The sequence below is a fragment of the Pseudorasbora parva genome, chromosome 9 (assembly GCF_024679245.1).
Source record: "Pseudorasbora parva isolate DD20220531a chromosome 9, ASM2467924v1, whole genome shotgun sequence".
Classification (NCBI taxonomy): Eukaryota; Metazoa; Chordata; class Actinopteri; order Cypriniformes; family Gobionidae; genus Pseudorasbora; species Pseudorasbora parva.
In genome coordinates, this window is record NC_090180.1 from 22,888,979 (window position 1) to 23,177,336 (window position 288,358).

The window sequence follows — 288,358 nt, forward strand, 5'->3', positions numbered from 1 at the left end:
GTTGAGAGACGCAAAACCCAACACTCTGGATGAGCTTAAGGCCGTTATCGAAGCATCCTGGGCCTCCATAACACCTCAGCAGTGCCACAGGCTGATTGCCTCGATGCCACGCATCACTGAAGCAGTCATTTATGCAAAATGATTCCCGACCAAGTATTGAGTGCATAACTGAACATAATTATTTGAAGGTTGACTTTTTTTGAATTAAAAACACTTTTGTTTTATTGGTTGGATGAAATATGCTAATTTTTGGAGCATTTTGGGGGTTTTATGCCAAAATCATCAGTATTAAAAAAATAAAATACCTGTATATATAACGTAAAAATGCAGAAAGTTTTGTTTAGGTTCAGAGTTTTTTTCTTCTTCTTCTTCTTCTCTCTGATGGGTAGGTTTAGGGGTAGAGCTATTGTAGGGGGATAGAATATACTTTTTTCAAAAGCAATTATTATTTTAAAGCAAAACATATTTTTGTATGTAATTGAGCAAAAGGATGTGTAAAAAAAGACAATGACCATGCCCTGTTTAATTTATTTATTGTATTATGTTTATTCACAGGATAAAAGCTAAATAGATTACTGCAGTTTTTGAATGATTTCAATTTGACGAGTGTTGTCACAGACCAAAGAAGTTTACTTATGAAGTACAAGTATTTTATTTTAGATTAATGTTTTATTGATATACAACCAGCACAAAAATGTTTTGAAAAAGTGACATGAAGGTCAGGATAATCACAGATTGTACAGAAGTACCTCACCATGAGACTCATAGCTGGGTATAAAAGAGAGTAGTGATTAATAATGTAGGGATTTTTATGGTGTGTGAAAATCCCTTCCAGCTGTTGACTAGAACTGTGCTACTCAGCCAGAGCCAGTTGTCTGAGCTATGCTGATGAGGATGATTATTGCTCCCTGATTGAAGAAGGCACTGGGAGAATAGCAGGCTCTGCTATGTAACTCTTGTTTGCTCTAAAAGTGAAGCATCTTCTAATTCCCATCCTTACCTCTTAGGGCAAGATAATCAGTCCACATTACAGTGCTGAGATGAGGTTAAATGAAATGTCTACATGTCCATCAATCTTTACAAGCAGTATATGTCTAAGTATATGGAAAGTGAGTTATAGAGAGTGACATACTTAAATTATGAACTTTCTGCCAAACAGCCCACCAAAACAAGGCCAAGTAGCCAGTATCAGGTCAGCTTTAAACTTCGGACCAATAAGGTCATCTGCAAATAGCAACTAGAGCTCTTTAAGAAACTTTCACCCTGTGGAGAGGAGTTCCCTAGATACTGTATGCCACGTAGGGAATGTTTTCTTTTGGCCACCAGGAATGTAATGTGGAGCCTCATAGGCATTCTTTGCAACTCCTCAAAAAAATGGGTCAGATTATTTTATTTTGAGGGGAAAAGTATGGTTGCCGAGAGAGATCAGCGTACTGCAACTAAAGAAAACTCATTGAAAGTTTTTAGTTTTATATCATGTTATGCACACAGACAGTAAATGGCTGGGAATTTGAAATACAATAACTCATATATTTATTTATTAGAAAAAGCTGGAGCTGTCTCTGATAAGACGATAATGTTTTTGTAATGGCAGCTAAACCGACATCCTGTTGTGTGCACAGCACATCAGCTTTCTCTAGATATTCAGACTTTATAGTCTTTTGTATCCAGACCTTCAGATTGATGGCAGAAGCTTAGCTTACTGCCCATTACGCCATGAGGCGCTTGGGGCAGCAACAAAGGAACTCCACTTCTGCCTGTCCTTGGCCTTCTTCTGCAGGCTTCCCCAAGTGTGTTGTAGATCTGTCATTTCTGCCTCTACTGTACACCTCCAGGTTATGTCTCCCTCTTCGCCTTTTCCCTTTGGGTGTCCAGAAAAGTGCTGTCTTTGTCATGTGATGGCAGAAGGTCTGGACTACATTGCAGCTTTCATTGGCCACAGACTGCCCAATCAATTGCAGTTTGTTTGGTAACTAAATATCTGTCATGTTTAAAAGCATGAAAATGTTAAATCAATATCCCGCAATAACAAGCCGGCGTCCAATTTATTCAAGAACAATGTGCAAAGAAAAAAGTTTACTGCGACAATGGTGCAACATGGGCTCTTTTGAAATCCCTTTAGTTTGTAGCATTTAGTTGATCCTGATAGGCACTCATCGTCACAGTTGTAAACATGACAGCTTTCTTCTTCCTTCTAAAGAACACAAAACACACGTCTCCAGAAAAGAAAGAAAAAACTAATCAGATGCACCAATCAGCATCAGACATTTAGCTACAGTAACTGTCTATGGACGTGATGTCTGAGGCAGAGACTATTCTGACTTTGTCTTGTTAAGGTTCATCATTTTTGCAGGGCTTAAAGATTTGATGGCCATTCATGGCCTCATAACTTTATTATTGTAATGCCATTTTGGGTGGTTGTCCCACAAGCTCTATAAATAAGCTCCAGTTAGTTCAAAATGCTGCAGCAAGAGTGCTTTATGTTCACATCAGCCCGATTTTATATTGCTGCTCACAGGCTGTTGCTAAACCTGTAAAGGCTGTTGCTCTGCCACACAATAATTGATACTTTAGACATGTGCCGATTTTCGATAATGCGATTTATCACGATAATGAATATGCACGATATTGTTATCGTGGGCACTTTAAAATATCGTAAATAATAATTTATTATTTTTTTATAATGCACTCAAGAATACTTTGCCCATCAACCGTATAAATGCTCAGCACCGCTGTATTAGGGTCATGTATTGAACAGTGGAGCTGCGTCATATTCTCACGCATGCGTCAAGTTCACTTCAATAACTTAGTGGATGAAGTCGTTATTTTTATTTTTGTGCGCACAATAACTATTTTCGTCGCATTGTAAAATTATTGTACACCCACTAGCGAGATGGACTTTGTAATGTCGTCTTTAGTGCCTTTTATGGGTCTTCTGAGTGGGTCAGTGGAAATGTACTAAATGCCAGTGGAGGCCTTTTTGAAGCCTTTCTCAACCATCAGCTTTCAACAAAATATCTTCATTTGTGTTCCGAAGATGAACGAAGATGTTACGGGTGTCTAACGGCATGAGGGTGAGTAATTAATTAAATAATTTTCATTTTGTGGTGAACTAACCCTTTAACTGATGCAGACTGGCCAAATGTTTAAAAAATGACTAATCACTTGCCAGCAGAGAACATTTGAATATGCAAGTTTTTATTATTGTGGCTTTGCAGAAAGTTGTATAAGGATGTGTTTGATTGCTACTCTGCCTTAACAACTCTTGTGTTAAAGTAATTATATCCTTCAGAATACTGCAGTCTAATAATGGCCACAACTATATAGAGAAGATGTCAGGGAGAAAAAGCAGAACTATGTATAATCTCTTTTAGTAAAAACCGAGTGAGGGAGGAAGAGACAGCGTGAAAAGGAGAGAGATAGCCTACTGAAGCAAAAATATATTTTTTTGTTGTTGGTATTTCATGGTCGTTTTCTCAGTGGAGTCAAGAAATACAGTGCCTCTTCAGCATTCAGAGAAAATAAAACCATAGTGTGGAATAAACCATATTATGAAATATAAAATGAGATTGTATATACAGAACAATTTTTCTAGACGCATTGCCCAAGAGCGACACAAGCTAAAGAATAAAGTTTCAGAGAGATGAATCATTGTTTGATTCATTTGTCATGACCTCATTATGTTTGAATGTGAGAAAAGTCAGTGCCTTTAACCCATTCTTGTGCTGATTTGTAATTATTTTACATTTAAGCCAGTTGGTGCACTGTTAAACCTTGCTGTAGATTTCTGGGCAAATAACTGTAAAATCGCCAGTATTTAGCTTTAACATCATTGGAAGGTATTTTACTGTAATATGAGGTGAGGTTTTGCTTCACTAATAACAAACTACAGTACATTACTTTCAGTGCCCATGAAGGGAAATAACTGTAACATTTACTGGTAAATTCCTGGTCTACATTCCCATGATGCATTACATCACTGTTTATTTCAAACTGTTTACATCTTCAGTCAGAAAACAAGGATCAATGCATTAACACACACATATGAGCACACAAATACATACACAAGGGCTGGATGTTTGAGCCTAAATGAGCAGGTGTCACCCATTTGGAGTTTGTTTGCTACTGCTACGTGCTGTGTTGAGAACTCCAATAGTAGATGTTTTCAGACTGAAAATGAATCGAACAGCTACAAGTAAGTAAACAATTCAAATATTTGTGTTTTTAAAATACATCATGTAGCCTAAAGTTAGATGGTTTGCATGGTTTGAAATCACTTCCTGATTTAGCAAGTTTTTTTAGCCTCTCCTCACAACTCGTCACTAAGTAATATCCCTTTGTGTAGATTTTTTTTTTTCTTTTTTTTCTGGAGTAACTGCATTTATCAGCAATTGAACTCTTGTAGATAAACAACTTGTTTTATCATTGCATAGTCAGGATTTGCCACAATGTACAGATGCAAACTTTGTAATTTGCCTTTACACCAACTAACTTTTTTATACAAAACAACTCCAACATAGGGCAAATTTCTTTCCAAAGAAAACATCAACCTGAATGTCAGTGGAAAATTATCTACATCTACCAGTCACACCAAGGCTCATCTTGCATGGTAAGTATGAAATATATCAGAAATAATTAATGTGTTTTGGTAGTTTTTATGGTGAGAACAAATTTCACAAGATAGCCTTCTAAATTCATCTAAGTGGATGAAAGTGACACACATTGCATTGATGAGCAGTTGGATTTCTCAGTGGCACTGCATGTGTTTTCAGTGTCTTGTATTTAACATTGAATACCAATAAGAGTCAGTAAGTGTGTTGTGAATTCTTTAACTTATGGGGGTTTCAGTTTTATATACAGCTGTATTTGATAAATGTATGTTGAGGGTGTATTATGTAAAATAAGTAATACATAAGGTAAGAACGTAGGCTACTACGAAAATTTTTAGTGGATACCGCTTTTGGCGTAAGTAATGCGTTCTCTGTTACGTACACGGAGCTCTAAAAATATGACGCATTTTCCAACCGTGCAGCATCTCTAATTGCAGGACAAAGTTATTGAAGGCTTAAGTTCATTTCCTGACTGTATTATTTGTATTACTAGATCAGAGCCGATCCAGACCTCCCTGGGGCCCTAAGCCAAATTCTGCTAAGGGGCCCTCCTACCTGATCCGTAAGCTTTTTAAACCATTTGCCATTGCCATGGAGTTACACCTGACACCTTAGTGCTCCCAATACAATCCTCCCTCCTTTGAACAAAACAGTCAAAGAATGAGGTTCAAACAAACACTATTTATTGAATAGTATTTTCTATATAATCTTAAAATAGTACTTGCTGAAGACGGCTTTACTGTAGGTGAACCAGGCTGTACTGAATGGTTGCACGACTCAGTCAGCTGGCACTACCCGTAGCTATTTTTACCACAACGCAACTCGAAAAAATTTTCAGAGTTAAACAAAAACCAATGAATTGCTTTATAATTGTATATGCAACTCGAAAATTGTTTCAGAGTTAAACAAAAACCAATGAATTGCTTTGTAATTGTACTTAAAACACACTCAAACATACATGTGCACACAAACTCACCTACACAAGTCACAAACAGATCGGCGGGCGCGCACACACACCTGACAGACTGCTCTGTCTCAATCGAGATGTTGGGCTGCTCAGTCTCCATGACAGGGGCTGAATCTGAAATCGACCCCCTATACCCTGAAATAGGGCATTATTTGAAGGGACGGCCATTTGTAGTGTTGTCCGACACCATAGTGGACATGTTCGAGTGCAGTCATTCAGTCTCACGTTGCACCGCAATAATGAGTGTACAGCTGATTTACAAACAGCTGTCCGACTTCACGCACTCGTCTTCATGCACTCCTTCAAGTTGTATTAGTGAACAAAAGTAGGGAATGTTATTTGTCTTAAAAATGAAAGTTTAAAGATTGAGGTTAATTCACTGAGCTTGTGCTCAAACTTTAATGCACAAACCAATCCCATGCATCATCACTAAAACATCCTGCCTCTCTTCCTCACGTTACCCTATCCCATCATGATTCGTCCTACCTAGATATTTCCCTCTGCTGGTTACATTAGGCATTACAGTTAATTTACTGCATATCAACACAGGGAATAGTGATTGAGGGTTATGTATGCGCGCACGCAGTGCGTGTGTGTGTGTTCGCGCCGATCTGTTGGGGTGTGTGTGAGTCTGTGAGAGAGAGAGAGAGTTTGTGTGCACATGTATGTTTGAATGTGTTTTAAGTACAATTACAAAGCAATTCATTGGTTTTGTTTAACTCTGAAACAATTTTCGAGTTGCGTTGTGGTAAAAAATAGCTACGGGTAACGCCAGCTGATTGAGGAGTGCAACCATTCTACGTCATCAACCTAGAACGCAAACAAAATGGCGCCGCCCATGGTCCAAATATAAAATCGATTTTTTAAATAACATAGATCTTTCATGGGTTTTCTACTACATAATTCAGTAAGAGACATCATTTGTTATATTAATGCATACAAGTCTCAACACCAGGGGATCCCTTTAAAAGGAATGCAATTACATAAGAAATATGTAAAACAATTAAACTCTCTCTCTCTCTCTCTCTCTCTCTCTCTCTCTCTCTCTCTCTCTCTCTCTCTCTCTCTCTCTCTCTGAGAGAAACAGAGAAATAGAGGTAGAGGTAGAGTTAAAACATGCCTCTTATGTGACAGTCACAATATTTTAAAATGTGGGATGAAGGCAAAAGGTGACTAAACCGGTTTAATAATAATAATAATTTGTTACATTTATACAGTGCTTTTCTGGGTCCTCAAAGTGCTTTACATGGAGGGGGGAAATCTCCTCAACCACCACCAATGTGCAGGGTCAATCTGGATGATGCAATGGCAGCCATATTACACCAGAACATCCGCCACACACCAGCTTATTGGTGGAGAGGAGAAAGAGTAATGAAGCCAATCAAGTTAGGAGGATGATTAGGAGGCCAAGATGGACAGAGAGCAAATTCGCCCAGGATGCCGGGGTTACACCCCTACTCTTTTCCGAAGGACATCCTGGGATTTTTAATGACCACAGAGAGTCAGGACCTTGGTTTACGACTCATCCGAAGAACGGTGGTCTTTGCCAGTATTGTCCCCATCACTATACTGGGGCGTTAGGACCCACACAGACCACAGTCTGACAAGGCTCAACCCTGCTTAGCTTTAGTTGGGAACCAGTCTTGGGCAACAGGGTGATATGGCTGCTGGTTTAACTTTGAATTTCAATACAGGTTGCCCCAAATTAGTTTATTCTAGGGGTGACCCCGAATAGTCGAAGATTCGATGCATCAATATGCGGAGCCTGATTCGACCACCGATCTCACGGTCGAATCTTCGCGGGTGTTATGAAACGAGGATCATACCATTTTGGCAATATGGGGGTGCTCAATATTTTAAAGACGTGTCACGGCGCTGAGCTGAGCTGAGCATCGGTGTGCGACCCCTTTAAGGGCGCCGAGCTTCGCACCGCGCCTTTAAAATTAGAACACGTTCAATCAGTGTACACACACCGGCGGCAGCATTCAGCGCCTGAACTCAGGAAGTTGTTTAAAATCCTGCTGGACCAAAGAGCGCTTTCGTGCAGCTAATCTGTCAGTCAATTCAAAATTGAGCTTGCGTGTATATAATGTGCATGTCAGGTGGCGGTGTGAGATCCTGAGGCACGGGGCTGAGCTTCGCTTACGTCTTCACCCGCTTTAGACACAATCGGCTCAAGAATGTGCATGTAAACGCACTCAAAGTGTTCTTTTCCTCTCTAGGCAGGTTTTTTTTTTTTTTAGGTGTATTTATCAAAATGTTCTTTTATATATTTTTGTGATGTTCTGTATTTCGATCGCGGCTTTAACATGTTCACCACATTACCTTTTAGGCTATTTAAACCTAAATTAGAAAGCCATTGTCAGTTCGTCTGTAAGTTGGCAGGCAGTTTTGGTCGCTTTATTAAAAGTTGTTGCTGTCTGCAGTGTGTAAAGGAAAATAAAAATAGTTTTACCCTTCTGCTAACAGTGTCGTGCTCCTCCCAACCCATTCACACACACAGATGATTCTACTATCAGTCGACCATAGAGAGATTCGACAATTCTGATTCGATTGTCTAAATCCTTAGTCGAGGACAGCCCTAGTTTATTCAGTTTATTATAATTTACCAATTTATGCTAGACATCTGGTACATGTACAATTAATGTGTATCTGTCTGATATTGATATTTCTACTGTTGGTTCTTGTTTTTTTCTGGGAATGTATAAGTGCCTCAGAGACAAGGGTAGACCAGCCAAAAACAGCACGCTCCTCCATTTCTGAGATACCATTCTCTATGTGTTCTGCATCAGTGTTTCTTACGTTCTTATTTGTTCTATCAGGTCCACATGTTACATGGTGCCAAAGGTCTCAATTCTAAGGGAAAGGCTATTACTGATGTATGAGAGTTTTGGCATTCTGTAAAGATAGAGCGGCAGAATGCTTTCTGAGATTTGAAAATCTGAAAGTTGCAACTTCTATTAAACTTTCTTTCTCTCTCTAAAAGGGAAGATATAAAGGAAAAGAAAAGAAAGAAAAACATTACACTGAGCTATTTGATGTTAAAAGGGATGTTTCACTCTTTCACCTTGTCTCGGTAGAGGATTCTACACCACAGACAGTAATTACACCTTCCAGATGAGTGTGTCATCAGCAGTTCGACAAATTATTATTCTGCTGTATGACAGAATCAAAATATCAAGTGTCACACATAAACACTGCAGTATGGATGTATTTGTTGTTTAGGCGTAGACCTTCATAATAGCTGTCTTATATAAAGGAACTTGCATGTCTATCATCGTCACTTCATTTCTGAATCTGCTTAGCTGTGACCACATGCTATTAAATTTCAAAAATGAGAACAGAACATTAATTTGCACTTCAGCTCCTTTAACTGAAAACATTTTAATAGGGCTGGAGGCTTTTTTTTTTTTTTTTTTAGCCAGTCAGAAAAAATCTGTCTGTAAATCTTCTGTATGTAAAGCAGAATTGTAGATGTCTCTATGATAAACAGTAATTATGTTCTTCAATTGGTCTATATTAAGCAATTCAGTCACGGAATTCAGTCTTACCCCCTTCATGTTTTGTGAGTCCACAGTCAGCGCAGCCCCATCTGCTATTCAGGCAATATACCCCTCCAAAACCTTACTGAGGGCAGTAAGAAATGAGATCAGACAGCACAGAATAAGAAGACATTCAAACATGACACATTTGTGCTTTCATAAACAGAGCACAAAAAAATGGAACAGAATTCAGGAGTCGGTTTTTAGCAGTCAAGATGGTTGTCCTTCATCCGTACACTGACCAATAATTAAGAAATAGTGCAGATGGAATGCAAAAACACGTCAATTGTAAACAGCGTCCAGCTCTACCGCAAAAATTGACAAAATGGATTGTAAAATGGATTGCTGTAGACTGTTGACCAGTAGCATGATTAATGATCTATAAAACAAACAATATATGGATTTCTAAAGCTATCTGCATGTGGGGTATTATATAGATGTGTGCATGTGTGATAATTGTGATTAATTTGATAAATCAGCATGACGTGTCATACAAATCTTATGCTCTCACAAAGTTTTTTTTTTTTTTTTTTGAATGCTAAAGATCTCTAAAAAAGATATTGGTGGTATTTTATCTATTAAATACATTTTATGTATGCATTAAAACCACATAATTGTAGATGTGTGAAATGAATAGTGAAAAATAAATTTACATAAACAAAAAAAGAAAAGAAAAGAAAAGTGTTTATCTCCCCTACATTATGATAAATATTTAGCTTGTTGCATACGTGCAACATTTTAGCTATAAATTAAAGGTAGGGTAGGTAAGAATTGGTTAAAAAACTGGTTTCCCAAATTTGTTTAAAGGTCCCGTTCTTCGCATGTTTTCGAAGCTTTGATTATGTTTACAGTGTGCAATATAATGAGTTCATGTTTCGCATGAAAAAAAAACAGTATTTTTCACACAATTTACTTATCTGTACAGCGCTGTTTCCTCTTTCTAAAAACGGCCTGATGATTTCCCTCCTTCCGAAATACGTAACGAGTTCTGATTGGGCCAGCGCTTCCCGTGTTGTGATTGGTCAGCAGCTTAGCACACTTTGCCTGGAAAGGTCCCACCTCTTACCATAACGGGAAGATGCAAACGCTGAATGCGGACTCTTCTCCACGTGGGAAAGCAACAAGACCACGCCCCCTTTTTTGTGTGTTCTTGTGGGTGGAGGGTTAGTCAACAAACGGTTCTAGTGACATCATTACATCCCTGCACTTCCTACTGTAGTCCAAACCGGCCGTTCGCTGTAGGCTTTGAAATGGAACTTCTGTTAAAATATCTCGCTTGGCATTGAACTTTGAGCTTTATAATTTTACAGGTATTATTTATGCTCTAACAGCAACATTACACACTAACTAAAGTTTGAAAGATGGAATCGCGAAGAACGGGACCTTTAAACTTTCTTTATATATCAATACATAATTAAAATGTAAGTACTCTGAAAAAGAAAGTATAAAAATTGAGTGTCTGTAGACCTCTCACGACCGTTTTAAAGACAGCTCATTATTTCCATTCACTCCACCTTCTCCCTTCTGGGCTCTTTCTAAAGCCGTGCCCCCAAAACACATGAATGCGCTAAACGGTAAATGGACTGCATTTATATAGCGCTTTTAACAGACCCTATGGCCATCCAAAGCGCTTTACATTTTTGCCACATTCACATTCACTCATTCATACACCGACGGCGATGTCAGCCATGTAAGGCGCCATCCAGCTCGTCAGGAGCAGCTGGGCTTGGGTGTCTTGCTCATGGAGCACCTCGACACTTGGTCAGGTGGAACAGGGGATCGAACCACCAACCTTCCAGTTTATAGACAACCAACATAACCCACTGAGCCACTGCCACCCCACTACACTGACCACTCAGCTGGAAGACACAATATTTACCTGAGAGGAGGAGAAGGAACAGAGTGCATGTAGTGACATCATGTCAGAATCACATGCAATAAAAGATCTAACTTTATTATGTTAACCCCTAACAGTATGAATATAAACAAATAAGATGTCTTTTAGAACTCACTATCAAGCTAGAATTCACGGTGAACATGGTAAAAGTTTAGACAGTGGGTAGGCTAGTAGCTAAAGCTAACTTAGTTGTAAAAAAAAAAGTTACTGGATGCGGTGTACTAGCTTTTACACATACATTTTGTTATCTAAAGTTACATTTTGCGAAAATCAACACGACAGCGATCAACTTGAGCTAAGCATATTAAGCATTTATCATCTCTACTAGTGGCTAACTGTATAACATTGTAACTTTATGCTAAGTAACGTTATGTTGGCTGTATTAGGCAGCTGCGTGTGCTACTGATACATGCTTCATGAAAAAAAAAAAAAAGTATAATCAAAATGAAAGATTAACTGTCCAGCATTTTTCAACCCCTTGAGGTCCCTCAGTTCTCACCATCGTTGGAAAGCCCATATTTACTTGCGTTTGATTTCTTTGTTTATCCAAAGACTTTTTGTGCATTGCCTTTTCTTGTACTGTCTTCCATTTTTTTTGGATTGTTTGCCTTCGCTGACCTCAAAACCCAGCATTGTGAATTTTGAATGCTCTTTCTCTGATCAAACGGGTGCGCGCATATGGGCAGACCCTGTAGCAACAGGGGTGGTCTCCATGGTAGCGAGAGAGAGTCGCCCAAGCCAATCACTTGTTTCATCCCGGACGGAAATAATGAGCAGTGTTTATTGCAGATTAAAAAGTCTAGAGTCCCTTGATTATTATACTGTCTTTTTCCGAGTACTTACATTTTAATTATGTATTGATATATAAAGAAAGTTTAAACAAATTTGGACAAAAGTGTTTTAGATAATTCTAACCTACCCTACCTTTAATTATAAATGTTAGCTAGATTATGTTGATTAACTGTCTAGTGATGTATGTTTCATAGTAAGGATCGGTGCTTCCTGGTTTTCATGGGCATCGTAAGGAGTAAACCTTTCAGTGGAATGGAAGGATTCTGCCATTGAGACATCCCTTAAAACGGCCAACTGTCTGATCAGTGCCCTGACTACTGAACTAGGGAGCGAATTGAGACGCACACACTGTGTACTTAAGTTCCTCTTTCTGCTCCAATCAGTGTCTGGTATTGTTTTGTTCTGTCAGATTGCCTTTATTCATGTGGATTACAGTTTTGCTCAATTGCTAAAACACAATTTCTGAAACCCTGCTCCATTTTCTGAAAAATCAAACACAAAACCTACTCTTCAAGCACTATTTACAAAACCTCTGAATCCTCAAAACAGTTTTACCAGTGTACAAAATCAAAATAATCAAAGTGATCAAAAGGATATACACTATATCAAGCAGTCACCCACCACACAAACACACTTGTCCTCGTCCTCTCACATTGTTTTTTTTTATTTTTATTATTTATCCTTTATTTTTCCAGGAAAGTCCCATTGAGATTAAAACAAATCTCTTCTTCCAGGGAGTCTTCCAGGGAGAATAAAATGTCACATAAACATATAACATGTAACACACATGATAAACTGTAACCAGTCTAAGTTAAAACATTCTACATAAAACACCAAATTAAGTAAAAACGCAACATGAATCATCCATTTTACACTGCAATATTGCAAATGATTGTTTCTTCAATCCATTCTCAGAATTTGTTCTTCCCGTTTGCTCTCTGAAGTGGCTTATATTGGTTGTGCCACATCATTCGAAACAGGTTAAATTAATTTTGAGTGGTTGTGTTCAATCAATGACATTTGTTCTTTATTTGTATTTGATTATTGTCACATGCATTGTGCAGAATGTGTTGTGAGAATGTGTTTAGAGTGTTACTGTAAAATCTAAGTGAGATGTGCAAATTGTGAAATTTTATCTTTATCATCTGGACCTAAATGTTACCTGGACCTAAAAGTAGACTTTTTTTTCAATCACTTTACTAGGACACATTATTTGACTTTGTTCAGTTTCAAAACTCTTCACAAAGTGATCACAACAGCATGTACAGTATGTTGGGTAAACTGTGGATCTTTTATCATTTTTTTTCTGCTCTGGTGCAACATTTTTTCACTCAGACACAAACACCACCAAAGATTTATGCACCTACTGGCTGATTTGCACATGTACTGTACATACTTAACAATCTTAAACTTTTGTTCAAAACAAAATCTTCAAAAATGAACAAGACAGCATTATACTGTATGTCTACATAAAACCATAGCGAAATATATATTTTAATATAAAAATGTAAATAAATAAAAAAGTATTAACATCTACAGAGGTATTTCATTTTAATTACCATCTATATAAAAGGGGAAACTTAGAATTAATTGTGTAAACTAATGTAAACATGTACCATGTAACATATACTACACTGAATAAACAATAGATAGACAGTTCTTGTTTTGTAAAGAAATTTTACTTACAAAAACGTTGTATAATGTTGCATGATGTTAGGGTTTTTAGGTTGTTGTTTTATGAGTGACAAAGTGTGTTTATTGGATAAACACTACAAAATAACATCACATCTAAATAAAGTGTAGCAGGAAAATTAAATACAAAAATGTAAAATGCTTCCTCCTCATTTCCCCAAAGCCCCAAACCTTTTTTTTTTCCCCAGGCATGATATAACATTTCACTGTACATGATAATCAATAACCTTTTTCTAATTAAATCGACATCTTTAGATTGCACAGGTGCTTCCCTGGCTGCTTTTTTCTTTTCTTTTCTTTTTTTCTGCTATTACAATTGTGCATGTGCCATGCTAACAAACAGAGTAGCTAACAAGCTACCTTAAGAGGAAATCTACTTTATGGTAGGTGCTCTTTTGTAACATTTGAAACATTTTAATGAATCATACAATGCACTTATTGTGTAAATACATGTTTATACATTATACTTAGATTTAAAAAAATGATTTTTTGTAATGTAATGATTTTTTGTTGCTACATTTATAATTATACTTCCCTTACAGCCAACAATACCCTTAAACTTACCCATACCCGACACCTGTCCCTAACCTTACCTGTATCCGTCCTCAATATCAGCAAGTGTATTGAAATACAATATGAACACAAAAGAAAATTGTACTTATTGTTTTGATGTAAGTAGTACTTAAGGCCACCTAATATAAAGTGGGACCAATTTACATAACATGCAATCTTAACCTTTTAGACTGAACGACAGAGTTTGGATTTAAATGGTATTCAACACCAAAAAAAGTTTTTGCAATAACTTTTATTGGTTTACCTTTCTCAGTTTTAATGCTCTGTTTATTAGGATTCTGTGACATTCCCAGAAGGGATTTAGGAAGGTTGGAAAACAATTATGGCCCAGAAATTCTTTTATGTATTTCATTCAGGACTTTTACCATGGAGTCCATTTATCACTGACACAGGCTGTACTTAATCTTTTCCAGTGGTGAATGCAACCAATATAAAACATGCTTATGGCTTGTTTCCAGGTACCTCCCAGAAAGAAAGAGTAATACTTTCCTCTTATTGTACGGAATGTTAATTAACTTAAGCCCTCATTATAAGGGGTGTGCCATGAATGCCTGTAATTGTCAGGAACCATATGAACAAGATGGTAAAATAACCCAGAAAAAAAAAAAAAAAAAAAAAAAAATATTTGACACACGGTGGGCACAGGAAGAGAAGGTGAGTAATAAAATAACTGAAATAGTTTGGGGGTGGTGATATGATGATAATGAAAGTCCTGATGGCTGATGGAGAGATGGCAGATGAAGCACACACCTCACTCGACTGACATTGGAGCAATGAGCAGGTATGAGCAAAAGTCATAGGGAACTAGTGGGATCATGGCGTATAGAGACTGGTAATCCTGGGACAGTAATGAAGTTGGGAGTTAATTAATCCCAGTGCTAGTGGTCCCAGTATGCATGTTGGGTTGGACCCCCAAACCACTCAAGACTGATTTAGAGCTGTGTTTTATTTTGTATTTTGGCTTCCAACGATTATTAAAAAAAAAATGATGCCATTTTCCTTTCCTTTCTTTAAAAGGGCTAGTTCACCCAAAAATGAAAATTCTGCCATTAATTACTAACCTTCATGTCGTTCCAAACCCATAAATCCTTCGCTCATCTTCAGATATTTTTGATGAAATCCGAGAGCTCTCCAACCCCTTCATTTAATTACCACTTTCAAGGCACTTTCAAAAGTCACTGCAGTCACATAGACTATTGAAACATTTTACCTTTCTGGGCCTTGAAAGTTGTAATTCAATTTCTGTCTGTTGAGGGGTCAAAGAGTTCTCAGATTTTATCCAAAATATCTTCATTTATGTTCTGAAGATTAACTAAAATCTTATGGGTCTGGAATAACATTAGGGTGAGTAATTAACAATAAAATTTTCATTTTCCTATGTAACATACAAATCAGTCGAAAAAAGTGTGTTCAGCTGCCTTTCTACAGGCTGCTTTCTGTCCGTGTGATAGAAGATGAAGAGAAACACGGACCAGTACAGGCTACTTTGGGCTTCGGGCGTGTGTACGCAAATGGGCAATTACACACAGAATTATATCAAAATGTCCATCTTAGGGACCTTCTAACTTATAGTCCAGGTGATATGTGAAAATTATGTTATTTTTTTTCATAAAAGCATTTGGTACACTTGTTTGCAACCCTGAACATTTTCAGAAATGGAGCTATCACAAAAATGCTTTGTGAAGGCCATGACAGCCATTTCCAAATGATTTATGTTGTATTCTATCTCCTGAACCGAACATGATAACATGGAAAATGTGATGTTTACCAATATTTTTTTAAGGCAAGCTTACAATGATGTCATATAACCGTTCAGGTGAATAGTTAATGATGCATTCAGTTATGTGAGAAGGAAATTACAGTATCTGTATAATCTGTATAATATCATGTCTGTTGCATTCCTGTTGTGTAGAGTTGAAAATGCCTAATCCTTTTGTTCATTAACCCAGACAATACAGTGTATTAGGTCTGTGCGTTTGGTCTCAAAGTGAGAGCAGCCTAATGAACCTGCTGCGCTCTTTGTCATTAAAATAACCACACCCACAACAACAAAAACCTTGAGATCCATTCACTGCTCTTCACTGATCAATCAATCAATCAACTTTATTTATATAGTGCTTTTACAATCACGATTGTGTCAAAGCAGCTTCACAGTGTCAAACAGGATAATATTGCGACAAAATTAGATTTGGCTGTACAGTCGTACTGGAGAAAACAGTGATGTTATAGATAGTAGCACAGGCAAGTAACTGCCTGCTAAGCATTTCTGCTTGTTGCACCTCCGACGGTGCCATTGCGGGTAGCTGCAGGGTCATCAGCCGGGAGCCACCCTTCATTGATGTTTCGTTCCATTAATCCCGGAACATCTCACGGTGGTGGAGCAACGACAGGGACGTCTGCCTGCCGCCCCCTGCAGCTAGCCCTAGGAACCATGCTTTCCCCACGCCTGGTCCTTCCTTCTTAACCAAAGCCAAAAGCTTCCCTGCTCTGCCTCCTCGGTCAGGTCTTTCAGAGCCTTTCTTAGTTTAGGGCCGGTAACTCCCATGCTTTTCAGGAAGCGCTGGGTAGATGCTCCCACGAAACCCCTGCAGCCGACTTCCACCGGATAGCTGACAGCTGACCACCCTCCCTCTCTGCATTCGGCTATGAGGTCGCAGTACCGATCTTTTTTCCTCTCAAACGCTGCCTCCATTCCTCCTTCCCACGGGACAGTGAGCTCTGCCAAAATTACTGCCCGGGCTGTGCCAGACCAGAGAATGATGTCCGGACGAAGGTTGGTTGTGGTGATCTCAGTTGGAAACCTGAGCTGCCGGTCGAGGTCCACTCTCAGATTCCACTCGCAACTGCCTGCCAAGACTGATCTCTGCGGCTGCGTGATGTTAGGGGCCCCACCTCCCTCTCTGACGAAGTGGATCATCCGTCTTGATGTCAGTGGTAGGCGCTCCCTGGCTATTTCCACCCTGCGTACCTCCAGGATCTCCGCCAGCTTCCGCAGGACTCGGTCATGACGCCACCTATACCGACCCTGGGTCAATGCTGTTTTACAGCTTGACAGGATGTGCTGGAGGCTCGGGTTTGGGGCATTGCAAAGTTGGCAGCTCTCTTCTGAGCCATACCACAGACAGAGGTTGCTGGGGCTTGGGAGGGTGTCGTAGGTGGACCTTATGAGGAAACTCAGCCTGGCTTGGGGGATCTTCCACATGTTGGCCCAACCTACGGTCCTACTTATTACTCCTTCCCAGGTCGTCCAGCGTCCTTGTTGGCGTTGGCTAAGAGCTTTGATCTGATAACTCTCCTCCTCTGTCCTGACCACCTCAGAAATCACTAGGTCTTTCCTCTCCTTCCTTGTGGCTTTGGACCACATCTTCGGAGTAGTCCCCCAACCCAGGCCAGTTCTCCCTGACTGTGTCCTGCCAACAATTTCTTGGTGTTTCAGCCTGCTGATCGCCTGGTCGACTGCTAATTCTGCCCTCCACTTGCGACCTGTTCGTACTGGGGCTTTGATGTTCTGCACAGATGGGTCAGATGAGTCCCTTAGCTCTAAGACGAGCCTCGCCTTCTCCTGTCTGTAGCCCAACAAAATCGACCTCAGTGGCAGTTGGAGTGCATTCCTCCCAAATAGGCCAACACTGGAGAGGCTCCGGGGTAAGCCTAGCCACTTCCTGATGTAATTGTTGGCTTTCGAGTCCATCTTCTGCACAGTGCAGGTAGTTATCTCGCACATCTTGAGAGGCCACATTAGCCGCCTATATAAGGTGAATTGGTAGCACCAGATCTTAAATTTGCCTGGAAGATGGCTCTTGTCGATCCCCGTCAGCCCTTCAGTGAGTTGTAACATTACTGTATTAGCCATGTGCTTGTCTGACAACTCAGCTGTATAAAGTTTCCCAAGACTCCTGACGGGTTGTTCTGCTAGTATTGGGATCTTCTCACTGTTCACTGTGAAAGAGATGTGATCATTTCTGACTCCTTTGCGTATGGAGAGACTTCGGGACTTAGCAGGTTTTATCCTCATCCTGGCCCAACTAAGGAGTTCTTCAAACCTCTTCATTACCCGGTTGGTACATGCTGCTGTTTGAAGGAGGATGGTTACGTCATCCATGTAACTCCGCAGGGCTGGCAGTCGTTGGCCCGACGGTCCTTTTACCCCTCGAACCATCTGTCTCCCCCCGATGAGAATGATTTCAAAGGCTGCTGTGAAGAGGATGGGAGAGACTGAGCAACCCATTGCAATGCCTTTCTCTAGGTGGTGCCATCCTGACGTTGCCTCCTGTGTTACGTAACAAAACGTGAAGCTGTTGAAGTAATTGGAGATGAGGTTCCGAATGCTGGGTGGTATGTGGAAGAATTCCAGGGCAAAAGTGATTAACTGATGGGGAATGGAACCATATGCATTCTCCAGATCCAACCAAACCACGTCCAGATCTTGTTTTTCCCGCTTGGCTGTCTGAATCTGCTCCCAGATCATAGTTGAATGTTCTACGCAACCGGGGAACCCTGGGACGCCTGCCTTTTGGCAACTGGTATCAATGTAGCAGTTGCTCAGGAGGTAATTGGTTAAGCGCTTGGCCACCACAGAAAAAAATATTTTCCCCTCCACGTTTAGCAGGGCAATGCCTCTAAACTGGTTGATGTTGCGGGAATTTTGTTCTTTTGGAATGAAGGTTGTCACTGCACGGCTCCATTCTGAGGGGATGTTCTGGGCGTTCCATGCTACTCTCATCAGCTTCCAGAGTAGCTTCAGCACCATGGGGCAGCTCTTATAAACCCTGTAGGGCACGCCATTGAGACCTGGTGCAGAGGCAGACCTTGCCCTGTCAACCACTTGCTTGATTTCAGCCCATTTGGGTGGTGTCATATCAAATTCAATGGCTGGCTCAGCAGGACAAGGCACGTTTCCTGGTGACCCAAGCGGGATGTTCTTTCCTTGGTCAGTTAGCTGGTTCTTGATGTAATCCTCCAGCTCCTGCGCGGTAGCTTCCAGCCTCCCGCTTTTTTTCCCTTCCAACAGGCTTCGGGCATATTTGAAAGGGTCCCGAAAGAAACTTGCTCGCTCCTTCTCTTTCTTGCCTCTTCGCTTCCGGATCCACTCTGCCCTTCTCAGGGTTGCAAGCTTGCTTCTGATCTGGTCCCAGAGCACTTTCAGACCCTCCTTTTCGTTCTCATCTGCTTTCCGCCAGGACTTCCTAAGCAGCCACCTTTCTTTTACAAGCTTGTGAATCTCTCGCTCACGCCTTCCCACCTCCCTAGGGATGTTCTTCCTCTGTGTTACCTCCCCAAACCTCTCTTTGCCCTCCCCAAAAACAATACTGCCAAAGAGGTTAAGCTTGGTGGCTGTGCTGCCTTGTAGTGAATTCTCAAGTATGATGTGCAGATCTTTGTCAAAGCTTTCCCAGGCAGCTTTTTCTATGGATTTTGGCCATTTGACTTTGGTTGGTCTCTCCCCTGCCTGTCTTGTGGGGTTGCTACTGGGTGTCTCTGCATGACGCTCCCGCTCTGGGCTGTGCGCCTGTTGTTGACTTTGGGCCTGCTGCTGGTGCGGCTGCTCCACCTCCCTGTGACCATCCGCAACAGTGAAATCAGTAACGCTGTGGTGCTCAACCCGGCTCTGACTTCTCCTTGTCTGACCTGCTTGCGCAGTGCAAGTTTGCCTTTGGTCCTTCCCTCCACATTTAGCCTTCCCCTGATGTATCCGCAGGCCCCTGTAAGTTGTCACATTCGACCACCCGCAGCTGCAGCTCCTTAGGATCCTTTGCTCATTAGTTGTTTCCATGCCGGTCAGTACCATGTTATCCGTCCTATTTGGTTATCAGCTTATTTTAATGTATCATATAACGACAATGTTGGCAGATCAGTATTATAGTTTATAGAATTAAATAAGACCTAATTCATACATTTTATTTGTATAATAAGTTGAATAACTTTAATCATATTTTTAGTGTCCCCAACTGAGCAAGCCAAGCCAAAGGCGACAGTGGCAAGGAACCAAAACTCCATCGGGGCATGATGGAGAAAAATAAACCTTGGGAGAAACCAGACTCAGTCTGGGTGCCAGTTCTCCTCTGGCCTATTAACACACCTTGTAAGATTATTATTCTGGCAACCTTACAGGTCAGAAATCATATTAGATTGGAATATTCAAAATTTCAGGGTATCACGGAAGAGACAGATTTATTTAGGATGGGGCGTCGATTACACAAGAGTATGAATACATGAAAGATCGGAATTATTGCGCCGAAGACGGGTTTTGAGCATGTCGTGCCAGTGAGGCAAATTCGGAGGAGACACCATTTGACACGGCTCAGCAGACACTCCAGGATGCGTTGGTCATGTCCAGGCAGGTCCACCATCCGATCCGGACAGGGCCCAGATCCGGGATAAACCTCGGGATAAACAGAGAGACTAACATTAGCGTAGATGCCACTCTTTGTATGATGTAACGAGTACATCCGGTGTTATGGGAAGTGTTCCCGGTTCCGGCTGACCTAGTTAATGCAGCCTAACAATCAGTCAATTGAATTGAATAATGAAAGTTAAAAATGTTCTATGTGTATGCCATAGTAACGAGATGTGTTTTTAGTCTAGATTTAAACTGACAAAGTGTGTCTGCTTCCCGAACAATGCTAGGAAGACTATTCCACAGTTTAGGAGCTAAATAGGAAAATGATCGACCGCCTGCAGTTGATTTAGATATTCTAGGTATTATCAACTGGCCAGAGTTTTGAGACCGCAATAGACGTGATGGAGTATAATGCGTTAAGAGCTCGCTTAAGTACCGGGGAACTATTTAGTGCTTTGTAAGTGATAAGCAAGATTTTAAAATGTATGCGATGTTTAATAGGGAGCCAGTGCAGTGTTGACAGAACTGGACTAATATGATCATACTTCCTGGTTCTAGTAAGAACTCTAGCTGCTGCATTTTGGACCAGCTGGAGTTTGTTTATTAAGCGAGCAGGGCAACCACCCAGTAGAGCATTACAATAATCTAGCCTTGAGCTCATGAACGCATGTACTAACTGTTCAGCATTTTGCATTGAAAGCATTTGCCGTAATTTAGATATATTTTTAAGATGATAGAATGCGGTTTTACAGATGCTAGAAACGTGGCTTTCAAATGAAAGATTGGTATCAAAGAGCACACCCAGGTTCCTCACTGACGAAGAGGGCTTGACAGAGCAGTCATCAAGTGTTAGACAGTATTCTCGGTTACTACTTGTGGAGCTTTTCTGTCCAATAATTAAAAATTCAGTTTTATCTTAATTAAGTTGCAGTAAATTACTATTCATCCATTTTTTATATCAGCTATGCATTCCGTTAATCTTGTGAATTGGTAGGTTTCGTCAGGGCGTGAGGAAATATAGAGCTGAGTATCGTCAGCATAACAATGAAAACTAACGCCATGCTTCCTAATGATATCTCCCAGTGGTAGCATATACAGGGTGAAAAGCAACGGTCCTAACACTGAGCCTTGCGGTACCCCATAATGAACATCTCTTCATTTACTGCTACAAACTGATAACGGTCAGATAAGTACGATTTAAACTATGCCAAAGCAGTTCCACTAACGGCAACATAATTTTCAATTCTATTCAGAAGAATATTGTGATCGATAGTATCAAATGCAGCGCTAAGATCGAGTAACACTAATAGAGAGATACAACCATGATCAGATGATAAGAGTAAATCTAATTAGAGCACGGTACTAATCTCGGTACTATGATATGGTCTAAATCCTGACTGGAAATCCTCACATATACCATTTCTTTCTAAAAAGGAACATAATTGTGAAGACACAGTCTTTTCTAGTATTTTTGAATTGGCCTGTAATTGACTAATTCTTTAGGATCAAGTTGCGTTTTTTTAATAAGTGGTTTAATTATAGCCAACTTAAAAGTTTTCGGTACATATCCTAATGTCAAAGATGAATTAATGATATTAAGCATAGGATCTATGACCTCTGGAAGTATCTCTTTTAATAGCCTAGTCGGTATAGGGTCAAGCATACATGTTGTTGATTTTGATGATTTTACAAGTTTAGCCAATTCTTCTCCTCCTATAGTAGTGAATGAGTGTAATTTGTCCTCAGTGACCCTACAATGCTCTGTCTGAAGTGATACTGTAATAGACGGCTGCATGGTTATAATTTTATTCCTAATATTATCAATCTTACTAGTAAAGAAGTTCATAAAGTCATTACTGCTGTGTTGTTTACAAACATCAGAAGCTGAAGCTTTATTTTTTGATAATTTAGCCACTGTATCGAATAAATACTTAGGGTTGTGTTTGTTTTCTTCTAAAAGAGTTGAGAAATAAGCAGATCTAGCAGTTTTTATGGCCTTTCTGTATGCAATCATGCTCTCTTTCCACAAATTGCGAAAAACCTCCAGTTTTGTTTTTTTCCAGCTGCGCTCCATTTTTCTGGCTGCTGTTTTAAGGGCCTGAGTGTGCTCGTTGTACCACGGCGTTGGATTATTTGCTTTAATCTTCTTTAAGCGCCGGGGAGCAACTATGTCTAAAGTGCTAGTAAAGAGAGAGTCAATAGTTTCTGTTGCAGCATCAAGTTCCTCTTGGCTATCTGTAATGCTGAGGAGATGGAACTGATGAGGAAGATTATGTACAAAGCAATCTTTAGTCGCAGCGGTTATCGTCCTGCCATATTTGAAGCGAGGGGATGGCTTTGCAGCCTTAGGTAAATTAATTATACATGATATTAGGTAATGATCTGAGATGTCATCGCTCTGCTGCAGAATTTTAACAGTATCAACATTTATTCCATGTGACATTATTAGATCTAAAGTATGATTAAGGCGATGAGTGGGTCCCGATACGTGTTGTCTAACTCCAATAGAGTTTAGAATGTCTCTAAATGCCAATCCCAATGCGTCTTTTTCATTGTCTACGTGGATATTAAAATCCCCAACAATTAGTACTTTATCTACAGCTAATACTAACTCCGATACAAAACCAGCAAATTCTTTGATAAAGTCTGTATTGTGCCCTGGTGGCCTGTATACAGTAGCCAACACAAATGTCAGACGGGATTTATCATTTACACTACACAGCGTTACATAAAGCACCAAAACTTCAAAGGAATTATATTTGAAACTAGACTTCTGAGTAATACTGAAAATATTATTATAAATTACAGCAACACCTCCCCCTTTACCTTTCAGACGTGGCTCATGTTTGTAACAATAATCTCGGGGGTGCACTCATTTAAAGTAATGTAATCGTCAGGTTTTAGCCAGGTTTCTGTCAAACACAGCACATCTAAGTTATGATCTATAATCATATCATTGACAACAAGCGTTTTTGGCGAAAGGGATCGAATATTCAGCTACCCAAGCTTAATCAATTGTTCATCCGTATTATATCTGTTGTTTATTTGTTGGACATCAATTAAATTTTTACTGTTGAATGGTTTTGATGTTTTTTTGTATTTACTAATTCAGGGAACAGACACAGTCTCTATATGATAATATCTAGGTGAAAGAGTCTCTATGTGCTGGGATTTAGCTGACTTTGGTGACATGAGACAGCTAGCAGATGGTTGTTTTAGCCAGTTTGTCTGCTTCCTGACCTGGGCCCCAGTGAGTCAAGGTTTAGCTCTAAGACTGTGTGCCAAATTACTAGAGAGAAGAGCAGCATCAGCCCAGGAGGGATGAATGCCGTCTATCTTCAACAGGTCAGGTCTGCCCCAAAAACTTTTCCAATTGTCTATGAAACCTATGTTATTTTGCAGACACCACTTAGACAACCAGCCATTGAGTGATGATAATCTGCTAACTATTTCATCACTCCTTTTTGCATGGAGAGGACCAGAGAAAAATACGGCTTTTGACATCGTACTTGCGAGTTTACACACCTCTTTAATGTTAATTTTGGTGATCTCCGACTGGCGAAGTCAAACATCATTAGTGCCAACGTGAATAATAATCTTAGAGAATTTACGATCAGCTTTAGCCAGCACTTTTAAATTTGCTTTGATGTCAGGCGCTCTGGCTCCCGGTAAACATGTGACTATGGTGGCTGGTGTCTCTATTTTCACATTCCGTGTAATAGAATCGCCAATAACTAGGGCACTTTCAACAGGATCCTCAGTGGGTGCGTCACTGAGTGGGAAGAACCTGTTTGATGTTCTAATCGGAACGGAAGACTGGTTTTTTGATCCGTGACTATGCTTTCTCATCGTCACCCAGCCCTGCTGCGCGGGCTCAGCCGGAACCAAACAATGAGTGTTCACTAAGCTAGTCGCATTCAAAGCAGTATCTAAAGCTGTTACATTCTCACAACTCTCACATAAAGCTTGGATGCGTGTCTCTAAATCTGAAATCTTCTCCGTCAGCCTGATTAATTCCTTACATTTATCACATGTGAAGCCCTGTTCGCCAACGGAGATAGATATGCTAAACATGTAGCATGCAGTGCAAGTGACAATGACAGGAGAAGAAGACATGGCTTACCGTCTTTGTTGATGAATCCAAAACTTACCACAGTTGTCTGATGGAGTCTTTTTAATAATCCAACTCACCACAGTTGTCTAAAGAACTCAGAAAACAGGAGACCCGGATGCTGGGATGGAAAGCTACCAGGCTAGCGAAAAGCTAACGTGTGGTAGTGATTTAGATTAAAAGCTAGTAATGTCAAATTTAAATTGATAGGCTATATTAAACACTATATGGTGATGAGTAAGTTATATTTAGCAGTGTAAATTACAAAGAAAATATATCAAATAGAGATTCAAACACTATACAGAGCTACAAACACTGTGGCAGCAGCAGCAGCAGGCAGACAGACAGGAGCAATCGACCAGGAACAATCAAATCACTATCTGAATAACATTAGCATCTTCAAAAAGAATCAATATATATATTTAATTCATACAACGAAGACTATGCTATGTTTTATTTTTAATGGCATTTTATTATTTTATTCCCTTTCTGTATTAGTAGGCTATTATTATTAGAAGGCTAAATTGTTAAGTTAATGCATATCATGTTATTATTATTATTATTATTATTATTATTATTATTATTATTATTATTATCATTATTATTATTATTATTATTATTATTATTATTATTATTATTGTTGTTGTTATTATTATTTTTATTGTTGTTGTTGTTGTATCTCACTATTAGTGTTGATGATACTCAGCTCTATATTTATTTGCGCCCTGATGAAATGTAACAATTCACTAAATTAACAGAATGCATAGCTGATATGATATAACTTGGGTGATCTGAAAATGGATGTCTAGTCATTTTCTACTGCTTAATTCTGATAAAAAAAGAAATAAAGATTCTAATTATTGGACCAAAAACCATGCACGTACACTGTAAAAAAATATTTAGAAAAAAAGTTACCTGGTTGCCTTAAAATTTTGAGTTCATTGAAATTGAAATGTTGAGTTAATACAATGAACATTTTTTTGAGATTCGACAACCTTTATTAAAATATTATTAAAATATTTTTTAAGCATATTGGGTAATTGTGTGTGTTTTATTTCTGATGATGCAGTGAAACATGCCAAATAGTGCTATTTTCATGATTTATCAAATTTTTATGTGGTTCAGATACAAAAATATTTTGAGTTTCTATTTATTAAAGAAATTTCCTTCATTGTATCAACTCAAATTTTTAATTTCAATATTAACTCACAATTTTAAGGCAACCAGGTTACTTACTTTTTTAAGTTAAACCAACAAAAAACAACCAAAAATCTTTACAGTGTAGTAACCCAAAACTTTTTAACACTTGATGGCTGCTCTGTCCAGTGCTCTTTGATACAAATCTTTCATTTGAAAGTCACATTTCATATGTAAAACCGCATTATTCCATCTTAAAATATATATTTAAAATAAGACATTATTTATGCTCTCAATGCAAAATTCAGAAGTTACTTCATGACCTCAAGGCTAGATTATTGTAATGCTCTACTGGGTGGTTGCCCTGGATACGTAATAAATAAACTCCAGCTGGTCCAAAACGCAGCAGCTTGAGTACTTACTAGAACCAGGAAGTATGATCATATTCGCCCAGTTCTGACAACACTACACTGGCTCCCTATTAAACATTGCATACATTTTCAAATCTTGCTAATTACTTACAAACAACCCATTATCACTCCCAAGGCATCAAAATCTGAAGCACGGTTAAGTGCCTTCATTGTCACAATGAAGATGCTAAAAGTACCACTAGGCATAATTTTTCGACGTGCATTGTGCTCCATCCATTTCAATGAGAAACCTTTGGCGACATACACACAAGGGAATGTTATCGCCATGATGAAATTGTATTTTTTAGTAAGTACTCAAGCTGCTGCGTAACCTCATATCTTATAGGTTTGTTGCTGATACCGTCTGTGTATGCTTATATTTATGTGACCAATAATTTGTGTATTGTGTGAAGTATGTGTATGTTATGTGTGCTGAATTTTGCACCTGGTACAGTCTGTGGAAGCATATTTCCTCTCCTGAGGACAATAAAGTATAAATCTGAAAATCTGAATCTATTTTTTCATGACATGTTGCAGTGTGATTCTAAACTGAATCAGCCAGCATAATTTTATTTACATGTATTTTATTAAGACACTTTTGAACATGTAACTCAACCCAACCCCATCCCTACCCATCCCTAAACCTACCCATTTGTGTATTATATGATATCAAATACAGGATATAAAAGGCAGATACGACTTCATGCACAATTTACTTAAAAAGTAAAAATATTCCAAGTGTTCTGAGGCAAAACAATTGATTTGTGTAAAGAAAATCCCTAAACACGATTAGTGTCTCCATCCGCTGAAGATCAAGCACAGATAACATTTCAAAAATTGCTGCCCGTTACATCAGATTTCATAGTGAAATTCCATTGGCTCTCGTATGTCTCGTGACCAATTGCGTCATTATGTCAGCTTTGATTGTAAAATATAATTGGCTCTTGTATGTCTTGTGACCGATTGTGTAATGCTCAAGTGTCAGGTGTGTCAGGTAATCATTTGAATGAGATATGAATGTGTGAGATAGGAGTGTGTTCATGTAGCGGCAGGATCATTAAATCAACTCTGTTCTTTACATGAAGATGACTTCAGAAGACTTGGAATGCAACAGTTAATACTTTTATAGTGTTTTTGGTCAGTTTTCGCAATAAATACATGTGACTGTACTTTTATTTGCCTGTTATGTTTTATATTGTTTAGAAGTGGGTAGGTTTAGGGTAGGAGTGGGGTTAGTTGGTCCAAAATATGAAAGTAGCCTATAAATATTCATTAAATCATTTCTGCTTTTACAAATGCAAATAATTAAATGTGTCTTGATCTGACGCATTGGGCAAACATCTGAAATCAATGGATTGCCTGTGCCTCGGTAAAGTAACAGGTATATTTAGTGTCTTCATGGTAGGCATTGAAGGCACTTAACCATGCTTCAGATTTTGTCGACTTGGGAGGGAGAATGGGTTGTTACAAAGCACTAAATGCTTACTTGATCTACTTGATCAAGCTCTTAACATATTATAGTCCTTCACATCTATTGCAATCTCAAAACTATGCCCAGTTGATAATACCTCAAATATCAGAATCAACTGCAGGTGGTAGATCTTTTTCCTATTTAGCACCTAAACTCTGGAACCGTCTTCCTAGCATTGTTCAGGAAGCATAACAACACTCTACCGGTTAACTGTCAATCTAGACTAAAAACCTATCTCTTTTACCTGGCACAAACAGAACATTTTCCATTTCTATTTTTCAAATCAGCTAAATAATAGTTAGACTGCAATAGCTAGGTCAGATGGAACCGAGAACACTTCCCAAAACACCTGATGTACTTGTAACATCATAAGAATGTAATCTATGCTAATATTAGCCTTTCTGTTTATCCCGAGGTTTACAGTAGTCTGCTGGATAGAGGCCGTATCCAGATCAGATGGTGGACCTGTGTCAAGACACAACCTCAACGCAGCCCTGGAGTTACACCAGAAACCGTTTCAACTAGACTCTCCCTTGTGCAGGCCTTCTTCACTTCACTTTCCCTCTGTACAGATGACAACGTTATCTGAATTATCTGACAATATTAAAACGCTGTATTATGCAATGCAGACAAGTAATTTGGCAGTCATCTTGTGCTTCTGAATATGTATGTGCAGCGCATGTTTTTTTCTTTACAAAATTGCTTGTCTGCATTGCATAATACAGCATTTTAAGTAGCATGTCATCTCAAAGATTCATGTTTTTTGAAGTTTACACAAAGACTATTACGGTATCATTATAAACTATTTCAAAACTTGTTTCTGGGTTTATGTTCTCTAGTAGCTGGGCGCTGTTGTGATGCAGATGAGAGTTTTCTGTTTTGGCTGCCAAAACAATCTGTATTGTGAAAAGCGGTATTTAAATGAAGGTAATTGGACTTGACTATTACATCATAGCATTTTAACTCACTGTTGTTGGTGAGAAAGAACAGATTAAGGAGTTTGGGTCATTTTGGGGGTTTTATGATTGCAGTGACAGGGACCCCTGGCTAAAGTTTTGCCTCCAGAAGTTTAGGACTGGCACTGATTAGTCCAGAATTGTAAGTGCCCCAGAAAGAGAAATCCTAGGGATAGTGTGTTTGTGACTTCACCAATGCTGGTCTGGGCACTTGGACTCCAAACAGCTCTGATGGTATGGTCATATGTGTAACCAATTCTCTGCTTCAAGATGCTGCGATATGATCACTGCAACTGATTCTGTATAACAGTGTCTTGTACTTCATAAAAAGGAAATCTGATGAAAGCATGCTTTGAAGTGTTTAGGCCTAACCTGCAACCTCCATGCATATCATCATTTGGCAAACCATAAATTCCTCATTTGCCTGCTGACTGCTGAATAGAATATTTTTTATATAAAATGGAACATTTAGAAAGTCATCTTCTGTTAAGTATAAGATCATTTCTAATGTCCATAAAAACTCACCTCAAACATAACAACAAACTCAACATAACTTTTGCTTGACCGACAGTTTACCTTCTTTACACCTTGGCATCATCTTCACATTTAAGTTATGAGTGAAACTCTCTAGAATGTTATGAAAGGCAAAACAAAGAAGAAAATCTCATGTAAAGCGTTCCACACTGCTTTCAAAAGACCTTTATTGATCATAATCGCTGTTTGCAATCTCAAATTTAACAACTTTGGATGGAATTTTCACACTTAACAAAAATCAATATTGTAAAATAATACGCTTCAAATCATATAACGTCTAAACAATCAAATGATTCACTGCACAAAGGCCATAGCAGTCATCCTCTGTATCCCATTGTGGAAAAGTCATGTTTGGGATTTTATAAATAAATAACATTTTTACATGTAGGTGTTTTTTTTTTTTTTTTTTTACATATTCCTTATTCCATATTATTATTAATTGCATAATAAAATAATTAAATATAATTAATAGGGATAATTAAACATAAAAATAAAAACATTTTAACAGTCTGAAGCTACAGTAGATTTGCACTTGATTTGGAGGTCCTCCACATTTATTTACCTGCCAGTAGTCCTTTATACGTTCATTGAGATTCTACTGTTATGGCAAAATGTGTTATCCGTTATCCACATACTGCTGTAAATGTGGAGTTCTTTTTATGCATTATTCTGGTATTTGTTATTACTGCATTATTGTATCAAACATAAATCAAATCAGACTCCAGCATCTCTGGGTGAATGAACATAACACAGGTCATGCAAAACTAATTAAGTTCATTTATATAAGCCATACACTGAGCACAAATATGCAGAGCTGATTAAAATGCTTAAAGGAGCTTTAAAAAAAAAAAAAAAAAAAAAAAAGTTTTCTCTTAAAATATTACAGCGACTTGAACTCATGTACTGCCCATCTAGAACATCTTAAATTTCAGACATGTGTTTCTAAATGGAATGTGTTTGGAGCATAATTAATTTAATGTTAACTGAAAGATAAAGCCCGAGTTCTTCACCACCACATGAATGTCTAGACTGACACACACACACACACACACACACACACACACACACACACACACACACACACACACACACACACACACACACACACACACACACACACACACACACACACACACACACACACACACACACACACACACATCTTGTTTCCATGTTTTATGGGGACTTTCCATAGGCGTAATTGATTTCATACTGTACAAACTGTACATTCTATCCCCTAACTGTACATTCTAATTCTAACTGTACATACTGCACCTGCCCCTAAACCTACCCATCACAGGAAACATTCTGCATTTTTACTTTCTTAAAAAAAAAACTCCTTCTGTGTGATTTATAAGATGTTTTCCTCATGGGGACCTAAAAATGTCCCCACAAGGACAAGGATTTCGGATATTGCCATCTTTGCGGGGAAATTTTGTCCCCATAACGTAGGGATTACCAGGCCACACATACACACACACACACACACACACACACACACACACACACACACACACACACACACACACACACACACACACACACACACACACAATCAAACAAAGAGTCGATCATAATAACTATAACTATAAAAATTCAGAAGACGTTTCCAACTTGGAGACATAATGGTCGTCTATAATAAATTGTTAGACCAGATTCATATTAGACATAATAATAACACACATACAATTTATGTTTGTGAAATATGCTTAAATATAAAGTGCCTATGTACGGGTTTGTTATACAGTAAAGTTAAATGTCGTAACATGACATTTTTGGATCACTGTTTTTTATATAATTATATAATTATTATTATATTTTTTTTGTTTTTTACAAATTTCAACATAAACTGACAAATACTTTTTCATGGCATAGACTTATAAACATGATATAATTATAATTAGCCTTGAACATTGATTATTAAACAAAAACAAACAAACATAGAAACAGTAACTTACATTCACTGTATACAGGCAACACAGGTTTAAAAGTCTTTGGGAAAAAAATCATCATACCCAACTTCCCTCTTTGTTTTTTTTTGTTTGTTTGTTTGTTTGTTTGTTTTTTTAACAGTATATGTAGAAAAAACATTTTGTTTTAATAACTTTGAACATTATTACAAATATTGTTTTCTCTTCAGGACTAAAAAACAACAAAAACAATCAAAAAGAGTATTTTCGAAGAGACATTTAAGAGCTTTTGTACGTACGTTTACTGTACATACTTATAATATAGTAATAGTAGTAATAAGAATCTGTTTTTTTCTGAGCAGATTTTTTGGACAGGTCTACAAAAATAACAATATCAACATCTGCAGAATCTCAGAGAAACTGCTAGCTACATATTACTTAGAGAAAATAACACCCTGTTGTTGGAGAGCAGACATGTCCTGAACACATAAATAAATTCCACAAAATCAACCTCCCTCAGGATTCTTTCATTTTAGAATTTTTCATAATATTTATACGCCATATGCATGTAAGATCCTCCAAATCTCACACTTCATTTCCCTCGCTTTGTGTGAAAAGTTTCTTCAAGTGTTGCCATTTTTGAAACAGAATAAATCTCAACCATTATAATGGGCCACAAGGGAGACCACTGTAGGTTTGGCATTATCTGTTGATAGAGGGCCATCCACCACTGGGTTTGTCTTATTGGGGACCACTGTGGGTCCCACTGAAGCAACCACAAAGGTAAAGTTGTCAGTGCGGCGTCCAGGCCGAAAAGGTTTATTTGCCTTTGAAGAACTTTTCAGACTGGAACCTCGCTGGGGTTTGTCACAGTTGAGAAGAGCTCTGAAACACCTGTAGAACTAACACACACACACACACACACACACACACACACACGCACGCACACGCACGCACACGCACACGCACACGCACACGCACACAGACACAGACACACAGACACACAGACAACCAAGTAAAGAGCATTAAAAAACAGCAATACTGACTTATATACATGCACTTATCAGTTTGCAGGTAGGCCTACCACATGCCTGCTTCTTTACTCTTTCATTTATATGTTCACATGCACGTCAAAAGTGCTTCACAAGCCTTTGGAAATGTCCTACTTCCCATAATCTGGTCATAATAATAATAATAATAATAATAATAATAATAATAATAATAATAATAATTATTATTATTATTATTATTATTATTATTATTATTATTATTAATAGTATTTGATTTTTTTTTTTTGGTTCAAGAATTTACAACAAAGCAAAAAACAGGGTGTACCTGTTAAAGTTAATAATTGTTTGCAGTGGTGGAAAGAGTACTGAAAAAGCATACTCAAGTAGAATTATTGTTACATGTAAAAAAAAATGTAGTTAGTCTAGTAAAAAAATGTGGTCTAGTAGAGTAAAAGTACCTGTCCTAAATACTACTCAAAGTAGGAGTAAAAAGTAGCCCTTTTAAAAGTAGTCAAGATTAGTGAGTAGTGAGTATTATGCTATGAATGTTATTCCACCTTATACCATGGTCTTTTTTAATACTCGATTCTGATTGGCTGGAAGGTGTGCAGTAAAACCGTTTAATGCACAGGTAGTTCCAGTCAGTTTGATTACAGTTCGAAATTAATCCGCCACTAAAATCACAGGTAACCATAGTAACACAGTTACGCTTGCAAACAGAGTGACAGTGGCAGACTGCAGTATCAGCCACAGATATGTCTATACGTATAACGTTACATATCTATGGCAACATTAAGTGACATGAGACATGACGTGACACACAGAATCCAATGGCACAATGTTACTATGAGCAGGTATGTAAACGTATACATATCTATGACTATGGGCGTATTGGCACATCCGTGGCACACGCGGTCTTCATTGTCATGTCACTGACATTATGGCGACCAACACTGACACGGACATGACACCTGCATGACACAGAGTTGCTGAACATGTCGCCGCGTGTCGTGCGTTTTTTACATTCTATGATGGTAGTGACACCTACACTGACAGACTCGAGCACCTATATTATTATTTAATTTAATGCATTAAATGTAATGTGTCTTTATAGGTTGACGCTGGGTTTATTTCACACTAGGCTACATAATGATGATTAGTTCAAATAAAGATTGCCTTGTTACTGCAGTGTTGCCTGTTTCATAGATAATTTTAATAAATCCATTAAATAATCATTAAGTTATGTCTGACTTGCTTAAGCAACGAGGGGATCTTCAGACTGACATAAAGAAGGGATCGCAGACGCATCTCTCTCTTTCTCTCTCTCTCTCTCTCTCTCTCTCTCTCTCTCTTTCTCTCTCTCTCTGATCTTTCTCTCTCTGATCTTTCTCTTTCAGGTCTCTGTGTCTCTTTTTTAATAATGAATTTAAATAAATATGGTAATTTGTTCATATAAAAACATTTCGATGGCTCTACTTTATTTAAAACGACGGTGTGCTAGAACTAACGAGACGTAATAAAACAACCGTCATTTTAACCCGTCTCTTAAAAAACATCAGTTACAGCTTTAACTTGTTTTTTAACTTGGCAAATAACCATGGTATAAGCTGGATAATCCACGGCTAGCCATGCATTAAATGATTTTAATACACGACCAAGAGGCAACCACCCACTGCTTCGCGCCGGGCTGTTCTTCACCTCAATGCCGTGCATTAAAATCCTTTAAAGCATGGCTAGCTGTGGATTATCCCTTACTTATACCCTGCAAATTAAAAATATCTTACTCTTTTATTGATGATTCTCAGTAAGACAAAAAAAAAAAGATCACCAACAGTATTTCAACATTTCTTTGACTATTTCTTTTTAGTTTTGACTGGTAGCACTAAAAATACAGCCATTATGTAGAGGTTTTCTTTTGAGTCTGTCCTTTGTGAGTCATGACCAGAGCCTGCTCGGGGCCCACCACCGTGGGCAGAACCCCATTGAGAGTAGGTGGATGCCATCTGAACTGTACGGCATACCACTTTTTTTTATAAAAATCTTGTTGCAGGACCCAACGAGAAATATTTGGCAGATTCTCCCACTCTGCCGCAAAATCTACTAAGGGTACCAGCCTCTCAAGGCTGGCCTCTGATGTACTCTGCACCGCAAGTGCAGCGCCTGAAACGGCGAACCGGCAGGAAACAACTGACTCGACGGTGCCACTCCCCTCCTTAGAGGGCACGAGCCATCCTCGGATGGCCCGTGAGGGCCCTCCACGCCCCGGCGCTCGGTAGGTGGAATGACCCTGTGAGGGCGCCGAGGGCCGACGGGTACCGTCTAATGAGGTAAGCACCGCCTGCCCCAGGAGGGGACCACCCTCACTGTCCTGACCACACAGGCGTCAGGACTTTTTCGACACAGCCTTCTTCGAGATAATAACTGTCCTCAGATCAGTCCTACCTCTAGAAGGCTGCGCCTGAGAGCACCGCCAACCACCCCACCCTTTCTGCAGGGGTGTGCGGGTGGCGACACTCTGCTTTTGCTGCGCTTGATGGGAGGAGCTAGCACTCGGTCTGCTGCTCTCTCACAGCAGCAGATGAGGCCTGGGGTTTACGGGGAAGGAACTGCTTCAGTGCCGCTGCCTGCTTTTTGGCCTCCTGGAACCTGTCGGTGACGGTAGTCACCGAACAGGCCCTCAGGAGACAGCGGTGCATCAAGCAAAAATGTTTTGTCCTTTTCCTTCATCTCGGTCAGATTTAACCAAAGATGCCTCTCTGTGGCCACCAGGGCTGCCAAAGAACGGCCAATACATCTGGCCGTCTCCTTAGTGGCATGGAGGGCTAAATCTGCAGAAGATCGGAGCTCATGATCAGCCCCGATCTCATCACTTTCCCCCAGGTCCTTCAGCAGGTCAGCCTGGTATGCCTGCATAATAGCCATTGTATGCAGACATGCGGCGGCCTGACCTGCTGCCGAGTATGCTTTACCCACTAAAGCAGATGTTGACTTTAATGGCTTAGTGGGCAAAGCGGGAGCTTTAATGGCCGATGCCGAATCGGGAGAGAGATGGCTCGCGAGCGTCTCTTCCACCCTCGGCATCGAAACATAACCATGCCTTTTCAACCCTGTGATATTACTATACACTGCTGTGTGGGGGCTGAAAACTCTCGTGATGACATGGGCTGCTTCCACGATCTTGACACCTTGGTGTGGAGATCCATGAAAAACGTCAAACTCCGCTGTGGAAGCTTCGCAGAACAGGCTGGCAGAAAGCGATCATCAAGCCTGCTTTTTACTGAGGCGCGCTCCTGCTGTTCATTTGGCCAGTCAATACTTAATCTAACCAAAGCCCTGCTCAAAACATCCACTAGCTCCTCACTCGCGGGGGTTTGAAGTGGCGAATCTTCATCCCCGCGTCGATACTGCAGACATCAACCTCCTCAGAGGAAGCTGCACCCCGGGCGGGAGAAGCCGCAGAACGGGCTCCCAAACCTGGAGAAACAGCCGTGGATCTAACAGGTGAAGGCTAAGAAAGTGCGGAGCCCGTCACAAACCCCTCCGTTAGATCCAGTTGCGAGCCCCACGACATGAGCTTGCACTGTCCCTCAGCAGCAGCGGGGCCCGTGCCACGGGGAACGCGAGCCGGGACGCCCTCCTCGAAGAGCGCCCGGCGGGATCGCAGCACATGGAGAGGCAGAGCTCCACCCAGAGCGGTGACGCAGCTCGAGTTCCTTGAATGGGAACAAGAGTTCTTTCTTTTCAAGACACATTCATTCTACTGCTTTATTTCCAATAAATGTTTTCTCTGTAAAAAGAATACACTTAAGAAATCAGAATCAAGTAACTCACAATTTCACAATTATGTTTGCTTGCAATTAAAAAATAAACCTGATTTAAATATAAATCTGATGTTTTATTAAAGTTTTTTGCTATATACATGGACTACAATTTTAAATCGCCACGTGAGAACACATTTCATTAGAATATGCACTTCAATATGCTGACAGAAAGCAGGTTAATGCATTTACATGTTAAACGAAATAGATGTAAGGGACAAAAATCTAGCAGTAATGATCCTTTAATGCCTAATGCAATTTGAAGACTGGCAAACAATCAAGCTATATTAAGTGTTTCCAGCAGATGACACTGCGAGTTTATGCAGCGCAAACAGAATACATACCCTTTGTGCGTGTATTAAAAATGTGTATATTCTGCGATCAATTTTTAGTAATTGTTTAAGGCAATTTCACGATTTCAGTCATTATACAGTAACCAGAAACAGCCCCCTTTCATAAAGTGTGCGTGCCTCTCACTCTAGGCTGGTCGCTATCATGGTTGATTTGACGCATGAAGACACAGGACTAACTATAAAAAAATAAAAAATAAAAAATAAACAATGTAGCGACGGCAGGTTTAGGGAAAATAAATGTACTTAAAATGTACTCATGTAAAAGTAAAAGTACACTGTTTTTAAAATACTGTAAAAAGTACAATTCCTGAGAAAAACTATTCAATTACAGTAACAAGAGTATTTGTAATCCATTACTTTACACCACTGCTTGTTTGAAACAATCCCTTTAGCAAAGTTTTCGATCTATTTTGGATTTATTTCAATAAATAAAAGAGTTTTTTTTTTGCCATAAATATACTGTCATTAAAATTATAATATAGAAATACAGGAGCATGATGATTCTGATAGTACTGAAGGAGAGCCAATAATAATTTAATATAGATTTAAGGATTTAACAACATATGGCACATAGCTCAGCAGGGGGTCCAGCACTGGGGTGCGCTTATGCTACTGGGCCTGGCATTAGATGCTCAACCATATCTGACAGTCATATTGTGGTGGAGGAACTTCAGGGTTCGCATAGCTGGGGAACTTACTGGAGCAATAAAGCGCACATATCCAGTCAATGAGGGGTGGAATGGCGCAGCAAGAGGACACTTAGAACGGGCACATTGGTGTCAATGGCTGGTTGAAGGGAGCACACAGGAAGATACCGGCTCTACAGGGAGGATATAGAATCTAGTGTATATGTTAGTTGTCACCAGACCCGCAGCTCTGCATATATCTGTCAGCGAGGTGCTATGCGCCGGCGCCCAGGAAAAGGCAAAACACACCTAGTGAAGTGGGCTTTCAACCCGAGCAGTCAAGGCACGCCTTGGGTATGGTACGTCATGTTGGTGGCATCCACTATCCAGTGGGTCACCCTCTGCTTAGAGCAGGGGTGTCAAACTCAGTTCCTGGAGGGCCACAGCCCTGCAGAGTTTAGCTCCAATTCTGTTCCAACATACATACCTCTAGTTTTCAAATAAGCCTGAATGACTTGATTATCTGGATTAGGTGTGTTTAATTTAGGTTAAAGCTAAACTCTGAAGGGTTATGGCCCTCCAGGAAGTGGTTTGACACCCCTGGCTTAGAGACAGCCTTACACTTCTGCTGGCCTCCATAACAGATCAACAGCTGTTCTGAGGTCCTGAAGCTTTGCATTAACTCCACACAAAACCGCAGAGTGCAGACGGGATAGAAAAAGGTCAGAGCTGGGTCTGCCTCTTTCGAGGGCAGCGCTTGCAGGTTCAATACCTGGTCTTGAAAGAACACATATCTGGGCACATATTTGGGCTCTAGGCACGTCGACCAAAAATTCCTGCAGGGCCCCTACCCTCTTAATGGAAGCAAGATTATCCAAGACAAGATTTTCAACTCTCAAATTGGGCACTCTCTGCAGTGACATTAGCACCAGAGGCAAGTCCCAAGAGGGTCTTCTCATCAAGAAGAGCACTACTCAATGAAAAGGTCCCACTTAAAAGCATAGAAGCGCTACATAGAGGGGGCTCTACCAGCAGTGATGTTGTCTACAACTGTTTGTGGCAGATAACCTAGAACCTCTGCATCCTGTCCAGGGACCAGACATGGAACCTCATGCTTCAGACTCCAGAGAACCTTTGTAAATACAATGGGCAACAGGGACAGCCCGAAGGGTAGGACTATGTACTGATAAGCTCGCCCCTTGTTGAGAGAGAACCAAGATATGAAAGTACATATCCTTCAGATCGATCGCAGCAAACCAATCTTGGGGACGGGTGCACCGAAAGATGCGTTTCTGCATTAGCATCTTGAACAGCAGCTTGTGCAGGTCTGCAGGTCCAAGATTGGGCGTAACCCACCACCTTTCTTGGGCAAAATGAAGTACAGGCTGTTGAAGTAGGACTGCAATCTCTGCCCGTAAAACAGGTGCACCCTCCTTGGAATGGACAGGATGTAACCGGGCAAACTGAATTGCATGGTTGAATCTGATAGAATGGATGAGCCAGCCAGATAGGATAAGAAGTGTTAGCCAGGCTTCCAGCGACCAAGCAAGCGGAACTAACAGCAGCACAGATGTACCCACAATGGGGCAGCGAGGCAGCATGCAGGTACCAGACTCAGATGGCATAGTGTGTGTGCAGGGCAGCACTTACCTGGGTGTGTGGAGGCCTCTTGAGTGCACAGCCAGAGCCTGTGGGAGAGGAGAGGAACCTGAGGGGGCCAAGGCATAGCGTCGTACACTGCAAAGCATGGCACTCTTTTGGCACCCCGAGATATTGGAACAGCTCTTGTATTAAAGTTTTGTGTACCACTTGCCCGAAGACCAGGGGCAGAACAAATTCCATTTGAACAAAAGTTTCTCCCCTGGCCCTCATCCACGGGAGGGAGTAGTGTGGACACCACCTCCCAATGAGCTGTTCCCTCCATCTCTGGGTGGCACATCTCAGGGTCACTTGGATTTCTGCTTGCCACTTGGTTTGGCAGCAGCCTGATCAACCTTCCTGCAGCCGGCTCCACACTGTTGCCCAAATGGAGGCTGCTACTGGGCTTTAACAAAAGTGGTGGCGGCTGTATGGGGATGCCCTCGGCAACCAGCAGCTCTGTAAGCTTTGCCTGTTAGAGTTGAACGTAAACTTGAATGGGAGATGTGGATTACCACACCAGGAAGATGCGGACCCAGTTGCATCACAATGGCCTGATCCACCGGTGGGATCTCCACGTACCACTTGGCTGGCCTGCCAGTGATGGTAGTGGGGAGTAATCATGAACTAGTGCGCTCTTCATGCACTACAGTGAAAAAGGGCACTGGGGCAGGGAGATGAGAAACAGCAACCCGGGAAAGCATAGCCATCAATTATGGGTCCATGAAGGGCAACAGCATTCTCACAGAGGGAGGCAATGCAGCCGAGTCTTTATCACCTTATGACTGAAGCTCTGCCTCTGATGCAGAGATCAGCATCCTGGAAGCAACTGGACAAGTCACCACTGGATGCCCCATTGGAGGGTCCAGCCTGCTCTCTCTTACCCCTTTTCCACCAGAATGAACCGAGTGCTAGTTCAGAGCCCGTGCTAGTGTCAGTTCTAAGTTGGTTCGACTTGAGAGCCTTTATGAACCGGTTTGGCTTTCCACATGTAAGAGAACCACCGCAGAGCTAGGTCTTACGTCACTGTATATGTCTCATCTTTCTCGCTAGCGTTTTAGCAATGCTAGTGAGGCAGCGGGAAATACAAACACACCAGGCTTGTTCGAGATGCATCGGCGCTTCGCAGACCGATCCGTGTATGATATCAAAATACCGCGTGAGCGATTCAAAAGCATAAGGAGTCATTGGCGCTCGCTCTACTTTGATGTCATACGCAATCAGTCTGCACAGTGCACGCCGATGCATCTCGAACAAGCCTTCCCTCAGTGGCTCATGGCTCTATGATCCTAAATCAGCATTAAAACGCCGCAAATCCAACGCATTCGTGCAGCTGTCCATGATTTGTATAGACGGAGATTACAATCCAGCAGCTGTTAGCTTGATTAGCTGCTATTGAAAAAATGGCGGTCACAGGTTTGTGTCCATCTTGTTGATCACAGTAACGCCGCCCCCAGCCGGTGACGCAAGCGGTTCTTACTTCTAGCCCAGCAATGTTTTGGTGTTACTTAAGAACCACTTTTCCTGGCTCGGAGCTGGTGCTTTGGCTGTGGAAACACAAAGAACCGATTTGAAACTAGGCTCTGGCTCCGATTTAGCACCAGCACTGCCTTGGTGGAAAAGGGGTATCTGTAACTCAACCGGCTGCAGTGCGTCAGATGGATTATGGGACCATGGAGATTGCCTCAGAGGGGTAGCCCTAACTGTAATCCTCAGGTCACCCTGGCTATTCACAGAAGTTGCTCTAATCTGCTGTCCAGTAGGAATAGCTCTCGAACGGGAATGCTGGCTGGGCCTAGGACACTCTCAAGAGACTTCCACACACCCGTTGCACAGTGCTGTAAGTGGAAGCAGGTAAGTGCTGCACTGCATACTCAGACCCCAACACTCCAAACTTCTCCTCTTCGTTATTTTTCTCTCGCTGTATAAAGAGGAACACTCTTCAGCAGCACACAATCTGCTCCGAAGTGAATGACAAATGTGCTCTGCATCCGCTTCCATATTTCTATTTCCAAACATTTCCAGACTGACTGAATGGGGAAATGCTGCTTTAATTACCTTAAACAAAACTAAAAATCTTTGTCTCAAAATTAATTCTCATTTGCTACTAAAGGAATAGTTAACCCTAAACTGAAAATTCTGTCATCATTTACTCTCCCTCAACTTGTATGTCCCTCCAAATCTGTATGAATTTATTTCTTCTGATGAACACAAAACAAGATTTTATGAAAAATATCATTAACCAAACGGTTGATGTTCTGAATGCTATTCTTCAATGTGGTAAACAAGTGTGGTCCCCATTGACTTCCATAGAAGGACAAAATAATACTATGGAAGTCAATGAGGACCACACTTCTTTACCACAGTTAAGAATAGCATTCACAGCAGCAATCGTTCAGCTCAGAACTCAGAAACTCAGGAATCGAAAAGATATAATATGACACGAGTACATGAAGGCAGCAACTCATAGAATTCTAAACCTCTATAGTATTGTTGATTTTATTATTTAAATGTAATACCTTTTTAATTTGTGATTTGTAATAAAGAAATACTTCAGAGAGTATAATTCTCAAGTATTAAAAAACACAGTAAATTTGTGGTTGGTGAATTTATCTGATTCTCTCAATATGACCTTGCAAACGAAAAGGTCCAAATTCAAAGAGTACATGGAGTTCATAAGAGCCACATACCACTATGAGTCATTCCCCCCTGCTAGCAACTAAGAATAAGCTGATCAAGCATGGCTGGGCTTAGACAACAATTACAGCTCATTTAGGAATTCTGATTAGAAAAGGGCTCTTCTCTTATCCAAACATCCCCATTATCAACGCTGATATTTGCAAAGAGACTGTTGTCCTTTTCACATTCATCATCAGTACCATTTATAAATGGTATCAAAATTTCCCTTAATGACATTTTACTTTTACCTCTAAACAGAACAATTATGCAATTTGCAACAGAATAATTGCTGATAATGTACACTGGGTCAATCATTTCCATGGCTGTAATTAAATGTCTGCAAGTAATATGAAGTAATTGTGTCCATTCCATTTAGAGTGGAGAAGAAAAAGAAAGAAAGAAAAAGGTCCATTGGTAATGCAACAAAAGTAAATTACATTAATAAGCAGTGAAATTACAAAATAATAACTGGTCAGGCATAAGAAAGCACAAAGCCTGTATAAATAAATGGTTCTGTTTTTATATAACATACATAATACAATTATTCTTGCAGGCTGCAGAAATCAAAACATACATATGAAATTTTAAATAAAAATGACAAAGAATGTCAACTTCTGATATTGAAGGACCAACGTTTTAGACATTGAAGCATTTTACAAAAAGGAAGAAAAAAAAAACATATTTTAAATGGAACCTTCTAAATATGATTCTTCTTTAGACAAGTGAGAAGTTAGTGGTCTTGACTACCATAGTGCTCTTTCAAATGCAAGACACAGACCAGACAGGTTTGTGAAGTCACTTCCCTTAAGAAAACGTAGTGTACTTAGTATACGCTCTCTGCTAAGTATACTTATAGTCAACTACATTTCCTCAAGAAATAGAAAGTACAATGTTTACACATGGTGATCATTCACTGTGCGTGCGTCACGGGTAGTCCAAGCAGAAGATGAATAGAGTAGAAGAAAATAGATAAGTGTTTTAATAAAACAAATATGTCAAGGTAGCAGTGTGCACAAGAATGGACAACAGTTTGACAAACTAGAGATGGGATCTAATTACAAGACAAACTAGTGGTGGGAAACTGAGAACAAAGGGAAAACTAATTAGATAAAAGCAGACACAACAAACTGAATACAATGTAATTGAAACCAAAACTAATCATAACTATTAAAATGTGATTAAGGATAATCCTGCTTAAAGGTGCACTATGTAGTATTTTTGCAGTAAAATACCCAAAAGACAGCAGGCCAGTGTTATATATTTTGTTCAGTTGAGTACTTACAATATCCCAAATGTTTTACCCCCAAACTAATTGTAAATTGTGAGAAAATTGCTATTTTAACAAATGAGCCGGGACGTTTCAGCATAGCGTTTGAGGGAGTCACCTGTCAATTGTGTTAGCCTCAGTTTCCGGTTTTATTTGGCAGAAGCACTTTTCTCTTATCAGTGTGAACAAGTGTCACAGCAGCCACCGAGCGAACGCACAGAGTAACGTCATAACATTAATTTTAAACACACTTAATTGTATCTAATATGATAAAAAGAGCTGCATCACGACTGTGTTCCGTCCCGTCATAATAAAAGTTCCATTTCTCGCATGGCGGGTGTTTGTGTAAAAAATCGCTCCAGCAGCCGTGCTTAGCTCCACAACACTGGTCCTGCTCTGCTTCATACTACAGTAACCGCATTCATGAATGGGATTTCTGCCCAAATCCTATTTTCCACCGGCTGTGACGTGAAGACCACATGTCCCAAGATGCTGCGCTAATCAAAATATACCTTTTTTTTTGAATAGGCGACCTCTAGCGGATGTAAATTGGCATAGTGCACCTGTAACCAGACAAGGGCATGGAAAGATATAAACATATATATTTGCGCTTCAATAATAAGAAAAGCTTGAGATAAAACAATTTAAAATATTTGGGGGCCCCAACAAAAACAGCTTATATCATCTTTCTGTGTCTGTAATAATTTAATGATCAACCTCTGTTATTTTCTCTCTGTAAGGAAAAAGACTGACATGTACGTTGCTTGGTGTGTTATGACCTTACACGAATCTGACCCAGCCCATTCATTTTTAAAGTGGAATGGGAAATCACTGAACATCACTGATTCATGACACTTCTGATTGGGTCATGGACTCTCCATTTATCTTGCTCTGGTCAGAAAAGCCAGAGGCCTGTTTCACACCACATGCATGAGTAACAGCAGGCTCTTGATGTCCTTTCACACTGACAGCATTTCTGCTGCAGAACAGAAGTATGGAAGCCTGTTTTGACTAGAGAGTAACGTTAAAAAGGGAAAACAAGACAATTGTGGCTGTTTCTCGCTATGCACATTTATTTCTTAATTTATACTTCATCGTACACTTTTTTTTATTACTCTGAGGCAGAAATGGGCTTCCATTCAGACATTTAAAGTCAACATGAAATGCAAATTTCAATCACTGCCCCTCTATAGACTGTTAGGCATTTCAGAGTGAAACAGCTTCTCAAATTAGCTGTTGACAAACAAATCAGGAACCCAAACACCAAACAGTTGAGATTCAGTCAGATTTACTGATTGGAAACTGCTGTTTATGTGCTTCTGTGTAATTAGACTCCAGCTCAAAAGACTTCTTTTTTCTAACAATAGGTGAGTAGTCTACTTCATTATTTAGGTTTTGTTTGATATGAATATTTTTTTCTCCATAATTACAGTGTTATTGACAAATTGGTTTTGTGGAGCATTTTTCCTCCATAACTGCAGCGCAAAGACTGCTGCTAGCACCATTTTGTTTATGCAAACAGTATAAATAATGTAGCTTATTTTTTTGGTCAGTGAAATTTAGGTTCCTTGCCACTGTCGCCTCTGGCTTGCTTAGTTAGCGGCTTAATATTCGACAATATTAGAGTTTTATAGATGAAATATTTAGTTAGTGTAGAAATAACATTCAAAAATTATTTTTTCATCAGATTAATATGGCAAGAAGACAATCAAGCGTAGATAATATCATGCTTCAGTAGTAGTTGGCATTTTGGGGGGGTTTTACTTAATAAAATGAGTTTAGATTCAATATAGCTTTCCTCTGCAGTAACAGCTGTCATACACCATTTAATATGACAGCAATACTGTACTTGATTGGGTCTAATAAAATCTCAAGCGTTGAGAACAATTGCACAACTGAGCAAAAGTGATAATAAATATTGATGGCTCACCACTTCCAAGAATATTTTGCTCTCTCATAAATGTTATGACTCATATAAGTCATAAATGTAATGCAAATGTTATGTTAGAAGTATAGTTTTGCAACATCATACTGTATATATTCCAGGATTCATTCTTCTGCTTTTCATTAGTTTGAAACTGCAGATAACAGTAATTTAACAGTTATTGAAAATGTGAAAATCCATTTATTGAATCCGGGTTTTGAATATGTGAACATCTATTTTTCAAGTCCTATCAAGTTTCATATCGAGTCACAATTACCAAATATATGGGAGTAAAAAACACAGGGCCAGACTCACCGGAGATGTTCTGTTCCTGCATTATCTGATGGACGTTGCTGGCCAAGAAATGTTACTTGTATCTGTACAGCATTTTTAGTCTTCAACTCGCCTCAACTCACAGTTTCCATAGTTACGGGCTGGGAGGAATTGAAGACTGAAAATGACATACAGGAGAATCTTTCTTCATTGACTGGAGTGCGATGAATATCCGGAAACATCACTCAATCCTTCATATGGATTTGTACCAATCAGAATTTGTATGATATGGAAAACAGTGCGTTACAAACCCTTCACTCAATAGAAAAGAAAAAAAGGTTTACATCCATTCTTTGGATAGCATTATATTGAATGCAGATAGTTTCAAAATGAATTACTGTATATACAGTGACCTTCTAAAAACCAACTCTACTGTAGAAGCTTGTTTTCTCATAAATAAATAAATAAATAAATAAATAAACAAAACAAACAAAACCAATCAAACTAAGCATTTTATTTCTTTACCTGCATGGGACCATTAACCGACATCATAAATCCAGAATGTGAAAGTGCTATTGAATTATTGAAATATTGACTTCAAATAAATATTTTAGATCAAAGGGTTCAGCTGACATAAATTTTGGGAATACCTGGGCTGACAAAGAATCTGGCCATGGATTGCAGATATGCTTTATTCAATGTATTATGGATTATTAGGAGTCAGGACACTCAAGCTCTCTCATATTGCTCCCTGATCTTGGCTCATTTTCACTCAGACAAGAACAAATCAGACACTTGAGACTTGAGGCTCACTCTGACCATATCATTAAATTATATAAGTTAACTGCTGCAATCCTTCAATGTGATAAAAAAGAAGAAAAAAAGAAAACCCCCGATCAGAACACTTATACTTCACCACTATAGGATATATTTTATGAAACTAAAAAGGAATGACATGTTTTTTTTTCTGAAATGTAGTGGTATAATAAGTGTAAGATTAGCCTGACAAGCCAGACCCACATCAAGATGTTTGGTCTGGGAGCTCACCATTGACAGGGATCAATCCGAGGCGTGGGAAAAATAGTTGTCTTTCAAACTCCTTCTGCAAGCAATTGGATAGCGCTACAACCAAACAGTAGCCTAACAAGCCAGACCCACATCAAGATGTTTGGTCTGGAAACTCACCATTGACAGGGCTTAATCCGAGGGGCGGGATAAACGGTTGTCTTTCAAACTCCCGCACGCGATAGGATATCGCTACAACCAACCAGAGCAATGAAGGTGAAACGGAGCTTGCTGATAGATTAAACATTCGCCATATCTGGTCGGCAAAACTCTGAACACATCTTCCCTTTTTAAGAATGACTTCAGTGCCGTTCTTTGTTCTTTTCTCACAGAAAAGCTTAACTCCAAGTCTTCCAGAGTCGCGGTCAAAAGCTGATGAAAGACCGCCGTTTGCCAGTTTCTGTGTTTACAAGTAGCACACAACTCTGCCATCATTATGTTAAGCCCGCCCACCGACTTTATACACGATGTGATTGGCCTGACCAGAGATTGTTTTTTCCAGCTCAGAAGTCTATTGAGAGTTGCTAGACTACACTCGCTGCAAATTAGATTAGCTGCGTCTAGGCGTTTTCTAGGCTAGTCTAAGATATTATGATTAAGAATGTAATTAATTATACTTCATTTGGAATTTGAAAGTTTTCAAAAATAAATATTTGAAAGTGTAAAGACATTTGTAAAAAATTTGCTACTGTCCACCATTGCTCAGTATTAAGTCATTTACATAACTGATGCATATTTGAGTGTCTACGGATGAATCACAGCTGTTGTGATATTCAGCACAATAGCACTCTTAATCATGTGACATTGCTTAAATGCAATCTGGTCTGGACAGTTTTAAACCCACTACAAGCACACTGCTCATTGAAGCTATCAGAATATGCAATTCTTCAGAGAGCAGATAAAAGCTGTGCAACGAAACAGGACAGAAGTTCTGATATGATATTGCATCTGACAAGGGTGACTGAACCATCTAGAGATATGTCTCAACGACAGACGCGACTTTACATGCTTCTCTGCAGGTTCTTTGTTGTCTGTGCTTTTGGTCAATCTGTATGCAACTGGCATGAAATCTTTTCTGAACTATTCTGAAGTTTATTCAACTTGGATTAAAACAGCTTGCACTAGATATGTTCCTTCTACATTCATCCACACAGCCAAAGCCAGAGCACTGTGTCCACACTGGAGGAACCGTGCTGACATTCTTACTTTATCATTTATTTTAATAGTGTTAAAACAGCACAGTTGTTGGACGAAGCGTATCAAAACAATGAGGTAATTAATCAAGCAGGATGAATGCTGTGTTCTTCTTTTCATCAGTCATTGAAAGACTATAAAGAAGTGAGAGCAGGATGCTTAGACACGAAATTAATTAACCTCAGCTGAACAAAATGCACCGATATAGTGTCTAAACATAAGTCGAGACAGCACAATCTGCATTTCTGCTGGATCACCATTTCAACAATCATAAAAGGATGGTTTTGGGATCTTACTGATTCAGAATCAGAATGAGACTAGGCAAAAGAGACTGGATCAAATGACCAATTACAGTCAGCATATTCTAACTTTTACATTCAGGAGGGTGATAACAACATGTTTTAAAGGGTTTAGAGTGGTATAGGGTGTTCAGAATAGTTGCAAAGGCATTGCTAGGAGGTTTTTAGGATATTTTAGTTAATTGGGTGCAATTTGGTTGGTGACTTCAAGTGCCCATCCCAAGATGTAGGACATCAAATAAAACCTTTTTTTAGGGGAGATGTAGCACCACTGTTGTTTATTTCATCATAATTTAATTTAAAAATCGTAAAAAATCTGTGAAATCAGCAAGTTCGGTAAATTGCCTTACTTTAGCAGCAGTTAACATTTTTATTACAAGTTTGTTAAATTTGTGTCCTTCCCTGTGGGTTATTCCTGATCTTTTATTCAAGGTAAATCAGCTAGGATTAATCATTTTAGGTTAAACCAGCCACAGTCTAGACACAATGAAAATTCAATAAATATATAAGGGTAATACAGAGTTCACACTTGGCATGCTTGGTTCAACTGCTCTGTTAGTGTGGTTCATTTTAAAAAGGGTGAATAATGAAAGGGAGTGCAGAATTATTAGGCAAATTAGTATTTTGACCACATCATCCTCGTTATGCATGTTGTCTTACTCTAAGCTGTATAGGCTGGAAAGCCTACTACCAATTAAGCATATTAGGTGATGTGCATCTCTGTAATGAGAAGGGGTGTGGTCTAATGACATCAACACCCTATATCAGGTGTGCATAATTATTAGGCAACTTCCTTTCCTTTGGCAAAGTGGATCAAAAGAAGGACTTGACAGGCTCAGAAAAGTCAAAAATAGTGAGATATATTGCAGAGGGATGCAGCAGTCTTAAAATAGCCAAGCTTCTGAAGCGTGATCATCGAACAATCAAGCGTTTCATTCAAAATAGTCAACAGGGTCGCAAGAAGCATGTGGAAAAACCAAGGCGCAAAATAACTGCCCATGAACTGAGAAAAGTCAAGCGTGCAGCTGCCAAGATGCCACTTGCCACCAGTTTGGCCATATTTCAGAGCTGCAACATCACTGGGGTGCCCAAAAGCACAATGTGTACAATACTCAGAGACATGGCCAAGGTAAGAAAGGCAAAAAGTCGACCACCACTGAACAAGACACACAAGCTGAAACGTCAAGACTGGGCCAAGAAATATCTCAAGACTGATTTTTTTGGTTTTATGGACTGATGAAATGAGAGTGAGTCTTGATGGGCCAGATGGATGGGCCCGTGGCTGGATTGGTAAAGGGCAGAGAGCTCCAGTCCGACTCAGACGCCAGCAAGGTGGAGGTGGAGTACTGGTTTGGGCTGGTATCATCAAAGATGAGCTTGTGGGGCCTTTTCAGGTTGAGGATGGAGTCAAGCTCAACTGCCAGTCCTACTGCCAGTTTCTGGAAGACACCTTCTTCAAGCAGTGGTACAGGAAGAAGTCTGCATCCTTCAAGAAAAACACGATTTTCATGCAGGACAATGCTCCATCACACGCGTCCAAGTACTTCACAGCGTGGCTGGCAAGAAAGGTTATAAAAGAAGAAAATCTAATGATATGGCCTCCTTGTTCACCTGATCTGAACCCCATTGAGAACCTGTGGTCCATCATCAAATGTGCGATTTACAAGGAGGGAAAACAGTACACCTCTCTGAACACTGTCTGGGAGGCTGTGGTTGCTGCTGCACGCAATGTTGATGGTGAACAGATCAAAACACTGACAGAATCCATGGATGGCAGGCTTTTGAGTGTCCTTGCAAAGAAAGGTGGCTATATTGGTCACTGATTTGTTTTTGTTTGGTTTTTGAATGTCAGAAATGTATATTTGTGAATGTTGAGATGTTATATTGGTTTCACTGGTAAAAATAAATAATTGAATTGGGTATAAATTTGTTTTTTGTTAAGTTGCCTAATAATTATGCACTGTAATAGTCACCTGCACACACAGATATCCCCCTAAAATAGCTAAAACTTCCAAAAAAATTCAGCTTTGATATTAATGAGTTTTTTTGTGTTCATTGAGAACATGGTTGTTGTTCAATAATAAAATTAATTCCTTAAAAATACAACTTGCCTAATAATTCTGCACTCCCTGTATAACCTAGTGCACCAAACAAGCTTAACCTTCAGAAGACCTCTGAAAAGTTTGGCTTGGGTCTGTTACCAAACAAACTCTGGTGTGGTTTTGCACCCATAGTGACAGTGACTAAAGTAATATAACAAATGTAACTGCCCATATAACTGAAAAGCCTTATCACATTTAACACAACAAGATTCCCGTCAAGGCACAGGTTCGTCCATCAAATCTTATTTATCCGACAGCAGCTTGACAAAGCACTTGAGTCGTGTGCAGACCACAAACCTGAAAAGTAATTGTGAAAGCACTGTTTGCCAACCATAGTTGCAAGTTCCATTATTTACCAATACCGTTCTATAATTTATTGTTTCTCAAAGCCATAGTTCCAACAAACAGCAACAAACCTCTAGTTAGAAGCATAGTGTCACGTTTAGGTTTAGATGAGGGTAAGATGAAAAACTCAAGTAATCCAAAGGTAAGAAACAGGTAATGTACAGCGTGTAACAATGACAATACCGGACCACTGTTCCATGAAAGTGAAACTAAATACACAGATTGTGACAAAATGCTCCCTCCTGGGAATGTGCAGCCTCACACCGTGATGGATGGCTCAAAGGAAGAAGGCTAACGTGCAGTTCACTATATCCTTAATTCCATTTAAATATACAGTGCATTTTAATCAATATATTTTGTAGCAGATGTTACATGCAAAAGTACTGTACATGTAAAAATACAAGAAAAAATCTGAAAATACCTTAGCAAGTACCACTAATAATAATACTTTACAAGCAAGTTAGCTTTCATGGCTAAACAAAAGATTGGATGTAAGGAATCTTTCAACAACAACACATATTTATATTGAGTCTGCACAAGTGTTTCATTTAGTAGCAACATGGAATGTGTAAATGCATGTTTTGCTCTTTGGTTCATGCACAACACTAGACAGTACAAATAAGCTCCATCAATCAAACCAGAGTTTGGTGCCTAGAGTGAAACATATCTGGGATTTAGAGGAAAGTATAAGCATCTCTCTGATGCGTTTTTTCAGACTGCAGAGCTGACAGACCGTTTATGACCTTTGCATGGCATTCCATCTTACTCCAGTGAGACCTGCTTTACTGCATTGAGACAACCCAGTGGTACACTCAACAAGAGGAAGAAAAAAAAACATACTTGACCTAAAAACCATCTCTCAGAGCAAAACAGAGTGAACTTTATTGAGTTAGAGAAGTGTTAGCATAGTCTACCTTCTTCTCAGTTGGCAGAAACTTGAACTGCCTGCATAAATAGCAGGTCCCTAACCACATGTGGAAGGGACAGGCGCTATTTACTCTCCTCATCAGAGCCACATGGCACAGCTGACACTTTGACGGATGGTGCAACAAACACAATGAATTGGATTGTTTCACATGAGAGTAGGCCAGTAAACCAGTCGCATCACTTTTATCAAGCTGACAGTGTAGATGGATTGGAACACAACATCCCAGCATCCACTTTCTGGAGACTGTGGAAACATCAATGAATGGCTCAGCACTCTCAGTTTTGATAAAGATACTTTCTGCTTATGCTGGTAAGCACACATCTGGAGAATCTGTCAGTTTTGAGAAGGCCCACACAGAATGTTTACACAAAAAAGTTCAGCATATTCCACAATGATTTTAATCTTCAGTGTGCTACACATAATAATAATAATAATAATAATAATAATAATAATAATAATAACAACAAACTTTTCATTCCGAAAAAGTGCAACAATGGAAAAGGCAACAATGCAAAGTGCAACAATGGAAAAGGGAAAAAATAACAAAACAAAAACATAAAACAAGTAACAAGATTAACAAGTAAAATATAGAATAGTACAAACAATCAACCAACACATAACAGTTAAAAGCTTTTCTGAACAGAAAACAGAGCTAATGGTGGAAGTCTCTGTAAGCTCCACAGCACACTGTGGTCCACTCCATGTTTTACATTTTTCCCAGTGCTATGAGGCTCTATTGCTACATATTCCTAATTCGGCAGTGTCCTGATGATGCCGTAGAGGCATGACAGGTGAAGACCAGATGGAGGGGATCGATGCAGCACCATACAGGAGGCAAACAAAGTTTTCCGGGCACTTCTGTGGACATACCAGGGTCGGCGCAGAAGTCCAAGCCGCTCCATGGCCGCAATGCAAGACGGAACAGTGCCGCAGCCGAGTCGCGGAACATCTCAACATCATGCAATGACGCTGGGCTAGTGCAAAAGCCGCCAGTTAACCGGCAACCTCAGCCATCATGCAATTCAAGCCTGAGGGAGACCACCAGTGAGCAGCCGACACCCAGAAGAGAGCGAGCAACATAAAATGTCCTTCAAACCAGAAGCAACCGCAACAATTCAAACAAAAACAGCAGAGAAGCGGTGGAAAACGGCGAGCGACAAACAACGCCCTCTCAGTGGCTGCCAGCAATCAGCAACAGTCCCAATTGTAGCTCTGACTGTTTGACTAGTCACAGTCATAAGTAAATAAAATAAAATCTAAATCTAACTGTACAGTTAACATGATTTGTGGGTTTAGAAGCGGCAAACAGACAACGCCAGTGTTCTCTCCCTCACTGTCAGACACAGACGAGGACACAGATGGATTAGTGCAAGTGCAAAGTTTATGAACAGAGGTTACAGACACAGGTGATACTTAGAAGGGTGGTGACACTCAGACGAAGGACGATGATGGTGAAGATAATGATGAAGGGGAAGACGATGATGAAGGAGACGAAGAGGATGGCAGGTGAGGGCTTCGAAGAAGGACAGGTAGTCGAGGTTGAATCGGTGTAAGACCAGACAGTGAATGTGAAGGTGAGCTGGGTTCATTTAGGGTGGCTGGTGATGGTGCCCCAGTGTTTAGAATTCTGGTGATGGTGAATGAGTGGGCGTGGCAGTGTCTGATGGCTGTGAGGGCGTGACAGTACCCCTTCCTCCACGGGCGGCTCCTGACGACTGGTACGGCACCATCACCAGGATCTTTGGGTGAAGAAGGGACAGGTCAGAGAAGGGTTTGAGCAATGAGTCCCAATGTACCGGGGACTCAGCTTACGGCACGGCCGCCGGAGACAGATGTCTCGTGTGGAAAGCCAGACCTTCTGGTCTGGCTGGTACCGCGGCGTGGGTCCGCGCTTGACGTCAGCATGGTGCTTGTGTCTCTGGACTGCCTGCTGGAGTCCCAGACCCTCTCTCTCTCTGGAAAAACCAGTAATCCACTGCTGGGACCTCTTAGGGCTCACCCGTCCAGGGGAAGAGTGGTGGTTGGTAGCCGAGGACACATTGGAATGGGGTGAGCCCTGTGGTGGACTGCTGGAGGGAATTCTGGGTGGATTCGGCCCAGGACAGATGGCTCTTGCTCCAGCTCTCCTGGTTCTCGTGGCAGTAGACCCTCAGGAATCTCCCGATCTCCTGGATCTTCCATTCAGTTTGGACATTGGTCTGAGGATGGTAACCTGATGAGAGGCTGACGGATACCCCTAGGAGACGGAAGAAGGCTGTCCACACTCTAGAGATAAATTGGGGTCCTCGGTCGGATACGATGTCTTCCGGAAGAGTGTTGGAAGACTTGGGTAATGAGTGCCTCCACGGTTTCCAACGTGGTAGGTAAGTCTTTGAAGGGGATTAGCTTGCAGGATTTTGAGAATCGGTCGACAACAACTAAGACGCAGGTGAATCCTTGGGAAGAAGGCAGGTCGGTCATGAAATCGATCCCCAGATGGCCCCAGGAATGCTCAGGAATTGGAAGAGGAACCAGCTTGCCCACGGGGAGTCTCCTAGGGGTGTTGGCAATGGCGCAGACTGAACATCCCTTGATGAATCGGGAGACGTCCCGAGGCATGGCGGGCCACCAGTAGCGGTGGCGAAGGAGCAAGAGGATCTTTCTCCTGCCTGGGTGTCCAGAGCCCGGTGAAGAGTGAGCCAAGTCCAGAAGGGGCAGGCAATGGCAAGGCGGGACATAGAGGTGCCCTTCTGGACCTCCCAGCGGAGCAGGCTGTTGGGCGCTCTCCTGCTGGATCTGTTCGGGGAGAGCCAACTGGATCGGGCTGACAACCATGGCTGGAGGGAGGATGGTTTCAAGGTGCTCAGGTTCAGGGTCGGCTTGGTGGAGACAGGAAAGGGCATCCATCCGTTTTTTTTGGTTCCCTGGGCGGTACGTCACCTTGAAATTGAATCTGGTGAAGAAGAGGGCCCAGCGCGCCTGACAATGATTCAGCCATTTGGCGTCACAAAGGTATTCTAGGTTATGATGGTCGGTAATGACTTCAAATGGATGTTCTGCTCCCTCCAGCCAGTGTCTCCATTCCTCCAGGGCGAGCTTGATCGCCAGGAGCTCCTGGTTGCCGTTGTCATAGTTCTGCTCCGCCGGGGATAGCTTCTTGGAGAAGAAGGCACATGGATGGAGTCGTGAGGGTGTCCCCTGCCGCTTAGACAGAACCGCTCCTACCCCGGGCGATGAGGTGTCCACTTCGACAATAAACAGAAGATGAGGATTGGGGTGGACCAGGATCAGAGCGGACTGGAAGGCGTTCTTCAGCTGATGGAAGGCCTCCGTGGCCGATGGAGTCCAGGACCAAGACTTGGGCCGGTTCTGGAGCAGAGAGGTGAGTGAGGAGCTGAGCAGGCTGTAATTCTTTATGAAGCGACGGTAGAAGTTGGCGAATCCCAGGAAGCGCTTCAGCTCCTTGATAGTGTTGGGCTGTGGCCAATGGGTGATGGTGTCCACCTTCCTCTGGTCCATCTTGACTCCATGGTTGTCTTTGATGTACCTAAGAAACTGGACAGTAGAGACGTGGAACTCGCACTTCTCGAGCTTGAGATAAAGGTGATGGTCTCTGAGCTTTTGCAGGACTTGACAGACATGCTCCTCATGCTCCCTCAGGTCACTAGAATAGATGAGGATATCGTCGATATACATGATGACGAACTTGTTTAAGAATTCACAAAATACCTAATTTATGTAATTTTGGAAGATGGAGGGTGAGTTGGACAGCCCATCAGGCATCACCCGATATTCATAGTGACCTGAGGGAGAGATGAAGGCTGTCTTCCACTCATCTCCCTTGCGAATGCGAATGAGGTTGTAGGCACTTCTGAGATCGAGCTTGGAGAAGATGGTGGCCCCACAGAGCTGTTCTAGGGCTGATGGGACCAGAGGAAGATGATAATTCGATACACGGCCGCAAGCCTCCATCCTTCTTGGCCACGAAGAAAAAGCTTGAAGTGGCAGGGGAGGTCGTTGGTCGGATGAACCCTTGTTGGAGCGCTTTGTGCACATACTCCTCCATGGCCTTCTGTTCCGGGATGGACAGAGGATAGACGCAGCCCTTTGGTAGAGTAGCCCCAGGCAGGAGATCAATGGCGCAGTCCCATGGCCGATGGGTTGGTCATTTGGTAGCCAACCGCTTACTGAAGACAACCTGGAACGCCCGGTAAGCTGGAGGAATGGCCGCGTTGACTTGAGTATCAGGACTCTCTACTGAGGTGGATTGCACAGGCAATGATAAGGGAACTGACGATGATGATGATGGACCTTTTCGGCGAGGACGGTGAATACAATTATCAAAGCAGTTCCACCCCATTGCAGGATCTCTCCGGTGGACCGGTGGATATGCGGCTGCTGTAATATTAACCAGGGGCGTCCCAGGATGATGTCCACAGTTGACTCCTCCAGCACCATAAACGTGATGGTTTCCTCATGCAGATGACCAACGCATAGTGTAAGTGTGGGGGAGAAATGGCGGACATGACCTCGGCCCAACGGTTTTCCCTGAATGGTGGTGATTCTGAGGTCGACGGAACAACATTGACATTGGGAGGTTAACTTTTCGAGGGTTTGCTGACTGATGAAGTTTCCCGCCGACCCATCTTGGTAAGGTTTGCTGTTAAAGGAGGTAATTGGATGGTACTCACCACTGGCCAAGTGGGTTGCACGGGGCAGGTCGTAATGCCATGTCACTCCCCCACAATACAGACACAGTTGTTGTGAGATCCTGCGTTGGTGTTTGGTGGTGGTGAGATGGTATGAGTCGATCTGCATGGGTTCAGGTGCTGGAGGTGCAACAGATGTTTGAGCGGGCAGAGGATCGGCAGCGGGTAAGGAGAGGCCACAGGCAGATAACCGTTGAGACATGCAGATGGTTTTCTGGATGAGGGTTTCCAAGCCCATGCCGTCCTCATAGACCACAATCAGTTGTTTGATTTCTGGGAGGAGGCCGTGGCGAAAGGCGGTGACGAGGGCTGATTCATTCCATCTGCTCATACAGGCCAGCGTGCGGAAGCGCAATGCATAGGAACTTGTTGTCTCTCGTTTGCCTTGGCAAACAGAAAACAGTTAATCATGGACAGTTAATTCGGCAGTTTGTTGACCAAATACCTCTTTAAGATGAGTGCAGAAGGCGGTTGTTGAGCCGATGATGGGGGCATTCGCTTCCCATAGTGACTGTGCCCACTGCAGGGCTCGGCCCGAGAGTAATGAGATGATAAATGCCATCCGGCCTCTCTCGCTGTGGAACAGATGGGATTTCGCTTCCATATACAAGGAACATTGCAAGAGAAACCTGCTGCAATCCTCCGATGGCCACTGTAGGTCGCTGGTCGGGCTATGGGACTCACGCAGGCAGCTGACGAAGTAACGGGTGCCGGTGGTGAAGGTGATGACACGCTAGCTTGAGTAGCGGTGGAGGGAGTGTCGTGAACCAGTGAGGACTGAAACAGCTAGAACCAGCGTGGTGAAGTGGTCTGCGGTGTAGTCCCCGCCTGTGTCCGGAGAGCTCTGCATTTGGTCTGGTCTTCTGTCAGACACAGACGAGGACACAGATGGATTAGTGCAAGTGCAAAGTTTATTAACAGAGGTTACGGACACAGGTGATACTTAGAAGGATGGTGACACTCAGACGAAGGACGATGATGGTGAAGACGATGATAAAGGGGAAGTCGATGAAGACGATGATGAAGGAGACGAAGAGGATGGCAGGTGAGGGCTTCAAAGAAGGACAGGTAGTCGAGGTTGGATCAGTGCAAGACCAGAGAGTGAATGTGAAGGTGATCCGGGTTGATATAGGGTGGCTGGTGATGGTGCCCAGGTGTTTAGAATTCTGGTGATGGTGAACGAGTGGGCGTGGCAGTGTCTGATGGCTGTGAGGGCGTGACACCCACGTACACATGGTTGTGCAGCAATAATAATTGAATCAAGAAAACATAATTCAGAATTATAAGCTGAAGTAGAATTACAATGGAATGAAATAAAATTTAAAAAAAAACATTGAAATTTACATTAACAAAAAACATTGGGGCTCACAACTGCAATTCCAATACATGGCTCTGCACACACCTAATCTAAGTTACAGTTTAGTTTAGTTTAGTTTAGTTTAGTTTTTACAATCACTTTGGCACAATTTTATTTTAATTTAATTTTTTATCAGGAAAAAACTTAAAATGGTCATAGCTTGAGGCTGAACATGGCTGCCCAATGTTCAAAACAATGCATAGTGCATTATTTAAAGAATCCTTGCACCTGCATAATATTTGATTAAAATAACTAAATTAAATGAATTACACAAGATACCACTAGTTTTGCCTTGTAGTTGCTTGTACCGCTATTGAACATTGTAGTACAAAATATGTGATACATACTGTATTTAATTATGGTTCTACATGTAAATCCTTAATTACAAAAATACTATTAGAGATAATATATATATATATATATATATATATATATATATATATATATATATATATATATAATGCTTCTAAAAACTCTTACAATACTGTAATTCTAAAAAGAAGAAGAAGAAGAAAAAAAGAAATATTACAGTGTCAAATATATATAGTTGGTTCTTAAATTTGATAATTAATCTGCTATGTCATTTCATGTCTGTTTATGACAGGTTATGCTGTCTTGGTAATGTCAAATTGTCATGACAAAGACACTGACAGGTTATGATGTATTGGTTTATGTCAAGTTGTCATAACAAAGACAACTCCGAAATGTCATCATTGCATTAAAAATGACATAATTAAGCGAATGACACTTAATGACAGTTGTCCATAGACAGTAAAAGAAATGGACGGAGGGATCCCATTGCCTTCTACGGCGTTAAGTGATGTCAGTATAGGAGCACTCACTTCCTGATGGCTGAGCGAACTGCGCAGGCTCAGACTGAGCTTGACGACGTAGATGTGACGTGAGCCTCCTGTCTGACAGCTGTAGGTCTTCTAGTAGATGTGGAAAGTGAAAGCTGAATCACGTTGTTTAAACATTTTCTCCCGTTGCTATTGGCTCACTACGGGCTTCTCCCCATTCTTCCCCCTTGACTTTATCAGACTTTATGTCTCCACGTCCCCCCGACTGTCTCATAGACAGTAAAAGATTGCCTGCGAGCGTCTCCTCAGGTCTATACAGTAATTTCTCAACTGTGCGACAGAGTCGCGTTGGTTATGACGCAATAGTTAGCCTATTTTTACAAAAACAGCTTCTACGGGGCGATAGTGTAAGACACAAGGTAACGGAGCCTTTTATGCATTGTCGTGTTTCTTTAGAAATAAACAATGGACAATTGGAGTCTTTAAACGCCTCTGATGTAAAGTTATTCACTGTCAAAGTGACTCAAAAATGAATGGGAGTCAATGGGATGCTAACAGCAGGTGATGGCTTGGTTAGCAATGGCAGCCCCTAGGGGTGGAACGCTTTCCGAGCGCTAGATTACCCCCTTGCAGTTGTCATAAACATGCATAAAAACTCCTTCATATTCATGACACGTGTCATGTCATGATTATGAAGGTGTCATGTCAGTCTTATGCACACCCCTTCAAGTAAAGTGTTACCCATTTTCATGCCATTGTCGTTTTGTAGATCTCAAGGGCAATTGGCTTCTAAGCGAAACTGACATAATTCGTAGTGTACTTACTGAAAGGGAACTCTGGAATTCTATCCCTCTTACTATGCATGACTCTGCTACTATATCCTCATTCAAATCTAAAATAAAACACATGTTTTCTTACAGCATTTCCAACCCTCTTCTGTTTAGTATTCTGCTGTTTTTTGTTTGTTTTTGTTTTGTTTTTCTCAATGTATATTTGTATAGCTATGTTCTATATTTATGCTGTGTATGTGTTCTTTTCTTGTATGAAGTTGGGAAAGGCGTTATATTAATACGACTTTATGCAGTTTGTGAGTCACATTTTGTGCTATGGGGGTTTGAGACACTCTGAGTCTTGCTGAGTAATTTGTAGAGTCAATCTGTGCTATGCCCACTGAGTTTGTGCATGGGTATTACCCATAGTGTAATTTTTAGATGTAACATTGAAGTTCCACTTCAAAAGCAAAGTGTTACCTTGTGCAAACAACCTGGTTCTCTGAGAAGGGGAACAATATGTGACCAGTCACGGAAAGAAGGGACACAATTCGGTTCTGGGGCATGTTGAGTTATTCACAGATTCTGAAAGTGTAGTCTCCAAGCTTTCCAACGATGTGTAACACATGGAAATCTGATAATATTTGGAGAAGTTGTGTCCATCTGAATGTATGCCTTTAGAAAATTCTTAACGAGAGAAAACCTGCTGGGAGTGACAATAGGGCTCATTTACATCTCATTTAGATAAGCCATACCCCCTGTAAAGCTGCATGGTTGCTAGTAATGACAGATGCAACGGGAAAAATCGGACCGCATACTATAATAAAGATGCTAAAATTACCATCTAAAAGCCCATTATAGTAATGGGGTTATTTGGCAAGTGATACGATCCTAAAGATTACAATTAAAACGACAGTTAAGAACAATAGGTAGGTATGGGAAGGTCTAAACATGAGATAACTTGTGTGTGTTCTCAGAGATGTGGGTAGAGTTGTGGCTATAGTGTAGTGGTAAGATGCATGTCATCAAGTTTTGACGCAACTCGATCAGAGGATCGAATCCGTCTTTTGCCACACACTCTAACCGAGATGGACTAATTAATAAACACATGTTAGATGCTTTATTTCCACTAACATTTTCTCAATTCTTTTTGAAAATAAATGCCTTTCCGATCTGATATGTGATGGGAAAAGGGAGTAGAGAGAGTGTGGCAAAAGGCAGATTCGATCCTCTGATCGAGTTAAAAAGTCAAAACTTGATGACATGCGTCTTACCACTACACTATAGCCATGAATACAGATTTGAACCATTTCTATGCCTTTATCCCTGTCAAATGTTACTATCGATATAGCCTCTGATTTCTTACGGTCCAACTCGTCTGACGCCTGTCGGATACATTCTTCCTCTTCTACATCTTCGCTCAGTTGTAGATTAGGGTATTATCCAGTCTTATTATGCCACTTTCATCGTCGCTTGGATCATCTCTACAGCCGGCCAGAGCGCTACATAAATAATTAGCCACGCTTCCCTTGGAGGGCGGGGCAATAACAAAGGCCAGTATGGAAATACACAGACAAAACAAGGCATTTTCAACCTCAAAATATACGCTTTTTAATGCCATCTCAAACACGGAGAGGCTTCTTCGTGATTTCAACTAACAGATTCTGCAAAAAAAGCGAAAATCACATAATTTGAACAAAAACTCTTCTTTCTCATTTTTCTCAATAGTAGAGCTGCCGACTTGTGTCCCTGGTTTCCGTGACGGGTAACATATGTGTTTCTCCCGGTGAACCTTCTTGCAGCATTTCAAGCATTTTCCAAGCATTGCTCTGCCTGTGCAAGATCAGGGAGGGGTCCCTGGTTGATCCCTCTGAGAAAGGACCTCCTTACTCAGAGACGGGACACCTTATGGCACCCACGTCCTAATCTATGGAACCTACACGTGTGGGCCCTGGATGGGATGTGGCAGGTTTGAGTACCCTACCACCTCTGGTGGTGGCTACCATCACTTCCGCTAGGGCTTTGTCCATGAGACCTCTATGCCTCTATGCGTTGAAGTGGAACATCTTCATCACCTGGTGCTCTACTTGCGGAGAAGACCCCAGGAAATGCCAGATAGAGTCCGTGCTCTCCTTTCTCCAAGAAGGGCTGGAGCAAAGGCTTTTTTCCTCCACCATGAAAGTTTATGTGGCAGCAACATCGGCTAACCACAACCTGATGGACTCTAAAATGGTAGGACAGCATGACCTGGTCAGCAGATTCCTTAGAGGGGTGAGGAGATTGAATCCACCTCACCCTCTACAAATGCCCTCTTGGGACCTTGCAGTGGTTTTATCTGCCCTGCAGAGAACTTCCTTTGAGCCCTTGCAGTCTATAGAATTAAAGTTCCTTTCAATGAAAGTGGCGCTTCTGATTGCCCTTGCTTCCATCAAAAGGTTAGGGGACCTGCAGGCATTTTCGGTTGAAGAAACTTGCCTGGAATTTGGGCTGAATTTTGGGCCGGAGTGTGCCTTGCCCCAGGGGTCAAGGTACACTCCACAAGGTAATGTAAATTACCTGATATGTAAATTTGCAAGTCATCAGCATTGATAGATGAGACCAAGACTATGGATAATGTGACCAAGATGTAACAGATAAATATTGAACAAAAGTGGTTCAAGAACAGAGCCTTTGAGCAACACTCCGAGATAGGGAGAACACAGAGAAGATTTGAAGTTATGAATAGTAATCAAAAGTTATGTTTCAGTGAGATAAGATATAAACCAAGATAATGCACTACCCCTGATGTCGATAGCTGATAGCTGAGAGGTAAGTATATGATGAAATATAGTGTCAAAGGCAGCAGTTAAGTCAAGCATGATGAGAACAGCAAGACAACCAGAATCAGCAGACATTAGCAGGTCATTAGTAATTATTACAAACACAGTTTCAATGCTGTGGCCTGACTGAAAACCTCATTAAAAGGGATCAAGAAAGAAATCTTGATAATGCACCTCCAGGCCACTTTTCTTATATTAATCCTCAAAACATCTGCCAGTTTATTTAAGCAGTTGTAGCTCAGGTGTATACCAAGGTGACGCATGAGACGAAGGAACCAGTGTAGTAGAACCAGCTGAGGTCTGTGCACGCTACTGGTAGAGAGAACAGCAGAAGGACAAGGGAAATCAGAGTAAGAAGACAGATAAGATGCATTAATGGAGTCTGAGAATGACAGATGATCAAGAGATTTAACATTGTGATTAAAAGTAGAGGAAAGTCAAATCTGTATCCTCTTTTGTCAGGCTGCTTGATGATTTCAATATCAGTTTATGATCAGAGATACCAGTTTGTAATCCAGCGACAAAGGTGTGATTCATTTCTTAAGTGCAAACAAGATCAAGCGTGTGACCCCGGCAGTGAGTAGGAAAATCAACATGTGGTACAAGACTGAAATCGTACAAAGTTAAGGTAAGGTCACTGGCACTGGGACTTGATATTGAAATCACCAAGCAGCCTAGCATAGGAGGATACAGCATAGGCCAGAGTGAGTAGGTGATTAAGTTCAGAGAAGAAATCTGACAGAGACTTAGGAGGACGATATATCAATATGATCTGCAGAGTGGTGCGAGCAAGCACTTTAAAAGCCATGTATTAAAAAGATTTTACATTATGGAATTTAGTCATGACAATTTACATAGCATCGCTTTAGACAACTGCTAGGCCACCACCCCCACAACAGAGACGTAGCTTAGACAAATATTTATAACCAGAAGGAGTAAAGAGGTTTAGATGAAAGTAGTCATTTGGTGACAGCCAGGTTTCTGTGAGAAGCAACATATCCAGTTGAGTATCAGTAATTCAATAAATCATTGAGGAGGGATGTTTTTTTTCAGTCAGTGAATGGCAATTTAGCAATGAAAAGTTCTGCAACAGGCACAAACATCATAGTGGTGATGATTTTCCCTGGCCAGGGACCTTAATGGAGCAGTATATCTCAAACAACATGAAGACATTGTCCTTTGAACGACAGATCTACTGGTCCAGATAGATGGAATGTAGTGTGATATTCATCACGCAAATGCCTGGTAGAGTGATGGGCCAAACATATGATGAGTATGTTAGTGACATGTTGTAAATGCCACTAACAACGAATGAAAGAAAAGAAAAAAAAACTTTTTGGCCAGCATTATCTGATGCATTGTCACTCATAAAACAGCTGACTTGGGCAGTGAACATACCCACAACTTCAGTCGGAAGAGCAATGGCGCTCTCCCCAAACAGAAACACTGCCAACAGAGAGAGTGGAGACCGACTCAGCCAGAGGTGTCGGGCGATCAGAGGGTCAGCAGGAAAAGGCCATGCTTTAACGAGACAGTTAGAGAGAGAGTGAAGACTCACTCGCCAACCGTGACAAGGCAGCCAAAGGGCAGACCATAATCCAGCAGACACAGCGAAGGCTCGAGGCAGGTGAGATGGAGAGTGACAAATTTGAGGCAGAAACCCAAATGGTTGAAAAACAGGATAAAATCACAGCTGGCCAAAAAGGAATCCAAATGACAACAAAGCGGGAGAGACTCAAACAAAAGAAGACGAGCAAAAAAACTACTGGCATTCACAGCATGAAGCGGCAGCCAGATGTGCACAGCATTCTCACACCGGAACTGGAATCCCTTCCAATTAAAGGGATAGTTCACCCAAAAATTAACATTAGGCCATGATTTACTCACCCTCAAGTCATCCTAGGTGTATATGACAATCTTCTTTCAGACGAATACAATCAGAGTTATATTTAAAAAGTCCTGGCTAATCCAAACTTAATAATGGCAGGAATTGTTGAATCCATATATCCGTCAAATAATGTGCTCCACACAGTTCTGGGAGGTTAATAAAGGCCTTCTGGAGCAAAGCATTGTGCTTGTGTAAGAAAAAAAATTAATAAAAAAATAAAAAATAATTTAATTAATTAAATTTCTGGCCGATCTCCTTCCGTGGAAAAGTGTTGAAAATGCCTTCTCTGAGTTCAAGATGCGTACGCAACGTCTGACAAGAATAACCGGTAGTGTAAGCCTTTGAACTGCAGAGACACTTTCAACACTTTTTCCATTAATTGAATACGGAAGGGGATCGGCCAAAACCTTACTTTATAAAGTTTTAAATATTTATATTTTTCTTACACAATCGCATCAATTCACTTCTAATGGCATGTATTAACCTCCCAGAGCCATGTGGAACACATTATTTGATGAATAGGTGCATTTTTATGGACTCCAACAACAGAGCAACAATCCCTGCCATTATAAAGCTTGGATTAGCAAGGACTTTTTTAATATACACTGTAAAAAAAAAATCAGTAAAATTAGGGCACAATGTTCTGTATAAATATGAAGACATTTCCGTATTGGTTTTTTACTGGTGTTTTACCTGTATTTTACATTTTACATTTACATTTAATCATTTAGCAGACGCTTTTATCCAAAGCGACTTACAAAAAAGGGGAGAGCTATAGAAGCAACGAAGCAAACAAGGCCAACAACCTGTAAGAGCTGTAAGAAGTCAGTTAATTAAGCACAGTACACAAACCTTTTTTTTTTTTTTTTTTGACAAACAAACAAAATTAAATGGATAGTTAAGTGCTATTCTTTATTGGTAAGGTGCAATTTGAAAAGATGTGTCTTAAGATGCTTTTTAAAAATTGCTACAAACTCGGCAGCACGAATTGAGATTGGCAGGTCTTTCCACCAGGTGGGAACGGTCCAGGAAAATGTCTGTGAGAGTGATTTCATGCCTCTTTTCATTTTGAATTACACATTGCATTAGTTTGTGTTTTAAGGGTTAACGGACATTTCTGTAAAATACTGGATAATGTACTGGCAGGAAATTACCAGTACACAAAAATTTGTATTCATCTGAAAGAAGAATGTCATATGCACCTAGGATGACTTGACGGTGAGTAAATAATAGACTAATTTTCTTTTTTTGGTTGAACTTTTCCTTTAACATTGTACAGATTACATTTTAAATTGGAAAACATTGGATGAATAATCAATTTAGTGTACTTCCAATGTTAAGGAGCATTATAGAAGGAAACAACAACAAAACGAATATTCTATGCCAATCTCTTCAAAATAGAGAAAAACAACATGAAATAAAAGACACATTAAACAGAACGTCTGGTGCTACTGTGTGATGAATTAAATTTCTTTGTACATAAATCTTTCCACGGTTCTTTTATTTTCAAATTACAAATTATCTTCATACAAAAAATCTTAAATTCAGATTTTTGCCCTACTGTAGGGCTACACATTTGCTTATGCTCACCTGTTTATTCATGAAGATGTAGATGACAGGATTAACAACAGTGCTGAACTTTGCAAAGATGGACGGCACTATGCTTGCCTCCACAGTCACCAGTCCTGGGGCTCCAAAAGTGGACAGCAGAGCCATGATCCCATAGGGTAGCCAGCAGAGCAGATAGAAAATCACCATGGTTATCACCATGAGAAGAACCCGGTGCTCTCGTTTGCGACTCATATGCGTGTTCACACTGCTGACCTTCATGGAGATAAAAAGATTTATCATCAGTGACATTGTTAATTAATTCATTGTAAAATTTGTAAAAATAGATGTAGAATTACCCATAGTATAACAGTGTAGTAGATTTACCAGTTTATTAGGACACTATTGTTATTGACTATATTGTTAATATAACAATGAATATCAAAATAGTATTCCTAAAATCAACAAAATCTGGTATAGCAGCAAATCACTGTAGCTGAAAAGCATCTGTTAAGCTAATTAGTCATGGTCAAGTGGTTAGGAGATGGATATTAAGTCCATTAGTGTTTCACTGTAAAGGCTAGAACACTGCTGACTAAGAATCTTCCTTTCTACTGAATTGCCTCAGGAGGATCAATAAAGTATTAATCAAGAGCAAATCAGTATCCTCCCATGAAACTGCTCAGCAACTGTAGATGTAATTCTAAAGGTTCAGGGACTTCATATGCCAAGGGATCCACAAGTAATATTACTTTTCAACAAGGTAATTAAATTATTAAAAGGTTCTCTGATTTGTATAGCTTGTCAGCTTCATCGTTTATAATAGATTTCTGTAGGGATGATTTATTTTGTCAGTCAAAAGTCTGCAACTAGTTATGGGGTCTGTGGATTCTAGGTTAAAACCCTGAAGTCTGTGCTTAACACTGTGGGGCTACAGAGGTTGTTGGGTACATTAAACAACATCAGCTGAACAGGTAAATTCATCCACTCACAAGTCCACTTCTGTGGCCTCATTGTGATTATAATCAGGCATTTTCTGAACTAGTCTAACCCAAACTCTTAGGGAAAATGTTTTTGAAAGTGATGTAACAGGGTTAAAATGTAAACGTTATGTATTTTACTAAAATCTGTTTTTGGTCGGTTAATTACTGTTGTGTAGTCTCTGTTGGTGACATCAAGTAATTAGTGGGTTTGTGTTTTGTCTATTTTACCTCTCTCCGACAGAGAAGTTCTGAGAGAAAAATCCAACATAAATGTATTCAAATGTATTCAAAATGTATTCACAACAGCATGTATTCAAGGCTGGTCCAGGCTTGTTTATGCTGGTATAGTGCTGGTGGACCAGCACATTCATGCTATTCTCAAACTGGAACTGGTGAAGCTTGTTCACCAGCATGGTCCTGCAGGGTTGAATGTGAGTAGACCAGCTGTCTCTTTGAAAGCAGTGGAGGGACAAGCATTGTTTTTGCTTGCATATTTCTACATTTAACACATTCATGTAAAGGGAAACCAATATAAGGTTAAAAGATATGATGAATTGAATTATATGTTTATGATTTTTTAATTGTTTTAGTTATTACATAATATTATTATTAATCAATGTCACTGATGAACTGGTAACACATTTTAAAGCATCAATGGTCTCCTGTTTCTAAAGATCTGTACACAAAATCAGGTAAAATATATATTTTTTTTAAATGTGCGTACATTGCCAAAAAAAAAAAAAAAAACATTTAGAGATATGAAACATCAAGAAAAATCAAAAGCATATATCATAAGCAGTTTGTTCTATAACTTTGAACTCAAAAGCATTACCAAATATTTCCTTTACCATGTTCCCTTTTTAGGGGCTTCATAATGTCATTGCAGTGAGAAGCATGCTTCAGTAACCTTCGTACATGTACTAAAATAAAAATAAATAAAGCCAAACTGGTTTTTAATAAGTGAATATGGCAATCCTGTTGTGGGATTTGTTAAATTATTTTATTTGCAGTTGATTTCATTTAATGACGTGTGAGTCAGTTGTAGTTGCTGTGTTTCTGCCCATCTCTTCTCTTTTTTCTGTTCTTCCTCTTATTTTCAGTTATTCTGCGTGTTAAAGGGTTAATTCACTCAAAAATGAAATGTATGTCATTAATGACTCGCCCTAATGTCGTTCCTCACCCGTAAGACCTCCGTTCATCCTCGGAACAGTTTAAGATATATAAACGGTTGAATCGATCAATGATTCGGATTTCCAATGTCATGTGATTTCAGCAGTTCGGATCGCATGTCAAACTGCCAAACTGCTGAAATCATGTGACATTGGCGATCCGAATCATTGATCAATTCACTGATTCATGAACCGTTTGAATCATTTTTGAGGAACACGGAAAAGAAGACAATGCTGAATAAAGTCATATGCTGCGTCCCAATTCGCCTACTTATACTACGTCCTAAAAGTATGTACTCTTTTTGTGAAGAAAAAGTATATACTTTTGAGTGTGTAGCAGAAAAGTATGAAAGCTTCGGGAAATACTACTTCGCCATCTTTAACGGACTCTGTCGCTTAGTTACGTGCATCCCGTCACCGTTTATCTGCCCTGTCAATCATCGTCAGATTCGTCACAATTCAAATCTTCCACATTCAGTTGAATCTCCTGCCGTATCGGAGAGAAATGTAGCCGCTCGTTGATCTGCCATGTGTGTGTCTTTAATGCAGAGACTCTCCTCATGTGTTTGCAGTTTGAATATAATGATGCATTTAAAAGTTAATGGCCAAACATGTCATTACAAAAGTTCACAATGCTGCTGCAGGTGAAATATAATGTGGACAACACTGAATAAATATATTTTTGTCAGGTTCAATATTGATAGTTGGTCACTCAAACCCCTTTATATAAACTCCTCTACCTAACCGTCGAACTCGCACATCCTTCATGTTTGTAGTTTATTAACGCTTTTTATCCGCGTTTGTAGTTCTAATCGAATCCTCGTCCAACTCGCAATGGGTTGTGGGCAATATCAGCCGTTAGAGTGCCCATCGATCCATACTGTGAATTCGGACCGGAAATAGTAAACCATCCGGGAATCTTTGGAATACTCTTTTCAACATACTACGATTTGGGACATACTAATTCTATTTTCGTATACTATTTAGGATGGATAGTATGCGAATTGGGACGCAGGGATAGTTTTTGATATTTTTGGACTAAAATTTATTTTAGATGCTTCAATAGATTCTAATCAACCAGCTGATGTCACATATGGACTACTTTGATGATATTTTTATTAGCTTTCTAGAAATAGACAGTAAAGTGGGAATAGACTGCATATGCTCTGGGACTAAAATATCTTAAACTTTGTTCCGAAGATTTACGGAGGTCTTATGGGTGGGGAACGAAATTAGGGTGAGTCATTGATTACATAAATTTAATTTTTGGGTGAACCAACCCTTTACAGTTTTTTTTATTCGCTTTGGTACAATTTTCACAAGTAAGGTGTACATTTTCAAATCTCTTAGTACAAAAACCCAAACTGATTACACTTGTAACGCAGCTAGTCATTCTTTCAAAACCTGATGTAATGTTTTCAGTCCACATAACCATTGTTTCAAACACAAGATTATTGGAATATGTAATGAGAACATTTGGTTTAATCACCGAAACCCAACACCATGATCTTGTTTCAATTTAGTACTTTTAACAGTCAGTTCATCCAACAGCAAACAATGCAAGATACACGTTTCAAATCAGCCTTAGAAGTGCTGAAATTAATATGCTATAGTACTATAAAATACATATTACACAGTTTCATATTAGGCAATATGCTTACATTACTTAAATTTACATAATCTATAATTTCCAAAATATCCATCCTATGTGTAATCAAGTGAAGGATCAATGAAGACATCCTCTACAATCATTTGGGCAAATTAGTTTTTATTTTTCAGATATAATTGTCACATAGGTATATTTTCTATAATGTAACTAAATGAGAACAAAACATAACAATTAGTGCACACATTAATTTGGATCAAGCCTGTCTTGAGCATTTGGCCATAGATTCTCGTCCACATCACAATGAATGTTCTCATTGTTCAAGCACCTTGGAAAAAACCTTTTGGCATGACGAATCCATGCTTGACATTGGTCTACATTGATGTCATCACATGCATCGTCCATGGCCTGAAGGAGGGTGGCAGGCTCAAGGGGATGGTGATCATAGACCTTCCACCTCCATGCTGAAAAAAATTCCTCAATAGGGTTGAGGAAAGGAGAGTATGGAGGCAGGTAGAGGGTCACGAATCGAGGATGGGCCTGAAACCATGCTTGAACTACCTCTGCGTGGTGAAAACTGACATTGTCCCACACAATTACATATGTGACCCCTTCACCTTGACAGGCTAGCTCAATTTCATTGAGAAACTCAATAAGATGTGCAGCATTGTAGGAGCCAAGTAATGGCCTGCGTCCTAGGACACCATCTTCAGAGATAGCTGCGCACATCGAGATGTTTCCTCCACGTTGTCCAGGCACTTGGACAGTGGCCCGTTGGCCAATAAGGTTACGTCCATGGCGACGAGTTTTGGCAAGGTTAAAGCCCGCTTCATCAACAAAAACGTACTTGTGATGGTTCACATCAGCATCAAGCACCATAACCCTCTAAAAAATATATTTTGGTTAGTTCTTTTTACAGTGTTGTTCCAATATGTGATGCTTCAAATAGTAACAGTAAAACAATATACAGTATGGTGCTGTACCTGAACATACTCAGCCCTTAGTTGTTTCACCCGGTCATTGTTTCTCTCAAAAGGCACCAGGTAAATGTGTTTCAATGATACCTGGTGCCGCTTTAAAAGGCGGGCTACTGTTGGTAGGCTGATGGATACCACATTGGCAAATGTTTCATTGTTCTCCTCAATTGCCTGCTTTATTTCTGACAGCCGTATATCATTCCTGGCCTTCACCATTTCCACCACTGCCAACTCTTGCTGGTCGGTCAGCACACGGCCACGACCACCGCTATGGGGTTTTCTGTTAATTCTAAGCATAGAAAAGAGAATACTATCAATAGATCATGCTGTACAAATACTGCAACATGTTTACATGCATTACAATTTACTGTGAATGTAATACAGTAGTATACATCTTCCACACTTACCGGTTTTCTTGGCGAAAGGTTCAGATGATAGAATTGACAGTTGATCTTTTTAGATTTGGCTCAACTAATCTGGCAGCTTCTGCCATAGTAAGGCCTCGGTTCACCACATGATCAACGATGATGGCCCGGACTTCATTAGAGACAACAGTTTTGCCTCCCCCTCTCCGATGACCAACCCTTTGATGGGCCCCATGCCCACCTCTCTGACCTCTCTGACGGATCCCATGCACACCTCTCTGACGGATCCCATGCACACCTCTCTCATGGATCCCTCATCCACGAGCTCTTCCAATTCCTTGCTGTCTATCCTGGTCCATGTTGAAAGAAATTGCCAGTGTAAAAAGTTTACACCCTGACTTTTATATCTAATGTCCAATTGTGGTTACCCCATCTGAAATCAATTAGCAAGAACGAGTTTTCATCAGGTGTGGTTCATTTTTATGTTCGTACAAACACATATTTTATTTCTGTAGTTCTCAATTCATATACTGTATTGCTGAAATGGAAATATATAGGTTTACCGAATGGTTCAGTGATTAACCATTAAGATCAGTTGGATTAAGTGTTGGTCAAATGTATTTACACAAATCAGATGAGAAGCAAGAAACATGATTGCTTGGATAATACCAGCACCCAGCAGACAACAGATGCTGGTCCACCCGGACACCAGCATCCCAAGCTAGTCCCAGCATGCAGGAAATACCTTATACTGGTCCACAAGCACACCTGCTTACCATGTTGGGATCCAGCAAACCAGAAACCCATGAGAGGGACTAGCAAACCAGCAACCAGAATCCCATGCTGTAATCCAACAAACCAGCAACCAGGCACCATGATAGTCCCAGCATGCAAAAAATACAGTACCATATGCTGGTGACCAGGAATGCCCAATTTTTCAGCAGGGAAAGATGACAGAAAATGTACTTGTATTTGCTGTCCTACAGCAAAACAATAGATCAGTTGCATTTTAGACCAAATGTATATTTGTGAGGAGGTGCGACCTGGATCAGTGAATGGTTTTGTTAAATAAAATAATCCGACCATAAGAATTGAGTGATAACTTTATTATGTCTTGTTCTGTCTGTATCACCTCAATGAGCTTTTATGAGGGTGTGCAATAAGGTGAATTTACATCAGTGTGGAAGAGAAACGTTTTTGAAACACTTTTTCAAAACTACTGTGGAAAGAGCTTTTTGAAACAAAAACGCCCTTGTCAAATGTATCCGGATTGCCTAATGTAGCCTGTAGAATAAAAGGAAAAAAAAAGAGGGAGGGTGGAAGGATGGATGGATGTATGAATGGATGGAAGGAAGGATAATTAGCCAACTGAAAATATTTTTTTTCTATGGTTCAGCACTGTAAAAAAAACACATTAAGTAATTGTGTGCACCGTAGTTTATGTCATGCATTGATCATTTCACAACAATTACCAACCCACATATGCTAATGGCGAGATAGTAAAAGAGATTTCAAATGTGCAATGTCACCATGCCAGCTGATCTTCCCTCATCGTCTCACCCTTACCATTGACAGTTTACACAAAGAAGAGTCACATATATTTAATGACTGTGATGGTGATCTACCTCCTCTTGTTTTGACCCTCCTATCGCTGTCCCAGATCCAGATGTACAATGGGAATGGGTGATTAATGCCACTGCCATAAAGTCAATGAAAGCTTGATGCAGACCAACGCCCTTCCAGACTACACACTTACATCAATGAAAAGTTCACACTTACATCAAATTAAATAGAGTAAAGATTATGCATATTTGGCATGCTGTCTGGGGGAGGGCTCCGGGCTCGGGTTGTTTTGTCCGTTTAATAAGCCATAAAGTGCGTATCATATGCATATGAAAAACTGCGTACCATATGCACGCCAAAACTCATTGTTGTGTATACATTCCATGTGATTGCACACTATTTAAACACATTTTTGTGAGATATGGCTGACTTTTCAGGTGAAATGTCCACTAGGCGTTAAGTGGTAGGATTTTCTCCGTTACAGATGCGTGTTAGCAAAAAGTCATGTATTTCCAATGAGCGTGGGTTGCATCAGTTCACACAAAATATTCACCTCAAACTTGATGTTCTTTCTTTTGTGGAACATAAAATAATAAATCAAATAAAACATATTTTTAATTTACTTTTATGTTCTTATCTCTTCTATTGCCTTGGTGGTGCTCAAAAACAGACTAATTTTCTAAGCGACAGTGAAGAGGAGGAATCCGGACCCAGGTCTCTTTCTCTGTACTCTTTTTATTATAACATCATAATAAAAACTGAATCGTGGTTTGAGTGAAATCATGTGAATGCTGCTTGACTTTGTTTCTACTCTGTGACACAGGTGTCAGATATGTAAAGTTGTACAAAACTGTCCTGTGTGTGTGTGTGTGTGTGTGTGTGTGTGTGTGTGTGTGTGTGTGTGTGTGTGTGTGTGTGTGTGTATTGCAACATTTTGAACAATGACAATATTGAAAAATGAACACACCTTATGACAAATTTCAGACATAGCAAATCAAACACTGAGAAAAACATACAAATATTAATTATAAAAAAAATAAAATAAGTATATAAACTAATATTATACCACTGTATTTCTGCTTTCCCATAAGTATTACTGTCACAGAAAGAAATTTTCATTTAGCCCACCTCTGTTTGCCTAAACAGACAAATCACTTGTGCAAATCGGATAGAATTTTCATGCTGAACATTCGAGTTGGTGTGAACAAGCCTCGAGCCATGTCTGCACTAAGCCCACTGTATATTCACTTCCTGCCTACAGTATGCAACCTTTTGAGCCAGAGGTCTCAGTCAGTCAGTTACCATGCTGTGGTGTCAGCTGAATTCACAGCTTTTTTCTTACAGATTGCTAAGCTGACATAACTTATGGAAACAGCAGGGTTGAACATTAAAAATATGCTTTTCATTTCTATTATTCCTTTCAAATCTGTTTTGCTTTAAAATTTGAAAACCGATTTTGTGCATCACCTATATATAGTAATTACATTTTTGTATAGAATCCTGACATGTTTGTTCTTAGCATTGGGAAGTGTATTGGGTTTGTTGTTTAGGAAAGATTAGTGCCTTATCAGCAGGCCCAGGCAGAATTCACAGATGGTTCTCTGTGTATCATTTTTTTGAAAAGAGAATATATAGTTAACATGGTAAAATGTCTTAAAATGAGCTGATTGTGCCATGCTCTTGCTGGTATCTGAAAACATAAATAATTTACCCATAATACGAAGGCTGCAGGATGTGGGGCGGGGGGGGGGGGGGGGGGGGCTTTCTGAGGAGTTCTACATAGGACTACAACAATGGCACACAGGACAGGAAACAGGAAGTTAAACTAACTATGGGCTTTATCCCTAAAGATAATTCCCCCAAAATTGAAAATTCTATCATTATTTACTCACCCTCATGCTGTTCCAAACCTGTATGAGTTTATTTCTTCTGATGAACACAAAAGAAGATATTTGGAAGAATGTTTGTAATAGAACAACCATTCACTACCATAGTAGGGAATAAATACTATGGTAGTGAATGGATGTTCTATCTGCCTTGTTGCAAACATTATTCAAAATATCTTCTTTTGTATTCAGCAGAAGAAAGAAACTCATACAGGTTTGGAACATGAGGGTAAGTAAATGATGACAGAATTTTCATTTTTGGGTAAACTGTCCCTTTAAGCCTTTTTTTATACTTTCGCCTAGCTCTGCACTGACTCTGGGCTCAGTTCCCTAAACGGATGTTTATTCTTGACACAATCATCATTGTACTATTCTTTGAAATGACAAGGGACTCAGTAAACCCTGAGGTTATTACTTATTACTTGGCATTAAAATAAAATATATGGATATGGGAACTATGTCTAGAATTAGAGGGCTAGAGGCGCCTCGCAGTTGTGCATCTTTGGAAGTGGGCGCCGCACACAAAGTTAGAAAAATACGTGACTCTGCCTACATTTTAGCAACACCCAAAATATGTACCTCCATGTACGTTTACCTACTTTTTGGGTGAAACGTCCACCGGAGGCGCTAAGTGGTAATATTTTTAAATATAAAACCATCATCTCTGCGTATGTCTTCTACGCCATGTGATTCCGCCAACCTGATCTCACAGAATTAATCACGAGACACACGAGAGCCAATGGCATTTCACAATCAAAGCTGACGTAATGACGCAATTGGTCACGAGACACACGACAGCCAATGCTGTCAAAGCTGACGTGACATTTCTTCTGGCGGCAATATTTGTAATTTTTAATTAATCTTTGGCAGATGGACTCGACGTTCTGATCGCTTTTGGGGATTATCTTCACCGAAATCAATCGTTTGGCCTCGGAACACTTGGGATATGTGTACTTTCTGAATACATTATGCATGTAGTCGTATCTGCCTGTTATATCCTGTTTTTTTATACACAAATGGGTAGGTTTAGGAAAGCGTTTGAGTTACGCGTTCAACATGTGTCTGAGTATGTGTGTGTGTCCACAAGGTAAATGGATTTATAAACATACTACATTGTTTTTTTGAAAATGTAAAAATACAGAATGTTTCTTGTGATGGGTAGGTTTAGGGGCTGTGTGTGTGTGTGTGTGTGTGTGTGTGTGTGTGTGTGTGTGTGTGTGTGTGTGTGTGTGTGTGTGTGTGTGTGTGTGTGTGTGTGACCTGGTAATCCCTACGTTATGGGGACAAAATGTCCCCACAAAGATGGCAATATCCGAAATCCTTGTCCTTGTGGGGACATTTTTAGGTCCCCATGGAATCGTTTAGAAAATTTATTTTCGGTTCCGATCTTCGGTTCCAAGCGCGCAAGTTTTGGTTTCCATGGCCACCTGATTTCCGGTGCTTGCGCGCCCGCTTGTTCTTTTAGTCATGGAAGCCCGTTAAGCGGCTCTAAAGTGTGGATTTATTTCACTTTTAAAAGCCTGGGTCGGCACAGTGCAGCTAGTGTTGTCAAAAATATCGATACTGAAATATATAAAAAGATACGATAGCCTGCTCAGCCTACACAATCGATCCCAGCTGCTCTCCTCTCCTCTCCTCTCTGACTGACAGCGAGTTGACGCGCAGCCGCATATTCTCATTCAGCCCGGTTAACCTCTGAACACGACGGACGCGCGTTCTGCTGGACTTTTCCTTACGACAGCGTGTTAGTGTTAGTGTGTGTGATCGGTCTGAATTTCGCGCGGGATTGCACATAATTCTACGAATCCCCGCAGATTTCAAGCTTACATCTGAAGCGCGCACACACACACAGCCTACCGTAATAAAGCCGCCCCTGACATACAATGCTTCTTTTTCCAGCTTATTATTGGTCAAATACAATCAAACAAAAATTCTCAGTCCACATTTTGAACAGTATGTAAACACAGTCTTAAACAATTCAGGAAGAAATGAAGAATGAGTAACAGGAACAGTTCAGGATCAATGAGTGCGGGACCGCAGTCATTTGTTATTCAAAGTCAAACTACAAAAAGACAAACGATCACATTGCTCTTGACTGATCAACTTGTCTAACTTTAATGGTTTTATATGAAAATATTTATTTTTTTGCAAAAAACATTATCCAATGTTATTTTAAATTTATTTCTTACCTGAATGTTAGACCTACCTGAAAAAATAAAGCAGTCTATTTCATTTATATATTTTATTCTATTGTATTTATTTGTGCTGTTTTTTGTAATATGTAACTTTGTTTATTCAATTTACCATTCAAAATCAAGCTTACTTGTGCTGTGTGTAAACTATTGCAACACAATTACCCCGTTGTAAAAAATACATTGAGTTAACAAATATTTGTGAGATAATTTTAATAGTAATTGATCAATGTTTATATATGAGAAAAAGCTTAAAAGCTTTATCATATAAAGGGATCTCTTAAGAAGAAATGTTTGATTGCCTAGACTTTCAAAAGACAGACAAAAAAAAAATTATATAAAAAATATCTAATGGACAGTATATGCAGCATTTTTCCCCCGTTGTACTGAAAATAGCATTGAATATGGATGTGACATGTTTTGACTCCACCCCTCAAAGAATCGGAATCGAGAATCGAAAAGAACCAGAATCAAAAGTAAGAATCGGAATCGGAATCGGAATCAGAATCGTTCAAATCAAAACGATGCCCAACCCTATGTGTGTGTGTGTGTGTGTGTGTGTGTGCGTGTGTGTTGGGTAGGTTTAGGGGTAGGGGCAGTGTAGTGGGATAGAATGAAACGGCGTTGATAAACACGCTAAAAAGCGATTATGCGCCTTGATAGCACGCCAATGGCATACGAATTGGTGTGTCATACATACACCATTTCATGAGATCAGTCTGGGAATGGAGAAAAAATATTACCACTTAGCACCTCCGGTGGACGTTTCACCCAAAAAGTGCAGGTAAACGTACCTGGAGGTACATATTTTGGGTCTTGCAAAAATGTAGGCAGAGTCACGTATTTCCAATGAGGCTGGGTTGAAAAAATACCATGCGCATCACTAATCGAAATGCACACCATTACTCAGGCTTTCAACATGCACGATGCCCACACCATGATGATGTCATTTTTGCGCCATTGTGCACACTTTCACGCTTATGCAGATGGCAAGTATGAACCAGGCTTCACAGTGTCTGTCACAAAGAGAATCATTTGGCTACTGGAAATGAGCAGACCAGAGGAAGCACGAAGACAAACATTGTTCAGGATAGGTCTAATAAAATGTTAAAATATTTGTATTTATTATTTATATTTATAGATTTTTTTGTGCGTTATTTTCTATTGGAGTGAGAATCTGATCTGGACACAGTGACCATTATATGTTCACTACTGAATAATACTATGTGTCATTTATAACAATGGTACCAAATTACAAACTACAAAAGTGGTACAAAACTACCCAAGAAATGGTAGAGGGTATTGATGATTGTATTATTGGATTTAAACACCACATGCTGTTTTGTATAAAACACATCTACCTTTTGCTCTGCACTTGAATAGCCTCTCCATTTGAAGAATAATGGGCTCTCTATGATCTTGAATATAACACAAATCACATTTGTAAGAATCGATATAGGCTATCGGTTTGACAAATTCACAGTTTCATTAGTTAGTGTGCTATTGAGGATCAGTGTAATGACTAGTGGTGAAAAGCATGAACTTGTCAAACATTGTATCTTGCCATAGGCATCAATGGTCAGATGAAAAAGAGATGCAATGAAAGGTTATGAAGGAATATTATGCATATGCTGAACTTGCCAGACAGTAGTTGATTTAGATGCAGAATGCTTGTTTGAGGTTATTTGGAATAAGCTGGAAAATCAAACAATGTTAACCCCTGTGGTCGAAGCTGCCCATTGAAGTGGAATAATGTAAGGTCTTCCAACAGCACCATACATGTTACTCCATGGTTTTCCCCCCACCAACCCTCATGCGAAGAAAATATATTTCCTTGATATATGAATAATAAATATTATTATACAAAAAAACTAAATAATAAATTGTGTTAAAATATTACAATATATATTTAATACATCAGGAATTGCAACTTTTCATTCATTGAGTATGTAAATCCACTTGGGGTTTAGAGAATTATTTTTTTTCTCAAAATAATGTCACACGTCTACTACAATTATGTGGTTTTGTTTCATTAATACAGTGTTTACTTTTTTCTTGATTTACCCTGAACGAATGGAAGTGAAATGTGACAACATGCCCCATAGCACATAGTACATAGCATAGTAAATTTTAACATGTGAGGGGCACATTATTATTATTATTATTATTATTATTATTATTATTATTATTATTATTATTATTATTATTATTATTATTATTATTATTATTATATCAGGTAACACTTTAAGCTGTTGTTTGGTCATGTTATAATAATAATAATAATAATAATAATAATAATAATAATAATAATAATAATAATAATAATAATAATAAGATAATAATAAAAAATCCAAGACAAACTAAAATATTTTGTCAATAAAATATAAATATTAACTAAATATTAATACAATTTATTTTTGCTATGGTTAAATAAATGTTCATTAATATCTTCCAATTTTTCTTTAATTTTGGCAATTTTTTTCTCTCTAAAAAATCTTGATATGGCAACTAGTATATACACAAAGTTTCGTCATGAGTGGGAAGTGTTAAACCATGCGTGTTACAACCAAGCGGCAACCTCCCGCAATCTCTCTTGAAGCCAATACGGAAGTAATGTAAACTGCAATTCCTCAACTGGCCACTAGGGACAGGCTCCAGAAGGGAGCAGAATCTCATTGAGCCCCATGTTAAAATTCTCGACTTTAAATCAGAAAAAAACATGTTTACAGCCTGGTACAAATTGTGGTTTTGGCTTATAAGGCTAACTTTGATCTTCATGACAACTCTGAGGGGGGTGAATTTTTTTTATAACTCATTCGTTACATAAAGCCTTAAAGTTCTGCAAAATTAACGGCGTGGTTACAAGTGGATAGCCATTTATCTGCCGTCTATAGTTATTGCGTCACCTCAGCTCTGCGCACATCCTGCCTTTTTGCCCATTTTCTGTTATCCGGAAGTGACACGCGATGACTCGCTCACAAGATGGCAATGCCCAGTCAAGCAGGAGCGTCACGTGAGCAGTAGTTAAGCGGGGGTTTCGGCGGCGAGCCTATTTTTGCTGCGCTGCTGACGCTTCCTGACGCTCAATTAAAGTGAAAGCACACTTTTAAAGGACAAAATTAAAATAATTTCACACAAAAAGTGCTTAAAATGCACACAAGAAGCACGTGTAGTGTATTTGAACAATAACTGGAGCATGTCAGAAAAGAAAACAAAGAATAAAAAATATCTGTTGAAGATTTACCAATTTAAACTTGTTTTAATTATTCAGTTTGGGTGAAAGTATGGTTATGATTATAAAAAATAAAGTAAACTAGCCTGAAAATATAATAAACTTTCGTTTAGTTTAGTATTTAATACTCAGACAGGTATAGGCTTTTGGTCTGCAGCTGCAGTCACAGTGTAAAGTGAAAGCACACTTCTGATGGATAAAATAAATATAATAACACAAAAAAGCGCTCAAAATGCACACAATAAGCAAATGTGGTGTGTTTTAACAATAACTGAAGTATGTCATTAATGAAAACGAAGAATACAAATCATCTGTAAAAGATTTACCCATTTAAACTAGTTTTAATTATTTAGTTTGGGTGAAAGTATTATAAAAAGTAAAGTAAACCAGCCAGAAAATATAATAACATTTATTTTAGTTTAGTATTTAATACTCAGACAGCTAAAGACTCAAGCATTGTGGGAGTTTGTATAAATTTGTTTGAACATACACTGTATGCAATATTCATCAGGGATAAGTGAGAGGTAAAGTGTAACACTGATTACCTGAAACTGATTACCTGAAACTGATTACCTGAAAAAATGCATAAGGTTTTGAGCTAGTTTGACAAGGGCCAAGTTGTGTAGGCTTGTGGGTCAGAGAATCTCCAAAACTGCAGCTCTTGTGGGGTGTTCCTGGTCTGCAGTGGTCAGTAGTATTTATCAAAAGTGGTAGATGTGGTAGCATCGCAGTTTGTCGCGCATGGGGCTGCATAGCCACAGACCCGTCAGGGTGCCCATGCTGGCACCTGTCCACCGCTGAAAGTGACAACAGAGGGCATGTGAGCATCAGAACTGGACCACGGTGCAACGGAAGAAGGTGGCCAGGTCTAATCCCATTTTCTTTTACATCATGTGGATGGCTATGTGTGTCACTTAGCTGGGGAACACATAGCACCAAGATGCACTAAGGGAAGAAGGCAAGCCGGCGGGAGGAAGTGTGATGCTTTGGGCAATGTTCTGCTGGGAAACCTTGGGTCTTTTCATCCATGTGGATGTTACTTTGACATCTACCACCTACCTAAGCATTGTTGCAGAGCATGTACACCCTTTCATGGAAATGTGTTTTCTGGTGGCTGTGGCCTATATCCAGATTTCTTGAATAATGTGCCCTGCCACAAAGCAAAAATTAGGTTAACGGGTTAGTTCACCTCAAAATTTAAATGTATTCACCTGTCATTTATAATTTACAGTCGTTTCAAAACTATAAGACTGTTGTTTATCTTCGGAACACAAATGAAGATTTCTGTCAAGACCATTAACTAGAACTAGAACTAGAACAACAGCAGTGAAACCCCCCCTGGGGCAAACAGAACAGAACCAATTATGTATTGTAGATAGCATTAATGTCAATATTAAAATTTACAAACTAATTCGGGAATTTAGTCTGATTCAGGGGGAATCAGAATGCCAAATCTTGACTAATGAGAGGAGCTGGAGATGGAGGAGGGTATGAATTTTGTTTTGCAATCTCTTTATGTACATTTTGAATCATACAATTTTTAGTTGTGTAGATGGTCAATGGAGGGACAGAAATCATTTTGAGTTACTTGACTGTAATCCTGTTCCCTGAAAAAGTGTGAATGAGAAGCTATGGATGGGCTGCCATGAGGAGCATGAGGCTGCGGATGCTATAAGCCCCAGGAGCCTCTGAAATCGCTCCAGTGGAAATGCTGTCCTGCCTTTGAACAAATTCATGCAGTTTAGCACTGACTGTGCATGCTTGTTTGTGACATGAGCTGTCAGGTTGACTGAATCCTCAGATGGCTGAGGTGTCTGAGCATCAGGTCCCTGTTGATCTCATGAGTGGGTCAGAATTGAGATCATCAAGATTGTTGTGGATGCAATCACCCACTTCCCGTAGAGGGGTAAGGGCAATTTTCACAAACTTTGTAAATAAACAAGGTGACAGGGACAGCTTGAAGGGGAGGACCTTATACTGTTATGCCCCTCGAATGCAAACCGTAGGAATGCCTTTTGTCGAAAGAGAATTGTACTAGTTTCATGTATTGTAAATTGTAAAGACCAGGTTGATCGCTTCAAACCTAATCTAATGAGAGAACACATTCAAAAAGCGTAAGCATTTTGAATGGAAGATTGTGAAGGGCTCGATTCATGGGCCTCTAAATTCGCCACTAAGTTGAAACAGATGCTGCTGAACCTTAGATGATGCTGGGTGAACTGAATCAGACTCAGATCAGACTGGATCAGACTTAGACATCAGCGTTGCTCTCCCGAAGGGGGCAACGCATCCGAATCTTCATCTCCAGAGACCTCTGGCCCACCTTCTGATGCAGCGATAGAAATCTGGTTCTTTGGCGGAGCCCCAAATGAGATACTGGGTTCCCCATGAGAAGGACCAGTACCAGCATTCGGAAGCTCTATAGCTGGGGGGCTGGGAGGAATGATCCAAACGAAAGCCACCCCTGTGATTCTCAGATCACCCTGTGTATCAACCAAAATACCCAATCTTCCCAACCCAATCTATCAAACCAATCTTCTGCTGGGCAGAAAAAAATAGATTGGGTGATAGCGGAGAGGACCCCACCTCATGCAAGGAATTGGATTCTCGATCTCAGCATCTTCCCGGAGTAGGTGCATGATTCATCCACGAACGCTGCCTCATCATTCTTACGACCCAGACACAAAGAGCGACTGAAGACCACAGTCATAGATGAAAGCAGAGCTGAATCACTGAAAAAAATGCTCAGCTCTGAAACAAAAGCTTAGTGAGTGTCTCTCTACACACTTCCTATAATCCTTCCTCCCTCCAAAAAGATGGGTTTTGATGGGCACTGGAGACTTGTGCTTGTCGTATCTATGCCCCTTTCAGTTCAGTTCACATGAGGGAGGGATTATTTGAAAGCAGCAACCGGACTGATTCAAGTACGTCTTTATCAAACAAACACAATGCCCCGTGACAGCGCAAAGGCACAGGACATCACAGCCAATATAGCACAAATGATCGCAATTAGTGACCTGCCATTCACTTTTGTAGAGAACCCTGGATTTCTTATGTTTATGAAAGTGCTCTGTATTCTTTTTTATGTATTATAGAAGTATCGGTAGAAGTATTACATTTATAGAAGTATTACATAGCCCGCACTTTGATATAAGCGCGAATCGCTCACACACACATACACGTGCGCGCCCTTCAAATGTCACGTAAAGAGAGAGAAAACAGCAGAACAAGAAAGGAATATTACGAGATTCATTGGCCTGCCGACAGGCTTCCATTTTGTTAGCCCACCAGGAAAACATACAGACCTAGCTGGGACGTTGGGCTTTACGAGTCCTGGCCCATACATGTCTGAGTCCAAAGGTATGCTCTGTTAGACACGTACACATAAGCAAAACTATCTATAACAATAAAATACTATTACACATAAAAAAACATGTTTTACTCACAGTGTGTTCCTCCTGTCGGATCCAATATAGAATAGCATTGTGACTGTCTGATTTGTTCACAAACGATCCCGCGGTGAAATTAAGTGAACACTGTCTTCCCCATGTCAGCTGGAACTTCATAAAAAATATAGTTCAACCACACATTCCTAATATTAGGATCTGAAGGAAGCTTATACAGCGAATGTGTTCTTCCACAACCAGGAATAGCACAGTGTCTTGCTATCTTCTCCGGCTTGTTTATTGCTGCCGGCTAAAGTTATCTGATGAGTCGGTGGGCGGGGCTACTGAACTACACGTGCTTGTTATTCTGTAGAGACAGTGTTTCGTCGCGACACTGACGTTGGTACGAAGCACAAGACCGTTTGCTGAGCCTGGTGTCTATAAAAGCTTTTCTTTGACTAACAAGGACGTTTTTTAGCTCTGAAACTTACAGGATAATCTTATATTACCATGACCTTTTATATATCAAAAGCTCAAGGGAAAGTTGATTTCTCAATTCATCACCCCTTTAATGGTTTAAAGAGCACTTGAATGAACGAGAGAATGATGATATTGATATGTAACACTAGACAATTTAACCAATAGATGCCAGGAAAAATGGATGCCTTTATTGTGTCAATGTATCAAAAAGAAAAAAATCAATCACAAAATTAATCACAGTGCTTATAGATCTACATACATACAACAGATGCTTTATTAGGAACACCTGTTCAACTGTTTGTTAAACAAATATATAATCAGCCATGTAAACACAGCAGCTCAATACTCGTGTAACCAGTGCAAAGGCAAAAGGCCCTAACTTAGATGTAACTTAACTTTAGTCATTTCCGTTGTTTTTTTGATAAAATGATGGGTTGTCTTAACAGGAACTTCCAAAAGCCCAGGAGAAACCAAGGCAGAACCCTGTAACAGCAGTTACCACTCTTTGACTTTGTTTTGTAAAGCTCAAACTGAGTTACGGTACTCTGCCTTTGTTTAGCCATGCGTGATGCGTCAACATTAAGTTACTGTGTCGACATGCAGTTATGGTAATCCACCTTTTTTTACTGTCCACTAAAGTTTGCTGCCTTTAAGCTATGGTGTAGTCTGTGTACTGTCATACATATTATCATACTTCAGAATATTAACTCAGCGCCACCAGCCTGTCAGACAGTCTCAGGCTGCCCACTAGTTGCACAAGTGTGTAATCGAATGCCATGACAACGTGCGATGCGATCGTTCATAAAATCAGTAGTAACAAACAGTTCGCAATTAAATCCATATCCTACCTTTACTTTTAAACCTGATTAAATCCATGGAAATGAACGTCATCGGAGATGTTTAATCCACAACAATTGACAACCATTCCGAGCATTATTCCTACTTGGCATTCACATCAATCAAAAAGTTGTCCTGTTAGGCTAGCTGATTTTCATTCAAATCGATGTAAAAGTAATTAAGCTATGTAACCTATTGGATCTTTTTGTACTAGATGAAAACATTAAAAACAATGCAATAAATAATTACTCTACTTTGTAGCCTATGATTGGCCAAAAAATCTTTAAAGTAATTTTTCTCAGTTCCACACTCTACCAAGTTAAGGTATTTTGCCTTTGTAGGGCAGAATACATGTACTGGGATTTTCACGCACAACCATCCAGTGAGTGGCAGTGCTGTAGTCGAAAGGAGAAGGTCAAAGGAAAATGATCAGATATTGGCTGTCGTGTGTCTAATGACCAATTGCGTCATTACGTCAGCTTTGATTGTAAAATGCCATTGGCTTTAGTGTATCATGTGACCGATGGCGTCATGTCGGGAGTATTATTTGAAAGAGAAATATGCGTTCATAAAGGGATCATTTCAATGATTAAAACATTAAGATCAACTCTGTTCTTCACATAAATATATCGTATGACTTCAGAAAACTTTGAATGCAACATAAGCTAATACTTTTATACTGTTTTTGATCAGTTTTACTATAAAAATATTTAAAAAATCATGTCTAATTTTACAAATGCAAATAATTAAATGACTTGATCTGACGCATTGGGATATGCATCAAGACATTATATAGGCTACTCATCATTTACTAATGGTTTGATCATCATTTGTTCATGATTAACAATTTATTGAGATAATGGTATACATTTCAGTGATTAATAATATATTAACTAGTAACTTAATAACCATTTACTAAGGATCTGTTTGATTATTTTATATGCTATTTTTTAAAAGATAACACCACAGATTTGCACATTTTTAGCATATTATTCTTAATCATTTATGTATAATCATGATTTGTGAATTATTAGTTTATCATTATTTAATAACACTTAAATGATTTATAACTGAATCTACAAAACATACAAAAAGTAAAAATGTATTAACATTTATGAAATGCATAGTCATGTTTTGTAAATCATTAGTTCATCATTAACTAATCAATTGTAAATTACTTATAAATGAATCTACTAAATATATGTAAAAAAAATTAACAAATCACTCATTAATCATTAATGAACGCATAGTCATGTTTCATAAATCATTAGTTAATCATTTACTAATCACTTGTAAATGATTTGTAACGGAATTTACAAAACATACATAAAATGTTAGCATATCACTTGATAATCAATTATGAATGTTTTGTAAACGATTAGTTCATCATTAACTAACCACTTATAAATGACTTACAACTGAACGCTATTATAAACTGTTACCTGATTTTTTTCCCCCGGTAGGACATAGTCATATTGAGTCAGCTGTCAAAAGCAAATTCATGTGGTCTAAATGTACAAACTTATATGAAAATTGTTTTTGCCATAATTGGGCCAGCCCAATTAAGCTGTGGATTCTGAGGAGACGATATCTGTAGGCAGTATTGCAGCTCTCCGACATACTCCACTTATCTATCACACATTCACAGCAGTTTTATGGGATTGTGCCTGCTTTAAATTCCACCTACCACCCGCATTGAAAATGATTTGTGTCAGAGTGCCCCATCTCTGTATGCACACAACTCTCTCCTCACCTGTGAGAGGCTGAACATGGTTGCCGATGGATGTTACAGTAAAGATCAAGTTAATTTCAGTAAAATAATAAAGCAAACAATGAATCTGCACTTCTTAATTGACTGTAAAGTATAGCATAAAATTAAGATATTTCAACCATTAGATTTTTACCTTTCACCAATCTATATTTTGTACATTATTGATGTGAACAGAAATAAGTGAAAACAAATGAATTGCAATATCTTTCATTTAGATAATATGACATGTTATGCTATATACATAGAGGAGGATTAAGTGCTGAGATGATAGACAATTAGCATATAGTTTAGATTGGCGGTATGGTTTGTGATGGGATGGTGTACAGTAGGTCACAAAATCCATCCGTGCACAAGACGTTTGTATTTACTGAATATAAGTTTGTCTGATGAAGTTAAATGAAGTAAAAAAAAATAGTAATAATGATCTTGTATAGTATCATGTACAGTTGAATTCACTATGGATTATACCACAAATAAAAATGGAAAAAGAACTGGAAAAAAAAAAAAAACAGGTATACACCGATCAGATATAACATTATGACTACTGAGAGGTGAAGTGAATACTGATTATCTCTTCTTCAGAGCACCTGTTAGTGGGTGGGATATATTAGGCAGCAAGCGAACATTTTGTCCTCAAAGTTGATGCGTTAGAAGCAGGAAAACAGGTATATTTTTGAGCTAGTTCGACAAGGGCCAAATTTTATTGGCTAGGCGACTGGGTCAGAGCATCTCCAAAATTGCAGCTCTTGTCGGATGTTCCTGGTCTGCAGTGGTCAATCTCTATCAAAATTGGTCCATGGAAGGAGCATATTAGAACAAATACGATTAACTAATGAGTCACTAAGAAAACCAATAAGAACACATAAACAGGAATACAGATAGAGAAAACAACTAAACCAGATCATACATATTACAATCGAGATATTCATTTCAACATGCAGTCTCACAAACTTTCCACCACATTGTTTTCATAATACTTTATAAAAATAAATATTGACATAATATAGTAATTATTTATAGTAATTAGTTCTACTATGGATTTCGACAGTCTCTTCATATAATTTCAGCCTGACTCAATGATGGTGAGATCAGATCTCTGTGTGGGCATGACCATCTCTTGTAGGACACTTTGTTCATTGAAAATGTTGATTATTGCAATGCTTGCAAAAGAAATGTTTGGAAATATAAAATGTATATTTCCCTCTGGCGCATTAATATAAGATATATGGTACACTGTAAAAAAAAAAGAGGCACATTTTGAACTTTTGCAATACAATCGACTTGGATGTTTAAGTTATTTCAACTTAAATGATGTTAAACTGACTTAAAAAAAATTTGTTACATCTTGTATAACTAATAAAAACAAGTAAAGTAATAACATAATGATACCTTTATAAATCATTAGCTAACGACTGGAAGTTGAAATGCATGGCTTTGACACCTTGTGGTAATTAACACATTAATTTACATTATTAGTTAATATAATATGTTATTACGGAATTAATACGTTAAGACACATTTAACTAATAACAATGTAATGATTACTTAATCTATTAATAATGTAGAATCTTCATTAGTTGCTGATGAAGTAATTATTAATAAATGGGTTAGTTCACCATTAGTAATACATTAACTCATGATTATCTGTGCATTAGTTAAACATGAATTAATGCATATTAGTGCACCCGTATCGTAAAGTGTTACAGATTATATAAATAAACACCTTAAAAATGTTTAAATTCAGAAGCCTGGTTGTAGAAATAAGCACTAGATGAACATGCATTTAATACCACATTCCCTGTATGATTTTGTCAAATTAACCATGATGAAAAAGAAGTTACTTAATGTTCTCAGAAGCGCGATAAGTCAATTAATCTATCTCTCCATTCATCAAATGCAGTTTATATGAGGGTTAATTGGTTAAGTCAATTTTCTAATAAAAACCTTCATCTGGAGAGGATTGCAGTAATGGCCAAGACCAAAATTGTGATGCTGTGTTTGGTCTGAAAAACACTTTATCACATGAGTACAGAGAGCCAGATAATTATGTCAAGCAGTGCACACCATCTGCGTTTCTACATCCAACCCCCAAATGAAGATGTGATACGTTTGGAAGATCATACACAGTAATAAACAACCAATGGTTTTGGACATGACTGCTGTAGTGACAAACTAATTCAATCAATGCAGTTGGTTTATTGATTGTGAATGATGTTGGTTGAATTCTGAAGTCAGTCTGTATATCTGCCCATCCCTTTAGTTTGTCTTTCATGACTAAATGACAGTTAACACTAAGAATGATAACTATAAAGGTATTATAGTAAATACATTACATAAACATAAACATAAACATTACATGAAGTCTAATAACTTCCAGCAAGTTATTTCCACACTCTGAAAATAATCATCTGATGCCAGTGTAACAATAGCTATATTAGCATACACACCAAAGCTCAACATCATTCTATTTATTATAGGCATTTGCTGAAGTAATGTCATATGTAAAAGCTTTAAATGCTTTAGCTAAAATATATTGCCAAAAGTTTTGGGATGCCTGCCTCTGCATGCACATGAAATTTAATGACATCCCATTCTTAATCCGTAGGCTTTAATATGGAGTTGGCCCACCCTTTAGAGCTATAACAGCTCCAGCTCTTCTGGGAAGGCTGTCCACAAGGTTTAGGCATTTTTGACCATTCTTTAAGAAGCACATTTGTGAGGTCAGGCACTGATGTTGGACGACCTGGCTCGCAGTCTCCGCTCTAATTAAAAGTTCCTCCACACCAAACTCGCTCGTCCATGTCTTTATGGATTTGCTTTTTGCACTGGGGTACAGTCACGTTGGAACATGAAGAGGCCATCCCCAAACTGTTACCACAAAGCTGGGAGCATGAAATAGTCCAAAATGTCTTGGTATGGTGAAGCATTCCTTTCACTAGAACTAAGGGGCCAAGCCCAGCCCCTGAAAAACAACCTTTTACTCTCTTTCCACTTGGCACAATGCAGTCAGGCAAGTACCGTTCTTTGCTTCCACTTTGTTATAATACCACTAACAGTTGACCAAAAAATATTTGTAGTAAGGAAATTTCACAAATGGACAGTTGGCAACCTATCACGGTACCACGCTTGAATTCACTGAGCTCCTGAGAGCAACCCATTCTTATGTTTGTAGAAGCAGTCTGCATATCTTGGTGCTTAATTTTATATACAATTTATACCTGTGGCCTTGGAAGTGATTGGAACACCTGAATTCAATGATTTGGAGCGGTGTCCAAATACTTTTGGCAATATTTAAAGTAGGATGGATTCTGAATCTGGCTGTCAATATTTGTATTGTGCATCAGCTCGGAAAAAAAATATATTGTGAAAGCAATTCCAACTGTATAGTTTCTCAGTGCCATTATTATTGCAGTTGTGGAGTGGACTTTACATTTAGAACCCTTTTTAAAACTATATCTTAAGTCATGACTAAAGGTATTTTGTGTAGTTTCCAATCTTTCGAAATATCTTGTGAATATCTATTGATCTAATATGACTTCTGAACTGTAATTTTGCCAGAATCATAATCATACACTGTTTGTTCTTTGGCCAGAGGAGAACTGGCACCCTGACTGAGCCTGGTTTCTCCAAAAGTTTTTTTTCTCTCCATTCTGGACCTGAAGGAGTTTTGGTCCGTTGCCACCGTCGCCTTTGATTTTTGGCTTGCTCAGTTGGGGCCACTTAAATTTAAACTATATTACCAATCTTCCCACATTGGCATTATATCACAGCTGAAATTAGCTGGAAAACACACAGCTGATAACACTTTGAAGATGCTTTGAAATGATTGGACTTGTAAAAAGTGCTATATAAATAAAGGTGACTAGAATACTGAGGCTATGTGAAGGCAAAAATGTTTGCAGGAAGCAACTCACTTCATTTGAGTGAGTCACATTACATAAAGTCCAGTCAGGTTCCAGGTCTTATAATTCCCCTAATTTGCGGCAATCAGAAGAAATGGCACATCGCAAGATCCTTTGTGAATTGAGCATCTGAATGTAATTTGATGTTAATCTTGCGACTGATCATCATGTGGGTCCCTTGCCTTCTGCCAAAAATTTGTGAAATTAGCCACTGAGGCCTTGCTAATTCATTTAGGTTGTATGCCCCACTGTGGATTTGATGATTAAAGAAGTACTACAGCACTTTCTCTCACAACCACAGTCCAAAATCAAATGAGTAGAGAAAGTGCCGAAAACCCTGTGTCCTCCCTCCCTGGAATTTGTAAGACACGGCTAATGACATGTGGTCCTTGTAAATTTCGGAGAAGTGAGACTGGGATCTGGCATATATGCTGTCCCTATTAATTTCTCCTGCATCTCCTGCAAGGAGTATCAGTCCCAATTCATTTGGGAGTTGCATGAAGGAATCAGGGCAGTGACTCAAGCTTATTATCAAATGTTCCATCCGACCCATTTTCACATATGAACTTGTAATGTTCGTATAAATAGGTAGGTATTAATTCCCGGATCTGGACTGTTCAGTTCTCATTGATCTTTTTGGACTCACCAACCACATTTTCACAGACACTATTTTTAATTAAAGTCTATTCTGGTTAGACTGAAAAAAATATGTTGACATGCTTAACACCTTTTGGAATATTCCTGAACAGTATACATTAGGGGTTGAACGACTTCCATTTTTTTTAAAGTCGACATTTATGTGATGAAAGTCTGGTCGATGTCGACTAGTCGCTGATGACGTCATTAATTAACAAATTAACCTGAACCTTGAGCTGAGACACGAACATGGGTCTTCTTGTGCACAGGAAAGCTATAGCATATGACAGCACTGCTCAAAAGGTTATTGGTCCTACATAAGAGCTTTTGTATCAGTTCTTTTGTCTTATGGTCGTTTTATTTCTCACAGATTTCTGCTCGTTCTGAATAAGATACAGATAAAGTAGCACAATAACGATATGTGAATGCATTATAGTAAGTGATTGTGTGTGAAATAAATTCTTCCTGCCAGTGTCTCTCTACTAATAATGAAGCTGTAAGTTTAGTTATCAAGAAATATATGGTAGAACTCTTCAGTTTCTAAGCTATTTTATTTATAAATCCCAGAACTGTGTTGAAAATACATTTCTGCGCTACTGAATGGTTTTGTGTGAGGCGCGCGATCTCCGCGTGATCAGGCTATGTGTGTGCGTTGCAATGCAGCATGCAGTGTAGCGCGATGATTAACATGAATTTTCCCGATCAATTTTGAGCATCCAGATGGTATTATCAAACATGTCAAACATTTTAATGCCGCATCATAACTGGTATTGCCAAATTATATCAAATAATTTCTAGAACTTAATTTCTACAACACCAGTCCCCCTGACATATGATAATATGGACTCTGGGGCCCCACTCTTGTCCTCTTTAGCACAGCACACAGTGCTGATACAGTCCACGCAAGGCAGTTCCAAGTTTAGGATAAATTATTTCCCTTTATTACACGGCTCTGTATAATACTTGCTTCTGATTTGAATTGCGCATTCCAGCGGTATGTTATCCCCAAATAACAACCGCTCATCCGGGTACTACGAGTTATCTTGACCGGTATTATTTTTATGCTTAACGCTGGCGCCATCTTGTGGCTTTAACAACAGTCATGGGTTACAATGGAAGACTTCAAGGCAGGTTTCCTTTATAAAGTTTGTAATATAGATATTTTTCTTACACAAATGCATCGATTCGAATCAGAAGGCTCTATTAACCCATTGGAGCTGTGTGGAGCACGTTATTTGACTGACAGCTACATTTTTTATGGACTTCAAACACAACTACAACTACTGCTTGGATTAACGTTAGCCTGGACTTTTTAAATATAACTCCGATTGTATTTGTCTGAAAGAAGAATGTCATATACACCCATGATAACTTGAAGGTGAGTAAATCATAGGCTTGGTTTCATTTTTGGGTGAACTAACCCTTTCAGCATTCATTTTCAACATTTAGCAAGGGCATATGGCAAATATTCAGCAATAGATAAAGGCTTAAAGCAGGTTGGAACTGTTTTTCTTTGTGGGAAGCTTTGCGTAAGAGCTAATAAAATATTTAATCTCAAGACAATATTTTGTGTCTAATTTATTTGAGACTAGTAGCCGTGTAATACGCTTCACGTTGGGGTCCTGATCAATCTGTTGGGGTTTATTCTGCGATAACAACCGGCTGGGTGTACATTATCCCTTACTTGTCGATATTTTGATAGTTCTCCCACTTGGAAATCATGGAGGAGTCTGAAATTGTCATCGTGGGTGCATGTCCACTGTGAGACACACAATCTAAAAAAAAAAAAAAAAACATCCAGAATTCACAATGTATGATTTTTTAAAACTATTTATTTTTATGATACAGCTGCAAATAAGTATTTGAACACCTGTCTACCAGCTAGAATTCTGACCCTCAAAGAACTGTTAGTCTGCCTTTAAAATGTCCACCTCCACTCCATTTATTATCCTAAATTGGATGCACCTGTTTGAGGTTGTAGCTGCATAAAGACACCTGTCCACCCCATACAATCAGTAAGAATCTAACTACTAACAAGACCAAAGAGCTGTCCAAAGACACTAGACACAAAATTGTACACCTCCACAAGGCTGGAAAGGGCTACGGGGAAATTGCCAAGCAGCTTGGTGAAAAAAGGTCCACTGTAGCAGCAATCATTAAAAAAATGGAAGAAGTTAAACATGACTGTCTGACCGGGGCTCCATGCAAGATCTCATCTCGTGGAGTCTCAATGATCCTAAGAAAGTTATGAAATCAGCCCGGAAATACACGGAAGGAGCTGGTCAATTACCTGAAAAGAGCTGAGTCCACCGTTTCCAAGGTTACTGTTGGTAATACATTAAGACGTCATGGTTTGAAATCATGCATGGCACGGAAGGTTCCCCTGCTTAAACCAGCACATGTACAGGCCCGTCTTAAGTTTTCCAATGACCATTTGGATGTTCAAGAGCATTGATTGTTCAAATACTTATTTGCAGCTGTTTCATACAAATAAGTAGTTAAAAAAAAATCATACATTGTGATTTCTGGAATTTTTTTTAGAGAATGTCTCTCAAAGTGGACATGCACCTACGATGACAATTTCAGACCCCTCCATGATCTCTAAGTGGGAGAAGTTGCAAAATAGCAGGGTGTTTAAATACTTATTTTAAATACTTCGGGTTTCGGGTAGTAACCCGAGAACAAAAAGAACTACAAAATTCGACTTCCTTACGGCATATACGTCACTTCCACCAAAACCCACACTTCCTTAAATTCGGACGTGCGAGCCCAACTTTGTTTGTCGGATAATAATATAGTCATGTCCGAAGCAGCACAGACAAATAAGAAAGAAAAGGTTTTGTTGGAGGAAAGCAATAAGAGGAAATGAAAAAGTAATCTGATTAAAGGCAGGACGAGGCTCAACATTGGACCAGCGTCTGCTCGTTGGCGTGAGCTGAAGGAGGAGTGCCCGACCGACGCTGTCATGCTTGTTATGGTGATTACCTACCACTCAAACATTGAACTGAAGTATCATATAGATTCTGTAAAACGGTAACCAATAGACTACTATAATGACGCTGGCTTGTAAACGTGAGCATCGTGATTATTTGGCATTTGAAAAAAAATAAAACCCATGAAATTATATTCATATGCCATTCTGAAACATATGCAAATAACATATTATTTTTCCCAACTGTAAGGGGACCCAGAGAGCAAAAGTTACCCAGTTCTGCTTTAAAGCTGCTGTCCGTAACTTTTTTTGTGTTCAAGATTTACAAAAATTATATAATGAGAATGTACAACATGAATCCATTTTCCAAACTAGGTTTTTGTCTTACCCTGAATCATTATGGTACACTTATAATAAGCATTTATTTTGGGACTCTTTCAGGCCAGACTGGTAGGTACCACTGCGGAGGAGCACAATCCCTGTGTGATCAGCCATAAACATAAACAGAGAGAAGAAGCTATGGCTGCAATGTTCAACCACAAGATGCATGCAGTTCTGTTTATTATCCACAAGAGTGCAAAAAGTTACGGACTGCAGCTCTAAAAATGATTAATACAGACTCACTGAAATGTTTTATATACAGTCTGTTTAGCTCATTCTCTTTTTAAGTTTTTGGAACTTAATAAAATTATGTTTGTTATGGTCTATTAATCATCTGTCTTTTTTGCATAACATTATTCATCATTTAAATTAGTTTTCTACCAAAATGTTACTGTTCTAATAAGATATTAGAGTCAAAATGTTAGTGCATAATAATCAGCTGTTTGAATATGGTTATAGCCAGTTTAATGTTAGCATAAGTGCATTTGTATTATTTATGCAATCTTAGGAATGAGATTTACTGTCGCACCAGCTAAAACTTTGTTGTAGGATCTCTGTTAAATATTCATGACATAACAAGGCTTTTTACAGATTCTTAAATTCACTGATGAACAAGAGAGCATTACTGAGTATGTGAGTGAATCAGATACTTAATCTCTCCGTTTTCATTGGGAGGCAGCAGATGTAATGCAATACTTATTTTTTATTTATGTTTTCTGTATCATACTTGCATTCAAAAGGCTCAAAACCTCTCAGCTGATTTCTATAGATTGGGAGCTCCAAACAATGCATCAGTCTAAGCATTTACTCCTGAGTCCTGTCAGTAGTGCAATTTTCCTTGAAAAAATAAGGGTGCTTTCACTCAGCTTATGGGGCTTTTCTTAAGTGGACATCACAATTACAGGATTGAAATGTGCTGTTAGATGCATTTGGCACATACTTTGGTTATATACCCCAGGGCCTTTGAAACATAGAAAAGGAGTCACCATGACCATTTCCCTACCACTTTCAGCCTTATCAAGGTCTCGTAAATTGCAATGTTTTTCAACAGAATGCCTTAAAAGCTTTATAAATGGTTATGATGTTTCCCATTACTAACAATTGACTTAGCGTAGGAACACACCACCACATACTAAAGTTCTAAAAGACATGACAGACATGATAGGTAGGGTGATGGAATAGAAAGCATGTCTAAATTGAGCAAAGGCTTCTTGCTGAAGAGAAGTCTGAATCTATCTTTTCTGGTGACATGAAATGAAGAAGCAGGGTGAACAGGGTGAAGAAGCACCATGTTAGGCAACACACAAGACCTATAGGTATGCAGTCCATTACATTAAGGCCAAAAGAGACTAGAGTGACATACTCCTTGTGGATGCTTATAGTTAAATCAGAGACGGATTTCTTTTTAATCCTATTTTTCTAGTTCTTTCACCTTGCTGATGCTGAGTGAATCTGGCTTTGACGGTGCATAACGCAAATGTAATTCATATATTTATTAGTGCTGTCAAACTGATTAATCGTGATTATTCACCTGTGTACTGTGTATAATTAGTACGTATGTAACAATGAGTCCCAGGTTGAGGATTCAGCCCCATTCCAGACTTGGCAACAATGAACCAAGCGTCGTTAATGGGTTATAGGCCTAGCAGGTTTGTGACAACTGACAGCGGACGTTCGTGAGATTTTAAAAAGAGAAATGGAGCAGATTTATTTTATTTTTTTAGCTCTTTTTTTTTTTTTTTTTTTTTTTACATGCTTCAAAGCCTGCGACAATGGGAGACCGGACCTAAGCATGTAAATCTGTAGCCGGTTAAATATCGTCAAATTTCAACTATTAGTTAACAGTTTATTTCTTATGTTAAATGTAACTGTTAGGCCTACAATATATTTTAAACATTTATATATTACGTCCAAGTCTTTATTTAAGTAGGCCTAATTATTTTTATTCAACTCATGATCTCAGATGCATTGTAGCCTACTTTTTATGACAGAATGCCAGCCGTCGACCGATTCAGCCCCGCAAACCTGCGGACAGTGGAAATATGCCCTGATCATCCCAGATGATGATATCCTGCTCAGGCCTAACCAGAGTCTCTATGCATTATTCCCCATCCCAGTCCAGATCCATCAGCTTCTCCCGCTCAGCGCAATGAAAGTCTAGAAAAGTGTTTTCTTCTGGTTTAGCTGTTAATTAAAATTTCTGTTTCAGATGTTAAACAGGTTATTATTGGTGTATTAATAGTAAAAAATACTTTAAATAGCCTAATGTAGGCTATAGACCAATTTATTTTCATTTAAACATTTTAATTTACGAGAAAACAAAATATATGTATAGGCCTAAACATAGACCTATGTGTTTAATGTACAAATTATAACTTGCATTACAAAAATAAACAATGTAGCCTACAAAACAACCACTTTTCTTTTATTTAGCTGTTTCAAGTTAACGAAAATGAACAATTTCGCAATTTCTTTAAGGTCGGAAATACTGCCCCACGCAGATTTAATTTTAGGCTATTTAAAGAAAGTGCAGTAAAAAAGACAAAAAGATAGAAACAGTGAAAAGAGAGATAATGGACTGTTTCCTCTTATTGAGAGAATGGTTGAGAAATAAACAGAATTTATGCAAATTAAAATTAGGAAATTAAAGTTTATCTTGGTTGCTCAAGGCAGGGAACTGCAGGAACTGTGCGAATGCACTAAATGTTTTGTTTACTTCAAGCGCTTGCACTGTTGTGTTCAATGTATCCAGGCTACTTGAGTTATCGACCGCTAACATCTTTATGGGAAATCTGATCGAGTGGCGCGGGAATGCGGAACAGTCAAAACCTGTAGTCACCAGTGTGCTATGAATTCTGGGATAGGGAAGGCTGCGAAGTTGTGGGAAGGTTCCATCTGCTGTACCCTTCCTTTGCCTGAGAACTGAAGGGCGCATTTTGAAGTCGCTCATGAATTGCGGCAGCCTTCGTCGCCCCGCTGTGACACAATTACACTTCAAATGTGGCCTTCAGAGGTGCAGCCTTCACTTTGGGACAGCCTTCGTAGTGCTGCTGTGACGTAATCGCACTTCAAATGCGGCCTTCAGAGGGTGCAGCCTTCACATTGGGACAGCCTTCGTAGTGCCGCTATGACGTAATCACACTTCAAATGCAGCCTTCGAAGTGCACAAACAATGATGACTGATGAGTCAGGGCAAAGGGTTGTGGGTAATGAAGTCCGGAGTGAGGATTGATATTCAGGTGAGAGGGCCCTCTGGTGGCGATCGGAGAGAACCACAGAGGCTTCATTTGTGACAACGTACAGTATTTATAAATAAAAAACACAAACATGTAAATAAATGTATTTCATTTGTTTATGAAGTTCTCATAAATGTATGAGGACTTAACAGTGAAGGTGGGACTGCATCAAGGATCGGCTCTGAGCCCCTTTTTGTTTGCGGTAATGAAGGACAGACTGACAAATGAGGTCAAACCGGAATCTTCATGGACTATGATGTTTGCAGATGACATTGTGATCTGTAGTGAGAGCCGGGACCAGGTGGAGGAAAGTCTAGAGAGGTGGAGGTTTGCTCTGGAGAGGACAGGAATGAAGGTTAGTCGCAGCAAGACAGAATACATGTGTGTGAATGAGAGGGAACCAAGTGGAACAGTGAGATTACAGGGAGAAAAGGTAAAGAAAGTGCAGGATTCAAGTACTTAGGATCAACAGTCCAGAGCAATGGGGAGTGTGGAAAAGCGTGTGCAGGCAGGTTGGAATGGATGGAAAAAAAGTGTCAGGTCTGTTGTGTGATAAAAGAGTACCAGCAAGAATGAAAGGAAAGGTGTACAGGACAGTTGTGAGACCAGCGATGTTGTATGGTTTGGAGACAGTTGCACTGAGGAAAAGACAAGAGGAAGAGCTAGAGGTAGCAGAGCTGAAGATGTTGAGGTTCTCTTTGGGAGTGACGAGGATGGATAGGATCAGGAATGAGTACATCAGAGGGACAGCACATGTGAGATGTTTTGGAGACAAAGTTAGAGAGGCCAGGTTGAGATTGTTTGGACATGTTCAGAGGAGGGAGAGTGAATATATTGGTAAAGGTATGCTGAGGTTAGAGCTGCCAGGCAGGAGGTCAAGAGGAAGACCAAAGAGGAGGTTTATGGATATAGTGAAGGAGGACAGTAGTCAGTCTGAGAGAAGAGAAAACAGAGGATAGGAAAAGATGGATGCAAATGATTCACTGTGGCGACCCCTGAAGGGAACAGCCGAAAGAAAAAGAAGAAACATGCCTAAAAAGGGCGCGCATGCACACTCCTTCATAATTAGCATAATCCCCACCCATGAGTTACAACTGCGAATGAAGTGACCAGGAATGCTGTGGAATCTTCTGGACTTTTCAAAAAAAAAAAAAAAAAAATGTACTGCTAAAAAAAAACACCTTGTGCTCTTTTGAGAATGGCCAGCTGGTGGCGCTTGAAGGAGCTTTGCAAGGGCAGCATTTTTCCAGCTGAGATACTTTGGTTGCTATGATACAGAATATCCATGGCAGTGATGTTACTACTATCTCATTTTGAAGAATATTACTGAATATAAAAATTCAGTAGGCTACAAAAAAGCAATATTAACTTATCCAATTTTATTCAGTCTGTGTACAAGTGGGATTATTAGTCGTGTAGTTTTTCACCCGCCCCTCCTCCACTGTGAATGGACGGCTGGGTAAAACGTAAAACGGAAGTAGCAAGTCAGTTTTCGTGCTGTGTGACACATTTCGAAGTGAAACAGAATATTGAAAAGAGGGCAGTTTTATGTCAGCGATGGATTATAGTTATTGCAACCACAAAGTTTATATAATTTGCAATAAGGTAATTGAAAAGTATTCAGACATAAATAGTTTAAGAGGGTAAGAAGACCCACTCTGATTTGTCATTCACAGTGCTTAATGGCAGTGGGCTGTCTCTAAAGAACTGGCTCTATTATTTATTTGACTCTTTTTTATTATTTGTTTTATTAGCTCTTCAATGTTGTTTCTCAGAGGGTGTGTTTACATCTGGTGCAGTGCCATGAAACAGTTGATATTTACCTAGAGCGTTCATAATGACTGAGGAGAAGAGCTTTAATAGTGAAAATGGTGTATTATAGGCCTAATGCTCAGATTGCTGTTATAATGCTCAAATTACTGTAAATGATGTGCATCACATTGTGAGGCTGTCCGCTGTTACACCATCCAGTAAAAGTTTGAAAATGAGTAGTATTTTACTATAATCTCGCAAATGTAGCATTTTTGTCATACATTTTCAACAATTAAATAGAGTTGGACGTTTAACAACATTCACCTTAAGTTTTTATGACTCTGAACAGATAGTAGCAATAACAACAGAGCTCCTGGTAATCTACACATTTTTTACCAAGGAAGGTTAAGATACAATATCTCTTCTACCCGGGAGTCATTTGATAGAACTGACTTCGCTTGAAAATAATCATCTAATTGGTGTGTTTTTCTTATGGTTATATTTAATGTATTTCTTCACTTTCTTCTACTTTTTAATGAAGTGAAAATCAAACAGAGTCATGACATTAACAAAAGCATAATGATCAACCTCTTCCTTCATAGATATATCTTTAAAGGTTTATGAGAAAATATCAGAAAACAGAATTTGCCCTATGGCAAAAATGATTGGGATATTTATTTCTGGAATGCAAATAATGTGCTCTATGAAAACAGTATTGTGTTATATGAACAAACAAGATATTTAAAGAAGTACAGTGCAATGAATATTGTGTAAGGGACAATGAGTTTGTACAAATCAGCAAACTGAATATAAAATCTCTCATTGTAAAAGAGTTTCCAGATAATTTATTGAGTTTGATGTGGTTTCTGATATTTCTGAGTTACTTTCTTTTTCTCTGTTTAGAAGTGGCACCATTTACCATTTTGTGTGTTTGTCAGATGGTCTTATGGATTGATTCAGCCTGTACTATTTTGAGGAGTGTGTTGAGTCTTGGGCGAAGTCTTCTGTAGATCAAACAGCATGATGTTAGCAATGTCAAACTCATGGGTTAGATTGCAGGAAAACCAAAAACATATGCTTACTTGGATAAAACCGCCTGCCAAATGCATAAATGTGAACGTGAGCATTCCTATGCCCTGGTCACTTTTAAGGGCAGCAACCTTGAAGTGGGAACTCTAGAGGACATATGGCAATAGTGTTTTATAATGTGGCAATGAAATGTGAGCAATGAAAATTAGCATAATTTTCTCTTTATCTGTAATGACCCTTCCTATGGCATCTCCTTCCTGCAGTGTAGTATGCCTGTAGTATTGCCTTTGCAATTCAAATGGACAGAACCCATTTGATGGTTGAGGTTGCAGCTACATATATATATATATATATATATATATATATATATATATATATATATATATATATATATATATATATATATATATATATATATATATATATATATATATATATATATATATATGAAACTCAACTTGAATGCCTGACTGAGGCTGAGAGATCAGATAATTTGGTAAGCTTGTTTTTGAGGAATTCTAGGGCCAACAACAGAAATCATTACAGATGCCTGCCGCCAAACACATGAAAGATGATTACATGTGTATAAGCTCCATGTCCCAGGGCTTAAGTTATGTTTCTCAATGTAGCAGGTAAACCTGTACGTGACCCCCTTCACTCCCATAAAATTACCATCTCGGCTCATATCTCTCTGATGAATAGAGGTGACAGGGCAGGCTGCTAACACAGATGACACAAAGCCATTCACTCATGGTTTTTTTTTTTGTGTTTTTTCTGCCAGTGAAAAAAAACCTTTCCTTCTCAAAACCAGGCATGGTAAAGATTGCACAACATACCATTACCTTGTTTCCAATTACCATTATCATTTCATAAAATATTACTCTAGGATTTTGTGATGGCTTAAAAAATAGAATAGCAGGACTTTGCTTGCAATTATGAATGCAAATCAAATTTTAATTCTGCATTACTCATATTTTTTCCTTACAATTTTGATCAATCCCCTTTGTGCCCTTTAGTAAGGAACTCAAAGGGATAGTTCACCCAAAAATAACATTCTATCCTCATTTGCTCAGATGTCATTCCAAAACCTTAAGACTTTTGTACATCTTCGGATCACAAATTACAATTTTGTTTAATGTATTCTGAGTTTCCTTTTAAAACCTAAACTCAATGGCTGTGTTTGCTTTTTTTGCTTTTGGATCCAGTAAGATATGCGTGCCACCCTGCTTGCAGCTCATCTCTGAGGAGGATCCGCACGATTACTATGTGTTATGTCTGGGGGAACTTCACACCATGGCAGCCCTTGAGAAAGCAGTGTGACCAGTTCTTATGTGGGAAGAACGAGCCTGTGCATCCTCAATGTCATGGGACTTTCGTATCAATCTGCGTTATCAGCAAGAGATGGGTCTGTCCCGTTATCTTGCTATATCACCAGATTGTGAGGTCCTTCTGGCCGCTTCAGGAACGCACTCCGGCACTTCCCCAGACCGGCGTGGCTATCTTGTTAATGTGAACATCCAGGAAAAAATGAATTCGATAATTTACAAGACACCTGAACAGAACAAACTCAATCGTTAACCATAGAAAACAGGCACATGCGCTGCGTCTAAAACCTGGAAACTGCCTTGAAAGTACACATTTCAGGATAGGAAGGCATCAAGGCACATCCAAATCTAAAGTTAGCTTCACTTCCTGTCTCCTAAGATACCTTCATCTGATTGATTTTTGAATAGAATGCACAGGAATGTGTGATATTAAATGGAAGCAAAGGATACATTTGTGCTGCCTTTGCTGTCCCACAATCCTCTGCATTCTATTTTGTGACAGTTGAGCTAAAAAAGAAGCAAACAAGATGGTGTCTGAAAGTTGGGTCAGTTAGTGTGTAAATGTACACTTTTGACCAACATTTTCCACTTCAGAAGTCATTAGTGAGTTATGTAAATGGAAAATTTCAAGTTGTATGCTCATTTAAAATGATAGTTCACCCCAAAATGAACATTTTATATTTATCTGCTTACCCCCAGGGCATACAAGATGTAGCTGTGTGTGTTTCTTCAGTAGAACACAAATGAAAATGTTTAACTCCAACCATTAGCATCAAGTAATGCATGTCAATGGGGTGTTTTTCTATGAGAGCCACTATAATAGTAAAAAACACATACGCATATGAATCCATATTAAACACAGCAACCCGTGATGATACATTGATGTCTTAAAACATAAAACGAATGGTTTCTGCGCGAAACCATACAGTATTTTTTTTTTTTTTTTTACCTCATTAGTGCCTGCGCAGATCAGTCGAATGAGGCATTTATGTACACATATCTATGATCGCACCATTATTTTGACCTTCTCCGGCGAAAGTGAATGTGTGTGTGTGTGTGTTCGCCAGCGTTGCTTCCCCAGCGGTTATGATTACAGCTGCTTTGTCACAAATGGCATTGGGAATACTGGATGAGATTCGTCTGATATGAGGTTAAAAAAAAACACTGTTCCGTTTCTCACAGAAACCAATCGTTTCGTGTCTTAAGATATCAATGTGTCGCCATTAGGACTGGGGCGGTTACCGTTTTACCACAATACCGCGGTCACGTGATGCCTACCGCGGGTCTGAGATTGTCACCGCCATTTACATTCCAGCCTTCATATTTTTTGCTAGAAAAACTAGCATGTTCACTTTATCGTGATTTTTTAAAATTATTTGTATAAAAAGATATCATTTACTATAGGCTACTCTGTATTTTAACTCTTTACATAAATATATTTTCTACTTAAAAACTACATTTTGTTATTTTACTAACCCGAATAAGGACTCATCCGCGCTAGTTTGCGTGTGAGGGGAAAAAGTAGCTTGGTTCCACTTAGGAGGAGCTGTGCACTTTTTATTTTAAAATCTCCTTTCATTCTATTTTCTTCTTAAAACTATAATTTCGAACTATAATATTGACCCAGTATTTTGTATGTGAACGCTGTTTTACGTGATTTTTACCACAGGTGGGAAGCACAAAGCTTTTATAAGGGAAATACATTTGCAGATGTTACATCGCAGCCATGAGAACAGGCTATGGATTCATGCCGAGTGAGAGAGGGAGGCTTAGCCCAATTTAAGATTTGCCAGATTTTTTTATCTGTTTTGCAATCTGGTCATCCGATATTCCGATTTCCGTGAATTTTAACAATAGGCCTAACATTTTATCCCACGGGACATCTTGTTTCTTTTCCCAAATCTTCACGTGCGGCGCACTCATTTTTGCAGGGAATTATAATAAACGTTTCTTCATTTCGCTTCAAGTCTATTACACCCGTTCACATCTTACTGTGGCAAAAACACTGTAGGACGAAATTTTATTTAAAGGTCCCGTTCTTTGCGATTCCATCTTTCAAACTTTAGTTAGTGTGTAATGTAGAGCATAAATAATACCTGTAAAATTATAAAGCTCAAAGTTCAATGCCAAGTGAGATATTTTATTTAACAGAAGTTCCCTTTCAAAGCCTACAGTGAACGGCAGGTTTGGACTACACCCCTGCACTTCCTGGTTTAATGATGCAACTAAAACCGTTTGTTGACGCTTGCATCTCCCTGTTATGGTAAGAGGCAGGACCTTTCCGGGCAACGTGCGCTAAGCTGCTGTCCAATCACAACACGGGAAGCGCTGGCCTAATCAGAACTCATTACCTGTTTCTGAAGGAGGGACTTCATAGAACTAATAGGAAATCATCATTAGGCCGTTTTTAGGACAGAGAAAGCAGCGGTGTACAGATAAGGAAATTGTGTGAAAAATACTGTGTTTTTTTACACGCAAAACATGAATTCATACTATATTTCACACTGTAAACATAATCAAAGCTTCGAAAACACGCGAAGAACGGGACCTTTAACACAGTTTGTGCTTGTTATCAGACTTGAGGCGCGTCAAGTTTATTTGAATGGCACAGACCGGCATGACGCATCTTTGCGGGGCAATTTTTTTATTTTTTTATTTTTTTTTATTTTTATATCACGGGTTTAAAAGTGATTTACCGCTGAACCGTGGAATTTTTTTGCTTTTCAACCGTGGTTTAAAAAAACCATACCGTCCCAGCCGTTACAGGGTTAACAGGGTTTAATATGGATTTGTATGTCTATGTGTTTTTTACTCTCATAGTGACTCTCACAGATAAACACCCCATTGACATGCATTATACAAGCAACGGTTGGAGTTAAACATCTTTCAAATCATTTGTGTTCTACCGAAAAAACAAACACACCTACATCTTGGATTTTTATTTTTTGGTGAACTATTCCTTTAAGGTATTTTTGGACTTAAAAAGAATTAGCCTAATGTAATGGTAGATGGAAACACATTTGCCAAATAAATGAGCAAACATTAAATCCGTGTGGGGCTCAGTAATAAGTCCATAAATTAATTTAGTAGGCCAATTTATGGATTTTTAAATTCAGGCAAATCGAATAATGTTTGGCCTGTGATTTGATATGTATGCACATATTTCACCTAAATTATACAATGTTACTCATCTTGTTTTCTGATCTTTTCGCCACACTGCTCGACCACACACACTTCATGCAGTGACTGAACATTGTTTTAATCTGTAGACTTATGTATGTGTATGCGACGAATCAAGAGCGGTGGGGTAATGTCCTTACACGTGATCGTGCCATTATAACATATAATAATATCACTGCTATACCAGCACTATACAACCATTAACCATTCTGGACCAGCATGGAATTCATCTACATCTCCAATCGATTCCAATCTGGCTCACACTTATCCAATTTGAATGCACACTATGTGTGACTTAAACAAATGATATCATGTTGCAAGCTGTAATCCTCAGTAACCACCTGCTCAAGCATGCTGTATGCAATTATTTATATTTTGCCATTTTTAAAAAGCATGGTCATGCGTCAAATAGTAGAGGTAACATGCAAACATTATTCATGAAAAAAAAAAAAAAAAACTTACACTTAAACTATGTGTTCATGCCAGAAATAGGCACCTTGAGAACACCATAAAAATATTACTGTTAAATAAATAAATACCAGAAGACAAAAAACTATTTTCTTGCAAGTCTTATTAGGTGATCTGCAAATTTAAGCTATTTTTCTTTCCAAGAAACAGTCAACTGTCATCTGAATACATTTTTTGATACCTCACAATTTGCTCACAAAGACATCTGTTTTGAAAAAAGCAGGAAATTATCTGAGAAATGAAGCTGTCAACTATTATGCCAGCTATTTCTGCAGAACAAACCGAAATATAAGGCACAACATAATTTAATTTAAATTACAGGCATGGGACACTGGCTTTATTGATGAGATATGGATGATGGGACATATGCACTCTCCCAGCAATTGAAAACGTTCCTCAAATTCAAGTTCCTGACACAACCGGTACTTCAAATGTCATTGACTCTCAAAAGAAGCCATGTACAAAAGATTCTCTCACAGGTGAATAATTTATCTTTGCCTTAGTGTGTCAGTCAAAGCAGCTCACACCATGTGGGAACACATGAGATTTTAATTAAATAGAATGACAGTGAATGAATAGCAAACCTAAGTGCTCAAAGATTGCATGATGTTATTCCCCATGAACTTTAGTTATGGTTAGTCCATTGCATATAATGAAATGCAAATTGCTGAAGATGATAATGCATGTAAGTAGTAATAATGGGCTTTGGGTGTTATTACCATTACATGTATCATTGCTCATATACCTCCGCTATAGAGGATTGTATTCAATATGAGCAAAGTTATAAATTATCATTTTAACACGTTACACATGATGCTATGCATAAAATGCAGACATTTTTTAATCTTTGTATTAGACTTGTCTCAAAAATACTTTTGTAAAATATATTTAGTGTCTTACACATTTCTCACAAACACTCTAGGGATAGAATTTTATTGATAAGCATTAAATTGATAAGCCAATACAGCATGAAAAAAAAAAAATATATATATATTTTATCTAAAGTAAAAAGCATACATTTTGTTTAAAAAACATTCTAAAGTAAAATATCTATGTTGTTTTAAAGATTTTTGTTATAAAATTAGTTTGTAGGTACCAACAATTTGGACTGTTTTAAGCAGTCATAAGTTAAATTTGATTTATTTTATAAGTTAAATTTAACTTAATAAATTGTATTAATACTGGTAATTCTCAGGTACTTAAAACATTTCATATAATGATATATTACAAAAATTATCATGAATATTGAATTTTAAGATTTTATTTATTCTTGCATCTGTTTTTATTTTGTTCGTGTAAAAAATGAACATTGAATTATTAACAATGTAATAAAATGGCAATATGTATATATTTGTTTGTTTGTTTGTTTGTTAAATGGCTGAAAGTTAACAGAGTGTTGCCTGTGCATATGATAACCAGCTCTCTATAATTTATTTTATTTGTAAATATTAAGGTATATTAAGTAATATTACATTATGGTTGTTACATAAACTTTTGAACTTGGAAATTCACAAATTATATTTAGATTTTGAATGCATTATGAGAGTTAAAAATATAATCATGTATAAGAAGGGAAAATGAGTTGTGCACTTTAGGTTGTTAAATGTTATGTAGTGTGCCAAAAAATGTTATTATTTATTATTTATTTTAGCCTATTTGTGAAAAAAAAAACATTTTTGAAAGTATAAGATGTATCAAGGAGTAAAGAAATTGTGCTGATACTTTCAAGGTCTCACTACATTACATTTTTAGAGTAATTTTTAATATTGTTTTTATTAAAACAATATAAGATTTAATAAAACCATATAAAACAAACAGGACTACACATATTTGTCATTTTATTTGTTGTGGACATTGTTTGTCTTGTTTGTCATTGACCAAAATATGATGTATGAAACTTTATTTACCTTAAAAAAAAAAAAAAAAATGTCCCAATTGTTCATACATATCAAACATACAGAACAATGAACAAACTATGACATAATATACCTTAGAACCCCTATGATAATATGATTATTTATATATGCTCACAGCCAGGAAGGGACATACACATGCATGCATAATCATGGCTTTCTAATGGCACCTGGTGCCAGCAATCTGCCAGGTACAATTTATATTAATACAAGGATAATATGTTCCCCAGGCATGAATATTACACACACATACTGCACTTTACAGCAAATCATAGTAAGTTTAATCTCAGCATACAGTCCATAAGTTGCTAAGCAATCTGCGTTCCAGAGGAGGCTAATTACAAGCTCCTTTTGCCAATCAGAGTGAACGTAACCTTATGTTAGGGAAGCTTAAGAGGGCCACTTCCTGAGCTTACAATCATCTATTACATGGTCACACTTAGAACTGCATTAACAATAACTGTAGTTCCTAGCTAATTAAATCCAATCAAAATCATATCATGAAAATCCTGTGGAGTTTTTCAGTAGAGAATTATAGGCAGGGACATTTGTTTCCTTTTCTCTTGGCACACAGCTTTTTTTGCTTTTTTCTCTCTCCCCTGTAGGTTGAAGTGTTAGGCCTCAGGCTGTAAAAACACGTGTGGATTTGTATCTGTGTGCAAGGAGCTTGCGCCCAAGGCAATGAGCTGCCCAGAATGTAACCTCCACACATCTGCAGCGGGACTGATAGCGCCAATGTCCAGTGTCTCTGTAGGCCCACGAACACATCCAGCACCTGAGGCCAAACTCTTAGTTCTGTCATATCCTACACTGTGCTGTCTCAAAGCACTGGTGAATCACACCAGTGCAGGCCCTGTTGGTGATGCTCCCCAGTGAGGAGCCATGCACCAGTACAATTGTTTATTTTAGTTGGAAATTATATCTACACATCCCCAGCTTCTTCTGACATGCACGTGTCTCCAGACCACCGTGTTCTGACACATGCCTTCAGGCTAGACATTGTGGCATGCCTAATTGTGTTGTGTCCTATTTAAAACAAATTATTTGGGATAGTAATATTGGTATCGGCCTATACTTTCTGAGCAATTTACAGTCACATATGGTGAACAGCATGATGGGCATAGGACATTCTTTCATTCTTGATCTTGTTATACAAGTTACTCTCTTACAACAACTGGCCCTTATGAATCAAATGAACTCGAAGATCGTCAAATTCACTTTGACAGCTGTCATACCATGACACACTTAACTGAATTTTTCATGTTGGCTTGAGATCAATACTCTATCAAGATCTTTCTGATTATATTAAAAGGGCTTTAGGGGATTTCAGCTATTTTTCTAGCTTCAACCATACACCTTTAATCAACTCTACATCTCCTACGAAGATGTTAGCTGAAGTTAGATGTCAGCAAATCCAAACACATCCTGACTCTATTTTGCTCTTTGCAAGGCTATGGGCGTTCACAGAGGCGGGTAGGATTTTCCACTATACCAATCAAAATATTGTGAGTTATATATCCAAATTCAAAATTAAATTGTTTTTTGATGTTACACATGGATCTGAATGTTAGCTGCTAGTGCCTGCGCACTATCACAAACATATAGCATTGGATATTATTTGAAATGCTGTCGAAAATGTCAAGTTGATGGTTTAAAAGGCATGCTTAAAGAACTGCTAGATCAAAACTATGTGGTTATCATCAGTGTAAAATATACATGAAAACAGTGAATGAGTTGTCAAAACAAGAGTCAACACAGAGAACATATGTCAGAACTCAATTAAGATGTAAATATCATTCGGTAAAAGTAGCATGCAAACTTATGCTCCCTTTTTGAGGGAACTCGAACTGCATCTTAGCACACTCTGGGGACACTCCCTAAGCATAGAGCATCTGAAGTTTGAATAAAACGAATCCAATCCTAAGGGTGTCATGACTGATTTTAAATTAAAGGGGTACTTCAGCACTGGGAAGATGAATCTGTATTTATTATGGGTCATTAATGTAGTATGTAGAAATGTGAAATTATTTTTGAATTTGGTGCTTTCTAGACTGAGAAAAGACAGAACATTTGTTTTTGTCTCATGGGGATGAAAGACAACAATCACTGAATCACTTTCACTTTTCCGTGCACGATCATTCGAATTTACTCCAGGGTTTCTACTGATAGAAAGCCATATGCTATTTGCCAGGGGCGTGGGACTGGGGGGATAAAGGGCACTGAGTAACCAGGGCCCGAGGCAGGGAAGTCCGTTTTCTATACATACACATACATGGTACGGGGGGCCCAGCAAGATGGTTTGTACCCAGGGCCCAAAATTTGGTGCTACGCCACTGCTAATCGCTGAAGTTACCGTTTAAGTCACAATCTAGAACTTTGAATTTAAAAATGGAATCGCTGATGCTGCCACACAACCATGTCAGGTCCGGTTGCTTTTCCAAGCCGGAATAAATGGACTGCATTTATATAGCGCTTTTATCCAAAGCACTTTACATTTTGCCTCACATTCACCCATTCATACACCGACGGCGATGTCAGCCATGTAAGGCGCCATCCAGCTCGTCGGGAGCAGCTGGGGTTAGGTGTCTTGCTCATGGACACTTCGACACTTGGTCAGGTGGAACCGGGGATTGAACCACCAACCTTCTGGTTTGTAGACAACCTACATGAGCCACTGAGCCACTGCCGCCCTGGAATAAAACACGTGTTGAAGTGCTGCGAGTCAACCACCTCTAACTAACTCGCTACAGCTACTCAAAAGATAGCATGGCAAATGCAGATGCAGGAGACTCATTGACAGACCTTGAATCCCCTCCTGTTTCACTGAAGCAGTGTTCATTTTTTCACCTTTTTTTCACAGACGAAAAGAGACAATAGCTAAATACAAACTAGTGTTGGATGACAAAAATCTACTGTCATTTTCGTCGACAAATAAAAATGAGACGAAAATGTTAGGGAGGGACGATTAGGGAAGAGATTCTGTCAGAACTGACATTATGTGTAAAAGATGTGCACATTTGAATTGTAACGTGCGGAACTAACTGTGGGGAAACCATGGTGGGGAATGCGCCTCCTTCAGGCTGCATCTCCAATACAGAGTTTCAGAAGGGCTCAATCAATGAATAGCTCATATTTATGCCAGGCAATCATTTATGTAATTATTCAAATGAATAATTACAATGTTTACTTTACGATGTTTATATAGTTATACGTTTTAGATGTATGTAACAATGCATATTTTATCTCCCTCATCTGAACTTGAATGAGCATCCAGCAACTGCAATAGTAAGGCGCAGGCATTTCAAAATAAGAGTCAATGTGTATTTAGGAATTTAATTAGCATGCTAGAACCATGGTAAGAAATCCCAAGTAGAACGCATCTAACAGCTACGGTGATTCCCTCTATGTACAATAATATAGGAGAAAGTTATTGAAGGTCTGAGCAGCACACATTTAATTGTCTTGACTACAGACACAACAGGGTTATTTTGCTATTTATCAAACGCAAAGGGGACTGCGATTCCATTTGAATTTTGTGCAGGTTGTTGCAGGACAGGGAGAAAATAAAATAGAAAATAGGTGATTTTCTATTACTATTCCAAAATGGCAGGGACATAACTTGTAAGAATCGGGAAATGCAATTGCAAACAGACTTTGCTTTTCCATTTGAAATATGTCCGTCCTTGTGCGTTCGAATTCAATTCACGAGTTTGTCTTGTAATGCTTGTGTCCGGGTGAAAAATGCGGATAGCTCACTTAATATAACCTGGAGTGGATGCAAACACGGAGGCGATTAACGTCAAACATGTCGCGCTTTATTCCCCGCTGAACTCTCATCACAACTCCATTTCCTTCCACAGCATTACTCAATAAAACAAAAATACCTGACTGTCAGCAACAGAAAAACAGAGAATAATCCCCACGCATGGGAGCTCAAAAACTCTGCGCACATACACAAGATGCAGAACTCGTTCACAGGGAGCGCGCGCAGCTCTTAAAGGGGCCACACTATATTTCTACTCGTTACATATTTCCCCCGGCCAGAAAAAAGGCTGCCCTCAGCCGTACACAGCAGAGTGAGCACTTGTACTTAACAACTACTCATACATGACTTAGTTGAAAAGTTAACAAGACATAGGGGTAGATAATGCACAGGCAGTACAAGCATACATGTTCACACTGCATACATTAGTTTAGTAACACTCAAGAAAGTATGCCCACAACACAAAAATTAAATTCTCACCTCTTCTTAGTTGGGAACCATGAACATACAACATTTTTAAACAACAGTCTAACTTTGTTTGTCATTCTGTCATTCTTACAAGTCAAACCTTTGCGTATGGTAAGGATTAGTCCACTTATTCATTGTCCAGTCAGAAGTAATTCTAGGGGCTCGTCTCGGTCTCAGTCTATAACGCCCCTGACCCTGACTTACAATTTCAGGAACAACTGCGTCAGATGTAAAGTCATAGACATCCCCATCATCAACACCGTCTGGTACAAAGTCAAGTGAGAGTTCAGTACACTGCTTTTTTGAAGTTTCATCTGAGCTCTGATTCAAAGTTTCAGTTGAGCTGTCATTGTCAATCCTCTGGTCAGCATTACCAGATTCCTCTCTGTCTGCTTGAGAATCCACGTTTTCATTCAAAGGTAGTGACCTTTCAATACCACCACTGGAATTCGCTGTAGGCATGGCCATGTCCCGTGAATGAAACGGCTGGAGATTTACTACATGAAACACACCAGCATCTTCCCCAGTGTGTACATTCGAAAGTTTGTAGTTGACACTCGACAGTTTCTTAGAGATGCGAAATGGTCCAGCATACACCGGGGCCAGCTTAGCCGTAAAATTTGCATCAGCGTCGGATTTTGGATGGGTCTTAACCCTGACCAAGTCTCCCACAGCATATGACACTGTGCGTCGCTTTTGGTCATAGTAATGCTTTCTTTTTGTATGGCTCTCCCCCAGAGCGGCTCTGGCATGATCGTGAGCAACTTTTAAAGAAGCTTTCAAGCTCTCAGGGTAAAGCATGTCAGGATCATCCACTCCATCCGTACTTGGTTGTGTTATCAAATCAAGTTGCGTCTCCAACTCACGGCCATATATCAACATCGCAGGAGAGTGACCTGTGCTCTCATGGGGTGCAGTACGAAGAGCAAAACAGATTTGTGGAAGATACTTGTCCCACGAAGTGTGCTTGTCCCCCACATACGCACGTATGGCAGTTTTAAGCGTGCGGTTTACTCTCTCGGTTGCGTTTGTTTGTGGGTGGTACGCTGTTGTCAGCCGGTGTTCGGTACCGAGGGCACCCACTACATGCTCAAAAAGACTGCTCACAAATGGGGTTCCTCGATCTGATATGAGGTAGGTTGGCGCACCATGTCGGGCAAATATCTCACTCAGAAACTTACTCGCTGCCACTTGAGCAGTTGCTGACCGTACTGCACTCACTTCTACCCACTTTGAAAAGTAGTCAACGAAGACGATTAGATACTCGTTTCCCCTCTGAGTACGAGGAAGTGGACCCACAAAATCCACACCTGTGTATTCCCAGGGTTTCACTGGCTTGATCGGAACCATCAGGCCTGCTGGTTTTCTTTGGCTCGGCTTCGTCAACTGGCACACAGGACATGATATAACATATTTTTTTACGTCTGCTGCCATTTTTGGCCAAAAGAACCTTTGTTTCAGCCTGGCTAGCGTTTTCGTCACGCCCAGGTGGCCAGCTGTAGGATGGTCGTGATAATATTTGAGTACAGTGGGTCGAATAACTGTTGGGACAAATAGCTTAAGCTGCTTCATTGGGTGGAGACTGCAGGTTATCTTTGGGTCTCTGAAATAAAGCAGACCATCATGAATGACATGCACTTCATCTGAGCCACCCTCTTCAAGGTTTCGAAGAAGACTGCCAACCACTGGGTCTTCATTCTGTAACTGCCTCAACTGCTCCCTGTCTGTGATTGCGATTGAGGAGAGACTGCGCAGATCCAACCCAGCGATGACTGCATGTGGTGGAAGAATGTCAATAGGTCCCTCACACTGCGGCAGTGGACTGCGTGACAAAGCGTCTGGAACCTTATTCTGAACCCCCGGCCTGTGAATGATGTTAAAATCAAAATCCTGCAGACGCAAAGACCATCTTGCAAGTCGTCCAGAGGGGTTGGGACGGGCCATCAGCCACTTCAGGCTGTTGTGGTCAGTATAAATGGTTACATGAAGGCCTTCAATGTAAGGTCTAAAATGTTCTAGAGCCCAAATCACTCCCAAACACTCCTTCTCGGGCGTCGAGTAAGGCCTTTCTGCTTTGTGCAATGTTCTGCTTGCGAAAGATACAACCACATCTCGCCCCATGTCATCCTTCTGCATCAGGGCCGCACCAAGTCCTAAGTCACAAGCGTCAGTGTGGACAAAAAATGGGCGTGTGAAATCAGGGAGGCACAGAATTGGTTCAGACGTAAGGCAGCTTTTCAAGTAATCCATCGAAGCCTGACAACTATCATCCCAGTTGAATGGCGTCTCCTTTCTGGTGAGCTTGAAAAGTGGCTCTGCTTTTTGCGCATAACTTGGAATGAATCGTCTGTAATAGCTTGTGAGGCCTAGAAATCCTCTCACTTGTTTCAGATCCGTTGGCGTTCTGAAACCTGTGACTGCTTCCACCTTTTTCGGATCAGGAGAAATACCATCCGGAGTGACCCTGTATCCTAAGAAGATGAGTTCATTCAAGCAGAACTGACACTTCTTTAGCTTGAGTGTAAGACCAGCTGACTTAAGTCTTGACAGGACTTCCCGGAGGTCTTGTAAGTGTTGCTCAAAGGTCGGAGATGCAATAACGATATCATCGAGATATACTGCGCAACACTTGTAAATCAAGCCAGCGAGAACATTGTTCATCACCCTCTGAAATGTAGCTGGGGCGTTACAGAGACCAAAAGGGAGAACTTTGAATTGAAATAGGCCACAGTGTGATGCGAAAGCTGTCTTTGGCCTTGACTGTTTTTCAACTGACACCTGCCAGTACCCCCGAGACAAATCAAGAGTCGAAAGAAATTTTCCATGAGCCAGAAAATCCAACGATTCGTCGACCCTGGGCAGAGGGTAAGAATCCTTAAGTGTCAGTTGATTAAGGCCTCTGTAGTCTACGCAAAACCTGTGCTCTCCACAAGGCTTTTTGACAATTACCACGGGTGCAGCCCACGGGCTGGAAGACGGCTCGATAAGGTTTTCTTCCAGCATCATCTGAATCTGTTCCTCAATGATTTGTTTCTTAGCTGGTGAGGTCCGATATGGCGGGAGGTGAACTGGTTTCGAATCACCCGTATTGATTGCGTGCTCCCCCAATGAAGTATGACCCAAGTGTCCATCAAACAAGTCCCAGAAGTCTTTAAGAAGATCCCCCAATTTCTCCTTTTGTTCCCTTTCCAGACAAGCAACCTCAATTTTCTCATCCAGCGCAGACTGGCAGACATCCAAAAACATCAAGCTCCCAAGCTCAGGTGCCTCCGACCACTCACTTAAAACCTCTTGGGTCGTAGATTTACCTAGGGTCACCGTCCTTGATGGGATGTCAATGCTAACAGATGCTCGCAGCATAAAATCCATCCCTAAGATGAGTGGAGAGGACAGATCAGGGATAATGACAAACCGATGGTAGAAATTTTCACCCTGGAGGCCAATGTTTAACCACACAACACCAGTAGGTGTGCAAACAGCACTGTTGGCTAGCTGAATTGGGGGAAAAGTCCAAGGTTGGACCTTCTGAGAATGCTGCAGGACATCAGAAATCATATTTGTGCGAACTGCCGAAAGTGAGGCACCAGTGTCTAAAGCTGCGTCGATGGCCTTGTGACAGAAATTGACTTTAACGACAAATGGTGTGTTCCAAAATGAAGGAGAAGTACGGTCCTCCACATGACCAAGGACAAGTGACTGGCTGGGTTGAGGCGCGTTTATCTTCTGGAGGGAGGATTGCCTCTGTGAAACGTCCTCCCCCCTTTGAAGTTTACCTTCTGCCGAACTGGATTTTGATTTGTCTCCTCTCTTTCAGTGTATATTGCAGCTGTCTTGTCTTCTTTAGGGTTCTGTGGATCATTCACTACTGGACTTGTCTGTTTTTCATTTGCTGGGAAAATTTCTGTTTGTTGTGCAGGGTTGCAGTTTGGACAGTTTCTAGATGTGAAACCTGGTGCAGAACACTTGAAACAGTAAGTCTCGCGCACGTTCCTGCTTCTCTGAACTACTGGTTCATTGCGGCTGTCAGGGCCAAGAGCAGAGTGCAGTTCGTGGGCACGCATCAAGAGATCTATGACTGAAGTAATTTGCGCGCCATAAAGTGCAACTCTGTAGCGCTCAAGTGCATGCTTGCAAATAAGATCAATCTGCTCTTGTTCAGGTGGTGGAGACTTCAGTTTCTTGAATTCAGATAACAAATGTGCTACAAATGTTGGAAATGGTTCTCCTTGAGCTTGAACACGGTCAAGAATACCTCTCCAGATACTCTCTTGGTTATCTGATGGAAGGAACACGGTCTTGAACAAGGTGCAGAACTGTGTCCAAGACGTGACGTGTGAACTCAGCACTGTAAACCACTTCCTGGGCTCCCTAGCTAAGAAACGTGGCAGTTCAAGCAACATTTGAGCATCACTGAGACCCAAAGACGTTCTATAGGCGTCCACAAGAAGAAGCCATTCATCTGGTTGAACTTTTCCGTTGTTTGCAAACACTGGGGGTTCAAGCCTTGATTGATGCAAGACTGAGGCTAAAGTTCTGGTTGCATTGTTCAATTCCAGAGAGCTTTGAGCCAGGCCAAACGCATTTTCCATTCTGGCGTTCATTTCCGCTTCAAAGGACCTAGGCCTATGAGGTTGACTCACTGGTATTTGAGCATATGGCGTAGACGAAGCAACAGGGCTGACTTGTGAAGGTAAATGGCTTGACAGAGGTACATGCAAGTTTTGTGTGCAGCGGTCAATGATACCTCTCTGTAGATCAAGAGACTCACTCAGGCACCTCCGCAGCATTTCCACTTCCTCTTTCAGTGACTCGACCTGCGTCTCCAGACGATTCGCTGGAACTGACACTGGCACTCTCAACCTGGGTGGACGCTCACAGCATGCAGATAGGTCAGATAAGTCAGTCTCGTCATTCACAAAACGTCTTGCCATTATAACACAATTAGTTTGTATCAGAATAATATAAACGTCACAAGGACAGATCAGAGCAGAGACATTCAACAAACATTTCCAACTTGCATCAATTTCCCGTTTGTGAATAGTAAAGAAACAAATTAAATATAAACAGTTGGATGATCTGTTGAAACAATTTAGTAATATAATAAGAAATTAGGCAAATGCAAATTACTTCTTGAAAAAAAATAGTGACAACAGTTCAATACTTCAAGTCCAAAAAAATAATAATAGATTTTTTTTTTTTTTTTTTTTTCAGTCAGATGAGCAAACACTTAAAGAGGAATCCAACAAAAATTCTTCAAACGAGGACTCCAATAGTACAAATCCAGGGAAAAACAATCCAGTTCAAAGAAACGTTTCAATTCAAACAGTTCACCACGTGAAACTCTTATCAAATGAACAAAATAATTTGGCAACTTAAACCCTGAAAAAAAAGTAAAAGTTCACAAATAGTCAAATTCCCGATTACCTCAACGAATCAAGATCCTACTTGTAAATTAAATTCACGAAGACTGCTTCCATGGCCACGCAAATCCACAGAAATATGAAGAAATATCCACTGCGTCACAACACAACATGTCCGTCACTTCGTCGAGTCATTCACTCCATGTGCATTGAAATGGGCCGAAGTGCAGCCTCACCCGTGTTGGCCTAACGATAGAGATTTATGTACACTCCTTTGGCTTCCATCAAAAAAAAAATTCAGCTCTGCTTCCGTGTAAACCTCGCCTAAAAATCCAAGGACAGAGACAAAATGTTCGGGCGCCACTTGTAATGCTTGTGTCCGGGTGAAAAATGCGGATAGCTCACTTAATATAACCTGGAGTGGATGCAAACACGGAGGCGATTAACGTCAAACATGTCGCGCTTTATTCCCCGCTGAACTCTCATCACAACTCCATTTCCTTCCACAGCATTACTCAATAAAACAAAAATACCTGACTGTCAGCAACAGAAAAACAGAGAATAATCCCCACGCATGGGAGCTCAAAAACTCTGCGCACATACACAAGATGCAGAACTCGTTCACAGGGAGCGCGCGCAGCTCTTAAAGGGGCCACACTATATTTCTACTCGTTACAGTGTGCCCATATAATCTTAGTGAAAGTGGTAAACAGATTTGGCTTGCTGTCTGCTATAGAGGGGCTCGGAGAGGATATTCTACCCGAGCTCCGATTGCCCCCCTATAACAGGCAAATTGAATGAATAAAATAATGAATGAATGAGTCATTTATATAGCGCTTTCATATGTACTACTGTACACACAAAGCGCTTTACACTTGTGTCAGGGATCTCTCCTCAACCACCACCAATGTGGTATACAAAATTGTACAAAAGGAGGAGCAGGGGAGGAGGAGGGATGCTTCAGGAACCAAAAAGGGGAAGAGGTAAGCTGCTGGTTTTATACCTTGGTATTAATTGAAAGATTAGATGGGGCGTACTCCTCCCGAAATTACGTTTATTAACTTCAGTTTGCAATTCCTTTTGAAAATAGTCTTTTTTGTTTCTTTTTTTCTTTTTTAACAGGGCTTTAGTTTAGCTTTATTGTATTGTTTAAAAAGTGGTGTAACCTTGCCAAACCATTACCCTGATGTAATCGTGTTTTTGAGTGCTCCAAACGCAAACGGTATATGTAAACTTTTTTTTTTTTTTTTCAAACAGTACTCTGAGCCAGTGGCATATATGAATCGTCAGATTGACATTTCTTTGATCCAATGGTGTGGGGGGAACTAGTGGGGGTGGCAATAACACCTTTCACGCACAAATATCTAGTGCCAGATATGCCCCCCATACCCCCACTGACCATAGGGGGTGCTGATGGCGCCCTAAGAGACCAGTTCACCTATTCTTATAAGTCTAAACAGAAATAATAATCAGAACTGGAGATCATTTGTAGTTTTAACATACTAAAAATCTGATTGAAAAATTGCAGGTTGAAGGGTTTTATATTAACATTCATTTTAGAGCTTTTATTTCAATTGCCAGTAAAAAGCAGTGATATATAGCTGTTTTTTCATCTGCTTAAACATGCATATTTTAAGATATAAAAAGCTATAAGATATATAAAGCTGAAGAGCAACATTTGCCCCTTAAAAATAAAGAAAGAGATCAAGAGAGAGAACCCGAACATAGTTTGCACTTTCCGAACACACACACCAACAGCAGTCAGCTGACCTCTCTAATTAAAGTATGTAATGCATTTTCACATATCTCTCAAACATCTAACACAGCGTTCTGAGTGCATGACAACACTTCTTGTTAACTCAACAGCTAACACATACAAACAAAACAAGTACCATGCAAAATTATATAATAGTCAAATGACTCCAAAGAACTTACTAATGACAAGATTTTCTCTGGGTTTGGAAAATAGTCACATTTTGTAAATATAATCCAGAGAACCAAAGGCAAAAGTAGCCCTGATCTCATAACTCAGTTAAGCCTATCTTCAGGACTTCTTCCACTTCCATACTGTGTTGTTACGTCCACAGGGACGTAGGGATTTTTTATTTTCTTCATTTGTGTGGATTCTATTTTCTGTGCGTGTTCTGTTGTTCTTGCTCCTCCCACTGTCTGCTTGACAGGCTCATGAGTGTCACCTGAATCCTGTTCCAGATCGTTAAGTGGAGAACAAAGGAACCCAGAGATTTCCAGTCAGGGAGAGAGACTGAAGTTTTTTTTTCTGCCGGAGGGACTGCCATCTTCTGATCCCAGTGCTGTTGTGTGCTTATATGGTGTATAGTGTTTTGTCTGTAGTGTCAGGCAAAGAGCTGTGAAGTGTCTCAGCTAAGTTGTGTATAACCAGTATACCAAGGTGAGCTGTTATGTGTTACAGCTAATATTTGCACTCCTAAACCTTAACTCAATCTGATCAGTGTAAATCAATGTGAGCTGTCTGTGAAAATCAGCATTCTACTTTTATTTCCTTAATTTTCTCACTGTAGGGAGGTGGAAGCCTTTTGCTTTAAGACCCACCTTTTCTCCTGTTTTTGGTGTAGTAAGGGAGTTAGGTAATTGTTTCTGTGTTTTCTTTTATTCCTTTTTGGTAGGCAAGTTATTCTTAATCTTTAGTAAGAATGTTTTGTTTGTTGTTTTGGCCTCTCCCCTCCTTAAGTCCTGTTTGTTAATGCTCATTGTTAATTTAATAAATCTTGTTATCTTGAAGCTGGTGTCATTGAGCCGTGTGTGTCTGCCCTGGGACCTGGAGATGGCAGTTCTCTCATTCTCTCTCCGCAACTTTTTGTTACCCTCCTTTCCTGCCCCTAGACTAGAAGGGAGGATCGTAACATATGTGTTAAGTATTAGTTGTCTAATTTAAAGCAGATTAATTGATTTTGCTCTTAATGCATCATAAAGTCAAAGGAAGATTGCTTTTTAAATTCGGAATTCGACCCCATTAGTTAGTTTGCTTTATTAGTGTGCTCTCTTATTAGTGAGTCCAGACATATGTAAATTAATAAAAATTAATAAATAGATAAAATACCAAGGAGTACTACTTTTGTGTCTGCAAATCCAGTCTCTTGTTTACAAACAAATCCATGGTGAAATGAAGGAACAAACGTGCAATGTCTTCCCCATGAGAGGATATTAATTAAAAATAAAGTTCATACATGCATTCATAATATTTGAATCCGAATGAAGCTTATGCAGCATGTTTATTGCTTAGAAGTTCAATCTGGTTTAGCTCTATATAGGCCTGTCATGTCAGGCACGAGTCGGTGGGCGGGGCTATAGAATCAGGCATTGTTCTTCTTCTTTTGAGGCGGTGTTTCACCACACAATGACGTCATAGCCTGGCATATTCTGAGATCGATTGTTTGCTGGACCTAGTGTCAATAAAAGCTTTTCTTTTACTAACAAGGAAGTTTTCAGCTCTGAAACTTACAGGATATTCATATATTGCCATGACTTTTTATATAGCAAAATCTCAAGGGAAAGTTGATTTCTCAAGGCAGGACCTCTTTAATCTATTATTCAGGCATGCGCTTTGTGCAGTCCGACTGTCTTCACCTGTGAAAAAAACAACACTAGCATGATGCAATGGTAAAGTGAATGCTAATAAAGCTTTCACAAAACAGCACACTGTAAAACAAAATCCGTAAAAATAGGGCACAATGTACTGTATAAATTTTGGTTTTTTTTACAGGCGTTTTACTTGTATTTTGTAGTAGACATTGCATTAGTTTGTGTTTTAAGGGTCAACGGAAATGTCCGTAAAATTACTGGATAATGTACGGGCAGAAAATTACCAGTACATTTTCTGTTTTTATTTTTTACAGAGCACCATTTAAAAGAATCTACAAAATAACAACTATTGAGTGCAGAAAAAGAGCCAAAGAAAGGCAGAGAGACTGAACAAAAGATATTGGGCCAGATTTACTAATCAGATCAAATTAGCATGAGAGGACAATTCCAAAAAAGAAGTGGAAAATAAAGAGCCAGCCGAACCATTTCCATAATGACTAACATGATGTACCAAGAGCAGCATAGCCTCCTTCACTTCACTTTCCCTCCGAAATGATCAGAAATGACTGGAAATGCTGTATTATGCAATGCAGACAAATCATTTGGCAGTCATTTTGTAAAGAAAACAATGCGTTTGCACACATACATATCCATGCGTGCTTGCCTATAGCCTAAAAACGTGATGCTTACGTGCATGCTGTCACCATTCTCACAGATTCACATATCACAATGGTATAATTTCAAGAGTATAACTTTTTTCTACAGATGATTTACAGACAAAACAATATATCTTCCATTTATATCCAATCACTGTTAAGATGTGTTGAAGAAATCTATATTGTAAAAAGTGCTTAATTTATATTAAGGTTAGATGACTTGACAAAGCAAATTAGAATCTGGTTTAAGAATTTTTTTTCCGTTGTTAAATAATGGTGCAAATTCCAGTAAATTGATGAGCACAACCCTTAGTAAATCACCTTGCATGAATCATTTAAATAGTCTATTTCCATAAATTTTGCGCCTGAAAGGGAAACTCCTACAAATGCATATGCAGGTGCAAAAAAATACCCTGTACACACATATTCAGTACTAATTTTTCACTGCATGTCTTTAGTAAATCTTTACAGTACTTTAACACCAAAAGAGGGTTTGCGCTGACACAAGCTGTTAGTGAATCTGGCCCATTGTGAGTTTACCTTCAACTTTTCCAGGTGGATAAGTAAGTACACATGGGATGGCTTTTAAAAATATATATATCCAAAATAAATACACAAAAACATAAAAGACAAAAATGTATGCCATAGTCAGGCTGACCCAATGTTCTCAGGCACACACTTAACTTACTTCATAAATTCACATTCCTACTCTAAATTCTACCCACCCCTCTCATTGAAAATGATTTGTTTCCTAGGTGGAAACTTATTTCAAGTATTCCACTTTGCCTGCACATGAATCTCCTTATCTTCTTGATGTCAAACTTGGTGAGCGATGGTTGTAATGTTCTTAAAAAAACAGTAGCTACAGGTTAAGTTAAAATCTGTAAAATTCTCAGATAAACACAATCAAATCTTTCTGCAGGTCTTGGTTTAATTCAGTGGTTTTCAACTCTTTTATGTTACACCCACCACTCTGCTCTGGCTTGATGAATTGAATCAAATGTGTTAATTAAAGACATATAAAATAGGCTGAGTGGTGGGTCTCCAGGACCGGAGTTGAGAGCTACTGGTTTACTGTATACGTGAAGCATTTTCAATTGGGATTTCCATTTGGGTGTCTATGATTTCATTGTGACATTCATTTTATGAACATCTAAATCTTGGAAGACAAGCTTCCTGTAGAGTTTAACTTCAACCTTTTCCAACACACCTGCCTGGAAGCTTCTGGTAGTACATCCTGCCTCAATACTTGCTGTATTGGCCACTTTTAAGCACATGCAAGCATCTAAAAGTAAATGTGCAAGACTGTATCAGGTCTGAATAATGCCAAAGCTCAGTTCCCTTGATGGACTCTAAATTCACATTTCATGTTTGCTGAAAAAAGTCACAGCATTAAGTTATAATAGCTAGGTTGTTTAATTACTCTTTCCAGCAGTTAAAAATCCATCTGTTACATTATTATCCTTCCCTCTGTGGGCCACTGGTCGACACACACACACACACACACACACACACACACACACACACACACACACACACGCACAATTTGCATATAATTTCTCCTCTCTCATCCAAGCACTTTCTATTCCAGTGAAAACATAAAATAAAATGCAACCAAATGAGATTACGCATTATGAATATACACCAGCCAAAAACACTGCATTGTATTATTCTTTTTAAGAAATACTCTAAAGATTAAAAATGAGAGCTCTTGCAGACAAAGGGTCAGTCCATTGAGAAACAGTTACTCCTAGAAATCGCCCCTGCAATTCAAACTATAAAAGTAAAAGTGAAATTTAACATATTTTTGTTAAATAATACAGCAGAAAGTAGTTTGCGTTAGTGGGTATCCTCCATAAGATTGGGTAGGGCAGCAATATTCCAAATTGAAATACAATAGAATCATGAAAAAAACTCTGTCATGAAAATGACAAACAGAAAGATATGTAATCTTCCCATCTGCTGCATCTCTCGAAATGTTTTAATTTGGCATATTCAAACCAGCCCAATTCTAGTTACAAGACATCCAACAGCCATTGGTGCCATTTTTATCTATTTAAGAAACATTGTTGAGCACTCATGCAAAAAAGAATCCAAAGCTATTCAACCACTTTAGAAGACACTTTTATGGGGTTATTGTCATGGTGTTATGTTTTTCAGAGTTTGATGGATGTAAAATGAAATGATAAAAAAGATTAAACTTTTTATTTAGGGATCTTGGCTGGCATCCAGAACTGGAAAGTTATTAAGATCCCCTACCAGCACTGTGCCCTTGCACAAGGAAGGAACATAACCCCAGGTGAACTATTATAAGCAGCTGCTAAATGACAAACACCCTTAACCTTAATCAAATACTGGACAAAGTGCAAAAAAAGTTTAGTAGAAAAATTTCAGCAAACGAATGAGACAATTTTCACTCACCTGTTTAATGGCATGCAGCAGCTTACCATAGCAAAAAATAATGACCAGGAAGGGAACAATCAGGCAAAAAATAAAAAGGCAAATGATGTAAGAAATGTTATTGGCTGTCTTGGTTGTCCAGTCTACTGAGCAGGTGGTCCCAGGGCCTTCTGGGCCATAACGGCTCCAACCAAATAGAGGGGGCAGAGTCCAGATTAATGAATAAACCCAGGACATCACCACCCCACCGGCCACCTTCCTGTAGTTGGTCGCATCAGCTTCCGTGGAGCCCATCATTGTACAGTAGCGTTCATATGATAGTACGGCCAGGGACATAAGCGACACAATGCCTGCATGGAAAAATAAATAAAGGCATATTTTAATGTTATAATATGATTTAAGTTTAAATAGTCAAATGTCAAATTCCATTACCAACAGAGTGCTTACACAGGTCAATTCTGATAACTTTTCAGTAGGCATAGAAAAGACATTCAGAAGAATTCAGGTGAGTTGCCGGTCCCACTTTTTTATTAGGTGGCCTTAACTACTATTTAATTACATCAGCAAATGTACTTATTGAGTTCATATTGTACTGCAAAACACTTTTGATGATATCGAGGAGGGATACTGGTAAAGTTAAGGAAAGTTGTGGTGGTATGGGTAAGTTATGTATAAGGGAAGTGTCAACAGTGTATTTATAAATGTAACTTGGGCTTTTTTAAAGATTTAAAGCAAGATACAAAGAAATGGTGTTGGCTGAAGAATAAAATAAGTATTACTCTTGAAGTATATGAAATATAAGGCTGAAGTAGGGATCTTGGTGTTATGAATATGGGGTGATTTTCCATGTATAAAAACAGTATTAGTGATGATCATAATTGTACTTATTATTTATATTGATGATATTAATTGTGATATAATTATAACAGAGCAGAATATGACTACATAGATAGTAAATAATAATAATGATATTTATCATATACACGACTACTATATTGTACTTTACAACAAAATTGCACTATTAATTTAGTCCCAGCACTGGTAATGATGTAGTGGAGATTATAATTGCTATCATTGGCAATCATTATTGTTATTGATGTTATTATTTTTATTGTAAAACTGTGAGTTATGTGGTTATAATTTGCATAGTATTACATGATTATTATAATTATCTGGGTTTTTTTTATTTTTTTTTTTATTATTTTTTTTAATGTTTATGATGGATTTGAGGATACATTGCATTATTGTGTTTATTGAGACCGTCATAATTAGGTATGTTGTATATAAAATACTATAATATCAACAAAAAAAGATAGTAGGTGAACAGACAATGACAGCAGCTATATGATATAATATAACTGAACGTCTCGTTTACGTATGTAACCCTCGTTCCCTGAAGAAGGGAACAGAGACGTCCATCGGACTTAGACATATGACCTCAGAGACCTATCCACTTCGAGTATGTAAAAACGAGCCAATCGGAGATTGGCATGTGATCTGCACATTCCACGCTCCGCCCCGCTGCGCGGGTATAAATAGGAAGTGGAATGGCAGATCAATGCTTTTTTCTGCTGAGGAGCCGACTTAGTGAATGGGCTCCTAGCGGAAGCACAGCACCTGGCGACGGGACGTACGTCTCCGTTCCCTTCTTCAGGGAACGAGGGTTACATATGTAACCGAGACGTTCCCTTTCAGTCGGTGACGTACGTCGAACTTAGACAGACGAATTGGGATCCCTATGGAAAACGGCAGGATGCTGTCCCTTCCAGCGTCCTGCTTGAGCGCACTGGACCGTCTAGTATGATACGGAAGTCAGGGCTCCAAGCAGGGCGGTCAGTCACTGCTGTTTCTGCGAGACCCACTCAGAGTGACTACTGAACGCTGGGAAACATGCCCATCTCGGGAGAAGGTACGCTGCGGGGCCACGTCGTTCAGAGAAGGCCTGGTGGCGGAATACACATAAGGACTAACCTGGCAGGGTAGTGCAACATATGGCAGTCTCTGGGGTGGTTCCAACCTAATTGTAGGGGGGAAAGAAACGCCCAGAGATGACAGAGCAGGCTCTGTCAAGGAAAAGACACGGAGCTAGCCGTTAGGGTAGCTGGTACCATGGAGAATACACATATGGGGTTGCCGTGAGGGAGCCGCTACATATGGACCCAGCCTACAACCACGTTTCACAAGCATACGGGTGTGAGGCGCCTTGAGCCAGCGCCCAGGAGGATGCTCCACTCCTTGTGGAGTCAACCCGAACGAAAGCGACGGGTTGAAGCGACCTCAGCTGCTTCTGACTCCACAGGAGCAGGTGGCGGGCGAGTTGGAACATGCGACGAGAGCTTAGACCACCCTGACGGTTGATCCACAAGGAGTCAACCCGAATGGGAAAGGCACGTCTTGGACTGGTAAGCCAAGACTATAGCATCCACTATCCAGTGAGCTAACCTCTGCTTGGAGACAGCCTTTCCCTTCTGCTGGCCTCCGTAACAGACGAAGAGTTGCTCTGAGGTCCAAAAGCTTTGGGTCCAGTCAATGTAAGCGCGAAGAGTGCGGACCGGACACAACAAAGCCAGGGCTAGGTCTGCCTTCTCCGAAGGCAGCGCTTGCAGGTTCACCACCTGATCCCGAAAGGAAGTGGTGGGATCCTGGGGCATGTATCCGGGCTGGGGTCTCAGGATAACGTGAGAGTAACCAGGCACGAATTCTAGGCACGATTTGCTGACTGAAAGTGCGTGCAGGTCCCCTACCCTCTTGATAGAGGCCAATGCAGTCAGCAGCATCGTCTTCATTGACAACATTTTAAGATCAATTGACTCCAAAGGCTCGAAGGGAGGGCTCTGAAGTGCTCTGAGCACTAAAGCTAAGTCCCAAGAGGGTATCAAGGTCGGGCAAGGAGGATTTAGTCTCCTCGCACCTCTGAGGAACCTGACGATTAGGTCGTGCTTCCCTAAGGACTTACCTTCAACTGTGTCGTGGTACGACGCTATTGCGGCGACGTACACTTTGAGGGTGGAGGGAGACAGCCTTCGCTCCAACCCGTCTTGCAGGAAGGAAAGCATGACACCAATTGAACACCTTCGGGGGTCTTCCCGGCAGCAAGAGCACCACTCAATGAACAGGATCCACTTCAGAGCATAGAGACGCCTCATAGAGGGGGCTCCAGCTGAAGAGATGGTATCTACGACTGCTTGTGCTAGTCCATCTAGATCCTCAGCATCCCGTCTAGGGACCAGACATGAAGATTCCAGAGGTCTGGACGCGGGTGCCCAGTCCCTGAGAAAGAAGGTCCTTCCTCAGGGGAATGGGCCAAGGAGGGGCTGTCGTGAGGAGAGTTAATTCTTGGAACCAGGTCTGGTTGGGCCAGTAAGGCGCAACTAACAAGACCTGCTCCTCGTCCTCCCTGACTTTGCACAAAGCCTACTTGCATAGGCCCTGGGGCCAGCTGTGCGCCAGTGCATCTGTCCCGAGGGTACTCCCGGTCAGGGAATAGTACCACTGGCAATGGGTCCGGAGAGGCAAACAGGTCTACTGTGCGGCCCCGAACTGGTCCCATATCAGCTGGACCGCCTGGGGGTGGAGTCGCCACTCTCCCGACGGTGCTGGCTGCCAAGAGAGCTCATCAGCTGTCTGGTTGAGCGCACCTAGGACATGAATGACCTGAAGCGACCTCAGCTGTTTCTGACTCCACAGGAGCAGGTGGCGGGCGAGTTGGAACATGCGACGGGAGCGTAGACCACCCTGACGGTTGATGTACGCAACGGCCGCCATGCTGTCTCTACGGACCAGTACATGTTTGCCATGTAGCAGCCCCTTGAGGCAGCGCAGTGCCAAATGTATTGCTAGCAGCTCGAGGCAATTGATATGCCAATGCAATTGGGGTTCTGTCCACAGACTGCATGCCGCAACTGCATGCCGTTGTACGTGCCCCCCCCCCCCCCCCCCCCCCCCCCAGCCTGTGGTAGAGGCATCTTTGAATAGCACAGCATGCCTGGACACTTGTTCTAAGAGCACCCCGGCCCGGAGAAATGTCGTGTCTGACCAAGGACTGAAAGTTTGGCGGCAGTACTAAGTCACTGGGACCCGGTACTGACCGCTTTGCCATGCCCAACTCGGGACTCGGCCATGAAGCCAGTGTTGGAGCGGTCTCAAATGAAGCAATCCGAGCGGTGTTACCATGGCTGCAGATGCCATATGCCCCAGGAGCCTCTGAAAAAGTTTCAGTGTGACCGCTGTCTTGCTCTTGAATGAATTTAAGCAGTTCAACACTGACCGGACTTACTCCTCCGTGAGGCACGCAGTCTTGCTGACTGAATCCAGATGTGAACATCACCTCCCCCCGAGCAGCTCCAGTTCTCCCTAGCCTGCCAGTCTCAGGGCCACGTCCCCTGCCGGTTAGCGGGACCCTAGACGGGTTGGGCGCCTTCCTCGTGTCCGGCACCCTGCTCCTCCAGTGGAGGCTGCTGCTCGGCTCTAGAAGGGTGGAGGTGGATGCACTGAGGCACTGCAACCAACGACCGAGAGAAAGAAGCAGCTGGTTGTTGACACCTTGGTGCAACGCCTCCGTCTGCTTCTGGGCCACCAATAACTGCTGGGCAAAGTTCTCGATGGCGTCGCCGAGGAGGCCAGCCCGACAGACAGGCTTTTTCTTACACATATCTGCCAGGTTAGCCCCCTGTTCCTGGACCACTAGTGTGGACATCACCTGACCCAGAGAGCATGCAGTGATTTTCGTCGCCCCTAGGGCGAGGTCCAACACCGCACGCAGTTTCTGCACAACCCCTGGGTTGGGACTACCCTCGTGCATGCAGGACATAGGGCAGTGAGAGAGGGAAAACAACAACTATACTTTTTTTTTTTTTTTTGGAATTATGGCCCTTTTGGCGTTCCATATTTCCCTCTCTCCGATGCAGCAATTGACATCTGTCCTCTGCCAGAGCCCAAAATGAAATGCTAAGACCCTTTTAGGATCAATTCCATCTTTAACTACCAGCAGGCATGTGAGACAGTGAACGTGGCCATCAGAATAGCACACAGGGCAAAGAGGCTCAAGCCTCTATGAAGAAGGCAAGGCGAACAATGCCCTGACGTGGTCATGTTCTCATGAGAGAATCCGTAACACCCACGAAGTCTCAGTATGCTTTTGATTCGATAGAGGAGTGGGGACCCGAAAGGAATTACCCGGCGGGGAATTCCCACTGTAATCCTCAGGCCACCCGCGCTTATCAGCCAAAGTAGCCCTTTTCCAGTAACACCACAAAATGAACTAGATCGGGGGATAGGCGAAGGGACTCGACCCCATCTGAGGTTTCATAGTCTCGACCGCGCATCTAAAGCGCCGACTGACGCGCACTGGTTGCTGTGACAACCACCACTGTCACCCGGCCGCTCGACGGCACACGGCGCACTGAACACTCAAGCCTTTTATGAGCTTTTATGAACAACATGCCGACGTGACCATGTTATTCTGCGAGAACATGAATCACCCGCGATTGCAATCTCACATGCGATTGTGGCCGTCAACGAGGACAGAAAACAGTTGCATTCCAGGAATACACGGTTTGAATGACATCTTGAAAAAGACGCAGGGTCAAACCGTGTTGCTGTTTTAGAATGGAAAAACTGCTATTTTAGACGTGCTGAAGCACTTAGGGAGATGACCGCGGCTAGCACACAGTCCACAGTGCAAGCCTGTGTGTAGCACTCAAAGGGAATACGCCCAGCGAACCAACAAAGCTCTTTTTGTGAATGCAACAATGCAACTGGTCGATCACTCGCTGAAGCGCCATTTTACCCGCACTGGCAGTTTTTCTTCTCTCACGAGTCTCAGTTTTTAAACACACTCTTCGTAGAAACAGTAGTACTGTTCGGCTCCGAAGTAGAAAGCATTGATCTGCCATTCCACTTCCTATTTATATCCGCGCTGCAGGGCGGAGCGTGGAATGTGCGGATCACATGCCAATCTCTGAATGGCTCGTTAATACATACTTAAAGTGGATAGGTCTCTGAGGTCAGATCCCAATTTGTCGGTCTAAGTCCAACGTACGTCGAACGTGACCGGCTGAAAGGGAATGAATTGGGGGTGGGAGTAAATAAGTAACTTCTTTCCACTCCCTTTCGAGCAAGTATAGGTGTGTATGAATGAATGTATGTATGTATGTATGTATATTTTCATTTATTGTTATTGTGTTTTTTATTTGTTATTGTTATTGTGTATATATATTGATGATATATATATATATATATATATATATATATATATATATATATATATATATATATATATATATATATATATTAGGGCCGGGACTCGATTAAAAAAAATAATCTAATTAATTAGAGGCTTTGTAATTAATTAATCGAAATTAATCGCATTTTAATCGCATATAAATATTTTACCTGAGAACAATGAGAAGTAATTTTTCACATGTATTTTTAGTATACCATTGAATAATGACTGAATACATAAGCTTAATCAACAAAATATTGTTTATTTATTTCAGTCCAGCAGACCAGCGCAATGTTTGCCATTAAGTGTAGCAAAAGCATATTTGTGATATTTGAGGCTCGATGTACTGCGGTGATATGCAAATTCCTTGTTGTATATCTTGCACACAACCCTGCTCTTGACGACGCTTCCATTCTTTCATTTTTTAAAACAAAATTTCCCATCCACGGGGCCGAGCTAAGCGGTCTCATCAGCTTCTTCGTTCATGTTCACTCATGCCCTGCGTCTCAATCAGCTCCATAGTTCCCTAGTCAGGGCACTGATCAAGACATAAGTCAATGGGCTGACTCCCTGATCAGTGCCCTGACTACTGAACTAGGGAGCTGATTGAGACGCACCCAAGGTTTGTTGTTGTCTTGACTCCGGAGCGCTAGTTGGTGTTCCAGTATAATCAGTCCGTCGAAACTGATTCATTGAAAAACGTTCCGCGGTGCAAAAATAAATGCGGTTAAATTTTTATTTTTTTTGCGTAATTAATTAACGCGTTAAAGTCACGTAATTAATTAATCTTAATTAACGCGTTAAAGTCCCGGCCCTAATATATATATATATATATATATATATATATATATATATATATATATATATATATATATATATATATATATTTTTTTTTTTTTTTTTTTTTAAATAAACCTCAATCACTCAATCAATCAACTACATAAATGAATAACAGATGTAATTACATGCAGGTCATTTTTAAAATGTATGTCAAATGTAAAACGTATATCAAATGATTAACTGAAATGTTAATACATAGTAGTTAAGACCACCTAATATAAAGTAAGTCTGAGTTGCATAATAAGTCAGGCCTTGAGTCTTTATTCATACTTTTTGTTTGTAGCACAATTTTACGTAAACGTGACCCACAAGTCAAATCTTAAAGCTAAAGTCTAGGATTTTTCAGCAACTTTATAAATTACAAAACTGCAAAATTAATGAGATTTTAAAAAACCCTCTCCACATGTTCTAATCTGAAATCAGATTATTTAAAGATATTGTTCATGAGTGTTCATGATATGTTTGAGTTTCCGCTTACCTTATTTGTTAAGCTCTATGGATGTTGATTAGTGTTTATGTGAATAAACGTCTACATTTACCCTGTTCATATAAAGTCAGATGACTTGGAATAAACTGCTTGATTAAAGAAAATACTGGTCATAGTACTGTTAAAATAACAGTATAACAATACAGATAATACTTGTCATCCATAAATGCAGACCAGAGATTATGTAAAACAATTAAAACTTGTTATCAGCATTAAAGGGTTACTTCAGCGATTAGCATATGGCTTTGTATCAGTAGAAACCCTGGAGTATATTCAAATGATTGTGCTTTCCCCCCTCATATCTCCCTGAGACAAGAGATTTATGCATTTTATTTCTGGAAAAATTCCTCCTATGATGCAAATTGACGATTTTTGCATCATAGGAGGAATGTTTGCCCAGAGGCTAAAGACTACAGCCAGCAGAGGGAGCCATTTCCGCATGTTTTGAAACCGCGCATGGGGGACGGGAGATAACACTCAGCTTGCAGGGAGAGCTCAGCTCAGCTACAGGCACTCATTTAAACGGAGCTATGGTGTGCAATGTAAGTCTTTTAACTTCTCATATTAATTTCTATGAAAGTTAAGCTTGTAAAGGCATGAACTGAAAGGCGACAGACTGAACTCGCGTTGTGAATGTATGCCGCGAGTGTAGTCGCGATTAACGTTACCTCAGCTCTCATCACTCGTGCAGTTAGTGCTCAGTGCTGTGAGACTCGCGCGGTGACTCACTCATTATATTGAACAGACACGTTCAGTTTTTAATTGTAGTGTCTTCTCTAACTCAGTCACTGTAATCAAGTTGGTGGCGTTGGGGAATGGCACAGGGCAGCGAAGCATTCTGGGAATTGTAGTCTTTCATCCCCATGGGAAAAAAATAGATTTTCTGTCTTTTCTCAGTCTAGAAGACACCAAATTCAAAAATAATTTCACATTTCTACTGCATTGATGACCCAGTTTAAATACAGATTCATCTTCCCAGCGCTGAAGTACCCCTTTAAATTTACTAAGTCCCTCACAATACCACTATGACTTCATGTTAACACCTGCTGTAGATATTGATCTCAGCTCAGTCTGTGATGGTTGTGATCGGGAGGGCAAAATTTACATTTACATTTACATTTAATCATTTAGCAGACGCTTTTATCCAAAGCGACTTACAAAAAAGGGGAGAGTAATAGAAGCAACGAAACAGACAAGGCCAACAACCTGTAAGAGCTGTAAGAAATCTCAATTAATTAGCACAGTACACAACAATTTTTTTTTTTTTTTTTAAGACATCTACAACAAAAACTCACGTACGCAAAATGCCGAACACTGGATTTTGATAGCTAAATACATAAACTGAAGTACCCAGCTCAAGGGTATGACCGCTTTGGAGCTCACACGAAATCGAATCCTTCTACAGTCCAATTGCTGATCCATTAACTAAACCACTAAACCATGCTGTAAGAACCAAAAACAGTATAACTGTAAGTACATATCTGAGAATATATGGACTGTAATTACATATCTGAGAATATATGGAAAACAGATGTGTGTGTGTGTGTGTGTGTGTGTGTGTGTGTGTGTGTGTGTGTGTGTGTGTGTGTGTGTGTGTGTGTGTGTGTGTGTGTGTGTGTGTGTGTGTGTGTGTGTGTGTGTGTGTGTGTGTGTGTGAAACAAGTATAATTTGATTGTGTTTGTCTTAAAATTTTACAGACTTTAAATGGGGGGTGAAACACTCAGTTTCAGTCAATCTCATGTCAATCTTGAGTACCTATAGAGTAGTATTGCATCCTTTATATCTCCGAAAAGTCTTTAGTTTTATTATATTTAATATAATAAAACTAAAGTAACACGATAAGCGTATCGTGTGGGCGGAGCTAAATGAATGACGATCGCGCACAAAGCGGTGACGTCCTCAAGCGTGGATAAACCCATGGCTATCGATCCAGAATCAGATTCGGAGGCTGAAATAAATTGAACAGGAGAAACAGCAAAAGCAGGACGTCCGTCTCTGTGGTATGTATTGTATTTAGTGGACTGTCAACATTTGTGTGTGTTTACTCACAGTTTATGTTTCAGTTTATGGACTTTTGTATACGACTAAACCTTAGCAGTAGCAAGCAAAACGGTTTTGCACGTCAGATAGTGTATAAAAAAAAACAATCTAGTAACGTTAGCGCATTTGAATGAAGAAACACGCTTTGTGAGAACGTCCCCTAGCGTAGGTTTATGTTTGGGTGGTTTTACAATAAACAAACTGACATATTAGTCAGCTAAACAAATGTATTTAAACACACACCACAGATCGCATGCTCCATTGATAAATTAACTATACATGATCGTGTTGTTTACTGATGTTTACCTTACGCAACGATAGCCAACAACATAGACATTTGAAGCAGTTTTACTCACCACCTGCTTCCAAAGCACGACCGTGAACCTTTATCGCTGGGACCACTCTGTCAAAAACACACTTCTTGTTTATTTTGTGAAGTCCTGTGACAGCAGTGACCGTGGAGATCCACTATTGCGTCACAGCGTGATGTTGTGACGCTTCTCGTCATTTCTGCGTTCAAATCGGTTCAAATGCAGCGCTGCCTTCCTCGAAATGCTGTGCATGCACATTAAAGTTGTTTGACGTCACCCATAGGAATAAAGTAGAGCACGGTGCAACAGAAGTGTTCCACAGATGAGTGGATCTGCACCTTGAGAGCAGTGTTTATGGGGCGTGCGTTTGCTCTTTCGCTCTAGTCTAGTAGAGAAGAGCCCCTACGGCCCATACAAGGACCTTCCGCTCTGTCGACGTCAAGCAGACCCATACTCGAAAAAAACTCTCCAAAACTTGTGAGAAACCGGAAGGAGTATTTTTGACACAGAATAATGTGTCAGTATTGACACTTTCAACCTGAAAGTTGCAGGTTCGATTAATACCAGCAGGAAATTAAACAAGTGCCCTTTAGCAATCTCCCAAATGGCTGCCCACTGCTCTGGGTGTGTGTCCATGTCTGGCAGTGTTTTGTGTTCACTACTCCTAAATTCCTAGTATGGGTTTACATACTTTGCCTACACGTCACTTCAATTTTACTTTTCACTGAAGTTTATCATCCTTAAGAACATTAATGATCTTCAGTACATTGTTGTTGGTTCTGTTCTGTTTAAGGGTTATCTCTGCTTCTTGTTCTTATCCATGCTAGGCTGCATGAATGGACTGGGAGTTCATGCCCAGAACAGAGCCATAATGCCAGTTCAAATTATAGTGTTCCTGACAGAAATGAATCCAAATAAAACCAACATTCATAAAAAAATTAAATAAATTGGCCTTTTTTGCTTATTCTAATAATAAATTGTCCGCATAACATCTCAGAGGATATGAATCTGCTGATGAAGTAAGTGTCTGAAAAATTGCATAAGGTCTCACGCAATACAGAAGTGATTCAAAATCTAATATTCTGGCTCTGTTAAGCTGCCAAGAGGTAATTTTCCCACAAACAAAGCAATCAAATGTGATTTGTCTTGCTCTGTTGCATTCACTGGCAGCTTTCCGATGCCAAAAAAAACCATTCTCTGCTCAAAAGAGACTTATCGGAAAATATAACCATGGTTATTCTTGTTTACATTTCCATTTTTACCTTATTCAGCAGAGACATATCTAATTCTCAAGCAGAAGAAGATAAAACAAATATATACTATCAGTGCACATAGTTTGAATTGTGATACAGAATCACACTGTGTTCATTCATTTGACCAGAGTTGAACATGCCTTCGAAAGGTTGTTGTTGTTTTTTTGTTTTTTTTCTCCACAACTTTCACCTGATGGAGTTTTGTTTTCTTGCCCTTGGCTTGCTCAATTTGGGCTTAAAAGCCATTTCACAAGTTCACACTGTCTGAGGAGAGGGCTTTGAGCTGGAAATTTGGCCCAAACCCAGAGCAACCACCTGAATTACTGTAAGATTGTTTCATAATATGATGAGCTATTATTGACTGAATTAACACTGACAGACTTGAGCTAAATAATCATGCTATTATCTTCTTGAACAAAGTTTGCTTCCTAATTCATTTACAATCACACTGTTATTAAATGGATTGAATTGAGAAATAAAAATGTCCTTGAGCTTTTGACATAAAAAAGGTCCTCTACTATAAGAATATCCTGTAAGTATATTCTGACCGAAGAATTGGGGATCACTTTCAGGGACCAATCTACTTTGAGTGTTTTAAAATGAGCCAATGAATATTGGCATGCGGTTGATGCATTCCACGCTCCTCCCAGCAGCACGGGTGTAAATAAGGAAGTGGAGGCACAACATATTTGCTTTACCGCTGAGGAGCCAACTAGTGACTCCAGCGGAGGTGCAGCACCTGTAGCGATAGGACTTATGTCTCTGTTTCCTCCTTCAGGGAACAAGGGTTAAATATGTAAAAGAGATATTCCCTTTCAGTCGGTCACGTTCGACGTACGTCCAAACTGACCGACAAATTGGGGATCCTACCAACAGGCCACAGTCGCTGGCCCTTCCAGCGCTCTGCTTGAGCTCCCTGGACCGCCCCCTCTGTTGAAGAGGCAAGTCAGGACTCTATGCTGACTCTATGTTTTGCAAGACCTACTACATATAGGATAACGCTGAGAAAGTGTGCCCGTCTCGGGAGAAGGAACGCTGCAAAACCTCGTCCTTCTAACGAAGGAGAGGTGGCAGTTACACATAAGGACTAACCAAGTAGGATAGTACAACATAAGGCAGTCTCTGAGGAGGTTCCAACCTAGTCTATCTAGAGGGGAAAGAACACCCTCAGAGACGGCTGATGAATTCACGTGTTGTAAACATAGAGGTTGTAAATCCAACAGATCCGATTCTCTGAACTGCATCTGCGGCACAAACTAACACGGCGGCGCAAATTGCGCATACAGCTCAACTAACGTGATCGTTATAAAGGTGCTTAAACAACAATATACTTCCACTTGCATGTATTTGACAATCGGAATATCAGATATTTCATGCCATAGCTAACACATTTGTGAATATTCTGAATAAAAAAGGAAAAGTGACATAAAAGCAGATTATCATTTATTCAGCACTGTTGCTGCTGCGGTGTATCACGTGACAAGCAATGACGCATCACCATGGAAACGTGTGTGCGCCAACATACCACTAACATACCCCGTAGTGGTGTATGCACACTGGCTTTAGCTGTGCATTTAAAGGCACTCGTAAAACTGATGTTTGTTGTGACTGCCAGAGTTGTATGCAGGGCGAGCGCGGAGAGAGGAAATCTATATCGTCTCTATCGTTGCTTTTTTCGATAGTAATATATTGAAAGTTCATGTCTAGATATAGATATGATAACGATATATAGTTCAGCCCTATTGCATACGCTCTAGGACTAAATATAAAATATCTTAAACTGTGTTCTGAAGATGAACGGAGGTCTAACAGGTGTGGAACGACCTGGAGGGTTAGTCATTAATGACATCAATTTCATTTTCGGGTGAACTAAGCCTTAAAGGTTTTATTGAAAATGTTTGGTCACCAGTGTTTCCTTTAGTTGAGCAGTTTTACTTTTTTGAGTAAGTTCGTGGATTTTGTTAAAGTGTAAATAAAACACACAATTGTTCAAAACAAAAGAAGCCATAAAAAAACTGTATAATGAAGAATAATGTTTGACTAAACTCATCGCTGAAAAAATTATAATAAAGAATATATTAAGGACTGAACTTGCCTACCCCTGATTTAGAGGTACAAAAATGTACCCTTAAGGGTACAGCCCCAGTGCCAGCCAGTTTTGTACTCTTTTTTTGACAGTGTAGTCTGGAAATTGCCCGATCCAGGATCCAGGAATCATGTGGTGACTAGATAGCATGCATGAAAAATGTATTTATTTAGTTGTGTTACTATATGTTTAAACTGAGAAAAAAAACTCAACACTTGGTGTCCAAACTGGGTATTTATGATTAACAGTTTTTTTTAATAATTTCATTGCATGCTATTTCACTGCACGCTTCCTGGGTTGGAGCGATGTCCACACTAGTGGTCCAGGAATGCCACCTGTGGATAAACCTAGCAGACGGTACATGTAGATAGACAGCATTCACCTAACAACAAAGCCGTGCAAAATACATCCTCTGTCGCAGATGAGCCATTGCCCTTGAGTGCTCGCCGCAAAGCTGAACGGAGTGCCCAACACACAAGTCTTCTAGAGAGCATTTCCATCATCGCACGCAGTTACTGCATAACCCCTGGGTCGTAACTACCGTTGCATTAAGAGTGCAGGACAGCGATGGCCTGCCAGTGACACTGCCACCCCAACATTGAGGGTTGTGAGAAAGGGTTAAATTTATACAAATTATGGCCCTTTTTGGTGTTCCATATTTTGGCACCCAATAGCTCCTCACTGCTAAGTTTTCCGATGCACATTCAGGAAAAAAGGCACGAGGGCAGGCAATGCGATTCACGCATTGCACTACACCTCAGCCAAAAAGGAAAGCATGGCTGTCAACTCTGAATCTGATTCAGCATGAGCACACATTATTATAGTGGGAATATCAGCATCATCTACATTTCCAGTGACAGCCCTCTCTCTGATGCAGAGATTGACATCCACTGCCAAAGCCCCACATTTTATAAAGGACCAGCAATCTCATCTGTAAGCTACCAGCAGGCATGTGAGACAGTAAGCTTGACTGTCAGACTCGACAGCGTGCTGAACACTCAAGCCCTTATGAACAAGGCAAGACGAACAACGTGCAGACGTGTTCATGTTCTCATGAGAGACCATGAACCACCCACGAATACAATCGCAGCATGCTTGCGATTCAATAGAGGAGTGGAGTACCAGAGAACGACTTGTTTGGAAATGAGCCTATACATACTGTATAGGCTCATTTCCAAACAAGTCGTTCTCTGGTACTCCTGGTATATGACGTCAAAGATAGTTAAAAGACTACTACTTTTGCTTACTACGTCTACTTTTGCACCCACGCATGACAAGTAGTCGGTAAATATCACACATGGATCAAGCAACAAAGTGAATATCATGCCTTTGAAGAGTGCAAAATGTTGTGTAGTGCCAGGTTGTGGAAAAACAGTCACTGCACAACCTTCCTTTTGATGCTGGATTTGTAGAGAGAATTAAATAAATAAAAACTATGCTTTGCCTTTTACCAGCAGGAATGGCGCTACACGTATGCGAGTAAAACGTTTTTACTGTGTCACTATTGCTATGTTAAAGATCGTTTGATATGTACTGATTATCTGCAAACAAATGTACATAGTACATATTAATTCTGTAAACCATCAGTACATTGTGATGGGTTAGGTTTAATTATAATACATATATAGACATGGCATCCTCCGAAGTCCAGAAAACAAAGAATTTCAAAATCCATGCACAGAAAATGTAGAAGTAACCACAAGTGCAGGGACTGCATAATGAAACTACTGTTGTGCTGCAGTATCACCTAGTGTATAGTGTTCCTGACTAAACGAAAGATCCCAATCCCTCCTCAAAAAGAAATTAGTGGTACATTATCATCTTCAGTCATCTGTCATCTAACGTAATTAATGTTTCTGAGTCCTGGGAACACAGTGATGACTGCCATGATTAGAAATGACAATAATTTCCAAGACCTTGTGCAGTTTTGAAAATTAACAAAGTATTTCTCTATTACAACCCTACTTTCTGACCGATCATTACTTTATTTCAGATTGTTACTTTCGAAACAGATCATTTTGAATCCCATAGCTCACAGAGTGATCAAACCCAAAACCTGAAGTGAGTCTGAGCTGCTGTGCTGTGTGCTTGCTCATACTGTCCTTTCTGCTCTTGGATTCTAGCTTTTTAATTTTCCTTCACCTGAGTTTTGTCTGGCATCTCTCTTCTGAGACTCTTTATTCCATGCATCCTTCTCTCTTCTCCTAGTGAAAATACTATTTCCATTTACAAACTAATTTAATGTCTAATGATCAATTTGTAATCATTTTTAAATACACATTAAAACAGTAATATCTAAATTGTAACAATGTCAAGTAAATAACCTAAAACTAACGTATCACCAAAATTACAATACAAGTAATGTAAGTTAGCAAGTTCATTTGTGATAAAAATTACTAAAAAATATTAAATAATTTAAATCCTTCTCACACTAAACCCAGGAAATGTTTGAGTTTCAATACTAAGCTATATTGACAGAAAATCGCAGATAATGTACTGACATACTTTGTGCTACCTTCAGAAAATAAACAATGTCATCACCTTCCGTTGCATTTGCAACTATAAACTGCTGTGTGTGTGTGTGTGTGTGTGTGTGTGTGTGTGTGTGTGTGTGTGTGTGTGTGTGTGTGTGTGTGTGTGTGTGTGTGTGTGTGTGTGTGTGTGTGTGTGTGTAGACATGTTTTGGTCTCCACAAGGAAAAAAGCTCACAACATCATAAGTGATGTTTTTTTTTTGTTTTGTTTTTTTTGCTGTTGAAAATGTAAAAAATGCAGAACATTTCTGTGGTTGGGTAGGATGGGTATTTTTTTTTAAATTATTATTATTATTAAATAAAAATGGAATATTACATGTTTATAAAAAGCTGGAATAGTATTTTATAATATTTTGTAAGAGTATTTTATTATTTTAATAAGAGTCAGTGTGATGCAGCCATCCTGCAGAAAGTAATTTTGTTGTGGTGATAAACCATAAAAAACAATCTTGACATTTGTATGAAAAGGCACGTTTTAACAAACTTAACTGCATAACTTTCTCATAATGGTAACCTTGAAAATGGTGATTAAGCTTTAAGTATTTTAATTGTTTCATTTGTGTTTACAGAAAGTGTGTTTACCTCTCAATTACTAGTTGTCATCTTTTTCACTTAAGAATACTGATAAAATAATTGGTAATTCTGTTTAAAGGATTTGCTAATACCTGGGTCATTCCTAGAAGGTTACTACCGCCACTTTAGAATTAATTACATATTATGCATTATTCATGTTTAGAATCTCTAGCCTATATAGTAGCCTAGTTTTAAGTCTTCTGGGAGGTGTGAAAAAATGATATTGATTAACTAATAGTAAACTACCACCTTCGTTAATTAGAGCTTCTTAATAGTTTCTAGAATGTCAATAATGCATTAATATTCGTTCACGTGTAGTTATTCATTAATGACGGAACAGTTCAACTTTTGATTTATTTTTCTCAGATTTGCTTATTTTATGTCGATCAATGGCTGTTGCAGCAGCCAGCAACGCAAAGATGTCGTATAAGTTATCCCTATACGTTTAAACTGAGACACAATTAGACACTTTGGGTATTTATGATTATCAAGTTTTATTTTTATTTATTTATTTTAATCATTGTGATTATTTATATCAGATGAGATCAAATGCAGATAAATTAATTTTCCATGCATGCTAAACCATAACAGAATGTTATGATAGGCTACAGTAGGCTGCGTGTAGATACACAAACACTCACCTAACAACGAGTTGGCAAAGCCGTACCACACACATCCACTTTCGCCGATGAGCCATCGCCCTTGAGTGCTCGCCGCGAAGCTGAACGGAGTGCCCAACACGCAAACCAGGAGATCACTCAAGCAAATATTCGCCAGCAGAAAGTTGATGGGGGACCGCAGCACCTTGTAGCGGCAGAAGAGCACGAGAACCAAGAGGTTGTTAAGGAATCCGAAAGTGCCGATGAAGCCTAAGCTCACTGCCACGAGCAGGTGGCCGGTAGGACTGAGGGTACTATAGGGGGAGGACGCCTCCAAATGTTCCTCCACTGCACTGAGGCACAGCGCGCTGTTCGCCTTCCTGCAGCTGATCACACTCAAGTTGGACACAATCATCGCAATCCGTTCTGGCTGTACATTGAACAAAAGTCACTGCCTTGTTTTCTAGGGAAAAGTGAAACATTTATTGTGCTCTGGCGTTTTGACAACAGGCTGTAATCCATAGAGATGATAATTGTTTGCAGAAGCGTTTAAGTGAGATGCACGACGATTTCTTTGCAATTGCTAAACTTTGTTGCTCAGTTCATCGGTTGAGAAGTAGGAATAAAGCTGTGCGTCCCTTTGCTCCACCGTGTGGTGATGATTACAATCCTTATATACGATGGAACTGTACTGTTGATGTTAGTGTACCTCCTTTTTAGCTGACGTGTGAGCCTGTCTGCTCTACGAGGTTTACTGGACGCCACATCCAGGTTAACGTTACAAGGACAAAAACCTCTGCGGCGCAGCTGCTCTGTATCTGCTTTTTTGCACGACATATTAACCGGTTTGCACAACTTTTAACTCGTGTTGAATGCTCAGAGTGAGACAAGGGAAAGTTGTAAATCCCTTTCTCTGTTTAAATTACCAAAACCATTGTTCACACGTTTAGGCGCTGTCCATGGTGCCTGTTTATTCTATCTATGAGAATCAGAATCATTTGCTGCGTCCCAAATCGCCGTATTATACTATGACCTAAAAGAATGTACTCTCTTTGTGATGAAAGAGTATATACTTTTGAGTATGTAGCAGAAGAGTATGCAAGCTTTCGTCACCTTTAACGGATTCTGTTGCTTAGTTAGTCATCAATACACTGTCAATCATCGTTACAGTTCAAATCCTCATTCAATTTAATTTCCTACCATATCGCAGAGGAATGTAGTAGCACGTTGATCTGCCGTCTGCAGATTCGTGGATCTTTAATGCTGAGACTCTCCTCATGTGTTTGCAGATATAATTATTATTTATATCTAAACCTCACTACTCGCACATCCGTTAAGGTTTTCTTATTATTGTATTTGTTTTTTACACTTTTTATCCGCGTTTGTAGAATCCTCATCCAACTCGCAATAGGTTGTGGGCAATATCACCCATAGTGTACATCAATCTATACTTCAAATTCTGACCGGAAAAAAGTAGACCATATCTTTGGAGTACAATTATATAAACATACTACAATTTGGGACATGGCGTACTAATTATCTTTTCAAAAATGATTAAGTTCATAGTACAGTTTGCGAATTATGATGCAGCAATTGACTTTCATGCATTCTGGAGAGACAGCATGTTGGCATCCCGACTATAGCACTGATTTGTTTTAAAGAAAAAAAAGAAAAAAGATTTATTTAAATGTATGGTTCAGTAAATATATTTTCATTAAATATGTTCATTTTAAACATACAAAAAGTATATATATGTGTGTGTGTGGGGGGGGGGACATAATAAACTTTTTTTTTTTGGTTAATTAGAATCTCTTTTTTAAGAAAGAGAAAATAATGATTCAGACATGCACAATTTGTAAGATTTTTGGATTAAAATATTCAAAAAACATTAGAACAATGTTATCTATTTTGTTGACCTGTGTTCTTATAGGGCTGGGCGCGATGACGATGATAGTGAATAGTTAGAGATTTAGCAGTATCTTTTTATATCGTGGAATGTAAATATATATCCGTGTACTACTTAAAGTTTTGATAAAGAAACATGCATGAATGAAGAATAAAGAGCAGGACATGTCTCTCAGACAGCATGCAATCCCAAAATCAATTATCCTTTGGTAAAATGCACACAAAATTATCTAAAAGCCATGTGAGGTATTCACTTGATTTAAATGTAAATGTTATATCTGAAGTTAAGTTAAAGTGGGGAAATCTGGATGCATGTCATTCTGTGCATTTATTCTTAAAGGGGCACCAGCTTAAAAACTACTAACTTAACTACTCCCTTTGTAAGGACTTTTCAGTGAATCAATGTATTTTTCTTTCTTTCTTTTAAGGATCCAGCTGATTGGAGATTTGGAAGAGGGTTGGTATTTATCTGCTGTGTCTGTCTTCTGGTGCAGAATCATGGACCTTCTGTTGTATGTTTTGATTTATATGTATAATTACACTAAATAGTTTGGATTCTAAATTAAAAGGTTAATGTTTGTCCACATATATTATCAGAGCTATAAGGAGCCCACGGGGGTAGTTGAAAATTGAGGAAAACCATATAAAACTGATTTTGGAAAATACAAGCTAAAATGTAAATGGCACAAATTGTTTTTGTGTTATTTTGTTAATTTGTTATAAGGTATATTAATGACCTCATCATGATATTAGTAACCCTACCTTACAAGCTAAATAAAATGTTTAGTTTTTCAATTGGGGCTCTGAGGAATTGTTTGTGAAGAATTTGTTTACATAAATGTACATCTGAATAATACAAGTTTTAGAATCAATAAAAAAAAACAATAAAAATATATAGGTTAATATATATATATATATATATATATATATATATATATATATATATATATATATATATATATACTGTAAAATGTAAGTAAAAAATCTTAATTTCAACAAGGACAAATCTGTAAAATAACTGTTTTTCACAAAAACTTTTAATGTAAATTTATGTAAAATTATTGTTTTTGCACTTTATTTGAATTAAAGGGTTAATTCAGCGATTAGCATATGGCTTTGTACCAGTAGAAACCCTGGAGTATATTCAAATGATTGTGCTTTTCCCCCTCATATCCCCCTGAGACAAGAGATTTATGCACTTTATTTCTGAAAAAAAATTCCTCCTATGATGCAAATTGACGATATTTGATAATCGGAGGAATGTTTGGCCAAAGGCTAAAGATGCCAACCAGCAGAGGAAGCCATTTCCGCATGTTTTGAACCCACGCATGGGGGATGGAGATCACACTCAGAGCTCAGCTTGCAGCTACAGGCACTCATTTAAACAGAGCTATGTTGAGCAATGTAAGTCTTGTAACTTCTCAAATTAATTTCTATGAAAGTTAAGCTTGCAAAGGCATGAACTGAAACGTGCCAGACTGAACTCGCGTTGTGAATGGATGCCGCGAGTGTAGTCACGATTACCTCAGCTCTCAACACGAAAGCTCATCAGCTCATTTATCTGACTCCTGCAGTTAGTGCTCAGTGTTGTGACACTCGCGCGGTGACTCAGTCATTTTATTGAACAGACACATTCAGTTTTTAATTGTAGTGTCTTCTCCAACTCAGTCACAGTAATCAAGTTGGTGGCTTTGGGAATGGCCTCACAGGGCAGCAAAGCATTCTGGGAATTGTAGTCTTACATCCCTATGAGACAAAAATACATTTTCGGTCTTTTCTCAGTCTAGAAGGCACCAAATTAAAAAATAATTTCACATTTCTACTACATTGATGACCCATTTTAAATACAAATTCATCTTCCCAGCGCTGAAGTACCCCTTTAAGATATTTTACTTTAATGTTATGGTTTTTGTTTGGCAGCCGTAGCTGCCAGTCATTTACCGTTATTTTACTATTTTTTTTACAGTGTATCCCAAATGTTTCCAACAAAGTTTAATGTCGCCTTCACGTGTTATCGGAAATTTGATAATTCTTACTTCTGAAGTTTTGATTACAAGCTCATCGCATTCAACTCATATTTATGATAATTCCAATAGCACATGAAGGCAGCACAAATCCAGAGAAATCATCTATACTGGGTTATTGCGTTGTCTGTAAACGACATCATATCCGCACTTCCCTTGATTTCCATAACCATAAAAACACAAAAGAAGCTTTAATATATTATTTATTTTATTAGACAGGTGAGCAACTGTTTGGATATACATTATCAACAGGAAACTAATCATTGTTATACAGCGCAACACAATTAACCAAAATTTCCACAAACATCAACAAAAAGAAGTTAAGAAAATTGCTGTGCTGAATTTCCGTGCCATCTAGTGGTTTAAAAGAGAGTAAAGTGCCCTTCTAACCTGGGGTGCTTCCCAATTCTTATTTGTGCATCCTCGTTTCCTTTCCTACCTTCCTTTCCTCACGCCTTAGCTCCACCCCTTCAGGATGTGAGGGAAGGATGCAAGGAAAAGACGCAAGGATGGAGGAATATAATCAAGTAAAATGATATCCTCGTTCCCTTTAACGTCACTTTAAAGTGTTGTCAATTAATGATGACTGCACCACTGGATTTAGTCAGGATTCTTTAGAGATAACTATTTATATTGTGAGCTTCAACCTTCACAAAATATCACATTTGTCCATATTTTAATAAATATTACTAGTTATTATTAACAATGAATTCTAATTATTAACTGCTTTTTATTCGTTGTATAGTATTAGATAGGGGCCAAGTCCTGAAAGGGCTGTAGCACCTATTGTATCTGTTAGTTTCCTATATATTTTTATTATTCTTCCTCTCCTATGGGAGTCAATGGCAGCCCTTTGAACCGTAAGTAGGAAAATTATGAAATTTGGCACACTTGTAGAAATGGTCATCAATAGTAAATGGACCAAATGGACCAAGTCTCTAAGACCAACTCCATAGCGCCACCACCAGTTCAAAAATTCAACATTTAAACTGTTATAACGTTTGAACCATTTATGATAGAGAATTGGGATACATCTTAGTACATCTGATTCCTCTCTTCATGCTGATCACATTCAATATCTTACATTAAGGCTCCGCCCATTACAGTAATGGCCATTTTGAAAAGTACAGTACTCCATTTTTTTGCTACTCCTCCTTCAAAATTTGTCCAATTCTTACAAAACTTGGCAGAGAGAATCTTTGGACTGAGACATAAATGTCTGAATATAATTTTTTGGAAGAATGGGGGAAAAAAAAGTTATGTCTCGAAGTTAACAAGGTCAATCCAAAATTGGTTCTGAGGCTGTATCTCGGCCAAACTTTGACCATTGGATTCCTCGTGTCATGCCGAATCCGGGGATACCGGATATGTCAGGATCAGATGAACCACGTGACCTCCATTTTGAATTTTGTCATAAAATACGATATCTTTTATAATATTTGACATATCTACACAAAATTAGGTATGCATGACCGACAGCATGTCCTGAACGTACCTGAGAAGTTTCAAAATAGTGCCACCTAGCGTTCCAGAGATATACGATTTTTTGCAAAAATTATTATAACTTTTGAAAACATTATCTAAATTCTATATAATTTATGTCATTGCTGGCTTATGTAGATTCCGGCGATATATTATTTGTCATTTTCCAAACATGTGACTGTCCGTCATATTGAAACAAGTGAAAAACGTCTCGGTTACGAATATAACCCTAGTTCCCTGAGGGAACGAGATGCTGCGTCGAAACGCTGTGAGAACACCTTTGCGTTAATGCGTCATGAAGCGCGTGCAGAACCATTCCATCGGAAGATCGATCGATCGTCGGCGTGATGACGTCATCGACCGGAAGCTATAAAGCGTCCGTGAAAACAAACAGGAACTAGCTTCTGAAAAAGACCGAATTAAGTGATCATGAGCACGCCGGGAGTATGGCTGGGCGACGCAGCGTCTCGTTCCCTCAGGGAACTAGGGTTACATACGTAACCGAGACGTTCCCTTTCGGGGAACTCGAGCTGCGTCGCAAACGCTGTGGGAACGCTTATACCCACATCGCCATAGGACCAAGTGCCTCGTATGTGTGAAACCGTAGCGCACACGACTATGAAAGCACCTGCGCCCCAACAGTAGATGCCAAATCTAGCTCGTAGAATCTGACGAAGGTCAGCGGCGAAGACCAGCCTGCCGCATTGCAAATATCTTGGGCCCCCGACAAATGTGCTTTAGAAGCAGCCATACCCCTGGTAGAGTGCGCCCGGACAGCCAGTGGAGACGGCTGCCCGGCCGCCTCATAAGCAAGTGAGATGGCCTCAACCACCCACTTGCTCATTTTCTGCTTAGACACTGGAGCCCCCTTCTTCGGGGTTCCGAAACAGACAAAAAGTTGATCAGTCTTTCTCCACAGGGCAGCTCTGTGGACGTATGTGTCTGTATGCCACTGTGCCTGGAGGAAGACTGGGGAGAAGGAAATGCCAAAATGCCTGAAGTCCAGTTTTAGGTACCCACAGTCAGTGATGGTCCGGGGTGCCAGGTCCGCTGCTGGTGTTGGTCAACTGTGTTTTATCAAGGGCAGGGTCAATGCAGCTAGCTATCAGGAGATTTTGGTGCACTTCATGCTTCCATCTGCTGAAAAGCTTTATGGAGATGAAGATTTCGTTTTTCAGCACGACCTGGCACCTGCTCACAGTGCCAAAACCACTGGTAAATGGTTTACTGACCATGGTATTACTGTGCTCAATTGGCCTGCCAACTCTCCTGACCTGAACCCCATAGATAATCTGTGGGATATTGTGAAGAGAAAGTTGAGAGACGCAAGACCCAACACTCTAGATGAGCTTAAGGCCACTATTGAAGCATTCTGGGCCTCCATAACTCCTCAGCAGTGCCACAGGCTGATTGCCTCCATGCCACGCCGCATTGAAGCAGTCCTTTCTGCAAATGGATTCCCGACCAATTATTGAGTGCATAACTGATCATAATTATTTGAAGGTTGACTTTTTTTGCATTAAAAACACTTTTCTTTTATTGGTTGGATGAAATATGCTAATTTTTTAGATAGGAATTTTGGGTTTTCATGAGCTGTATGCCAAAATCATCAGTGTGACAGATCGATGGACCAACAATTAAAACAATGTTAAGTGTTTGTGGGAGGTTTTTTTTTCCATTTTCATGTTCAGTGTTTTGTTTTCCATTTTTCACCCCTGCGTGCACCATGACCCTTCCAGTGCTCAAACTCATGTGCCTTGAGCAGGGAGAAGGCTCCCTCGAGAGACATTTAGAACAGTATTTTGTTGTTCAGTATCTCGCCCATCAGACCACCTTCCCGGGGGCCCTCAAGGGAGCTTTACATTGTATGTGGAGTGGGTGCTGGCATCCTGCAACTCACCGTTCACCATCATGGATGCCGCTAGCCCCACTCCTGATCCAGGACCCAGCCCAGTACCAACCTCTCTGTGAGGAATGGTAGGATGTGCCCAACGCAGACGGAGAGAAGACCTCGGCAGACGGCAGAGTCCGTGTCGGAAGAAGCGAGGGAGTCTCACCCAAGCCTGAGGGAAACCCGTCTGACCAGGTGTGCGAGCCGACTGACAGCACAACTTTAAAAAATGCTCCTGTGCGTCGTATTTAATTAATTAAAATATTGTCGATAGGGGCGCAACTTTAGTAAACCTTCTTATGGGTCGTATTTCAAGGACATAACAAAAGACCTATATAGGCGTATTGGTTGGAGGAGATGTTGGCCGGAACATCATGGACAGTTTGTGTTTGTGTGGCGAGGCCAATTTCCTGTGCCCCCTCATCTCATCTCATCTGAATCTGAATCTTCTTCGTCAGTCTTGTTAACCCCACCTATCCTCCCTCTCCCATCAGCTCTCCAAACTGCCATCAACATTCAAAGTCCTGTCACCAGTATCTGTTTTCTTCAGTCTCCTCTTCAGCCCTCAGACACTCCTACAGTCTAGTCATCGATTCCTCTCATCAGTCCCTCAGCTTCACCTCAGCCTCCTCTCAGTAGCGCGGCTACCCCTCGGACCCGCTGGGAGTCTTCGATCCCTGGATATCGGAAGCCCTGGGCTCCGCCTCCAGCCTCTCCAGTGCTCTGCTCCACTTTCGACCTGTCATCCTGGCTCCTACGCCTTCACTCCTTCCTCCTTCAGCTCCAGCAAGGACCATAGCCCATTCGGTATCGCAGGGCTCCCTAGGTACGTCGGCTCCACCTGGGTCAGACATCGTCATGCTTCCGCTGCGGACTTGCGAGCTGTTCGCTGCTCTCCGGTCCCTCCACATCTTCAGCCTCTGCAAGCTCCGCCTTCCCTCAGGCTTCGCTTCTGCCCTCGATCGCTCCCGCTCCACCTCTGTCCTCCGGATCCCTGCTTCCACCTCAGGGGGTCATTGTGGAGGCTCCGTCTTGGCTGCCGAGGTCTTTGGTCTCACTAAACCCCATTGGCCCTCAGTCTATGCGGTGGGCGTCACCATTGTCATCACCGCCAGTCCTCCCCAAGGTGACGTTGTACATCACTCCACCTTGGCTCCTCCCTCCTGTCTTAGTCCGTCTCTATCCACGTCCCCTTATACGTCTATGTATAACAGTGTGTGAGAATTCTATGAAAGAGTTGTATATTGAAGTCCCATTCCAAGTTCTTCTTCGTCTTTGTGAGTTATCACCACTGGTGCATGACATGATCCTAATGGAAATCGAACTGTTGCTATAGTCAGTTAAAAATACTAATATTTGTCCAACAGTGTCTATTTATCTGTAAACTAACTTTTGTATAGACCTACTGGAATGTTAATGTAAACCCTGTTGAAACATATATACCTACTTACTGTGTTGACAGAGAAAATAACTACAAACTAATTACATTTTGCTTACTTTGATCAGACGTTTAAACACGCATAATTCGCACCTTGATTCTATGCTTGATTTTATAGTCTAAAGCAAATATCCCACATGGCCCCAACACGGTTGCTTGTAATTCTGTTTAGTTCCTCAGTCTGGATCTCAGGGAAATTTATGAATGGCTGTAAATCTGCCCTGACTAAAACAGATGTGTGTCCCCAACACAGACTCGTAAGACAAAACAGGTGAAAAAAAGGGAGTCTTAGGAGAAGAGACTGTTAAAATGCATCATAGTAGGCACTGTTGAGGGCTTTGTTTGTTTTCAAAGGGGTTGCAGGAGAAAGCAAAGAGACCTTTAAAAAAAAGAAGAAGCTTGAGGACACTGTAATTTCTGATTTTAAAGGGTAACTAAACCCCTGTTCACAGCCTAACTCTGCCCTCTGGCAATATTTGAAAAATGCTGCAAAAGTGGGCAGCACTTTCTGGGCAGTCCCAGCAGAGACAGAGCAGAGGGGACGAGACGAGGACGGGGAAGGAGGGTGCGGGGGGGAGGGTGCACCTGAGACCCGTAGTGACAACTTGTTTGACAGTTGTCAGACTCGCAAAGATGGATAGTGACTGGAGTGAGGACAGTAGTTTTGCAACAGAGCGGTCATCTAAAGTAGAGGACTTTTCTCCAGCACCTTCACCTGAAGTGGAGGAGGGTGAAAGCAGCGCAAGAGAGAATGAGATCACTAACTAATCTATGAACACTGAACAGCCATATACTTATACTGAATGCCACTAAAAAAGCGCAGGACCAATAAGTTCAAACCTAATAGCCTATTACAACAGATTTCCTCATATTAAATATTCCTCATGCATTAAATAAAAGTTAGACTACATACGCCAGCAGTCTAGGGATTTGTTGTCCGTTACCACGGCAACCATTTGTCTGTCAGGGTTTGTCTGAAAGCCTCTGAGGTATGAAAATTATCTGTAGACATGACGGGCGGCAAAACTATCAGAAGAAAAGCTTAACATGTACTTACAACTGCATTATTTATCTGTATTTTCTTAATTAGGATGTTGAAAGCAAGTGAAGAGAAAGTTTCATTCATAATGTTTCTACTTCATGTAACATGAGCGCTCATACTGGACTGAAGCCGTTCTCATCATGTGATCATGGAAAACATTTCTCAGGGCGTGGTGAGCTCGTGCCAGGGGCGTGGATAGTGAGCCGTTGGAAGTACCATCCTACGCCACGAAGTACCACAACGTCCAATAGGAAAATTCAACTGCAGTAGCCACCGTTCAACCTTAAGAGGGCAGTACTAAGACGTTTTTAAACCATATATTATAGAATTAAAACACTTTATACCCAAATGTCAAAACATTTACTCTAATCAATAAACAGCATTAATAAAGCCCCAGTCTTGCAGATCATTAACTAAAAAAAGTTGGTTTAGGGTTTAGTTACCCTTTAATGTTTTTATGTTCAGTATTTTACAAAGGAAAATGTATAACATTGAGCAGCATGGACTGTAAATGTAATTTGTTATTTTTGGTGGTGAAAGTATCATAGAGGAACATAGGGGGAATTAACTATTTATTGAGAGAAACATAACAGATGTTTTATATTTCATTGCGAAAAAACTTACTGGGCTAGTTTGACGTTTTCAGAGAATGGGATTCTGAATGTAAATCACTGCATAAACCTCACAGTAAGGTCTAAATGTACCTCTTCCTTTTTTGGTAATAAATCGTCTGTCTTTTTTTGTGAGATCCAATTTGTTCTTCTGCACTTTCTGTTACCCAAGGCAAAGAGCAAAACACCAGCACCCGCTGTTATAGCCCCTTAGAGAATAATCATGTCTCAATATACACCTCATAAAATAAGTTAGTGCTAGTTAAAGAGATTTCCAGTCAATACCCAGAGCAATTGAGAATGTTGTAGACTAATAAAGATTTTGTGCAGCCTTGCATATACTGGCACATTATGAGGTAAAGTGGTCTATTGTACAGCTTGTTAAAACCCTTTCATACTCTGTAATCTTCTTCTGGTTCAGCTGGATGGAAAATAAGAGCAGCACATAACATCCACAACTGCACAATGTTCTATACTGTAGCTAAATGGGACCAATGTTCTGTTACACTCTGGATGGAGTTCATCTTGTGATTTAAAAGTGTGGATCTGGTCACTGAATGAATAATGCTATAGCCAAAAATGTACAAGGTAGTTTAGGATCATGACTCAGACAACTGCAGGATCTGCATCTGAAAGCATTAATCTTGCACAGCATGGAAAATGCAAATTGCCAAATACACAAATTACATACAAGTAAAGTGTGGCAAATATACTTATTCAGTCCAGTAAAAAAGATAAATGACCACATGACCAGAAGTGATAAATCAAAGCTGGATAGTGTGATAGTGGAGGGATTAAAGTCCCTGAAGGGGGGACCATTGGAACTTTGAGATGAGATAACATTTTCAACATTGTAATTAATTTTTTATAAATAAAATGTGTTTGTTACTATAATGAGACTGCAATGTCAGTGAATACACCCATCTATTAAACATACAGAACAAATGCACTGATCTTAAAGGGGTCATGAATTGAGAAATCCACTTTCCCTTGAGCTTTTGATATACAGTTCTGGAAAAAAAATTAAGAGACCAGTGAAATATTATCAGTTTCTCTGGTTTTACTATTTATAGGTTATGTGTTTGGGTATAAACTACTAATTTTAACCAAATTCCAAATAAAAAATATTGTCATTTAGAGCGTTTATAAATTACAACAACTGGTCAAACAACTGGTCAAAATAACAAACAAAAAAAGATGCCGTGTTGTCAGACCTCGAATAATGGAAATAAAATAAGTTCATATTCATTTAAACAACACAATACTAATATTTTAATGTAGGAATAGTTCAGAAATCAATATTTGGTGGAATAACCCTAATTTCGAATCACAGCTTGCATGCAAATTGGCATGCTCTCCTTGTCTGGCTATCATCAGACTAAGCTCAATTTAATATTGAACATTGGTCTTGGGAGTCTGCTCTGTATTTTCTACTGCACAAGGGGCATAATCAACTGGCATTATTCAAATAACTCTGTACGCAATTGGTTAGTCCATAAACCATTCAGACCACAAGAGGCGTGATCAACAGGCAACAGAACCCATCGCTTCTCTATCATGTTAAAACCGCCCATAGCGTGCCAGGTGGAAAACCCAGTCTGTGATTGGTTCCCGCAAAAGTGTAACATAAGCGGTAAAAATTAATGTACAGCTTTCCAGACTGAGCTGCCGGTGCAAAATCAAAATTCAAATCGCTGGCAGAACAGGCTGGGTTTACCCAGTCTAATGCGCTCCACCAGTCTTTCACATTGATGTTTTTCAATTTGAATTTGTTGCTAGGCAACGTGGGGTAGATGACGCTGTTCGCTGTTTGCCGCTTCTCCACCCACAAATAATGTTAACTGTACTATTAGATTTAGATTTATTTTATTATGTTTGTCACTAGTCTAACAGTCAGAGCTACAATTGGGATTGTTGCTGATTGCTGGCAGCCACTGAGAGGACGTTGTTCACCGTTCGCCGTTTTCCACCGCTTATCTGATGTTTTTGTTTTAATTGTTGCAGTTGGTTCTGGTTTGAAGGACATTTGATGTTGCTCGCTGCGGCTGCTCTCTCTTCTGGGTGTCAGCTGCTCACTGGTGGTCTTCCTCGGGCTTGACCAGCATGGTGGCTGAAGTTTGCACCAGGTTAACAATCATCAGCATGATGTTGAGATGCTCCGCTTCTCGGCTGCTGAGTCTCGGCTGCGCCACTGTTCCATCTTGCATTGCGGACATGGAGCAGCTTGGACTTCTGCGCCGACCCTGGTGTGTCCACAGAAGTGCCCGGAAAACTTTGTTTGCCTCCTGCATAGTGCTGCAGCGATCCCCAACATCTGGTCTTCAGCTGTCATGTTTTGACGACATCATTGAGACACTGCCGAATAGGGAATATGAAGCAACAGAGCCTCTAGCGCTGGGACAAATGTAAAACATGGAGTGGACCACAGTGTACTGTGGAGCTTGCAGAGACTTTGACCATCAGCTCTGTTTTCTGTTCAGAAAAGGTTTTAACTGTTATGTGTTGGTTGATTGTTTGTATTATTCTATATTTTTACTTGTTATTAATTTTTTTTTGTTATTTATTCCCTTTGTTGCACTTTGAGATTCTTCGGAATTAAAAGTGCATTATAAATAGAATCTATTATTATTATTATTATTATTATTATTATTATTATTATTATTATTATTATTATTATTATTATTATGTTGGGTGACTTTACACTTCCACTCCTTGTGCAAAAATTCATACAGTTCAGATTTGTTTGTTGGCTTGTGGCCATCCATCTTCCTCTTGATCACATTCCAGTGGTTTTCAATGGGGTTCAAGTCTGGAGATTTGGCTGGCCATGACAGGGTCTTGATCTGTTGGTCCTCCATCCACACCTTAATTGACCTGGCTGTGTGGCATTGTCCTGCTGAAAAAAAAAAACAGTCTTCAGAGTTGGGGAACATTGTCAGAGCAGAAGGAAGCAAGTTTTCTTCCAGGACAACCTTGCATATGGTTTGATTAATGCTCCTTGCTGGGTGCGAGACACTGTGGCTTGTAGGCCTCTCCAGGGCCCCGTCTAACACTTAGGCGATCAGGTGTTGGACAAAGCTGAATACTGGGCTGATCAGAGAACCTTACCTTACTCCAGAGACCTTACTCCAGTCCTCTACAGTCCAATCCTTATGGTCTCTTGCAAACCTCAGCCCAGCCTGGCTATTATTTTCTTCTCAGTGATGAAGGGCTGTTTTCTAGCCTTGCACGACTTCAGCCCAGCCCCTAGGAGCCTGTTTTGAACCGTTCTCACTGTGCACTTTACCCCAGCTGCCTTTTCCCATTCTTTTTGTAGGTCACATGATGTCATCCTACGGTTGTTGAGTGACATTCGAATTTGTTGGCAGTCATTCCGGTCAGTGGAGAGTCATTTTTGCCCACTGCCGGTCTGTAGCTTTGTTGTCCCCAATGTCTGTAATTCAGTTAGATTATGTATCTAACTGAACATACCTTAGTACAGTGTCAAAGGCTGAAAAATCCTTTATTTGTGTGGTTGTAGGTTCATTGTGATTCTGGATCAGACTTGGACATTTATGGGCCAGGGCTCGTAAAGTCCAACATCCTGGGGCTATGTGTTTTCCAGACAGGCTACCAAAACATATCACCGGCTTGCCGACCAGCTATTTTTAGATAGTGAAATAACATTCCTTTCTTAATGTGTGTTGTTTTCTCTCTTGACTTAAAGGTCCCATGGCATGGGTTGTTTTATTGTTTTATAATGTTTCCTGAGGTGTACTTATATTGTTAGTATGGTTTTTACATCAAAAAATGTCATAATTTAGAAATAAAAGGCATTTTTTCTTTACTGATATTAGCCCTCTGTTTGGAATGCTCTGTTTCAAGAGGCGTGTCTGCTGTGAGTCTTCAGTGAAAACACCCACTGTTGTGATTGGCTGACATCTTTGCATTTGAAATGAGATTATATGCGGAGGGGGCGTGGTTTAGTCAGGCACGAGCTGGAGCTGAGCTGCAGGCTTCAGCGCTGCGAGTCAAGAGAGAGACAGAGAGAAATGGAGCTGGGGAAAGATTGTTGAGAAAGTGTTATTGTACCGAGTTTTTGAGAGTGTGAATTTGTTTTTTTTGTATCTGAGAGCTCTGAATAAACACGAGTTAACTTTGCAACGTTATTTCTCTCACAAAATGCTTTCACCACAGCTAACAACAAACACAACATCAAAATGAATACTGTTAGAGCTTCTGTTGAGCATAATGAGCAGCGTCATTCAAACGTGTGATTGACCAATCTGCACATTATAAAGAGTGTTCTTTGGTCGCTCTCTGTAGTTTATTTATTTAAATAACAGATTTGTTTTATGCTACAAACAGAAATGACGTGAAGTTGATGGTTTTAGTCACTGGCTTGATTCACTGATGCATCAAGAAGGCCAGCGGCGGGAATGACAGTTTTAAACGATTTAGAAAGAAAGTCTGTGTGAACTTGAATGATTAGCTACATTTCCTGGTATGACGTCGTAACAGGAGAATTCAAGATCAGCTCGTCTGAGCTCTCATTTTCTCAAAGGCAGAGAAAGACAGCCTGAACTCGTTTTACACTGATCAACATTTCTAGCGACTTGGGGACAACATTCAGGCTAGGGGAACTCGTATTAATGTTGAAAAACCTCATAAAATAAAAATGTCATGCCATGGGACCTTTAATATTTGAAGGAAAACACAATCACAGAAGTTTTGATTATGCTGTCTGCAACGTACTGTGTGTGTGTGTGTGTGTGTGTGTGTGTGTGTGTGTGTGTGTGTGTGTGTGTGTGTGTGTGTGTGTGTGTGTGTGTGTGTGAGTGAGTGTAATGTACCGTTTCCTCTTATATCCACCGATCAGGCAGGCCAAGTAATAAAAAAATAACATTCCAATCAATCATTGTTTGTTTAATAAAGATTTTGCTAGCCTTGTGGACAATTCATTCCAGTTAACAGTTTCTCCACACGCTTTCAAAACGATTCCCACGGACAGGGGAGCTGGAGCTCATTATAATATGCAAAGCTTATCCATTATAGCAGTGTGCGTTTACTTCCAAGTCTTCAGTGCAGCACACCCACAGAAATCGAGCATTCAGGTGAGAGCCTAAAAACCAAGGTAGAAAATAGCCTATTACTTATTCATTTTGATTTTTTTTTTGTAAAACCCATGCAAATGTCATTAGTTGACCTCAGACAACAGTATATAAAAAAATGACACCTTTAAAAACATATACAGAATTTCAAAGGCTTTTACATGTAATTGAAAAACTCCTCAACATTTTGAGTTGTTCTGAGATAAAATTTGTGCGCTTTCTTACTCATCAGAATCAGCATGAGGCTCCTCACTGATCAGCCTTAAAGGAAATATTATGCTTTGAATCTTACATTCTAGTCTCTAAGCCAATTTGTTTACTTTGAAGTCAGCAATATCTCTCAGCTAACAGAAACCATGATGTCTGGAGAATGGGACGGATATAGAGTGAATCACAGTGGGCTGCATGGAATGTGGAAAATCATACAAAGAGCCTGCTGTGGTGAGCAATGTGCCATGCAATAAACTCAGAAGCTACTTTACATGATGTTAGCAAATTAACAATTCTAAAGTTATACACAGACCTACCAGATGGAAGATCCCAGTTGCAAGAAGCTTAGCATGTAGTTCATTCATGAACTTGAGATCTTAAATAGCTCAATAATGCGATTCTGGGAACATACAGAAACCATCTGGATTATAGGGAGTAAGGCTGTGTGTTCACCAAAGCGTTTTTTCATGTGGCTGTATGGCATATTCAATTGTTTTGAATTGACTCAGCTGAGTACTCAGCATTTTTTACTGGTCTCAGAGAGTTGAAGAATGTTCAACTTTGAGCAAAACGCAGCACTCATCATTGACTACGTTTACATGGACAGCAGTAATCTAATTATTGACCTTATTCTAAATAAGATAATATTCTGATTAAGGTGTTTACATAAGTTGCTTTTAGAGTACTCCGTTCATGTTCCTGTTTTACATGTGATAGAACATAGATCGATTATGGCAACATCCAATCATAGCGTGACTTTGGCAGGTGTGTTAATTTTATGGGCTCAGGAAACCCGCTAACTTCACCTGCGGGTGTCGCTGTTGGACAGTGTTACTTTACATTAAGAAGTATAACAAAACATGCGTTTTTATAATGTTCGATATCTACATTTACGTTGATTTATTTTTGTAATATTATTTATTGCCTCTTTCTGTTTTTTTTAAGAGACACTGCCCCTCTTTCCTCCTTATTGACAGCCTACATTTAGAATAATAGCTTTGATTAATGATGAAAAAGGTTTAAAAATCATGACTCTTTTGATTGTTTTTCCTGCCGTCGAGCCACAGGCGTTCACTGAATGACCCATCTGGTTTGCGATTTCATATACAAACTTATTTTTTTTTACTTTTACAATGAGCATAATAATTACAACAAAAATAAAAATATAGAGAGAGGACGCAGTGTTCACAATGAACAGTCAAGTAAAACACACACCGCCCATAGCAACGCGTTATGGCAACGACATTTCAGACTGACAGATACATAAAAGATAAACGCGACTTTTCCGCCATTTGTTACTGTTTTGTACACGTTGTTATATTATCGATGATTGTTGAAAGGGGCACTTTTAATTAATTTTCAAAAAGGGCAGAGGCTCCAACCCACAAAGCCTCCCCTCTGCACTTCCCTGGTGTACGTAACATTATGTGTCCTGTCACAAAATGCGGCGCAATCTCCGACACGACATTAATAGTTAGATTAAGGTGTGTACATGTCTCCGATAATGTGACTAAAATAGGCATACTCCACATGTCTTAATCCGATTATGTGTAGTTAGATTATGACTTTAATCAGATTAAGGTAATTAGAAATCGCTGTCTACATAGTAGTCTCTTAATCAGAGTATTGTCTTAATCAGATTAATATCGGAGTATTGTTGTCCATGTAAACGTAGTCACTGTCACTTTTTACCCAGCTATCCAATCATTGTGGAGGAGGGCCGGGACAAATACAACTCTGACCAACCGCCACATTCTGCTCGTACACCATCAACAGATAAAAGCAAGCAACATAATAACGGAACAAAATAATTTAAAACAAGAGCCAGAGAAAATACTTTACATTGTATCTGTATTTTTTTATAGAATCAATACAGAAAAAAACGACCTGTGAAATGTGATACTAGTAACACTTCTGTGGATATTCCGTATCCAAACAAGCAAAGAAATGAAAAAAATGAAAAAACACTATATGCTTGTCAGCATAATAATCATACACTGTTTGTTAATAGGCCAGAGGAGAACTGGCACCCCGACTTTCCCCCAAGGTTTATTTTTCTCCATCATGCCCTGATGGAGTTTTGGTTCCTTGCCACTGTCGCCTTTGGCTTGCCTTGCTCAGTTGGGCACACTAAAATTATGATCTAAGTTATTCAACTAAATATACAAATAAAATGAATTAATTAGGCCTTATTTAATTCTATAAACTATAATACTCATCTGACAACATTGTCGCTACATGATAAATTAAAATAAGTTGATAACAGCACCATTTTCTCCAGAACGAATCAAATTTTGTCGCAATATTATCCTGTTTAACACTGTGAAGCTGCTTTGAAACAATCGTCATTGTAAAAGCGCTATATAAATAAAGTTGATTGATTGATACGCTGTCAAAACGCTCTGGTGGACGCACGCGCGCGTGGCCTAAGGCCCTGATCAGACAGAACGTGTTTTTGCAGTCAGAGGGGCCTTTTTCGAAATAGTTTTCTGTTGGCAGTGAGAGTTATATGCGCTGTTTGTGCACCCCGGGCGCCTGCTGTTTTAACCGCCTGCTGCACCTCGTGTTTTTGAAGGAGCGCTCTGAATGCATGAAGTAAAAAAAAAAATCAACTCTGAGCAGAAAAGCGGTCGAAGTAATTGCGTTTTTTTCAGTCTAATTAATGGAGAGCCAGGTCTTCTGTTGAGGTAACCTTGATTATACTGACAGCACAGCTGATTTGAGGGTTGCATAGCAATACTTTTTTTTTTTTTTTTTTTTTAAGCAGCGCTTCGCATTTTCAAACCTGATGTTTGATGTTTTCAAACCGAGTTTTCCTTCAACAGATTCTACAAATTACTTAAAAAAGGCACCTCTCACAGCAAAAACGCATTCTCTCCGAGCAGAGACTAAGGCCATGTGTCCACCAAGGCATTTTAAGCGAGCTGAAAATGCTAGGCGCTCTGCTAAAAAATGCCTTGCTCTGATCGCTTGAGATCGTTTTGGCAGGGCAGCTTTTTTTCAGTTGAGAGTATGCTTGTTATGATACAGAATATCCACCTGCCACAGTATTGATTTATTCTCTAACAATTTGGAAGTGTTACTACACTGTAAAAAAAAAAAAAAAAAACGTCTCAGGTTACGTATGTAACCCTAGTTCCCTGAGGGAACGAGACGCTGCGTCGAAACGCTGTGAGAACGCCTCTGCGTTAATGCGTCGTGAAGCGCCTGTAGAACCATTCCATCGGAAAAAAGATCGATCGTCGGCGTGATGACGTCATCGACCGGAAGCTATAAAACGTCCGTGAAAACAAACAGGAACTAACTTCTGATAAAGCCTGAAGTAAGTGATCACGGACACGCCGGGAGTATGGCAGAGCGACGCAGCGTCTCGTTCCCTCAGGGAACTAGGGTTACATACGTAACCTGAGACGTTCCCTTTCGGGGAACTCGAGCTGCGTCGAAACGCTGTGAGAACGCTTATACCCACATCGCCATAGGACCAAGTGTCTCGTATGTGTGAAGCCGAAGCGCACACGGTTACGAGAGTACCTGTGCCCCTACTGTAGATGCCAGGTCTAGTTCGTAGAACCTGACGAAGGTAGAAGGAGACGACCATCCGGCCGCGTTACATATATCATGGAGGGAAGCCCCCGACAAAAGTGCTTTAGAAGCAGCCATACCCCTGGTTGAGTGCGCCCGGACAGCCAGTGGAGATGGCTGCCCGGTAGCTTCATAAGCAAGTGAGATGGCCTCGACCACCCACTTGCTCATCCTCTGCTTGGATACTGGAGCCCCCTTCTTAGGGGGTCCAAAGCAAACAAACAATTGTTCAGTTTTTCTCCACAGGGCAGCTCTGTGGACATAAGTATCCAGTGCCCTCACAGGACACAGCAGATTTAACCTTTCCTGGTCTGACGTCATAAATGGAGGAGGACAGAAGGCTTGTAGAGTGATGGGGCCCCGTGGGCTCGTAGGAACCTTGGGGACATAACCGGGCCTGGGATGCAGAAATGCTTTCACCATCCCTGGCGCGAACTCTAGACATGAGGGCCCTACTGACAGGGACTGAATATCTCCTATCCTTTTAAGGGATGAAATGGCCAAAAGGAAGATAGTTTTCAAGGTGAGGAACTTATCCGAAACCTCCTCTAGAGGTTCGAACGGAGGTCCGGACAAGCCCCTCAAAACAATGGCCAAGTCCCATGCCGGGACCCTCGAGTGCATAACTGGCCTCAACCTTAATGTGCCACGAAGGAAGCGTGTAATTAGAGGGTGTCTTCCCAAAGACACTCCACTGCAAGGGACGTGGACAGCACCCAAGGCCGCCACGTACACCTTAAGTGTGGAGGGGGTCAACCCTGCAGAGAACCTCTCCTGCAGGAACTCCAGCACTGTACCAACCGGGCAGTTAACTGGATCCCACTGGCGTTCTCTGCACCATGCTGAGAAAAGTCTCCATTTCAAAGCGTACAGCTTCCTAGTGGACGGAGCTCTGGAGTGTAGGATGGTCTCTACGACCTCGGCCGAGAGACCCTCCTCTATGAGCCTAGCCCCCTCAGAGGCCAGGCCCACAGTTTCCACATCTCTGGGCGTGGGTGCAGGAATCTCCCGCCCGCCTGAGAGAGTAGATCCCTCCTGGTCGGAATCTCCATCGGAGAGCCTTCCAGGAGAGATATCAGGTCCGAAAACCATACTCGGGTCGGCCAGTTCGGAGCCACTAGAAGTACCTGGGCCCCGTCCCGGCGTACCCTCTCCAGAACTCCTGGAAGCAAGACAATCGGGGGGAAGGCGTACAGAGGCAGCCTCGGCCACTCCTGTACCATGGCATCCAGCCCCAGCGGGGCCGGATGGGTCAGAGAAAACCACCGCGGGCAGTGAGAGTTCTCCGCCGAAGCGAACAGGTCTATCTCTGCTTTCCCATAAACCTTCCAAAGGAGCTCCACCACCTCTGGGTGGAGTCTCCATTCCCCGGGCCTCGGCCCCTGTCTCGACAGGCTGTCTGCTTCCTGGTTCAGGGCCCCCGGGATATATACTGCCCTGATTGACAGCAATTTCCCTTGGGCCCACAGGAGGATCCGATGTGCCAATTTGTCCAACGGACGAGACCTCAGACCCCCCTGGTGATTTATATAGGCCACCACGGACGTGTTGTCTGTTCTGACTAGTACATGGTGGCCCCTGAGGTCGGGCAGGAACTGTTTCAACGCAAGAAACACTGCGAGCATCTCTAGCCGATTTATGTGCCAGTGCCGCTGATGTTCCTGCCATAGACCCTGGGATGAGCGACCACTCATGGTCGCCCCCCAGCCCGTGAGAGAGGCGTCTGTCGTTAGCGTTACGCGACGAACATGAGCCCCCAACACGGGACCCTGAGATAAAAACCCCGGGTTTTTCCACATGACCAGAGCACGTAGGCATCGCCGCGTGACTTTGATCGTGCGGAGCGGATTTCCCCTCGGGGAGAACCCTTTTGTTTTGAGCCACCACTGCAGTGGCCTCATGTACAGTAGGCCAAAAGGTATCACGTTGGACGCTGCTGCCATGAGACCTAACAGTTTCTGGAACCGTTTCACAGTGACGGCTCGGCCTAGCTTCTGTTCTTTGGCGGCTGCCAGGATCGATGCTATGCGTGTTGGCGATAATTGCGCCCGCATAATTACCGAATCCCAGTTCACACCTAGAAAAGTGGTTCTCTGAGCCGGAGAAAGCACACTCTTCTTGGCGTTCAGCCTCAACCCCAGCTTCGACATATGGGCGAGAACAGCATCTCGATGCTGAACCGCCATCTGCTCTGTATTCGCTAGAATCAGCCAGTCGTCGATATAGTTCAGTATGCGGATGCCCTGCAGACGCAGCGGCGCCAGAGCTGCATCCACACACTTGGTGAACGTGCGGGGTGACAGTGCTAGACCGAAGGGAAGTACACGATATTGGTATGCCTCTCCCCCGAAGGCAAACCTCAGGAACTTCCTGTGATGTGGAAGGATGGAGACATGAAAATACGCATCTTTGAGGTCTATGGTGACAAACCAATCCTCCGATCTGACCTGCGCTACAATCTGTCTGAGTGTAAGCATCTTGAATTTGAGCTTGGCCACCGAGCGATTCAATAGCCGCAGATCTAATATCGGGCGTAAGCCCCCATCCTTCTTCGGCACGATGAAGTAACGGCTGTAAAAGCCAGACTCCCTGCTGGGAGGGGGAACCCTCTCTATAGCCCCTTTTTGCAGGAGTGTCTCTACTTCCTGTGCCATTACCAGAGCCTGCTCCGGGCCCACCTCTGTAGGTAGGACACCGCAGAAAGGAGGTGGCCGACTCTTGAATTGAATGGCGTACCCCCTTTCTACTATCTGCAGGACCCAACGAGATATATTTGATAGACGTTTCCATTCGTCTAGAAAATCTACTAAGGGAACCAGCCTCTCGAGGCTGGCCTCTGGTGTATTTTGAGCAGCAAATACAGTGCCCTGAAGCGGCGGACCGGCAGGGAACGACTGACTTGACTGCTCGGGGGCCCCCCGGAGGGGGTGCGGACCACCCTCGGGTGGCCCGCGGAGACCGACTGCGCCCCGGCATTGCGGCGGGGTTGGCAGCGCGGCCCCCCGAGGGTGCCGTAGGGAAGCGGGTACCGTAGGCAGGGGTAAACACCGCTTCCCTATGGGGGGAACCACCCTCAGCGTCCTGACGCTTCTGGCGTCAGGAACGCTTCGACGAGGCCTTCTTGGCGATCAGGACTGTCCGCAGATCAGCCCTGCCCCTCGAAGACCTCGCCTGAGAGCGCCGCCCCTCGTCCCCGCGCTGAGGGGGAGCTCGAGTGGCGACGCTCTGCTTTTGTTGTGACCTGTGAGCGGAGCTCGTACTCGGCTTGGGCTGCCTGATGTCAGCGGCAGCCCCAGGGACCTGGACGCGGAGAGGGAGAAACTGCTTTAGCGCCGCAGCTTGTTTCTTTGACTCCTGGAACCTCTCGGTGACAGTGTGTACTGCGTCACCGAAGAGGCCACCAGGAGACAGCGGCGCGTCGAGCAGAAAGCTCTTCTCCCTCTCCTTGATTTCGGTGGGGTTGAGCCATAAATGTCTCTCCGTAGCCACCAATGCTGCCATAGAGCGGCCAACACATCTGGCCGTCTCTTTGGTGGCCCGGAGAGTCAGATCGGCTGCTGTTCTCAGCTCATTTATGACGTCACCCCCCACTTCATCGCGTCCATCTAAATCCCTGAGCAGGTCAGCCTGATACGCCTGCATTATCGCCATGGTGTGAAGGCATGCAGCAGCCTGACCTGCCGCCGAGTACGCTTTGCCCACCAGTGCCGACGTTGTTTTCAATGGTCTGGTGGGCAAAGTCGGGGCCTTTAGGGACGATGCCGAGGAAGGCGAGAGATGGCTCGCGAGCGTCTCTTCAACCTTTGGCATCGCCCCATAACCGTAGTGCTTCAGCCCCATGATGTTGCTATAGACCGAAGTCTGAGGGCTGAACACACGGTAAGATGCCGGTCTCCTCCATGATGTTGCCACCTCGGTGTGCAAATCATGGAAGAATGGCAGGCCCCGCCGCTGAGGTTCTGAAGCGCGAGCGGGCAGGAATCTCTCATCTAATTTACTAGACCTTCTCTTTCCTGCCTCAGATCTCTCTACGGGCCAGTCAATATTTAATCTGGCCACGGCTCGCGTTAGAACCTCAACGAGCTCCTCACTCGCAGGGGACTGAAGTGGCGAATCTTCAGTCGCGATGCTCTCAACGTCCACCTCCTCGGAGCTGGATAGTTGGAGCACCGGCGGCTCTCTCGGGGGGGAAGAAACCGCAATGCGTGCTTCCAAGCCCCGAGAAGAACCGCTGGATGGAGCAGGTGAGGGCAGAGATAGGCAGCGCCCGTCTCAAACCCCTCTGCAACATCCAATTGTGAACCCCACGACTGCAGCCTCCGCTCTGCCTCGGCAGCAGCGGGACCAGAGCCGCGGGGAACACGAGCCGAGGCACCCTCCTCGAAGAGTGCCCGGCGGGAGCGCAGCGTTCTCAGTGGCATACGCTCACAGTGCTCGCAAGCAGCCCCCTCGAGGGCTGCCTGGGCATGCTGCGCTCCCAAGCATGCAACACAGAGAAGATGTGTATCCCCGCCCGTGATGTAGCGTGGGCAGGGAGGAACACACTTTCTGAAATTGCTGCTTTCACTCGCCATTTCTATCTATTTTATTTTCTCTTTTTTCTGTTAATATATGGAATATTTAACAAAAGGGTGGAAAATCTCTGATAATAGACAGACAAAAACACCAAATAGACAGACAGGTTCACACAGATCGCTTACTGAAGGCACAGAAGCTAGTTCCTGTTTGTTTTCACGGACGTTTTATAGCTTCCGGTCGATGACGTCATCACGCCGACGATCGATCTTTTTTCCGATGGAATGGTTCTACAGGCGCTTCACGACGCATTAACGCAGAGGCGTTCTCACAGCGTTTCGACGCAGCTCGAGTTCCCCGAAAGGGAATGACAATTATCTAGAGACTGATCACATCTACATTTTTCAGTTGGCCGAATTGAAATTCTGTGAATTGATACATTTTTCAGTTGTGATCAGTCACTTGAAAATTTTCAATTGGAGACCTGATTTTTTTTTTTTTTACTGTGTAGTACCTCATTTCACAGGTAGTTTGTTTCTGTATTAAAACATAATTGATGATTGATGATACAATGTAAAGTATTTGCTCTGACTTGTTTTAAAATATTTTGTTTCATTATTATGCTGCTTGTTTTCATCTGTTGACGATGTACAGTATAAGCAGAAAGTGGCGGTTGGTCGGTGTTGTATTTAAAATTGTAAATAATAATAATAATAATAATAATTATAAAGTGCCTTTCCCAAACTCATACATACGCTGTACACAAAATATACATACACAAAATAGACACAAAATAGACATACATATACAATGTAGGACATAACCATACAAATATACAGAGGAGAAAAACAATTCTAAGCAGAGAAAGATTGGAAATACTGTAAGAAAATATGTGTTTTTAGTTGAGACTTGAAGGAGGATATAGTAACAGTGTCGCGTAGAGAAAAGGGGAGGGAATTCCAGAGTTTCGGGGCCACAGCACTGAACGATCCTCCACCCATAGTAGAAAGACGGAAACGAGGTACAGTGAGTAGTCTAGATTTAGATGACCGGAGAGTACGTGGAGGAGAATACCAGTGCAGAAGCTCAGATAAATAATGGGGAGCAAGACCATGCAGACATTTAAAAGTTAATTTTTCGGACAGAGACAGGTAGCCAATGAAGATCATAGAGCAAAGGGGTAATGTGGTCCGCTTTTTTGACTTGATGGATGACTCTGGCAGCAGAATTTTGTAAATATTGTAGTCTAGCGATAGTTTTAGCTGGAAGCCCAATAAGTAGCAAATTACAATAGTCAAGAGGTGAGGTTATTTAAGCATTGATTAAGGTTTCGGTATCTTTAGTGCTGAGAGCTGGTCGCAGTCGGGCGATGTTACGACAGGTATTTAATGAGTCCAGGGGGAGAGTGGAGATGGAGCAGGCTGAAATGTAAATTTGCAAGTCATCAGCATAACAATGATAGCTGAGACCATGACTATGGCTAATGTGACCTAATGGTAGCAGATAAATATTAAACAGAAGTGGTCCAAGAACAGAGCCTTGAGGAACACCCTGAGAGAGAGAACATGGAGAAGATTTGAAGTTCTGAATATTAATGAAAAATTAAGTAAGACAACCAGAATCAGCAGACATTAGCAAGTCATTAGTAATTTTTACCAAGGCTGTTTCAGTGCTGTGGCCCAACCGAAAGCCAGATTGAAAGGGAAGGAAAGGTTGAAAGGAAGGTTGTTTACAGAGAGATGAGCTTGTAGTTGAGAGGCAACTACTTTTTCAAGCAGCTTTGCATCGAATGGAAGATTAAATGGACTGCATTTATGTAGCGCTTTTATCCAAAGCGATTTACATTTTTGCCTCACATTCACCCATTTATACACCGACGGCGATGTCAGCCATGTAAGGCGCCATCCAGCTCGTCGGGAGAACGCCGGGGTTGGGTGTCTTGCTCATGGACACTTCGACACTTGGTCAGGTGGAACCGGGGATTGAACCACCAACCTTCTGGTTTGTAGACATGAACCACTGAGCCACTGCCGCCCCCAGAAGGGCCCCCGCCCCCGTTTAGAAATAGGTCTGAAAATATTCATGACTGAAGAGTCCAGCCCAGGTTACCACAGAGACATGGTCTTTAGAGATAGTGGGACAGAACCAGAAGAAAAAGAACAATTGATCAGATGAGCAATAGGAGAAGAGATAGCATATAGGCAGTTTTTGAGAAGTGAAGTATGTGCTGGATCCAACCGAGAAGTGGATGACCTGGTATGAGCAATTAGGTTGCTAACAGCCGACGTATTGGTGGATGTAAAGCTGGAGAGGGTGTGTTTTATGGACTGTGGTGAGGACCAGTTAGAGAAGACTTCAGATGAGTTAGATGAAACATTTTCATAGATGGATTTTATCTTATTTATAAAGAAGTGAAGGAATGAGTTACAGATGTCAATTGAGCCAGTAATGCGATGCGATGATGGGTTGAGAAGTTTATTAACAGTTGAAAATAATGTCTTTGGTCGACTTTTAGCAGTGTTGATTATAGAGTCGTAGTATTCTGTAGGTGTGTTATTGACAGCTAGTTTGTAATTCAACTGGTGGGCACAGAAATCTTGGTAATGCTGCTCCAGGCCACTTGTCCTATATTGGCGCTTGAGGCGTCTGCCAGTTTGTTTCATGAGTCGGAGCTCAGGTGTATACCAGGGTGATGTATGAGAAGTAGGTACCAGCTTAGTTAATATAGGGGCGTGATTGTCTAAGGCTTCAGAGATAGCATAGTTGTAAGTTGAGAGAACAGCAGAAGGACAAGATAAATCAGAGTAGGAAGACAAAAAAAGATGCACTAATAGTGTCTGAGAATGACAGATTTAACATTGCGATAATTAATAGTAGTTTTGAGACAAGGTTCCAGAAGAGGAAAGTCAAATCTAACTGTTATACGTTTATGATCAGAAAGACCAGTTTGTGTTCCAGAGACAGAAACTATTAATTCCTGACTTGCAAACAAGATCAAGCATGTGACCACGGCTGTGAGTAGGAAAATCAACATGTTGTATGAGACTGAAATTATCCAAAGTTAATATAAGGTCGCTGGTATTAGAGCAGACAGTGTCAAAATGGATATTGATATCACCAAGCAGCATAACATGGGAGGATACAGCAAAGGCCAGATTGAGTAGATCATTGAGTTCACAGAAGAAATCTGACAGAGACTTAGGAGGACAATATACTAATATGACCAGCAAAGTTGTATGAGCAAGCACTTTAAAAGCCATGTATTCAAAATATTTAGCATTATGAAATTCAGTCATGATCATTTTCATAGTATCACGATAAACCACTGCCAGGCTACCACCCCTACCACAGAGACGTGGCTTTGACAAATACTTATAACCCGATGGAGTAAGAAGGTTCAGGTGAAAGTAGACATTTGGTGACTGTCAGGTTTCTGTGAGAAGCAACATGTCCAGTTGTGGCAAGGGGGGCGTGGTTCAGCGAGGTCTGCAGCGGGAGAGAGGGCCTCGGGACGAGCGGTAAGTGAGTGGGTTGGACGCAGATTAATAACACCTGTCTCTTGTTCTAGTAATGAGCGCGGAGACGGGATAAAACACCAGCGGAACCGGAGACCGAGGAGAGAGAGAGTCGGACTGTTGATGCCGAGACCCTGAGATATCCGGAAGCCGGAAGTGCGTGACCCGGAAGCGAAACTGAGCATACACAGAGACAAACACACGCTGAAGCGTGCACGTTTATTGATTTGAGTTATTAAGAATAAAAGAGCATCAACAGTCCTGCCGACCCCCGTGTCCTCTTCCTTCCTCACTATATCGAACTTGTTACACTGGTGCCGAAACCCGGGAAGGAAGCAGGACAGAGCCGCCGCCATGACAACGCCCTCCGCCTCGCCATTTGCGGAGATCATAACATCGCTCGCGGCCCTCCACCAGGAACATCACACGGCGTTGCTGGACCTTCGGACTGAACAGGAGCGCCGCTTCGCGGCCATAGTCCAAGGCCAGCAAGAGGACCGCGAGCAGTTCCGGAGCTGGATGGACCGGGAGGTTCGCGCCGAGGCCGCTGGGCGGGCCAGCGCACCGGTGCACGTGCCCCTGCAGAAGATGGGGCCGGAAGATGATCCCGAGGCCTTCGTGGATCTATTCCAAAAAGCCGCGGAGGCCTGCGGGTGGCCCCGGGCACAGTGGCCGGTGCGCCTCATTCCACTGCTATCCGGCGAAGCCCAGGCGGCCGCGCAACATCTACCGGTTGCGAACCTCCTGGACTACGATGACCTGAAGCGGGCCATTCTTCAGCGGGTCGGCCGGACCCCAGAACAGCACCGCCAGCGTTTCCGCTCCCTGGAGTGGGGCGAGTCCGGTCGACCCTTCGCCTTGGCCCAACAGCTCCGGGACGAGTGCCGCAGATGGCTGCTGGCCGGCGGCAGCGACGTGGACCATGTCGTCGATCTGGTGGTGCTGGAGCAGTTCATCACTCGGCTCCCCAGGAAGACCGCCGAGTGGGTCCAGTGCCACCGGCCCACGTCGCTGGAGACGGCCATCAATTTGGCGGAGGACCACCTGGTGGCGTGCCCGGGGGTCGGCGCACCCCCACTAACTTCTCCCTCTCTCTCTCCCCCTTCTCTCTCTCTCTCTCGACCTGTCCCTCTCCCCAGGTCCCGCCCTCCAGGCCCTCCTCGCGTTCCCCCCAGAGGCCGGGGTGGGATGGGCCCTGGACCGTCTGGGAGTTCGCGGGTCCCGCCCAGGGGGGCGGGGCCGCTGGGGACGGGTAGTGACTATGGATCCGGTTCCGCCCCCTATCCGCGCTCAGCCTCCAACCCACTCCCCGCCGCCGGGGCGGCGGGTAGGCCTGGGCTGGCCTGCTGGCGGTGCGGTGATCCGGATCATTTTGTGGACCGATGTCCGATGATGGACATCGGAACAATGATCCGGATCCCGGACGTCCAGCGGACCACCCCCGATCAAGCAGGAGAGTACCAAATTCCTGTAAGTATCAAGGGGGGTACATATCAGGCCTTGGTGGATTCAGGATGTAACCAAACCTCGATCCATCAAAGCCTGATTCAGCCTGGGGCGTTGGATACAAGCCGCGTGGTTAAGGTGCGGTGTGTGCACGGGGATGTGGTGGAATATCCGGTTGTCCCAGTCACGATACAGTTTAGGGGGAAAAAGCATAGTGTTGAGGTGGCGGTTAGTCCCCACCTCCGGCATCCGCTAATTCTGGGGACGAATTGGCCCGCCTTTTCGGCGTTATTGGGGTCGTTGTGCGCGGATGCCGCTTGGGGAAACAAGGCTAGGAACGGGGCGGTGCGAGTGCAGGTTGGCGAGGCTGATACGGGGCCCTTGGGAACAGCTTCAGAGGAATCGAGCGGGGTCGAGAGACTGATTCTCTCGGACCGCGATGACTTCCCTCTGGAGCAGTCTCAAGACGAGACGCTAAAACATGCGTTTCAACAGGTCCGCACCATCGACGGTCAGCCCCTTCAACCCGCATTGCCCGTCACGTATCCTTATTTTGCCATAATTAAGGATAGGTTGTATCGAGTGACCCAAGACGCTCAGTCAAAAATGGATACAACCCAATTGTTAGTACCAAAGAGCCGCCGGGAAATGCTTTTTCAGGCGGCTCATTCTAACCCGATGGCGGGCCACCTGGGACAGGCGGCCACGCTGAATCGTTTAATGACCCGATTCTTTTGGCCAGGCATTTATGACAATGTGCGCAGGTGGTGCGCGTCTTGTCCTGAATGTCAGTTGGTGAACCCACTGGCCGCCCCAAAAGCGCCATTGCGCCCCCTTCCATTAATGCAGGTCCCCTTCGAGAGAATTGCGATGGACCTCATCGGGCCATTAGAACGATCCGCACGCGGGCATCGTTTTGCGCTAGTTATCGTGGACTACGCAACACGATACCCGGAAGCAGTGGCTCTCCGCAACATCTCGGCGAAGAGTGTTGCGGACGCACTGTTTCGTTTAATCTCCCGGGTGGGGATTCCGAAAGAAATCCTCACTGATCAAGGCACGGCGTTTATGTCACGCACGTTAAGCGAATTGTATGGATTATTGGGCATTAAATCCATTCGAACCAGCGTCTATCACCCACAAACAGACGGGTTGGTCGAACGATTTAATCGCACTCTTAAATCCATGATCCGTAAATTCGTACAAGAAGACGCCAAGAATTGGGATCGGTGGTTAGAACCCCTCTTATTTGCTGTGCGCGAGGTCCCGCAAGCCTCCACGGGGTTTTCCCCCTTCGAGCTTCTCTACGGACGTCAGCCACGGGGGGTGCTGGACGTCCTACGAGAAACTTGGGAGGAGGGGCCGTCGTTGGCCAAAAACGAAATTCAGTACGTCATGGACTTGCGAACAAAACTCCACACATTGGGGCGGCTATCTAGGGAGAATTTGTTACAAGCCCAGGACCGCCAGAGCCGGTCATATAACAGGGGTACTAAACTGCGCAAATTCACACCGGGAGAGAAAGTGCTCGTTCTACTCCCAACCTCGAGCTCAAAATTAATGTCGAAGTGGCAGGGGCCGTTTGAGGTCGCACGACAGATAGGAGAGCTCGATTATGAAGTGATACGATCCGATAGGAACGGGGCACGTCAAATATACCACCTCAATCTGCTGAAAAAATGGAATGAGGTGGAATCGGTGTTGTTGGCAACGGTGATCGGGGGAGAGGATGATCTCGGGCCAGAGGCGAGCATTAAAGCGCAATCAGTCGCGCTGGCCCCTGGGGGAGATCACCTCTCACCGTTACAACTCGCTGATTTATCGAAATTGCAGGCGGAGTTCGCCGACGTGTTCTCGCCCCTACCGGGACGTACCGACTTGATTCAGCACCATATCGAGACCGAGCCGGGCGTGGTAGTTCGCAGCCGGCCGTACCGCTTGCCTGAACACAAGAAAAAAGTAGTTCAGGACGAATTAGGCGCAATGCTCGACATGGGAGTAATCGAGGAGTCCAACAGTGACTGGGCGAGCCCGATAGTTTTGGTCCCCAAAACGGACGGCTCGGTCAGGTTCTGTGTGGACTACCGCAAGGTGAACGCTGTGTCGAAGTTCGACGCGTATCCAATGCCACGGGTTGACGAGTTGCTTGATCGGTTAGGCTCGGCTCGATTTTATTCGACACTGGACTTAACAAAGGGCTATTGGCAGATCCCCTTGTCTCCATTATCCAAAGAAAAAACAGCTTTCACCACGCCGTTCGGATTACACCAATTCGTCACGCTTCCTTTCGGCTTGTTCGGGGCACCCGCGACCTTCCAGCGACTCATGGATAGGATTTTGCGTCCCCATGCTGCATATGCTGCGGCGTACCTAGATGACATAGTGATCTATAGTCACGACTGGCAGCGGCATATGCAGCATGTGAGGGCGGTCCTGAGGTCGCTGAGGAGAGCGGGGCTCACGGCCAATCCGAAGAAGTGTGCGATTGGGCGGGTGGAAGTAAGGTATCTGGGCTTCCACTTGGGTCATGGACAGGTGCGTCCTCAAATTGATAAGACTGCCGCAATTGCAACCTGTCCGAGGCCCAAGACCAAAAAGGAGGTAAGACAGTTCTTGGGGCTGGCGGGATATTATAGACGGTTTATACCAAATTATTCGGACCTCACCAGCCCTTTGACTGATCTTACTAAAAAGGGGCTACCAGATACGGTCCAGTGGACGGAGCCGTGTCAACAGGCTTTTACCCAAGTAAAGGCTGCCCTATGTGGCGGGCCGCTGTTACACTCCCCTGACTTTTCTCTCCCTTTCTTGTTGCAGACTGACGCGTCGGACAGGGGGCTGGGCGCAGTCCTGGCCCAGGAGGTGGAGGGGGGAGAGCGGCCGGTGCTGTACATTAGCCGTAAGCTCTCTAAGAGAGAAGCTAGGTACAGCACCATAGAAAAGGAGTGTTTGGCCATCAGATGGGCCGTTCTCACCCTCCGCTACTACCTCCTGGGGCGGGAGTTCACTCTCTGTTCGGACCACGCTCCTCTCCAATGGCTCCACCGCATGAAGGATACCAACGCGCGGATCACCCGTTGGTATCTGGCTCTTCAGCCGTTTAAGTTCAAGGTGGTCCACAGGCCGGGTGCTCAGATGGCTGTGGCCGATTTCCTCTCCAGAAATGGGGGGGGGGGGCTGCAGGCCGGACGGCTCCCCGGCCTGAGTCGGGCGGTGGGGGTATGTGGCAAGGGGGGCGTGGTTCAGCGAGGTCTGCAGCGGGAGAGAGGGCCTCGGGACGAGCGGTAAGTGAGTGGGTTGGACGCAGATTAATAACACCTGTCTCTTGTTCTAGTAATGAGCGCGGAGACGGGATAAAACACCAGCGGAACCGGAGACCGAGGAGAGAGAGAGTCGGACTGTTGATCCCGAGACCCTGAGATATCCGGAAGCCGGAAGTGCGTGACCCGGAAGCGAAACTGAGCATACACAGAGACAAACACACGCTGAAGCGTGCACGTTTATTGATTTGAGTTATTAAGAATAAAAGAGCATCAACAGTCCTGCCGACCCCCGTGTCCTCTTCCTTCCTCACTATATCGAACTTGTTACACCAGTATCATTGAGTAGGGAAGCTTTTTCAGTCAATGAACGGCAATTTAGTAGCGAAACATTCTGAGATAAGCACACACCAGATTTAACCTCATAGTGGTGACAATTCTCCCTGGCAAGGGACCTTAATGAAGCAGTATCTCTTAAACAACAAGAAGACGAAGTCCTGTGAACGACCGGTCTACTGGTCCAGATCAACGGAATGCAGTGCGCAGTAGTGCGATGTTCATTGCGTAAGTGCCTGGTAGAGTGATGGATGTAGCGTGGTCGGCGAAGAATCCCCAGCGAGCCAAGACGTGGATGGCAGTTTATTGTCCGCAAAACAGATGTAGAGTATGTTAATGACATGCTGTAGATGCCACTAACAACGAGCATTATCCAACGCATTGTCACACAGAAAAGAGCTGAGACAGCAACACCAAACAGCAACACCACCAGCAGAGAGGATGGAGACCGACTCAGCCAGAGATGTCGAACGATCATAGGGTCAGCAGGAAAGACCGCACAATTAACGAGACAGTCAGAGAGAGAGAGTGGAGACTCACTCACCAACCGTGACGAAGACCACATAATCCAGCAAACACAGCGGGGCTCGCAGCAGGTGAAATGCGGAATGATCAAGATTGCAGAATAATCCCAATGGTAGGGGAAAAAAATCACAGCCGGGCAAAAGTAAACCAAAAAACAACATGCGTCAAAGATTCAAACAGGCGAACATGGGAAAAACAGATGGGCAAGTTAAGTTGCCGTTCACAGCGTGAAGCGGCAGCCAGACGCGTACAGTGTTCTCACACCGGAACCAAAAGTCAAAGTTTTACCTTTGTTTTAAGTTTTAAATGTAAGAATACATTTTTTTTTACCTTTTTTATGTAATGCAATGTTTGTTTGTTTTTAACCAGAGCTATTTGACAACATGGTAACACTTATATGAATCATTAGTTAAGAATTAGTAAATAGGTAATTCTTCATTTATAGCCTTAATATACATTAATAAGCAATTTATAAATGCAGCTATATGCATTATTCTTGATTTATATATATATATATATATATATATATATATATATATATATATATATATATATATATATATATATATATATATATATATATAATTTAAATTGGCTTTGTAAAAGCTTTACTAGGCACACATACTCCTCAAAAAATTGTTCACTGACAACTACTAAATGTTTTATAACTACCTGAATTAATCATCATTTACAGTAAGGATACATGTTTATAAAGCATTGATTAGCATGAGTACCTATATGTCTAAATAAAGACATATAATATTTACTCATACTTAACTTATGATTCACAGTATGCAGTTATTATTAAGTAAACGGTATAAAGCAAAGGTAAGTGTAACTGGGACATGCATTGACATTTGATTATAAATTTATAGAAAAAAAAAAAACTGTGAGGACTTTGCTTCCTCATTTTTGGAACCTCTGCACACCAATGATCTAACCCTATTCTCTGGTAGACCCAGAGAACTACTGAGGCTTTCAATTGCAATGCTCCCTTAGAGATGCAGCCTCAGCGTTTTAAGACAGAGCGGGTAAACAATTAATTCACCATTTAAATACTTCAGTGGGAGACCACCATATGGGAACAGGATGGTCTCATCACATATTCCGCCATGGCATTTTTTACCCATTGTTGCAAGCTATTTGTTGGTGTGACGGGTGAAGTGGAAGTCAGCGAACAGCCTCATCATCTCCAACAAGGAAGAAAATCCTTCAAATAATATGACTCTATGCATTCTCGCAGCAGCCAGTGGCTAGAATTAGACTGTATAACCCATTATTCATAGTGGCCGGTGGGAGTGATCCACTCATTGTCCTCTTTAATGTGATTAAAATTGGAGACACAGTTAACTTGATTTGAAGTTGTATAGGTTCTTCTAAATTTGTTCTTGTGTTGATTCTTGTATAGGTTCTTCCAGAGAGTAAGAGATAGCAGGAATCAAAGGACACAGGTGGCTGAGAGGTGGGATTTGGTGTGACACTAAGATTTATTGTTGAAATCTTTAGCCCCATGAAGTCATCATACCTAACAAGAGGGAGTCGGAGAGCATTGTTAAGACCCTGCCAGTACTGTGTAACAATGCATGGACTGACCAACTCACCTTCTCACCATCAGTGTTCCAAGGCTTCAATGACTACATTCAATGCTTTGTGATCGGACCACTCACAAACTGACCTGACTGAGTACCCTGCTGCAAATCAAAAAAAAAAAAAAAAAAAAATCCCAAAATGGTACCCTGTGCATTAAAAAGTGGGTAGCGAAGGGTCCTGACCAAAGGTCAACATGTGACAAGCTGGGTGTGAGAATGATCGGTATACTCTGTTTGTTTACTATGCTTCCATAAGACCCCCTTTTGTCAAAATTAATTTTTCACTTTTATTAATGTCTCCAGGCAGCTTAAAAGATCTGATCCTGTACCTGCTGTCACAAGATTGAACCTTGGAACCTTGTCGAGAGAAAACTGGCAGTATACTTCATAAATGGAGGTGAAGCAGACAACATTAACACTCTCATGCTGTGTCTCACTAACCTCTCTCCCCACAGGGAGCCAGCATTTCCTTTACGGCTGACAACGACCTTGAGTTGCCCTGCCTGGTGACTGAATATCATTTGCTACTAGTAGGGTACATAAACCAACTGCCTCAAACTGCATATATCTTGAGTTTCTCTACTAAAAGACAACACATTTGTACATTAAAGATAACTCAGATGTGTCAGGGTTTTTTTTATTTATAATTTTGTCTATTAGACAGATGGCCAGAACTTCTTTTTCTATGCAAATTATTTAGCCACATAAGAAATATAGAGATAACAAAATCCTAGGAGAGGCACATTGTTAATATATAGGAAGCTGTTGTTTGTTTTATTTTTTATTTTTTTTATTTAAAATGCCAGAATATGAGTTGGCTCCACAAAAAAAAAGAAGAAAAAAACCTGAATACCTGCTCTGGGGTGCGTTTCCTGTACAACGACGTAACTCGCTGCTTAACTAGTATGATGCATCATTGAAGAAATCAACTAGACGACAGTCAGTAACCGTATTGTCGCAAACGTGTTGTTCAACCATGTTGGTTAATGATGTCATGCGGGTGGTGGAGCTATAACTTATTTTAATGAACCCATTTAAGGTTAAATTAATGCGTTAAATTATGGGCATGGCATTTGAGGAGTAATTTAAATGTGTCTTAGTTATTTTGCTATATTTCTAGATTCAATCATTGGTTCATATTTACGTACTAGAGCACGTACACACATGCGCACTCTTTAAAAACAGTGCTTTAAATATCTTGACAAACTAAAAGACCTAAATGACATTTGCATGTATTGTAAATAAAAATATATAGATCGTAGTCCACATGTTAAGCAAACAAGAAACTATGCTTCTAACCACAGGTCGAGAGCAGTTGTTCAACCACACAACTTTGCGATATTGTTTGCGAATGTTTGTTGGAACTATGGTTTCGGGAAACACTGACTCGTTGAATTATGCTGATAACGACGGAACTTGTGACCATAGTTGGCTACCGACGCTTTTGGAAAACAGAGTGCAACAAAGTCATTACATGCTATCAAGGGAATTAGTGTCACGGTAACACATCATTAAACCCTTTCTAATCAAAGTTATTGCTTGTCAAAGCAGATCATGACGAATGTATGGGATGTCAATAGACAGTGGTGTTGAGCCAATATCTTATTTTGAAGCCAAGGTCTCATTTCACAAACATGACAGGCAGGCAGTATGTAAAGCATCTATCATGCTGATGTAGGGGATAGTTGGCACTGTTTGCTTCAGTGATTATTTTCCACCATGGGTTTGTTATTAAATGTTTCTTCAAAAGAACTTACCTTAAAGTTTTGGCTTTTCAATGTTATTGCCCAGGAAAAAATTATATAGCTCATTAAAGATGCACATTGTGGAGACATCAAGTGAGAACAATGTAGCCACACAGTATCGGGTAAGTTGTCACATGGGAACCTGCTATTAAACAGCTTATTAGAGGTTATGTAATTGCTTGTTTATGTACAAATTACTTTAGAAAGCAAAAAAAAAAAAAAAATATAGAGTGCAGTTCATGTCTCTTCTACTCAGATTTGTGTACCTATATTTGAGTTCTACTGCACCTGTGACACAGACATGGACGACATGAGACAACATGACAACATCCAGGAAAAGAGGTGAGAATCATTGATCCATCCATCTTATTTTAGTAAGCCATTGCATGTGGAGGTGGAAGATTCATTAGCATTAAAACTATTTGAGCTACAAACCAGTATGGTAATTCCCAGTTTATACTGTATATTATAAAGAAAGAATTCTTATTCAATGATTAATTGTAAAATAAAGGAACTGTTTTTTAAAAGGTAATTTATTCCTGTGATGGCAAACTTTAGAATCATGCAAAAAGCTGATTTAGCGTTAATGTTTTATAAATTAGTATTGATGCTCATATAATGCATGTCAATGGGGTCTATAGAATTAGACCCCATTGACATGCATTATACGAGCAACGGTTGGAGTTAAAAACTGAAGTTTCTGAATGCGATGGAGTTTGCAGCTTTGTACATGCATCACCGTCATTGTGATGTGTGTGAAATCTTTAATGAAATTAATGAGTTTCTACTGAAGAAACAAACATACCTACATCTTGGATGCCCTGGGGGTAAGCAGATAAACATCAGATACATTTTTTTTATCCCTTTAAGTATATCAATCAATCAATCAACTTTATTTATATAGCGCTTTTACAATCACGTTTGTGTCAAAGCAGCTTCACAGTGTCAAACGGGATAATATTGCGACAAAATTAGATTTGGCTGTACAGTCGTACTGGAGAAAACAGTGATGTTATCAGCTTATTTTAATTTATCATATAGCGACAATGTTGGCAGATCAGTATTATAGCCAATTTAAGTTGCGAAACAATATGTTGTATTTAAAATGTCACACTTACTATTTATCTAACAATTAAACAATTACAAATGTATTTTAGGAAGGGTGTCCCTCATATGAACTCTTCAAACACAACGGAGATCAAGAAATTAATGTTATTCCACTATTTAAGATTCATCAGCCTGTCGACGTGCTTAAGTTTTGGTAACCCGTCTGGAAAACACATAGCCCCAGGGAGCTGCTTTGCAAGCCTGGGATTCTGATCCCGAATCGCAATGAACCAACAAATATGGGATTCTCCAGCCTGTGACAGCATGCTGGTATGCTCTGTTAGACACGTCACGTATACACATAACCAATGCGATCTGTAACAATGCAATACTTTCACGTATTATAAAAAACAAACGTTTTACTCATAAGTGTTTACTCACACATAGTGTGCTGCAACATTCCTGTCTTATCCAATATAGGAGGAACACCATTGTGCTTTAATCTCAATATGTCTTCAAATCTAGTGTCGACCGGTGTTTTGTTTACAAAATGATTATCTTGCATATTCGGCATGTTTATTGCTCGGTAACATGATCAGTTTAGCTCCACAAGTTGGTGGGCAGGGCTACAGGAGCAGCGTACACATAGAGGGGATGTGCATCACATTTAGAGCCTAATTTTTCTGAGCCTAGTGTCTATAAAAGCTTTTCTTTTACTAACAAGGACATTTTCAGCTCTGAAATTTACAGGATACTCTAATATTACCATGACTTTTTATATATCAAAGGCGCAAGGGAAAGTTAATTTTTCAATTCATCACCCCTTTAAAGTTTGAAAAGCCCATATGCAGTAGCCAAAGACACTTAATATAAAAAAATTGGACTTACAAGTTGTTACTTCAGCAGACAAAATGCCACAAAATAATTTTAAAGGGCTCGTAAATTGAGAAATCATCTTTCCCTTGAGCTTTTGATATAAGGTCATTGTAATATAAGAATATCCTCTAAGTTTCAGAGCAGAAAACTCCCTTGTTAGTTAAAGAAAAGCTTTTATAGACACCAGGCCCAGCAAACGATCGATTTCAGAATGTGCCTCATCCTGACGTTATTGTGCAGTGAAACACCGCCTCTACAGAATAATAAGCATGTCTAATTCAGTAGCCCCACCCACCGATTCATGGAGCTGTTCGGATCACGCTAGCCAGCAGCAATACACATGCCAAAGAAGATAGCAAGATATTGCACTATTCCTGGTTGTGGAAGAACACAGTCGCTGCATAAGCTTCCTTCGGATCCTATTAGGAATGTGTGGCTGAACTTTATTTTTAATAAAGTGGAATCTTAAATAGTGAAATAGCATTCCTTTCTTGATCTACATTGTTCATTCTCTTGACTTTATATTTGAAGGGAGCGCGTGTGTGTATGTGTGTGTGTGTGTGTGTGTGTGTGTGTGTGTGTGTGTGTGTGTGTGTGTGTGTGTGTGTGTGTGTGTGTGTGTGTGTGTGTGTGTGTGTGTGTGTGTGTGTGTGTGTGTGTTCTCGCGGGTTGTGCTTATATCCACCAATCGGATGGGCCAAGTAATACAAAAATAATATTCCAATCACTCATGGGTGGATGAGAGATAAATCATTGTGTTTGTCTGATAAAGACTTTTACGAGCCCTGTGAGAGAATCACTCTGGTTGCCGCTTTCAAAACAATCCCTCCCTCATCTGAACTGACAGGGGGAGCAGAAGCTCATTTAATATGCAAATCTTATCCAATCCTAAGCGTGGGTGTTTACTTCCAAGTATACAGTGCAGACTAGCACCGAGCATTCGGGAGAGAGCCTCAAAACCAGTATAGAAAATAGAAAATACTTTATTAACATTATGATGTTTTTGAATGTAAAAAACACACAAACGTCATTAGTTTACCTCAGACATGGAAGTGAATCAGCACCTCTGTGTTTTCACTTCCAAAAAAAAAGAATTGTGAGAGTCATAATCCTGGAATTTACAGCAGTGATGCCATTCCGAAACTGCTCGTATCCAAGGCCATCATTCAAAAACACATAAGCATAACTTGTATAAGGAGCACAAAACCTTTACCCACAGGTATATTGAATGTTATGTTGAGTCATATTGAACCATTTTTGCCATTTAAGAATGTTGTTTCTGAGTGAATTTTAAGAATGGCAAAAAAAAAAAAAAATATATATATATATATATATATATATATATATATATATATATATATATATATATATATATATATATATATATATATATATACATTTTGCTAACTGTTAAACTTTAGGGGACCTCTAATTATGTGAGAATCTAGTGAGAGTTATTCAATATAATTATTTATTTATTTATTTCCCCAGTCAGGCAATTTAACATCATTGAATGAAAGGTCGGGGTGTTGCAATCCGAAGTAGGGGCAACAACTCTGTTTCTTTGCTGATTAAAGCATCAAGTCATCTTGCATGAGTGATTGAATTTTGATGCCATCTCCCCTGTTATTTAGCTTAGAACTACATCCTCTTTAATTTTCCATGAAAAAGCTTGTCATGTTCATTTACGAATGGTCATGGAAATGACATCACCTGCACATGACAGTGCTCAGATGTCACTTGATTACTAAGCCTAGTTTTGGCACAGCACATATGTGAAGGAACTCAAACAGCAGTTTCAGCAGAAGAACATGAGCAGATGTGACATAGCTGTATCAAAAGGTCGCACTTAACCCCCGACTATGCCACCAGGGACTTGCCAACGTTGCATCTCGCAGCAACACAAGTGCAACAGCCAGTGGCAAAAGAGAGTAGAGACTATTCAAGCACTTTTATTAACAAAACAACCACAAATTATTGATTAGGATAAACAGACAATTAAACATTAATTTAAATGTTAAATTCCCATTTTGGAGATCTGGACCATTATGCCAACATTTGAAAATCACAACCGAATTAGTATAAAACATCACCAGACATGCAATAAAACAGACTCGCATTGCACAGGCATATTGACATGAATACATCAGGGGTGTGATGAACATTAAAATACACAAATCAATGGTTAACCACATAACTTAATCACTTGTAAAATGTAATAATCTGACACACAAACACACACCTGTACCTTACTCCAAAAGAGAAATGAAAAAAAACAACGTGATATTCCTCACTGATATTAGGCTAAACACAGTGTCCTCAAACCTGACATTAACCACAATAACAGCTCACGCACCCACACTATTAAAAAAGTTGACAATGCGTCTTAAGAAGAAAAAACTAAAACAAAATAACAACAATATATTCCATACTCTTTAGACACAGGTGCACGGGATAATGCGTCTGCCAAACGTTTTCAGTTCCCTTTAAATGGCAGATCTCCAGAGGTTGTAAGAATAATGACCAGCGCATCGATCTTTGATTAGGGTTCTAAAGGGTTGTCAAAAATGTAAAGGGGTTATGATCACAATAAATCAAAACAGACGTACCACCCCCTCCCACATAAACATCAAAATGCTGAAGTGCCTAAACCAGGAGGCCTGTCATGATAACAATGGAGGCCTGTCATAATGGCTGGAAGATAAATTGGCCAAAAAATTATTGCGATAAACGATAATATTGTCGTTCTGAGACCATTTTCATCTAAAATAATGAAAATTACATAATAATGCAGGTACACCTTTTCAAATATCAATAAACTTTTATTTCTAAAGACTATTTAGCACTGAAAATGGAAAACATTTTAAATATCCACAATGAATGAACAAAACAACCAAAAACAATAAAAACGACTCTCCGTCTGTTAACAAAAAATGAATATAAAAAAGTTAATTGAATATAAAAAATAAATAAATAAATAAATGAAATGGATGTAAACAAAATTGCACTTCAAACATTACATAAACATAACATTAGGCTGAGACATAAATCGTGATACATTCCATAACAGGCAAAACTGCCAGTTAGGACCTTTGTAAACAAACAAACAAAATACAAAAAAAAGCCTCAACAGGCCATATGCAAAAAATTTGAGAAAAATTATTTCTCCAGCATAAATCTTTGTTCAAATAAAGCAAAAGTGAATTGCAGTCTATGTCTACCAAGGGTGAGATTTTATGGCAGATTCCAAGCAAGAAATACCAAGATGTTGACTTTGTGTGGCTTAAAGGACAACTCCGGTGAGAAATGAACCTAGGGGTAATTAACAGATGGTTACAGAGTAGATCGTTCTCTGGGATGCGTTTTCATGAAAATCGAATGTAAAGAGTTTTAGCTCTAAAAACAGATTAGCTTATAACACTTGTCTATGGGGCACAGGGTAGTTTGTGGATCGACTCGTCGAGACTGTTTTCCAAGATGGCGCCGGACTGTAAATGCGTAATGTACTATCTTTATAAAGTATCTTCTTCTTAAACTGTTTTTACACTTACAAAATTCTCATTATGCTACCGTGTTAGTGTGAGGCTATTTTTAGCCTTGTTAGTGGAATTAACTAGCGCTTTAATTTTACTACCCTGTGCCCCATAGACAAGCGTTATAAGCTAATCTGTTTTTAGAGATAAAACTCTTTACATTTGATTTTCATGAAAACGCATCCCACAGAACGATCTACTCGGTAACCATCTGTTAATTACCCCTAGGTTCATTTCTCACCGGAGTTGTCCTTTAAGGCAGGATCTCTCAGGAGTAGCAATGTTGGCCAGCTGTGCTGAACATTCTCTCTTAGCTGATGCTTGTTGCACAAATGCGCATGTATTTTTGGGCCAACTTGGCCATCAAAGGATATCTTCTTTGATTGTCATGCCACCACATCAAGGGATCACAAGATGCATCAACTGTAACTTCTTGGAGGAACTTGGTCAGCTCTGCATCAGCCTGAATAGCCTGCACTTTTTGGAAATGCAGCCTAAGCCTGACTGAGATTACAAGCTTTTTTGTTTTGAAGAAGGTCACTCAGCCTCTTCTTCTTAGTGAGTGCGGCAGCAGTAGTTTCATCCTCGTTTCCTCCAGCAGCTTTGCTGCAGTTCTCATCACTGGCACCTTCTTCACTTTCTTCTGGTCCTAAGTCCAGTAGCTCTTGCACAAGCTGATGTTTGACATTATCCAAAGCATCTGCATCCTCCATGCTGCCACGATACCTTGGATCCAAGATGGTGGCCTTTCTCGGGAGGACATGGATTGCAGGTGAGCTGTATTTTTCAGTCAGTACCCTGCACATGTTTTGTTTAATACTGGCTGCAGTGTCACCATGGCCTGGATAGAGAAGGTAATCTTTAATCAGTTCCAACACAGGCTTAACTAAGGACACTGTGGCGTATTTGTCTCCTGAGAAGATGTTGGTGAAGTCAGCCAGTGGTTTCATTGCTGCTTTGATAGACTCCAACACAGAAACATTCTGCCAGGTTGGGCTGAGGTGGCTATGTCTTCAACGAAGACACGTCTAATGGCTGGAAGTTGCTCCAGCAGGGTGCATTGTAGCCATTGTAAGTCCACAAGAACGAAAGTGCACATGAAGTGTGCCATTTGGGAAAGGGCCGAAGAGGGAAAAAGAAGCAGGAAGTGAACTTCTAGGAGAGTATATTAGATGAGTGTGATGTGTGATGATGGATCAGGATGCTGACCGTTTGTCTCTTTCTCTCTTTTTCTTTCTCACTCTGTCCCCCAACTTCAAGCTATAACACGTTGTAGCAAATGAAAATGTTTAAGTAATGTTTACTTTGTTCATAAACAAAGCACTTTAACATATCCATTGGTCTGTCATTCTTTAAAATATATTGTGTAGTTATAAACTCTTTAGACTGCTAATAGTTTGTGCTTTTGTAAAAGTTTGTGTGTAAAAATTGTGTTTAAATAAATCCCTTTTTTGGGGGATGGATTCTGAGAAATTCTGAGAACATTTTTTCAATGTTCAATGTTGACAGCTATGGAATAAGAAAAAAAAAAACATTGTTCTCTTACAAACCCACCAAACAGCTTACCATTCATTCACGCAAATGCCATTCATATGGTCACAATCCACCACCTCATGTTGACTGCCTATCGGCAAACAAAATAAAAATCTTCACTTGCAATGTTCTCAAATCGCAAAGACAAGTCAGCACATGCAAGAGGGTATAACGGTAAAACATCAGAGTCATCAACATAGTACGATGTAAACGTTTTACCAGTGTATGCTTATCTAAAGGGGCAATAGAATAGACAGATCTTCCTTCAGTAGGCAATCAAATCGCTATATTTTTGATCTCCACATACTGCATCATGTATTTTTTTCCTGCCCTGGTTACTATAGTCCCTTATAGTGCCCTTTCTTCAAATGAAAGCTGTAACCCTTTTGGTCATGCCTCGCTTTCCTCGGCCTGGCTTTAATTCTTTCCCGATTGCCATCAAAGGCCACTTTACAAAAGATCCCATGTTTTCAAAGGATATATACAATTACAAGCTAGTCTTTGCATCAACCGGTAAACTGTCTGGTCCACCTAAATGATTAATGACTTCATCTTTCAGCATTACCCGTCTAACATGCTCCACAGAACTGAATTTAATGTCAAATTGTACACTGTTGTCACTCATGGGTAGCAGGTGTGTCGGTTTTCTTTTCTTATTTTCGCTGAATGTAGATGTTGCCATGCAATTCTTCTTTTCCTTCTAATTGGCTGGAATTCCAGGCACGGAGCTCAAGCCATAAATGTTTAACAGGTGGTTCGTCTCGTATAATATAAAAGGCATCTGTCGTATGACATCTCCCAGACTGACCGGAATGATCACAGGCCCACTAGAGCCACTGCATGAATTTTCATGGGAATATGCAGCTCTAGACAAGTATTGTGAGAGTGTGTTCTCAAGTGTGTGGAATATGAATACAAATGTGTTGAAGCTCACGGCTGTGGGCTGGTGTGGAGGAGATAGGAAGGATATGGTTAGCTTGTCTTTTGCTTGTCAGGCATGCTTAGGGGGCTTTTACTGTATGGCTTCAGCATGTTAAGTACAGTTTCTGTCATCTAACCTTTTTTTCACTATAACCTTTATGATCCAGAGGTAATGCCACAAGTCGAACACAAGCTGAGTGCAAGAGATGTACACACACCATGTGCCACTATGCAAATGCCTGGAGCTTAAGTAAAAGTGAGATTATTCTAAGAAATGGAACATGGATGCAGCCACTTATCCTGATAACCTGAATAGGACAACATAATGAAGAGGGGCATTTATAAAATAAAATAGGAGCAAAATTTGACAAAAGAAAATAGGGCACTTTCCATATTATCTTGTTGGTTTAGGGTGAATTTCTGACTTTCATTCATTCCATTCATCTCCCGGGAATGTACAGCTAGACATGTACAGCAACACTCTTCTTTAAATATAATAGGACTGCATATTCGACTGGGTCATCAGGCCACCGCACAGTCATTTATCAAACCGCTCTTATGTAAATGCAACTGCACAGCAAGGAAGAGCATGGTATCTGTAATCTGAGGGCCAGTTGTTCATGCTGAAAAAGTCTGGTGCTTTACAAAGCCATTGACAAGAAATTATCTGCTCATTGTCATCCCTGTGCACACATCTTTATGATAAATTGAAGGTAAATTCTGATAGTGTTTTCGGGGCGAGCAAAGTATAAATCATAATCCATTAGCCTATGGGGCACACAGAGCTAATCGTTGTGTCTGACACTTCTTAGCGAATCAATACGCAAAGTTATGTTTTCATAATGCAATTTCACAATCAATTGCCATTGGACATTGATGGAAGTTGTTATGCTGCATGCAAAAGCAATCATCCAGGAAGCATGACATGATTACCCCTCTGCTTCTTATATATCTTGTCCACATTGACCTGGTTGTTGTTGTCTCGAGGGGATTTAAATTAATTCTAAGTTAAATCAAGTCACTGCAGAGAAATAAAATCATTCTATGAATCTTAGAATGGTATAAGAACTATAGTTTCTAATTTCATGGACAGGTAAATGGCATTCCCACATTAGTACCACCTACAGTAACATACTCACTTAAAAAAGTTGGGTTGAAAATGACCCAACAGATAACCCAATGGTGGGTTACTATAGCACTGACCTATTGTTGGGATATTTTAACCCAATACATTGGGTAGTAAGTTTTACCCAATAAATTGGGTTACAAAATAAGTAATTTGTTGGGTCATTTGGCCAAAATTTTGCTAGTTACTAGATAACCAACCAACCAAGTATTATTATTTATTATTTATTTATTATTATTATTGGTACGTAAATAAATATCCCACAACTTCAGTATATTGGCAGTGCTTTATATACATTAAATTGAAAAATTTTAAACATTTTCAGTAGTAATTGTTGCAAATGTTTTAATAAATGAATAAACCAACAAACATAAGTAATTGCCTCATTGTAGGCGACAGTGTGTTGAGGGATCACATTCAGGCAACAGCATATTAATGTAAAAAAAAAAAAAAATCCCATGTTTTAAGTTCTAAGAAACAGGGAGCACACAAAACAAACAAAACAAACTGAAGCTCGTCCATTTCTAAACTGCCTATGTAGGTGACAATGGGTAGATATAACAAAATACAAAGGGAACAAAATATATTGAGTGTTGTAGAAACTGCCAAACAGCAGCAGCAGGCTTGGGGTTCTCAATGTCTAAAACATAAAATAATTTAAAGCATGCATCTACAGCTTGTAAAAGGCTGTCTTTCTCTTGTGCCACTCCTCCCACAATGACGAAAGCTTGTGAGCAGTTGACTTTATCCCCAAGCTGCAGGATATGAGGGAATGGCCTCCATTGCTCCTCCTCCTCTAAATACTGAATGATGTTTGTTCCAACCTTTAAATAGAATTTTGAAATGATAAATATGCACACATAGATCAAATATTACTCAAAATGTGTTGTCATTAATGATGTACCTACAGGGTGTTAATCAACATAAAGATGTAAGAAAGATGTAAGAAATATTCTTTGTGGTTATTTATATGGCATAAAGATGTAAGAAATATTCTTTGTGGTTTGGAGTGGATTTTTTACATATGAAGCATGTGAAAGGCATGATTAGTTGTTTACTACTTAAGCAACTGCTTGAAATAATTGGTACATTTTATTATTTGGCCAATTATTTGTGTAAGTGCTGCTATGGTGGTGTCGTCAAGAAGTAGAAAGCTTTGCCTGTCAATTTCTTCCTCTGGAAGAGGGAAAATAAAAAGACAAATAAAAAAAAGACAGACACTTCTTTATTTGACAATATTAGGACATCTCATAGATCATTGTTTTCTGATAATATTGTCCATCTCCTTAACCATTTATTATGCACACAAGTGCATGTATTTTATAGTGAGAATGGAGAGTGTGTGTGAGCCTGTTTATGTGGTTTATGAGGACACAAATTTGTATAACTACATGGGTATTACACTGGTATTACTCTATAAATGTGGTTTATGAGGACATATCAAATGTCCTCATAATTCAAATGGCCTTAAAAACATACTAAATGATGTTTTTTTGATAAAGTAAAAATGCAGAATGTTTCCTGTGATGGGTAGGTTTAGGGGTAGGGGCAGTGTAAGGGGATAGAAAATACGGTTTGTACAGTATAAAAACCATTACGCCTATGGAGAGTCCCAGTAAACCACATAGACCAACATGTGTGTGTGTGTGTGTGTGTGTGTGTGTGTGTGTGTGTGTGTGTGTGTGTGTGTGTGTGTGTGTGTGTGTGTGTGTGTGTGTGTGTGTGTGTGTGTGTGTGTGTGTGTGCAACCTGGTAATCCCTACATTATGGGGACAAAATGTCCCCACAAAGATGGCAATATCCGAAATCCTTGTCCTTGTGGGGACATTTTTAGGTCCCCATGAGGAAAACATCTTATAAATCACACAGAAGGAGTAAGTAAAAAAGAAACTTTTTGAGAAAGTAAAACTGCAGAATGTTTCCTGTGATGGGTAGGTTTAGGGGCAGGGGCAGTGTAAGGGGATAGGATGTACAGTTTGTACAGTATGAAATCCATTACGCCTATGGAAAGTCCCCATTAAACATGAAAACGGCTCGGGTTATGTATATAACCCTTGTTCCCTGAGAGGGAACGAGCACTGCGTCGGAACGACGAAATGGGGATGCTCCCTAAGCATCAGCGACTCTGAAGTCTGAATAGAAACTAGACCAATCCGATTGGCGTGCGTGATGACGTCATTGTGACGGCGTACCCGGAAGTATAAAAGGGGGGCCAGCGCATAATGGCGGCAGTTTTTTGCTCTGAAGCATGCGCTCCAGGCGTGCCGAGGTGTGGCGGCGCGACGCAGTGCTCGTTCCCTCTCAGGGAACAAGGGTTATATACATAACCCAAGCCATTCCCTTTATCGAGGGAACTTCACACTGCGTCGGAACGACGAAATGGGGATGAGTACCCACTAGGCCACACTGAGGGTAGCGCCTGCCCTAGTGTGAAGCCGGAGACCGGGCACAACTAGGACTGGAGCACCCTAGCGCCAGGCGTCGCAGGGAGATCCAGGCTGTAAAATCTGATAAAGGTGTGCGGGGTGGCCCACCCAGCCGCCTCACAGATATCCTGCAAGGGGACCCCAGAAAGGAGGGCCACTGAAGAGGCCATGCCTCTGGTGGAATGAGCCCTCACGGCCAAGGGTGAAGGCAAACTGCGCACCCGATAGGCCATGGTTATTGCCTGGACAATCCAATTACTGATTGTCCGAGTAGAAGCAGGCAACCCTTTTTTTGGGTGAGCCGAAACACACTAACAGCTGCTGAGATCTCCTCCATTGTGCAGACTTCTCCAAATAGACTCTAAGTGCCCTAACCGGGCAGAGTAGGTGAAGTCTCCCTTCTTCCGCCGTCACGTGAGGCGGAGGATGAAATGCCTGCAGAACCAGTGACCTGACCACCCTTGTTGGGACCTTAGGCACGTAGCCCGGCCTAGGATGTAAGATGGCTTTCACTCCACCCGGGGCAAACTCCAGGCAGGTTGGCATTACTGCCAAGGCCTGGAGATCTCCCACTCTCCTAAGAGAAGTAATGGCGAGGAGAAAAGCCACCTTAAGGGTCAGGTTCCTCGGTTCCGCCAGCTCCAGTGGCTCGAAGGGGGCCTCAGCCAGCCCTCAGAGAACCACTGCCAGATCCCAGGTTGGAACTCTGGACCGAGCCGCAGGCCTCATCCTCCAAACCCCACGGAGGAACTGTACAACCAGCTGGTGCCTACCCAAAGGCCCATCACCCAAAGGCGGGTGGAAAGCCGCAATGGCAGCCACGTACACCTTGAGTGTGGACAGGGTTAGACCCGCAGAAAAGCGATCTTGGAGGAACTCCAGCACTGAAGCCACTGGGCAGTTAACTGGGTTCACCTCAAGCTCCCTGCACCAAGTGGAAAGACATTCCACTTGTATTAGGCTGTGCAGTCTCCTTGTAGACGGAGCCCTGGAACTGAGTAAGGTCTCTACCACTTCTGCCGACAGGCCAGCCTCTAGGTACCTGGCCCCCTCAGGGGCCAGACCCAAAGGTTCCAAATCTCTGGCCAGGGGTGAATATTATGCCTGCCGCCTGAGACAGGAGATCCCTCCCCAGAGGAATCTGCCACGTGTGACCTGCCAGCAGAGCTATGATATCCAAGAACCAAACTCGAGTCGGCCAACGGGGCGCCACCAGAAGTAGGCTGACCCCCTGTTGACGAATCCTCTCCAGGACTCCCGGGAGTAGAGCGATCAGGGGGAATGCGTACAGACGCAGCCTCGGCCATGTCTGCACCATGGCATCCAACCCCAGCGGGGCTGGATGCGTGAGGGAAAACCACAGTGGACAGTGGGACGTCTCTCGAGACGCAAACAGGTCCACTTCCACTGGGCCGAACCTCTCACACATGGCCTCCACCACCTCGGGGTGGAGCCGCCACTCCCCGGGCCTCAGCCCCTGCCTTGACAGGATGTCTGCTCCCTGATTTTGGACCCCCGGGACATACATTGCCCTGATGGACAACAGTTTCCCTTGGGACCACAGGAGAATTAGATGCGCCAATCTGCATAGAGGGCGCAATCTCAACCCTCCCTGGTGATTGAGGTACGCTACGACAGCCGTATTGTCTGTCCGTACCAGGACATGTTGGCCGCGGAGATCCGGGAAAAAGCTCCTGAGAGCTTCGTAGACCGCCATCATCTCCAGGCAGTTTATGTGCCAGGAGGAATGACGGCCCTCCCACGGGCCCCTCACAAGCGGCCGTCCATGACCGCGCCCCAACCAGTGAGGGAGGCGTCTGTTGAAACAGATTTCCGGCAACAGGACGCTCCCAACACTGGCCCCTGGGACAGAAACCAAGGTTTCCTCCATATGACTAGGGAACGAAGGCATCTGCGCATTACCCATTCCCTCTGGGGGAAAACCCCTTGGTTTTCAGACACCACTGGAGGGGTCTCATGTGTAGCAGGCCGAACGGTATCACGTTGGACGCTGCTGCCATGTGCCCCAGCACTCTCTGAAAGTGCTTCACAGTGGTGTGCTTAACAGTGAGGCCGAAGGGAAGAACCCGATATTGGTATGCCTCGCCCCCGAAAGCGAACCTCAGGCCTCCTGTGGGCAGGAAGGATGGAGATATGGAATATGCGTCTATACATCGAATATGCGATATGCGTCTATACATCGATCCTCGAACTGGATCTGACTCACGATGGGATAGTGAGCATCTTGAACCTGAATCTCCTCAGAGAACGGTTCAAGTACCTCCGATTTAATAATAGATGCACCCTTCCATCCTCTTTGGGAACCATGAAGTAGCGACCGTAAAGCCGGACTCCCTGTCTGGCGGAGGGATACACTATATAGCCTCCTTACCATCAGGGAGCACACTTCCTGTTCCCTAACCTGCCACTGGGCTGGGCACCCCACTATTCAGGCCACACCGATGAACCCCGGTGGTGGAACGCTGAACTGCACTCTCTACCAAGGTACACAGGGCCCCAGCAGATATATTCGGGAGCATAACCATGCGCCGAGATATTCTACTAGGGGAACCAGCCTCTCAAGGCTGGTCTCTGGTACCCACCGAACCTCCTGCCCGACCCCCTGAAGCGGCCACCCGGCAGGGCTTAGTCGGGGAGGATTTTCGGTGTGCGAACGCTTTCGCTGCCCAGCCGAAGTCTCCCTAGAGGCGGCTAGAGTAGCATGCGTTCGCAGGAAGTCAATGTGGCCCGAGCGTCGTAGACGGCGGATCGCAGCATCGACTTCCAGAAAACTCCACAGAGGAGGTGACCTCGATCGCTCCTCTGGAGAGGGGGCTGGCCAGCAGGCCACTGGGCTGGGCACACCACCATTCAGACCACACCGATGACTTCGGTATTGGAACATTGAACTGCAGTCTGTACCCTTTGCCCATGGTACACAGGGCCCAAGCAGATATATTCAGGAGCATAATAACTATGCGCTGATATATTCTACTAGGGGAACCAGCCTCTCAAGGCTGGTCTCTGGTACCCACCGAGCCTCCTGCCCGACCCCCTGAAGCGGCCACCCGGCAGGGCTTAGTCGGGGAGGATTTTCGGTGTGCGAACGCATTCGCTGCCCAGCTGCAGTCTTTCTAGAGGCGGCTAGAGCAGCATGCGTTCGCCGGAAGCCAATGTGGCCCGAGCGTCGTAGACGGCGGATCGCAGCATCAACATCCAGAAGACTCCACAGAGGAGGCGACCTCGATCGCTCCCCGGGAGCAATAAATATACAAGCGAACACAATTTGGATGATAGGCTGAAATACCTAACTCCTCAAAGTCAGATAAATCCCATTTAATTGCACAGAATTAAATGCCACTATAATCACCCGTCACGTGAACATCTTGCTGAATGATAGGCTGAATAGACATATCTAACTCCTCAAAGTCAGATAATGTTTAATTTAAATTCCTCAGAATTAAATGCAGCCCTAATCACCAGACCATACTGTTTAAATATGTATTCAACTACTCGTCATCTACACGCTGCCTCAGCAACGCAAGATTCGATTCGTTCCCAACATATTTGGCTTTCATCCCTCGAGATGAAAGACCACAGGCGCGAGGCTGAAACACTCGAAAACGCACGTTTCTGTACGCTACGAGACATTTCTCAACGACCACAGCCAGCACCCTCAGGAGCTGACTGCAAGCCTCGCTAAACAGTATCACATGTACACAGATAGCGTGTGTTCACTTCTGTTGCAGACCCGTAATGCACGCACTGCCTCGGCAACGTGAGATCGAGCCTGCATTATGAGGTGGCGAGCTCTCGTTTGCTTCACTCCGTCGACGCTGAGCACATCTAATTCCTCGGAATCAGATCGCTCAAGCATCTGGTTCTCCATCCCGGGGAAGAGCCGCATCGCGGGCTTCCGCACGGGAACGGAGAACACCGGGTTACTACAGGCAGCCCCCTCGGGGACTGCCTGAGCACCTTATTTTATGAATGCAGCAGTGTATATGGTGTTTTAACGTCACCCGCCTCGATGCTGAGCACATCGACAGCTCAAGCATCGGACCCTCCAACCCGGGGGAAGATGCCGCCAAGCGGGCTTCCACACGGGGAGGAAGATCGTCGGAACTGTCAGAGGAGGATTGGGAAAGTGCCGTGGCAGTCCCGAAACCCTCTGACAAGTCCCGCTGTGAGCCCCATGATCTGCGACGCCGAGCCGCCTCAGCGACCGCGGGTCCAGAAGCACGGGGCTCACGAGGCTGGCCGGTCTCATCGAACACGGCCAGCCGAGAGCGGAGCAGTCTGAGTGTCAGCCGCTCGCAATGTTCACAGGCGGCTCCCTCGAGAGCCGCCCGAGCGTGCTGAACACCCAGACACTGCACACAAAGCATGTGTGTATCCGAGCCCGAGATATAACGAGGGCAAGGATGCACACACTGCTTGAATTCTCTCTCCATTCTCACTTTATTAAACTAGTCAAACACACTCTCAATCGCAACTGGACAAAGCAACAGTAAATAGACAGACAGTGTAACACAGAGCGCCTGCTGAAGAGCAAAGACTGCCGCCATTATGCGCCGGCCCCCCTTTTATACTTCCGGGTACGCCGTCACAATGACGTCATCACGCACGCCAATCAGATTTGTCTAGTTTCTATTCAGACTTCAGAGTCGCTGATGCTTAATGAGCATCCCCATTTCGTCGTTCCGACGCAGTGAGAAGTTCCCTCGATAAAGGGAACACGACATGTGCGTGCGTGTGTATGTGTGTGTGTTTGTGTGTGTGTGTGTTTGTGTGTGTGTTTTAGAGTGAGTATGGAGTGTGTGTGTGTGTGTGTGTGTGTGTGTGCGTGCGTGCGTGCGTGCGTGTGTGTGTGTGTGTGTGTGTGTGTGTGTGTGTGTGTGTGTGTGTGTGTGTGTGTGACAAAGGCATGTGAGAGTGAGAACGGAGTGAAAGTGTGTGTGAGAGAATGAATACGGAGTGTGAGTGAGTGTGTGTACATTATGCATGTGTGTATGTGAGCGAGTGTGTGTGTGTGTGTGTGTGTACTCGTTTATATTACATATATTACACCAAATGTCCCCATAATTTTTTTTAAATGTAAAAGTGCAGAATGTTTCCTGTGATTCGTAGGTTTAGTACACTCCGTACTCACTCTCACACACACTCACACTTCTTTCTCACTTTCACACGCACACATTTTAATAAATGAATAAACAAACAAAAATAATTGCTAACATAAGTACTCACTCTCTCTCTCACACACACACACACACACACACACACAAACACACTTCGTACTGACTCTAACACATACTCCATACTCACTCAAACACTCACACTCCGTTCTCAGTCACACATGCACTCGCACATACACTCACATACACACATACACATGCACAATGCACACACTCACTCTCTCACTCACACTTCATACTCTCTCTCTCTCTCACACACACACACACACACACACACACACACACAAACACTCCCTACTCACTCTCTCACACACTCTATTTTTACTAACACACTCACAATGACTATATAGGCTATATATTAATTGCAATTTTTGCTCACCTGCAAATCTGCTGATTAATGTTTCAAGGAACTTCAGAAGTATTTCTCTTACATATAAATCCATTTGCATCCTGTTTGAAAATGTTAAAGTGAATTAATAAAGTGTTATAAAGTGAATACACAACAAAGAAGCCTATTAATCTACTATGATTTTACAGCGTGAGCTCCAGCAATGGCCATGTTTTGCGGCAAATGAACTCCATTAAAATGTATTTTGCTGCTATTTGGCATTTAAAAATTTATAAATAAATTAAGTCATAAGTTATTATCAAGTCACAACCGTCATTCGGGGAGTACGTATGACAATAACTGAATATCACAATACTATCTGTATAGCTTCAACTTTTTATCTTTAGAGTTTTATAGATAAAATATTTAATACTTTTCATCGTATTTAATGTTACATTGTAGTTGAGATTTGTAGACATATGAGCTACGCGTGTACAGCGCTACATAACGCTACCTTCTTCCACAATGACTGGACATCAGACGGACGAGGCTTCAGCTGGATCCTGAAGCCGAGCACGTCGGTTAAAATATCTGAAAATATGAATGACTTCCCAAAAGAATATAGAAGAACTAGAAGAAAACTGTATTCACAAACACATATTTAGAAATGGGCTTGTGCTGTCTATAAGACAAGCATCGGTGTTGTTAGTCGCAGATACAGCGAGACAGCGTACAAAAAGCAGTCACCGGGGGAGATATAAACATTTTTTTTTTTTGGGGGGGGGGATCTCATATATGAAATAAGTAAAACATATAGAGTAAAAACATAATTTTTTTACTCTGCATGCTTGTAACTGGCTCGCCTTAGTTTTTTATACAATAAGAAAGCCTAAAAAAAAGGGAATTCACGTTTGCCAATAGTTTGTGTACAAAATAACTGTAAGATTCTCAGTGAGGGAGTGAAAATAAATAGTATCTATTGAACCACTGAATGAGATAACAATTTCCACATGGACGAAATCAAAGACAACATTCTGAATAACAAAGCTCAATACCGAAAGTAAACAAATAAATAGTAAATCAAACTTAAACCCAAAATACTAAAGTGATACACATTAAAAAAAAAAAAAAAAAAAAAAAAACAGCAAGACAATATATAGAAAGTGTATCAAACAATTCAAAATGCTATAGAGGGAAAAGGATATACAGTCTGCAATGCAAGTCTCTTATCTGAGTGTTAAGAAGTCCCAGTCCCAGGCAATGAAGATAAACCATCCTAAATCCTAGATTAGGCACTGGCACAATCCAACACAGGTAAGAAGTAGGTATCAGCGCACTCAAGCCCCATAACAAAGTCCTCTGTGAGTTTCTCTGCAAACTTACAAACACTATGAATTAACATTTTATGGGTAAATAAAAATATGCATTTGAATAAGATTGTAAAGCATTAGAATGTACAATTGACTAAATTTGATTATAGGCATTTTCACCCATGCTTTGTTGCCATGCCTCTCCTATATGCTACTCGTAACCTTAAAACCACCTTCTCCCTTTGCTGACCTCTAGAGGACAGGGTTAAAAATCTCACCCCTGTACCAGGGTAACCATTACATTAAACAGAACAAAACATGAAAGTACATGCTGATGATGAGCACAAGCCACGTGCTAACCAAACACATAACACATGGACAAAAGAGTGTATACTGCCCAAGCAAAACTACTTGCTCACACGAGTAAAAATCAATGTTAAGTGGTCTCTTCATTTTTTTCCAGAGCTGTATATTACATTTCTGTATGGGATAGCACAAAAAATGTTGCAAACATTGAAATACAATGTGTTTATACAGAAGTTGTATTAGAACTTGATGGAGTTCCCCTATTTAATTAAGCCACGCAGCAGCTCATCTGCCACTCAGTCCGGCCAAGGGGCTCTATTTGTTTGGGTTGATTTCAAATATCAACAGTGTTTAAGATAAATCGCTTACTGCACCTTTAATGCAGCCTTAAAAAAGACAAATCAAGGCTCAGCTATGAATGTTATTTTCTGCAATGCTTCCAAGGGCCAAAACATTTCCAAATGCACTTCACTGATGACTGAGCGGAAATCTATCGAACAGCTAAACATCGCATGTGCCTCTGCCCTCAGTGCCAGAGACAGAGACTCATCAAAGCCACTGAGTGATAATAATTCAGATTGGCACTGAGCTGGGCTTGCAAAGAGAGATGGAGTGTGTGAGGACAGATGGATGGCCTTTTTGCCGACACAACCAAGGTTGTTAATCACAAGACAAGACGTCCCTATGGAACAGCAGGCATTAAAGAACTCCTTCCTGAGTTCAGTCAGTCAAAGCCATAGCAGCTGATGGTTAAACTGAGAAATCCAGATTGTCAAGCTGTCAGAGTGCCAGAATGTCTGGTTTAAATACTGTGGATTTAATTTGAATATTAATGCTCTCTATGATGTTATAGAGAGAGAACAATCATGTTCACATTATGCTGTAATGAGTCCTCATTAATTGTGATGCACTATAGTTTACTTACTTACTTCCTTCGGAGGTCGCATTCGAAGGCTGCATACGTCATAAGGCTGTCTAATTTCAAAGAAGTGAGTAGGACACTCCAAATACGACCTTCGAATGTGCCCTTCTTTCACAGGAATTTGGAGTGTACATGAGATGTATCCTTCACTGGAGATAACCCACAATTCTTTGTGTCACCGTTAACAACCGTCACATTTTTTTTATATTATATGAAAAAAACGGCACCACCGCCGGATATACAGATAGTTGTGGTAAACAGGATTGCAACTGTTTAGTGCTTTTTAAACGTTTAGAACAGTAGGTCTACATTGCTGTCAAGACGAAACATTTCATAGTCATTTTCAAGTTATACAAAATTTTCATTTATACATTCATATAACTGCAGGGTTGCCAACTTTTAAGTTCAGGTTGGAGTGAGATTTTTGGGGGGCCGGGGGGGGGGGGTAATGCTTTTGATCTTGATTCAGTATCAGTTTATATCTAGTATATATACTGTACATAATAATATGTTTGTTTTGGCACTAGTTTAAAGATTTCTTGGGTCAAATTATATGTGCCATTCCTTAATATTCACTTGTGACTGCTTATATAAGTATCATTATTCATTAAAAAGATTAGGATGCAAGTTATTTAAGTTTTGAAATTTCACATTTAAAGAAAGTGTTTGATCATCATATCTAAATATTTATTAGAATGCAAAGACTGCAATATATTTTTGAGCAACTAGATTAGATACATGTATATTTATTAAAGAGCCATAAGGCACCTAATGGCATTACAAATAAACATTAATATTTTTTAGCCACAAAATGACTCTAATTTGCCTCTTTGAATTGGAATTCTCTATTTTAATATTAATTACTACACTAATTGTTATATAAATTTTAGAAGAAATACAAATATTAGAAGAAAAATATTTTAAGTGGTCATTTATTGACAATAATTGTTGCACAAATAGTATTTAGTACCAAAAGATCTCCTCAAAATATTCAATAAATATCATTTAATGAGTATGAGTGTGACCTATTAGTGTATTTTTTTACAGTCTATGCCTATTAGTAAGGAATACCTGAGGGCTAAATACAAGAATAACATTAATGTTATTCACTCTCCATAAAAAAACGATCCTGTAAATATGGCTGACTTAATAATCAATAAACACTAACACTATGCTGTACTGTTTACCAAAACTTGCAGCAAACATCTATATGGTGAAACTGTTGTGTATCCGCTTAAGCCATTTAAATTCATTGGCACGGCGCTAGAAGTATTGAGCGCTCATGGGCCACGTGACCAGCGCGCACCGCAGGGAGACGAGAGCATGCAACTCCGCTTTTCAACGCCTCTGGCTTTAACATTATGCCACATTAGCGCCAAAACGCTATTTATTGTTTGAATTTCATTAAAACACATTTAAAAAAATTAAAGCTTATAGCTTTGTTTAATATCAAAAGCAGGTTTGGCAATTTGGCGTGAGATTGAGTTGGGCGGAGTGAGAGCGTGAGACAGAGCCTGAAAGCGTGAGAATCACGCCAGATGCGTGAGAGTTGGCAACCCTGTAACTGGCGTGAGAGCGCAACAAGGCTGAACATGTTGGCTTAGCAATGTGATATTTCCTGCCTGTGTGTCCTACAAAGGACACCTCGTTTAATTCTGATTGAGGACACTCCGTATACTGCATCCTACGCAGGACGTGTCCTCCGGAGGATGCAGCCTTCAAAATTTAATGAAATAAGCCACAGCTAGTGCCATTGAACTAAAGCCTAGTTCATACTACACGATTTTCAAACTCGTCGGGTCACTGCTCTTTTCACACTGCATGACTATCTGGGGTATCATTCAGTCGCTGCTGTGTTCACACTGCACAATGGTTTGACGACAGAGGAGTTCACACTGCTTGACTGAACAAGAGGAAGAATCGCCGACAACTCTCTCTCTCTCTCTGGTGCGCAAACTATGTTTCCCAACTACACGTGCGATGTGACAAGTAACAACGCGAGATCACACGTGCGTCAGACCAGAGTTCTCGCGTGAGACTTGGAATTGTTATGAAAAACAATAAGCTGCAAAAAAGTTTGCTCTAAATTGTATGTGCGCTGATTTGTGGAGAAAAAGAAAAAAGATTATGGTGGAAAAAATTGTTGAAGAGACAGAGGGAGCAAGGATTGTGTTCTGCAAAGACAGTTTGAGGTAAATAAATAATTTTGTAATGTGCTGCTGCTGCAGCTGGATGTGCAAATTTGCCATTGTTTCCGTTTGATATAATTGTAAATATATCTATTAAAATACGTAAATTCTGTCTATAACTCCTCCCTGAACCTCCTGTTGCCCTGTATCTCACTCTTTCATTGGCTGTCGGTCATTGCCGATGTAATTTTCAGTCAGAACGCAGTTCACACAGCAGGAGTTTCAATCGCCGACAGGTCCAGATATTTAGAATGCCAAATATCTCACCGGCGTCGGCAACTCATCTGCGATTCTCTCTGATCGCGTCTTTGATTATTCACAATGCGTGATTGTCACTCGCGTAGGCTACATGAGCAGCGATTTCCCTATGATCTTGGTCATTTTTCGCCGATTTTGCAAAACCTGTCGGCGACACAAAATCGGGGGGAAAATCGGGCAGTGTGAACTAGGCTTAAGGCCCCGTCCACACGAAGCCAGAGCTTTTCATATCCGATCTTTTTTTTCCCTCGTTTCAAGAAATATCTGCGTCCACACGAGAGCTATGAAAATGACTCAAAACGATGTAGTATATGCCAGGCCAGTGTGTGGCACTGTAATTCTCCCACAGAAATACACTAAAAAAGAAGTTATGGATAAAAGGGGTAAAGCTATGGTCGGAAGTGAGGCACAATCTCACAATAACAATAAATACATTTGCTACTTAACAGATGTGGTTTTATTAAAGCCTACACCTACCCCGACCCTAAACATACCCTTACAATAATGCCAATATAGTAACTAAATGACATGATGTTGATGTGCGCATGCCCAGTGCCTGTAGTTTTATCCCTTAACTCTTTCACCGTGCAGGACGTAGTGTGAGGACATCCCCGTTTTGCAAAATTTACGTATTTTCTTGTTTACATGAAAACGAAAGATTGTTGTTTTCAGATTTATCCACTTTGGGACCCGGTTTCAAAAAATATCGCATTCATGCTTCCAAAATGCTGGATCCATGTGGACAAAGAGCTGATACGGTACAAAATTTATACGTATACAGCTAAACGTGTGTCTGTGTGGACGGGGCCTAACAGTGATTTGTAGTTGATGAGCACAAGATCATGCAGGTGTGTATCTCTGTAGAACACTACTGGGTGTTTCCATATCAGTGGGGCGTTTTCAAACCACAATCAGCATTTTTAATCGCTTTCCCTGATTTGCTCTAATCCACTGGGTGCTTGGTTTACGGATGGGCCTTTATGAGTTTAGCAAATCTTTTGAAAAATGTTAAAAAACATCTATTGTAGTTTGAATTTGGCCACTGATTGGTAAACGGCCATTTTGGTTTAGCATGTGCACTTCTCAGTAGTTTTATTGATGCTTCTTTCATTAGAGAAAAAAACACGTCCATCCTATACAGTCTCGTTTTTTTACAATTTCAAACAATGCTCCATCTACTTTATTATTTCTCTGTTCCTTTCTTTTTGCGTACTTGTATTTGCATTTGATTTGTATTGTTACTGATTATGACCAGAAATATTTGTCTACATTTGCACAAAAAAAATGCATCTTGCTTTATTAATGTTTATTATATGGACAATAAAAAAAAATTAGAAGCACCACCTGATAATGCTGACATAAGCTGGGTCTCATTTCAGAAGGCTGCTTCCTCCAGAGGTCGCATTCGAAGGGTGCATACGTCATAAAAAAAGTGAGTAGGACGCTCCAAATGTGACCTTCGAATGCGTCCTTCTTTCACAGGAATTCGGAGTGTGCATGAGGTGTAGCCATCACGGCTGGAGAAAACCCACAATTCTTTGCGTCTCCCTTAACAACCATCATATTTGTTTTTAATATTATATGAAAAAATGGCACCACCGCCAGATATACATGCGAGCGTAGGTGTGGTGTTTAAATTAAGCAGTTCAAGCTTTTTTTTTTTTTTTTTTTTAAGCTCTATTACCTACAAACCTGTATCTACAAACAGATAGTTGTGGTAAAGAGGATTACAACTGTTTAGTGCATTTTAAACGTTTAGAACAGTACATTGCTGTCAAGACAAGAAACATTTCCAAGTTATAAATAATTTTCATTCATATAACATTCATAGAGCGAAGTGAGGCTGAACTTGTTGGCATAGCAGCGTGAAACTTCCTGCCTGTGTGTCCTACGAAGGATGTCTTGTTTAATTCTGATTGAGGACACTCCATATACTGCATCCTACACAGGATGTGTCCTCCGGAGGACGCAGCCTTCGAAATTTAACGAAACGAGACACAGCTATTGATTATACATTGAGTAACGTACTCGGTTACTTTCGTAACCACGGTTCCCTGAGAGAGAGGGAACGAGTATTGCGTATGGGAAAAACTCCTTTTCTCGAGAATGTGAAGCAAAACTTTATTAATAAAGGTATCTATGTAAAGCGCAGTGCAGCTGCACGGCCATAGCCTGGCACGAGGAGTGCTCTGATTGGCCGGGCCACATCAACTTCAGGAAACTATGGTGAGGCGGCTGAGAGGAGCGAACCAATGGGGGCGCTCCAGAGAGACTTATATTAGCATACAGTAGGCTATATAAGACCCTGAATCATCATAGGTGTCAGGTTTTTAAAAATCGACTGAAGCGACACCTGAGAAGCACGAACACGGCACGGAACGCAATACTCATTCCCTCTCTCTCTCAGGGAACCGAGGTTACGAAAGTAACCGAGTACGTTCCCTTTCGAGAGAGGTTCTTCATATTGCGTATGGGAACACAATGTAAAATGCCGTGTGTGCTGACTGACCCAAAATCCCCAACTGAATGAGGGAAAGTCAAAAAACCCTAAGAGAGACCGACACAGGCGGGCTTCATAAGGAGAGTGAAATAACAGGAAGAGTCTGTTCGTTTGAACACCTGACCGGACATAGTTGGATCTATGGTAGAGAGTAAAGGTGCCATGAACAATTGAGTATAAGCGGATCCGACTGCCTGAAGGGGGCGGAGCGCTCTAGGTACAATCTCAATGCTCTGACTGGGCAGAATAGGTTTGCGTCTATTGTCTCTGAGACGCGGGTAAAGGAAGCAGTGTAAAGACCTGCATACTGAAGGGGTTGATAGCACTTTGAGTATAAAACCGTGCCTCGGTTTGAGCACAACCTTGAAGTAGCTGGACCCAAATTCAAGACAGGAAGGGCTCACGGAGAGTGCGTGTAAGCCACCCACTCGCTTAACCGAGGCCAAAGCCAGCAGAAAATCCGTTTTGAGTGATACGTGCTTCAAGCTCGTGGTCTGAAGTGGTTAGGAGGGGAGACCCTTCACGGCTTCTAAAACCATGGCGAGGTCCCAATAGGGACTGAGGAAGGGGCAAGACGGGTTAAACCTCCTGGCCCCTTTAAGAAAACATACAATAAGATCACTTTTACCTAGTGAATGTGCTGCGATCAGAGCGTGGTTAGCTGCTATGGCGGAGACATATACTTTGAGCGTGGAGGGGGAACGACCCACGTCCATTAGCTCTTGGAGAAAGCGAGCAGTTCTGCCATTTCGCATTGGTGTGCGTCGATGTTTCGCGCAGCACACTGATTAGAAAACCACTGACCACTTCAAAGCAGAGCTGCCAGATAGCGGGGGCTCTAGCTTCCGAAATTGTGTTCATAACTTGTCAGAGAGGTTCCCGGATACCCGTTGATGGGCCATACGTGGAGGGCCCACAGCTCGGGACTGGGATGCCAGATCTTCCCTTTCGCTGGCGTAAGGAGGTATTTCCTCAGCGGAACTGGCCATGGGGCTGTGTCTGACAGCTGAATCAGTTCGGAGAACCATGTGCGGTGCTTCCAAAGTGGGGCTATTAAAAGCAATGTGGATACTGTCTCCCTGATCTTTTTTGATGGCTTGTAGCAGCATTGCGATCGGAGGGAGCATATAGAGGGAGTCTGAGCCAAACATGGGCCAGGGCGTCCCTGCGTTTGCAGAAAAATATTGGGCAGCGTGTGGTGTGTGAGCTGAATCGTTTGCAGGTGAAGGGACCATTCCCCTGGGGGAATGGGTCTTCTGGATAACATGTCCGGACCCTGATTCAGAATACCTGGCACGTGGGCCACCCTTAGGGAGCTCAGATTGTGCTCTGCCCATAAAAGGAGATGCTTAGCAATGCAGTGAAGAGAGTCTGATCTCGGCTGCCCTCGCGATTTTATGTACGTTACCAAGACGTGGTGGTTCTTAAGACGTAAGCCGCTCGTTGAGTCTTGAGTCTATGACAGTGACTGTACTATCCTGCCCCTCGAAAGCGAATCTCAAAAATGGCCTGTAGTGGGGGGGGGGGGGGGGGGGGCTATCTGAACATGAAAGTATGCGTTTTTAAGATCTATTGTGAAAACCCCATCCCCGGGGTGAATGTGCACAAGGATTTGTTTCACCGTCAGAATCTTGAAACGAGCGTGTCATAAGTGCTTTGTTCAGATGTCTGGAAAATGGGCCTGAGACCGCCATCCATTTTCGGGACAAGGATTTAACGACAGTAAAAACCTGACTCACTAGCGTCGGGTGCACTGTTTCCACCACTCTCTCCTTTACAGTTTTAACACCTCAGCGAGAAGCACGTGACTGACACTGCTTCTTACTGAGGGCTCGACCACGGCTTGAATCACGGCTTGGACCACCTGGAACTTAAACGGCTGAAGAGCTAGATACCAACGGGTGATCCGCGCGTTGGTATCCTTCATGCGGTGGAGCCATCGGAGAGGCGTGTGGTCCGAACAGAGGGTGAACTCCTGCCCCAGGAGGTAGTAGCGGAGGGTGAGAACGGCCCACCTGATGGCCAGGCACTCTTTTTCGATGGTGCTGTACTTAGCCTCTCTCTTTGAGAGCTTACGGCTAATGTACAGCACCGGCCGCTCTCCCCCCTCCACCTCCTGGGCCAGGACCGCGCCCAGCCCCCTGTCCGACGCGTCAGTCTGCAACAAGAAAGGGAAAGAAAAGTCAGGGGAGTGTAAAAGCGGCCCGCCACATAGAGCAGCCTTAACTTGGGTGAAGGCCTGCTGGCACGGCTCCGTCCATTGGACCGTATCTGGTAGCCCCTTTCTAGTAAGGTCAGTCAAAGGGCTGGTGAGGTCCGAATAATTTGGTATAAACCGTCTATAATATCCCGCCAGCCCCAAGAACTGCCTTACCTCCTTTTTGGTCTTGGGTCTCGGACAGGTTGTAATTGCGGCGGTCTTATCAATTTGGGGACGCACCTGTCCATGACCCAAGTGGAAGCCCAGATACCTTACTTCCACCCGCCCAATCGCACACTTCTTCGGGTTGGCCCTGAGCCCCGCTCCCCTCAGCAACCTCAGGACCGCCCTGACATGCTGCATATGCCGCTGCCAATCGTGACTGTAGATCACGATATCATCCAGATAGGCAGCAGCATATGCGGCATGGGGACGCAAGATCCTGTCCATGAGGCGCTGAAAGGTAGCGGGCGCCCCGAACAAACCGAAAGGAAGCGTGACAAATTGGTGCAATCCAAATGGCGTGGTGAAAGCTGTCTTTTCTTTGGACAATGGAGACAAGGGGATCTGCCAATAGCCCTTTGTTAAGTCCAATGTCGAATAAAATCGAGCCGTGCCCAGTCGATCAAGCAACTCGTCAACCCGCGGCATTGGATAAGCGTCGAATTTCGACACTGCATTCACCTTGCGATAGTCCACACAGAACCTGACCGAGCCGTCAGTCTTAGGGACCAAAACTATCGGGCTCGCCCAGTCACTGTTGGACTCCTCTATTACTCCCATATCGAGCATTGCCCCTAATTCGTCCTGAACCACCTTTTTTTGTGCTCAGGCAAGCGATATGGCCGGCTGCGAACTACCACGCCCGGCTCGGTCTCGATATGGTGCTGAATCAAATTGGTACATCCCGGAAGGGGCGAGAACACGTCGGCGAACTCCGCCTGATCTCCCCCCGGGGCCAGCGCGACCGATTGTGCTTTGATGCTCGCCTCTGGCCCGAGATCATCCTCTCCCCCAATCACCGTTGCCAACAACACTGATTCCACCTCATTCCATTTTTTAAGGAGGTTGAGGTGGTATATTTGACGTGCCCCGTTCCTATCGGATCGTATCACTTCATAATCGAGGTCTCCAATTTGTCGTGCGACCTCAAACGGCCCCTGCCACTTCGACATTAATATAGAGCTCGAGGTAGGGAGTAACACGAGCACTTTCTCTCCCGGTGTGAATTTGCGTAGCTTCGTACCCCTGTTATATGACCGGCTCTGGCGGTCCTGGGCTTGCAACAAATTCTCCCTAGATAGCCGCCCCAAGGTTTGGAGTTTTGTTCGCAAGTCCAGCACATACTGAATTTCATTTTTCGCCAAAGAAGGCCCCTCCTCCCAAGTTTCTCGCAGGACGTCCAGCACCCCCCGTGGCTGGCGCCCATAGAGAAGCTCGAAGGGGGAAAACCCCGTGGAGGCTTGGGGGACCTCCCGCACGGCAAATAAGAGGGGTTCTAACCACCTATCCCAATTTTTGGCGTCCTCCTGTACGAACTTACGGATCATGGATTTAAGTGTGCGATTAAACCGTTCGACCAAGCCGTCCGTTTGTGGGTGATAGACGCTTGTTCGAATGGACTTAATGCCCAATAACCCGTATAGTTCGCTTAATGTACGTGACATAAACGCCGTGCCTTGATCAGTGAGGATTTCTTTCGGAATCCCCACCCGGGAGATTAGACGAAACAGTGCGTCCGCAACACTCTTACACTCCCACTGCTTCCGGGTATCGTGTTGCGTAGTCCACGATAACTAGCGCAAAACGATGGCCGCGTGCGCATCGCTCTAATGGCCCGATGAGGTCCATCGCAATTTTTTCGAAGTGGACCTGCATTAACCCTTTAAGACCTAAGGGTATTTTTACAATTAATTTTTCGCCTGGTTTAATTTACTAAAAAGCTTGTAAAACATCAACCCTGTTGTGCACAGACAATTGACACACCTCTTTTTTTTCAAGACAAGTTGCACTGTCAGTATATTTGTGTTGCATTGATGTCACCTGAATGTAAAAAAAGTTATGGGACCATAAAGACAAATGAAAACATAAAACGGAATTTGAATCACTCAAATATTTATTGAAAACACACACAAATAAATAAAAGCTAAGCATATTTCCTCTGGAAAACAGTTTGTTCAAGTCTTTGGAGTCCTGGAACTCAGGAATAAACATAAGAACTTATACAGAACAAAAACTATTTACATTTTTCCAAAAAAAGTCCAGGCGTTTTTGGCCTATTTTGGATATTTACAGGTGCCAAGCCTCAAAACAGTTCCTATCAGGAATCAAACAGAGGGCCACATCACAGGCTTTGCATTTCCAGGGGGTGGCCTGTTTGACCTGCCTTGTCTGTTTGCAATTCACACATTGCCTTCTACCATAGGATACCACAATAACAGAGCTGGGGTTCATGCGTAATGACGCACACCAACGTGGCTGACGGATCAGCCTGTCATTGGTCAAAGCCTCACGCAAAGCGTCATGAGATATCCAAAATGGCAGCTAGCATCGAGCTAGCGGCAAAAATGACGGAACATTTATAAATTATGGACATCAAGCGGATAAATCTTGGATGTAAGCGTTTTGATTTATTGCTGAACAACTCCGAAAAGATGCACATGTTCCAGGCTGGATAGAAAACCTTCTGTAAAGGCTACAAAGACACCAAAGACACCCTCGTGATGGCTAGCTCGTTAGCTTTCTGCTGGGAAAAACGGTAAGAAAATCGATAAAACTTTCATTAAATAATATAAATATTTATCGGAGGTCCCGTGTGACGTCGCGGACGATGCCGTCGGGCTCTGAGGGTTAATGGAAGTGGGCGCAAGGGCGCTTTTGGGGAGGCCAGTGGATTCACCAACTGACATTCAGGGCAAGACATGCATCACCTGCGCACATTGTCATGAATGCCTGGCCAAAAAAATCGGGTCATTAAGCGATTCAGTGTGGCCGCCTGTCCCAGGTGGCCCGCCATCGGGTTAGAGTGAGCTGCCTGGAAAAGCATTTCCCGGCGGCTCTTTGGTACTAATAACTGAGTTGTATCTACTTTTGTCTGAGTGTCTTGGGTCACTCGATACAACCGATCCTTAATTATGGCAAAATAAGGATACGTGACGGGCAAGGCGGGTTGGAGAGACTGACCGTCGATAGAGCGGACCTGCTGAAAGGCATGTTTTAGGGTCTCATCTTGAGACTGCTCCAGAGGGAAGTCATCGCGGTCCGAGAGAATCAGTCTCTCGACCCCGCTCGGTTCCTCTGGAGCTGTTCCCAAGGGTCCCGTGTCAGTCTCGCCAAGCTGCACTTGCGCCGCCCCGATCCTAGCCTTGTTTTCCCAAGCGGCATCCGCGCATAACGACCCCAATAAAGCCGAGAAGGCGGGCCAATTCGTCCCCAGAATTAGCGGATGCCGGAGGTGGGGACTAATCGCCACCTCAATCCTATGCTTTTCTCCCCTAAACTGTATCGTGACTGGGACCAGCGGATACTCCACCACATCCCCGTGCACACACCGCACCTTAACCGCGCGGCCAGTATCCAATGTCCCAGGCTGCATCAGGCTTTGATGGATCGAGGTTTGGTTACATCCTGAATCCACCAAGGCCTGATATGTACCCCCCCTTAATACTCACAGGAATTTGGTACTCTCCTGCTTGATCGGGGGTGGTCCGCTGGAAGTCCGGGACCCGGATCATTGTCCCGACGTCCATCATCGGACATCGGTCCACAAAATGATCCGGGTCGCCGCACCGCCAGCAGGCCAGCCCAGGCCTACCCGCCGCCCCTGCGGCGGGGAGTGGGTTGGAAAATGAGCGCGGAGAGGGGGTGGAACCGGATCCGTTATCTCTGCCCGACCCCAGCAGCCCCGCCCCCCTGAGCGGGGCCCTCGAACTCCCGAAGTGCCCCGGGCCCATTCCACCCCGGCCTCTGGGGGAAATGCGAGGGGGCCCCGGAGGGCGGGACCTAGGGAGAGGGACAGGGCGAGAGGGAGAGACAGAGGGGGGAGAGAGAGAGGGAGAGGTTAGCAGGGGCTCGCCGACCCCCGGGCACGCCACCAGGTGGTCCTCCGCCAGATTGATGGCCGTCGTCAGCGACGTGGGCCGGTGGCACTGGACCCACTCGGCAGTCTTCTTTGGTAGCCGAGCGATGAATTGCTCCAGTACCACCAGATCGACGATGTGGTCCACGTTGCTTCCACCGGCCAGTAGCCATTTGCGGCACGAGTCCTGGAGCTGTTGGGCCATCGCGAAGGGTCGGCCGGCCTCGCCCCACTCCAACGAGCGGAATCTCTGGCGGTGTTGTTCTGGGGTCCGACCGACCCGCTGGATATTGGCCCTCTTGAGGTCTTCGTAGTCCAGGAGGTTCGCCACCGGCAGTTGTTGGGCAGCCGCCTGGGCTTCTCCCGTGAGCAGTGGTATCAGGCGCACCGGCCACTGTGCCCGGGGCCACCCGCAGGCCTCCGCGGCTTTCTGAAAAAGATCAATAAAGGCCTCCGGATCATCTTATGCAGGGGCACGTGGACCGGTGCGCTGGTCAGCCCGGCGGCTTCGGCGCGAACCTCCCGGTCGATCCAGCTCCGGAACCTCTCGCGGTCCTCTTGCTGGCCTTGGACAATGGCCGCGAAGCGGCGCTCCTGGTCTGCCCGAAGGTCCAGCATGGCCTGATGTTGATCCTGGTGGAGGGCCGCGAGGAGATGTCGCTGAAGGAGATAAAATCTGACACCTACGATGAATCAGGGTCTTATATAGCCTCATGTATGCTAATATAAGCCCCCTTTTTTGGCGGTCTCTCTGGAGCGCCCCTATTGGTGTGCTCCTCTCAGCCGCCTCACCATAGGTTCCTGCAGTTGCCGCGGCCCAGCCAATCAGAGCGCTCCTCGCGCCAGGCTATGGCCGTGCAGCTGCACTGCGTTTTACATAGATACCTTTATTAATAAAGTTTTGCTTCACATTTTCGAGAAAAGGAGTTTTTCCCATACGCAATACGAGGAACCTCCCTCGAAAGGGAACTGTTATTTTGCTATTTAAGCTATTTTGTGATACTAAAGAGATTATGGTTGACATAAGGTGAATCTGCAGCTTTAAAGGGAGTTCTCTTCAAAATGAAAATGGTCATCATTTCCTCACCCTCAACCTGTATGATTGACTTTCTTCTGCTGAACACAAAACATATATATTATAATGAATAACCAGACAATTACCAACCATTGTAATCCATAGTAATTGTTTCCTACTAGTCAATGGCTACCATAAACTGTCTGGTTATCAACATTAGTTAAAATATTTTTTTTTTGTGTTCAGCAGAAAAAAGACACTCATAGGTTTGGAAAAACTTGAGGGTGAGTACCTAAGCTCTTTTATTCTTCAAGATTAACTTATTTAAATTATTTGTAGTTTAACAGAAAATTACCTGAGATTTATGTAATGGTTTATAGTCATAGCTCAGAGATGTTCCCTTTCGAGAGAGGTTCCTCGTATTACGTATGGGGAAAACTCCTTTTCTCGAGAATATGAAGCAAAAATTTATTAATAAAGGTATCCATGTAAAGCGTAGTGCCGGTGTACGGCCATAGCCCAGCGCGAGGAGCGCTCTGATTGGCCGGGCCGCGGCAACTGCAGGAACCTATGGTGAGGCAGCTGAGAGGAACGAACCAATGGGGGGCGTTCCAGAAAGCCCACCGTAAAAGGTGCTTATATTTGCATACAGGAGGCTATATAAGACCCTAATTCGCCATAGGTGTCAGATTTTATCTCCTTCAGCGACACCTTCGCTGACCTCCGGAAGAAGCACGGCCATCGAACAAGCACCAGCGGAACCTGCAGCTGAGGACGACGGATTCCCCCGGTCTCTGCCTTCTCTGCCGTTCCAGCTACGCCATCCGGCGCCAGTATCCTTTTATTATCTCTTCTTTCTAAAAGAGCGCGAGGCGTTGTTGCAAATGCCTTGCATTTCCTGCGGCTCGTGCAGAGCCCCTCTCCTCGGTGACGACTGTCACATCATCTGTGTGACATGCTTCGGACGGGACCACGCGCAGCACAGGAGGAACAGCGCCCCTCTCATGAAGCGGCCTGTTCGGTTTCCTTCGGTGGCCCGTCGCCAGAGGAAGACGAGGACAGCCTCTCCACTGCCGCTTCGGGTAGCGAGTGGTCATTTTCTGTCTCGGAGCCCCCCGCTTCGACGCAGACCGCCAAAACCAATGCTGACGCGGAGCTTATCCGCGTGCTCTCTAAGGCCGTGGAAGACCTCGGACTCGAGTGGTCCCAGCCCAAAGAAGCCTGCGCCTCAGAAGCCTGCGCCTTTCTTCCCTGAGGTACACGATGAGCTTACTAAGTCTGGGAGTCGCCTACTCTGCTCACGCAAGATCCGCCTTTTCCTCAGCGCTCTCTACCGTCGACGACGCCAAGGAAAAAGGCTAGGAGTCTCTTCCCCCCCCTCGAAGAGCCTGTCGCCGCGCACCTCTGCCCGCCCTCCTCCAGAGGATGGCAGGCCAGGGCGCAGCACCCTTCCAAGCCCTGCCGCACCACCTCTGCTCTCGCTGGCCGAGCGTATGCCTCCGCTGGCCAGGCTTCCGCGGCCCTTCACACCGTGGCTGTCCTTCAGGTGTTCCAGGCCAGACTTCTCCGCTCTTGGACGAGTCTGTCTCCGACTCCGAAGTTTTGAAGGACCTTCGCAGCACGACGGACTTGGCCCTTCGTGCTACTAAAGCCACCGCGCAAGCCATTGGAAAGAATGGCTAACCTGACGGTCTTAGAGTGGCACCTTTGGCTGAATTTGATCGAGATGAAGGACGCGGATAAAGCCTCCTTCTTGGACGCCCCTATCTCTACTACCGGTCTCTTCAGTCCATCAGTCGTGGGCTTCGCGGAGCGTTTCACCGAAGCGCAAAAGGCTTCTCAGGCTATGAGGAACTTCCTACCCAAGCGCTCCAGCTCTTCTTCAGGCCGGGGAGGCCCTCAAGGTTGACCGCCACCCTCTCAACCCGCTAAGCCGGCTGCGCCACCTTCTCGGCCTCACTCCTCTACTGGAAAGCGCCAACGCTACCGCTCCCGCTCCCGCTCCCGCTCCCGCTCCACGAACCGCAGCAGGCAGCCTGAACGCCGGGGACCTCGACCCAAGCTAGTGTTGAACCCCGAGCCTCCGAAGCCGTCCTAGCCGCAAGGAGAAAGAGGAGATGGTCAGGTCTCGCCTCGGCCGGACCCCCATCTCTCCCTCCCGGTCTCCCAGTTCCCTGTACCCAGGTGACTGCCGACCTGTTTCGCAGCCAACGAGCCCGTTGTCAAACGCACTCGCCTGCACACAAACGCTGTTTTCACGGCGACCCAAATAAATCTCAAAAAGAGCTTTTTCTCTGTAGTAAATGTGCCCACATATCAGTCTGCACTCCTACACTCATATACCCCTCCCACCCATGCTATAAATGTCCCGGCGCCCACTCCACAGTGCACGCCGCCAAACATAAGCATTACCCCCTCTATGTCACAAGCACAAAATGGCAGCGCCGAGTTCCCTCTAGTAGGCGACCCTTATCCGCGCCAGCTCCAGCCACTATCGCGTCGGGTTCAGGCCTGGCAAGCCATGCCGGGTGTATCAAATTGGGTTGTGAACATAGTAAAAAGGGGCTACTCGCTACAGTTCGCTTGCAGGCCCCCGCGCTTTCGCGCCGTGGTCGAGAACTCGGTGAAAAGCAGCGTCAGTCACGTGCTTCGCACCGAGATTTCGAAACTGTTAGAGAAGGGAGCGGTGGAGCCCGTTCCCCCATCCCGAAGCGAGTCGGGCTTCTACAGCCGATACTTTCTCGTTCCAAAGAAGGACGGAGGGCTCAGGCCAATCCTAGATCTAAGGCATTTGAACAAAGCTCTAATGTCTCGCTCTTTCAAAATGCTGACGGTGAAACAGATCCTCGCGCACATTCGCCCCGGGGACTGGTTTTTCACGATAGATCTGAAAGATGCATACTTTCACGTTCAGGTAGCCCCCCACCACAGGCCATTCTTAAGATTCGCCTTCGAGGGGCAGGCTTATCAGTACATGGTCCTGCCATTCGGGTTATCCCTGGCGCCCCGCACGTTTACGAAATGTATGGACGCGGCATTAGCCCCGCTCAGGCTGAAAGGGATGCGGGTGCTCAACTACCTCGACGACTGGCTAGTGATAGCCCAGTCTTGAGCACAACTAACACACAGATCCTGGCTCCTCAACCATTTAGACTGTTTGGGTCTCAGGATCAATATCGCCAAGAGCTTGCTGTCCCCCACTCAAAAGATATCTTTTCTGGGCATAATTCTAGACTCGGGACTCATGAATGCGCGGCTAACGAGACAGCGTGCGCTGTCCAGAACATGGCGGCTTCATTCAAAGCCGGGACTCGTGTTCCCTTGAAACATTTTCAGAGGATGCTCGGCCGTATGGCCTCGGCATCGTCAGTGCTCAGGCTGGGACTGTTACACATGCGTCCCCTCCAGCGTTGGCTACACGCCCGTGTCCCTCCTTACGCATGGAAATGGGGCCGTCTTCCCGTCAAAGTGAACCACAGCGTTGTCAAAGCTTTGGCTCCTTGGACGGGGACAGAGTGGTATCGGAGGGGCGTGCTTATGGGCACGGTTACGAGGTTGAAAGTGGTCTCGACAGATGCCTCCACTCGAGGGCGGGGAGCCCTACATGAGGGCAAGCCGATATCTGGCCTGTGGACAGAAACAGAGAAACAGCTGCACATAAACTGTCTAGAGATGAAAGCGGTCGGCTTATCGCTGAGAGATTTCCTTCCACATATAAAGAACCACCACGTCTTGGTTCGTACAGACAACACGTCGGTGGTAGCGTATATAAATCGCCAGGGCGGCCTGAGATCACATTCTCTTCACCGCATGGCGAAGCATCTCCTTTTATGGGCAGAGCACAACCTGAGCTCCCTGAGGGCGGCTCACGTGCCAGGTATTCTGAATCTGGGTCCGGATATGTTATCCAGGGGACCCATTCCCCCACTCACTGTCCAATATTTTTCTCCAAACGCAGGGACTCCCTGGCCCAGTCTCCCGCTATATGCTTTCCCCCCGATCGCGATGCTGCCGCAAACCATCAAGAAAATCAGGGAGACAGCATCCACGGTGCTTTTAATAGCCCCGCTCTGGAGGAACCGAACGTGGTTCTCCGATCTGATCCAGCTGTCAGACACAGCCCCATGGCCCATTCCGCTGAGGAAAGACCTCCTCACGCAGGCGAAGGGGAAAATCTGGCATCCCAGTCCCGAACTATGGGCCCTCCACATATGGCCCATCAACTGGTATCGGGAAACCTCTCTGACAGAGTTATGAACACTATTGCGGAAGCTAGAGCCCCCGCGACTAGGCGGCTCTATACTCTGAAGTGGTCGGTGTTTTCTAACTGGTGTGCCGTCCGAAATATCGACGCACGCTCATGCGAAACAGCAGAAGTGCTCTCTTTTCTCCAAGAGCTACTGGACGCGGGTCGTTCCCCCTCCACACTCAAAGTTTATGTCGCCGCCATAAGCAGCTAACCACGCTCAGATCGCGGGACATTCACTAGGGAAAATTGAGCTCATTGTACGTTTTCTTAAAGGGGCTAGGAGATTGAACCCCCCTCTGTCCCTATTTGGGACCTCGCGGCTGTTTTAGACGCTATGAAAGGTCCCCCCTTTGAGCCACTCCAGACTGCGACCATAAAGCTTTTATCACTCAAAACCGCGTTTCTGCTGGCTCTGGCCTCGGTTAAACGTGTGAGTGTCTTACATGCACTCTCAGTGAGCCCGTCCTGTCTCGAGTTCGGGCCCAACAACTCCAAAGTTGTTCTCAAACCGAGACATGGCTTTATACCCAAAGTGATTTCTACCCCTTTTAGAGCACAGGTTATTACTCTGCTTCCATTACCCGCGTCTCAGGGTGAACAGGACGCGAACCTACTCTGCCCGGTCAGAGCTTTGAGACTGTATCTGGAGCGCTCCTCCCCCTTCAGGCAGTCGGACCAGTTGTTTGTCTGCTTCGGCGGCCGCACTAAAGGTTGTGCTGTCACGAAGCAAAGACTCTCACACTGGATAGTGGACGCGATCTCGCTGGCATATGAGTCTAAAAACCTGACTTGCCCTATAGGCGTCAAACCCCACTCCACTAGAGGCATGGCCTCATCTTGGGCTTGGTCGTGTGGCATTTCTTTGGAAGATATCTGTGCGGCGGCAGGCTGGGCCTCTCTGTCCACTTTTATCAGATTCTACAAATTGGAGGTTCCAGCTCTACAAGCAGGGCTTCTCTCCATCTAGGCTCTATCTTGACCCTGGCAAACAGATTGCCTTACGTTTTGGCCTGTACACATTAGTCCTTAAGCACTTATTCATTCATCATAAGATCCGACTATGTCCGATCAGCTGTTCAAACGAACCAACTCTTCCGGTTATTCATTCCCCTTATAAGCCGCCTCTGTCGGTCTCTCGGGGGTTTTATTGACATGTGCTTTGGGTATACTGGGTCAGTCAGCACACACGACGCTTTACATTGTGTTCCCCATACGTAATACGAGGAACCTTTCTCGAAAGGGAACGTACTCGGTTACTTTCGTAACCTCGGTTCCCTGAGAGAGAGGAACGAGTATTACGTTCCGTGCCGTGTTTATGCTTCTCAGGTATCACTTCAGTCGATCTTAAAATCTGACACCTATGGCGAATTAGGGTCTTATATAGCCTCCTGTATGCAAATATAAGCACCTTTTACGGCAGGCTTTCTGGAAAGCCCCCCATTGGTTCGTTCCTCTCAGCCGTCTCACCATAGGTTCCTACAGTTGCCGCGGCCCGGCCAATCAGAGCGCTCCTCGCGCTGGGCTATGGCCGTACAGCGGCACTACGCTTTAAATGGATACCTTTATTAATAAAGTTTTGCTTCATATTCTCGAGAAAAGGAGTTTTCCCCATACGTAATACTCGTTCCTCTCTCTCAGGGAACCGAGGTTACGAAAGTAACCGAGTACGTTTATTCCTCTGCTCTGCATGTTTAGCTCAACACAGCTGCCTGAAGTTTTCATTGATTGTAATGACCTTGATCAGCTGCTTCAGGTGTGTTTAAATAGGGCTGGAGATAAACTCAGTGGAAAAATCTCACACACTTGCTTTTGATATTGAGCATTAATAGATTTTAGAAAACTAAAACAAATATAGGCTACAGAATTTAACAGTACTATAATCATAGTTTGAATATTTTGTGTTGTTGAGCAACATTTTTTTTAAGTGAATCATATTGTGATTAGTATATTAACATTCTTAAATGTGACTGTATGATTTAAATCTAAATTGATAGTAACATCATGCTTTCTTTTTCAGATTTCAGAGAACCTAAAGGAAAAGAGGCAGTTGTCTGACGCAAGCCAGATTTTTAAAACCTGAACTGTTGTTATTTTACCATTGATTCAAAATTGAATGCAGGTGCATCAGAGGCCTATTGCACAAAAGTAGAATTAAGAAATCCAGGATAAATGACTGAGCTGAGCTCAATGAATCTAAACCAAGGCTGTTAAGGCTTAATTGGTTGCACAAAGACCAAGCCAGGATGAGCAGTCACGGATTCATCAAGACAGGTGAAACCAATCCTGGATAGGTGCGCGCTCACGGCTCACTCAATCAGACTCGCCACCGATCACAGATTCACTGATTCACCATGGCAACTAGAACACAATTACACACTCACAGCTCCGCTGAAACATCACAATTACAATCCAAATGGTTCATTCACACCTCCAAAAATGCAGTTTTACTCTGATTATGAAACAGTTAAAAAATTTAATTGAAATGGACTGCAGATATGAGTGAAATTGTGTAAAGTAACTCCATCATCCATCACTTTGATAAATTATTATCAAAGCCTTACATTATTACTACGCTCAGTAGTAGGCTACAGTTTAATCTTAGCAGGTGTAGCCTACTCTGCTTCTTGATGTCCACTGATTTTTCTGTGTGTACTCCTTCTATTCGGGTCGCCAATGTCACGTGATTTCAGCAGTTCGGTTCACGTCAAACTGCCAAACTGCTTAAATCACGTGACATTGGCGACCCGAATCATTGATCGATTCACTGATTCAATAACGTCTCGGTTACGTATGTAACCCTAGTTCCCTGAGGGAACGAGACGCTGCGTCGAAACGCTGTGAGAACGCCTCTGTTTAAATGCGTCGTGAAGCGCCTGTAGAACCATTCCATCGGAAAAAAGATCGATCGTCGGCGTGATGACGTCATCGACCGGAAGCTATAAAACGTCCGTGAAAACAAACAGGAACTAACTTCTGATAAAGCCTGAAGTAAGTGATCACGGACACGCCGGGAGTATGGCAAAGCGACGCAGCGTCTCGTTCCCTCAGGGAACTAGGGTTACATACGTAACCGAGACGTTCCCTTTCGGGGAACTCGAGCTGCGTCGAAACGCTGTGAGAACGCTTATACCCACATCGCCATAGGACCAAGTGTCTCGTATGTGTGAAGCCGAAGCGCACACGGTTACGAGAGTACCTGTGCCCCTACAGTAGATGCCAGGTCTAGTTCGTAGAACCTGACAAAGGTAGAAGGAGACGACCAACCGGCCGCGTTACAGATATCATGGAGGGAAGCCCCCGACAAAAGTGCTTTAGAAGCAGCCATACCCCTGGTTGAGTGCGCCCGGACAGCCAGTGGAGACGGCTGCCCGGTAGCTTCATAAGCAAGTGAGATGGCCTCGACCACCCACTTGCTCATCCTCTGCTTGGATACTGGGGCCCCCTTCTTAGGGGGTCCAAAGCAAACAAACAATTGTTCAGTTTTTCTCCACAGGGCAGCTCTGTGGACATAGGTATCCAGTGCCCTCACCGGACACAGCAGATTTAATCTTTCCTGGTCTGACGTCATGAATGGAGGAGGACAGAAGGCTTGTAGAGTGATGGGGCCCCGTGGGCTCGTAGGAACCTTGGGGACATAACCCGGCCTGGGATGCAGAAATGCTTTCACCATCCCTGGCGCAAACTCTAGACATGAGGGCTCTACCGACAGAGACTGAATATCTCCTATCCTTTTAAGAGATGATATGGCCAAAAGGAAGATGGTTTTTAGAGTGAGGAACTTATCCGAAACCTCCTCCAGAGGTTCGAACGGAGGTCCGGACAAGCCCCTCAAAACAATGGCCAAGTCCCATGCCGGGACCCTCGAGTGCATAACTGGCCTCAACCTTAATGTGCCACGAAGGAAGCGTGTAATTAGAGGGTGTCTTCCCAAAGACACTCCACTGCAAGGGACGTGGACAGCACCCAAGGCCGCCACGTACACCTTAAGTGTGGAGGGGGTCAACCCTGCAGAGAACCTCTCCTGCAGGAACTCCAGCACTGTACCAACCGGGCAGTTAACTGGATCCCACTGGCGTTCTCTGCACCATGCTGAGAAAAGTCTCCATTTCAAAGCGTACAGCTTCCTTGTGGACGGAGCTCTGGAGTGTAGGATGGTCTCTACGACCTCGGCCGAGAGACCCTCCTCTATGAGCCTAGCCCCCTCAGAGGCCAGGCCCACAGTTTCCACATCTCTGGGCGTGGGTGCAGGAATCTCCCGCCCGCCTGAGAGAGTAGATCCCTCCTGGTCGGAATCTCCACCGGAGAGCCTTCCAGGAGAGATATCAGGTCCGCAAACCACACTCGGGTCGGCCAGTTCGGAGCCACTAGAAGTACCTGGGCCCCGTCCCGGCGTACCCTCTCCAGAACTCCTGGAAGCAGGACAATCGGGGGGAAGGCGTACAGAGGCAGCCTCGGCCACTCCTGTACCATGGCATCCAGCCCCAGCGGGGCCGGATGGGTCAGAGAAAACCACTGCGGGCAGTGAGAATTCTCCGCCGAAGCGAACAGGTCTATCTCTGCCTTCCCATAAACCTTCCAAAGGAGCTCCACCACCTCTGGATGGAGTCTCCATTCCCCGGGCCTCGGCCCCTGTCTCGACAGGCTGTCTGCTTCCTGATTCAGGGCCCCCGGGATATATACTGCCCTGATTGACAGCAATTTCCCTTGGGCCCACAGGAGGATCCGATGTGCCAATTTGTCCAACGGACGAGACTTCAGACCCCCCTGGTGGTTTATGTAGGCCACCACGGACGTGTTGTCTGTTCTGACTAGTACATGGTGGCCCCTGAGGTCGGGCAGGAACTGTTTCAATGCAAGAAACACTGCGAGCATCTCTAGCCGATTTATGTGCCAGTGCCGCTGATGCTCCTGCCATAGACCCTGGGACGAGCGACCACTCATGGTCGCCCCCCAGCCCGTGAGAGAGGCGTCTGTCGTTAGCGTTACGCGACGAACAAGAGCCCCCAACACGGGACCCTGAGATAAAAACCCCGGGTTTTTCCACATGACCAGAGCACGTAGGCATCGCCGCGTGACTTTGATCGTGCGGAGCGGATTTCCCCTCGGGGAGAACCCTTTTGTCTTGAGCCACCACTGCAGTGGCCTCATGTACAGTAGGCCAAAAGGTATCACGTTGGACGCTGCTGCCATGAGACCTAACAGTTTCTGGAACTGTTTCACAGTGACGGCTCGGCCTAGCTTCTGTTCTTTGGCGGCTGCCAGGATCGATGCTATGCGTGTTGGCGATAATTGCGCCCGCATAATTACCGAGTCCCAGTTCACCCCCAGAAAAGTGGTTCTCTGAGCCGGAGAAAGCACACTCTTCTTGGCGTTCAGCCTCAACCCCAGCTTCGACATATGGGCGAGAACAGCATCTCGATGCTGAACCGCCATCTGCTCTGTATTCGCTAGAATCAGCCAGTCGTCGATATAGTTCAATATGCGGATGCCCTGAAGACGCAGCGGCGCCAGAGCTGCATCCACACACTTGGTGAACGTGCGGGGTGACAGTGCTAGACCGAAGGGAAGTACACGATATTGGTATGCCTCTCCCCCGAAGGCAAACCTCAGGAACTTCCTGTGATGTGGAAGGATGGAGACATGAAAATACGCATCTTTGAGGTCTATGGTGACAAACCAATCCTCCGATTTGACCTGCGCTACAATCTGTCTGAGTGTAAGCATCTTGAATTTGAGCTTGGCCACCGAGCGATTCAATAGCCGCAGATCTAATATCGGGCGTAAGCCCCCATCCTTCTTCGGCACGATGAAGTAACGGCTGTAAAAGCCAGACTCCCTGCTGGGAGGGGGAACCCTCTCTATAGCCCCTTTTTGCAGGAGTGTCTCTACTTCCTGTGCCATTACCAGAGCCTGCTCCGGGCCCACCTCTGTAGGCAGGACACCGGAGAAAGGAGGTGGCCGACTTCCGAATTGAATGGCGTACCCCCTTTCTATTATCTGCAGGACCCAACGAGATATATTTGGTAGACGTTTCCACTCGTCTAGAAAATCTACTAAGGGAACCAGCCTCTCGAGGCTGGCCTCTGGTGTATTTTGAGCAACAAGCACAGTGCCCTGAAGCGGCGGACCGGCAGGGAACAACTGACTTGACTGCTCGGGGACCCCCCGAAGGGGGTGCGGACCACCCTCGGGTGGCCCGCGGAGACCGACTGCGCCCCGGCATTGCGGCAGGGTTGGCAGCGCGGCCCCCCGAGGGTGCCGTAGGGAAACGGGTACCGTAGGCAGGGGTAAGCACCGTTTCCCTACGGGGGGAACCACCCTCAGCGTCCTGACGCTTCTGGCGTCAGGAACGCTTCGACGAGGCCTTCTTGGCGATCAGGACTGTCCGCAGATCAGCCCTGCCCCTCGAAGGCCTCGTCTGAGAGCGCCGCCCCTCGTCCCCACGCTGAGGGGGAGCTCGGGCAGCGACGCTCTGTTTCTGCTGAGCCCTGTAGGAGGAGCTCGTACTCGGCTTGGGCTGCTTGGTGGTATCAGCAGCAGCCCCAGGGACCTGGACCCGGAGAGGGAGGAACTGCTTGAGCGCCGCAGCTTGCTTTTTCGACTCCTGGAACCTCTCGGTGACAGTGTGAACTGCGTCACCGAAGAGGCCTCCAGGAGAAAGCGGCGCATCGAGCAGAAAGGCTTTCTCCCTCTCCTTGATGTCTGTGGGGTTTAACCATAGATGCCTCTCCGTAGCCACCAATGCTCCGTCCAAATCCCTCAGCAGGTCAGCCTGGTATGCCTGCACGATAGCCATCGTGTGCAGGCATGCAGCCGCTTGACCCGCCGCCGAGTACGCTTTACCCACCATCGCCGACGTTGTTTTTAGAGGTCTGGTGGGTAAAGTCGGGGCCTTCAGGGACGATGCCGAGGAAGGCGAGAGATGGCTCGCAAGCGTCTCTTCAACCTTTGGCATCGCCCCATAACCATACTGTCTCAGCCCGCAAATGTTGCTGTAGACCGAAGTCTGCGGGCTGAAGACACGATATGAAGCCGGTCTCTTCCACGATCTTGCCACCTCGGTGTGCAAATCGTGGAAGAACGGCAGGCCCCGTCGCTGAGGTTCTGAAGCGCGAGACGGCAGGAAGCGTTCGTCTAGCTTACTATGACGTTTTCTTCCTGCCTCAGATCTTTCAGTGGGCCAGTCGATGTTTAATCTGGCCACTGCTCGCGTCAAAACCTCAACTAGCTCCTCACTAGCAGGGGACTGAAGTGGCGAATCTTCAGTATCGATACTTTCAACGTCCACCTCCTCAGAGCTGGACAGATGAAGTACCGGCGGCTCTCTCGGGGGGGAAGAAACCGCCATGCGTGCTTCCATGCCCCGAGAAGAACCGCTGGATGGAGCAGGTGAGGGCAGAGATAAGGCAGCGCCCGTCTCTAACCCCTCTGCAACATCCAATTGTGATCCCCACGACTGCAGCCTCCGCTCCGCCTCGGCGGCAGCGGGACCAGAGCCGCGGGGAACACGAGCCGAGGCACCCTCCTCGAAGAGTGCCCGGCGGGAGCGCAGCGTTCTCAGTGGCATACGCTCACAGTGCTCGCAAGCAGCCCCCTCGAGGGCTGCCTGGGCATGCTGCGCTCCCAAGCATGCAACACAGAGAAGATGTGTGTCCCCGCCCGTGATGTAGCGTGGGCAGGGAGGAAAAATCTATTTTATTTTCTCTTTTTTCTGTTAATATATTGAATATTTAACAAAAAGGGTGGAAAATCTCTGCTTTCTAGTATAATAGACAGACAAAAACACCAAATAGACAGACAGGTTCACACAGATCGCTTGCTGAAGGCTCAGAAGCTAGTTCCTGTTTGTTTTCACGGACGTTTTATAGCTTCCGGTCGATGACGTCATCACGCCGACGATCGATCTTTTTTCCGATGGAATGGTTCTACAGGCGCTTCACGACGCATTTAAACAGAGGCGTTCTCACAGCGTTTCGACGCAGCTCGAGTTCCCCGAAAGGGAACTGTTTGATTCTTTTTGGAGGCAAATGGAGGAGAAGACCATGCTGAATAAAATCGTAATTTTTGATATTTTTGGACCTAAATGTATTTGTTGACGCTTCAAGAGACTTGTATGATGTACTTTGATGATGTTTTTATTAGCTTTCTGGACATGGACAGTAAAGTGTCCATTGACTGCATTATGCTCTGGGACTAAAATATAAAATATCTTAAACTGTGTTCCGATGATGAACGAAGGTCTTACGGGTGTGGAACAACATTAGGGTGAGTCATTAATGACATCAATTTCATTTTTGGATGAACTAACCCTTTAATGTAAAGCTGCTTTGAAACAATGAAACAATTGTAAAAAGCGCTATAGCCTATAAATTAAAATTGAATTGAATAAATAGATGAGCTAATAATAATAATCACTTTAATTTATATTAGCGCCTTTCAAAGGACCCAAGGTCGCTTGCACTGACTCCATTGAATATTTTTATGTGATAAAGAAAGTGTCTCTTTTTGTGTGTGATGTAGATTAACCATGACCGGGCCAAAACGGACATAGCAGCAAGTCAAAATCGAATAAGAACATTCTGCAGAATGGTAAAGGGCCTGAATAATACTTAAGCACAAGCCAAAGTCTTTTTCACTGCTAAAACAGTACAGACAATGTGTGAGCAGGCACCAGTTCTGGGCACAATATTGTGCATTGCACTGCAAAAAATGCTCTTCTAGTAATTTTGTCTTGTTTCTAGTCTTAATATCTAACAATTCTTAAATCAAGATTCATTTAAAATGACAAGATATTTTTCCTTGTTTTCTTAAAAATACAATCAAAGTGAAGTGAGTTTTTGCTTAAAACAGGCAAAATGATCTGCCAATGGGGTGAGAAAAATAATCTTGAAATCTTGTTTATATATATAGGATCTCAACCCTATAGAAAATCTTTGAAAATCGGTGTTGCATAGCGACAGCCCCAATACATCACAGTTGAAGTATAGCTATGAGAAAAATTACTGGCCTCTCTCATATTTTTAAGTGTTAGAACTTGCACAAATGGTGGCTGACTAAATACTTTTTTTGCCTCACTGTATAGTTTTATGTCTGCAGCATTTGTGAACTTCCTATAGAATTGCTACAACAGAACTGGCATATCACTGAATTGCTGTATCTGGGCAAAGGTGCTGACAACTCAGCCATGATTATTTGGACGTGTTCCACTCACACATAGAGACAGCCACACTGTAAATACAAAATTAAATCCATATCATCTCCCTAAGAGGCCATTTTCTCCTCTGCACAGGGCTCCTTGTTGTTTTATGCTCTCCACCACTGTAGTAAGCGAAAAATTAATTAAATTGACTGTCACAGGACAGGGGGAGCAAATAATTACCTGAAATTTCTATTTCATCATTCCTCGAATAACCTTAGAGAATTCAAATGCCATTTGTTTAGAGGGCATTGTGGGAGCTTGTGAGCTTATATTGCTACATGAAATTGTTTAATGCTCTTTTTCTTTTTCAGTGCATTTTGTCATTCGTAGGCTGTTAATTGTTTGGCTAATTAAGGCTTGAATCAACTTGAGTCAAAATCAAAGGTTGGGAAGTTCTTAATATTATTTTTTACACGTCTATGAACATGTTTAAATAACTATGTTAGATTACAAGTTATTTAAAGTGTGTTTTCACTTGCACTAAATTGACATTTACAAATGGATACAAAATATTAACAATATGCCACTTGCACACTTTTTGTTAGGATTCACATGGGACAAAATTGTATTATATTAGTTTTTACTTTATAACTGTATAATGTTTTAACGGCCACGTGAAATATACACCACAAATAATATAATTGGGCTCAGAATCTTCTCAGAAAATCAAGGATGTCAAAAGGGAACTGAAACATTTATAGATGACCTTCCTCTCTCAAATGTACGGTGGCATATACATTAGAGAGTGACATATTCCTGAGAGGGGTGATGACATTCACAGTCTTCTTGGAGAACAGCACTTCCTATGCAAACTGACTGCCCTCATCACCAAGACCCATACCTTGAACAACCTTATCATGTTTGTGACATATTTGCTTTGCCTTTTACCCTTTGGGTATTCTTTTTATACCAATAATAATAATTCAAGGGAGAATGTGTTAGTAGTTATGCCATCTTCCATGTTTGGGTAAAAATTTAGAATTTAAGAATTAAGAAGCTTCCTTTCAGGTCAGGAGTTTTAAATTAAAACATCAACAATTACTTTGTACATTTGGACTATATTTCCCTATATGTTTAATACATTATTTAAATCTAAACATACTTTGCTAAACACTGTTTAGTATATTACTGTGAAATCAAGATTTCAGATATAAAACTTTATATAAAAAAATACTGAAAAATATTGATATTGATTTGATTGAATGTACATTTTTAAGATTAAATGTATTATTTAAAAAAACTACAGCAGTTAAATTAATTTATTTATTTTTTTCTAGATTTTTATTTCTACCACCTTAAATTAAAATTACAATTCTGCATAGACAGTTCAAATGCAATCAAGTAAAACACTTACTAACAGGATCATGTATGAATTACATAATCTAGAGAACTGCAATCAATGAAAACCTCATATACATCCGTCAGTTCAAGTGTGAGGTCATTTGTGGAAAGGCTCAGAGGGAATTCACAGAGCAAGAGACTGCATGTAAATTAACAACAAGTCAGATAGAGACATTGCTTGCTAACACTGAGAAAATGACAGCCGTGTCCCTATAAAATATACTGAGGTACATTTTTGCCCTTGCCTGCTCAGCGAGGCAAAAGCTGAGCAGACTCTGAAATGCTGAGGAGGTAATGAGGGAGTTTGCATTTCCCTGTATTTCAAGGATGAGAGGCACTTGTTCTTTGATCACAGTAACATCTGGTCACATAATTACACTGTGCCGACCTGAACTTGTCCTGGAGACAATTTTCGACTTTCTTTTTCCAAAAAAAAGAAAAAAACATTTGGTTATTTATACAGAAAGTGTTTTCAGTTCCCTTTACCTTGAGATTATTGTGAAAGATGGAAGTATGCAATCTGAACAGTATAGAAACATGCAGATCATGTTGACAATACATTGTCATAAGAATAGAGTTGTCCATCAAATATAAATTCTATCAGCAATGTTGGTAGGATGCTGTATTTTAAGTCAAGGAGAAATGTGATATAGGCTCATGGATGCATGAAGCCTGTGATTTCAATCCCAATCCCATTAATAATACACAACTCTCCAACGACACATGTGCACATTACCCAAGCAGCAGTGCAATGAGATATAAATTGAAGGAGATTGAACACATGCATCGAGTTGTTCTTTTTTTATGGTTGCCCTTGGCTTAATTTTTCTATTAGTATTCACAAGACATATTTTTTCCTCAGTGATAATTTTGGTGCAAGACAACAAATTTATGAACAACAAACAAAAATACTCGCTTAGACACGTATTGGGAAGATCCTTGCTGTCAAGTAATATGTAACAAGAATTTTTTTTCCTCAGTGATAATTTAATACAACAAACACAAAAAATGCACGCTTACAAATGTTTTGGGAAGATCCTTGCTGTCAAGTAGAAATGGCAAAACAAAACCCTCAAACAGCAGAAACCCTATGTTTGCAATACCATGGATCAACCTGATCTCACGATTTCCGTGAAATCAACACGAACCCTTAACTCAAAAATCTGTTGTAGTTTCACGGAATCGCCGAAAATTCTGTGATGGGTTTACGGAAGTGATGCCTATGTAAGTCAATGACAGGCAGCATTCGTGGTCCACACACGGATTCCCTGTTCCAACACCTTACAGTATTGTTCAAAATAATAGCAGTACAATGTGACTAACCAGAATAATCAAGGTTTTAAGTATATTTTTTATTGCTACGTGGCAAACAAGTTACCAGTAGGTTCAGTAGATTGTCAGAAAACAAACAAGACCCAGCATTCATGATATGCACGCTCTTAAGGCTGTGCAATTGGGCAATTAGTTGAAAGGGGTGTGTTCAAAAAAATAGCAGTGTCTACCTTTGACTGTACAAACTCAAAACTATTTTGTACAAACATTTTTTTTTTCTGGGATTTAGCAATCCTGTGAATCACTAAACTAATATTTAGTTGTATGACCACAGTTTTTTAAAACTGCTTGACATCTGTGTGGCATGGAGTCAACCAACTTGTGGCACCTCTCAGCTGTTATTCCACTCCATGATTCTTTAACAACATTCCACAATTCATTCACATTTCTTGGTTTTGCTTCAGAAACAGCATTTTTGATATCACCCCACAAGTTCTCAATTGGATTAAGGTCTGGAGATTGGGCGGGCCACTCCATAACATTAATTTTGTTGGTTTGGAACCAAGGCTTTGCCCGTTTACTAGTGTGTTTTGGGTCATTGTCTTGTTGAAACAACCATTTCAAGGGCATGTCCTCTTCAGCATAGGGCAACACGACCTCTTCAAGTATTTTAACATATGCAAACTGATCCATGATCCCTGGTATGCGATAAATAGGCCCAACACCATAGTAGGAGAAACATGCCCATATCATGATGCTTGCACCTCCATGCTTCACTGTCTTCACTGTGTACTGTGGCTTGAATTCAGAGTTTGGGGGTCGTCTCACAAACTGCCTGTGGCCCTTGGACCCTAAAAGAACAATTTTACTCTCATCAGTCCACAAAATGTTCCTCCATTTCTCTTTAGGCCAGTTGATGTGTTCTTTGGAAAATTGTAACCTCTTCTGCACATGCCTTTTTTTAACAGAGGGACTTTGCGGGGGATTCTTGAAAATAGATTAGCTTCACACAGACGTCTTCTAACTGTCACAGTACTTACAGGTAACTCCAGACTGTCTTTGATCATCCTGGAGGTTATCATTGGCTGAGCCTTTGCCATTCTGGTTATTCCTCTATCCATTTTGATGGTTGTCTTCCGTTTTCTTCCACGTCTCTCTGGTTTTGCTCTCCATTTTAAGGCATTGGAGATCATTTTAGCTGAACAGCCTATCATTTTTTGCACCTCTTTATAGGTTTTCCCCTCTCTAATCAACTTTTTAATCAAAGTACGCTGTTCTTCTGAACAATGTCTTGAACGACCCATTTTCCTCAGCTTTCAAATGCATGTTCAACAAGTGTTGGCTTCAGTCTTAAATAGGGGCCACCTGATTCACACCTGTTTCTTCACAAAATTGATGACCTCAGTGATTGAATGCCACACTGCTATTTTTTTGAACACACCCCTTTCAACTAATTCAACTAATTGCCCAATTGCACAGCCTTATACCAACGACGCTGAGTAATCACTGAGTGATCGCGTGCATATCATGAATGCTGGGTCTCATTTGTTTTCTGAGAATCTACTGAACCTACTGGTAACTTGTTTGCCACGTAGCAATAAAAAAATATACGAAAAACCTTGATTATTCTGGTTAGTCACATTGTACTGCTATTATTTTGAACAATACTGTATATACGTCAGCTTGATTCAGTCGGCATAATTTATTTACATTTATTTTCTTTTTATTCAGAAATGTTTTGACACGTAACTCAATCCATTCCCTAAACCTACCCATTTGTGTATTATAAAAAAAAGGATATAGCAGGTGAAAGAATCCAAAATAATCAAAGATATTTGATATTTGACTTTGAACAAAGACATCCACCCCCATCTCTCTTATCAGTGGGGCTGTTTGGGATTCCTAAAGACAAAGAGATGTTGAGGGCCTGTAGGCCAAATGTGTGCCACACCTGTAGTACAGTGGGGGAAGTTTGGTCTGATTGGTCAGTTTGAATGTCTCAGGGTTTCAGTCACATGGTCAAGGGATGGATAAAAGAAGATTGCAACTGTTGCTCGAGGTCTTTTTGCTCTGATGCTGTCTTTTGCTCTGGCTGTCGCTTCTAGGGGCCTTCTTTGGCTCTTCTCTTTGCTCTCTCTTTTTCTCCCTCTTTCTCTCTTTCTATCTCTCTATCTCTCCCTATCTTTCAGGTAACATTCTATACATGCTGGGTACGATTAATGGTATACGTTTTTATCATCTCATTCATCTATTTTGTATCTATTTTAAGTGTAACCATAACCAGATTTTGTCATTAAATTATTTCAATTATAAATGATTTGCTAACTAGTTTTGATTTGGTATTGACTTTGAATTGCTACCTATTGCAATACAATACAGTCACATTAAAGCAACGCTCTCCCACATATTTTGCTATTGTAACTGCACTTATTTCCGTCGTTGGTATAAGTTGCAGTGGGTGGTTATAGACAAGAAATGTACAGTTTTCTACCATCACGCTGATAACGTTTCTTAAGTCGTTCGGCAACCCTGCAGTCAGAACCACTGTAGGCGATCCACCTTACACAGGCAGATAAACAGATACTGCAGGCACAATTTATTCAGAAACTACAAATATTCCAAGTGTTCCAAGGCCAAACGATTGATTTCTGTAAAGAAAATCCCCAAAAGCAATCAGTAACGTCGAGTCCATCCACGGAATATTGCCGCCGGAATAAACGTAACGTTAGCTTTGACACCATTGGATGTTGTATGCATAGACAGTAAAAGAAATGGACGGAGCGATCCCATTGCCTTCTACGGCGTTAAGTGATGTCAGTATAGGAGCACTCACTTCCTGATGGCTGAGCGAACTGCGCAGGCTGAGACTGAGCTTGACGACGTAGATGTGACGTGAGCCTCCTGTCTGACAGCTGTAGGTCTTCTAGTAGTTGTGGAAAGTGAAAGCTGAATCACGTTGTTTAAATATTTTCTCCCGTTGCTTTTGGCTCACTATGGGCTTCTCCCCATTCTTCCCCCTTGACTTTATCAGACTTTATGTCTCCACGTCCCCCCGACTGTCTCATAGACAGTAAAAGATTGCCTGCGAGCGTCTCCTCGGGTCTATACGGTAATTTCTCAACTGTGCGACAGAGTCGCGTTAGTTATGACGCAATCGTTAGCCTATTTTTACAAAAACAGCTTCTACGGGGCGATAGTGTAAGATACAAGGTAACGGAGCCTTTTATGCATTGTCGTGTTTCTTTAGAAATAAACAATGGACAAATTGAGTCTTTCAACGTCTCAGATGTAAAGTTATTCACTGTCAAAGTGACTCAAAAATGAATGGGAGTCAATGGGATGCTAACAGCAGGTGATGGCTTGGTTAGCAATGGCAGCCCCTAGGGGTGGAACGCTTTCCGAGCGCTAGATTACCCCCTTGATTGTATGCCGCGTGACCGATCGTGTCATCATGCTGTCGTCTGTATCATTTGAATCATGAGAAATATGAACGAGTGCGTGTGTGGAGCACGATCATCATTTCAACGATTAAAACATTAAGATCAACTACATGAAGATATCGTATGACTTCAGAAGACTTGAAATGCAACATGAGTTAATACTTCTATACTGTTTCTGGTCCGTTTTTGCAATAAATAACTGTGTCGGTACATTTATCTGCCTGTTATGCGTTTTATATTGTTCATATTGTTGTTATAGTGGGTAGGTTTAGGGTAGGAGTGGAGTTAGTTGCTCCGAAATATAAAAGTAGACTATAAATATTCATAAAATCATGTCTACTTTTACAAATGCAAATAATTAAATGTGTGTTGGGAATCCGTGTGTGGACCACGGATGCTGCCTGTCATTGACTTGCATAGGCATCACTTCCGTGAACCTATCACAGAATTTTTGGCGATTCCGTGAAACTACCACGGATTTTTGAGTTAAGGGTCCGTGTTGATTTCACGGAATTTTGTGAGACCAGGTTGCATGGATGGCAATACCAGAAATCTTTTACCCTGTGGTGAATTTTGATCTGGTTCCCATGAGGAAAATAACTAATAAATCATACACAATTATTATTATTATTATTATTATTATTATTATTATTATTATTTGTTTGAAAATGTAAAATTTCAGAAAGTTCCCTGCATCGAAACGCGGTGAGAAGGCCTCTGCGAGATTGCGTCATGAAGCATGTGTCGAATCAGTCCAATAGGAAGACAGAACGTCATAGGTGGGTGACGTCATAGACCCGGAAACTATAAAGCATCCGCAAACACAAACAGAAACTAGCTTCTGTGCCTTCAGTAGCGATCTGTGTGAATCTGTCTGTCAAAATTGATGTTTTATGTCTGTCCTTTGTGAATGCTAGGCAGGAGTTTTCAAGACTTTGTTAAATATTAAGGAAAATATATAAATAAATAAAAAAGATTATGGCGAGTGAACATTATTCACTAGGTGTGTTCATCCCTGCCCTCGCTTCATCTCGGGTGGGGATACACAGTCTATGTGTGTTGCTTGTTTCGGAGTGTAGCATGCCCAAGCAGCTCTCGAGGGGGCTGCTTGTGAGCATAGTGAGTGGCTTCCCATACATATATAATTCAGAGGTAACCACCTTTGTAATCGTTAACATTTTCATAAGTAACTGTAATTTAATGACACATTTTTTCTCAGTAACTGTAACAGATTAATATTTAAGTTATTACATAAGTGTTACATTTAAATAGTTACTCCCCAACACTGTGTGTATACAAATATAAAAAATATATAAATTACAATATGTAATATAATTTTAATATAATTGATATATTTGTATACAGTGTTGGGGAGTAACTAGTTAAATGTAACACTTATGTAATAACTTGTGGGATTACAAATTTATAAATTGTTATATCAAGGTTCCAATGTAATAGTATACTAACAGTTTGTTATGTACATAATGCTTTACAGTTTGGAGTTACAGTCTGACTACATTCTAAGGAGATCAAGCTAATCAGTCTTTTGTCTTTATGCACTTCCTGATCTATAAGCAACATTGTCAGAGTGATCACATTTGCATCTATTCGTCTGATTGGTACTGTTATGCTGATAGGATTAGGACTGGTGACCTGGAAATGTATGGGGTGTGTCCCTTTTACCTAAACAACATGTGCATTCCTTTGTTTAGATTGTCTCCTCCTCTACTGTGTAAATCCCTCCCCCTGAAATGTGGATAAATTACAATGTATAATGTTTAGAATTAGACTTGGACGACTGCAGCAACAGTGTGTTTCTCAATAAAGAGGAACGCCTGCCCGAAAGATATACCCAAGCTCTCCTGGTCTTCACTTCTGAGTTTCCAACAGTTTTGGTGCCGTGACCCGGATAGAGATCCTCACCTGAATCCAGCTCAACAAAGATTCTGACCACGTTCCAGACTGAATCCAGCTCAGCAAAGATTCTGACTTCGTTCCAGACTGAATCCAGCTCAGCAAAGATTCTGACTTTGTTCCAGACTGAATCCAGCTCAACAAAGATTCTGACTTCGTTCCAGACTGAATCCAGCTCAGCAAAGATTCTGACTTCGTTCCAGACTGAATCCAACTGAATTGTTCTGTACAACCAAGGGTTGGTGAGTCACTCTATCCAAAAGAACCATTAAGACCAGTACAAATTTGTTATCCTCTGCACAGCCAGAGAAGAGTTATCAGACAGCTGTAGGGTTTGATTAACTAAGTTATCCTCTAAAAAATGTGTTTTAGAGATGAAAGTTATCCTCTGTTTTCCAGGCAGGGAAGGTTAGCGTCACAAGCTAATAGTTTGTAAGCCTCTGTTTCGGCAGGGAAGAATTGGTTTGCCTCTGTTCCAGACAGGGAAGAATTAGCATCACCAGCTAATAGTTGTTCAGCCTCTGTTTTTCAGCAGGGAAGATTAGCATTGCAGGCTAATATTTGTGTTGTCCTCTGTTTTACCAAGGAAGGTTAACAGTAGTTGATCTATGTTAACAAGTATACCCTCTGTTAACTAGAGTTTTAGTGTTTTGATTGTGTGGTTACAAAGAAACATGTTTAGAAAGAATGCTAGACTGTTCTCCACAATTGAAAAAGGTGGTCTTGCGACGCCTTTGTGGTCAGATAGTGAATTTAAGTCATTGTTAGGAGAGCACATGGACTCAATTGTGACTGAGTCAGTCAGATTGTATTTGACAAAGAAATATGAGATCCATCCAGACAAGACTTGGTCAATTGATGAATGTAAAAAAGTTTTAGGAGCATGTATTCGCAAGAACAATGTGAAAGGCATTATTTGTTGTCATAGAGAATTTGGTTTAGCGCTAGCTAGACAACAGTCTCAGCGTATCTCAGAGCTAGAGAAACAGAACAAAGAGTTCAGTGCTAGGGTAGCATCTTTGACAAAGAAATTGAACCGCAACAAAGCTGCAGAGAAAACTGACGTGAATGAAGTTAGTCAGACTGATAACACTTATCCTGACTTACAAACTTTGTTTGAAACAGATGTAGCTATCCAAACAGTAACTGATGTGCCTGTCGATTCAGTGAAGGTATGTGGTGCAAGGAAAAGATCTGGGATTGAAAGTGTTCCTCATAACTCTGTTGAACAAGTACAAACTGTAGCTAAAGGACTAGCACCTAAAGACATAGAAAGATTATCCCAGAGCTTACCCTCAGCACGCACACATTTTTCTGAATTTAGAAGGACATTGTTATGCAAAATGCGTCTCTACGACATGTCGTTAACAGAAGTCACACAGCTGATGTCACAAATTCTAACTGAATCTGAATTCAACAGTTTTGAGTCTGCTGTTACTTCTGAACTACAACATGTCAGTAAAGGCGATATGAGAGAAGGTGTTTTGAAAATTCTAAAGAATATCATGGGACCCAAAGTAGACTGGTCCAAAATCACTAACTGTGTGCAAAGGAAAGAAGAAACTGTCAGCGAATACACTGAAAGATTTTGTCAGTCAGCTGTAACTTACAGTGGAATAGTTGATGATTCTGAATGTGTTTTAGATGACCAGGGAGCTTTTGTTCGCGTCTGGTCAGATGGTCTTTTAGCCGAGTACAGAAAAGCATTGCCATTCCTAGATCTAACTTGGTCTAACAATACTCTCAGAAGTAACCTAGAAAGGTTAGCTACATGGGAAAGAGATGCGGATGTTAAGGCAAAAGTAAGAGTAGCAGCAGCTACGTTTAGCACAAGAAATCAAGACAACAGATGGCCTAAGAGAGAAGGCAAATGTAACTACTGTAAAAAATCAGGTCACTGGGAGAAAGAGTGTAGGAAGAAGTTGCAAGATAGTAAAAGAAATGCTATGCATAATTCTGTTCCTTCTCAGCCAGCCTACAATCCTGAAGTAGTTCCGCCAGGGTACACTGAAACTTTAGGACAGCTTGCTCAGGCTCTTCTAAAAGCACAAAATGAACAGGCAAAAAACTAATTGTTGGGGCTGTGAGTAGCTACCGTTCCCCTGTAATCCGTCACAATGACAATAACATTTTTGTGAACGGTAGCAAACAAGAGAAAGAGATTGACTTTTTGCTTGATACAGGTGCAGAAATTACAGTTATTCCTACAAAATTGGCTGAAGGTTTAAACATTGATCCAGCCCTTCAGGCTTCATCAGGAATGGTGTTAGGACAGACTGTAAACGTAAGATGCCCTCATGCAGTGTCCGCACTAATGAATCAAGCAAAAGTCACCTCTGTCACCTCTTCTCAATGGGGAAATTGGTTAACAACCCTCACAGCCCCGAACATTGTTTTACAGCGTGCACCTGTCACAAACCCATCCTCATGTATGATGTCTGCAATGACTGAAGTTTTGTTAGAGGATGAAGGAGAAATGACTCACGATTGTGTTACGCTTACATACGCAGCTACAAGTGAAATAGCAGAAACTCCCATTGAGAATGCAGATTTGGAGTTGTTTGTTGATGGTTCAGCTCAAGTGATTGTAGGTAACAGAAGAGCAGGTTATGCAGTCACTTCCACCACTGAAGTGGTAGCGTCAGGACGTCTTCCAGATCATTTTTCAGCTCAAGCTGCAGAACTAGTAGCCTTAACTAGGGCATGCACGCTAGCTTCAGGATCGGTTGCAAATATCTACACTGATTCCAGGTATGCTTTTGGGGTAATTCATGATTTTGGTGTCATTTGGCAAAGTAGACAGTTTCTAACTTCTGCTGGATCCCCCATTAAGCATGCTGGATTAGTAAAAGATCTAATGTTTGCCATGAAACTTCCAAAGAAATTAGCGGTGATCAAAGTGAAAGCACATCTCACAACTAATACTATGGAAGCTAAAGGTAATGCTCTTGCTGATGTAGCTGCTAAACAAGCTTGTTCCTATGCAACTGTACAAGTATGTTCAGGTAGTACAGCACAGAAGACGATTCTGCCTCCTGAATCAATAATTGACCTGTACAAAGATGTTCCTCTATATGAAGCATGGACATGGTTAGACAAAGGAGCCACAGTGGATTCATCTGGCTGCTGGACCAAGGGGGGAAAGTATGTTGCCCCAGAATCACTGCTTCCATATTTGGCTCAACAAATACACAATTTGGGTCACAGTGGTCCAGCAGCAATGAATCACAGGTTCTCAAATCAATGGTGGAATTCAAAATTCAGAAATGTAGCTAACGAAACAGTCAAAAGATGCGTTACATGTCAGAAAAATAATGATGTGCCAGCAGCAATTACAGCAGCAACACATACCCCAGCTCCACCAGGACCATTTCGTCACCTGCAAGTTGATTACATATCGTTGCCTCCTTGTAAGGGTAAAACTGATGTTTTGGTTGTGATAGACAAGTTCTCAAGATGGATAGAAGCTTATCCAACAGGGCGTGCTACAGCTGCACATACCGCTAAATGTCTTGTCACTGATTTCATTCCTAGATGGGGATTACCAGATTCCATTGACTCAGATCAAGGTACACACTTCACAGGACAGGTAGTCAAGGAAGTGTCTAAAATGTTGAAAGTTAAGTGGAATCTTCACTGCCCCTACAGGCCACAAGCATCAGGACAGGTTGAACGTGCCAACAGAACAATCAAAACCAGACTAAGCAAAATGCATCAGGAAGGAGTATCATGGGTTGAGGCGCTGCCAGCAGTTCTGTGTAGTATGAGAGCGTCACCTAACAGATCCGTAGGACTGAGCCCTCATGAGATTATTACAGGACGGCCAATGCAGATGCCAGGCGTGATTGATCTTAGAAATGCTGATGTTCACATTGCCTCAGATGCCCTGATCACTTACTGTGAAAACCTCACAAAGGCAGTACAGAGTGCCAGAGAGAGAGTTGAGTCATGTTGGCAGACGCCACCAGAAGGTGGACACACGATCATCCCAGGTCAGTGGGTGATGATAAAGTCATTCAAAAACAAGCCCTTAGAGCCTAAGTGGCATGGACCACATCAAGTGATGTTGATCACAGCAGCTGCAGTGTTGTGTCAGGGAAGGAAAGCTTGGACGCATGTGTCACACTGTAAAGTTGTTCCTCCACCGACAGGGATAGGTTAGGACACACGGACCAGTGAGGAGCCCAGGAAAGAACCGAATGCAACAGGCATCGGGGGCCAATCCTGCGGTGAAGATTCCCTCATAGGCTTTCCCCTACCCACTAGTCCATCCTTACCTCACTGTTCTTTAGGTGTCGCAGGAATTAAGAAATAGGGAAAGAAGGAAAAACAATAGCAGACTTAGATTGAACAGAGGAAACAACCCTAATGTTTACAGTCTTTTAAAAAACAAATATTGCTCTGCTGTCTTTTGTTTTCTTTCTCACTCTGTGCAGATACCACTTGATGGCTGTCCTCAGACCCATACGCACGGATCTCCTCACCTGTGTATGAAGCCACAACCTCTAGAGGACATCTAGACCCACTACCAAGCCAACGGTCATATAAAAATAAAAAAAAACACAACGCAGAGAATCACCTACGGGAACTTCAGTCATCCATCAACATGATCAAGATTGCCTTGCTACTAATCATCATGGACATCGCCCAAAGTGTAGACTCCAGAAACAACATATTCTTAGAGCTAATGAATATGTCAAGAAACACCTTGTTTGCCGGAAAGAACATTTGCATGCCACATCCGCCTTCAGTAGGAGCAGGAATCCCATGGGTGGCACACCCCATCTCCAACTGTGACACATGTACCTTATTCAAAGTTCATACCAGTGGAACTTTCAACAAGAGTACCTGTAACAACATCACAACTCCTCCAGCTTCTCCGTGTTGTATTCCTGGATTGCCATCCTGCAACCTAACTTCAGCTGCTCCCATCATGACAGACTTACTCTTGCCAATTCCTTTTCCGTGGTGCGTGGAAAATTATGCTCCAGCCTCTACTCCGTTGGGTGAAATTCCTCGTGAACGTTGCAACCTTGTGGCCGAAATGAGAACAGAATCCCATGTGGACATTACTCCATCAGCAGGGAGAGAGGAAAAGGATTTAGAAGGGTGTCTCCGCAAGACACCATCTCTCCAGAAACTCTTTGCAATAAATCAGTGGTGTATGATTCCTCCACCAACTGGCACCTTTTGGTTATGTGGAACTTCTGTCTACAACATCTTACCGAGTCAATTCAACGGCAGGTGCACCCTGGTTTATGTTCTACCGGCTATCAGAGAAAATACACACTCTACCCCAAGATCTCCACAGTTACATAATTCAGCTCCTACCACAAATAGGGAAGATGGCTGTATTCCAGGACTCACTTGTGCACAAACATGGTGGTCAAGAACTCTTGGAGCATTAATCCCATCTTATGGTGTCATGCAGGCCCTTGATCAAGTTAGAAGCTTATCAAATTCTGTACAGAAACTGGCCAATGATACGGTTTTGGCCCTAGGTAACATCACAGACACTCTTGCTTCGCACAAGATAATGATTTTACAGAACCGAGTGGCCTTGGATTACATTCTTGCAACGCAAGGAGGAGTATGCACCATTATCGGACCTGAGTGCTGTACTGGGTTAATAGACCCCACAGAGAACTTGAACAAAATCCAACAAGACATTCTTGATCTTTCAACAAAATTACATCAGATGACTGAAGATAGTTCTTCATGGTTCGGAAACCTGTTAGGCAAACCCTGGCTGTGGATCAAGGAAATAGCAATTCTCCTGTTGATTTTCCTACTACTGTACTACCTATGCGCCCACAGTATCAAGTGTTTTATTAAACCAATAACTCACAAGGAAAGGACTGTTCCAACCACAAAAGACTATTACCCGTAAGAACTACACGGACCCTAGTGGCATGTTTGTTTCTGTGTCAGCATGTCATTCGTCACTACAGACAATCAACACAGAGCAAGTGATATGTGCCTGTAACTTTTTCAAGTTACATGAACTGAAGATGGGGCTTATGCTAACAAACATAAGCTATAGAATGGACTTATAAAGGTTTAAATTTGTATTATGTGAGAGTTATTAGAACTCTCAAAGGGGGGACTGTGGGATTACAAATTTATAAATTGTTATATCAAGGTTCCAATGTAATAGTATACTAACAGTTTGTTATGTACATAATGCTTTACAGTTTGGAGTTACAGTCTGACTACATTCTAAGGAGATCAAGCTAATCAGTCTTTTGTCTTTATGCACTTCCTGATCTATAAGCAACATTGTCAGAGTGATCACATTTGCATCTATTCGTCTGATTGGTACTGTTATGCTGATAGGATTAGGACTGGTGACCTGGAAATGTATGGGGTGTGTCCCTTTTACCTAAACAACATGTGCATTCCTTTGTTTAGATTGTCTCCTCCTCTACTGTGTAAATCCCTCCCCCTGAAATGTGGATAAATTACAATGTATAATGTTTAGAATTAGACTTGGACGACTGCAGCAACAGTGTGTTTCTCAATAAAGAGGAACGCCTGCCCGAAAGATATACCCAAGCTCTCCTGGTCTTCACTTCTGAGTTTCCAACAAACTTAACTATTAATCTGTTACAGTTACTGAGAAAAATGTGCCATTAAATTACAGTTACTTATAAAAATGCTAACGATTACAAAGTGTTTATATATATATATATATATATATATATATATATATATATATATATATATATATATATATATATATATATATATATATAAAGTAACTAGTTATATATATACATACATACACACATATACAGTTAAAAATAACACAAGCCAAACACAACAGCATGTTCCTATAAACTCAATATTTAGCAAAGAGACTATAACTACTGAAAAATGCAGAGGCATTATTTTTAATAAAAGTAACATAGTGAGGTTGACGTTTGGCCAAACATCCATCTCCACTATCTCAACCTATCTCCATCTATTAAATTAAGCAAAGACAAATGAAATAACAATTAATTTTAACATTTAACCTCCTTTAACCAGAAGCAAAGCATGAAGAGAAGTAGAAATTTGTTGTAACTCATTCTGTAAAAGTGTGTATATGTGTGTACATGTACATGCATTCACATTAATATGGGAAATTCAATATACAGAAAGGCTACACAATAAAGGATAAACCTTTATAAATATAATATGTAATGCTAATTATGTCTTAATTACTAAATATTGTATGTGTTAAAATATAGCCATACAAGATCAATGCATGCATTGCAGTATATTAAAAAAGGCATTTGTTTCCTTTATTCCTTTATATTTCCTTTAATAAATTTTGCATATAATTGCAGTATATTCCCCATATATTTGTTTCGTAATGGTTTTCTACCTATACAAACTATTTGTTAACAGTAATATCAGCAATATTTAAAAATAAATAAATAAATAAACACTCACAAATAGCCTATTAGGCCTAATATCCCTCCTGGAAGATTCCGACCAGGAGGGACCTTCTCTCCCAGGCAAGCGGGGCCATCCTTCACCCCCGCCCGGAGTTATGGAAACTGTGGACTTGGCCTCTGAGGGGGCCCAGCTTGTAGGTTCAGGTCTCTCGGCTGAGGTCATTGAGACCATCCTTCACTCCAGAGCTCCATCCATGAAGAAATGATATGCATTGAAGTGGAAGTTATTCACTTCATGGTGCGGAGATCGCCAGTTGGACGCAGTAAGCTGCCCGGTTTGTACAGTGCTGGAGTTCCTGCAGGATAGATTGTCGGCAGGGTTAACCCCCTCCACAATAAAGGTGTACGTGGTGGCCTTAGCTGCTTTCCACACTCCTTTGGGTGGTGTTTCTTTGGGGAGACACCCGTTAGTGACTCGTTTCCTTCATGGTGCCTTGAGACTGAGGCCTGTGCTTCGTATGAGGGTTCTGGCCAGGGACTTGGCCACTGTGTTCCAGGACCTTTCTGTGGCTCCGTTTGAGCCTATCAAGGAGGTGTCAGTTAAGTTTCTAACTTTTAAAACTATCTTACTTATTGCCAAGATAATGGCATTCAGTCCCTCTTGGTGGTTCCCTCGTGCTTGGAGTTTGCACATGTTATGGTGAAAGTTTTTCTCCATTCCAGACCGGGTTACATTCCTAAGGTTCCCACTAGCTCTGTGGGTCCGATTGTTCTGCAGGGCTTCAGTCCTCCTTCTTTCCAGACATCCGACCGAAACTCAATCTGTTAGGGTGCTGGATGCCTATGTCCACAGAGCTGCCCTGTGGAGGAAAGCTGAGCAGTTATTCCTCTGTTTCAGGTCACCTAAGAAGGGGTACCCTTCATCCAAGCAGAGAATGAGCAAGTGGGTGGTTGAGGCTATCTCACTTGCTTATGAGGTGGCCGGACAGCCTTCTCCTTTGGCTGTCCGGGCTCACTCTGCCATGTTAGAGGATAGAATGCCAAATCAAATATGGAAAGCCAACATTGGCATGCCTGTTTTAGGTCTGCCTGTTTTGAACCTGCAGCAGTGATCCTGCCGTCCTACAGTTTGCACTACACATTCATCATAATGTCAACATTCTCTTAAAGAAACACAGATTACAAAAGTGTGTTTTATTTACTCACCTTCACTTGTATTTTTTTTCTCCTAAAAAGCACAAAAGAAGATATTGCAGCAATATTTAAGTTTCTGTCAGTACGATGAACGTCAATGATGTCCATATATTTCAAGCTCCAAAAGGGACACAAAGTCAACATAAAATTATTACACCCCATTGACTTTCATTGTATGGATTAAAACAGCTGAGCAAAGGATGACTAAATGTTTTTGGGGGACTGATTTACTTTATGCATACAATGCACTAAAATGACTGCAATTAATTTGTTTATTATTTATTTCTAGCTACGTTACCCAAGCCACATACTAGCAGCAGGTTTTACCATATTCTCTCTATATTTTAAAATGTAGTTTGTTTAAGCTGACTGGTTTAGCATATACTGTAGTTTGTTTTATATATTCTGGAAGTCAAAGTGGTTGATACTTTTAACTACTTTTGGCATTTTTTTATACCATATACATTGTTGTAAGTATGAAAAAAGATTATTGGTTGATTGAAATATTTTTTCAGAATCATGAAGGATGTTGATCCAGGAACATATTTTACTTGGTTAAAGCATACCAGCATCATGGTTATTATCACTATCAGCTGCATTAGTAATGTGACATAGGAACCACAACAAATAACATTAGACTTTTAAGGATCCAATGAAAACAATAGAGGAGTTGTATGGCTTTAGTCCATTGCTGTTATGTATAGAAAGTTCTGCTTAAAGAGAAAATATATCACCACAGGTGAGGAAACTCATTTTAATCTATCGGCTCCTCTGGAATCAGCTTATTCGTTTTCAGGCTCTGTTTCACATGTGGTAGCAGTAGATAAGTAGTAGTGACCTGTCTTTCCCCTTATGCTGTTTCACATCCATTGGCCCATAATGGGAACCCTAAAGGGACATAGGGGCTGGTTTAAATCTAGGTGGGCTGCAGTTTAATAACAGCCATATGAGCCCCTATCAGCAACTATCCATCCAACTTAGCTCCAGACCAGATAATTTGCCTTCCTCTTCTACTCCTGTTTTTACTTTGACCACATTTTCCCTTTTGACTTTTCTTCCCGTTCTTCCTCCTTTCTAATTTTCCTTCTTTATGTTTTTTAAAAACATAGTTCTAACTAGTAAATAAATAAATAAGCCTGCATAAACTAGTCAGCTGGTGAAAAGGTTTCAAATGTCTATTAAATGTTTGATTAAAAATCAAATCAACATTTATTTTTATAGCATGTTTAAAAACAACACAAGTTGACCAAATTGCTATACAGTTTCAGCATTACAAAGAAAACAATTGACAAAACACCCAATACAAGTCACATCTCAGACTCCAAGCCTCCTATGGGCAATTTTAAGCAAGAGAGAAGAGATTTCACCATAGATTTAAAACATTCCAACAAGTCACAGGATATAATATCCAGAGGTGTGGCGCTCCCACAGAGAATGCCACAAGGCCATTTAAACCTTTAAAAAAAACATTAAAACAACCTTTTATTGCACTCTAAAATCAATACAGTGAGTCCAACACTGGAGATATACCGGTGCTTGTGATATAATTAGAATATCATCAAAAAGTTAAAGGAAAATCCCAAAGTCAGCATCTCAGAAAATTTGAATATTACTTAAGACCAATGCAAAGACAACTGAAAGGTATGAACATGAAAAGAGCATGTACAGCACTCAGTACTTAGCTGAGGTTCCTTTTGCCTGAATTACTGCAGCAAGCCGGCGGGGCACGGAATCGATCAGTCTGTGGCACTGCGCAGGTGTTTTGAGAGCCCAGTTTGCTCTGATAGTGGCCTTCAGCTCTTCTGCATTGTTGGGTCTGTCATATCGCATCTTCCTCTTCCCAATACCCCATAGATTTTCAATGGGGATAAGGTCAGGCGAGTTTGCTGGCCAATTAAGAACAGGGATACTATGGTCCTTTACCCAGGTACTGGTTGCTTTGGCATGGTGTGCAGGTGCCAAGTCCTGTCGGAAAATGAAATCTGCATCTCCATAAAGTTGGTCAGCAGCAGGAAGCATGAAGTGCTCTAAAACTTCCTGGTATATGGCTGCGTTGACTTTGGACCTCAGACAACACAGTGGACCAACACCAGCAGATGACATGGGACCCCAAACCATCACTGACTTTGAAACTTTACACTGTACCTCAAGCAACGTGGATTGTGTGCCTCTCCTCTCTTCCTCCAGACTCTGGGACGACCAAAGGAAATGCGAAATTACATAAAAACATAACTTTGGAACACTCAGCAGTCCTTTTTGTCTTTAGCCCAGGCGCCACTCTTGATGATGTCTGTTGTTCAAGAGTGGCTTGACACAAGGAATGTGACAGCTGAAACCCATGTCTTGCACACATCTGTGCATAGTGGTTCTTGAAGCACTGACACCAGCTGCAATCCACCCTTTGTGAATCTCCCCCACATTTCTGGTGGGTTTTGTTTCACAATCCTCTCCAGGGTGCGGTTATCCCTATTGCTAGTACACTTTTTTTTCTACCACATCTTTTCCTTCCCTTCACTTCTCTATTAATGTGCTTGGACACAGAGCTCTGTGAACAGCCAGCCCCTTTTGCAATGACCTTTTGTGTCAAGCCCTCCTTGTGCAAGATGACAGTGGTCATCTTTTGGACAACTGTCAAGTTAGCAGTCTTTCCAATGATTGTGTAGCCTTCAGAACTAGACTGAGAGGCCATTTAAAGGCCTTTGCAGGTGTTTTGAGTTATTTAGCTGATTAGAGTGTGGCACCAGGTGTCTTCAATATTGAACCTTTTCACAATATTCTAATTTTCTGAGATACTGAATTTGGGATTTTCCTTAGTTGTCCATTTGAATCATCAAAAAGAAATAAACATTTGAAATATATCAGTCTGTCAGTCAGTCAGTAAGTCAAAAAGCTCTTCAAGTTAGCAATGCTCCTCATTTGAAAGAAAATACCTTTAACCACAACATTAATTTGTCTATCAAATTTTAGATCAGAATCAAAAATCACCCCAAGTTTCTTCTCTTGCATTAGTGCCTAAAGGGACAAGGTGCGTTGGTTTCCGGCAAGCTTAGACAGCCCAAAGATCACCCCTTCTGATTTAGAATATTTAAACTGTAAAAAAAAAATTAAAAAAAAAAATGTCATATTGGCCTTAAAGGGATACTTCACCGTTTTTTATATTAAACTATGTTATTCCCTTAACTAAGATGAGTTAATACATACCTCTGTCGTCTGAGTGCGTGCACTTAATCTCTCTGACGCGGGGTGACATTCTGATAGCATTTAGCTTAGCACACTAATCACAGTTCATTCCTATGGTACCAAACAGACACTGCATGAAAAGTGGGATTTTCGTCCCCGTAAACGGCCGGAAATCTCCCTGATTTTCGACAATTAACGTCAGTTTACAGCCTGTGAACGTCGCGTTCGTCTGTGCCACATATTGACGGAAACGAACCATGACATATGTGGAGCTTGCGGAGGCATGCTGGCGCCGGCGCTAATGGCTCTAATTAGCATATGAATAGCAGCTCTGGGCGGCGCCTTGCCGGAATGGCTTGAATTTCCTCACTCAGTATTGGTTGAAACTACTACATTGAAACAAGAAATATCACTCGTGATTGGTTGGCAGATCTGTTACTATTGGTCAACCTGGGTAATAAATTAATAAATTTAAACCCCCAAATTATAATAATTTTACACACATATATATATAAAATTATGATTTGCATATTATTTTTTAATTGTATATATTCATATTCATGTGATATGCTATTATGTTTTATATTCATGTCATTGTTATCCTATGGACTACGCTATTATAACCATCAAGGACATTCATTTATTGAGGAAAGGAAAATATGCCGGGGACGTGCAGTTTATTCAAAGAAAGAGCTTTATTAGAACAAACACAAACACACAACCAAATGCAAAACGTGTGAGATCTGCCCACACAACAATAGGAAGCTCACGAGAAGCCCAAAATCCTACAGCACCATGAAGTCTCTGTTTTCCGCTTCAGAGCTGTAGGTAACTAGCGCCATTCTGTCTGATTTCAGTCCATTTTTCAGACGTCTGTCGTGCGTTGCCCTGTTCTTTGGAATCGCCTCTAATCTCGATTGCAGCGTGGCACAGAGCTCAGCGAGCTCCTGGCTGGTCAAACAGTCCATCCAGACACCGCGCGAACGATGCCGTCTTCCTCATCAGACATCAGGTCTGGTAGCGCACTTCCAAAGGCCCACCTCATCCTCAGCTAACACACTCTTTCTTGCTTGTAGCAGCTGTAAAAACAAACAATAAAGACAATCAGTATTGCGCGATGTACTGCGTAAAATGCACCTGAAAAATAGTCACACTGACCAAAAACAGATCTAATCTAATAAATCTTACCCTCTTTCTTCTCAATCGACTCCGAGCTGAACTCTTCACAGCTTCTGCGCGCGATGCAAGAACTGGATGTTTGTACATCCTGCGTACTGTCTCTGTGTCTTACATGCAGCTGGAAAACAAATAAATGAGTGTTATGACGAAGTTGTGAAGACGGCGTTCTGCTTCCTGTAAAATGACCAGAAAAAGAAAACACTTTTATAAAGCAACTTACATTTGTTCTTTTACAAGGCTAATTTCAGCTTGTGCTACTTAAAAAGCTTTGCTTTAGGTTACTTTAGCTTAGATAACAGTCTTACCGCAATCTTAGGACTGGTCTTCTCTTAGGCACTCGTCTTCTTCTTAAAGTTAGTATCTTCCACACAGTTTTTCGACTCCAAAGCAAGCAACCTATCGTCTATGGACAGCAACCTGGAGATTACTAAAGTTAACTGCTCGTTAAAATCGGCAGCAAACTGAGCAAGCTGACGAGATAGCCCACTGATTGCATTCAGCTGTTTCTTCCCGCCGGTGTTACAGATCAACTGGGGATCATGTTATCTGGGGACGGGCACGTGCACGCTGCTAGTTTTACCTGGATTTACAGCAGATGTTAGACGAGGACAGATTCGTCACAGCGGATTTTCCACTGAACAGATTTAAAACGCTTTCCACATTATTGGTAAATGTTTGCATAATATCAGGCTCTGTGTTTTCCTCTGTCGCTGCTTTGCTGTATGTTTCAAACGCAGTTTAAGGGAATTTTTAATGTGGTTTCATTTCACAACACAGACCACGCCCACATTTTGTTACATTCTTTTCGATGAAAGTCGTATCCAATGACAATTACATTTAATAAATTACATTGTGTCGTATTAGTATCGGAATTTTTATTTTATTTTTAATAACTATTGTTTTTGTAATTTGCTTAGGGTATTTTTTAAATTATATATATATATATATATATATATATATATATATATATATATATATATATATATATATATATATATATATATATCCTAACTAAAATAACTCATAGCCTGTCATATTACCTTTCTCATATTAGCCTATTATAATCTATTATATTGCCCACCCCTTGCCCACCTGCACATCCCAGCTGATATACAAGATTTGGGGGGTCATTCTGCATTTGAAAGTTTGAAAGGGTTTTAAATCTTCTAAATAAAGTAAAATGATTCAAAATCAAGTAATTTATATATGCCAAAGTCAACTTTAAACATATACAATGTAATTTCCAAACAGCAAAATTGTGGCCAGTGAAAATGCTGAGTGGCTAGTAACTTTGGAAAACCACTAGCCACGGTGGCCGGTGAGCAAAAAAGTTAATGTCAACCCCTGTATATGTATATATATATATATATATATATATATATATATATATATATATATATATATATATATATATATATATATATATATATATATATATATATATATATACACACACACACACACACACACACACATATATATATATGTAGTGCCGTTAAAATTAATTTGCGTTAACGTTAATTTTGACAGGCAATGATATATGATATATAAAGTTTGCTGATGTATGACGCCGCTTATTAGCAGGAGACCGCAATGATTGGTCAAAGTTGCGGTGATTGGTCAAAATTGCGAGTCGCACTGAATTCACGGGGACTGATTGCAAATGACACACAATAAATAATCTAGAATACTTTCATCAAATATATAAATTCAAGCTTAAGTTTAAGATTTTACAATTAGGCTATACTGAGCCTGATCTATCTAAGAGATTTTCTTAGAAGGAAGTTCATACCTTTTAGAAAAATGTCACATGGGTTAAAACTCCTGCTACCCTGATTTGCATTTGTATAGCTCACAGCATGTACATTTACATGTTAAAGCCTCCCCTGGAGTTAAGGGAAGGGGGGTCTTGGGGGGGACAACTGCCAAGCAAGGCCCACGTCAATTTCTGACAATTCACGGCAGTTTTCGGTGTCGCCTGCAAACTGCCGTGTACAGTCGTATACCTGATCTTCCACGACAATCTACAGTGCCGCTTACTGACGAAAATCCCACTTTTCATGCAGTGAGAGATCAAGTTAGAAGCAACCAATCAACTCCACGTTTCCCCTATTTAAATACAGTTACACCAATAGTTGGACGACCAAGTATGGTGACACAAAATAAAACGTGGCGCTTTTTTAACCGAGTTAAAAAGGAGAACTATAATGTATAGCGGAATAGCACTTCTGAGAGTACTTCAACTCGGCGCAGTAAAAAGTCCCGGCTGAAACATCCTCCCTCACATCTCCCCCTCCCTCTCTCATTTCCGTAAATAGAACCAACGTGACCTGCACGCCTGCATCAGTAGAAGTAGTTTGAGCAGAGTTGACGAAGTACCAGTTTGTAGGAAGATAGTTTGAACAATCATAGTTATAATGTGCGTCGTAAAGGTTTGTGAGAACAAGGCGAAGATATTTAGTGCCGTCATGTTTCACCGATTTCCAATTCACCACAAAAGGTGGAAAGCTTGGTTAGCTGCTTTGAACATTGATGCAACAACACCGCTGGAGATTCTGAAGAAATGGCGTGTTTGCTCTGAGCATTTCACACAGGAGGACTATACCTCCACAGGATTACGCCTAAAGGATTCTGCCACACCGACAATAATCAAAGCAAGAACACAACAAAGTGGATCATCACCTAACACTGTAAGTGTCCTTTTGCATGGTATTTGGTTGTCCTGAAGTGGCAGTAACCTTAGCTTATCAAACTTTAGTGGTGTTTAACCTAGTAAACACAAGAAACTTTGCTGCGAAATCAGTGCGCTTGTGAGACAGTTAATACAGAGTTTTTGACTGTTTGATGTACTTGAGAAGTGAGCTCAGAAATAAAAATGAAGTATAAGCCTAAGCCCGTAGTGTAACGTTATAACTTAGTGTCACCAAATCAACAGGCACTGTGTCAGCTTTCCAAGTGATCTTAAGTAAAAGACAAAAGCCAATATTAGTATACTTTAACATAGCAACGTTTAATATTACAGATGGAACATTCACGAGAACATCATAAAAACAAACAAACAGAGATGAACCTCTCAATATAGAAACCTGCAACCGCAATGAGAAAATAAACATAAAAACTCCCCTTACACTATAAGCTTTAATGTCAATATGGTAATATGTGAAATGCTCGGAGCAAACATGCCATTTCTTCAGAATATCCAGCGGTGTTGTTGTATCAATGTTCAAAGCAGCTAACCAAGCTTTCCGCCGTTTGTGGTGAATTGGAAATCGGTGAAACATGACGGCACTAAATACCTTCGCCTTGTTCTCACAACCCTTTACGACGCACATTATAACCACGATTGTTCAAACTATCTTCCTACAAACTGGTACTTCGTCAACTCTGCTCAAACTACTTCTACTGATGCAGGCGTGCAGGTCACGTTGGTTCTATTTACGGAAATGAGAGAGGGAGGGGGAGATGTGAGGGAGGATGTTTCAGCCGGGACTTTTTACTGCGCCGAGTTGAAGTACTCTCAGAAGTGCTATTCCACCATACATTATAGTTCTCCTTTTTAACTCGGTTAAAAAAGCGCCACGTTTTATTTTGTGTCACCATACTTGGTCGTCCAACTATTCGTGTGACTGTATTTAAATAGGGGAAACGTGGAGTTGATTGGTTGCTTCTAACTTGATCTCTGTTTGGTACCATAGGAATGAACTGTGATTAGTGTGCTAAGCTAAATGCTATCAGAATGTCACCCCGCGTCAGAGAGATTAAGTGCACGCACTCAGACGACAGAGGTATGTATCAACTCATTTTAGTTAAGGGAATAACAGTTTAATATGAAAAAACGGTGAAGTATCCCTTTAATTTAATCCAGGCAGTCAAGCAAAGCTGTAAATTTGGAGTCGCCATCAGAATTCAGATGTAGATACAACTGGGTATCATCGGCATGACAGTGAATGCAACATTATGTTCTAGACAGATTATTTCCACTGGAAGCATATATAAGGAAAAAAGTACAGGGGCCAGACTTTGAGGAACCTGTGATACAATCAGTGATTAACCTGTGTTGAAATATAGTTCCCTAGTTCCAAAGCAAAGGTTCTTTCATGCAAGTGTGAGGAGAATCATGTAATCCACCATATCAAATGCTACAATAAGATCGAGAAGCACTGAAACAACACAATTCCCAGCATCTACTGACACCAAGTCCTTTGATATTTTATGAAGGCAGTTTCAGTGCAATGCTGAGACCTAAAACCAGATTGAAATTGATCAAAAATGTTGTTTTCATTTAAAAATATTGAAAGGTTATTAAGAACTATCTTCTCCATTATTTTTGCCATAAAAGACAGTTTGGAGATTGGCCTATAATTGTTTAAAACTGGAAGGCTACACCAAGACATGCTTAAAGGTCCTATGGCATGAAATTCTTATTTTATGAGGTTTTTCAACATTAAAATGAGTTCCCCTAGCTTGAATGTTGTCCCCAAGTCGCTAGAAATTTTGATCAGTATAAAACGAGTTCAGGCTGTCTTTCTCTGCCTTTGAGAAAATGAGAGCCCAGACGAGCTGAACTTGAATTCTCCTGTTATGACGTCATACCAGGAAAGGTTACCACCATTCCTCTGCTTTGCCCGCCCAGAGAATTAGTAGAGAACGGAGTCAGTTTTATCAGTGGACATCAGCAGCACAGGCTTTACCATAAGGCTTCTCAACAGCACCGCCACAAACAGTGAGTAACAGTGTTCATTAATTCCTGATCTGGGATCAGTGAGTTCTGATGTGTAGCTAATCATTCAAGTTCACACAGACTTTCTTTCTAAAATGCTTAAAACTGTAAGTCATCTGGCTGACAGCTGGCTGTCTTGATGCATCAGTGAATCAAGCCAGTGACTAAAACCATCAACTTCACGTCATTTCTGTTATCAGCATGAAACAAATCTGTTATTTAAATTATTAAAATACAGAGAGCAATCAAAGAACACTCTTTATAGTGTTCGGATTGGTCAATCACACGTTTAAATGACGCTGCTCATTGGCCCTATTTACACTGCATGGTTCAAGTGACCCAATTCCGATTTTTTCCTCTCATGTGGCACAGATCGGATCTGACATGTGAACGTGTAAGCAGTAAAAAAACGCATGAATTCCGATATCCTCAGATCGGATTAAGGCCTCACTCATATGTGGTAATAAATCCAATATGATTCGGATACGTGCATTTGCATCTGCCATGTAAGCGGTCAAATCGGATATACCCCAGTAAATGCGAGTAGTACGTCATTGGAAAAAGGTCGGAGGCAAATGACGTCAACTCAGGTGGACACAAACTGCGATCCAGTGTTGCCAAGTCTGCGGTTTTCATGCGGAATTGGGCTACTTTAACACAGTTTTGAGTTGCAATTGGACGGGTTTTGTTGTGAAAACCTGGCAACCCCGTCAAGGGCTCTCTTTTTCGCCGCCTTACGAGAGAAATGTTTTGCCGACTTTAAAGATGTGTGGAACAGTACAGACAGCAAAACAATGTACAATCATTTCGTCTGCGTCCATTGCATATCGCGCTGTTTTACTTCCTTTCACCGATTAAGAACGTCTTGGGCTGTTTTCCCAGTGTACAGTGTAAATGCAAATATCGGATACGGGTCGCTTTTGAAAAGATGATGTAAGCGGGTCGTCAAAAAAATCGGATATAGTCACCAAATCGGAATTGTGCATCAAGACCTGCAGTGTAAATGCAGCCATTATGCTCAACAGAAGCTCTTACAGTATTCATGTCGATGTCGTGTTTGTTGTTAGCTGTGGTGAAAGCATTTTGTGAGAGAAATAACGCTGCAAAGTTCACTCGTGTTTATTCAGAGCTCTCAGATACAAACAAAATAACCTTGCGCTCTCAAAAACTCGGTACAATAACACTTCCTCAGCAATCTCTCCCCAGCTCAGTCTCTCTCTCTCGCTCTCTCGACTGGCAGTGAGTGCTGCAGCTGCTCTGCTCGCCCCTGACTAAACCACGCCCCTATCCGCAAGTTATCTAATTTTAAATGCAAAGATGTCAGCCAATCACAACAGTGGGTGTTTTCACTGAAGACTCACAGAAGACACGCCCCTTGAAACAGAGCATTCAGAGCAGAAAAAATGCCTTTTATTTCTAAATTATGACATTTTTTGATGTAAAAACCATACTATCAATATAAGTACACCCCAGGAAACATTATAAAACAATAAAACAACCCATGCCATGGGACCTTTAAAATAACCAGCCCCTCTAAAAAACTCTGGTTCACTATAGACGTGATTGAAAAACTCACCACATCCCAGACCTGAATTAAGAGACGCAGTGGAATAACATCAAGAGAACAGTAGGCTGGTGCTGAAGTGCTGAATATTTTTTAGCATATAAGAATGTGTAACAGGCTCAAACATAGCTAATTGGCCAGCATCAATCGAGTCAGGAGAGGCTAAGGGGTAGCCAGGGTCCGGGACAGGAATAGTAGAGCTCTTATCCATTAAAAAAAAAAAAAAAATTGTACAGCCTCTTCCCGATTTATAAACAACATTTGGATAAGCATGATGCACAACAGTACACTCTTAAATAAAGGTTTTTAAATGATTCTTTGGCAGGGTGTATGGTTACATGAAGAACCTTTAATATCCAAAGAACCTTTACATTGCACAAAAGGTTCTTTGTAGTACAAAAAGGTTCTTTAGACTATAAAATGGTTAGAAAAAAAATGGTTATCACAAAATGGTTCTTTTGGGGAACCAAAAATGTTTATTCTATGGCATCACTGTGAAACCCCATGTTTGGTTCTTCCCAAAAATAAAACGATTTTTGGTTCTAGCTTTATTTTTAAGGGTGTATTTATTACATGGAATAAGACTTTCAGACTGTGTGATGGTTCTTTACAGTTACGTTAGACAAATATTGCACATCAGAAGATGTAATAAACTGCTGATAAGTGGCCATACAATCTCTTAGTATCTCAAATGAGACTTTTTTTTCCCATTTTCTCTCTGCTTGTCTCCAAGTTTGCCTAATTAACCCACTTAATCCAGGGCTGCATGGAACACAGCTTTAGATTTTACATTTCTAAGAGGAGCTATACCGTCCAATATAATGTCACACTTAGTGTTAAAATTGGTCACCAACTCCTCTAAACCCCGAATAAACAAAGTTAGATCCAAGACTGGTGGCTGTGCAAGCTAATTAAATGGCTCAGAAAATGCAGAGGCACCCAGAGCATTAATGGGCCTGGCACGATGATCGGCTGACTCAGAGCCTAAAGTAGGCTCAGCGACTCAGATTAAAAATAATAATAATAACAAAATTGGCCAATGTTTTCTATCCCCAACGCACACACCGGAACACCCTAGGACAGAACCAATTTCAGTGTGTGACTGTTTGTCTGCAGAACTCACTACGTCACTACAAATTGAGTGAGGTTAAAAGAATCAAGCAATGACAAGAAATCTTGTACTCGGGGCTTATCCAGGCAGCAGATATGAATATTAAAATCCTCTAATATGACAAGCTATCACTCCATGTATCAATGATGACAATAGTTCAGAAAATTCACAAATAAATGCTTTGCAGTAGTTAGGACGTGTGTACATAAAAGCACAAATAACCAGCAGAGTCAAATTCCCTTTAAATACTTGCACCTTAAAACTTTCAAATTGCTCTACTGCTATGAGCTAGCATTTAAAGGTGTCATGAACTGGCTTTTCTACATTTTTTTATACTGTTGTCTGAGATCAACTTATGACATTTAAGTGTTTTTTACATTCAAAAACATCATAATGAATAAGTAATAAGCTATTTTCTGCCCTGGTTTTTAGGCACTCTCAAGAAACAATCAGTTTTAAAGTTCACAAAAATTTCAAAATTATTACAATTATTTTGTCATCCTTTACTTGCCCTCAAGTTCTTTCAAACCTGTATGAATTTCTTTCTTCAGCTGAATACAAGGGAAGATATTTTGAAGAATGTCAGTAACCAAACAGTTAACTGAACAGTGTTTTTTTTTTCTTACTATGGAAGTCAATGGCTCCAGTTAACTGATTGGTTACTGACATTATTCAAAATATCTTCCCTCATGTTCAGCTGAAGATAGAAATTCATACAGGTTTGAAACAACTTGAGGGTGAGTAAAGGGTGACAATTTTCATTTTAAAGTGAACTATCTCTTTAATGGGCGCCCCATACGGAAATGTAATATATATGTATATATGAAATATCAATATATGCAATATACAAAAGTAAAAACCTATTAGAAAGTTGAACAATTCCATATATTGACATAAATTTATACCATATATTATATATGTGTAAGTATCTATAATACATATTTTGACATAGGGCCTATAGTATGTCTCATATGAAATATCCTAATATGCTCATATAGAGTAAAAACATAAATTCACATATATGCGCAGGTAACAGAAATTCCATATATTGACATATAACTATTCCACATTTTATATGTTTAAATTATATGTGAAAAATTACTTTCACTAATAAATGCTGTTTTCAATCAGCTGAACAAATTATTAAGCTTGAACAGATACTTTGACAATTTTTAATCTGGTTTCCGTCCGCATCACAGCACAGAGACAGCGCTCATAAAGATTATTAATGATATTCGCTTAAATACTGATACAGGCAAAACATCAATTCTGGTTCTACTCGATCTCAGTGCTGTATTCGACACTGTTGACCACAACATACTTCTAGACAGGCTGGAAAACTGGGTCGGGCTTTCTGGGATGGTCCTCAAATGGTTCAGGTCATACTTAGAAGGGAGAGGTTATTATGTGAGTATAGGTGACCATAAGTCTCAGTGGACTTCCCTGACATGCAGAGTCCCACGAGGGTAAAATCTTGCACCACTCCTATTCAACCTGTATATGCTGCCACTGAGCCAAATAATGAAAAATAACAAAATTGCTTACCAAAGCTATGCTGATGACACTCAGATCTACTTAGGACTATTACCTAATGACTATATCCATATTGACTCCCTGTGCAAATGCATTGATGAAGTTAACAACTGGATGTGCCAAAACTATCTTCAGTTAAACAAAGACAAAACTGAAATCAATACATTTGGAAACAAAGATGAAATTCTCACGGTGAACACATATCTTGAGTCTAAAGGTCTAACAACAACAACAACAACAACAAAAAAATCAGGAATCTTGGAGTGATTTTGGAGTCAGACCTGAGTTTCAGTAGTCATGTCAAAGCAATTACTAAATCAGCATACTATCATCTAAAAAAATATTGCAAGAATTAGATGCTTTGTTTCCAGGCAAGACTTAGAGAAACTTGTTCATCACCAGCAGGGTGGACTATTGTAGTGGTCTTCTCACCGGGCTTCCCAAAAAGACCATTAGACAGCTGCAGCTCATACTAGAGGTCTTCATGGGGCACCCGAGACCCTTGGACCCGGGATCCGACATTGTAGCTTATGTAATACATCGATAGGACTCGGAGAACACCAAGCTGTGATAGTCAGCACAGCTTGTGTGTTTTGTATAACTTGCAAATTGCTAAATTTGTCAGGGTACACTGAAAGAGGACTCAAATGAAGGAATGAGTGATCAGGGGGTTTATTAAATAAAATAAAACAAGACAAACAAAACTCCCACAAGGGGGGACTTAACTTGACGAGCAGTTCTGTCAGAGCACAGCAAGAAAAGAGGATACCAGCAATGGCCAGGCAGGAATCCTACGGCAATGCTATCCGGTATCTCAGGAGACCCACCAAACTACTGCTAGGCCAGGAGAGCAGGCTGCCAGGGAAGCTCTGCTTGCAGGACAGAAATTAGAGACACAGGAAACAAGGCAGGCCCAAAAGGCAGTACTCCCACCTAGAGTAACAGCACATGTAGGCAGAACATTTAACGAACCAGCAACACATTAGGAAAAGAGCACACATGCGTCCGAAACTTGGAAAATGCTGCCTTCCGAATCTAATGTTTGCTTCACTTCCTGTCTCCTGAGATACCTTCATCTGATCGATTTTTGAAGTCAGCATACATGTATCCTTCGCTGCCTTTGGTATCCCACAATCCTGTGCTTTCCATTCAGTGACAGTTGAGCTTGAAAAATAAGATGGCATCCGAAAGTTACGTTTGCTGGTCAGTTTGTGTGTAAATGTATGTTTTTAACCAATATTTTCCACTTCTGATGTAATTTCCAGTGAGAAATGACTAATGTAGTAATTGTGTAGTAATGTAGTAAAACTAATGTAGTAATATGTGTTTAGTTCTCACCAAAGCTCTCTCTATTTTGCTGTCGATCATTAAACTGTTAACCTGCCTAAGATGTCTGTCCGAAATCAGTTTCATGAGGTGCCTTCATGCACAAAACGCTGCCTTACAAGTCATTGCCTGATAAGGCAGCAAGGCAACAAGTCAGCTGCCTAGGTTTTCGGACACAGCCATCATAAGGGAGCAGAAGACATGAGGAACAGGTGAACACAAACACAAAAACGCGGGTAATGAGAGAAGACAGGTGGGGCAAGTAACCAATAATCAGGAAACAAGGTGGGTGGGGTTACACAATAGAGGGAATGCACGTGACGTCATCGTCAGCTGGAGTGACTGTGATTACGCCACACTGAGTGGCAGAAAGACTGAGAGGCAGCATTGGTTTACAACGCGAATGCAGCGAAAACTCACAAAACCAGGCCCGGCACCAGAAGGGGGGTGGGGGGAGGCTTGTCCATGGACCGCATAGTCATCGCTGTTCTGAGCTTGAGATGGACTTGATAATAGCGTGTAATTTTCTCACTCAAACCACTGCCAACTGCTGCAGCTTCTGCTTTTAGAGTGAAACGCTGCACATGCTTGTCTAGGATATGTAATCCTCTGTAAGAATTCGTAATAATTGCATATTTTCAGCGAAAAGGAGCTAACAAAAGATCCAGTGTGTATCTGTATTTGCACTCGTCAAATGATTACATTTCCAACGTGTTTTCGCCTCGGTGAGTAATGTAGCCAATCACAGACATGTTTGTAGACTTCTACAACGGAACTGGCCAATCACAGGTGTTCAATTTGGAATCACTCACCGCTCGAGCGTTTGTCCAGGCACTGAGTTCAGTTAAACACGCGCAGTAATCCTCTGTAAGTGCAGACATTGTGAAAATAAGAGATTCATTGTATACCAACGTGCGGAACTTTGTGAGATTGCGTTTATTGAATGAGTGACAGCTTTTAGTGAATATAAAGGATATTACCACCACTACACGCTTCAAAACACTGACCCATCCACATATACATGTGGGATTCACTTGAAAAATGTGATGAATGACAGTTATAAACATTCTTGTCGAAATGAGGCTCCTAAAAATGTCAGGAAAACACGATTCCTGGCTGCATATCATTATCCATGGATCACTGAATCTTTGGTAAGTTGTAAGGATCATTTGGTCTACTCGTGTTTTCCTCCATTACCTCCAGTGACGCAGCAGCTCTTCTGCCACTCAGCCCCGGCTGAGGGGGCGTGTTACGGCGGGAAAGTGACGTTGATGCATTCCCTCTATTGACTTGAGCACACGGGACAAGGAAACACATGAACATTTGCTCACACCAAACGTGACATGAACATGCAGCCAATGAAAACTCATGTTCACACAAAACATGAAAACAGGAACGCACGCAGCTAGTGAAAAACACCATCTGCATGCTACACAACACTACACAAGACGAGGAGCATGAGTGTCCGAATCCCAACACAAAACCAAAGCCCAACTAGATCGAAGTGCTGGGATCCGAACACCACGGCCCACACAGAAAACTTACAAGGACAGAACAGCACGCGGCCTGAGCATGCTCAGAGCTGCGCGCTCACACAAGACAAACAGTACAGGAGTGTCAGAGCTCTGTCACAAAACCAAGAGAAAGCTAGACCAAAGTGACAGAACCCTGACAAAATTAGGATAAGAAAAGTGTGAGCCGGGAAATAAGGTTTAGAAATAAAAAAAATTCACAAGCTCTCTGTCTCTTTCACGGTCTCTCACCCGTTTAGAAAGCGGGCTGATTTAATGTATGCGCAAAGTAATAATGTACTCAACAATATATTTCAAATCAGCAATAAGACCTCAGGTGAACTGTCACATAAATGTTTTCAGTGACGCTTAAATTGCATTAAAAAAGCTCATATTTCAGGTTGCTCCAGCTAACGCGCAAGTGCAGTCTCAAGCGCGTGTGTTTCTATGGCAACCCGAGCTTCAGCTCTGACTGTAAAAATAATGTGAATGAATCGTCTTGTTTGAGAGTCAGCCGAAACTTTAAAGTTTTGGTAGTCAGACTCAGCAGATTATGGAAAAGAAATAATGCTAACTTCAGCGGCCATGGCACTAAACGAGCAATCATTATTATTTCAAAAGGGCAAACACTCGAGTCAAAATGCAAATCTGCAAAGATGCATAAATCCGTTGCCGTGACATAATGTGGACTTTTACCGCTGAAATGATGAGTGAATCAAGCATGCTTGGGGAACAACAAGAGAGGAATATTATAATATATCACAATCAGTTATAAGGAGAGAGACGACGGCTATAACTTGAGACAAAATTATTTTTCGCAGCTTGTTTATTGACTTGTTAAGAACAGTTTATAGGAATATGAGATTATTGGGTCCAGTCGGGCTTGTGTCTTCTCGCTGGGTTTGGTTCCGGCTATCAAATAATAGACGGTCCATGTCGATTTCAGGTAATGGAGCTTAAGTGATCGAATGGAATTCAAGCATAGTCCAGGCAGACAACTAAATTTCATTCTCAAAGTGGTCCTGACTGAACTATATTTTATGTATTTCTCAGATCTGCACGGTTCCGGGTCCAGCTTTTGAAATAGTAGACGGGTCCGGGTCGGTTCTGTGTGGAACATTACGGGTCTCTTCGGGTTCGGGTACGAATTTTTGGACCCATGAAGACCTCTAGCCAGAGCCGAACAGCCCTATACGCTCACTAAGCCAGCTGCGTAGGGCCCCGCAATTTAATCAAGGCCCCGCCTCCCGCTCGTGTCAAAGCGCGTCAATCAATGTTGTAGACAATGATGATAAAATTAAGCGGAATTAAACTTCTGGCCATGAAAAGGATGAAAAACACCATGCGAGTAAATTATTTTTCGCAGCTTGTTTATTGACTTGTTAAGAACAGTTTATAGGAATATGAGATTATTGGGTCCAGTCGGGCTTGTGTCTTCTCGCTGGGTTTCGGTTCCGGCTATCAAATAATAGACGGTCCATGTCGATTTCAGGTAATGGAGCTTAAGTGATCGAATGGAATTCAAGCATAGTCCAGGCAGACAACTAAATTTCATTCTCAAAGTGGTCCTGACTGAACTATATTTTATGTATTTCTCAGATCTGCACGGTTCCGGGTCCAGCTTTTGAAATAGTAGACGGGTCCGGGTCGGTTCTGTGTGGAACATTACGGGTCTCTTCGGGTTCGGGTACGAATTTTTGGACCCATGAAGACCTCTAGCCAGAGCCGAACAGCCCTATACGCTCACTAAGCCAGCTGCGTAGGGCCCCGCAATTTAATCAAGGCCCCGCCTCCCGCTCGTGTCAAAGCGCGTCAATCAATGTTGTAGACAATGATGATAAAATTAAGCGGAATTAAACTTCTGGCCATGAAAAGGATGAAAAACACCATGCGAGTGAATTGCCAGGACAGCAATTAGGTAAACTTGTGTTCTCCTCTCCAAGTTTTATGTCAGCATATAACAATAAAGTTAAGTTGATGTGCACCTCTTCTGTTGTCTTGCTAAGATGGACAGGCAGGCTATGCATCTCTTGGTCTGTCTAGCTAATGTCAGCCGCTTTCAGGACTGTGTTCTGTGTCTTTGTGCCTGAGAAATAAAATTATGTATGTTTTTTTGTTGTTGTTGTTGTTGTTGTTTGATAAACGACAAAGGTCAACGGTGTTTGTTTACTGCAGCTCGGAAAAGATCTGCGTCGCGCATGAACATGCGTTCATTTGCGCGTGCAAGAAATGAAACATGCATTTTCCAGCAGAAATATCTGTGTGGATACCATACGGACATAGGCAGTGAAAGCATATCTAGTCTTAGTCAATGTTTAGTTACAACTCTAAAATACTGCACAATTGATGCAATATGGAATGCAATGTATTGACAATTTGACATTGATTGACTATTGATTTATAGGCTATATTGAATTTAAAATGTTGATATTAATTAGCTGGACATACTGGTCAGTCTGGATGCACATCCATCAATAATAACCATAAATCTAATATTGCTTTAACATGCATAATATAAAACACAGTAGCATGCTATGTCAAGCCATTTAAGCTTTTATTCATTTACAATCTATGCATTTTTAATATCAATAAGTAAATGTTTATCATTTACAATGTGAATTCTTGATATTAGGTATGGAATTTTTACTAGTAACAATGTATTTTAGATATCAAGGATTACATGTTCACTTGATCAAAAGTGAATTCTTGATATCAACAATGATGTCATCACTCACAGAGATTCTTGATATCTGAATCATTGGTTCACTGGTTAAACATTACAAGAGCCAAGCCATAGTATAAATAGTATTTTATATTTGAAAATGTTTAAAAGGAAATCTGAGGGATCCAGTTTGAATGGGTCTGATGCAGCTGATCAAATTTGGTATCTATATTGCAGGTGCTATGCTTAAGTTTGTAAGTAGGGGAGATGCTGGATCATCTGCCAGTACAAACACAGACCCAGATGATCCACATCCAGCCTCAGCCAGTACTAGCACAGACCCAGATGATCCACATCCAGCCTCAGCCAGTACTAGCACAGACCCAGTACAGCCTGATTCACCTACAGTAAAGCCGTCTTCAGCAAGTACTATCTTACAATTCTATAGAAAATACTCTTCAATAAAGATTGTTTGTTTGAACCTCATTCTTTGACTGTTTTGTTCAAAGGAGGGAGGATTGTATTGGGAGCACTAAGGTGTCAGGTGTAACTGCATGGCAATAGCAAAAGGTTTATAGCTCACGGGTCGGGTAGGAGGGCCCCTTAGCAGAATTTTGCTTAGGGCCCCAGGGAGGTCAGGATCGGCTCTGCTCTAGCTCATACAGAACGCTGCTGCCAGGATTCTGAGCAGAACCAGAAAATATGATCATATCACACCAGTCCTCAGGTCTTTACACTGGCTTCCAGTTACATTTAGAATCGATTTTAAAATACTAGTACTTGTTTATAAATCACTCAATGACCTAGGACCTCAATACATTGCAGATATTCTCTCAGATCAGCATAGAAATACCAAGAGTTCACTCAAAGCAAGGAGAGTATGCTTTTAGCTATTATGCCATCCACAGTTAGAACCAGCTTCCTGAACAAATCAGATGTGCTCCAACAGCAGCCACATTCAAATCAAGACTGAAAACACATCTGTTTAGCTGTGCATTTACTGAATAAACACTGTGCAACTGTATATCCTGTATAACTGTATAGATAGGGTTGCTAGGCAACGTGGGGGAGAGGACGCTGGCGTTGTCTGTTCGCCGCTTCTCCACCCACAAATCATGTTACTGTACTATTAGATTTAGATTTTATTTTATTTTCTTATGTTTGTGACTAGTCTAACAGTCAGAGCTACAATTGGGACTGTTGCTGATTGCTGGCAGCCACTGAGAGGACGTTGTTCATCTCTTCGCCGTTTTCCACCGCTTCTCTGATGTTTATGTTTGAATTGCTGCGGTTGGTTCTTTCTGGTTTGGAGGACATTTGATGTAGCTCGCCGTGGCTGCAAGTTTGCACCGGGCTAGCGTCATTCGGGCCAGCGTCATCGGCATCCAGCATGATGTTGGGATGTTCCGCTTCTCGGCTGCACCGCTGTTCCGTCTTGCATCGCGGCCGTGGAGCGGCTTGGACTTCTGCACCGACCCCGGTGTGTCCACAGAAGTGCCCGGAAAAATGTTCTGCCTCCTGCATGGTACTGTGGCGATCCCCATCGTTTGAATCGTCATGAAGACCCATTATCTCTGGTCTTCAGCTGTCATGCCTCGACGATGTCATCAGGACACTGCCGCTGGGTGAAATTTAAAACATGGACCCAGTGTGCTACAGAGCTAACAGAGACTTCCACCATCAGCTCTGTTTCTGTTCACCATCAGCTGTTTCTGTTCACCATCAGCTCTGTTTCTGTTCTGTTTTCTGTGTTGGTTGATTGTTTGTAGTATTCATTTTTACTTGTTATTCATTGTTTTGTTTTGTTATTTATTTATTTATTTATTTATTTATTTATTTATTCATTCATTTATTTTTTCCCCTTTGTTGCACTTTGAGATTCTTCGGAATGAAAAGTGCATTATAAATAAAATCTATTATTATTATTATTATTATTATTATAATAATTATTATCTTATTATTATTATTATTATTATTATCCGACTGATTGCACCCTATCTTATCTGTTTATTCTTTTTATAATTATTTTAGTTTACTTTTGTTCTTATCTTTGGTTATTGTTATTTTATATGTTCATTTACAGTTTTTGCCCATTGCTTGGTCTACTCTATTGCCTATATAAACTAGACTATAAAACTTCTATAAAACACATGTATCCAAAACACAATACACATCGTGCAATTGCAACCACTCAAATAGACACCTGAAGGGAATTACTTGCAAAACTGAACACCAATCAACCAACCACAAATAGGCCTGTTACTCTAAGCCATTTTGAGAACTTTGCAAGCAAAGAGAGGGGGAGAGAGAGAGAGAGAGAGAGAGAGAGAGAGAGAGAGAGAGAGAGAGAGAGAGAGAGAGAGAGAGAGAGAGAGAGAGAGAGAGAGAGAGAGAGAGAGAGAGAGAGAGGCTTTCAGAGTCCACCCACATCTAAGTTCACAGTTGCATCCAGACTGTATCTAGCTACATACTGTACCGTATCACTTTACTGTATTGTATTGTAAGTTGGCTAGTGCTCCTTTAGTAACAATTTTTTTATTTTTGTGTAGCATACAGTACAGTACATAGCACTGTACCATTTAGATTGTACTGTAGTGTGAAGTATAGTATTGTGATTTACAGTATTATGCCATTTGTAACATTTCAGTACTTTTGGTTGTTGTGAAAACCTTTGTTGGAAAAAAAGAACAGAAACTGTAAGTGTTGCATTGCTTCCCAGAATGCTAACTGATTAACTGAATAAAAACAGTGAAAATAAAAAACTGCAGTGTTTTATATAAAGTAGACTATTGTGTTCCCCCTTATCTGAAAGTGTATTCATATGATGCAAGTGTGTATCATTTTGTCATCAGAGTTACATTTTGACAAAGGAACGGTAGGTTTGATGGAAATAGCACATTTGACAAAAAAGGTTTGAGTGGAAATCTGTGGAAAGGAATGATGAGTGAAAATGGGTTTAACAAGAAGGTTCTTGAGTAAAAATCAGGGAATATTGACTGAAATGGATGTTATGAACGTGTGGTAATGAAGGAGAGGTGTTCTAATTAAGATGGTACATGTATGTTGACTGTAAACCAATAAATCAATCAACTTTATTTATATAGCACATTTACAATGACGATTGTTTCAAAGCAGCTTCACAGTGTTAAACAGGACAATACTGCAACCAAATTTGATTTGGCTGTACAGTCGTTCTGGAGAAAACAGTTATGTTTGTAAACTGAAGAATGTTTTATTTTTATTTTTTATTATTTTTATTATAAAATGTTAAAAAAAAAAATTTATTTTTATTTTTTTAATGATCCTTGTTTTTAGTTTTCATTTCTTATTCCTTTTTCTCATGCATATGTTACCACTATTTTAATTAATTTCTATGTAAAGCACTTTGAATTGCCATTGGGTATGAAATGTGCTATACAAATATAATTGCCATGCCTTGCCTTGCCTAGAGTCTAATGTTACTGATTGTCCGGTGAGGCAAGGGATGAAGGACCTTAAGGATGCAGAGGTTAATGTAACCTGGTTAAAACCAGACCATTCTCAGTAGTAACTGTGTTATGGTCTGGCAAAGCTTCATAGACAAATAATTTCCAAAGGGACAATGACGGACAATGACGTATGCAGAGTGATGGAGAAACATCTGAGACAGCAATTCTGTTTGTGATATCGAGGAAGATATTGCAATGGCTTCTGACGACTTGCTGTTGTTGTAAAAGAAATATGATAATAGCTGGTGTCCACCACCACTCCATCAGCATTTTTGCAAAATTTGGAAACCCTAATAGTATCTCAGACCAACTAAACCATCTCGGATTGATGAATGAACAAAAAACATCAAGCTCTGATCGCATTTGCTCCCGTCGCAAGGCATTTGTATTGTGATTAGAATGCGATTTGCAATATTTTGAAACTAAAATAATATTGATGAGTCTTGGTAATATTGTGTCTCACAAATTTTATTCAAATTCAGTCAAAAATAAAGCCTTATCCAATTAACAGAAACAGAACCCTGACAAAATCTATATGTAAAATACATGTTCACATGTATCATATTTTTTTGTATTATGTATATTAATTGCATACTTATGCAATCATACTTTATTAAACATGGCTTCATATATTTGTTAGCCTAAATATATTTTATATATTTGATATTTTATATCAACCATATTTTGCAATTTAACAGTGTAGACTGCCCAAAATTAATAAGAGAATTCTATGAGCATTCAAAATGCTTTCATGTACTGTATGTTTAAATAAACTTTTTACAAATATAAATTTATACAAATATATATTGTTTACATATATGATCTTAACATACTGCACAGTACTATAGACATTAATTGTAATATACAGCTCTGAAAAAAATAAGAGACCACGTAACATTGAAAAATTAATGTTAAGTTGTCTCTTAATGTTTTTCAGAGATATATGCATATATACTACTTTTACCAGGTATTTTATATGTAGTATACAACTATAATAAATCCATATAAAATCATACTGAATGTTTGCATACATATTGTTTAAATAAACTTGCATATATAAATTAGACATATATTGTTTACATACAGTGTATACCATTAACATACAGCACCATATAAAAACTCATCATATATGTAGTTGGTATATAGGGATATATCCACTTTGGTGGCTGAACAAAAACAAGCCTTGACGCTCACTTTCCAACGTGTTCAAACGAAAAAATATTTATTACAAAAAACTGCGGATATCCAAAATCAAAAAACCAAAAGATCAGAGTATCAAAAAAATAAAGGATTAACAAGATATAACTAGGATTGAAGAAGTCTGTCTGTTAGGCCATGAGGTCAAAGACTGCCACTTCCTGTTCTGGCCACGCCCTCAGAGGAAGTCCCAGGTCCTTTATTCCAAAGGCCTCAGCCTCTCTAGCTTCTACCCCTAGATGGCACCAACTCACATAACATTGAAAGTTAATTAATTAATTATTTAACACACACACATTAGTTCTATTTAGCTAAATTCTATTTTAGCTCCTACAATCCGGCCCCTAAATGGCTTAAGCTTAACCTTAAGCATTTACTTTTATTTACAAAAGGAGCTAAAAATGATCTTTAATTCAACAATAACAAGTGAAAATAAAGAAATATATACTTTCCTTTTATCTGATCTTTATTGATCATCTTCTTTTAATAATAGGCACAGCTTTGTGATAGGCCGCTCTATTATGCTTGTCTTTGTCTGGATTTTGACTGACCGGACCATCCCATGTGAATCAGGTTTTGTTTCTAGTATTCTTGCAAGTGGCCATGATGCACGTGGAGAACTAGGGTCAACCACCACCACAATATCTCCAACTTGGAGATTAGTTCTTGCTTTAGACCACTTTTGTCTTTCTTGCATTAGTGTCAAATACTCCTGTGTCCATCTCCTCCAGAACAAGTCTGCCAAGTATTGCACTTGTTTCCACCGGCGCCTGGTGTACGAGTCAGATTTGGAAAAATCACCGGGAGGTAGGACGGGTTGTGAGTTATGCAAGATAAGGTGGTTAGGTGTAAGAGCCTCCAGGTCGAAAGGGTCAGAAGATACAGTGGTGATAGGGCGGTTGTTAAGAATTGCCTCAACTTCACAAAACAATGTCTGGAGACCCTCGTCGTCTACAACTTGTTGGCGTAGGAGAGAATTTAAGACCCATCTGGCTGACCTGATTAGTCTCTCCCATACACCACCATGGTGAGAAGCCCCTGGTGGGTTTAAACTCCAGTCGATTCCCCTTTTGAGCATGGCGTTTTGAATCTTACTGCTGCTCAGATTAGTGAAAGCTTTTTTGAGTTCTCTATATGCACCTACGAGATTGGTACCATTGTCAGACCAAATATGTTTTACCTGGCCTCTCCTACATATGAATCTTCTTAAAGCATGGATACAGGAGTCAGTGTCCAGGGAGCTGGCCATTTCAATATGAACGGCTCTGGATGATAAGCATGTAAAAAGTACGCCATATCTTTTGATACAACTTCTTCCTCTTTTTGTTTCTATTGGACCAAAATAGTCCATTCCCACATGTGTGAATGCTGGAAGATCTGGTTGAGTTCTTTCTTTTGGCAAATTAGCCATCTTTTGCTCCTCAATTTTGCCTTTCAGGCGTCTACATGACACACATTTAGAAATTATTTTTCTTGCTGCTGTGTTGCCATTAATGATCCAGAATTTCTTACGCAACTGGGCAAGAATATAATTTCTTCCACAGTGCCCATACCTTTCATGGATGTGGCGAAGTAACAAATAGGACGTGTGAGAATGTTTCGGAAGAATGATGGGATGCTTCATATCTTCCGACATTGTCGCCCTTGACAGTCGTCCTCCTACTCTCAGTAATCCATCCTTTATTATTGGGTCAAGTTTGTAGAGGGTACTCCTTTTTAAAACATTGTGTGGGGTAACTTTTAATTTCTCAAGTTCATTTGGGAAAGCTTGCCTTTGAGTATAGGATACCACTGCTTTCTCCGCTCTCCCAAGGTCTTTCATTGCTAGAAACTGACCACCAAGTGTTGATCTGAAGATAAGCAGCTGGGAAGCCAATTTACCATGGCTAGAACGAGTGCAGACATTAGTGGAGAGTTCCTTCCTTTTTGTAGCGAGAGCTAGCAGGTTGTCTCCAAGCTTCTGGTACCAAGCAACAGTTTTAAGCAATCTGGTCCAATCTGAGAAGTAAGAGAGAAGTTTTTGAGTAGGACTCTGTTCATTTTGAGTAACCATGTTACACACTATGGCAAAACCTTTGACCTCTGGGTCATCCTGTCTGATTGGCTCTTGTTTATACACTTCTGTAGGCCAACTGTGTTCTGGTTGCCAGAGGAATTTAGGTCCACATATCCATCGTTTACTTTCCAGAAACATCGGTATGCTCAGCCCCCTGGAGGCATCATCTGCGGGATTATCTCTGCTGGACACATATCTCCATTGTTGGGTGCTGGTGTTTTCTCTTATGAATGATACTCTATTGGCAACATAAGTGTGGAATCGTGCACTGTCACTGGCTATGTACTTTAACACTGCCTGACTATCCGTCCAGAACAGTGACATTTTCAATGGAAGTTGCAATTCTGACCGAAGCATCTTGTCTACTTTGACAGACAACACAGCAGCTGCCAACTCAAGTCGTGGTATTGTCAACTGCTTTAAAGGGGCTACTCTTGCTTTTCCAATCATGAAAGACACCTGAATGTTACCTTGCTCATTGGTCATCTTGATGTAACTTACAGTTCCGTATCCAAGTTCGCTGGCATCAGCAAAATGATGTAACTGAAAGGACTGAGGCTCCCCGAATCCACTGGGTTTTTTACAACGTGGCACACTGAAGGCTGCCAACTTGGGTAGGTCATGAATCCAACTAAGCCATTGTCTAGACTGAGATGTGGATACTGGCTTGTCCCATCCATAGCCTTCTTTGCATAACTGCTGTAAGAATTGTTTGGCTGGAAGAGTGAGGGGTGCTAAGATTCCAAGAGGGTCAAAGATAGAGCTCACCATAGAAAGAATACCTCTACGGGTATGGGGCTTTTCATTCAGTGTGATGTTAAATCTAAAGGTGTCATCTTCCACGTTCCACTGGAGTCCCAGGGCATGGTCGACTGGTAGCCTGTCCTTGTCTAAATCTAAGGACCTGATGTTATTCCCTCTATGCTCCTCCTCAATAGCAGACAAAACAGTTCTACTATTACTCACCCACTTGGTGAGTTGAAACCCTCCCAAGCTGCACAAATCCACCAGGTCTGATCTCAGTTGAACTGCTTCCTGTGCCATGGGCAGAGATACTAGACAATCATCAACATAAAAATTATGCATGACTGTATTGGTTACCTGAGCTCTAAAATGATGGTTGTCTTCTGCAGTTCTTCGCAAGGCAAAGCTAGCACAGCTAGGAGAAGAGACTGCTCCAAACAAGTGCACTAACATACGATGGTCTATAGGACTTTGCTCAATGTCTCCTCCTGGCCACCACAAGAAGCGTAGGAAGTTCACGTCTGCTTTTGAAACTCTAACCTGGTGGAACATAGATGTTATGTCAGCCATCATTGCGACGGGCTCTTGACAAAACCTAATCAAGACTCCAACCATTGAGTTGGTAAGGTCAGGCCCTTGCAGCAGTTCTGTGTTCAGAGAGACACCTTGATATGTTGCACCACAGTCAAACACAACTCTAAGTTTATTCTTCTTAGGGTGGTAGACTGCATGATGTGGAATATACCAGGTTCTTCCTTCCACTTGATCTACCTCTTCCTGTGGGACCACCTCAGCATATCCTGTATTTATCATGTCATTGAGAAAAGATGTGTACTCTTTATGGAATGAATCATTTCTTTTGAACTTTCTTTTTAGACTCAGAAGACGTTGCATGGCCACATAACGGTTGTTGGGCATTAACACATCATCTTTCCTAAAAGGCAAGTTAAGTGTGTAGTGTCCATCCAATAGTGAGACTGACTCATTTGCAATTTTAAGAAACTTTTTGTCATCGAATGACATTTCACGTTTTTCATCTGAAGCCTTTTCGTTGAAGTCATGATTGTACTGACTAATCAGCAGCTTTTCCAGATTTGCTACAGAAACTCTATTTATGGCAACAGAGGGACAGTCAGTACATTTACTGGGCTTTCCTCCTCTTAAAGGTCCATTGACTACCCATCCAACCAACGTCTTGACTGCATAAGGGCCCTCACCTTGACTGTTTATGATCTCCCATGGTTCTATGACCTTCGAGGCATTGGTTCCTATTAGTAGCTCAATGTTACCATCAATCTCAGGGATATCAATTTTCTGCAGGTATGGCCATCTAGCAAGATCCTTTTTTGTGGGTATGTTTTCCGTGGTGACTGGCATCTCATTTTGCGTGAACACATCAGGCAATTGTATAAAATTATTTTTATCCAATCCAGAAATCTCTAATCCTGTAATTACATTAGTTGGCATGGACTTCTCATGACTCATTGTTTTCAACAGGATATTGGTTCTTTTACCTTTGACATTCAACTGAGACAACAGACGCTCTGTACAAAAGGTAGCAGAACTTCCTGGGTCTATGAAAGCATAAACTGGGATAATCTTGTCACCCTTAACAGCTTTGACTTTTACTGGAACCACTGAAAGGACATTATCATTTAGACCGGCCCCAATATGCCCCTGCCCACCAGCTGGTCTCATAACAGCAGAGGAGTTCACGGTTTCTTTTGTGTCAAGTGTCTTTTCTGGATTTACCTTTTGCTCGATGTGGAGGACACTTGGGTGCAGTTTAGAACATGATGCACAGGTGAGTCTCTTCATACAGTATTTGCTGAGGTGACCTTGACGTAGACACCCAAAACAGATTCCTTTTCCTTTGAGGAAGTCTATCTTATCACAGTGTTTCTTCTTCTTGAATAGGTTACACAGTTCCAACGTGTGATTACTGCTTTTACACAAATGGCACAAGACTCGCCAATGGCTGTCGTTAGAGGACTGCTGAGTAGACTGGGAAGCTGGAGAAGATACGCTAGTTGCAAATGTACCTCCACCAGACTTGGGCTTGACTTTAATGGGGAACTTGTCTTTAATTCTGCTTGTAGGCTTGTCTTTAATATCTCCAAATACTGGGTCTGAAGCCACTTTTATTTGCTTCTCAACAAATAGGACAAGATCTTTGAATTGAGGCCTACATTTCTGATTATCCTGAAATTCCCACACATAGGATCTCCAGCTCTCCCTCAACTTGTAAGGAAGTTTCATGACCAGGATTTTCATGTTGGATGACAAGTTAATTTCATGTGAGTAACTCATGTCCTCCATTGCATTAAAACAGCTCCTTAAAAATATTGCAAAGGTTTGCATGGCTTTGAAATCCTCAGGTCTAATCGCAGGCCAATCTAATGCTCTCTTCATATATGCAGAACACACACTGAATTCATCTCCGAAGTTGTTTTGTAGCAGATCTCTTGCCCTTTTATAACCTTTATCTGGGGTCATATGAAGACAACTTCTTACCAGATCTCTGGGAAAGCCACTGGTATATTGATCAAGAAAGTACAACCGGTCAGCACTGCTATCTGTTTTTAGCTCAATGGCATACTCGAAAGCTCTAATGAATGGTCTGTACTTCAAAATATCACCATCAAAGATTGGAATATCTCTCTGAGGAAGACTTGAAAACTGATGCTGCTTCACTAGCAGGGATGTTATGTCATTTTGGCGTCGAAGGATGTTTACCAAGCTGTTCATATGTACACCAGAACTCGTACTTGCCTTATTGCTTTCTGAAGACCGATCTACGTGCCCGGACACATTTGATGCACTGGCTAAGTTTGCATGGAGGTTAACTGGACCAGGTGCTTGAACGTCCTTGGTTTTCTTGGTGACTGTCATGTGGACATTCGAATGCTGCGGAATGGGCCTGGGTTTCACATCCTTGGGGCGAACACTTGGGGTTTGCTCCGCAGAAAGGGCTTTAGAGACTTTATCCAATGAAAGGAATTCACACTCTGAAGCATAACTCTTTGACGATATGTCAGAATGATAGGCACTTGTATTCCTATCCATTTGTCTTTCACTTGGCACCTTCACATGTGGCTTAGCTGTTAAGTCCGTTGCTGCTGAGGCTCCATGATGTTTACTGGCGGACATCAAGACTGCAAGCTTGGCTGATGAGGCTTCTAGCTGTGCTTTAAGTTCTAGAGCTTCACGTTTCTTCCTTAATGTTTGCCTCTCTTTGTCTAGTGCTTCTTCTCTATCTTCCAAGTCATGTTTTTCCCTGAGTGCAGCTACCTTTGCTAAAATAGCCGCTCTTTCTGCTTCCAACTGTAAACTTGCTGATGCAACTGAAAAAGCTCTTGATCTGGAACCACAACTGGAAACTTGAGATATACTGTCTTTAGGGGCAACTTCAATCTCCTGCGGATCTACGGCCTTAGATACTCCAGACAGCCATTCAGAAATAGAAGAGAGAAAAGTGTTAAAGTTAGCCATTTTAGGTTTAAACCATTCAGCTTCATCCTGGCTTGCTTCCTCCTCTGACAACAACTCCTGATAGGTTTCATGTAGAGATTTAAAATCATCCAATAGACACACAAATTTATTCAAATTTTCTTTTACTTCTTGCACGCATGAAGCATCTTCCATAAGTTCAAGCATTATGTTTTTTCTTTTGGTTAAGTGGGAAAGCTTTCCTTTTCTAGCATTTTGTAGCCTTGATGCATGACCATTAACTTCTATATCCATAACGGTGCTTGAGTGTTTCTCACCCCTGACTTTCCCCTCTTCATATTCATTTGTAGAATCCTCCATTCTTGCTAACTATTCAGCACAAGGAATCAATATGCATGGGCTTGACTTGTTGTCCGGCTGACTAACATAGAATCCTCCAATAATCCACTCTTCCTATAGTAGACTTCTAATGATTTGGTATGGAATCACAATCAACTCAATCCATTAGCAGACTTCCACTACTGAAATTCTGATCTGCTTCCTCTTCTCATTTCAAGGAGACTTGATTCAAGAAATGCATAAAGTTGTACATACCATGCCGTCTCAACCAAACAACACTTCATGCATGTGCCCACCGATATCCATCTGCTTCAACTTCCCTTCCTTCCTTTCTTCCCTTCATTTACAAGCACTTTTCCTAAGATCTTCAGCTTGTCAGAAGGAGTCTTTGACTGGTGTAGTGGGTATATAGGGATATATCCGCTTTGGTGGCTGAACAAAAACAAGCCTTGACGCTCACTTTCCAACGTGTTCAAACGAAAAAATATTTATTACAAAAAACTGCGGATATCCAAAATCAAAAAACCAAAAGATCAGAGTATCAAAAAAATAAAGGATTAACAAGATATAACTAGGATTGAAGAAGTCTGTCTGTTAGGCCATGAGGTCAAAGACTGCCACTTCCTGTTCTGGCCACGCCCTCAGAGGAAGTCCCAGGTCCTTTATTCCAAAGGCCTCAGCCTCTCCAGCTTCTACCCCTAGATGGCACCAACTCACATAACATTGAAAGTTAATTAATTAATTATTTAACACACACACATTAGTTCTATTTAGCTAAATTCTATTTTAGCTCCTACAATATAAATCATTTTAATATAAGTATATATCCTAATTGGTAACACTTAACTTGAAGGGAAGTGCATAAGACTGACATGACACTTTCATAATTATGACATGACACATGTCATGAGTATAAAGGAGTTTTTATGAATGTTTATGACGACTATCATTAAGTGTCAATTATGTAATTTTATGTTATTTTTAATGCAAAGATGACATTATTTGAGATGTCTTTGATATGACAACTTGACATTAACCAATACATCATAACCTGTCAGTGTCTTTGTCATGACAACTTGACATTACCAAGAAAACATAACTTGCCATGTCAGTCTTATGCACACCCCTTCAAATAAAGTGTTACCTAATAATTAATTTATGGGTATTTTATACATGGTATAAACCTATATATTGTGAGGATGTATATATGTGCTAATAATGTATTGCCTTATATTAAACATATATGACATCACTACTCAGATATAGGGACATATAATCCTTGCCACTGTTCCTTGCCACTGCTTTGGCTTGGCTTGCTCAGTTGGGGACACTAAAACTATGATCAAAGTTTATTTAATTCAATAAACTATAATACTGATCTGCCAACATTGTTGCTTTATTTAATTAAATTAAAATAAGCTGATAACATCACTGTTTTCTCCAGAACGACTGTACAGCCAAATCTAATTTTGTTGCAATATTGTCCTGTTTGACACTGTGAAGCTGCTTTGACACAATCGTGATTGTAAAAGCGCTATATAAATAAAGTAAAAATATATATATATATATATATATATATATATATATATATATATATATATATATATATATATATATATATATATATATATATATATATATATATATATATATATATATATTACATTTCCGTACATCTATGATGCAGTGCTGACACTGGCAGCATATTGATGTATAATGGTAGCTCTATGTAACACAAAATGAATTGATAAAATCTCGTCCTGGCCAAGCTGAGAGAATACCATCTTTATCTCAAAGCAGAAAAGTGCTCATTCCACCAAGTCTTAAGTCTTAAGTCTAAAGTCCCAGCCTTAGGAGGTGCAGACCAGGGTGGTACAGGGAGATTAAAGACTGAGGTGGAATCAAGGAGGCTGGAGACTCGGCTGGTTGAAAGGAAGTGGGTAGTGGAAGTGGGTTCAGGGGTAAGAAGATCAATGAGTGCCTGCTCTAGAATGGACATTGAGAGCTCAGGAGTTGAATCCTTCCCCTTACCCCTAGTGAATGACAAATCACAGTGGTAGACTGCACTCTACAATATGTCCCTTGAGGACAATCCCCGGACCATCCCTGTGGGAATGTAATACGAATACATTCTACAATGCAAAGCCAGCAGCCATGTCACCCTGTAGCCCAAGACTGGTTTCCCACTGAAGCTAAGCAGGGCTGAGCCTGGTCAGTACCTGGATGGGAGACCAACTGGGAAAACCAGGTTACTGCTGGTAGAGGTGTTAGTGAGGCCAGCAGGGGGTACTCACCCTGTGGTCTGTGTGGGTCCTAACACCCCAGTATAGTGATGGGGACACTATACTGTCAAAGAGCACCGTCCTTCGGATGAGACGTTAAACCAAGGTCCTGACTCTTGTGGTCATTAAAAATCCCATGGCACTTCTCGTAAAAGAGTAGGGTGTAATCCCGGTGTCCTGGCCAGATTCCCTTGATTGTCCCTTACCAATCATGGCCTCCTAATAATCCCCATCCACTGAATTGGCCCTATCACCCTCTCTCCTCTCCACCTTTCGCTGGTGTGTGGTGAGCGCACTGGCGCCGTTGTACTGTGGCTGCCGTCGCATCATCCAAGTGGATGCTGCACATTGGTGGTGGTTGAGGAGAGACCCCTGACATGAGTGTGAAGCGCTTTGGGTGTACAGTAGTACATTTGAAAGCGCTATATAAATGCCTCATTTATTCATTCATTCATTCAATGTATTAGTATTCTACTAACACATAGTAGAAGGCCCAAAGGCACTTATTGGAGTAATGGAAGATGCAATCTAGTTCCAAAATCTCACGTGTATGTTCCTCGAGGGTGTGGCTCCCCTACTCAAGGAGGAGGATTTGTACTGCAGGCAAATCCACCTAATTGTCCTGTATTATGTCACTGGCAAGTTGAAGGTTAGGGAAGATTAGCAGATGATCTATTTACAGAAGTAAAATGTATTAACAAAAACAAATCATATAATCAAAGAAGATAATCTGGCAGGTAAGTTTCAACACAACAGCTAAACAAAATGCGAAGACAATACTAGATAATTAATGAACACATGGCTATATATACCAGGAAAAAAATAATAAGGCACCTGTGAAGAATATAGTCGAAAACCATGGAAATAATCACAGTTGAATTACTATATAAACTCAAGAAAACAGGAACTTAATTGGAAATATGAAAACAAAAATAACTGAATTTACACTTCCAAATGTTGGAACACAATTTAACACAATTTAATAAGTTTTATGTCTAACAATACACCTGTGAAATATGGAAATAAAAGAAACAATAAACCTTCTAATGGCATATTAACCAGGCTTGACTAGAGACATTTTTAAATTATTCAGATTGTCAATATTGTTAAACAACAGTACGTTACAATATGAATTATTGTATCCACCATTTCAGCAATTTATGGATCAATGTAAATTATCCACTTCAGCTCTGCACAACCCCTCTGCACAACCCCATTCTTTTTATCAAAAGAATCACAAAGATTGAAATGACTCTATTGAACAAGTAAACACATGAGTCATATTCCTGTTCGGATCACAAAGTCGTTGTAAAGCTACTAGCCTCAAACCCTATATCAGCTTGTTCCTTAGGTTGTTTGCTTCAAAATGAGTCTATTATGTCTGTGAGCAAGCATGGCCAAATGACACTGTAATATGTCACCGATGTCCAGAGAAAACATGTGATGCAGACAAATACTCTTATTATTGCTAGTTTGGATTATCGATGTTAGCCGCGATTTTTGATGATGTCATCACATATTGCATCATGCTACAGAAAAGCTGAGAATTTCAGCTCTTTATAGACATGTGGATCATGATTCTAGACCAATCAGAGCCCGAGATCTCCCTTTACAAAGTTGAAGAGGCGGAGCCTTTTTTTTCGATTTCCTGGTGGCCAGTTTATGTCAATGCAGATGAGTAGGAGTTGTTAGACACTTTGGTCAGATAAATCTCAATAACTTTTATATGCATGGAAATCTCAAGAAAATGATTGTTTCCCCTGTTTAGGGCCAATTTATAGAATCAACAGAAACTTCCAAAAAGCTTGGATCCCAAAAATGATAAATAAATTATAAAAATAAAAAATAAAAAAAAGATTTTTAAATAAATAAATTAAAAATAAATCAAAATATTTATTTTTTATCTATGTTTATCATAAGATTGTGAATAGATACAATATAATATATGCAATATTCCACCACTGTGTTAAAATTTACAGTTTTTTTCTGTAAAATGAGACCATTTTTATCCATTTACTCCAATGTATGTGGGTAGGGCGCTCTTTTAAATTCAGATATTCCTAATTCTCAAAAAAATGAAAAATGTGCTGCAGAGCTGAAGTGGTTATATTGCTAAAATACTACAAATAGACAAAATATACAACAAATGAAGACCATGTTAGTTAATCAGTGTAATGCAAAGCAAAGAAAAAAGTTTGTATTTCTTTATTGTTAACTTCATGTTTCTGAGGGAGAAAGTGAAATAAGCTATTATAGCAAGATATTTCTGAAAAATGACAATAAAAGGGAAGTCTTGAATACTTCACTATGACTTCTTGAAAGCAAAGCACTTAATATTAAAAATAATAAGAAAATACTGTTTTTATGTATTCTGCTATATTTCTAATAATAGTAAAATAAATTAGATTGTCTTGGCAAGACACAAATGGTAATTCAGAGAAATTTTGTGACGGTGGGACTTTCCTCCGGATCTTATCCTATACCTCTATTGAGCACCATCAGTCAGTGCATTATTGAGTGGGGAATTGATCTGTTTATCTGAACAGAGGAGACCTGGAGTTTAGAGGAGGGAAAAAAGCAAGTGAGAGCAAGAGACTTAAAGGTACCACACTCCATTGTACAGGCATAATACACTGAAGACTCACATATGTAGTAGGTGTGTGGAGAGAAAGCTAAACAAAGTGGCTTTAGGTGAAGTAACTAACACTATTGATTTTAACAGCTCCCTGACATAAGGTGGAGTGGAAGAAGGCATGTTTTATGTCTTCCACAAAGGAAAGTCTCAGGGAACTTTATTAGTAATTGATTTATTCAAGAGAGGTTTATTATTGGTTTGGCGAACTGCCTCTTCTTCTTCAGTGTTGTGTGATCCAATAATCAAATGTTTGTCCCCATGCTAGAGGAATTCCAATGTGATTTTCAATGTGAGTTAAAAGAACCTTGTAATACCATCCCAGCATAAATCAATCATTATCAATCATAAATAAGTCAATCATTTTTATACTGTAAATATTCTACCAACCATCAATGATGATTTACCTCATGCTTTCAGATTTTCATTTTTATTTTGAATAATTCCAGATGCTTCACTTAATATTCATTTACAAAATAAATGTGTAAAAATAAATTTAAAAAGAGAAGGGATGTGGTTTCAACTGAAGTTTGATTTTTTTTTTTTTTTTTTTAACGTGTATTTGCATTCTTATCTAGTTTTTTTAATTATCCATTATCATATTAAATGTTTTTGTTTTTATTTAAAAACATCAGCATGCAAAATCTCCATGTTTTCCAGCATGATTTCACATATGATCTATTTTAGACCATACATTTGCTCATATTATAGGTATATATAAAAAAATGTTCTGCTGCAACATACTTGAAATACTTTCCACAGTGTCCCTTTCCAGACAGAAGATGATGACTAGGCTATCAAGGTAATACTACAAGTAATGTTTATCACTGTCTCCATTACAGGAGGTCCTTTGGAGCTCCAACCAATTTTCACAGGATCTAGAGGAAGATGGGTTTGTCGATAAGGTGCCATAACCAGTCTCAGTCACATACAGAGGGGGCTTTAAAGATAAGTGGCATCCCAGATGACCTCTCTCATATAGGCCACCATGATTCCTTCAGCCTCTCAATGGACATGCTGACACCTAATCCCAACTTCATACCCATGGATTAGATGTGTCAGACCAGCATGAAAAATGAGGCTCCAAAAACAGCCAGTTCCCTCTTTCTCTGTGGATTTGTGGTTTATTCAACAAATGAGATGAGAGAAGAAACTTCAGGCTGGAATGAGTAGAGGTTTGTCATTGTGTGTGTTCCCCGGAGTGTCCCTACTCAGTGCTAATCAACTGTTTGAAACATATAGGCATTCACATAGACTCAGAGGAATCCATTAAAGAACTCATGCATTGTAAAATTGTAGAGGGGAGATCGATAGCAGTCCAGTGAAATGCCCTCAGTGGATTGTAAATGGCATTAACCCATTTAAAACACACAACGGGGACAAACCAGAGCTCTGGTCACACTCAATTTCCACATTAACAGCTGATATGCTTCCAGCAGCCTGGGAAGCCTATTGTGAACCTTGGCTATTGTACATGTTAAAGGGATAGATCACTTTAAAATTAAAACTATGTCATCCTTTACTCAACCTGTATGCATTTTTTTCTTCAGCTGAACACAAGGGAAGATATTTTGAAGAATGTCAGTAACCAATCAGTTACCTGGAACCACTGACTTCCATAGTAGGAAAAAAAAATACTATGGAAGTCAATGGCTCTAGTTAACTGTTTGGTTACTGACATTCTTCAAAATATCTTCCCTTGTGTTCAGCTAAAGAAAGAAATTCATACAGGTTAGAAACAACTTAAGGGTTAGTAAATGATGACAGAATTTTCATTTTAAAGTGAACTATCCCATGTTAAGACCATCCAATGATGCAATAGAGTGGCATGGGCGAAGGTATAATGTGTAAAAGAAGCACTTTACTTGTGCTTCTTCAGTTAACTTAATTTATTAGAATTCTATTTCAATTTGATTCTAGCCCTGACTCTAAAATTTAGACTGAGATTATTATTATTTAAATTTTGTTCTTAATTAGGATATTTGATTATTCTGGGTATCCGATACTTTCAATTGTTTGTTCATTATGATGGCTCAAGCCGGCTGGGTCTAATCTTATGTCATTTACGATGTAACTTTTCATTTAGAAGGTAACGGGAAGAAAAACGCTTTTATATCCTGATAACCCTCACGAGGACGAGGACGCACTGAAGGTCTCTTTGTTTAAATTAGCTCAAAATTACTATCAGATGTAAGTAATTACCTTGACAAACTATACATCATTAAAAAGATCTAAGACTAAAGTTTAATTTTTTTACCTCTGTTTTATTCTCAAAGTCTTATAGTGACCGTAATGTGTTAATATGTTCCAGGAGTTATGGATATGATCTTGGGCGTCGCTACCTTTTGATTGTAATATGCGCGTCATTTGCTCCCATTCATAAAAAAATCCTCCTTGGTCGTCATGAAGACACTCGACAAAACAACTTCCCTCAGGGCTTTTACTTCAAAAGTGTGCAGATGTGGAGAAATATTGATAGATTCTCACACGTTTGAGTCAAATTTCTATACAGAGAAGTATTATTTATTCAATCTTTATCCAAAATCCGCGGATGTATGATTATGAGAGCAGTAGGCTGTGATATGCTGTGTTTTCAATTCATTCTGGCAGCCGGAGGGCGCTGGAAAGCTGTACTACTGAAAATTCACCCCATGGGGAACACATGAAGAACAGACACACCATGTGACATTCAGGAAGTATCTGACATATGGACATATCCACATAGCTCCCTGGGATCGTCAGATCGCTATTTTATGCAGATAAACACGTTTTAAGACAATAAACACACAATCGCGGCAATATATGGTTGGTCTGTGTTCTTTATGCCATGTTGGGTGGTTTCATAATAGATGATATTTATAATGCAATGCTATTCCACATAGCTTTTAGCATTGTATATTTTCTGTCAGATTTTTTGACCCGAAGCTATATGAGATCACATATTGTTATATAAAACACTCTACATATAAAATATAAAGTGATATGAAGCAAGTTTTGAATAAAACATGATTTTAATCGTATAAATTGTTGTTTTGCTGGTGTGCTAAGCTAACATGCTAGCTTGCCCTAGATGCACCTGCCACTGAGTAAATACTTTATTTTTATGAACATTTTCTAAATGTAAAACTACTGAAATGCTTATTTGGACGAAATGCATTCAATAGAGTCTCAGTGAGGGTAAAGTGAGAGGTTTGATTTAGAAATGAGGTTTGAATAGAACAGTTTGAATAGAGAATCGTTAGTAATTATAATGCAGACAAAAGAATAATAATTAGAGCCATAACCAGTCCGCAGAAGTGTGAATGCCGGGGAGACAAACTGAATGGGGCAGTTTGCACCTCTAAACAATAGAGGCAATACAGCGACTGAAAGCTGAGAAGATGTGGCAATAAACATCAGTTGATATTTCAGCGATATCTCAAAATAAAATCACATGAAACGATCTTGTAAAACGTTTAATAAAATGCAGAGTTTTAGACTGATCATCTTCAGATCTGAAATATAACATGGTCAGACTTGTGGCTTTAGCTGTAGTGCATTTCTAGATTTCTCCAAGGCCCACTTCAATTTTATTTTCATAAAGATATATCATACAAATAAATTTCTAATAACTTTACAAAACTTTGAAGCTTATTATAGCTTTTTTTTATTATAAAAAATATTATCATTTTGACTTTACAGTAAACTGCCAGGTGTCTGCTTTCAAATGAGACCATAATTATGCTTTTAGTGCAAAGGATTCACAAACTGTATTTGTTTTAGTCTGAGTATACATTTCTTAGGATTTTTTCAAAATTTAGAAATCAGCTTAACAGGTTAAACAATGTCTCATTTAAATATTTAAGTTTATTTAAACCACATATATGCAAACATTCAGCATCTTTGTATAGGATTTTATATTGATTTATATAGTGGTGTTTCTGAATCCTGGCATTTCATTCTAGTTTGGTTTTGGTTCAGGCTTAGGACATTAATGCTCTATTTGTTTTTTTTTCTCCCCGTTGTGAGCGTACAGTATGAGCATTCACTTTGTCTCTTTTGTCCATGTGTTTAGCACGCTGCTCATGCTCATCATCAGCCATACATTTTCATGTTTTGTTCTGTGTAGCATGTAACGGTTACCCTGGTATAGGGTTGACATTTTTTATCCTGTCCTCTAGAGGGCAACAAATGGAAGAAGTGGTTTTAAGGTTGTGATTAGCAAAGGACAGGCATGGCAATGGATTATCATAGACAGTAAAAAAAATTGACACAGCGATCCCATAGACTTCAACAGTAAAAAGTTAAGTCAATTAGAAGCACTCACTTCTTGATGGTTGAGCCTCAGACTGAGCTTGACGACGTAGATGTGACATAAGCAACCTGTCTGACCGTTGTAAGTTTTCTAGTAGTTGTGGAAAGTGAAATCTGAATCATGTTGTTTAAATGTTTTGTCCCATTGCTTTTGACTCACTACGAGCTATTCCGCATTCTTTTCCCTTGACTTAATCGGACTTTATGTCTCCACGTCCCCCCGACTGCCTCATAGACAGTAAAAGATTGCCTGCGAGCGTCTCCTCCTGTCTATATGGTAATTTATCTACTGTGTGACAGAGTCGCGTTGGTTATGACGCAATCGTTAACCTATTTTTACAAAAACAGCTTCTACAGGGCGATAGTGTAAGATATAAGGCAATGGAGCCTTTTATACATTGTTGTGTTGCTTTAGAAATAAACAATGGGCAAATGGAGTCTTTAAACACCTCAGATGTAAAGTTATTCACTGTCAAAGTGACGCCAAAATGAATAGGAGTCAATGGAATGCTGGTGATGGCTTGGTTAGCAATGGCTGCCCCTATGGAAGGTACACTTTCCGAGGGCTGGAATACCCCCTTGTGGAGTATGGGTGAAAATGCCTGGAATCACATTGTGTTTGAGGAGTTAAGTGAATTGTACATTCTAATGCTTAACAATCTTATTTCAATACAAATTTGTATGTACCCATAAAAATGTTAATTCATAGTGTTTGGAAGTTTGCAGAGAATTGGCAGCTCCTTCACACAGAAAAATAGGGTGCCAAAGTTGTACCTTTAGCTTGTCGTTGGGGCAGTACCCTTAAAAGGACATCTTTGTACCTTTTTTACTCCTAAAAGTTGCATATTTGTACCTTTGAGTACAAATGCGTACCTTAAGGTACTACTATGAACCTTTTTGTGGTAAAAATGGTACAATGTTGTTCTTTTAAGGGTACTGCCCAGTGAAAAGCTTTTGTACCCCTAAAGGTACCATTTTGACACCCTATTTTTCTGTTTGTTGAAAGAACTCATGTCCCCATCTCTGAGCCCGGTGACGGCAGTGTGCGCCACCCCCAGGCCATGCCTCTCTCGTACCTCTCTGTCGACAGCCCCCTCTCAGAGCAGACCCCAGTGGAACGTGAGTCCTTCCCTGGTCTCCCCTGTCAGGGTGCAGCAGTTAACCATGCCCCCACACACGTTCGCGCCCTGAACCGATCCCTTCACAGGCTTCCGTTCAGGATGTTGACTGTGAAACACCTTTTCGAATGCGTTCGTCCACGCGATTGGTTTGCAGCGATCGAACTGAAGGAAGCATACTTCCATGTGTCCATCCTTCCGCAACACAGACCGTTCCTGCGGTTCACGTTCGAAGGACGGGCATATCAGTATGCGGTGCTCCCATTTGGGCTAGCTCTGTCCCCTCTCGTCTTTACGAAGATTCTCGAGGCAGCCCTTGCGTCACTCAGGCAGCAAGGGGTTCGCATCCTGAACTTCCTCGAAGACTGGCTCATACTGGGGCACTCTTGAGAGCGAGTGTGCGAACACAGAGACCTAGTTCTCCACCACTTAGTTCGTCTGGGCCTTCGGGTCAACTGGGAGAAGAGCAAACTCTGCCCAGTGCAGAGGATCTCTTTTCTCGATACGGAGATTGACTCGGTCGCCATGTACGCGCAGCTTACCGGCAAGCATGCACAGTCACTGCTGACTTGCCTCCATCAAATCGAGAGCAAGAGTGTGCTGAAACCGCGGGAAACCCAGTTGACACGAAGCTGCGGTGAGGCCGTTCGGATTACTTCATATGAGACCGCTTCAGCATTGGCTCCGCGATCGAGTCCCGAGATGGGCATGGCAGTCTGGCACGCTCCAGGTCCCAGGGATTCGGGCCTGCAGACAGACACTCACCTAGTGGTCAAACCAAAGCTTTCTACTGGCCGGTATACCCTTAGAACAAGTTTTCAGGCATGTTGTTGTGTCAACAGATGCTTCCACTTCGGGTTGGGGTGCCATGTGCCGCCTGCATGTCAATTGCCTTGAGTTGCTGGCAGTACGGGTCACCCTGCACCGCTTCTGAGCATTGCTGAAGGGTCAACACGTACTAGTCAGGTCGGACAACACGGCTGTTGTAGCGTACATCAACCACCAGGGCGGTCTACGCTCCCGTTGCATGTCCCAACTCGCTTGCCATCTCGTGTTATGGATTCAGAAGCGCCTTAGGTCTCTTTGTGCTGTCCATATCCCTGGGATCCTGAACCATGCAGCCGGCGAGCTGTCACGGCTTCAGCCACTCCCTGGGGAATGGAGACTCCATCCCCAGTCGGTTCAGCTGATCTGGGATCAGTTCAGGGATGCACATGTAGATCTGTTTGCCTCCCACGACTCGTCCCATGGCAGACTGTACTATTCCCTGACCGAGGGCACGCTCGGCACGGATGCACTGGCGCACAGCTGGCTGCGGGGCCTACGCAAGTATGCGTTCCCCCGTTAGCCTTCTTGCACAGGTTCTGTGCAAGGTCAGAGAGGACAAGGAGCATGTAATTTTGGTCGCCCCCGTATTGGCATGGCTGGACCTGGTTCCCAGAACTTCTACTCCTTGCGACAGCCCCTCACTGGCGATTCCTCTGAGACAGGCTCTCCTCTCTCAGGGACAGGGCACGCTGTGGCACACGCGTCCCAATCTTTGGAATCTCCATGTGTGGCTCCTGGATGGAACACGGCAGGTTTGAGTACCCTACCACCTCCAGTGGTGGCTACCATCACTGCCGCTAGAGCTGAGTCCACGAGACAGGCCTATGCGTTGATGTGGAACCTCTTCATCAGCTGGTGTTCTTCTCACCAAGAAGACCCCTGGAAATTCCTGATCGGGTCGGCGCTGTCATTTCTCTAAGAAGGTTGGATCCTTCCACCCTTAAGATCTATGTGGTCGTTATCGCCACCTATCATGGCCTCTTGGACGGCAAACCGGTAAGTAAGCACGACCTGGTCATCAGGTTCCTGAGGGGTGCAAGGAGACTACATCCTCCTTGTGCTCCTCTCGTACCCTCTTGGGACCTCTCAGTAGTTTTAGATGCACTGCCGAGGCCCCATTTGAGCCTTTGCGGTCAGTAGAGGGTAAGTTCTTGTCTATGAAGACAGCGCTCCTGACCGCATTGGCCTCCATCAAGAGGGTAGGGAACCTGCAGGCATTTTCAGCTGACAAAGCGTGCCTGGAATTCGGGCCGGGTGACTCTTACGTGATCCTGAGACCTCGGCCTGGATATGTGCCCAAGGTTCCCACCACTCCGTTCAGAGACCAGGTTTTGAACCTGCAAGCGCTGCCCTTGGAGGAGGCAGACCCATCCTTGACACCGCTCTGTCCAGTACGTGCTCTCTGCACTTACGTAGACAGGACGTGGTGTTTTAGGACCTCAGACAAGCTCTTGTCTGTTATGGTGGGAAGCTGAAAGAGAAGGCTCTCTCAAAACAAAGGTTGTCCCACTGGATAGTGGACACCATTCGGAGCGTGGCCTCCTCTTGGGCTTTAGCGCATGGCGCTCCGCTAACAGACACCTGCAGAGCTGCAGGCTGGGCGACACTGAACACATTCGCCAGATTTTACAATCTCCGAGTTGAGCCTGTATCAATCAATCAGCTTTATTTATAACGCTTTTACAATCACGATTGTGTCAAAGCAGCTTCACAGTGTCAAACAGGATAATATTGCAACAAAATTAGATTTGGCTGTACAGTCGTACTGGGGAAAACAGTGATGTCATCAGCTTATTTTAATTTACCATATAGCGACAATGTTGGCATATCAGTATTATAGTTTATAGAATTAAATAAAACCTAATTCATAAATTTTATTTGTATAATTAGTTGAAAAACTTTAATCATAATTTTAGTGTCCCCGTTTAGTGTATCCAACTATGTACTCGCCACTACAGGTGGCCGGTAATGGATTAGGCTCAGGTGTCTTCGCTTGCTCACCATTCCACTCCACAAACTGGATACGCACGATATTCTCTCAGGTGAGCTTCTCCGAAAGCCCTGAGCTCCTCCAGCACTGAAGACGCAGACGCCAGTAAGTCTGCCCTATCTAGCCCAGACACTCCAGGTTGACACTGCATGGTTCCCCCTCCGGGCGACCCCCATATGTGTATTCCACCGTAAGCCTCCATGAGCGGGTGTATTCCCTTGGCAAGCTTATTGCAACAAAAAAAAAAAAAAATAGCATAATGTAATAAAGTTCATTATTTTCCATAATGTAATGAAAAAAATTTAACTTTCATATATTTTAGATTAATTGCACACCAACTGAAATTTTTCAGGTCTTTTATTGTTTTAATACTGATGATGTTGGCATACAGCTCATGAAAACCCAAAATTCCTGTCTCAAAAAATTAGCATATTTCATCCGACCAATAAAAGAAAAGTGTTTTTAATACAAAAAAGTCAACCTTCAAATAACTATGTTCAGTTATGCACTCAATACTTGGTCGGGAATCCTTTTGCAGAAATGACTGCTTCAATGCGGCGTGGCATGGAGGCAATCAGCCTGTGACACTGCTGAGGTGTTATGGAGGCCCAGGATGCTTCAATAACGGCCTTAAGCTCATCCAGAGTGTTGGGTCTTGCGTCTCTCAACTTTCTCTTCACAATATCCCACAGATTCTCTATGGGGTTCAGGTCAGGAGAGTTGGCAGGCCAATTGAGCACAGTAATACCATGGTCATACCATGGTAAACTACTTACCACTGGTTTTAGCACTGTGAGCAGGTGCCATGTCATGCTGATCAAACGAAATCTTCATCTCCATAAAGTTTTAAGCAGATGGAAGCATGAAGTGCTCCAAAATCTCCTGATAGCTAGCTGCATTGACCCTGCCCTTGATAAAACACAGTGGACCAACACAAGCAGCTGACATGACACCCCAGACCATCACTGACTGTGGGTACTTGACACTGGACTTACGGCATTTTGGCATTTCCTTCTCCCCAGTCTTCCTCCAGACTCTGGCACCTTGATGACATGCAATGACATGCAAAATTTGCTTTCATCTGAAAAAAGTACTTTGGACCACTGAGCAACAGTCCAGTGCTACTTCTCTGTAGCCCAAAAGTGGCTTGACCTGGGGAATGCGGCACCTGTAGCCCATTTCCTGCACACGCCTGTGCACGGTGGCTCTGGATGTTTTTACTCCAGACTCAGTCCACTGCTTCCGCAGGTCCCCCCAAGGTCTGGAATCGGTCCTTCTCCACAATCTTCCTCAGGGTCCGGTCACCTCTTCTCGTTGTGAAGCGTTTTTTACCACACTTTTTCCTTCCCACAGACTTCCCACTGAGGTGCCTTGATACAGCACTCTGGGAACAGCCTATTCGTTCATAAATAGTGTCTTACCCTCTCGCTTGAGGGTGTCAATGATGGCCTTCTGGACAGGGTCGGGTCGGCAGTCTTACCCGTAATTGCGGTTTTGAGTAATGAACCAGGCTGGGAGTTTTTAAAATCCTCAGGAATCTTTTGCAGGTGTTTAGAGTTAATTAGTTGATTCAGATGATTAGGTTAATAGCCCCGTTTAGAGAACCTTTTCATGATATGCTAATTTTTTGAGATAGGAATTTTGGGTTTTCATGAGCTGTATGCCAAAATCATTAGTATTAAAACAATAAAAGACCAAAATATTTCAGTTGGTGTGCAATGAATCTAAAATATATGAAAGTTTAATTTTTTATCATTACATTATGGAAAATAATTAACTTTATAACAATATGCTAATTTTTAAAAAAGGACCTGTATATGTCAAAATGTATATATTTTACATACATACATATATAATATATGGGATACATTTATATGTCAATATATATAATTGTTTGAATTTCTAATAGGTTTCATATGCTTTTACTTTATATATTGCATTTATCACATATATTGATATTTCATATATACACATATACATTCCCGTATGGGCAAGAAGTAATTTAAGTTGTTTTCTGTTGTAGTAATGACAGTAGCGCATACAAGAGTAACAGCTATTCTGTGGTCCAGTTAGGGATCACACTACATGCGTACCAAGCCCAACTGAATCATGCTCTGGCCTACCTCTTCCAACTGTGATTTAAACGAACTGTGCCCAGGTACTGTATGAAGTGATCACTCTGTTCAAACGATCCAGACTTTGTGGGGTGGTTCAGATTACCTAGTGTGAGTACACTCTTAGGGTACTTTCATCATTACGATAGAAAACATCTTCAATTATTTTATGTATTATGTGTAATGTGAGTGCTGGCAATCACGCTAGAGAGAGTCAGACAGTGTGTGAGTTCTAAGTGCAGGACTCAAGGCGCTGACACAGCATTTTGCAGGTGTTTTCTGGTTACAGAATCTCTATGACTATTATTTTTTTTTTGTATTTTTGTTAAATAAAGCTATATTCCACCTAAAATATTGTTTAGACTCAATGACCAATCTTTGTGTGTAGTAGTTTAATACACAGATCAGGAATTGCAGTATGTCCTAATATTGTGCCTCATAGCAAACAAACTGCTGTGCACTATATATTCTGATACCTTTCTTTCATAACCAGCATTAACTTCTTTAGCAATTTAAGCTACAGTAACTCGTCTAATTGATCAGACCACATGGGCCAGCCTTCGCTCCCCATGTGCATCAGTGAGCCTGTCGCCGGTCCACCACTATTCCTTCCTTTGACCACCTTTGATAGATACTGACCACTGCAGATTTTCAATGTCAATATAATTTTAATAGTTGACAAACATATTTTGCACTGAACTTTTGCATTCATTTCCTGTACTGGAATGCATTAGTATCACTCGCCATGGTGACAACTCTCAGACAGTTTGAAGTCTAAATGATAAAGCTTTTAGTAGCAATGTGGATTGATGTAATTGGCAGACGTGATGCATAGAAAATTTAAACAAGAGAGCGAATCAAAAGCATCAGAATAGCATTGCTTTACTACACAGACTTTAAATGGCAGGAGACATTGTGCATATTATTCACCATATCCTATATTTTTACAGATAATATTCAGATGTAACCCTGTAATTTAATTACACATTCTCAGTAACTGTAATAGATTAAAGTTACATTTATTTTGTAATTAAATTATGCAACTCTGTTATATGTTGCTCCCCACCACAAATTTGGTTTATACTGTGAAATTGAGACCATTTTACCAATTACACATTTAATATTATACCAAACATGAAAGAGAAAAAAACAATAGATTCTTAAATCATGTGGTATATATTCTTAGTAAAATTTCAGTGACTGGAGTCGGGGGAAAGCAGAGGGAGGGGAAAGGAAAAGGGTTATGCATAGATAAGTGAGGAGTGAAGTTTGGACAAGGCTGTGTCCTATGATTTTTCTTTGAGATCTTCCCTCAAGATTAGTGATTTTTATTGGTTTATTGCGGACCTAATGTTCTTATCTTTGCAGGAAAACCAGCCTTACAAACATGTGGTGACAAGATATCTAAAGCAATTTTTGATTCTGGAGCCATATTCAGAGTGTCTATTTATACCAAGTACAAATAGCATGACTTGTTGGGAAGTGCTGCACTAGCTCCTACTTATAATTATATTAATAAATGTATTCACAGGGTAGGTGTATGGAGGGCTTTTATTGTCCAATTAAGGTGGCATCAATTTAATAATTTTAATAAATATAATAATTTGCACTGTTATTATTGCACCCTGTAAATGTACAACAATACTGAGGTGCAAATAGTATGTATCTGAAAATAAACTTTAAATAGCATCTAACTTTTTACACATATTGCAAAGAACTGCTACTTTATATGGTTTAACAATATATCACTTTTTCACTTAGTGTGCTATTGCATATACAGTTATTAGCACTTAGTGTAAATATCATCTATCGTTAAGTAAATGTTATTTTAATTTAGTGTGATAGAATCTAGTTGCTACTTGGTGTAAATAGCATCTATTGCCCTAGAATTAAAAATAGAATTAACCTTGCCATAGTTAAATAACAAGAGTTCAGTACATGGACATCACATACAGTGAGTCTCAAACACCATTGCCTCCTACTTATGTAAATCATCTTTCTGAAAAACACCATGGAAGGCTATTTTGAACATAATGCCACCTGTGATGCAATTGCTGGGATCCTTAATATATATGCCCCTAACATTTGCATGTCAGCCCATGTTCATTTTCAGGTGGAACATTTGAAAGTTTCTTAGTACGACAACATTACGATAATATCCCCTGTGTTGTCTAGATCTAACGCAAGATGCTAGTTTTGGAAGCTCCAAGTAGCACACCAGGGCTCTACATAACGCCCATTTTAGGAGCATTTACGCCTAAAAATTACTGCGTGCGACTGTGAAAAAATATTTAGGCGCACCGGTGCGAGTGACCCACTCGATTCTCATGAATGGATGTGTAATACAATCGGAATAAAAACTACAACTCCCAAAATGCATAAACAAACTGATAGGCTACGTTTCTTACTGTAATCAACTGCTTTTCATGCCTTCAGTCAGCAGAATAAGTGCAAAAAAGTGTGCGACGGACTAAACTTCAAGATTGTTTACAAATTGAAATGGGTGTAACGACGCAGCCATGCGCACTTTAGCTACGCCTCGCACTGATGATTTAAGCGCCAAATCAAAATGAACTGGAAATACCACATTTGCATTATCATAAACAAGCTCAGAAATTAGAGGCTGGATGGGGCATAAATGCCATTAAAAAATAATTTATTAATAATACATTTAAAAAGCCCTTAAGTTAATCTTTATCACACATATTGTTTAAAAAAAATTATATATATATATATATATATATATATATATATATATATATATATATATATATATATATATATATATACTAAATGTATATATAATGAGCAAGTATATGATGAAGATTTTTTCCAAACCGTGTTTTTGTCTTATCCTGAATCACTATGGTACACATAAAATAAGTGTTTATATTCCCGCTGCGGATTAGCACAGTACCTGCCCGACTCACCATAGACACAAACAAAGAGAAGTAGATCTGGCTGCAATGTTCTTCCGCAAGACGCATGCAAGCATGCAAGAAAAGTTGATATTAAGTAACAACGTTTTTAGCCACAACACTGTCTATTTGTGAAAATCAAAGTCACACCAGAACTGATTTGCATCTCCAAGCGATTCGATTCAAATGAATCTTGTGTTTTGAACTATTGTCTGAATGATTTGCCGCCACCTACTGGTGGTTTTATTTTATATTTATACTTTGCATGGACTTTTTATTTAAAATATTAAACTTTTATGTTTAATTTGTACATATTTCTAAATTCAAAAACTTATATGTAAAACATTCATACAACATTTAGCTGTATTAAATGCTTTGGGTGCATTAAATGCTTTGGGTGTTTGGTTGTATGAACTCCAGTTCTGGTATTACACTATAAGTGAAGTTAATAAACGTAATTTCGGGAGGAGTACGCCCATCTAATCTTTCAATTAATACCAAGGTATAAAACCAGCAGCTTACCTCTTCCCCTTTTTGGTTTCTGAAGCATTTGGCCTGCCCAACTCTGCTTGACTGGCTGCGCTGCTCATTTCACCTGTTGATCTCCAGACCACCGGTCTCTCCGCTCCACATAGCACCTCGCTCAAGAAAACCTCTCTCTTCTTCCATCTAGAATCATAACGGGGCTCGGTCGATCCTCATCGCGATGCATCGAGGCCTTCATCATCATCAACATCATCCTCTTCAGCAGTAACGTTAAGCCTCGTACCTCCTGCTGAGGAGTCCGTCAACGCGCTCAAGCGTTATCCAGCGCGGGTTTTCCATTTCACCCAGAGGAATTCAAAAGCGCAACTTCACGATCTGCTCGTGTGTTTTCACCAAAAACTCTCTCTCACGCCGCATTCAGCGTTCTCGCAGCAACACGCAAACATCAACACAAACAACTGCACGATCTATACGGTCCGTTTCAGTTTCAGCCGGCAGCCGCAGCTGCCGACGCTTTCATGTCCGCCCCTTAATTCGGCCGGCACTATCGCAGCCGCAGACATTAGTTCCGCGTCTGCTCGCAATAGTTCCACGGCCTCTTCGACTGTTACCTTTCACCCTCCCACAGGTAAGTATAGCTTCTTCTGTTCTTCTTTCCACGCTTCCTATATTTCTGTGCTTTCTGGCTTTTATTCTCTGTTAAATCAAGAAAAGCTATATAATACATTTCTCCTCTGCTATTGGAGCAGGCCCAAAGCGTGAGGCTGCCTCCGCAAACGGTCCTGCCCCCCCTCCCTTAATTTCTTCTCTGCTATAGGTGCAGACCCAAAGCGTGAGGCTGCCTCCGCAAACGGTCCTGCCCCCCCCCCTTTAATTTCTTCTCTGCTATAGGTGCAGACCCAAAGCGTGAGGCTGCCTCCGCAAACGGTCCTGCCCTCCCCCCCCTTAATTTCTCCTCTGCTATAGGTGCAGACCCAAAGCGTGAGGCTGCCTCCGCAAACGGTCCTGCCCCTCCCCCCCCCTTTAATTTCTTCTCTGCTATAGGTGCAGACCCAAAGCGTGAGGCTGCCTCCGCAAACGGTCCTGCCCCCCCCCCCCCTTAATTTCTCCTCTGCTATAGGTGCAGACCCAAAGCGTGAGGCTGCCTCCGCAGATGGTCATGCCCCTCCCTCTCTTTTCTTTTCTCCGTCGCCATTGGAGCCGATCCAAGCATGGGGTTGCTCCCCAAGCTTTCTATTCTCCAACCTTATTCCATCCAGCTTCTGCTTCCTCTACAGTTTATTGCCTCCTTCTCAGCTGCATTGCTCTTACAGTTCCTACTACATCATTGCTATGGATCCATCACCTGTCTCCACCAAGCCTCCGCGCCTCAATCACCCCAGGAGGTTGTTCCCAGTATAGCTCATAAGCCCCGCCCCTCCGTGGTTTCTAATGGATACGAGTTGAACTAAACAATCAAATTACACTATATATTTTCCAAGATGTTTTCTGTCTTTTAAGGCAGTTTTATCACTATGATTTTATTTCAAGTATTTGTTTTAAATAAGTTTAGCTTAGTTAATTGTTTGACGCTGAGGAACCAGCAGACTTTTTCAGGAGAAGAGTGGAGTTTTTATCTTAATTTCTATATTTCCCAGATTTTGGCATAAATATTAAGAGCATTAGCCCGAAGGTGGACACCGTCCCAACCCCAGCATTGCAATCCTACTGGACAACTTGGAGAGCTTTTTCAAACAATTCCTACAACCAACTTGTTTTCCCAAATTCTCCCTCTTTTTCAATTTTTGATGTCATAAGAGATGTCCACCCAATCTAGTACCATCAAAGTCTATCTCTGCTGCTTTAAATTTCTAATCTACAACCATCCATCCGACCATCTATGATCTCTAAGTTTTAAACAAGAACACTATCCATTTCCTCATTAAAAGCAATAAACGGATCAATTTAAAAAACTGCCTTTTCATTCCTATCTTCAATCTCCCGACACCCATCCAGCAATATCAATATCTTTCCTTCTCCCTTGCCACAGGGAGGTGCTGATCTCCTCACTTCTCGACCAGCTGTTTTCTGATGAGAACAACCTTCCTGTCACCAGGCAGTGAAGTTCATTTAAAAAAAAAAAAAAAAAAGCTTCAGCAGATCCCCACCCACTCTGGTAATTAGGCTTACTTATATTCACCTCACTTCTTCCGCAATGGAGCAGACACCACCGCAGGCCAAAAAAAGACTGCCACACCATCAATTAAACTATTGGGTTGGTGGTCCTCAGAAGCCTTTCGATTTTACTTTGTTCGGACCTCAGCCTCATCAAACAAGCCATCTTCGCTTGACGCTGCAGTGCTCTGCCAATTTGATACTGCTGCTGCAGTATTTGGATTTACTAGATATCACCATTGTAGTCCTTCACTTAATGCCACAGTCCCTCGCTTGATGCTCCAGGGCTTCGCTTGCCACTACAGTGCTCCTCCAGTTTAATGCTGCCACTGCAGTGCTCCGTCATTTTGATGCTGCCACCGCAGTGCTCCTACTATTTAATGCTGCCTCTGCAGTGGTCCTCTTATTTGATGCTGCCACTGCAGTGCTCCTCCAGTTTGATGCTGCCACTGCAGTGCCCCTACTATTTAATGCTGCCACTGCAGTGATCCGTCATTTTTGCCGCTGCCGCTGCAGTGCTCCTCCTATTTGATGCTGCCGCTGCATTGCTCCTCCAGTTTAATGCTGCTGCTGCAGTGCTCCTCCTATTTGATACTGCCACTGCAGTTCTCCTCCTATTTGATGCTGCCTCTGCAGTGCTCCTCCTATTTTGATGCTACAGTGCTCCTCCAGTTCAATGCTGCCACTGCAGTGCCCTTACTATTTAATGCTGCCACTGCAGTGCTCCTACTATTTAATGCTGCCACTGCAGTGCTCCGTAATTTTGATGCTGCCACTGCAGTGCTCCTCCACTTTGATGCTGCCACTGCAGTGCCCCTACTTTTTAATGCTGCCA

At 41.4% G+C, this 288,358-nt stretch overlaps 1 protein-coding gene across 2 annotated transcripts; it reads right to left on the reverse strand.

Annotated features, from left to right (window-relative positions):
• Nucleotides 1–29,669: 29,669 nt before the first annotated feature.
• On the reverse strand, nucleotides 29,670–139,700 carry tmtopsa (teleost multiple tissue opsin a). 2 transcript variants are annotated; one of them, XM_067454339.1, is made up of 4 exons: nucleotides 138,731–139,700; nucleotides 121,764–122,092; nucleotides 64,376–64,609; nucleotides 29,670–31,844 (listed from the first exon to the last, which is right to left on the reverse strand). In XM_067454339.1, the coding sequence occupies exons 1-4, from the start codon at nucleotides 139,101–139,103 to the stop codon at nucleotides 31,599–31,601; spliced, it is 1,182 nt and encodes a 393-aa protein (XP_067310440.1). In that variant the 5' UTR covers nucleotides 139,104–139,700; the 3' UTR covers nucleotides 29,670–31,598. The 2 variants fall into 2 exon arrangements, with proteins under 2 accessions (XP_067310440.1, XP_067310441.1); XM_067454340.1 differs by having other exon boundaries at nucleotides 31,677–31,836.
• Between the last annotated feature and the right edge of the window lie 148,658 nt (nucleotides 139,701–288,358).

Bases quoted from the DNA above. Each gene is read 5' to 3' on its own strand.
- tmtopsa (XM_067454339.1), bottom strand. From the start codon at position 139,103: ATGATTGTGTCCAACTTGAGTGTGATCAGCTGCAGGAAGGCGAACAGC. The intron at 64,610-121,763 runs GTGAGTGAAAAT...ATCTCCATGAAG, and splicing joins TGCTGCATGCCATTAAACAG to GTCAGCAGTGTGAACACGCA. The intron at 31,845-64,375 runs GTGAGCATAAGC...TGTGTGTGTTAG, and splicing joins ACATCTTCATGAATAAACAG to TTCTACAGGTGTTTCAGAGC.